General features: G+C 41.5%; 15 protein-coding genes, 2 long non-coding RNA genes and 2 other non-coding genes across 29 annotated transcripts; 7 read left to right on the plus strand and 12 right to left on the minus strand.

Moving 5' to 3' along the window:
* Nucleotides 1–26,985: 26,985 nt before the first annotated feature.
* eya4 (EYA transcriptional coactivator and phosphatase 4) lies at nt 26,986–43,445 on the plus strand. Of its 7 annotated transcripts, none has more exons than XM_076083976.1 (17): nt 26,986–27,107; nt 30,025–30,108; nt 30,688–30,765; nt 31,447–31,513; nt 31,656–31,798; nt 31,969–32,112; nt 32,363–32,445; nt 33,511–33,685; nt 34,775–34,911; nt 35,152–35,235; nt 37,915–38,004; nt 38,581–38,639; nt 39,165–39,325; nt 39,943–40,057; nt 40,273–40,394; nt 41,600–41,700; nt 43,116–43,445. In XM_076083976.1, the coding sequence occupies exons 1-17, from the start codon at nt 26,990–26,992 to the stop codon at nt 43,194–43,196; spliced, it is 1,842 nt and encodes a 613-aa protein (XP_075940091.1). In that variant the 5' UTR covers nt 26,986–26,989; the 3' UTR covers nt 43,197–43,445. The 7 variants fall into 7 exon arrangements, with proteins under 7 accessions (XP_075940091.1, XP_075940090.1, XP_075940092.1 ...); XM_076083975.1 differs by lacking the exon at nt 41,600–41,700 and adding an exon at nt 41,783–41,883; XM_076083972.1 differs by lacking the exon at nt 41,600–41,700 and adding an exon at nt 41,783–41,883 and having other exon boundaries at nt 26,990–27,107; nt 31,653–31,798.
* Nucleotides 43,446–44,396: 951 nt separating this feature from the next.
* rps12 (ribosomal protein S12) lies at nt 44,397–47,421 on the minus strand. Its single transcript, XM_076083980.1, has 6 exons — nt 47,347–47,421; nt 47,176–47,222; nt 46,347–46,463; nt 46,035–46,137; nt 45,636–45,737; nt 44,397–44,485 (listed from the first exon to the last, which is right to left on the minus strand). Exons 2-6 carry the CDS (start codon nt 47,187–47,189, stop codon nt 44,423–44,425), a joined length of 399 nt encoding a protein of 132 aa, XP_075940095.1. The 5' UTR covers nt 47,190–47,222; nt 47,347–47,421; the 3' UTR covers nt 44,397–44,422.
* Nucleotides 46,214–46,296, minus strand: LOC142942997 (small nucleolar RNA SNORD100). Its single transcript, XR_012952051.1, has one exon. It is a non-coding gene; the product is annotated as a small nucleolar RNA SNORD100 (small nucleolar RNA).
* LOC142942994 (small nucleolar RNA SNORD101) lies at nt 46,553–46,630 on the minus strand. The gene has a single exon (XR_012952048.1). It is a non-coding gene; the product is annotated as a small nucleolar RNA SNORD101 (small nucleolar RNA).
* A 1,648-nt stretch (nt 47,422–49,069) lies between the features above and the next one.
* Nucleotides 49,070–50,644, minus strand: LOC142941607 (SH3 domain-binding glutamic acid-rich-like protein 3). Its single transcript, XM_076083584.1, has 3 exons — nt 50,600–50,644; nt 50,237–50,404; nt 49,070–49,132 (listed from the first exon to the last, which is right to left on the minus strand). The coding sequence occupies exons 1-3, from the start codon at nt 50,642–50,644 to the stop codon at nt 49,070–49,072; spliced, it is 276 nt and encodes a 91-aa protein (XP_075939699.1).
* A 647-nt stretch (nt 50,645–51,291) lies between these two features.
* LOC142941597 (uncharacterized) lies at nt 51,292–52,414 on the minus strand. The gene is made up of 3 exons (XR_012951491.1): nt 52,312–52,414; nt 51,928–52,012; nt 51,292–51,825 (listed from the first exon to the last, which is right to left on the minus strand). It is a non-coding gene; the product is annotated as an uncharacterized LOC142941597 (long non-coding RNA).
* Nucleotides 52,415–68,464: 16,050 nt separating this feature from the next.
* On the minus strand, nt 68,465–79,465 carry LOC142941794 (scavenger receptor cysteine-rich type 1 protein M130-like). The gene is made up of 17 exons (XM_076083881.1): nt 79,335–79,465; nt 78,737–78,814; nt 78,296–78,322; nt 77,833–78,144; nt 76,187–76,480; nt 75,745–76,059; nt 74,881–75,168; nt 74,364–74,678; nt 73,907–74,206; nt 72,643–72,951; nt 71,946–72,260; nt 70,910–71,218; nt 70,502–70,795; nt 70,045–70,380; nt 69,844–69,951; nt 69,133–69,217; nt 68,465–69,003 (listed from the first exon to the last, which is right to left on the minus strand). The coding sequence occupies exons 2-17, from the start codon at nt 78,786–78,788 to the stop codon at nt 68,895–68,897; spliced, it is 3,768 nt and encodes a 1,255-aa protein (XP_075939996.1). The 5' UTR covers nt 78,789–78,814; nt 79,335–79,465; the 3' UTR covers nt 68,465–68,894.
* Nucleotides 79,466–81,112: 1,647 nt separating this feature from the next.
* LOC142941793 (scavenger receptor cysteine-rich type 1 protein M130-like) lies at nt 81,113–92,387 on the minus strand. The gene is made up of 17 exons (XM_076083880.1): nt 92,287–92,387; nt 91,733–91,810; nt 91,291–91,317; nt 90,828–91,139; nt 89,260–89,553; nt 88,819–89,133; nt 87,947–88,234; nt 87,380–87,694; nt 86,830–87,129; nt 85,291–85,599; nt 84,594–84,908; nt 83,560–83,868; nt 83,152–83,445; nt 82,695–83,030; nt 82,494–82,601; nt 81,781–81,865; nt 81,113–81,651 (listed from the first exon to the last, which is right to left on the minus strand). Exons 2-17 carry the CDS (start codon nt 91,782–91,784, stop codon nt 81,543–81,545), a joined length of 3,768 nt encoding a protein of 1,255 aa, XP_075939995.1. The 5' UTR covers nt 91,785–91,810; nt 92,287–92,387; the 3' UTR covers nt 81,113–81,542.
* Nucleotides 92,388–94,064: 1,677 nt separating this feature from the next.
* LOC142941895 (scavenger receptor cysteine-rich domain-containing protein DMBT1-like) lies at nt 94,065–103,795 on the minus strand. Its single transcript, XM_076084021.1, has 14 exons — nt 103,499–103,795; nt 101,871–102,164; nt 101,429–101,743; nt 100,566–100,853; nt 100,049–100,363; nt 99,499–99,798; nt 98,240–98,548; nt 97,543–97,857; nt 96,505–96,813; nt 96,097–96,390; nt 95,643–95,975; nt 95,442–95,549; nt 94,730–94,814; nt 94,065–94,603 (listed from the first exon to the last, which is right to left on the minus strand). The coding sequence occupies exons 1-14, from the start codon at nt 103,617–103,619 to the stop codon at nt 94,495–94,497; spliced, it is 3,495 nt and encodes a 1,164-aa protein (XP_075940136.1). The 5' UTR covers nt 103,620–103,795; the 3' UTR covers nt 94,065–94,494.
* Nucleotides 103,796–110,210: 6,415 nt separating this feature from the next.
* Nucleotides 110,211–116,621, minus strand: sh3bgrl2 (SH3 domain binding glutamate-rich protein like 2). The gene is made up of 4 exons (XM_076084101.1): nt 116,407–116,621; nt 112,270–112,455; nt 111,399–111,479; nt 110,211–111,029 (listed from the first exon to the last, which is right to left on the minus strand). Exons 1-4 carry the CDS (start codon nt 116,449–116,451, stop codon nt 111,015–111,017), a joined length of 327 nt encoding a protein of 108 aa, XP_075940216.1. The 5' UTR covers nt 116,452–116,621; the 3' UTR covers nt 110,211–111,014.
* Nucleotides 116,622–117,605: 984 nt separating this feature from the next.
* On the plus strand, nt 117,606–123,967 carry lca5 (lebercilin LCA5). The gene is made up of 10 exons (XM_076084078.1): nt 117,606–118,352; nt 118,448–118,527; nt 119,125–119,537; nt 119,756–119,997; nt 120,219–120,524; nt 120,701–120,838; nt 120,957–121,053; nt 121,163–121,299; nt 121,407–121,590; nt 121,669–123,967. The coding sequence occupies exons 2-10, from the start codon at nt 118,523–118,525 to the stop codon at nt 122,577–122,579; spliced, it is 2,433 nt and encodes an 810-aa protein (XP_075940193.1). The 5' UTR covers nt 117,606–118,352; nt 118,448–118,522; the 3' UTR covers nt 122,580–123,967.
* Nucleotides 123,968–124,239: 272 nt separating this feature from the next.
* Nucleotides 124,240–128,947, plus strand: fam167ab (family with sequence similarity 167 member Ab). Its single transcript, XM_076084022.1, has 3 exons — nt 124,240–124,290; nt 127,165–127,596; nt 128,684–128,947. Exons 1-3 carry the CDS (start codon nt 124,240–124,242, stop codon nt 128,945–128,947), a joined length of 747 nt encoding a protein of 248 aa, XP_075940137.1.
* A 4,121-nt stretch (nt 128,948–133,068) lies between these two features.
* Nucleotides 133,069–139,869, minus strand: ccm2 (CCM2 scaffold protein). 2 transcript variants are annotated; one of them, XM_076083847.1, is made up of 11 exons: nt 139,468–139,869; nt 137,068–137,528; nt 136,312–136,488; nt 136,140–136,223; nt 135,668–135,851; nt 135,447–135,583; nt 135,082–135,217; nt 134,869–134,926; nt 134,602–134,737; nt 134,372–134,510; nt 133,069–134,270 (listed from the first exon to the last, which is right to left on the minus strand). In XM_076083847.1, the coding sequence occupies exons 2-11, from the start codon at nt 137,161–137,163 to the stop codon at nt 133,975–133,977; spliced, it is 1,443 nt and encodes a 480-aa protein (XP_075939962.1). In that variant the 5' UTR covers nt 137,164–137,528; nt 139,468–139,869; the 3' UTR covers nt 133,069–133,974. The 2 variants fall into 2 exon arrangements, with proteins under 2 accessions (XP_075939962.1, XP_075939963.1); XM_076083848.1 differs by lacking the exon at nt 137,068–137,528 and having other exon boundaries at nt 139,468–139,868.
* A 7,185-nt stretch (nt 139,870–147,054) lies between these two features.
* Nucleotides 147,055–188,263, minus strand: xkr6b (XK, Kell blood group complex subunit-related family, member 6b). Its single transcript, XM_076084707.1, has 3 exons — nt 187,453–188,263; nt 148,769–148,965; nt 147,055–148,025 (listed from the first exon to the last, which is right to left on the minus strand). The coding sequence occupies exons 1-3, from the start codon at nt 188,010–188,012 to the stop codon at nt 147,055–147,057; spliced, it is 1,728 nt and encodes a 575-aa protein (XP_075940822.1). The 5' UTR covers nt 188,013–188,263.
* Nucleotides 188,264–194,049: 5,786 nt separating this feature from the next.
* mtmr9 (myotubularin related protein 9) lies at nt 194,050–202,953 on the plus strand. 3 transcript variants are annotated; one of them, XM_076083557.1, is made up of 11 exons: nt 194,050–194,119; nt 194,500–194,689; nt 195,456–195,564; nt 195,686–195,811; nt 195,905–196,078; nt 196,218–196,435; nt 196,551–196,712; nt 196,876–197,017; nt 197,194–197,414; nt 197,620–197,771; nt 200,692–202,953. In XM_076083557.1, exons 2-11 carry the CDS (start codon nt 194,508–194,510, stop codon nt 200,853–200,855), a joined length of 1,650 nt encoding a protein of 549 aa, XP_075939672.1. In that variant the 5' UTR covers nt 194,050–194,119; nt 194,500–194,507; the 3' UTR covers nt 200,856–202,953. The 3 variants fall into 3 exon arrangements, with proteins under 3 accessions (XP_075939672.1, XP_075939675.1, XP_075939674.1); XM_076083560.1 differs by lacking the exon at nt 194,050–194,119 and adding an exon at nt 194,182–194,205; XM_076083559.1 differs by lacking the exon at nt 194,050–194,119 and adding an exon at nt 194,293–194,397.
* On the minus strand, nt 202,566–205,866 carry LOC142941591 (uncharacterized). Its single transcript, XR_012951490.1, has 2 exons — nt 205,434–205,866; nt 202,566–204,903 (listed from the first exon to the last, which is right to left on the minus strand). It is a non-coding gene; the product is annotated as an uncharacterized LOC142941591 (long non-coding RNA).
* Nucleotides 205,608–213,918, plus strand: tdh (L-threonine dehydrogenase). The gene is made up of 9 exons (XM_076083561.1): nt 205,608–205,763; nt 207,469–207,663; nt 208,011–208,053; nt 208,202–208,272; nt 210,989–211,138; nt 211,260–211,432; nt 211,635–211,725; nt 212,035–212,304; nt 212,761–213,918. Exons 2-9 carry the CDS (start codon nt 207,477–207,479, stop codon nt 212,898–212,900), a joined length of 1,125 nt encoding a protein of 374 aa, XP_075939676.1. The 5' UTR covers nt 205,608–205,763; nt 207,469–207,476; the 3' UTR covers nt 212,901–213,918.
* Nucleotides 213,919–214,980: 1,062 nt separating this feature from the next.
* On the plus strand, nt 214,981–236,327 carry pinx1 (PIN2 (TERF1) interacting telomerase inhibitor 1). Of its 2 annotated transcripts, none has more exons than XM_076083562.1 (7): nt 214,981–214,998; nt 219,212–219,321; nt 219,429–219,521; nt 219,745–219,826; nt 220,198–220,299; nt 224,346–224,425; nt 235,076–236,327. In XM_076083562.1, the coding sequence occupies exons 2-7, from the start codon at nt 219,292–219,294 to the stop codon at nt 235,601–235,603; spliced, it is 915 nt and encodes a 304-aa protein (XP_075939677.1). In that variant the 5' UTR covers nt 214,981–214,998; nt 219,212–219,291; the 3' UTR covers nt 235,604–236,327. The 2 variants fall into 2 exon arrangements, with proteins under 2 accessions (XP_075939677.1, XP_075939678.1); XM_076083563.1 differs by lacking the exon at nt 214,981–214,998 and adding an exon at nt 218,421–218,475.
* A 2,627-nt stretch (nt 236,328–238,954) lies between these two features.
* Nucleotides 238,955–241,218, plus strand: sox7 (SRY-box transcription factor 7). The gene is made up of 2 exons (XM_076084413.1): nt 238,955–239,186; nt 240,251–241,218. The coding sequence occupies exons 1-2, from the start codon at nt 238,955–238,957 to the stop codon at nt 241,216–241,218; spliced, it is 1,200 nt and encodes a 399-aa protein (XP_075940528.1).
* Nucleotides 241,219–267,237: the final 26,019 nt, after the last annotated feature.

Here is a 267,237-nt window from a genome sequence, read left to right on the forward strand (position 1 = left end):
GCGCCCCTGAAATAAACCCCATGCACCATTCCATTTGGCAAACCAATTTGGGATGGAGGGTGGGGGCAGGAAAGGGAGAGGTATAGGTTAGCTGTAGTAATAATCGTAAATCACCTCTGAAATGCTGCCATGTCACATGCCAGACTGCGCCACTAATGACCAGGCCCATCTTTCACCGGGTATTTTTATCTGTGTGCCCTGACACTCGACTTCTGGAAGCGTCCTCTCGTTTTACGTCGTCAGCACCTCGGCCCGGCCTGAGCACAAGTTCTTAACATATCTATAAATACCAGCCAGCTAAATGGCATTTTCTCTCACCCACCCCCTGCTTGGCAAGAACCAGGAGCTCTGTGACTTGGCAAAGGGACCCGCAGTCCTACGCCACTAAACATCTTGGGGCTTAGCCCCCCACCCCAGAGTCACCCTCCAGAGAACAGCTGGCTGAAGAAATAGATCCATCTGCCACTGCCTTCAAATTCCAAAGTGGTTTCAGTTTAATCGAACTAGTTGAAAATGATTTCCGCAAGATTTAATAAAAAGCAGTGAAACTGCGGCAGATGGATTCAGTTTAAGACCACCTGTAGGATTAATTGCTGACACTGCAAGTGTAGGTAAAGCATCAACGTGGATTAGCGCTTGTTGACGTACAGTATTTACGCACCAGAAACGCACAAACACCTGCACATGCTTCCTTTGTGCAGAATGTTCTGCCAAGTTTTTTAAGCTTGCTGACATGTGGCACTAGAGACTTTAGGTCAGCGTCAGCTTCCTGCTATTTCGGGATCTGTCACAGCTTGAGGTTTTAATTTATTCTGCCAGAATGTGTCAATCACTGAGCAGCAAGGTTCAGGCCTGAGTCTGCTGCCGGAAGGAGAGGGGGTCGGCACAGCGGGTAGAAGTCAAACAGGACTAGAAACCAACTGATAGTGTGACGGAAAGTAAACTGTGCTGGAAATTCCCCAAACCTTCCCGTCATAACAATGCCCATTAAGTTTATTTGTCACATATTTTTGTTGCACAATCATTTTCAGATTATTTTCGGCATGTTACCGTCTGCACTGAACAGCAAGAAAACATTGCTTTCAATGGGGTGGGAAGCCAGTGAGGGATCATATCCTTTTAGGTGCACTGGTGACGCTTATTGGTTGGTTGGGGCATTTGCATGAAACGTTACCAGAGCAGCGGCTTCGGTCGTCTGTCCGTGCATGTGCAATGTTCGTGCAATGAGGCCCAATGAGTCGCGGAACTTGCAGACATCTGCAGCCCTACGAATAAACCAACTCCAAATATTCCTGGTGAAATAAAAGATACAAAAATACAAAAATAAGTTCATTTTAACATCATTTAACTTTATGGAACAATTCCAGACAAGCATCAAGGGCCGTTTTACCTGACTGGTTTGATGAAGACTGTCTCAGCGACAATGAATACAGTAATTGTTATTCTCTCTCTCTCTCTCTTAGAGTTGCCAGTTTGCCATGCCAGTGCCTGTCCACAGGCCATGCCAAAGGTTTGAATTTGACCCTCCCAATGAAGTGCCAAAACACACACACACACACGTCAGTCACCGTGTGATGTCATGCCCACATACGCATGGCATCATATCGTTGTTTGGGAGGAACCGATACCCTGTCTTTTGTCGCCTTCTATACCCAAAGACTACTTTTAATGTTTCATGAAAGCTGGTCTTGTTGTACTTGAACTGATTAAACATTCCCACGTTCTATTTAGGAACACAGAGCAGCAGTTGAAAGTGTCGTTTTAGTGGATAATTTTACTGCTTACGTAACACCCTGATTTTTATAAAATAATTTCATCATCTTTAAGTTGTACATCTTATACTGCTCGATTAACTTTTATTATCACACCCGAAAGCAAGAAAAACGTACTTCCAATGTGGTGGGAAGCCAGAGAGGGACGTGTCTTTATCGCTGCACGAACTCGTCCTCTTCCAGAGAAACTTTTACACCACTATTCATTCCCGTTTCCACCCAACAGTCAGTGTTGGTTTGTTTTTCCAAGCATGACCTCAATCGATCCCGAACCTTGACCATATGTTTATCATTGTAACCACGGCAACAAAGCTAACCTGAATGAAATAGTGAAGTCATTGTCATCCAAACCAAAAATTCTCTCAACCTTTACAAAGTACTCATTTCAACCCAAACCACAATGTCTCCCTTAACCAAGTGAGTTTTGTACCTTAACCAAACCTTAAACACAGTGCTGCCACATCATAAAACTCTTTTACTTTTTAACTTGTGTTGCTTTTGGAAGGCACAGACATGTGATGCTGTCCTAGAGGTGTCAGGTCAGAAAACTCTTCCATGTGTCCGTCTAGAGGGCAGGGATAAATTACTTATTTTGTTGTTTGATTCAGCTCCCTGAATCGTCTTGTTCCCAATAACTGATGAGATAGAGGCCGCTAATGCATGTATGACATCAATACTGCATCCATGTTTTCCTGCAGCTGGGATAATCTCCAGCTACCAATTAAACAGACAAATGGAGAGAGAAAGTAAGAAAATGTATATCACAGCCTCCTTTTTTCCTCTGATCCCTGGATTTTTCATTTTTGCTCTGCCAGTATGTCGGCAGCTTTCTCTTTCTGGGTCTGCCAGCCGATGTGTCAGCCAAGGCCACAAAGAGCAGAGCTCTTTTTTTGCAGTGATTGTGTGTTTGGTGCCAGGGAAACGTTGGCTCTTTTCATTCCACATAATATTACCAAGAAGCCATTTAAATCATATAAACAAATTGCATTTGTATGCATGTGACGGACACAACAGCAGGAGGAAGAGTCTAAGATGCATTTGCTTGCGTGTGTGTGTGTGTGTGTGTGTGTGTGTGTGTGTGTGTGTGTGTGTGTGTGTGTGTGTGTGCAAGATGTCGAAACCAACAATCAGGGATCTGTCAGAGACGCTGTTGACATCATCATCCCAAATATATGACAGCATGGCAAAAGAGCGCTGATCCGAGGCCAGCGGGATCCAACAGTCACAGAATCCATAAGCCATAACAAACATTTCATTTTTCAAAATAAACTACACTCTGTGGCCAAACCTGTCATCTTTCCGGGACCACTGTGGAACAGCGCTGTCTGACTTTACTCTCACACAATTTATTTGAGCCATGTTTGTTACTTTGTTTTGTTCACCCAGCATGTCTTCTGGCTCTTATTGGCACGGTTGTACTGCATTTTCTTTATTCTAATGTAAACAGATTGAACCAGCATCATGTTTTTCCTCTGCATGTCGGTTTGACTCTGTACTTTTGCTGTCATGTCTGCTCTGATATGTACATTTTCAAATGGCTCTCTTTCAGGGGCCTGTTTCAAGTCATGGTTTTAAATGAGAAGCTGCATATGTCTGCATCCTCCACAGTACAGTAGACATGTAAAGAGTGTCCGCTGTGTTGAAGGGTCAGTGCACCCAAATTACAAAGTCTTACTGATTCTTACATTTGACCAGACTTCATGTAAGTATCCTGTTGTTCATTAGGGAACTCGTCTTCTTTTGGTAGAGCTAAAAGAAAATACACAGCTAAGCACAAGCATCTTTAATTATATCTTCCAAAACTTAAACAAATTATTTGAAAGACGTTTTGCACAATGCATGGAGCCTTTTTTTTTTCAATTTACCAATACATTTCTAATCCAAAAATCTTCCAACTGCATGTGAAATGTATTTTAGTTCAACATATAACTTTGTTGTCTGTTGTTGGGGTGATGCACTAGTTCCGTCCCTCGGGGTCCAGTCTTGTCTTATACTGAACGTGTAATGAGTTCTTTAATTTTTGTTTTATCCTATATATATATAAACAGATAGTTAGATACAGTTAGATATAGATAGACAGACAGACAGACAGATAGATAGATAGATAGACAGATAGACAGATAGATAGATAGATAGATAGATAGATAGATAGATAGATAGATAGATAGATAGATAGATAGATAGATAGATAGATAGATAGATAGATAGATAGATAGATAGATAAGCTGGTCAGTGTGTGCATGTTGTTTTTGCTCTGATGGGATAAATAAAACTGCGAGCACGTCATTTGGGCCAAACTATTAATAAGAATGTAATTTTGGTATCCCCCCCCCCCCCCCCCCCCCCCCCCCCAGCCCTCCCCTCTGAACCCCATTAGTCCTTTGGATAGTTGCCCGACTGTGTCCGCATGGCAGCTGAGCGCATGCGCAGCGAGACGGTTTTCAAATAATGAAGTTGAGCCTAATGCTTCTGAACAGCCTGGTGCTCAAACTTGGACGCGGACTGAAAACAATGGTGTTTCCCGCAGAGGCGAGCGGTCCGGTCACCGAAACCGAGACCCGGGACTCCGGCTTAAGTTTGTAAATTAGTTTAATCGAGTCTGATTAACTCCTCGGGCTCGTTTTTTGGGGGACTCCTGCGGGTGATGGCCAGCAGTGGCTGAAGTGTTTTGATCCAGTCAGTGACAGCCTGCGAACAGCAGGGAGAGCTGTGCGGAGATCTCACTACATTTGATTATGAGCGTTTCCAAGAAGTGAAGGAAATCTGGGAGCTTCTTGCTGGGACGATAGCAATATTAACACAGGTATGCTGACTCTGTTTCTTTATTTACGGACAGTTACGGGTCTGTTGTTTTACTCTGACAGATATGAGGTCAGTGACAGTTCAGGTGGCTGCAGTCCGCGGACGATAACTCGATAACTGTCATAGTTATTGACATTGATTCAGGCTGATTAATTGCATGCAATCTTAGATAATAAACGAAGCATCAAGTCATGATTCTTATTCAAATTGTACTTTAGTTAAAAGTATTTGTCACTCAACAATGAATTTAATTCAATTAATTTTAATTCAATTGATAAGTATGACAATTTCATGAATGTATTTACGGCAATTACTCAGCTATTAATACGTCTGTGAATGATGACTATAATATTTCATTTGGTGTCCAATTTTCTTACGACTCAGTTCGTCAGTTGGCCTCGGGATCTCGGCACTTAAAACCACTTAAATGTTTTTTATTCATATTCATTTTCAGGTAAAGACTTTTTATAGATTGCCACAAACATAATTTAACAGTATTTAATTTGGGTTTAATTAATAATAATACCCCATACCCCTGTAAAACTGGTGATGAAACTTTTCTGATGTTTTAAATTATTTGTTAAAATAAAATGAGCTTTATTCTGGTGGTTATTTGCCATAATGATCTTGGACTGCAGGTCAATGTGGTTTCTACAGTTTTGAATCCAGATTCCATCACACATGGAAATATTTTGTTTCCCGTCAGTGGTCTGCCAGCATCCCTCTGTGTGTCCACGACTTTTCTCCCCATCTCTCCTCTCATCCCACGTGGAGTTTGTGTTTATATTTGATATGTAGGAAATGGGAATCTTATACCATGGCCGAGCTCTCAGGACTTGAATGGCCGCTGGCTATTGGCCTGCCCCTAACAACATAACAAGTTACGCGCCGACTCCAAATCGGATCTACAGCACCGTAATCCATACAGATTCAATTTCACATTAAGGACTCATATTTAACCAATGCGCATTAATGCGCAAGAGAGATGGATGGACTGGATTTGGTGTGTGGAGATTTGGTGACATGATAAAATTCTGTACACATAGAGGTTGAAATCAAAGTATTGCCTTTTTCATTTGAATTGAATAACAGTTTGAGAATTCAAAATAAGACGCTCTTAATTTGAAAAGGCCGGTTTTCCATTATGATGAGGAAAATATAACGTGCTGGGGATTGACGTTTTCTGCCCTATAAATTAAAAAAATTGTAAAGATTTCATTTTCAGTTTATGAGGGACTATTTTTTTGTATCCCTGTACATTTCTGCCCTTTTTTATTTCAAAATGTTTACGCGTTTCTTTTTGTCATTCTTTATCTGTATTTTACTCGGGCAGAATATTTATCTGAGACATTGAAAAGCGGTTTCGCAGGATTTAGTCCTGAAGCTTTGAGGGTTGCAAAACGTATTACATTTAATATTACATTTAATCAAAACCCTATTCATCATTTTGTGCCACTAATATGGAAAACACTCTTACAAGGTAATTTCCCAAAATTTCTATTCGATTTTTGTCCTGATTTTTTTTTTGGAATGTATACATGTGTGTGTGTGTCTGTTACTTATTAAAGAACTGGTGATGCAAATAGAGAGTATACAGAGAGAACAAGCGTGTCTGTATCTTTCGTCGGAAGAATACAAAACATTTCTTCAACGGCGTTTTTTAAAAGTGTCGCCAAAAAAAAAAAAATCGATCTGTGCGTAAAAACGATAGTTCAGTCAATCAAGCTGGAGTGGAAGTGAATATGTGACCTTTCACTGCAACCTCTCCAGCCAGCAGCAGTCTGCGGTTTGTTCTACATTCTCCTCTCTTCGGCTTTTATAGCGTGAAATTACCGCAGCGTGGCCGTGTAGTCCACTTTCTAATCCTCCGCCGTCCCATATGTGTTATGTCGCTGTCAATGGCCATAGTGAGAAATCTAATTCTCTCTTCTGGGCCGCTGAAGGAAATGGCAGGCATTATTGATTCCCAGTGCAGTGTCAGGTAACTACTGAGGCAGACACATGGCCTAAGAGGTGGGCAAACCAGTTGGTCACAAGACATTTAAGAATATTAAAAGCATCAATTCATACATATATATTTTTAAAATACTTATTTTACTCTACTCGACTTTGTGTGTGTTTACTGCCCACTGCATCCTCACTAAAGAAGAACATATTGTGAAGAGGAGAGTGAAAAGCAAACAGATAGAAGGCTGATTCTGCCCTCCACAAAGGTGAGAGGGGGAGAGAGAGGGAGAGAGAGGGAGAGGGGGGAGAGGGAGGGAGAGGGAGGGAGGGTGGCTTGGGCACAAATCAATTCACCTGAGAGACGCATTATTGTCTTCGGTTTCAGGCGAGGAGGAGCTGAACCCTATGAAAAATTAAAAGGATGCCAGTTAGTTTAAAGGAGTGAGCCAGAAAACTCCACAGTGCACACACATACACACACACACACACACGCACGCACGCACGCACGCACGCACGCACGCACACACACACACACACACACAAACACACACAGAACAAAGTGGGAAAAAAAGTTTAATGTTTAAATGTTCTTATTTGTTATTTTGAGACACATTTTAGATATAATTGACATTTCAACTACTGACCAGCCTTTGGAGAAGAGCACGCAGTCATATGTGTCCATGCATACTCACCGTGCACACATATACTCTGATAAATGCCCTACTTCACTTAGCTGAACACACTGTATGACACGATAACACTGTGCAGAAAAGGACATTTGCCACTTGCTCTTGACACATGGCTCAAAGTGCAGGTGTAGAAAAATATTCATTTAATTTGAAGTGAAATAGAGCAAATGCTTAAAAACTTTTTCATGGGGCAAATGGAATTGTTCTCCTTACCACACACTTGCTGGGAACAGCAGATCTAATGACGGGGAAGGACTTTTGTGTTTGTGTGTGAGTGCGTGTCCTCACCGCCTACTCTTTTTGTTCAACTGTCACATTTTTACACAATATTGCAGGGGAGCCATTTTGTGCCGTTCTTTTGGGAGGATGGCATTGTTTTCCATTCTTTCGGCCGACCTTTTGTTGCAGCGTCACCCTCTGCATGACAGTGGCAAAAAAAACAAGGACAGAATGTCTTCTTTTTTTTTCTCATCGCAACATCTAATCTCACTTAGGTTGTCGACAATCACCTCAGCCTCTGCGTCGCTCCGGACTCCTGCGCCAACCTGTCTCCTGTCTAGTATTAATAGGGTCACTCACTGTCTTCGCGTGCTCGCCAGCCACTGTGACTGTGGTCCAGAGCCAGCCAACCAGCCGTATCATTTACACTTCTCAATTTTCATTGTTGATATTTACTTCTGCAATTATCTCTCCACTTCACCCTCGGCTGAAGATGATATGCTGAAGTTACTGCTGCCGCTTCCCTCCTTTAGTCTCCTGTTGCTCACACATAAACACACTGACAGAGGGTCTAACCGACAGATGCACATAGATATAAAAAAAAGAAAGAAATTAATGCAGGATGGTGCGTGGTTTCATCCACAGTGTGAGTGTAAGTGATTCAATTTGGCAATCAAACCCTCCCGAGCAAATGTTCAAGCAACATCCCTGGAAAACAAAGTTAGTTCAGGTGATGCTTAAACCTGTGCAAAGGTAAATAGAAAAAAAGTGAGTTCTTTCATTTCATATCTATTGACTATTTTATTTTCTCATTTTTTGCCCCTTCAAGCGTGTGGCGGATCAAAACCCAAGAAACCCATGGAGGCCTCACAGGACCTCAACGAACAGATGGTGAGTTAAACGCTACTGTATGCATGTGTGAGTGTGTGTGTGCGTGTGTGGGTACCTTGTATAGGCCACACAAGTTTGAGGTATGGGTGCATTGGAGAGATGTGTGTGTGTGTGTGTGTGTGGTAACACACAGCAGATGTGGTTCAGTGAGTGTACAGTAACCATATGGCAGCAGTCAGCAGTGAATGAGACTTAGAAACAATGCTGGACGGAGACATCAATTTAGGAACTGTGTGTGTGTGTGTGTGTGTGTGTGTGTGAAACCACAGTCTGTTAAATGACTGGTTAACGTAATTGTAAAAGTAGGTATTTTTTTAATTTCAAGCATACAGTATCTTTTAAAAGCTCAATAACACACACACACACACACACACACACACACACACACACACACACACACACACACACACACGTACGCATACACACATCAAGCCCAAGGGTTTGTTGGAGTCTGAGCACAGCAGGCTGTCTCTGCGTCACGTCAGCGCAGCGTCCCAGTTCTGCTTGTTTAAAGATCAGGCCGTATTGTTGGGAAAATGATTTTGGCGGCGACGAGGTCCGCTCGCATTTCAAAGTCGTTAGTCAGCCACCAGAACAGGTGTAATTTCATCTCCTCCTCCTCCTCCTCCATCAAGCTTGGTTCTCGCTCCCTCACTCTCCCTCTGACCTGCCAGCCTCGACAGTAATAATAGCGCGAAGTGGGACAGAGCACAAGAAGTATGTTGTTTTTCCCTCACTTTTTGTGTTGCTCTGTCAGACTCGCCCTGGGTTAGATTACGGGCTGACCCCAGCGGAGTACTGTCACTCACACATACAGTACAGTACATGCAGACAACGAAAAGGCCCAGAAAAAGACAAAGGGGGAAAGAAAGAGGACGAGAGGAGCATCCATCTTGTCTTGCCGCCATCCAGATATGAAATATTGATGTCCATATTCCCCAATTACTTCACCTGCTTTAAATAGGGCACTGACATCATTTATAATGTGAATTTGAGCTGCGGCTCAAAGACATTGATTAATTGTTCAGGTTGGAAATGAGACCTCAGAGCAAGGACAGAGATTTTAATCTTACCGCACAGAGCTGTAGATTTACAGAGCTGAGATTTGTGACTTCTGGAAATGTTTGGTCTTTACCTTTTTTGCAAGAAATTATTCAAGTTACTTTATGAAGCTGAATCAAAATTGTGTTGTTGTTGTGAATGTATTTTTGAATCAGTATTTTAGTGCTTGATGCACATTCTGCTTACTAGGCACACCTAGATAAAATGACTGCAGCCTAAAACAAAAGCCCTGCAATGAGTCCTTTGTTCGGCTTGTATGTCTATTCATCCGTCGGTTTAATTGTTTGGCCCATAAAATGTTAGAAGAAAGTGAAAAATGCCTGTCACGCTTGCCCAAAGCTCAAGAAGACATATTCAAATGCATTGTTTGGTCCCATACAGTCCAAACCTAAATACATTTAGGTTAATATTATAGAAGAAGAAATAATAATCACGACTGAGAAGGTGAAATCAACAAACTATTACATCAATTGTTGGCAATTCATTTTCTGTGAGTTGACCGATCAATTCATAATTTCAACTCTACTGTTTTGAAGTCTGAATGATAACCAAATCCAATCCGATATTCGCATCATATAACGATATCAGTATTGCTCACAGTAGATATTTCTTCATGCTCTGTTTCGAAAGTTTAATTTCCCTCGCAGCTTTGTGTTTGTTGTCTCATTTTGATTAAAACTGAACCTAAATTAAGTACGAATGACATCTTTCACAAATTCAATTTTACTTGAGTTAAAAATAAAGGTTTTAATTTGTAAATGTGTTCTATGATTGTGATGAATTTCCTCTGAATGTTTTCCCTGCACTGCACCATTGAAATAGGCGTGTCTCGGGTGACTGAGAAAACAGCGCCGACCTCACACACAAAGTTTCGGGGAGTTGTCTTTTGAAAGCTGATACCCCCATACCTCCCCTCTACCCTTTTAAAGTCCCCCCCGTCCCTTACTTCCTCCACCCCGCCCTTTTCCCACCACATCCATCGCACGTCATCTGGGTTATGGTCAGGCGTCCTCTCTGGCCGCCTGCCTGCCGAGGGCCAGCCTGCCGTCTGGGGTCCTCGGGGAGTGCTGGAAGGAGCCTGAGGCAGGGCCAACAGTGGTTAGCCTCTTAATGCTACTTTTAGTTTGTTCAAGCGTCTCACTCCACCTGTTGTCACTCACTTGTTTAGCTTTGGAGAAAAGGTGATAACCGTTTATTTTTTCATTGTTGTGTTTGAGTGACGCTCTCTGAGCTGGTGATGAACAGGTGATACTGTTTGGATCAAACGTTTTATTAAGATTTCAGTTAAATGCAATTATGAATTCGTCTAAGCATTAAGCAGATATTTTGTGATGATAGACCAGCACGAGTCCTCGAGTATACACACACACAAACACACACACGCTCCACACGTAGTCCCTCAATGGCTCTTGATCCGACAGAGCCCTGATAGAAGTCTCCAGTCCGTTGGCTAGTGGAGGAAGCAGTGAGAGACGGGGGGGAGCGCCGCTGTTTGTTGACCCCGGGGAGCCTTGCAGGATTTAAATGTATGGCCACCAAAGGAAAAAAGTGAGAGAGATGAAGGAGGAGGAAAAAAGGATGAAAAAAGAGGGAAAAAGGGCTCTTTTAGCTGTAGCCTTTTCCTCTGGTGCACTGGGAGAGGCCCCGAGTATGGCAGCTGTCCCAGTCTGTGTATGTGTGTGTGTGTGTGTGGGGGGGGGGGGGGGGGGGGGGGGTTAGACAGAAAGACGGAGAGAGAGACCAAGTTAGAGGAGCAAAGGGGTCAGGTTGCACCCCTCTTTCACCCCTACAGCCCCATACAGACACATTCACACAAACTTACATGCAGCAGCAGTAGCTAAATGCGAGCACGGCCCAACCCTGATTGCCAAGAGTGCATTGGCGTCATAGACGGTCGTTTCAAAATCTGCCCGGCGACAAGGCATGTGGTCAGATCACAGGAGTGTGGAGTGTAAAAGCTACCCCCTGGCATCCCTCTAGTAGGCTGGCATCCTTGTTGTGGCACCGAGGTGCACTTCAATTTCAGCTGGGTGTACAGTGATTCTTGTAAGATTTATGTTTAGTTGACAGCTGCGTGTTGCTGTGAGAGGCTGCCGTTCAGTCTGAGCTGTAAGAGGGAAGAAATTATTTAAGGCAATATTTTATTGTGATAACAGCCATTATTCTTGATTTCATTAGGAGGTGAAGTAGCAGACAAATAAAGAAAAAAGCAAAATATGGCGCATGCAAAGAACGTTGTAACTCATCATCAGGAAGATGGTGATGTTTATATTTTAAACAAATAGTTTGACATTTTAGGAAATATTCGCTTTCTTGCCGAGAGTGATGGGCGGTCCACATACACAGAGAGGAGATACGCTTCCAATTTATGAAATGTGTCAATCCACACTGACTCCGAGACATACCTCGCATGAGATATTCATCACCCCAACGCCCCCATGTAGTTTAAATCACTCAAAGTTCAAGCTTTTCATACGTTCTGAACGATACCTGTTATGATTGACCAAGGCGCTATGAGCAACGCTGAGAGCCTGACTAAAATCAATGAATCATTAAAAAAAAAAAAAAGGCAGATTTCTTCACTTGGAACTGAGATGAAACTAATTTTGTTTCCTCAGCCAAGAAGTAGTCAGGCCTACAAAAGTTCAACTTGTTGTTTTTACACTTTGTTTTTGTACAGATTAAACAAACGAGATAAGCCATTTTAATAAGTGAGCTTTAGAGGTGTTGGTAGACAGATTTGTTGCCTAGACAGAGCTGCTTCCCAACCGCTGCCAGCGTTTATGCTAAGCTAAACAAACCAGTTGCTGGCTGTATTTAACAGACTGACATTAGAGTATTAATCTTCTCATCTAACTTTTGGTAAGAGAGCAAATGTATTTCCCAATATATTGAACAATTACTTCAATATTTTGAATATTTAACAGTCCTACAGTCCATATCCTACTTTCATGGGAAAAATGGAAAAATAACTCCCTTTCCCTTTGTTTTGACATGAGTTTTATTTGAGCTGAAACAACCAAAACATCTGTTTCTCACCGAAACCTATTCAGTTCTTTCGTTGGTTCAGATAATCTTTAACTCGTATATAAGAGAGTCGAGTGAGAGTCTGGCCGGCTAGGGAAAGCCAGCTAGGTGTGAGGTGAGCAGGTCACAGACAGCCTGCGAGCCAATCACAGCCTGACAGACTCAAACCCCCCCAAACAGACTGGAGAATCCATCTAGAAACCCGGAGCAACCGGCGTGGGCTTTCTAGAGGAACGCACCAGACAGGAAACCACATGATACGTGTGCTTTAGTGTCTGCTGCGTGTGTCTGTGTGAGAGCATGTGTGTGTAGGTGTCTCTGTTATACACATAAACTCGCTGTGGTGTGGGACGGCTGAGGTCATCTGAGTGGAGAGACGGCCTCATATTGTGGCCATGCTTGTTTAATGGAAGTCAATCAGGGCGCAATATTTCAAGCCAAGATTCCTCACTTTATTGATTACTCAAAGAGTCTTCAAGGAAAGTCACATTAATGCCAGATGTTACATTTCTCTCTACTGAACATTTTAGCGTGAGAAGTTGATTAATAAAGAAACTACCAATAATGACACTGAATTCAAACTCGTCCGAACTCTGAATCATTATATTAACAGAAGTCCTGAAGTCGTAAAACATATTTTTTTGTCGCATCAACTTTTATAAATAGACCTTTGATAGCACAGCCCACCTTTTGTTCGTACTGGTCTTCTGACTAAACGCTCATCTGCCATTGGTTAGAAATAAAGGTGCATATTTCCTCATTTTACTAGGAAGAAAATGAAATTGCAACAATTGTGCTTTGGTTTCGGAGGAACCTGCTTGCCTTGCCTGCTGGAGAACTTCCTCTGCTGCTCTGCTGGGAGATTGTATTTCTCTCTCAGCAGCGTAGAATCAAAGAGGTATCAGAGGGGTCGCCGAGGCCAAGTGGGTTGAGATCTGGGTCTCTGTGTTGTCTGTCCCAGACTAGGGCTGCAGCTAAAGATTATTTTCATTATCGATGAATCAATTCTTTCATTTTTTTTGATTACTCCTTTTGTTGAGCATTGCTGCCCATCATCTCCAGTGAGTTCTTGAAAACTTCGCTGAAACCTTTTTTTTTCTGAAGTTAAAGTTACGTTACGGAATTCAGAAGAGCCCAAGGTAATGTTTTGATTCACTAACCCTAACCCTACATTATGCCTAAATTAACATTCATAGACTTAGTGTGTGACAGTTCGCAGGTAAGAAACTAAAGACATGGAGTGTAATAGAACAAACAGCATGCTGTACGCATTTCAGTATTATTGAGATCCTTTCAAATTTCCTTTTTTATTTGCAATTTGCGTATTTAAGATTTAAAGAAGCCCATTTGTCCATCTGACCATGTTGGAAATGGATCCAGCGTTGATGCCCAGAGACACACGTTCTCCCTGTCCTTGATTCTTCCTGTCTCTCTGTCTGTCTGTCTGTCTCACCATCTCTTCCTCCGCCGGCCAGCCCGCCTCTTCGTCTCCCCCTGTGTCTCTCTGGCTAGAGTGATGATTCAGGGCCTATTGTGAAGTCAGCAATCCGATACAGAGCCAGCCCGAGAGCAGGGAGGGGGAGGTGGACAAAAGAGGGAGGAGGGAGGGATAGAGAGAGTAGAGGGGGGATGAGAAGCAGAAGGTATTATGGGTGTTCTCATAGCCAGGTCCATGCTGTCTGGAGCCCAGGGCGCTTTGGCACCCTTACCTGTCCTCTGCTTTACCTGTTGCTCTCATTTTCAGATTTGCCCTATGGTCTCCGTGTCTCTTTGTCTCCCCCCCCCCGAGCTCTCCTTTTTGGTCTCCCTGCCTGTCCCTCTTTTCTTTTTAACACTTACGTACATCCTTCTCTCCCTCAAGCTGCCTTCCTTCTCCACAGACATATGGTATTGCGAGTGATTTTATTAGGAAGATGATATGAAGTGTTTTCGAGGCCTGGTTTGATGGAACAGCTTTTGAGACACTCAACACCCGTTCGCTCTCCTCGGTGCGGAGGGCAGCAGCCACTTCTTATACTGTTGAATCTGAGAGCAGATGGCATGTGAGGGCATACCTTTCTGTCTTCTGAATGTCTCTCCGTTTGACTTTTTTTTTGAAGGATATCTACCTTATGGCATACCTCTCACATGCACACGCACACACTGTGATGTCATGAGCAGCATTATTTAACAGGCAGCTGGGAGGCCATTCATCATTTAATTAAAAGCGTCTGAAAGGGATCTGAGGCCTAATGAGATTAGCTTTAATTATTGATGCGGCTGCTGCTGCCACAGACACGCACTTACACACACAGGCTCACGCACACACACACACACACACACACACACACACTCCAGTTATGACCAACACGGACACTCAGACTCTCCTAGTTAAACTCTTTACACACAAACATGTTCACTCTTTTTGCTTTTGAATTCTTTGCCCACTTACCTGATCTTTTTCCCGACACACACACACACACCTCATTGATTTCGGTGGTATGAGGAGGTGCTCAGGGGGGTGGGTTGGTGGACTCGTGGAGGTGGGGGGGGGGGGGGGGGGGGGGGGGGGCTGCGGTATGGGGACCGAACGTGGGGTGCGGTAGCTGCGGTCGGGTTGAGGATGAGGAAGGGTGAGGAGGAGGGGGGTTGCAGGAGGATGGTGTTGAGTTTCTTCAGGTCTCACACAGCAGCAGAGAGGAGCTCAAACTCTTCTCGTCCACTCACTCTTTTCTCCGTTTCATCAAAGCTGAATCCTGCCAGACAACATTGAGTCCATATGAATACCAGTGGATGTCCTTTACCAGGCTTTTCTCCCCTTTTTATTCCCGGTGTCATATATAGTCTCGCTCTCGCCGCAGCTCTTTATTGTTTATGACAGCACCATTTCATCGTTTCATCAAATGGAAATATTGAAGATTTTATATTAAATCAGCGTAACATACTTGGTTGGTTTGCAAACCTCAGCTGCACAAGCGTTTGAAACAAAGTCCTGCGCGTTTGACCTACGTTCCGCTGCGCAGCATGAGTTTGTCATGTTTGTTGTACCTCGAAATGCTCCAAGCCAATTACAGATTTGTCCTAAATATCTCATATCTTATCTTATACTATTAACAAACTGTTTTAGTTTTAAGTTCTATATACTGTCACAACTTCTATCTTGGTGACTAATCTGTGCGATGACTTTTACACATCATGCAGCATGGAGGTGGAGAATCATGAATTATTTAGGGCTGCTGATTTTCTGTTAATTTATTAATCATTGTCTATAAAATGTTATAGATATATGTTATAGCAGTGCTAATAAGCATCAACTTATTGTTTCCGCACTAAACTACATCTTTCAGTTCACTCTGCAGTCATCTGTCCCAGTGTGTTACCACCATACCTTTAGACATTTCACATTGAGTTGTGTGTTCAGCGCCACTGATTAGAGTGATGTTCTGGAGTGCTTCTCTATGTGTGTGTGTGTGTGTGTGTGTGTGTGTGTGTGTGTGTGCCTGGTCAGCCATAGACTGGTTTAGGTTTCTCCCAGTTGTTTTTTTAATCACTCTCATCAGATTAGCTGAGCAGGGGCAGTCGAGGCCAAACGCTTCACAATTAACAGCGCAGAACCGGCCCCCGCACACACACACACACACACACACACACACACACACACACACACACACACACACACACACACACACACACATCCATCAGTGACTTTTCATTTGTCTCCATTGAGTAAAGCTGCATTAAATCATGTCTGTGATCCCCTCAATCTCTGAGACAATGAGGAGCCAATTTAAATGGCAGATATGGAGACCACCAGGACGGCGAGGAGGCCTTACTCACTGTTCTCCTCTACTGCTCTTCCTCCCCAAACATGCATATTCACTACAAGTTGATTAAATACAAAAAATAATCTTTGGGATTCTAAAATTTGAAAAGTGCACTGACCACTCTTTGGCCATAGTTATACAGCAACGAAAGCAATACATTATTTTTTAAAGATGACCAATTTAACCCAGTATTTAATTTGAATTCCTTGCATTGTAATCAGAATTTCTGCTATAGGTAACATTGTACCAAGCTAGCAAGGGATATGAGGGGTACAGCTGCCCACCATTGGCCCCATGTAGGCATGACTGGTCTGTTGTAGGCAAGAATGCAATCTCAAAATGAAGAATCTAACGATTATTTCGGAAGGTCAAATTGATTTCACAGAGCAGAGGCTTGAGGCTTTTATGTGCCTTTTTTTTCCATATCAGTTTGTTGTTGAAGCAGCTGATGTCATCACATTTATTTTTAATACAAGGGTTTACAAGTGAGCTGTGACCACAGTAATGGTGGCTTTTCTGTTTCTGCCTGCAACCCGGATTCGTATATCGCTGAATTTCCTAATCAAGTCTCAGAATCTGATGGGTCACAGAGAAGTGGGCAGCAGCCCTGGAGCCCAGACTCTTAGCCGCAGATTGTCTGCGGGGCAATTACTTTAACACAATTGATTGCATTGTTATTTTGGAAGTGATCCACTCAAGTACCAAATCTTGACTGAGCCGCTTTCTAGTCGAGGAGCCCTGCCTCAAAATCTGTTTTTAATTCGTTAAAGGTTTCTGTTGATCTAATATTTACATGTTGTATATTCTTAGCTTACATTTTTTTTCTTTCTTATCAGCAAATCCCATGAAAATAACCAAAAGCAACAATGAATTGGCGAAGACTGTGTTTCCTGTTTTAGCCAACGCCTGATGAATCTTACATTCCATTTACATGTGTATTGACCTTGGATGAACTGATTTGGACAATCATGGTCGGTAGAACCAGGCTAGTGGTTTCCTCCTGTTTCCAGTCTTTATGCTAAACTAAGCTAAGCGGATTCATCTTGATTTTTTTTTACGAGTATCAAATGTTAAAAAATAACTATCACGAAAAGTCTTGGTCGAGTGTTTAAAGCACATCATATATAACGTGTCACGTCTACGATGGTTCGATCAGTTTACGATCATTCCCTCACTAAAATATATTGTTGTGTATATTTCTTTTTCAAGCGAACTCACGCACCACATATACGCCTTATCAAATTCACTGTAACTTCTTTCTCTGTCCTGAGTGGCGTAACCGCTCTGTGCTTTAAAGCTTGGGGCGACCATGCTGCGTGTTGTTCTCTCGTTTCTCAGATTGTTCGTATTGTCTTGGGGGTTCAATGTAGAGGTCAGCGTCTAGTTTTAGCTCTATTTTCGTCTTGAAGACAAAGGTTCAAAGACATGTGATACTTTACTGTGTGTGAATGTACTTTCTTTTCTCAACCCTTCAAATTGTGAGTAGGCAGCTCTTGGCAAATTCATGTGAGGCAGGTAAAACCAGAGAGAGAGAGAGAGAGAGAGAGATGTTTTTGGAGAGTACCTTTTTGCCCAAACGCCTCCTCCTCCACCTTTTCCCTGCTCCACAGACTCAGCCTGTTCTTCCCTTTCACTCCCTTACAGCTTCCTACTACACCAGAAAAAGGGGCATTTTTGGACGCATAAAGAGAAGGATAGTTTTACACCTCCCCAGGCCGGGGGAACTGGGGGGTGTAGGAGGAGTGGTGGAGGGAGGCAGGGAGGGAGGGAGGGAGGAGGCTCGGCACAATGTATTTTACATGAAAGGAAGGGGATAGAATTACCACACCGATAACCACTCATACAAATGGGGAGAGCAGAGAGCTTTGAGCAGGGGACAGGTAAAACGTGTGAGACTCTGTGTGTGTGAGTGTGTGTGTGTGTGTGAGAGAGAGAGAGAGAGAGAGAGAGAGAGAGAGAGAGAGAATGTGGAGGATAAATAGAGATGGAGGTTGTGTTTGTGTGGTGAGTAACATCCTTCATGAATTTGTTTTGTGGTCGACACACACCAGCCGATCTCAGAGACAGGGATGGCTGGATGATCATGTTGCACAGGTGTGTGTGTGTGTGTGTGTGTGTGTGTGTGTGTGTATGTGTGTGCGTGTGCGTGCTTGTGTTTGTGCATGTGTGAAAGAATTATTTTCCTACTGATTACTCCCAATGAATCCTGTTATGTGTTATGAAGTCTATACACAACTATCGTCTTTGTCATCTGCCTGTTCCTAGCCACGCTAGCTGTCTCTCCCTGTTTCCAGTCTTTATGCTAAGCTAAGCTAGCCAATTTTAGCTCAGCCAAGCATTAGCTTCCTATATGTCACACAAACAAGAGAGTGGTATTGATCGTATCATCTAACTCTTGATAAGACAGCAAGTAAGCATACTTCACATAATATTGAACTATTCCATTAAACTCAGGTTTAATAAGGCTCATTCATCATTCAATACTTAATAGCTATGTTGTAGAATTAATTGTTTAAAAATACATTTAATAAATATATTGAATTAAGATAATTAAATGCATTCTTGTAGAGATAGAATAAAAAAAAAATGATTTGCACTTCGGAATAATGGAAAATAACAACAAGACAAATGAAATAAAGACAGCAGAGTCTGTCTCTGTCTGTCTTACTTTTTGCTGAGTGGAAGATAAACTGCTGTTGTTCCACTTGAAGAACAAAGTTGTTCTCGAGGGCCTCTTAAAAGGGAGCGAGGCACTCCAGTCAGACACTTTTTAAAACCCTCCTAAAGTCAACAAAAACCAAAGCCGAGTCCTGTCATTTATCTGTCTAATATACGACCTGCTTCTATCGCTCAGGTCACTGCTCTGATGTGCCCACGCAACGCTACTGTTTTGTTTTGTTTTTACTCTTTTTTTTTATGTGTGTTTTTTTGTATTTCATCAGACGTGTTTTGGGACGCCTCCCTTGCACCCTTCTCCACTTGCTGTGAAAATATTTCATCGGGGATGTTTTTGAACAACCCCCTCCTGATGGGCGTCCTGCCTGGCTAATAATAAAGTGCTTGAGTTGTCAAGCGCTTCGGCAACACCCTAATCTGTTCTGACAGCTAGTCCTCCACGTACGCTCTCAAGCGTCCCGCACACAAGCGTACGTCGGCATGCGCGTATAACACACTTTCAACAGACATTTGCACTGATGTATGCACATAGGTTCACAGACAGTCTATCAATCAGGCTGTTCATTGGTGACCGAGCTAAAGGTGGCTGGTGCACGGTTGGAGACAGTCACCCTGTTCCAAATTGGTCTCTAGGCCTGTGTACGTACGTACGTACTGCACCCTTCCTAGCTGTTTTCTTCTGCACCGTAGATGTACAGTAACATTGTAACTGGTCTGTGCTGTTAAAGGGTCGGTTTACCCAAATTAGAAAAAGATCTCACTTCATTATAGTGGAGTCTAGCCATGCATATTCTTGTTTTATTTGCCAGCTGAGTGTTTAGATCTTTGGCCGTAAAGTATATCCCATACCTCAATATTCATTGTATCAAAATCCATTACTACATTAGGATATTTAGTTGTTTTTTCTATGGTAACGTAAAAAAGGAAATACATAATGTTTAGGTCTATACTCTGCTATTTTCCCAATACAGAATTAACTGTTGGTCCGATTGCCACAATTGGATTACATTTAAATCAGTACAACTCAGTGCCACAGCCATTTAACAGCACAAAGAAGACCGAGATTAAAAGTGGTGCTTAAAAACAGTATGGTAAACCAGAATCGGCAGAATTTCCGACAAACTTCGTAAAATAACATAGATGCTTCCAATTGCAAATCCCGTCTGTACAAAATGCATTCTTTCAGGGTGCTGTTAGCCGGATAGCCCAACAAATCCTATTCTGATGTGCGTTTCAAATCAGAATGGGTGTGAGGTTGGACGTGAGTAAAACGATAAGTAGCCTAAGAAAAGAAAGATGTTACAATGCATGTCTGAATGATAACTTTAGGAGTTTCCGTAGGTAGAAAGTACTTCCACTGAAGTTTGAGGCAGAAACTTCAAAACCTGAACTTAATACCATGAGAGGTGAGAGAGAAATGATTATCCTTTTAAATTTGTATTAGTGTGGTAAAGTTAGCGACGGTATTTTGGACGAGAATGGTCAGACGTCGACGCTGGTTTAAGTGTGCGGTTTGGGCGTGGGCCTCCCCAGACAACACCTTGAAGACCAAAGCGAAAGAGTGCCATCTTCAGACCGAGGCAGCTAGGAATCCACCTAGTTGACACTACACCCTCACCCATCCCCTCCAGCTCAGCTACACTTCACATATAATGCACACATCCAGCCCCGTGTGGTTGCAACTAACTCGGACTGAATGTGTGTGTTCGTGTGTTCAGGTGTACATGTGAGTTTGTGTGTGGTGTGGTGTGGTGTGGGTGAGATGGGGGGGGGGGGGGGGGGGGATTGCATGGTGTGAAGTTTATGGCCTGGCCTGTACTTTCTACTGCACAGCAAGACATTGACATCACAGCCACACCACATCTCCATTTACCGCCTTAGCTTTGCGGACTTAATCACGCTAGAGCTACCGTCAGCAGGATTTGAGTCACACACACGGATGTTTCTAATTTTGGGGGCTCTGACTTTTTGAGTTATGTTATATTTTCAGACACGGGCTGCTTGCAATGTGGAATTCAGTTTATTTGTGTCTAAAAAGGCTACATCTGTTACATTTAAAAAGTTCTTTGGCTTTAAATGAAAGCTTGAGTGAGTCTGCAGTGAGTGACAGCAGAGAGAGAGAGAGAGAGAGAGAGAGAGAGAGAGAGAGAGAGAGATGATGATGAGGGGGAGGAGGAGGAGAGAAAAAGAGGGGGAGGAGGCAGAGGAGGAGAGAAACAGGACGAGTGAAATGTTCCCCATTACTGGAGTCGAGGAAGACAGGAGCTGTGCATGGATTGACCCGAGGAGACAAGCGTAGTTTCTTTTGCCCATTTGTGTCTTTTCTCCAGCAGCTGCATGTTTATTCGGAGAGAAAGAGAAAGAGAAGAAGACCGCAGTTCTACTAGAAAGTAAAAAGGAGAAAAACCTGACACCTGGAGTACAGAGTGAGAGGCAGGTAGATAGAGACGAGTTGAAGTTTGGAGGAGTGTGCGTGTGTTTCTGGTTGTGTGTGAGACCAGCACGCCAGTGGATCGTACAGCTCTGTAATGCTTTGTGGAAGTATAGGACTGCTACCTGACCTGATTACGCCCTGAGGTAAGAATGGATCGCTTTGTGAGTGTGTTTCATGCTCAAACTCCTGCTGTAATTTATTTAAATCAGTTGTAGTGTTTTCTGTAATGTGACGATATTTAATATTCTATTCCGCTAGTCACACTGGATGAATAAATGCTGCTGCATGTAAAGGAAAGATGAAAATTGCTATTCGACATTTAAAAAATATATATTTAATTTGTCTGAATGGATGCAATTTTCAGAGCATCTGAAAAAATAGGGTTAGTAGGTTATGATGAAAGTACTGTAATTGTTTCAGGGTATCATTCTGAGTTAAGTTAGTTTACTCTTTAAATATTTCAAAGCAATTTGTGAAAAATAAATTGAATTTAATAATTTCTTCTTCATGCTTTTACCTTTTGTAATTGGACAGTTTTTTAATTTTAGATAATTGTCATTATTCAATATTTTAGATATTCTTCTTACTTTTTTGTGCAACATTTTAGTTTTTATTTAGGAACACAGATCTGTTCTTGAATTTATCTAATACAAATCTCCCTCATAAAAAATGGTAATTTAATGAGCCGGGTAACAATAAAAAATCATGGCTTTGCAATTTTTTTCTTGATTATTAAAAATAATTTTCTTAACTTGATTATCTAAAAGCTCCTTTTACATGAGCGCAAAAATTGTAAAAGAGATTTTCTTAAAGCCCTCATATACCAATGTGTGTGTGTCTGTGTGTGTGTGTGTGTGTGTGTGTGTGTGTGTGTGTGTGTGCAACCCTATGCATGGTATCAAATGACCCATTGCAGATGGGTTGGGTTATTACCAGGAACACACAGAGCTATTCTTCATTCTCTCTCCGTCCCTACCTCTCTTCTCTTCCTGTGCAGTGTTTTTGCAGTTTGCCAGAAACAATACCACAAACCTTGTCGATGCACCTTTTATGACAGCAAAACGCATCTACGACCTGAACTAAGACTGCTTCTGCTTATTTCTGATTCACACCTACTGTTTTCTTAATACTGGGGTCAAATTAGGCTTCATGTTATCATTACAGCCATTAGATGATAAATATCATACGTTAGTAACAACACAAACATAGCAGTGTGTAATTCCCTTAAATAAATCATTGTTATTAGAGCTAATTACCTGGGGTACCTGTATTCATCCCTCAGGGATTCCCCGGGCCGGGCAGGTTGTGTTCCAGACCGGTCACCCGGCCAACCGGGTCAAAGGTCACCTATTTAAATGGCTCAGATGACACAAATGGGTCCTTCAGATATCGTGGTCATCTAAGAGTACGCTTAGAGGCCCTTCGTTTTGTTATTAGAGATGAAATTGGGCCTGTGTTATTGCTAGATACGGAAGAAGAGAGAATGACGCAGAATATCTGAATGCAGGAGTTAGTGAGCACGAAGAGTTTTGTATGAGAGGTTTTCATCAGCAGGGTAGTTTTTAGGGGTCTCAATTGGATCATAAATTTCCGTGTATTGGTCTTGATGACTCTCTATTGAGGACAGCTAAAACAAATAAAAAAAAGTTTTAGCACTGAGCAGAAAAAAAAGAAATGTTTCACATCATTTTTCAAAAGATGTGATAAAGAAACAAACTAAATCCATGCATGGAATTGTATTAAATATGGAGTGTTTTTCATGGACGCAGATAAAAGCAGTGAAACATTGAGAGATGTGAGAGACTCCGAGAGGCGGACACTGAGAGAAAGTGTGCAACGGATAAAGCACGATGATAAAAGCTTTTCAGGATCAAAGCCCTTGTGTGCTTGTGTTTTTACAGATCGTGTTGAGACAGAAACAGACAGACAGTTGTGTGTTTCTCTGTGTGTGTGTGTGTGTGTGTGTGTGTGTGTGCGGACGCACATGCGGGCCGTGTGCGCACCCTCGTTTGTATGTAGCCCTACGTGTGCGTTACATGTGGCTTGCAGTTTCTCACGGCCACGCTGGTGATGTCGTGACTGACAGCCTTGTTAAATTTCAGTAAAGCATGAAACGTGACATGAAAGTGGCTTGTGTGTGAGTGTGTGTGTGGGTGTGTGTGTGTGTGCGTGTGTAAAGTGATCCATACGAGGGCACCGGCTAACCTTTGAACCCTGTCTTAAACAGCTAAGTGCTGCTTCTTATTCGCTCTCAGCAGGATCCTCTAATCAGAACCATAACACCACATCGCACACTAACACACACATACACACACACACACACACACACACACAGATGTCCTAGTTTCAAAATACCTGGCGTTTGGTGTCTGCTTGGCCAAGCACTTTCTCTGTACACTTACCTGTGATTGCGATAATGTGCAAATGACTTGAATATATGCTGCATGGGTGAATTTGACCGTGTTTGTATGTGTATTTCCATGTGCCGGTGTGTGTGTATGTGTGTGTTTGGCACCTCGCGCGTGCCCTACACCTCGACAGTGTGTTGACACAGTAATTATAGGGCAGCTGGTACACATTGGCCCTCGCTCCGCCCTGCATTTACTGTTCTAATTAGTTCCTGTTCCAAATAAGAGAGAGGAATTTTAATAGAGAACCGCTGGTCGGCCGCCTAGCGCCGCATACCCACACACACAGCAACGCACATGAAGTCAGTCTGTGTGTGAGTGCGGTGAGTGTATGCTACGTTGGAAAGGCATTGAGGCTGAAGTGTGTTTTCTTAATTCTTCTTCTTTTCTTTTTTTTCTTCAATGATGAAGGAAAAGTTCCAGCACGCGGTGATTTGCCACGACCTCATGTCTCGGTTACCCTCCAAAGTCCAAGCTCAATTTAGTGTCTATGGTGACGCGTTTAAGGGTGAGGAGTGAGCCCTGTGACCTAACATGACCCCACCGTGACCCTCCAACTCTCTAAGGGTTGAGGAAGGGGCTTGAGCTCCGGATGGAGCAGGGTCACGGGTGAACAAGGGAAAGTTAATATCTGTCACTTAGATGCCAGTTAGCACTTCTGTCACGGTGGTGGCTACAACTACGGACACCGGGTTTTGATTTATCATGAATCCTGCATTGTGTGGTAACATTCAAAGGCTCGATGGCAGGAATTTATTTTGTTGTTATTCACAACAGTACATGATACTAATATAATTTCGTTGATTTATAAACGCTGGTTTATGAAGCTGGTTTATGCCCCATTAAACACTAATGTAATGTGTGTGTTTAGTTAACCTCTGCTCTGGTTTCTGTGCAGGTGAAGAAATCACACAGTGAATCTCATGTTCCAGACCCTTCGGACACCAGGTAAATAACATTACATTTTTCAGAAGTCTCTGTGTGTGTGTGTGTGTGTGTGTGTGTGTGTGTGTGTGTGTGTGTGTGTGTGTGTTTGTGTGTGTCCTAGCTCTCTGATCATGGTGCAGAGAGGTGAGGTTTCACTGCAGTTGCAAGCTGTGATGAGGTCATCAACACTTTCCCAAGAACTCAGTGTCTGACACATACACACACACACACACACACACACACACACACAGAGGAAAAGATGTACTGATCAAATCCAAGGACAAGCAAAGGCAGCATGCTGTACACACAGTCATTTATTTACAGCTATTAGTCGATTAATTGATTGAAAATAATCAGCAGCTATTTTGATAATTGATTAATCATTTCCGTCATTCAAATATTCTCCGGTTCTAGCTTCTCGAATGAGAATACATCATTGTTAACCAAATTTATTTTGGTTTTGGGCTTTTGGTCGCAGAAAACAAGACGTTTAAAGTCGTCACCTTGGGCTCTGGGAAGTTGCGATGGGTGTTTTTTCATTTATTTATTTACATTCAGTAAAAAACGAATGACGATAGCAGATGAATCAATAGTGAAAGTAATCGTTGGCCCTAAAACTATTTATTTAACACAATACAGCATACACTGTGTATTGCACTAAGCATATTTTTTCAATGACCAGACATAATGCGAAAACCAGAAAAGAGTTTATGAAACACCAACTCCTGCCATCGCCTCCCGAGAGGAGTGAAACAGAGAGGGAAGGGGAAAAAAGTACACGGAGGGGAGAGACAGAATCATTTCCTGCTGTTGAGAGACAAAATAAAAGGATGAATGAAGAGTGTTGAAGCAGGAGAGAGAGAGAGAGAGAGAGAGAGAGAGAGAGAGAGAGAGAGAGAGAGAGAGAGAGGGCACTGTAATCTGTGAAAGTTCTTAACTATTATTTCCATGTAAAGCCGATATATTTCTAGGCCCGTGTTTGAAATTACTGCTTGGCTCAATATCTCATCCACAATAATGCGGTGTTGGTGTTAAAACAGTTGCCAGTGTTCAAAATGTACAGGAGAGCAGAATGAATGTTTCGCTGTAAATAAGAAGAATGAAGAGTTGACGGAGAGAGTTGATTTAGCGCGTTTATCTTTCGTACGGTTTCTCTTTTGCGCCCTTTTAAGCGGTGTCTTTCTCGTCGACTCAAAGCTATATGTTCATACCTGTCAGTCTGACTGTGGGTTGCAGTCATGTGTGGCGATGCTATCTGCCCATAGCATTGCGATGGCCAGCTTCCAGACAATGACACAAATGTATTATACACACTCTCTTTTAGTACACACACATACACACACACACACACACACGCACATACACACAGATTGGCAGGACGGCAGCCCGCATTTGTTTAATTCTCCCTCCATCTCTGTCATTTCTCGCTTTGATGTCTCACACAAGAGCCCGCCTGTGACCAACCTGCGGGCGGCGTGAGTCAGGGTTCACACACACACACACACACACACACATGCACGGACACGTTTATATGAGGTACTGTCCACACACACTGAGTCAACATTAAACTATGTCTGCCACCAAAGGACATGTCAAAATGTGGGTTTGTGGCAACGGTGAGGAAGAGTCGAGAAAAAGTGTTTAATGTTGCTTTTCTTACAGTGTCCATTCATGAAAGTGTATTAAAACACTTACACCTCCTGGTAGGGGTTGTGAACCCCAGTGTGAGTGGTTGTTGTCCTGTTAACAGCTAATCCGGATCCAAATAAACAAATAAACACTGATGTATGAAAGACAGATTTCTACCATGAATGTGCATCTCCATTCTCTTCATGTCTTTATTTACTTCCTCTTACTCCACACACACTCTCACTTCACCATTACCACCTTGTATGCTGGTTCCAGTCATGCATGTGGAACACATTGTAAAACTAAAGCATGCTGGCAGGCTGTGGGTTTGTATTGGAGCCCAGAAGTGCACACACACACACACACTCACACACACTCCATAAAAGAGCCAGCAGGCCCGCAGACAATGTCTAGCGCCTCTGAACACATGCTCATGTAAGCTAACTGGTACGGAGAAGCATGGAGTTTATGACACGTGTGTGTGCGTGTGTGTGTGTGTGTGTGTGTGTGGTTCCTGTGTGGATATGCAGTATGTCATTGAATGTGTTCAGTGAGATCTCAACGTAATATATAGAGGTGGGAGATTCCCAGCTGTGAGAGCATATTGCTGTTGATCTGCTATTCATTCAAAAATCGCAGTTCATCTTTGTTCCTTTCGTCCCCCTCCTCCCCCTCCTCCCCCTCCCTCCCTCCCTGTAGGTCTATGGAAATGCAGGACCTAGCCAGTCCTCATAACCGTGTGGGAGGTGGAGATTCGACGGGCTCCAAGCTGGACAAGAACAACCTTGGCAGCCCCTCCATCACCACCAATGGAACAGGAGGTGAGAAGGCAGGATATGTTTGTTACTGCAGTAGTGAATGGGCAGTTGTTGGCAGTTGGGTCTGTCCAAAGGTCTTAATAACACTGTGTTTACACTTCTTTTGTACGGTTTAAACAAATCGATAACTTGTAAATTGGTGTGCAAAAGGTGCTGGTAGGAGAATTCTGTTACCATTGGACAGAGACTGGTGAGCTGTTTCCAGCTAAGCTAATCAGCTGCTGGCTGTAGCTTCATATTTACTCTACAAACATGAGAGTCATATTAATCTTCTTATTCAACTCTCAAAAGCGGATTTACTAAAATGGGGAATTATTTCATTAAGTGCTATGTAGACCGATCTATGTTTTCATTCAAAAAAAGACCAGTAAAAGAGCGAGTGATGTCTTTTAAGAAGAAAACCCGCTGTTTCAGTCTACACCTCGACATGTCATAATAGCAGTAATTGATGTCTCATTTCACAAACTAAATAAGAAAATACATGACGTCTAAGCACCTGTATTATACATGCTGTTCATTGTTTTTTCTGGGAGAGATGTAGACGTTTTGATGATATCGAGATTCAGCAGAGATTCATATTGTAAATCACGTTAAGCAAAGTAAACTGATGAGTGTAATACTGTAATGAAATACATTGCCAAATAATCATTTAGAAAGATTTTCAACATGAAGAGATAAGTACTTTGTTCAAGAATTTATAGAGACGGAAGGAGACGTGCACATGCAATCGCACACACACACACACACACACACACACACACACACACACACACCCCACGTTGGTTGGAGGACTTGAGTAAACCACTGGAGAATATGTGTAAACACACGGTGAAGCACTTCTGCTCTTCTTTGCTTTGCAAAGTGTGTGTAGCCTGTGGGTGTGTGTGTGTGTGTGTGTGTGTGTGTGTGTGTGTGTGTGTGTGTGTGTGTGTGTGTGTGTGTGTGTGTGTGTGTGTATAAGCTGAAAACCCCGCTGGAAACTCTACAAGAGCATTAAAGCGTCACAGCTCTCTGAGACGTCAACACCAGTAAACGCTCTCCTCTTTGTCTTTCCTTTTTTCTTCCTTTTCTTTTCCTCCGTCTGTCTGTGTTTCTCTCTTCTCATCTTTTTTTTTACTGTCACACTTGATCTCCTCATCGCTCTGTGCCTCTCTCTGCAATATTTTTTTGACAAGGCAGTTTGATGCACTGGGTGTAAGTGCTTTTGTTGAGGGCGATCCGCTGGGTGTAAGTGCTTTTGTTGAGGGCGATCCTTTGATCTATTGCTGATTTAACAGACAATGGAAACTAATGTAATGGAACAAGTGAGATACCACATTTTAGTCAACTTGATGTGTCAACACACATACACACACACAAACACACACACACACACACACACACAAACACACACACAGTCACATAAATAGCCGTGCTCAGAGCGGACTCAACAGTGCATTCAGACCATATTAGAGCAAGTTAAATCATTTATGATGAGCTCACAGTTAATGGTTAAAGCAGACAGAGCCGGGACTACACGCTCACAGCCAAAACAAACTACATACCCAACATTCCCCTCACCTGACATCAGGGCTCGGGCCCGCGGGCCATCTCCATGGCAACTCATTTGTCTTCATTAGGGCTCATGCAATGGGTTGTGTTGCTCCCCGAGGGGATTAATGAAGTTGAATTAAATGGAGTTCTCAGATGGTCACTGATGATGAGTTTAAATCATGTTCAGAGAGAAAGAAGAAGAGTAACCTAATAAAACAGCATAGAGGATGTTAAAGGTGGTTAACAGGTGTACTTCTCTTTGAAAAATAGTTTGGGAAATATGCTTTATTGCTGTGTCGAGAGTCTCTATCTCTGTTAAAGTGGCTATCATCAATATGTTTGTATTTAGGACGGATCACATGACTACTTGTATGTGAAAGGTAGGACTAACCCACAGATAATTAGCATCCCGCTTTGCAGTTCCCCCTCATCAATGCTGCATGTTTCAGCGTCTTTCAGGTCACAAATGTTTCGCTTCATCAGCGTAGTTTCCGGCCACAGCAGACAGCTGTTTTCCGTCTCATACTTCCAAAAACCCAGTGTACGCTATACCTGCTCAGGACCAAACGGCAGGCAGACAGAGTTAGCAACTAGCTTGTAAACATAGTGGAGCATTTAACATCTTACAAGCCGGATATTTTCTTCGGGAGTTGTCGGAGAACAGAAGTAAACGGTTTAAAGGAGAGCAAAATTGTATACTTTGTTAGGTGGCCAGAAACATTTCAACTCTATCAGGTAACAATATGTCAAAGTTGTGTTTACAGATTGTTCCTGCTGCCCCAAAGTGGTCAAAAATATCAGTTATTGCAGGTTTAAATGTGAAGCTAGAGCCAGGAGATGGTTGGCTTAGTTTAGCATAAAGACTCCAAACAGAGGGAAAGAACTAGCATCGCTCTGTCCGGAGGTAACAAAACCAGCCTGCCAGCCCCTCTAAGCTCACTAACATCTGTATCTAGATTGTTAAATCTGTACGAAAACCAAGAGTGTATAAACAAAAAGTTGTGGTATTATATTCCTTGGGCATGGCATAGTGACTCATTGTCGTCTCCGCTGGTTGCCTGATAGGCAGATGTTTTATGTTTGGGTCGAGCCAGACTGTTTCCCTCTGGATCCATTTTTTAATGCTAAGCTAAGCTAACAATTTCCTGGCTCCAGCGCCATATTTAGCGTACAGATATGAGAGTGGAATTGACGTTCTCGTGTAACTCTTGGCAAAGACAGCAAATTAGCATATTTCCCAAAATGTCAAACAATTTCAATACGTTTTAAATACCAATGTCTACTTTTTAAAATAATCAACACCATGTCCGATATACAGTACCTGAGACTGGCATCTGGTTCTCAGTGCGTCGTGTCCTCACCACCTTCCCACCTTGCACCCCTTTAGGTGAAAACATGACAGTTCTAAACACGGCTGATTGGCTGTTGGGCTGCAGCAGCCCGCCCCCCGCCCCGAGCTCCACGGACTATGGTACAGAGGTGCATGTGTGTGAATCCAAGGCCAGTGGTCGTACAGTATTACTTTAAATGCAAAAGGAATGGGTTTCTATAGTTAAGGCTGGTTTCGAGATCTGATGTTTCTTTTGTTCCAGAATTGCAGTGATTTTCTTTTGCTGTGCAGTGTTCCCTGCTCTTTGGATCCCATTGGATTTATCACAGTGTGTGTGGAGTTTTTACATAGTTGCAGGGTTCCCTCCAATTGTGACATTCATGAAAAGCTGGGGAATTTGATGAGTTTGACCGGGGAAGTAAGGCAATATCAGGGAACTTTGTTAAAGCAATTCGATCATTACCAAACATTTAAAATATCAAGGAGGAGTTAAACTTTTAGGTCATTGTGGTGTTTTGACTTGGTTAAAGTCATTTAAAAGCTGTGAAATCTTCTAATAATTATGGTGGGAACCCTGCAAACAACATTTTCTCCCATACTCAAACTGCATGGTAGTTTTCTTTGTATATGTGTGTGTGTGTTTGTGTGTGTGTGTGTGTGTGTGTGATAGTACTTGATTACTGGCCTCCCCTAACACCGATCTTCTCCGTCTTTCTCAAGTCAAAACAGAGCCTATGAACAACAGCGATACAGTCACTACGTCAGGCGACACAGCACTGGACACGTACGCAGGCTCAGGTAACACACACATCTGCCCAAGAGAAATGTACTCATGTACTATTTCCTCCTAAAGAGGAAAAAAACTAATTCACATGTCTGTACTCGCCAGCTCTATATCAGTCTTTTTTCCTCAGACGAACACACAAGCACCATCATCCATTTCGGCTCAGCGGTAGGCCTGCTGAAAGCTTTAATCCCATGAAGTATTGCCTGTCCTTGGATTGCGTCATCAAAGGCTGGCAGAGGGATGAGAGAGCGCGAGAGACATTTTTACACTTGTCCTTTTTTTTTTAGACTCACACACGACCTTGTGCTCCCTCGCGCTGCAAAACACATACGCACCGAGACACAAAACTATGAAGCAACACACAGCGAGGGTTCAGAAGCAGCGGGGGGGGGGGGGGGTTGGTCAGTATTGAGCTCTGACATCCCAATGACCACAAACAGACATTGTGTTTTACTAAGAGGCCCGCTGTAAGGGTTTCATGGACTACAGTGCTCTCTAAAAGGGAAGAACTTGGCTCCTCTCCATTGAAAATGCTTCAAATGATGTTTACTTGAACAGCGTTTCAACTCAAACAAGCCCGAGGCCTGAACCGTGCCGTTCAGGGGTGCTTTTGTTGAATGTGAAAGGAAACAGAAGATTTGAGTTGACACCATCCATAACCTTGTTGTTTTTGATCATTGTGCTGTTTTTAGTAATCACCAGCAGCGGTTACAGCCCTCGTTCAGCCCACCAGTATTCCCCTCCGCTCTACCCATCAAAGTAAGTCTGGCTTTGTACACAACAGAAGCTGCTTTCAAAGAATCCTTATCAGCATGCCGTCTCCTGTACTTTATCTTTACTGTCCTATTCTGCCGTCATCTGTCTTGCATCTACCTCACCTTTCATCCCTCTCCTCTCCCAGGCCCTATCCTCACATTCTCTCCACACCGGCCGCCCCACCCATGCCGACGTACGCCGGTCAACCCCAGTTCAGCAGCATGCAGCCGTCGACCGTCTACACTGCTTACGCCCAGACAGGACAGGCATACGGACTGTCCTCCTATGGTATCAATAAACACACATTTACAAAGACACACAGTGACACACAGTAGCTGCACTAACAAAACACATATAAGTTATATAATAAATGGAACTACGGGTCTAGCGTATAAAGAAAAACATATTTGTACTGTGAATACAAACACTGTGTAATATTCTTGTTGTTCTTGTCACAGACCTCGGTGTGATGCTGCCGGGCATTAAGACAGAGGGCGGCCTGGCCCAGAGTCAGTCTCCTCTGCAGACAGGCCTCAGCTACAGCCCCGGCTTCACCACACCTCAGCCCGGACAGACTGCATACTCACCCTATCAGATGCCAGGTCAGATGGAAACATGCACTATCAAACGCTTGAGTTTTTAATGCCTCTCTTGTTACTCCCACTTCAATTTGGATTATTTTCCTGTTGAAAAATGGAGGAAATATCGTCAGTATTTTTATATTCTTGCTGGAAATGATCTTACCTTTTTTAATGCTATGACTTTGCACACGGTTTAAGAGTGTTTTCTGATTCCTATTTTGCCTGTCTGCGTTCCCGCTGTCTAATGCCATCCTCTTCTTTGTGTTCCAAGGTTCCAGTTTCACCCCTTCCTCAGGCCTCTACGCCACCAACAACTCAGTGTCCAACCCCGCCAACTACACTGCCACACAGCAGGTACCTCAGAGTCTATATACTGTACGTGTGTCTGTGTGTGTGTGTGTGTGTGTGTGTCCTTCAGTTTAAACCTGCACTGCTGTTACCGTCCAGCTGAAAGTTAGCTCAAGTAACATTTTCCCAGGCCCAATAAGAAAGCCTTTTTCCCAAAGGGAGTTCTTTCCAGAGCAGACCAACCATGCTACATGTTTGCTCTGAGTTTCCTCATTATGCTGGCTCAAATTAAAGATGAGGATTTCGTATGGTGCAGTTGCGATAGTATTTGAGACCAGAAGTGGTTTCACAGTCATGCTCCCACACAATGCTTCCTCTTTCAAGAAATAAAATCTAATTACACTGTGAACTTGCAACAAACTTACGAGAGAAACAGACAATGAATCTTTGTGAAAGAGTGTTTTGTTCTGAATATTTCTCCATGTCCATGTGATGAATTGTATTGTGGTAGTAAAATGCTTAAAGGGGATTTTAATGTTCCACTATGATAGATGTGGCTGTTTAGGGGGAGAAAAGTCAAGGTTTGGCTTGTGTGGGTGGATTAAGGGGAATATAGTGTGTGTGCGTGTGTGTGTGTGTGTGTGTGTGTGTGTGTGTGTGAGAGAGAGAGACGGAAAGGGAGAGAGAGACTTATAGACAGCAAGTCTGTGTGTATACAGTATGTGATGTGTGATTGTGCATGCTTGCATACACACTTTGCTGACTACGCACAAACTGTGCATGTGTGTGTGTGTGTGTGTGTGTGCATTCATGTGGTGTGCTCCACTTAATAAAAAAAGGACTTGTGGAGATGGACGTAGTGACAGGTTTAGAGAGCTGACTCATAAAAGCGCCCATCTCCACTGGGACAGTAAAAAACAGCAACACAAGGGCTTTAGCTGCTTTGGACATATAAACTACAGAATCGAGGGAATAAAAGATTAGAGAAATGAGAAGGAACACTTGTAAAATCTCTCTTCAAGAGTCAGTTTGAACCTCTCCAGACAAGGGAAACATCTCAATTTTCCTATTCTTTTTTTTTTTTTTGTCTTTACACTCTTGTGTGCTCATAATTCATGTCATTCTCTGCAGGATTATCCCTCATATACGACGTTTGGCCAAAACCAGTATGCCCAGTATTATTCCGCCTCCACTTACGGGACTTATATGACCTCCAACAGCGTGGATGGCACAGGCTCCACGGCAGCCTACCAGCTGCAAGATCCCGCCCCTGCCATGACCGGACAGGCTGCTGAACTTCACCCAGGTTTCTATTTTAATGAAGAAGCAGATTCATGAATATGCAAACAAATGCAAGGTTCCTCACCGCTCAGTCATACTGGCTCCGTGATCTTGTAAACAGTAGAAAAATACCACAGTTTGGGTAACTTGAGTTCAAAACTCTCTTTCACCCATGATGAAGCACAGGAAGTAACTTCAGACTGCAGCCATAGTTATTTGGCATCGCACTCGCTAATTGGAGGGTCGGCGCATGTTTACATTAGCCTCAGAGGATTTGATTAGAGTGAATTTATGTTAAATATTGCACTTTTATAGACAGGTCAGAGAGAAGGAAAAGAAGACAAAATAAGAAGGAGTAAGTAAACCCATGTGTACAGAAATATGGCTTGGTATTCTTTTTTTCACAATTTCCCTTTGGTTTATCTTTGCTGTAATTCAGGAAGCCTAATTAAAGGATTTCTCTTTTTTTCTCTCCTCTTGGAGTTACAGTTGGTATCTGTTTTGTTTTTTTGTTGTTTTTTGTCGCTCACATAGTCTGTGTCTTTATCCCCCCCCCCCTTCTCTCTTGGTCCCCTCCCTCTCCCCCTGATTGAGACATAACAATATGAGAGCCGAAGCTTAGAGTCTGGTTCTGGTTACCACACAGCAGTGGGAGCATATGGCATTAGGAGGAATGTGTGTTGCTCACATGTATATGCTCTTGCAGAATTTTGTATCTTTGCAAAAAAGCATCATATTACCTTTTAATTTATTGCACAGCTCCATCTTCCCCCTCCTCTGTTAAATCTTTAACATTGCATGTTATCATGAATCAGTCAGAGTACCATTGGTACTTTTCTTTAGGTCCATTGGTAGTCTTGAAGTTGATCTGCTGTGCCAATTACCTTGAATTATTAAACCTGACTAGATGGCTTATTACCGTATACAGTCTGAGTTATCGCTTTTCCTGAAGTAGATACTCTAAAACACCTGTGGGATCAGCTCAAACCACATCATTACAGATGCTTTAATGCAGCGAAATACAGTTTGTGATTGCTTGTGCAGACATTTGATCGTTTGTAAATTCAAAATGTTTCAAATGTTTAGCCCTGCCTGTGTTTCCATACAGTCTCAGGGGACTTTGATACAGTGCAGAGCCCCTCCACGCCCATCAAAGAGCTGGATGACCGAGCCTGCCGGAGTGGGGGGTCCAAGTCCCGGGGCAGGGGCCGCAAGAACAACCCCTCCCCTCCCCCTGATAGTGACCTGGAGGTAAGGGGCCGAAAAACACCCACTGACTGAGCACTCACTGACTGAATATTCCATTTAAATCTCAATGGGTATGCGCTATCCCATTGATCGTCATCCTCTCTGTTCACTGAAGTCTCAAAACAACAGAGGAGAGGGCTGATAGAGACCAGGACCACCCATGTCCCTGTCCAATTAATGCACATATGGGCTAAACGGATGGACATAACCGTCTTTCATCGTCTCACTTGTTTTGCTCTCCAGAGGGTGTTTGTGTGGGATCTGGACGAGACAATAATCGTCTTCCACTCTCTGCTCACGGGCTCCTATGCACAGAAATACGGCAAGGTAAGATGCTGCCTTCACTGGCTGTCTGTTATTATTGTGTTTTAATCTCTATCGCCATCCTGCACCATGTCAATCTATCAACGCGGAATCAGCAATAAGCCTGAAGTATACCAGCAGTGAGTCAAAAAGGGTCTTTTTGTTGCCCTGGGCTTTGCCTCACAGGCCACATACAAGCTATGCCACGCCCTGTGATTGGTGGAGGTTGTTGCGGCCATAGACAGCATCCCAGAAAGGCCTGAAAAGAATTATCATTATTTTTTTTTTTAAATGTTTTTAGTATATATTGATTGAGTTAATTTTCTCCTAAACGTAAATAATTGCCCTAGAAAGATGAATATTGGTCAAAGATTAGTACAAGTAAATATGAAAATATAAGATACGCCCATGAACTTACATTCAAAAGGCCTCAGTTTAACTTTTATCCAGTTTTTTATTAAATGGAACTCACAATGACATTCCAATAAGCTTAATTTCCCTCAATATTTTATCTCAACATCACATCCACTACTTTAGGAATATTATAGTCAATTTGTGATTATGACCACATACATAAAAACTCTTTAAATGTACTATATATTATGTTATAGGAATACATTAAAAGTAATGTATAACTGCTATTGCTTACATTAGTTTAATCATAATTTAACATGCACATTTCTCACTTGGACAGACGTTTATTTCGATCTTCATTTTGAACTTATTTGGTGGTCTCGCCCTCTCATCTAGCAGCTACACTGTTTATAGTTTCCTTTCTTTTAATAGTTCTTGGCTCTGATCTGGGATCATCCTATGTGGCCAAGGCTACAGATTTTTTTTTATTGGGTGATGTCGTTTCCTGTGGGCACCTGCGTAGCCACCAGCCAGCCTGTACGGGCTTTGCTTCCTACTCTGCAGCCTGCAGAGTCCATTCTGATATTCTCGTTTGGTAGTCAAAGAAAAGCTGGCACAGCATATACACACACCATTTGGAGCCAGACTCACATAGAGCCATAGGTGGCCCGGCGTTTTACAGATAGGGGGCTGTAGGCATTGATGTAATTTTTATTGGCTGTGCAGTGGAGTTTGGCGATTGGTCATTAATGGGCATAACTTGGGTGCTTGTGCATCTGTCTTTGTTAGGAGTTTTAAAACCTTCAGAATGAGGCCGTTTTTGAATTTTAGGACACTGTCTGATCCTCACTTCCTCAAAAGCCTGTTTGAGGGTTCAGGTTTGGTTTTCAGGGTCAGGTTAGAATTAGGTTTAGGTTGGGCATTTAGTTGTGATGGTTAAGTTTAGGGTTAAGGGCTGAGGAACGCATTATGTCAATCAGTATTTGTTTTACTTCATTTGTGGGGCCCCGCCTTCCTTTCGGGGACAAAATGCATTTTCATTTTAGGGTGAAGACTTAATGTACCTTTTTAGGATTATAATATCACCAGTAGAAAAGTATTTCTCCTGACTTGCAAAGATATAATGAATGAAATGTTAAAGGCTCAAATAAGGTTTCATGTGACCTCTGATAACGTGCCATGTTTTGTATTAAAAATAATTTTAAGAGCATTTGTTCACCTCGTTTGCTGCTGCTCTCAAGAAATGTCGTGGCAGCTGTGTCTGTTCACACCTCGCCCAAAATAGTGTTTACACTGTTGACATAGCAACCACGAGACCTAAGCACCCTTCTCATACGGGCTGTGAGGGTCTATCTGCTCTAAACGATGCTTCACTTTTTAATAAATATACATACATACACACAGAGTTATTATAACGATCACGAGGTGTTGAGTTTCCGGCGCTCAAATGATAACAGCAGAGGTGGAGAGTGGAATTGTTTCAAGCTACTTTTGCCGGGACAAAGTAGTAATTATCTGTGGTTGATTGAACTTGTCTGGCAAACTATTTTTTTTTTTTTTTAAAAGGCCGCCTCAGCCTTTATGGAGCCCAAAGCAACAGCCCAATTCAACTGCTCAAAGGGAATAAACACATTTCCGCCGCGAGTGTTTCGACACCCACTGATGTCAGTAACTCTCTTTGGCTGGCAGCCAACATAATCATTACCTGAGAGGCATAAGTGCCTCTTGTCTCTGTGATTGACAGGGAAGCAGGAAAATAAATGCAGTCAGAATTGCTGCTTTCACTATTAGCAGCTCTCAAGTTCTGGAGAGCGCTATACACACTTTCTGTGCCCGTGTGCCTCGCTCACTTTCACTATCTTTCCTGTTAGTTTCTTTCTATTCTGGTCGTCTGACGGCGTCAGCGAATCGTGCGGCAAGCTGTCGTCCCTTGCTGACCTATCACAGATGATGGTTTTTGCAGCTGAGCCCCCGGCTCACACATACACGCACAAACCATTCACATACCACATACACTCTGTATCCCTTTGAGGGTGCCTACTCTCTGCAATACACACATGAAGACACACACTCCCCCCCCCCACAAACACCCCACCAGCACCAAGCATGAGGAATGTTGATGGGACAGAACAAGTGCAACCTGTCTGTCAGCATCTGCTGTGATGAGTGGAGCGTACCAACTCTAAAAGTGAGCGTGTGGGGGCCAGGGGTGTGAATTTGGGAAGAAGTAGGAGGCGTGTCAAAGCAGAAACCTTTTTTTGGGACAAGAGGAAGTGACGTCTCTCAAATAGTTTTTCATAATGGTCATGTCATGACGGTAATGATGATGTTATCTTCCTCTTCCATTAGGACCCTCCGATGGCGGTAACGCTGGGTCTGAGGATGGAAGAGATGATCTTCAACTTGGCGGACACACACTTATTCTTCAATGACCTGGAGGTGAGACACACGTCACACTGATACAAACAAAAACACACATTTAAAAAATGTAAAGGGCATGCTGAATAAGATTTTCTTGCGCAGTATTCACATTTTGCACAGGGCACAACATTAAGCGCTTAAATACTTCTACTAGTACTACTGTACTACCCTCTATTGGTGTAAAGTGGTGTAACATACCACTTATCGTCAGGGCTGCACCATGTTTATATTCTAATTTTAGTGCATGCTGTTTTGTTATAATTGTTTGTATGAAAAATGGATAAATACATTGAATAGCTGTAAACATATTTCTATACAGAGCTAATTTGTGACTTTATTTGTCTCAATACAGTTTACAGTTACTATATATGTTGGTATTTATATATTATCTATTTTTTCATGCTTCATTTCTATGTATTAAATGCTCACAATGTGTGCAGTAAAGTGAAGTTATCTACCCATACATCTGTTCTTGTACTTCTGCTGCTGTGACACTTGAATTTTCCCTGCATGGAATCAGCGGTCTTATTGTAACGTATTTGTGTTACTTGTGTCTGTGTGTGTGTGTGTGTGTGTGTGTGTGTGTGTGCACAGGAGTGTGATCAGGTACACATTGATGATGTGTCATCAGACGACAATGGCCAGGACTTAAGGTGAGGATATAACTATTCACATTGTTTAAGTAATACGTTTGATGTAAAAATTGTTGAAGTTATTGAAAAAGATAATCATTTCCAAATCACAGTATTTTTTTCTGTTGTTTGGCTGTTTTTATTGATAATATATCGATATGTAACTGTAAAATATTTTGTAAAGATATAACAAGTGAGCTTTCAAGTCACTTTGAAAGGTGTTTAGGTTTTATAACTTTGGATTGAGCACAGCTAGCTAGTTTCCCATTTCCAGTTTCAATGCTAAGCTAACGGCTGCTGGCCGTAGCCTTATTGGACTGCAGTTATTTAATGATTTAGTTCCTCTCATCTAAATTAACTCTCAGGACAAAAGCATAAAATATCTTTATTTCTTACTATATCTTTGCATTTTAAAGGTAGTAATGAATTGCATTCGTATAAATACACACTGCCAGTGTTTATAGTGCTGAATAATGAATAACCGTTTGATCTTTTTGTTCTACCAGAGGTGATTTTTCAAATAAAACATATCATTATTATTGACAGTACTTACAGTTTTGCAACTGATGGCTTCCATGCAGCTGCAACCAGCGCCAACCTGTGCCTGGCTACGGGTGTCCGCGGCGGGGTCGACTGGATGAGGAAACTGGCCTTCCGCTACCGACGAGTCAAAGAGATGTATAGCACGTACAAAAACAATGTGGGGGGTAAGCCAATCCGACAGGAGTTTGCTGGACACTGGGGATAGACCGGAGGGTGATAGAGAGAGGCAGGTTTTCTTTATTTGAACGTGTAAATTGTCTACCAGATTAAAGATCACGGATTAAAATTGTGTCTGAAAAGATTCATGGACAAAGGCTACAGTGAATAATAGGTTTAACAGCATAATAATGTTAAATGTATGATGCTTCAACTGAAAACTGAGTTTTAGGAAACCTTTTCTAACAGCATTAATGAAAAGATTATTTTAAAATAAAACTGGATTTGGAAGAATTAAATAAATACATATTAGTGGACGTAACATGCAGTATATGCATGCTGTCCATTTGTATTTGATATAGATAAAGAATTCAGTCAATCTTTATAAAAACAGCAAACTACTGTATATAGTGATTTATATCTTTTTCACCAATTAAGCTAAACCTTCATCATTATAGTTTGTAAAGCCATAATGTGATATATCATGAAAGGCCCACATAACGACCATATGGATCTAACCCTAGTGGACTCTACTCATTGTGTCTTTACCTTTTGCTGCTTTTAATTAACCTGTGTGTGTGTGTGTGATGCTTTGAGGGTTTAATAAAGTCATGCTGTGTTTTAGGTCTGCTGGGTCCTGCTAAAAGAGACGCCTGGCTGCAGCTTAGAGCAGAGGTGGAGGCTCTGACCGACTCCTGGGTCACCCACGCACTCAAGTCTCTGTCCATCATCAGCTCCAGGTGCTACTTCGTTATATGTGTGTTCTTTCTTTCACAGAGACTGATATCGCTCCCCTACTCCTCCCCTACACGTTAACTAATCAGATCAAGATTTAGAGCGTGGGAACTAAGTCACGGACATTAACTCGTGATCCATTAATCCCTCTATCGATCCGTTTCATCTGTCCTTTCACCCACTTTTACACAAGACGCTCTGCTCTCTGTCTGTCCCACAGGAGTAACTGTGTAAACGTAATGGTGACCACAACGCAGCTCATACCAGCGCTGGCTAAAGTTCTCTTATATAGTCTGGGATCTGCTTTCCCCGTCGAGAACATTTACAGTGCAACAAAAATAGGTAAGGCACACATGTTCCATAAACTCCAAACAACAATCTCATATTGATGGAAAGGATGAATGACCGTAATTTAACATCAACTGACTATATATTCGACTTGTGCTATTTTAACGGTGCAAATGTCACATGTGTTTTGTTGGTTGTTCATTATTTCTGATGTTTCTTCATCTCCTCCATATGTTACTGATATCCTGTTTCTTGTATTGATATTTAACTTCTTGCTTCAGTTGGGCTCAGGTTCACTGAACGGCTGGTTGGGAATGTTTGAGTTGTGTTTTATTTTACACCCTGTGTGTGTAACTGAACCCAGTCCACATTAAATCAATAGATCATGCTGGCTACACTTTTGCCAAACACACACACACACACACTCGACCTTGAGCAAGAGGCTATAGTAGTATACTATAGTAGCAGTAATTTTATATATGGAATTAATTAATAAAATGACTATGATAATAATACATTCTTATCTTAATCAGTGCTCCCTGTATATTAATACAATTACAGTAACTGTTAATGTGTCATGATTCAGGGTTATGTGATAATTCTCAGTGTCATTTTATACAACTTTACAGTAATTACATGAATGCACTGTGAAACAGAGACCTTGACTGGCATAACTTGTAACATTGGGGATATAATTAAGCCGCGTGAAATGAATTATTTTTGTATTTTTAAGGTCGAAACGCAGCATTAAATTGTGAATTTCAATCCCAAAGTGACATTGCGTATGTGATTAAAAGCACTAAATAACTTATTATAACTCTATTGAGTGCAAGCTTACATAATTAATTTATTCTAAATCAAGATGACCAGTATTTTTTCTTCTTAATTGCTTCATGACGTTTGGTGACCTCACGTGATTCCAGCATAGCTCCACCCACTTTTTTACCTGAGCAGCAGTCTAATCAGCCAGAATGATTGAAAGCACCTGCGTGGGTGTGAAGGGTCTTTATGTTTAATCACACGCGTATTATTCAGTTGGTTACACCAATGTACCGCAAACACTTAGGAAAGAAAGCCAAGTGCGTGTGTTGATGTTAGACCCAGTTTGTTCAGGTGTGTGTGCGCGTGTGTGTGTGTGTGTGTGACAGCCTCCTCTCCTTCACCTCACCCTTGATGCACACAGCTTTGCATTGTCATGTGTTTTATTTCCATCTAAACAATAAAGAAAAAACCTGTGAAAGCCATTTGTTTGTCTCTAGGCAAAGAGAGCTGTTTTGAGCGTATAGTCTCCCGCTTTGGCACTAACATTACATATGTTGTGATTGGCGATGGGAAGGATGAAGAGCATGCGGCCAGCCAGGTAAACAAACGACTTCTGAACTGTGACGCCTCTGACCTTGTGACCCTCCTTCCTCCCCCTTGTTTATTTGTTTTTTTTGCAGGAAAAGAGAGTTGCTTTGAGCGCATAATGCAAAGGTTTGGCAGGAAAGTAGTGTATGTTGTAATTGGGGACGGTGTGGAAGAGGAGCAGGCGGCCAAAAAGGTAATGGACACGCAACCTCACCGTGACCCCGCCTTCTCCACACAGTGTGAGCTCTGATTGGACGAAGCCTGCCTTTCTTTGCTGTAGAGGATTTGTGATGGTCGTTTACTTTTTTTCTGTTCTACTTGCTGTTTTTTATTTGTTTTTTTATGGAGTTACGGGAGACTTATGATTGCAACTGTCAGGGTGAAGATCTGAGATTGCAACCTTAGTCAAAGATACCAAATTTATGAGCCACCTGCAGCTAAATTGAATCATATACTTCCTGACTCAACTTGATTTGTGTCACAATTGACAAAAAGAATGACTGCTAAAAATGTACACAGAGATTAAGCTTTGAACAATCTCATTCATTTCAATGAATCAAGCAATAATGCTGGTTTTTATCCAGTGGTGTGTGGAGTCTTATTTTTCATTCATACTGCAATATATGTGAGAGAAAAGTAGTTATATCACAACAAAACCGAAGTACGTAGTGATATACTAGGACACATTTCCTCAAGTGTGAATATAAATCCCATCTCTTCTCCAGCTTTGGGTTTCATTCATTATGCTGGGTGCTGGGATTGTTAAAGGAACAGTCTGACATTATGGGAAACGTGCCTATTTGCTTTCTTACTGAGAAGATTTATACTGTCCGTTGAACATAATGCTGCAACCAGTTAGCCTAGCTAAGAATGACGTCTGAATAAAGGGGGAAACAAGTAGCCTATTCAAAGCTAACAATCAGGTTTCCTGGGTCTTTATAGCCCACTAATTAACAGATTATACATTGTTTAATTCAAACAATCAGCAGTGTGAAAACAACATTGACGTCCCTCATGAAACCAGTCATGTTTACACTTTTGTAAAGATATAACAAGTGAGCTTTCAAGTCACTTTGAAAGGTGTTTAGGTTTTATAACTTTGGATTGAGCACAGCTAGCTAGTTTCCCATTTCCAGTTTCAATGCTAAGCTAACGGCTGCTGGCCGTAGCCTTATTGGACTGCAGTTATTTAATGATTTAGTTCCTCTCATCTAAATTAACTCTCAGGACAAAAGCAGATGTCTATTTCCCAAAATGCTGAACTCTTCCTTTAGGCCTTGGGATTGCATGGGTTTTTGTTTGCAGTGCTTTTGCAAAGCAAGCAGCTACAAGCTACTGTAGTGTAGCTTGCATGACTTCAGGTGGCGGTGTGCAGCTATGAAAAACTACAGCTGTTGGTTCTAATGATTTATGTTCACTCCACAGCACAACATGCCTTTCTGGAGGATATCCAGTCACTCTGACCTGCTGGCACTACACCAAGCACTGGAGTTTGAGTACCTGTAACTCTAATAGCAATATGGACTCATGCAATGTTACCGCAGACATGGTCAGCCCCCTTCTTTTGTACAACTATTTAAGAACAAATACACTGCATCCGTTTTTGTGATTTTTTTTTTTTTTTTTTGTCTCTGACAAAACTCTGAACGGTCTTAAGAAGCAACGGTGGTAAAGAAAAGAACAGTTGAGAGATGACTCCAGTACCAAGCTCAGCCCCCCTCCCAGGTTGCAATGCTGGGAACAGACCGCTGTGAACCCCCCCCCTCTCCTCCCCAATATCTACCGTCCTTGCAGCTATAGCTGACTGAAAGCCTGTTCAGGCTTAAGACTTCCCTTGGCCTGGGAGAAGACATTTCCTGGGCACCTCCTTGATGTTTGGTTTGTTCTGGTGCACACAGACTAGTATCAGGCCTGTTGGTCACCTCGGACGAACTATCTTCAAATACGGGCTTTTCTGTACAGCCATTCTGTGTGCGGGAATAACAGCAGCTTTTTTTTGTAAGCGTTTTCTTCCTGGTGATATAATCACCACAACACAGTCTGCATCAGAAACTTGTGTAAATTATTTACAATAAACTTAAGGGACAGTGGTGTATGTTTTTTTTGTCAAGGAAAGGAAATTCAATGTTTGGGGTCTTTGTTTTTTCCTCTGAATTTTTGTAATTGTTTGGGCGGGGGGGGGGGGGGGGGGGGATTAAGGATGTGCGTCATGATGTGTTGTGCCTTAATGTGTTTGAATGTCTTTTCTTTATTCAGAAATGTCTGTATGTAGATATAAAGGAGAACTTATCCAAATGACCCATGCACCTTGTCTTCTCTAATCTTCAAACTGATCAAACTTCAGATTACAACCAAAAATAAATGAATGTAGTGCGGCACATTACTGAAAATGCCTCGTCTCCTGTAAAGCACACATTTTATAAATAGGAAATACCCACAGACTTTCATAATTGTGGTGTAAAAATCATAAACACCCCACAATTTGAGCTCAAATCATCTCAGTGGCACTCGTTCTTCCTGATGTTATCGTTTACCACCATGATGAACTGTGCAGTGTTTACATTTTTAGTTCAGCAAGCTGAAATAGTTACATATTTAAACAGACCATGATGTAGAGCCACTGCCAGTACGTTTGATTGTAGCTGACTTACTGGTGGTCAATTAAATATCCAAAGGGGGAAAAAAGAAAACACTTCAGACAACTGCTACCATTTTCACTTTTTATTGACATTTTATTTCTTGCCTTTGAAGTATTCCTCAATCACATCCTTTGCTTGAGACTCCTTGCCATAGTCCTGTAGACAGAAAAGATAGTTTGAGATGAGCAGGGTAGAGACTCTGCTAAGCATCAAATCACAGCCCTGGTGATTTTACTGGCCAGTTAAGCTAAGTCACATCTGTGTCAGTGTATGTCAACCAAAATATCAGCACAGACATGCCAAAGGTGTGTTTGAGATCATCTAAAATGTTAAAAAGGGGGCCATGTGTATTCTTATAAACTAAAGTGTTTACATTGTGAGGATCCTTGAGGTCTAAAGACGTAGTTCTAGTGCATTTACTTCCTCATAAAACATGTGCAAAGCCAACTCAAGCATTTCAAATACAGCATTATTTACATTGCGGTATAAGTTGGCACTTTTAACGCTACTATTCAGTGGCCATTGGGTGCACGAGACTGAAAACTGTGGAGCCATTCGCTACTAGAAGTAAAAACTTCAACAGGAAACTTTGATTTAGAAACTGCCTCCTCAAAAGTGTGTCCACCAAAGCGGAGTGACAGGTGTAATTTCAGATATATAATAGTTTATCCAATACATATGATACATGTTGGCAAACCAAATCTTACTTTCTTAAAGGTACATGCCATTATAAGTTTGTATTAACACTCAAATATCCGGCCTAAAAACATCTTTCAGGCTCTGCACTAAATGACACCAAGTGAGCAACACTTTTGACACAGTCTATGCATCTGCTTGTTCCCACATTTTGAAGCCATTATAAACATGTTACGTGGAAATACTCTAGTTGTCTTGTGCATCATCTTACACATTTCCCCAAAATACAGAACTAATAATATCTTTGGAAACTAGATATTAAAACAGAGGTATTTTGATTTGGACAAATACAGCTCCCACAGCTGAGTTTAAAAGAAGGATTACAGTGATGACCAGTCACTCGTGGTGCTCTGTCACATGTTCCTATTTGTAGCCATTCTTAGGGACCCCAGACATCACAGGTAGACGACGGGGCTCGTACCCTGGCAGTCATCTAGCCAAACGTTATCAACAACAGCTGCATGGCACGAGGCACAGCACCTGCACTTGACTGGCAGATCTCGTTGAGTCAATGCATATACTCAACAGCAATATGTAGGGAGTTACGTCAATTCCATTCGGTTTTTGGCTTGAAAGCAGGCCAAATATAAAGTCCCAGAGCATCATTTACCTTGACCACGACACAGCTGCAGCCCACAACCTTGCGGGGTTTGCCCTCACGGTCGATCTTGCACAGACCGACCCACTCGCCGAGCTTCTTGTTATCGTCCACCTGAATAGAAGCGAAGACAGCATTTTTAAACTTGTGTCACACCTGACTAATGTTCACTCAAGTGTAGGCACATTTGCTTTCACATAGTTTTTAAACAATACTTGTGCCACAATGTGCAAAATGTGGGTACTCTTGGCTTAATCTGACATAAATTGGGTAACCGTGGCATTCTTGACACATAATGCCAACTTCCAACTCAAATTTCAGTATCTGAAGTCTTGATTTATAACATTACTTCATGACCTCGTGCTTTTCATTTTAACATGTGAATTTGGTGTCGGGGAGTAAGCTCGGTACCTTTATCAGGTTGATCTGATGCTCAGCACAGAGGGCTTCCACCAGCTTCACATATGTGGGCTCATCGCAGTTGCCTGCAAGGGCGCAGAGATGGGCTTGACGCCTGCAAAAGAACACAAAATCATCAAATAATTGCAGTAGGGGCGTACACATCATTTGCGCATCTCAAAATCTGACCGCACATCTCAGACAAATTGGGTGACATTGGCAAGCTTCCACACTAGAGTTCAGTAGAGGGAGCCAAGATATCATCAGAGATACACCCACTGAGAACAAAACCAAATATTGATGACTTAAAATAATTAAACTTACTTGTCCAGGGCCTTGGCAGCCTCACGGATACCACGGGCGAGGCCATCGTGGATGAGTGCGGTCTTGAGCACTTCAGGGAGAGCAGTGTTGACATCCATCACACCTCCAGCTGCGACGCTATCAAAAACAGGTGGACAAGGGGGGAAAAAGTTGAAACTTCACCAATATGGACATGGCAAATTAGTGGATTCCAGCAGAGCTTCCCGGCATTGTCAGAGAGAGGATCTCACTCATTGATGAGTGAAGGGGTATCCGACAAAAGAAAGTTAAGTCATCATTCAAGCGCCAGAGCTCACCTAAAATCCAGGTTTATGCCTCAGTACAGATGGAATGCTTATTTTCATTTTATCTGGTTTCATTAAATATTGCATATGCCATTAAGTGCTTTGAGCTTTTTCAGCTACTTTTAAATTCAGATTACTGCTCATAGTGGGAATCCGTTTAGTACAATTCATGTAGCATCTTCACGTTGCTACAACCACTGACTTTTTGAGACATAGTGAAGTTACTTGACTTAGCAGAGCAAGCACATGAACGTTAAACCATCCATACACTGTATGCTTGACTGCTGTAACCTTAATAACATGACACGCGGAGCTATGAAGTAGCCCCTTTCTCCGTTATCATGCAACTGTGCGAAGCTAGTCGGTTAGCTTTAGCTTGTGCAAATCAACAGGCTACACCTAACAGTTATCACCGCCAGCACCAAGTGACGTTTCCCAAAATACTTTAAAAATACAGCATCACAGAAAGTCAGCGCCGTTTTGTTGGTTAGAAATCCCGCATTGTGGGCTAACGTTAGCAACAACATAAAAAGCTTCATGCTCACCCTTCCTCGGCCATTGTTGATTAATGATGGATGGTGTACTTAAAGTTCTGCAATAAAGAACGGAAATGAAAGGAGAGTTAGTATCCATCACAAACAGCTCACTGTGTTGAATTTATATATTGAGATGTTTGATTAATCTTCTAGATTGTGCCGGCAGTCGAAGAAACGTACCCTGTCCTCCTCACGGGTAGCGGTTAAAGAGGACGTCATATCCGTGCGACATTGCTTTAAGTTCACCAGGCCCCCGTCTGTGCAATGGCGTCCAATGTGCTGCCTGTTGTAGTTTCAATGCTCAGGTGAAAACAAATAGATAAAACATTAATAAATAACTAAATTAATGAATACATGGAAAGTATGCAGTATAAGATTAAAATAACTATAATTTGTAAAACAAAACTCAATATCATGTAATGTTTTTATTCTTGTTTTCTTTTACAACTGAAAAAAGTAAGATACTGTCCAATATTCCAGAGTCCCTGAAAGAGTTACTCGTATTAACTTTTCACTCCATTAATGTACATTTTAAGCTATTTTTTATTGCTTTATTTGATAAGGGACAGTGCACATTAATAAAAACATTGCTGTAAATGCGCCAGAGTTAGCCAAGAGGCTATTTTTCATCAGTAGTCCCAAGGCAGTTGTTACAAAGTAAACCTAAAAACAGAATATAAGATAACATTTACATGGTTATACAATATTGACCCTTTACAAAGCGTGCACAAACATTGAAAGAACTGAGAATATACTCTGCATACCGTTGAGTTTCGCATTTTGTTAGTTCACACATAAATTGTGGTTACTTCTGTCACTATTAGAGGTAACTATGGTTAGACCTGTAACCTTTAAGTGTGGTTGTATGTAATTTTGGTGACACTATGGTCTGCTGGGGCAGCAGCATCTCGACAGCCGACAGGAAGAGACTTAACAAACTTGTCAAGAAGGCCAGCAGTGTGCTGGGGTGTCCACTGGAAATGGTGGAAGTGGTGGAAGACAGGAGAATGATGGATAAGCTATCATCCCTGATGGACAACACCTCTCACCCCATGCGGGACGCCCTGGCAGCTCTGTGCAGCTCCTTAAGCCACCGGCTGATTCACCCCCGGTGTGTGAAGGAGAGGTACCGCAGGTCCTTCCTTCCTGCCGCTGTCAGGCTGCACAACCAGCTGTGCTCCCAGTAGACCACACAACACAACATCATGCAATAAAAAATATTCTGTCTGTATAATATTTTTAGTTATATTTGAGTTATTGTGGATTTTTTTACTTAATATTATTTACTGTTTATTACTTATTTACTTATTTATAATTGTTTTACTATGTCTCTTGTTTGCACTATATGCTGCTGTAATCCTGTAAATTCTACTAATAAAGGATTGTCTTATTTTATCTTATATGTTGCTGTGCTGATGCTCTGATCTGATTCGTTAATAAAAAACCCAGCTGAACTGAACACTTTGAATTGTTGAGGTCTTCTAAGGGAAAACCCCTTGCTGGCCACAACATTAATCCTTACCATTATGTGTACATTATTGTGTTTCCATAAAGCCAGATTATACAGTACTATCTCAGCTCATTTGAAAATCTGCAGATATACGTATACCACTTGTACTAGCCTTTTACAAAAACAAGACATGTCAATACTCATGTTAATGAGTGCAGCAGGCAGCGTTTTATTTAAGAATTTTCATTTTAAACGGCACAGATTTACAACTCAAAAGCCTTACCCTGAAAAGAAGGCAAGCCCTTCCACTTCACTGTAAAACAAATAAATTCCCTAAATTTGGGTATTATCCATCAAATATGAATGAGGCATCTATCATAATAAAACAAAAGGAAACAGAAATGTTTATTGAGTATATATTTATTGTTGTCTCATAGCAGGTCCCTATTCCTTTTAGATCTTGAGAAAACTCTCCACTGCTTCTTCCTCGATTGCATTTTCAAATGCTTTGTAGTCCTAAAAGAAAGAAAGAAAGAAAGGGTGTCGGGGGTCAGAGATTTGTGGGTGAGGGTGGATAGAGACAGAGAGATAGTAGTTATCATACACATTTTTCAAACTAATCTTAATATATGTATTAATCATCATATACTGTAGAGAGTGTGTGCCGTACATATTATATAATCCTCTAACTAAACGTAACTAAAAATGATCACGTTATAATCGTAACTATATAGTACTTTGTACCTCTTAAAGGCAGGGTTGGTAATCTTCTTTAAAAAAGTTTTTATGTTTTTGATGAAATTCTAATTACATCCAGACAGCAATCAATGAATCAAATGCTCTGAAAAAGAAAAGAAATCTGGTGTCTGTGGCTGTCGCAGGACTGTAATAAGCCTGCCTGCTTTCGCTTATTCTGCCCGAAAACATTTGCTTGTCACCGGAGTTTTTCACAAGCTGTGAGTACGAACAATAGCAATATTGTTTAGGTTCATTATGATCTGTTTACGTTCATAATGATTATGATCGGTGAATGGCTCTGAAAGAAGTCCTGAAGGGACGGGCTGCCAGTGTTGCCGACTTGGCAACCTTCTTACTATATTTAGCAACTTCTGGAGCTGGTGCTGCTAGCTGCTTTCATTGTAAAAGATTTGGCAACACTGGGCTGGGTTTTTCGGTTGGATGATTTTATTTAAATTTAGCATACTCTTGGTAAGATTACCAACCGTACCTTTTATTTTATTTTTGCAACCTGTAAGGATCAAAGTTGCACTCCCAAAGCCAGAGCAGCTTTTCTGTCACAACGAAAGCTGAATGATGAAATGACTCAGAACCCTCCAGGAGCAACCTGGAATGTGGGTGTGTGTCTTTAGGGAGTTATTATAGGGTGTGTGCCAACATACCTGTGTGTTAATAGCGTGCGTGTATGTGTACATAAACTACACTGTAAATATTTATGCAATTGCTGTGTCTACTCCCTAGACTACCAAAGTATTTTTTCCTCTTTCCAAATGCAGCAAGTGCGTAAATGATTAACATTTTATTAACATTCTATTACTTTTGAGAAAGTGTTTTTGTCAATATGCCGTATTATACATTTGCAGGTTATTGTGTGAGACTTACCCCACAGTAGTTATCTCCATTGAATATCTGAGGGGGTAGTGCAGTCTGGTCCCCTACCAACTTCCTCATTAAATCCTTGACTGTAGCATCCTGAGCAATGTCCACAGCTTCGTGCTTGATCTTCTTGCTGCTCAGGACGTTGAAGATTTGTTGCTGCCATTTCTTGATCTGGAAAGGACAGTCTTTCATCAGTTACATACACGGTCAACATTGAGCAGTTTGTCGACAGAAACAAACTTTACATGTGAAGTATGAAATACTGAATTCAACATGCCTTATGCCTTTTGTCAAATGTTACTAATAAGCCAATGTATTATAATAAAACAAGTAAAAGAATGAAGCAAGTAAGATTGCATACTGTACCTCTTTGGAACTGCTCACGCTGGTGTAATACACTATGATCGACATATCTGCTACTTTACCAAGAACAACAAAGAAAATGCAGGAAGACAGACTGTCCTGAATGCAGGTATGTGGAGCTGGTTTGATGCAACAGCAGACAAGGTGAGCAGGTTTGGACACGACTCACCTGCCTGCATGGACACACCCACTTGTGTGACATGCCATTTCAGTTGTAGAGCCTGGCTGTGCTAATTGTGAAGGTAAAAACACATGCCAGTGGTGGAAGTAACTAATTACATGTACTCAATTACTGTACATAAGCACATTTAGAGATACTTGTTGACTCAAGTATTTCCAGGTTGGGTTACTTCGTACTTCAACTCCACCACATTTCAGAGGTACCTTTTATACCACTACACAGGCCTTTTTCATGGAGGATATTTAGACAGGAAAAGCACAGATGTAAATGATCAAATTTATGATGGCTGAATTCAATTTTTGCTGCTTCGACATTGTGACTATTGTGTTAAGATAATTACTGATGATTGTGATGTAAAGGATTTACACAAGTTAGGAATTCCTTTCTGTATTTGATGGAATATATTGTATCTTGGCTGCTGTTTTGGTAAACATTAATCCTATTTGCTCCCTAATCTGCAGGGTGTAATCAATCCAAAACTCTGCCAAATGAAAATGTGCAAGTGTTGTAAGGAATACAAATGTATTGATCAGATCACATATAACAAATACAGACATTTTTCATGCAATACAAAGACATTGTAATCAGTATCTTCCCACAGTACAGTGGACCTTAGCTTTGTGATTGGCAGAATCTCGCAGAAAAACAAAAATCACTTCAGGAATAAGTATGAAAACAAGTGTTGCCCGTTTAAACAAGTGTCATGTATGTTATTCAAAATGACATTTTCAGTGGTCCCTTCTCTCTTTACTGCAGTGATGTAGAAGTGCACGTCAGGGTGTGTTGATGAACCGATCACTGTTTAGTGTGTTTCTGGTGCAACAGACTTTCAGCCAGGTGCTATGTTACTCTTTATATTTAGTGAAACTGCATGACATAGGTTATTGATTCCGCATTTGGTCATCACGAGAGAACGAGTGGTTCAAGCTCATAACACACTCTCCCAGCCAGGTCTTCAGGGACCCTCTCAACAGAGTCATCAACATCAGCTTTGTTGTCTTCAGGGCCACGACTGCGTGCATGCTCATTCACTTGGGTATTTTGGCCTCTGAGGGAGATAAGGAGGGTGACAATTGAAATCACAAGGATGTCTTTAAAGTTGCTTGATATAAAATAAAATGGTGCGTATCAGCTACGTTGTTTTTAGTACCTTCCATCAAGTGCTCCATTGCTCATGTCTTCGGTATCTGGCTTTATTGCTCCTCCAAACCTGTTACTAAACTGAACCATGGTACCTGAAAAGTAAAAAAAATAAAAAAAGTTTTGAGCTGAATTAAATACTGGAGAAATCCAGAGCAACTAGGTGTATGTCATCTTTAGACCTGCGTTATCAGATGCACAGTCGAGTGATAATCATCAGCTGGTTTGTCACTAAAGCTGCAACTTTCATATTATAATTTCATTGTTTTACATTGTTAATATCAATATATTACTTGGTGCAGCTTTAAACAATCTAGACGCATTATATAACAATTAGACAAAGGGGGCATTGGTGGCATTTTGTAATATTAAAGTGTGTATTGCTGCAACTTACCAGCACCCCACCTTCTCCTTCTCCAGACCAGGTAACCTATAACCAGCACAAGTAGCAGCACCACAAGCACACCCACAACCACTTCTAAGGCGACTGAGGAGGATGTTGCTGTAGGGGTTAAAAGATCAAGTAGAAGAGTTAGTGATGGGAAAACTAGCTATAATAGGGCGAATAAACTCTCATGGGCTCTTTGGATCTTACCGACTACAGTTACTTGGAGTGACTTGGAGGGAACAGAACAGAAGGACCTTGAGGAGATGTTAACACCGTAGACACAGTAATACTCTCCTTGACTTTTGTAATCTATCATTGGGAATTCAAAGTATGCCAAGTAGAAGATTGAGTGGCCAAATGCTGCTATCGCTTCAGTGGTGTTCATGTTAGACTCTGTCAGATAGAAGAAACCTCCAGGATATCTGGAATGAATAGAGCAAGTGACGAAGAAGCTGCTGCCTTGGGTGACGGATATTTTGTCAGGGCTGTAGATCACCATTGCATGAGGAGATGTCAGGGAGATGCTGGGCTTCTCCAATTTCACTGCAGAGTAGAAGACAGATTTTTACAAACTCATTTAGATCATAAAACATGTTTGCAATCATTGCAGTCAAACGTACGACAATCATGTTCAACTGGACAAAGAAAGCAGACAAGTATTGACCTGTGACAGAGAGATCTGCAGTATTTCCTTGAGGATAATAGATGACTTGATTGGGCAATTTCTTTTGATATTCACAGAAGTATGAGCCCGTTTTGCTGAAGTCCACTGTGGGGAAGGTAAAGGTTGCAGCTTCGTTCTCAGAGAATCTTTCCATTTTAAATGAGTCTTGGCTCCTTTTCAGGACAAATGTCCCACCCAAGTGTTCTGTTACTACAGTGCAGGTGATCTCAACTCTGTCACCCCAGTTTACCTCTGGAGCAGGACTCAAAGTGATTTGGGGCTTCTGTAGAGAACCTGTAACAGATAATAAGTTGCAGTTGGTCTTGTCATAACAGCCAACGCAACTTCATCTACCAGTTGAGAGGTAATGACTTCACTCACAGATAAAAAAATGAGCTAGGTCTCTTACCTAAACAGATAGCGCCAGCATCTTCACCATGCCCGCAGTTATTTTCTCCAAAACCGGGATGCCTACAATGTGTGAGAGCGGACTCTTCGCCTGTACAGTCCACATTATCCAGCCATATTGGACCAGTGCCTCGGCCAAAGTGGGCACTTACAGGAGCGGAAACTGCATGACCACAGCCAAGCTGTCTGCATACCACATCGGCATTGCCGATTTCCCATTCATCATCACACACAGTTCCCCACTGGCCTTTATAGAAGACCTCCACTCTACCGGAGCATTGACCTGAGCTGCCGACCAACCGAATCTGTGCTGCATATGATAAAAAGTGTAAAAGTGGAGTTGACTTGCATATTTGTGTGTTAATACACATTCATTCTAACACACAAAGTGAATGCAATGTATTTTGAAAGTACTGCTTGTCCCACCATCATATCAAAAGCTAATTTCGACAGCATAACAGGAAAAAAGGTTGACTTACAGAAACATAATGATGTGGAATATGACTTGGTGTAATATATGTCACCTTTGTCATGCAAATGAAACATTAAAGCAATAGTTTGACATTTTAGGATATATTGTAATTAGCTTTCGTGCTGAAGGTTAGTTACAATAAAATTAACTCGAGCCAGCAGCTGGTTAGCTTAGCTTAGCATCAAGACTGGAAACGGGGAACCAGCTAGCCATAATATCAGATTTATAATTCACAAAGGGTAGCTGTTTCACAATTTTCTTTCCATTGTCTTTATGTTAAGCTAAGCCAACCAGCTGCCGGCTCCAGCTACTTATTTACTTTGGAGAAGTGAGAGTTGTATCAATCGTCTCATCTAATTTTTGACACCAAAACAAATTAGTGTATTCCCTGAAATGTCAAACGTCTTTAAGGCATGATTGTAGGTACATATGATTATTTTCAACTCACACACTGTTTTTACTCTGTACGTGTAAAAAAAATACATTTGTGAAACAAACGCTGAATTGTTTATCTTATTTGTTTAACTGTGCGTGATCATCTTGAATAGATTATTTAAAAGTCTTTACCTGCACAGAGAGCGCCAGCATCGTGGTCGTGTCCACACCCGGCTCCTCTGAAACCTTTGAGTGAGCATTGCTGAAGAGATGTCACATTGTCAAAACATGAGTTGCTAGCCTCGACTACTGATCCAATGCCTTGGCCAAAATGGGCACTGCCGGGAGCATTCACTATATTTCCGCATTCCAGCTGGTCACACACCACCTGAGCTTTACTCGTGGTCCAGTCGGTGTCACACACCGTTTGCCACACTTCGCCATGACGAACCTCTACTCTGCCAGAGCACTCATCCTTACCATTGGCCAAGCGGACCTCCAGACTTCCTGTAAAGTCAAGTAAACTAAAATAATTATGCAGTATCAGACATTTAAAATGTATTTGAATGTAGTCAAAGAAATGGCGGATGAATAATATTAAAACAAGAACACTAATGATGTATACCTTTAACAACATGCATATTTAGGTGACATGAAAGCAACTAAACCGAAATTAACTAAACATACTCTCTAATCTGCAGAGGAAGAGCAGAAAATGTTGCCAAAACTGGACCATGTTCATTTAAACAAACAATGTGGGCGAGAGATTGAAAGCGGCAATACAGTATGTAGAAACAAGTTTTGCAAAACTAAGTGAAAAAAACATACTTAAAATAATACAAAGAAATAGGAGAGATACAATTTAACAACAATATGATTTTTCTTACCCGTGCAGATGACACCAGCAATTGAGGTGGTGTTGCAAGTTTTGTCTCTAAATGGGCTTTGTTGGCACTGACTCAGTGTTGACTCCATTCCATTGCATTCAATTTGATTGATCCAGGTGTGTCCTGTGCCATGGCCATACTCGGCAATGCTGGTGATCTTATGAGTCCTCTCGCAGCCCAGCTGTCTGCACACCACATTTGCGTCATTCACATCCCAGGATTCACCACACACGGTCCCCCACTGGCCTTTGTCGAAGAACTCCACTCTTCCAACACAACGATTGAGCCCATCGGACAACTTCACATTACCTTGAAATGACAGTTATATGAATGTTCAGTTCAAATTTGGTCTATGTTTCTATGTGTGTACTTTTTTGGTCATAGTTGAAATGACCTACAATACATTGTTAGTCGATGCTTCGTCCCATTTGTACTTTCAACACCTCTTGCGTGATTCTGTGACTATGTTAGTTACTCCATGTCATGTCACAAGGTAACCTATGGAGTAATGAGGTTGCTGGTTTTTTAACTACTGGACTCATTGCTTTGACCTTTGACAGTCTTGTCATTTGTCATATTGTCTTGACCTGTTGAAGTGAGGTAGTTTAGGCTAGCTAGCCCCCCCTCCTTTCAGAGCCTAGTGATAATCAGTGCATTAGAGAGCTAGGTTAACTAGCCTAACTCGCCAGCTTCAACTTTCCAAATGAAGTGCAAACTGAACAGGATGATGGGTCCTCCCAAATGATGAACAAGAGGGACAGATGTCTTTCAATATCGGCTTGTTGAAAAGGGAGGAAAAACAAGTCTTGTATGAACGTCCATAAGCTACATGGCAGGCATGATCCTGCACTCACATGGAATAAGGCAGACGGTAACGCTAGACATCATTGACATTCTAAGTTAAAATATTTTAACTTTTTGCCGTCCTCCGCAACAGAATTTACAAATGGATGATAAGTAGCTCGCTCACACAACACAGACGTTTTTTTAAGTTTGCAATATAAATATTAAAGGAAAGATATATTTTGCAGCTACAAGCATTACTTGAGTAATTACGTAAAATAATTCCATTCTTTGTAAAAACAAATTAACTGTCAATTGACTGTCAGTTTTGTCAGCATTAATTTTGTCAACAGGTTGGAGCCGAAATAGAGCGAGTGCAAGCAACATGTCCCTATGCGTGTCATGCGAGCGAGCATGAGATTGTTTCAGTTTTCCCCAATGAAGCAATAAAGATGTCCAAACCTAATCCGTACGACATTGCATTACAGTCAGTTAGCAGACACTTTTTTCCAAAGCGACTTACAATTCAGATTCTATCACATACACCGTAGGCACAGCTACGGGAGCAAAGTTGGGGTTAAATGTCTTGCTCAAGGACACATCGACATGCGACTAGCAGAGCCGGGTATCGAACCGCCGATCCTCTGATTGAAGGACAGCCCTGCTCTCCACGACGTGTTACTTATTTGAAAAAAGTCACACTAGCTCTCTTTTGGCAAAGTTTCACTTGCACTTGCTCCACCTCAAACCTGTTGTCAAAATCCATTCCGTCGGACTGGCCCACTTATTTGTGTTTCTTGTGCCATCCAGAAGGTGTTGTCTGTCTGCTGTCTGCCTGATTCCATGTGAATGCAGCATGACGCTTAATGTTAAATGCTGTTTCCACGCAAATGTCCAAAAAAGGTTTTGCCAAATCTTTTTGTTTTTAAATGCCGTATGATTGCAGTTTATATCTCCTTACACAATAAGTGAGGAGAATTTAAATTCAACTTCAAGCCTCACCTGAACATTTGACAGATGCCTCTTCAATGCGATCCTGGCTGGTCTTGATATATTCTCCCAGTGTGCACTGTGTGAGAGAGCTCTCTCTACCGCTACAACTGATCCTATACCATTTAAGTTGTCCGCCTTGGCCATATGATCCTGAGTACTTGACGGGATCTCCACAGTTCATCTCTCTGCACACCACTGCAGCTTCATTCATTCCCCAGTTAACATCAGTTGCTGATGACCATTGTCCACCATGGTAGAACTCCACCCTGCCAGAGCACTGGTCAGTCCCATTGATCAGTCTCATATGAGCTGGAACGCAAAGGGGATAGAATCAGCCACTAGTTGGTGTTTGGACACATTTGAAAACAATACCTGGGATTCAAATTGATATTCTGGTTGATATACTGTAGTATAAATAAATGTTATACAACAGTTTAATTCTTGACAATATTAAGCTAAATAGTCATTTGAGGCATTAGGGGAGACAGTTGTAAGTATAACACTGTGTGAAATAAAGTAAAAAACCTGCTAATAACAGAGTAATAACCAAGATGATACCTGAGCACACCACGCCAGCATCTTCACCATGGCCACAGTTATTTTCTCCAAGGGTGGGATGTCGACAGTGCAAAAGGGATGTCTCATTACCGAAGCAGCCTACATCATCCATCCAGATGTTCCCTTGGCCTTGACCAAAGAAGGCACTGCCTTTGGCTGTCTGAGCTGTTCCACAGTTCATGGCTCTGCACACCACCTGAGCATCTCTGATGTCCCACTCATCATCACACACTGTTCCCCACTGGCCATCATGCTGAATCTCCACTCTACCAGAGCATCGGTCAGTGCCATTGACAAGCCTTAGCTGTGGAACACCTGAGAACAACACCACTCATGTTACAGATACTCACGACGCCCCCAAATTTGGGGGCTCTCGGGCTCAGAACCCCTCAAACTCACATGCGGAAAATAGCATGATTGTTAGCCAGTAGTGTGGACACGGCCACTTCTTTTTTTCGATGAACCAGCAACGTCTGGACAACAACATCATATAAGTCACTTATTATAAACTCCAAAGACAACTATAGGCTACTCATATAAGCACAAGTATATCGTGGCATAAAAGCACCAAATCCGGGCCAGAAATCGGCGCTATGAGTACAGTAAATCAATGTTTGTACCCTCATGCTAACAGCTACCCAGTCATACAAAGCATGTAATAGCATTAGCACACGTGGCGGAACACGTAACTAACTTCTGTTTTACGATCCGTAGAAGCACTAAACCGTTGTGTGTGATCAAACGTACCTTCATGCTGAACTTCGCCGAAAAAAATCGTGGGTATGCGCCCAAGTTTTATCAAAATATGGATAATAACGTCGCGGAATTTCCGTTCCAAAGCTGTAGTCATTGCTGCCAACTGCATACTGTTGACTTCCGACTTGTTTCCAGAATAAGAGCGGTCAAGGGGGCTTGGGCGAGTGGTCAGACTGCCTGCGACCGGAAATTTCCGCCGGGGTACACGCGTCACTTCTGGCAACTTTATTGTATGAAATCTTTTGACGATCACCACCATACTTGGCACGAGTCTTCCTAAGCCTGTGACGCGTCTAAGGAGGGGTTGTTTTTGGAAATCGACCGAGGATAGGCTGAGATCCAGCCACACACACACACATGAAATGAGAAAATCCTACAGATGACAGCCAAAACTGGCTCTGATGATGTTATGAATATGAATATGATTCCTATTATCTGTATTTGGATGTATTGAATCATATGAGTGATAAAGAAAGTGAAATATATAGTTATATAGTGTATAAAAGTACAATGTAAGAGCTGCAACAGCTGGTTCGAAAATGATGGCCTCGCCTGACTAAAACCTCTTATTCTTAACTTTATTCCACTTTATTCCACTTTAACCTTTTTTTAATAACTACTGATCAGTTATGCTATGACTTGGGAAAGATTCAGGGAGCTAGCTGCATTATTTCAATAACCTTTTATCACTGAAAGTGCATTTTTCCCAGGCGAGGCTGAATATTTTCACTTTCAGCTGTGTTATGTCTTATTTTCTATATTAACCAGCAACATATTCACAATATGACCAATGTAAACTATGTCACAGGTGTTGTGATCTGATTATATCAACAAAAATTATTAAAATCGACCTTGTAGTTACAGAGCTATGGTCAGTTTTGTAGGGCTATGCTTTTTCGCTCAGAGACCTCAAAAACGGCTCCGAGAATAAGAGGTTAAATTCAAATTATGAAACATTAGGCTTTAACTGGACTTTCAAATGTACTCAGTTAAATAGTTTTATAGTTACTTATTGCCACCATCAGGTGACCACATGTCCTTTGCTATTCTAATTGAACGGTGCTTCAGCACAGTATATTGCTGTATTTTCTGTCTTACCTGCACATGAAAGAGAAGCACCTTCACATCTCCCTGTGTATTCTTGAAGTGCGCATTGGGAGATGGAGCTCACATTGCCAGAGCATCTACTTGTGTACCCTCTCAGTCCGCTGTCACCAAAATGGAAGATTTCTTGGGATGTTTTTGGTAATCCACAACTGAGCTCCTGACACACCACTGCAGCCTCTTCATTGCCCAAGTTGTTACACATTTTTCCCCATTGGCCGTCATGGAAGACCTCCACTCTGCCAGAGCAGCGGTCAGTCCCATTCAGCAGTCTGACTGATTCTGGAAAGAAGTATTGTATTTAAAATGTTAAAATGTAAAATATTAACATTTCATTAATGAAATACAATATGTTCACATGATAGGATTTGTGGTAAGGATAACAGACTAACTGCTTCTGAATCTGTGATATTGCACCAAAAACAACTATAAAAAGGAGGAACAGCAAAGGATGATTGCGACAGGCTGCGGGAGGATTTTGTAATTTAGTAGTTTTTTAGTAGAAATTTGAAAGTAATGTTTAAGAAAATTCCTCAATAAATATCAGCAGGGTGTTAACTGCCGATACAGCAGGTGCATATATAGCAGACATACATGCAAAATCCAATCAATATTTTCCATAAATATCTGTGCATGCATCACTATTGCACACAAATGCCCATTGTGATGTCCAAAGTAGATAAAACAAATGAGAAAGAAGCAGATAAAGCTTCTCAGAAATCTTCTTCTCTCTATCCGTCACTGCACAGGGTGGATCCTGATCTCGACTGATGCCCTCCCCCACCTCCACCATATGCGGCCCCACCCCCCGGTCCAGCAGCACAGCAAGGTTCGCCCACACCAAGACAGCCTGACTTCGACCCATCTTCAACCAGCACTCCTGCCAGCAACCTCACGAGCACCATCTCCTTCGTCGCCAACTTCATGCAGCAGGTCACACACGCCATGTCCCAACTAGGCAGCCCAGATAAGTCACATGGGTACCTGGGGACAACTGGAGGCGCAGTGAGAGGTTCCTACCACCACCCATATGACACCAGAAGTGGACGATTACCAAGAACAGACTACTACGCCAGACTCCATGTTGTCTTCAACGAGCACAGCGGCCTTCAGGAGCCTGCAAACAGAGGAGATGCAGCAGGCAACTGGAAGTGCCACCTCAAACAGTGCTTCCTGGGTGGACTGTTGCCACCCTTCTCTGCAGGAGTAAAATTAAGTTGTGTTGGTTATGAAGAAGCCCGCCTCACTGAAATCATCAGACATGTCAATCATGCTGAAAAACAAGACGCTGCTGACAAGAAGAAGAACAATGAGACCAAAGAAGAGCAGCTGCACATGGCTCAACTGGCCATGGTCCAGGCTGTCCAGAGCATGGCCATGGGCCAACCACAACAACAACAGAACCAAGGGGGGTTCAAGTTTCTTCAGACGTGGCAGAGGCAGAAGACAAGGAGGAAGAGGTCGTGGTTTCCAAGGACGACCTCCGCTGGAGAAAGACGAGCGCTACATCTGCCGCAAAAAATGACATTGGGCAGCCGACTGTCCACAAAGAGATGACAGCTGTCCCAGGGGCCACAGGGACGCTGGATGTCTGACTGAACCAAGATCAAGGGGGCATGCGGACAGAAAGGGAGACATCCTACTGCAGCACCAGAGAAGGGAAGTGAGCAACACACAGCATACACAACGAAGAACAGCTTGCTTTTACTAACCACACTAATCACACATATACACCCACACAATAGCAGTTACAGTTATTACAGAATGCCATACAGCACTTAGAGAAAATGACTGAACCTGTACTAGCTGTAGGGACTTAAAGATTTACTGTCCCTATTTGCTCATCATGATGACATGGCTCCACCCATTAGAACTAAGCATACATTTTTGTCCTCACAATGTTGTCCTGTAAATCTGCTAGGGAGAGATCTTATGTTGAGCCTAGGCATTAGCCAGATATCTGTACCAGATGGTCTTTAAGTTGTTAGCAATCCAACAAACAATGTGTCAATGATACAGTACAGTCCAACTACCCCTCTGAATTCCTCTCCCCGTTGCAACACACCTGATAAACATGGTCCATGATATTGTGTCTGCGCATGTAAACTTAATGTCTCCAGAATACTTACATTGCACCGCACATGTGTCCCATGGCCCTGACTCTGATTATGAAAACATGTTTTATCAGTGCCTGAATGATCCTCTCTAGTGATCTGCACTGTTTTTGGTCCCGAAAAAGAAGTGCTGTTTTTGGTGACATTGACCCCTACACAACAGCGTGTGTTCCTGGTTGACGATTCCTACCCACACATCTCCCTGTCCAGATCAGCAAAAGACCAGTGGAGAAACCTTGATCTCTTTGTGCAAAAAAAAATGTCCCTCCATCACTGATTGGCAGGCAACAGACTGTTCAACCCTGGTGTCTGGCCCTCTTCCCCATCACCTCTCAGCACAGGCAGCAGAGCTGGTTGCACTCACTGAGGCATGTAAATACGCCAGTGACATCTGGTAGCAGCTGCCTTACCCCCTTCTGCCTCCAAACCACTCCACTCCCTCCAACCAGGAGACTTCGTTGTGGTAAAGGACTTCAGGAGAAATCACTGGCAAGCTAAGCGTTGGTAAGGACTGTTCCATATTCTCCTCACCACCCACACGGCTGTAAAGATGGCAGAACGAGCGACCTGGATCCAAACAAGTCACTAAACTATTGCTACTCAGATTGCACCAACGACAGACTCAACCACCATTACAACATCCTTCCCTAATACCAACAACCTAGAGCGATGTTGGTCCAGATTGTGATCCCCATTTTGTTTGCATTTGGCATAAATCCTATGTGTCTGCACGTGTACCTTGCCAAATGGATACTAGTGTACTGTATATACTTATTATTGATCAATGATGTGATAAAAAGGGGGGATTGTGATGGCAAATTTCCACTATGACTTATCTATCTGTTTTGTATTGTCTGACCACTCAATGTTTTGGCCCTTTTTGTTTTAGTAAGGTTAATAAATCTCAGACATGGTTAGTGAGCGTCCTCTCAGGTTGAGTAATATTGTGTGTGTGTCTTAACCAGGGGCATGATGTTGTCATCTTAGATAAGGGGCTGAATGGGGATGCAATCAGTGGACCATTCAATGGTTAACCATTCAATGGTTGACCAATGAGTGGTCACTGTTGTCCAGATGTCCTAGTGATGAACTCCTCCTACCCCACCATTTGCTCAAGGCCTTTATAAGTCGTACACAACCAACACTCTGGGTTCTTCCTCCTTCGGACCGCATTGCATTCTGTGTGACGATTGAACCTTCTCTGCGCAGAGAATAAATACTTTAAAGATAAACTTCTTTTCTCAATGTTTCTAAATTTCAGTATCATAGGACTCACTCGGTACTATTAAATTGTTTTTTTCCAGCACACCATATGGGAATGTCTCTTGGATTTCCATTTCAGTATTCATTAGAGATCAAAAAAAGAAAAGAAAAGATAACTGTAATATTTCCAGTTCTTATTTTACGTCATGATTTTCCATGTTTCTTGTTATATTGCGCTGACATTGAAAATTGGGGTGCCGTCAGACTTTTCACCAACCGGATTTCAGTAGAATACTGTAATTGAAGTAACAGTATAGTATTTGTTACCTGAGCATACAACACTGGCATCTTCATTGTGGTCACAGTCATGTTCTCCAAAACCTCTGTGTGGGCAGTCGGCGAGGGACTTCTCATGACCAGTACACTCAAGATCGTCCAACCACACCTGACCGTGACCTCTGCCAAAGTGGGACTTGTACTTGACCGAGAGAGCACTCCCACAGTTCAACTCTCGACATGCAACAGTTGCTTCCTGCATCCCCCATCTGTCATCACAAATCGTTCCCCACTGTCCATCATTATAGATTTCCAGTCGGCCAGAGCACCGACCAGTCCCGTTCATCAGCCGAATTGGTTTACTGTCTGTCAGTTGGAAACAAAAAAAAAGTCAAGGGCATGTTTATTTAGAAGCCATCCAAAAGAGCAAATCTAACTACGTAAAGTTCTACACAAAATGACTGATGTCGTTTTAACAGATGGATGACTTACTTGAACAGACAACAATGGCATCAACACAGCTCTCCTTGCTTTCCTGAAGTGTGCACTGTGAGAGGGAGCTCTCATTTCCAAAACAGTTGGATTTGATGCTACCAAGTTCACGTGCCTCTCCAAAATATTGCACTTCAGCCTGAGTGACCGGAGTGCCACAGTTCATCTCTCGGCATACCACGTCAGTGTCTTCCTTGCTCCAGTCACTGCTGCACAGTCTTTTCCAGTTGCCATTGTTGTAGACTTCCACTCTGCCACTACACCGATTGCTTCCGTTGAGCACCCTCACATGTTCTGCAAGTGATGTAAATAGAAATTTAAATAAAATCGACAAATGTCCAATGTTTACAAAATCACACAAGCTCTACTAAAATTCACTATTAACATATACTCATATTTGTACAAAAAGAGTGTAAAAACTACCATTTACTGTTTTACAGGATGTTATCTGTTGTACTATTTCTTGGGACTGAGCATTTGCCAGGCAAAACCAGCAGTAAATTACTGCTCCCAAACTGATTATGAAGCCAGGAGTTTCTTTGATTAGCTTAGCTTAGCATAGCATAAAGACTGGAAAGCTATTCTAGATCTATCTGATGGTAACAAAAATCTTTGTGTTCTTGTCTGTTTAATCTGTACAAAAACAAGAGTGACAAAATCTCTCAATTAGAATAACGTTTGTGTTAAGCTCATTAAGGGCCTTTAAATCTTTGTGTTGTACAGTAGCATGCACTAAAATAAATATCACGCTTGACGGTTTTAATACAAAACTGTTGAATAGCACAAATTACTCTCCATATTGTTAAAACATGCAATGACTACCCCAGGTTCAGAATATTTTCAGAGGGACATCACCACTTTTACACAGTTCAGTTAACTTGACATGAGGAGTAGTTTATTAAGAGGAAGTGCATTATGGGCAATGTAGGATCCGGCATTTTTGGAGCTTGACTCATACCTGTGACTGAAAGTCAAGACATCCCCGCATTAGCAGCTTCGTTTTTGACCGCCATCTTTATTTTAGTGCAATACTAAATTTCAGGACCACGACTTTAAATATTTAAATTCTTTAAAATATCCCTCAACATTATCAGAGCAAAGCTAAGCACTCATGTTGCTTTGTTTGGTTTACCTCCCATCTCTACCTCCTGCCCTTTGCACTTTACATTTGCAGCAGCAGGTCATATGCTGACCTTGATGTGCTGCAACAACATTACCGCCACAGATAGCAATCATCTTAAAGTAAACAGCAAATTGTCAACTGACAATAAAGTCGTTAGGTCTTTAATGCAATAATATGATCAGTTGCTAAAATAAATGCTGCATTAGCTGTTTTTCTCAACAGCTTTTATTTCCCAATTCCAAGTGACAGTTCCTCATTTCTGGTGTTGTCTAAATTGAGGAAGGGCCTTGTAATGCAATGTTTTGTGATGCTTGATTAAATGAGCCAACTGTGACTTCAGGTAAATACTTAATTAATGTGTAAAGCCAAAATGTAACATTTTGGGAAATACACTTACTTACTCACTAACTCACTACTCACTAACCTACTTACTGGCGGAGTTAGATCAGAAGATTGATACCACTCATATTTACTTGATAAACATAAAGATACAGCCATATGCTCAGGCTTACCTGAACAGACAACCCCAGCATCTTCAGCGTGGCCGCAATTATTATCCCCAAATGGTCTGTGTGAGCACTTGAGGACAGAAGACTCGCTACCAGTACACTGCACATCATCCAACCAGATCTCGCCCTTTCCCTCTCCAAAAGAGGCGCCTCTTTTGGCCTCAAGAACTGTCCCACAGTTTAACTCTCGACAAACCACGTCAGCATTGGTAATGCTCCATTGATCATCACACACCGTTCCCCATTCGTCTCTGTTGTAGACCTCCAGTCTACCAGAGCAACGCGAAGGCCCGACCAGCTTTATTTTGTTACATTCTAGAAATGAAAAAAAGCACAGTAGCTGTAGGTTGTGTCATTATGAACTCAATAAGAAAAAGTCCCCTTTCATTAAATTGGAGTGTAGGAATCTAAAAATCTTATTCATGCTTGTGTTTTCAGGTATGAAACATAAATAGAACTTACTGACCTGTAAGCAGTGGTAGACCCAACAGACCTAAAGCAGAAAGGAAAATGCTCAGCCCAGAGATTTGTCATGAGTATTTAAAATAATATTCAGGACAGGCTCCTTTAAATGTACCATGAAGTTAGAAAAATACACACTTTATAATTGTCCAACATCAACTTTGTCAAATTGATCAAAGACAAAAAAACAAACAATTTAAATCATAAAATGATAATTTTCTACTATGAGACCTTCACTTCTGTTTAGTTTATATTTCTCGTGGTTTCGTGAGCATGCAACCAAATTGTTAACTGAACTCATGTGATTTGATTTAAGAAGTCAAGAAAAGAAAGTCAGAAGAAAGAAGTCAATTTTAAAAAACAGAAACTTACCTATTGATAAATAATAAACAAAATGTAGTTTTTTAGCAGTAATGAAGATCATATTGTGTCTTCAAAGTAGATCAAATGCTGTCGAGGTACAGAAAAAAAAGGTATTGTTAAAAAGCGTGTTTCTTCACTGTCTCATTTGTCTTCGGCAGAATAAGAGAAGCTATAGTTGATTTTTGGAAGTATTCCAGTTCTTTCCAAAATCTGCAAATGTGATTTAGTAGCCCTCTTACCTTTTAAATCCAACAAGTGTGGGCAGCTATTTAGACGACCTCACAATTCAAAATAAAAAGCTGATCATATCTGAAACATCTGATTAAAAACACCATGTACAGATCCAGTAATTGTTATGAATAAAAGGGGCTGCCTGGACTTGGACTGCCGACTGGAAGCATGTTGACATTTTGATCAATCATTAAAGAGAGGGGGTGACATTTGAGGAGGAGATATTGTTTTGTTTTACACAATATCTACATCACTATTTAAAAAAAATACATTATATTCAACAGGAAAATTCATGTAGTATAACGCTGGTAGGCAGTTGTGAATGATTGTAATGCTGATGTATATACGCAACAAATGATCAGCTGCAGAAAAATAAAAGTGAATCAAAAGGAGAGTTGTTTTGCACGAATAGCAAGAGGTGAACACTGACCCCCAATGCTATCCTGTCCCCTCCCACCTCTGGTTATCACTCACAGCAGTACTTTTATGTTGAATTTGTACAAAGCACAGCCATTTCCCCCATTTTTCAATTTCACTGAAGTACTACGAACTAGCCTAAATAAACAGGCGGCTTTCCAGCTCATTTTCTGCGTCTCCACAGCATCAAAGGCTCTTTAAGGAAGCCTCCACAGAACATGTGACTTGGCAGGAGTACATATGTCACTTAATAAAATATGTAAAATACAAATTACTCTATATTGTGAATGGTTCAAGATCTTATATTGTTGTAGGGACATTTTTCACCTTCCATTTGAAAATATGAATGAAAAATCCATTCCATCAGTTTCGTTATAAATACAAGCCGTTGCGTTGCAGTGAAATTCTTATTTCAATTGAAATCCTTTAATTCAATTATTATATATTATATTATATTCGATTTAATAATGCGTTTGCATACAACATCAAACAAAATTGAAATTTTTCATGTTTGAATTTGCTGTATATCATGCATCAAACCGTTACATGTTCAGTCCTGGTTAATATTTTGACATTATTTACTCATAATTTAATGCAATACATGGATTATGTTGCAAAACAATCCAGGTCTTTATTATCAATACATGCTCATAATGTATCCAAAACCTTTAAAAGCAAATATCATATTTTACAAATCATTTTCTGAACTTACAAAATGGTTTGATGTCGTTTTTCTGCTCATCTGAATAACAGAAAAATTATGATCGGAGCCAACATAACTTATTTCACTGAGTTTCGTTCTTTCACAAGCGCTCTGCGGGACAGAACCAGTTCTTGTCCCACATCTTATAGACAACATGACTCATTGGGAGTGGGAATGGTGAACACTTCCCCTTGTGAAATTCTGAGCCTCAGTCATTTTTGTATTTGTTCAGTTCCTGTTATAGACCTCAAAATACTGCAGTATTGTGTCTTCATTTTAAATGTATATCGTGGTCGAGAAACCAGAATATCACCGCTGCACCTTAGAAGCCACAATTTATGTTGCCAGAAGAACCCCAAACATTCTCAAAGTGCCCCAAAAGACAATCTGGAACAGCCAGACCCAAAATTAATAATATCAAGGAATGGGTTCATATTTCAGTAAAAATAAATGGCATACTTTCACCCATTAACTACTGCTGTTTTTTATTTTTAGCTAAGTAACATGTGTTATACTGTGTTTTTTATATTGGTGATGTGTACTGTACTATTTTGCGTATATTGTGTTATGTATATTAATTCTGCAACACAGTTTTTTTCTACTTTTAAGATGTCTTTTTAACATCTGGCGAGAGAGAGCAGCAACTTTTGGGCTAACTCTGGCTCATTTATATATATTTTTCTATTGATCAGTAAGCACTGTCTCTGTCAAACTAATACAATGTAATAAATTACATTCACAGCAAGTATAATACATCTATTGTTATCTGTTGGCCATGGTTATACCTATCTGTTTTGGTAATTTGTGTCAAAGACTTTAGAATAACAGACTCTAAAATAGTGACACAGTGACCTCCGTCTTCAATCAGAGTTCTCTAATGACAGAACTGATGATACTGAGGTTTGGACAGCAGGTTAAGCACATATTGATGTCTGGGTAAATCATTAGACACAAAGATTTGCATCATTCAGTGATGGGAAATTAACGTACAACTCATCCGGGGCAAGGGGCCAATGAAAACCTCACTGACAGGGCAGGGCGATCATGTCACAAGCAGGATGATCGTCCCACAAGTTCAAAGACAAGTTAATGAGGAACAGATCAAACGTGACTATTTTAATACGCAGGATTTACACAAGTTAGGAATTCCTTTCTGTATTTGATGGTGTATAGTGTATCTTGGATGCTGTTTTGATCAAGTTTAATGCTCCCTAATCTGCAGGGTGTAATCAATCCAAAACTCTGACAAATAAAAAGGTGCAAGTGTTGTAAGAAATACAAATGTATTGATCAGATCACATACAACAAATAAAGCAATTTTTCAAGGAATACAAAGACAATGTAATCAGTATCTTCCCACAGTACAGTGGACCTTAGCTTTGTGATTGGTAGAATCTTGCAGAAAAACAAAAATCACTTCAGGAATAAGTCTGAAAATAAGTGTTGCCCGTTTAAACAAGTGTCATGTATGTTATTCAAAATGACATCTTCAGTGGTCCCTTCTCTCTTTACTGCAGTGATGTAGAAGTGTAAGTCAGGGTGTGTTGATGAACCGATCACTGTTTGGTGTGGTTTCTGGTGCAACAGACTTAAAACTTTCAGCCACAGAATCATAAAACAGCCAGGTGCTATGCTACTCTTTACATTTAGTGAAACTGCATGACATAGGTTATTGATTCCTTGAGGCATTTGTTAATCACGAGAGAACGAGTGGTTCAAGCTCATAACACACTCTCCCAGTCAGGTCTTCAGGGACCCTCTCAACAGAGTCATCAACATCAGCTTTGAAGTCTTCTGGGCCGCGACTGTGTGCATAAGGAGGGAGATAAGGAGGGTGACGGATGCAATCACAAGCATGTCTTTAAAGTTGCTTGATATAAAATAAAAAGTGTATCTTAGTAAATAACATCAGCTACGTTTTTTTTTTTTATTACCTTCCATCAAATGCTCTATTGCTCCTGTCTTCCATATCTGGCATTATTGCTCCTCCAAACCTATTAATGAACTGAACCACGGTACCTGAAAAGCAAAAAAAAGCAAAAACATTTGAGTTGAATCAAATACTGGAGGAATCCAGAGCAACTAGGTCAATGTCATCTTTAGACCTGCATTATCAGATTTATTTTGGGCCACTTGGGGGCAGCACAGCAAGCTGTAAACATAACATTGACATATTAACCCCCTCCAGAGCGAGGAGCTACATCAGCATTAACTTTGTATTCAAGTATTCAGGTGCTAATATTAATCGTCTGCCAATTGGTGCTGGGCAGGTCATGTCATCATCTTTGTGAGTTACATAATATCTTTTTTTTCATTCTTGAACCTCTTGGGGGTCAGTGGAAACAAGATGTAAACCCAACACCGACGCATTATAACTGCAAGTCCCAGGCCATACAACCAAATCAATGTGCTGAAAGATGAAATATGCTCTGAGCTGGGGAGAACTGCACAGTCGAGCGATAATTATCAGTTGGTTTGTCACTACAAGCTGCAACTTTCATATTATAATTTCATTGTTTTACATTGTTAATATCAATATATTACTTGGTGCAGCTTTAAACAATCTAGACACATTATATAACAATTAGACAAAGGGGGCATTGGGGGCATTTTGTAATATGAAAGTGTGTATTGCTGCAACTTACCAGCACCCCACCTTCTCCTTCTCCAGACCAGGTAACCTATAACCAGCACAAGTAGCAGCACCACAAGCACACCCATAACCACTCCTAAGGTGACTGAGGATGATGTTGCTGTAGGGGTTAAAAGATCAAGTAGAAGAGTTAGTGATGGGAAAACTAGCTATAATAAGACAAATAAACTCTCATGGGCTCTTTGGATCTTACCGACTACAGTTACTTGGAGTGACTTGGAGGGAACAGAACAGAATGACCTTGAGGAGATGTTAACACCGTAGACACAGTAATACTCTCCTTGACTTTTGTAATCTATCATTGGGAATTCAAAGGATGCCAAGTAGAAGATTGAGTGGCCAAATGGTGCTATCGCTTTAGTGGTGTTAAAGTTAGACTCTATCAGATAGAAGAAACCTCCAGGATGTCTGGAATGAGTAGAGCAAGTGACGGAGAAGCTGCTGCCTTGGGTGACGGATATTTTGTCAGGGCTGTAGATCACCATTGCATGAGGAGATGTCAGGGAGATGCTGGGCTTCTCCAATTTCACTGCAGAGTAGAAGACAGATTTTTACAAACTCGTTTAGATCATAAAACATGTTTGCAATCATTGCAGTCAAACTTCCAACAATCATGTTCAACTGGACAAAGAAAGCAGACAATTATTGACCTGTGACAGAGAGATCTGCAGTATTTCCTTGAGGATAATAGATGAGTTGATTGGGCAATTTCTTTTGATATTCACAGAAGTATGAGCCCGTTTTGCTGAAGTCCACTGTGGGGAAGGTAAAGGTTGCAGCTTCGTTCTCAGAGTATCTTTCCATTTTAAATGAGTCTTGGCTCCTTTTCAGGACAAATTTCCCACCCAAGTGTTCTGTTACTAGAGTGCAGGTGATCTCAACTCTGTCACCCCAGTTTACCTCTGGAGCAGGACTCAAAGTGATTTGGGGCTTCTGTAGAGAACCTGTAACAGATAATAAGTTGCAGTTGGTCTTGTCATAACAGCCCACGCAGCTTCATCTACCAGTTGAGAGGTAATGACTTCACTCACAGATAAAAAATGAGCTAGGTCTCTTACCTGAACAGATAGCGCCAGCATCTTCACCATGCCCGCAGTTATGTTCTCCAAAACCGGGATGCCTACAATGTGTGAGAGCGGCCTCTTCGCCTGTACACATCACATCATCCAGCCATATTGGACCAGTGCCTTGGCCAAAGTGGGCACTTCCAGGAACCGAGACTGCATGACCACAGCCAAGCTGTCTGCATACCACATTGGCATTGCCCATTCCCCATCCATCATCACACACAGTTCCCCACTGGCCTTTATAGAAGACCTCCACTCTACCGGAGCATTGACCTAAGCTGCCGACCAACCGAATCTGTGCTGCATATGAAAAAAAGTGTAAAAGTGGAGTTGACTTGCATATTTGTGTGTTAATACACATTCATTCTAACACACAAAGTGAATGCAATGTATTTTGAAAGTACTGCTTGTCCCACCATCATATCAAAAGCTAATTTCGACAGCATAACAGGAAAAAAGGTTGACTTACAGAAACATAATGATGTGGAATATGACTTGGTGTAATATATGTCACCTTTGCTATGCAAATGAAACATTAAAGCAATAGTTTGACATTTTAGGATATATTGTAATTAGCTTTCGTACTGAAGGTTAGTTACAATAAATTTAACTAGCCAGCAGCTGGTTAGCTTAGCTTAGTATCAAGACTGGAAACGGGGAACCAGCTAGCCATAATATCAGATTTATAATTCACAAAGGGTAGCTGTTTCACAATTTTCTTTCCATTGTCTTTATGTTAAGCTAAGCCAACCAGCTGCCGGCTCCAGCTACTTATTTACTTTGGAGAAGTGAGAGTTGTATCAATCTTCTCATCTAATTTTTGACACCAAAGCAAATTAGTGTATTCCCTGAAATGTCAAACGTCTTTAAGGCATGATTGTAGGTACATATAATCATTTTCAACTCAAACACTGTTTTTACTCTGTACGTGTAAAAAAAATACATTTGTGAAACAAACGCTGATAATTTTATCTTATTTGTTTAACTGTGCGTGATCATCTTGAATAGATTATTTAAAAGTCTTTACCTGCACAGAGAGCGCCAGCATCGTGGTCGTGTCCACACCCGGCTCCTCTGAAACCTTTGAGTGAGCATTGCTGAAGAGATGTCGCATTGTCAAAACATGAATTGCTAGCCACGACTACTGATCCAATGCCTTGGCCAAAATGGGCACTGCCGGGAGCATTCACTACATTTCCGCATCCCAGCTGGTCACACACCACCTGAGCTTTACTCGTGGTCCAGTCGGTGTCACACACCGTTTGCCACACTTCGCCATGACGAACCTCCACTCTGCCAGAGCACTCATCCGTACCATTAGCCAAGCGAACATCCAAACTTCCTGTAAAGTCAAGTAAACTAAAATAATTATACAGTATCAGACATTTAAAATTAATTTGAATGTAGTCAAAGAAATGGCAGATGAATAATATTAAAACAAGAACACTAATGATGTATACCTTTAACAACATGGACATATTTAGGTGACATGAAAGCAACTAAACCGAAATAAACTAAACATACTCTCTAATCTGCAGAAGAAGAACAGAAGATGTTGCTTCATCTGGACCATGTTCATTTTTCCATCAAGCAATGTGGGCGAGAGATTGAAAGCGGCAATACAGTATGTAGAAACAAGTTTTGTGAAAAATTGAAAAACCATACATAAAATAATACAAAGAAATAGGAGAGATACAATTTAACAACAATATGTTTTTTCTTACCCGCGCAGACGACACCAGCAATTGAGGTGATGTTGCAAGTGTTGTTTCTAAATGGGCTTTGTTGGCACTGACTCAGTGTTGACTCCGGTCCATTGCATCCAATTTGATTGATCCAGGTGTGTCCTGTGCCATGGCCATACTCGGCAATGCTGGTGATCTCGTGAGTCTTCCCGCAGCCCAGCTGTCTGCACACCACATTTGCGTCATTCACATCCCAGGATTCACCACACACGGTCCCCCACTGGCCTTTGTCATAGAACTCCACTCTTCCAACACAACGATTGAGCCCATCGGACAACTTCACATTACCTTGAAATGACAGTTATATGAATGTTAAGTTCAAATTTGGTCTATGTTTCTATGTGTGTACTTTTTTGGTCATAATTGAAATGACCTACAATACATTGTTAGTCGATGCTTCGTCCCATTTGTAATTTCAGGACCTCTTTTATTATTCTGTGACTACGTTAGTTACTCCATGACATGTCACGAGGTAAGCTATGGAGTAATGAGGTTGCTGGTCGTTTAGCTACTGGACTCATTGCTTTGACTTTTGATAGTCTGGTCATTTGTCATATTGTCATATTGTCTTGACCTGTTGAAGTGAGGTAGTTTAGGCTAGCTATCCTCCCCTCCTGTCAGAGCCTAGTGATAATTAGTTTGTTAAACAAACGTTTTTTAAGTTTGCAATATATTGTTAAAAGAAAGCTGCCTTTTAAAGCTAAAAGAAATTACTTGAGTAATTTCATAAAATAATGAGATTCTTTGTAAAAGAGTGATATCGATTAACTGTCAGTTACTGTTCATTTTGTCAACAGTTTGGAGCCGAAATAGAGAGAGTGCAAGCAACACGTCCCTACGCGTGTCATGCGAGCGAGCATGAGATTGTTTGTTTTCCCAAATTAATCAATAAAGATGTCCAAACCTAATACGTGCGACGTGTCACATATTTGAAAAAACTATCTTTTGGCAAAGTTTCACTTGCACTTGCTCCACCTCAAACCTGTTGTCAAAATCCAATCCGTCGGACTGTTTATTTGTGTTTCTTGTGCCATCCAGAAGGTGTTGTCTGTCTGCTTTCTGCCTGATTCCATGTGAATGCAGCATGACACTTAATTTTAAATGCTGTTTCCACACATATGTCCAAAAAAAGGTTTCGCCAAATCTTTTTGTTTTTTGTTTTTAATTCTGTATGATTTCAGTTCATATCTCCTTAGACAATAAGTGAGGAGAATTCAAATCTAAATTTAAGTTCCAGCCTCACCTGAACATTTGACAGATGCCTCTTCAATGCGATCCTGGCTGGTCCTGATATGTTCTTCCAGTGTGCACTGTGTGAGAGAGCTCTCTCTACCGCTACAACTGATCCTATACCATTTAAGTTGTCCGCCTTGGCCATATGATCCTGAGTACTTGACGGGATCTCCACAGTTCATCTGTCTGCACACCACTGCAGCTTCATTCATTCCCCAGTTAACATCAGTTGGTGATGACCATTGTCCACCATGGTAGAACTCCACCCTGCCAGAGCACTGGTCAGTCCCATTGATCAGTCTAATGTGAGCTGGAACGCAAAGGGGATAGAATCAGCCACTAGTTGGTGTTTGGACACGTTTGAAAACAATACCTGGAATTCAAATTGATATTCTGGTTGATATACTGTAGTAGAAATAAATGGAATGAAGTTCATGCTAATAACAGAGTAATAACCAAGACAATACCTGTGCACACCACGCCAGCATCTTCACCATGGCTACAATCATTTTTTCCGAGGGTGCGATGTCGACAGTGCAAAAGGGACGTCTCATTACCGAAGCAGCCTACATCATCCATCCAGATGTTCCCTTGGCCTTGACCAAAGAAGGCACTGCCTTTGGCTGTCTGAGCTGTTCCACAGTCCATGGCTCTGCACACCACCTGGGCATCTCTGATGTCCCACTCATCGTCACACACTGTTCCCCACTGGCCATCATGCAGAAACTCCACTCTACCAGAGCATCGGTCAGTGCCATCGACAAGCCTTAGCAGTGGAATATCTGAGAACAACACCACTCATGTTACAGGTACTCACGAGTTAAAGTCAAATTATGAAACATTAGGCTTTAACTGGACTTTCAAATGTACTCAGTTAAGTAGTTTTTATAGTTACTTATTGCCACCATCAGGTGACCACATGTTCTTTGCTATTCTAATTGAACAGTGCTTCAGCACAGTATATTGCTGTATTTTGTGTCTTACCTGCACATGAAAGAGAAGCACCTTCACATCTCCCTGTGTATTCTTGAAGTGCGCATTGGGAGATGGAGCTCACATTGCCAGAGCATCTACTTGTGTACCCTCTCAGTCCGCTGTCACCAAAATGGAAGATTTCTTGGGATTGTTTTGGTAATCCACAACTGAGCTCCTGACACACCACTGCAGCCTCTACATTGCCCCAGTTGTTACACATTTTTCCCCATTGGCCGTCATGGAAGACCTGCACTCTGCCAGAGCAGCGGTCAGTCCCATTGATCAGTCTGACTGATTCTGGAAAGCAGTATTGTATTGAAAATGTTAAATGTAAACTATTAACATTTCATTAATGAAATACAATATGTTTGCATGATAGGATTTGTGGTACGGATAACAGACTGTAACTGCTTCTGAATCTCTGATTTTACACCAAAGAACAACTACAACTACAGCAAAGGATGATTGCGACAGGCTGCGGGAGGATTTTCTACTTTAGTAGTATTTTAGTCGAAATTTGAAAGTAATGTTGAAGAACATTCCACAGTAAATATCAGCAGGGGGTTAACTGCTGTTACAGCAGGTACATATATAGCAGACATGCATGCAAAAATCAATCAATATTTTCCATAAATAGCTGTGCATGCATCACCATTGCACACAAATTTCCATATGGGAATGTCTCTTGGATTTCAATTTTAAAAAAAGACTAGAAAAGATAACTGTAGTATTTCCAGCTCTTATTTTACGTCATGATTTTCCATGTTTCTTGTTTTATTGCTCTGACATTGAAAATTGGGGTGCCGTCAGAATTCCCACCAACCGGATTTCATTAGAATACTGTAGTTGAAGTAACAGTATAGTATTTGTTACCTGAGCATACAACACTGGCATCTTCATTGTGGCCACAATCATGTCTTCCAAAACCTCTGTGTGGGCAGTCGGAGATGGACTTCTCATGACCAGTACACTCAAGATCGTCCAACCACACCTGACGGTGACCTCTGTCGAAGTGGGACTTGTACTTGACCGAGAGAGCACTCCCACAGTTCAACTCTCGACATGCAACAGTTGCTTCTTCCATCCCCCATCTGTCATCACAAATCGTTCCCCACTGTCCATCATTATAGATTTCCAGTCGGCCAGAGCACCGACCAGTCCCGTTCATCAGCCGAATTGGTTTACTGTCTGTCAGTTGGAAACACAAAAAAAAGTCAAGGGCATGTTTCTTTAGAAGCCATCCAAAACAGCAACTCTAACTACGTAAAGTTCAACACAAAATGACTGATGTCGTTTTAACAGATGGATGACTTACTTGAACAGACAACAATGGCATCAACACAGCTGTCATTGCTTTCCTGAAGTGTGCACTGTGAGAGGGAGCTCTCATTTCCAAAACAGTTGGATTTAACGCTACCAAGTCCAAGTGCCTCTCCAAAATATTGTACTTCAGCCTGAGTGACCGGAGTGCCACAGTTCATCTCTCGGCATACCACGTCAGCGTCTTCCTTGCTCCAGTCACTGCTGCACAGTCTTTTCCAGTTGCCATTGTTGTAGACTTCCACTCTGCCACTACACCGATTGCTTCCGTTGAGCACCCTCACATGTTCTGCAAGTGATGTAAATAGAAATTTAAATAAAATCGACAAATGTCCAATGTTTACAAAATCACTCAAACTCTACTAAAATTCACTATTAACATATACTCATATTTGTACAAAAAGAGTGTAAAAACTACCATTTACTGTTTTACGGGATGTTATCTGTTGTACTATTTCTTGGGACTGAGCAGTTGCCAGGCAACCAGCAGTAAATGACTGCTCCCAAACTATTCTGCATGCTAATTAAGAAGCCAGGAGTCTCTTTGTTTAGCTTAGCTTAGCATAGCATAAAGACTGGAAAGCTATTCTAGATCTATCTGATGGTAACAAAAATCTTTGTGTTCTTGTCTGTTTAATCTGTAAAAAAACAAGAGCGACAAAATCTCTCAATTACAATAACGTTTGTGTTAAGCTCATTAAGGGCCTTTAAATCTTTGTGTTGTACAGTAGCATGCACTAAAATAAATATCACGCTTGCCGGTTTTTATACAAAACTGTTGAATAGCGCAAATGACTCCATATTGTTAAAACATGCAATGACTACCCTAATGACTACTATTTTGAAAGGAACATCAATTTTACACATAGAGTTCAGTTAACTTGACATGAGGAGTAGTTTATTAAGAGGAAGTGCATTATGGGCAATGTAGGATCCAGCATTTTTGGAGCTTGACTCATACCTGGGACTGAAAGTCAGGACATCCCCGCATTAGCAGCTTCGTTTTTGACCGCCCTCTTTATTTTAGTGCAATACTAAATTTCAGGACCACGACTTTAAATATTTCACATTCTTTAAAATATCCCTCAACATTATCAGAGCAAAGCTAAGCACTCATGTTGCTTTGTTTGGTTTACCTCCCATCTCTACCTCCTGCCCTTTGCACTTTACATTTGCAGCAGCAGGTCATGTGCTGACCTTGATGTGCTGCAACAACATTACCGCCACAGATAGCAATCATCTTAAAGTAAACCGCAAATTGTCAACTGACAATAAAGTCGTTAGGTCTTTAATGCAATAATATGATCAGTTGCTAAAATAAATGCTGCGTTAGCTGTTTTTCTCAACAGCTTGTATTTCCCAATTCCAAGTGACAGTTCCTCATTTCTGGTCTTGTCTAAATTGAGGAAGGGCCTTGTAATGCAATGTTTTGTGATGCTTGATTAAATGAGCTAACTGTGACTTCAGGTAAATACTTAATTAATGTTTAAAGCCAAAATGTAACATTTTGGGAAATACACTTACTTACTCACTAACTCACTACTCACTAACCTACTTACTGGCGGAGTTAGATCAGAAGATTGATACCACTCTCATATTTACTCGATAAACATAAAGATACAGCCATATGCTCAGTCTTACCTAAACAGACAACCCCAGCATCTTCAGCGTGGCCACAATTATTTTGCCCAAATGGTCTGTGTGGACAATTGAGGACAGAAGACTCGCTACCAGTACACTGCACATCATCCAACCAGATCTCGCCCTTTCCCTCTCCAAAAGAGGCGCCTTTTTTTGCCTCAAGAACTGTCCCACAGTTTAACTCTCGACAAACCACGTCAGCGTTGGTAATGCTCCACTCATCATCACACACCGTTCCCCATTCGTCTCTGTTGTAGACCTCCAGTCTACCAGAGCAACGCGAAGGCCCGACCAGCTTTATTTTGTTACATTCTAGAAATGAAAAAAAGCACAGTAGCTGTAGTTTGTGTCATTATGAACTCAATAAGGAAAAGTCCCCTTTCATTAAATTGGAGTGTAGAAATCTAAAATTCGAATTAATGCTTGTGTTTTCAGGTATGAAACATAAATAGAACTTACTGACCTGTAAGCAGTGGTAGACCCAACAGACCTAAAGCAGAAAGGAAAATGCTCAGCCCAGAGATTTGTCATGAATATTTAAAATAATATTGTCCAATAAATTCTGTAACGCTGTAATGTCAGCGTTGTGATTTATCAAATTTGTTACGTATCAAGACAGGCTCTTTGAAATGTACCATGAAGTTAGAAAAATACACACCTCATAATTGTCCAACATCAACTTTGTCAAATTTATCAAAGAAAGGACATTTGAAAAAATATAAAACTGTTTAAATCATAAAATGATAATTTTCTACTATGAGACCTTCACTTCTGTTTAGTACATATTTCTCGTGGTTTCGCGAGCATGCAAACAAACTGTTAACTGAACTCATGTGATTTGATTTAAGAAGTCAAGAAAAGAAATTCAAAAGGAAGAAGTCAATTAAAGAAAACAGAAACTTACCTATTGATAGATAATAAACTAAATGTAGTTTTTTAGCAGTAATGAAGATCATATTGTGTCTTCAAAGTAGATCAAAAGCTGTCGAGGTACAGAAGAAAAAGGTATTGTTAAAAAGGGCGTTTCTTCACTGGCTCATTTGTCTTCGGCAGAATAAGAGAAGCTATAGTTGATTTTTGGAAACATTCCAGTTCTTTCCAAAATCTGCAACGGTGATTCAGTAGCCCTCTTACCTTTTAAATCTAACAAGTGTGGGCAGCTGTTTAAATGAGCTCACAATTCAAAATAAAAAGCTGAACATATCTGAAACATCAGATCCTTGATTTAATTATTAATTTACATGCAACATAAAACAAAAATGACATTTTTCATGTTTGAATTTGCTGTATATCATGCGTCAAACCTTTAAATGTTCAGTCCTGGTTAATATTTTGGCATTAGTTACTCATAATATAATGCAATACATGGATTATGTTGCAAAACAATCCAGGTCTTTATTATCAATACATGCTCATTATGTATCCAAAACCTCTGTTAGGTTACATGCACCAAACTTTGAGATTTAAAAGGAAATATCATATTTCACAAAACATTTTCTTACCTTAAAAAATTGTTTGATGTCGTTTTTCTGCTCATCTGAAAAACAGAAAAATGATGGTCGGAGCCAACAAAACTTAATTCACTGAGGTTTGTTCCTTCACAAGCGCTCTGCGGGACAGAACCAGTACTTGTCCCACATCTTATAGACAACATGACTCATTGGGAGTGGGAATGGTGAACACTTCCCCTTGTGAAATTCTGAGCCTCAGTCATTTTTGTATTTGTTCATTTCCTGTTATAGACCTCAAAATACTGCAGTATTGTGTCTTCATTTTAAATGTATATCGTGTGGAGAAACCAGAATATCACCGCTGCACATTTGGAGCCACAATTTATGTTGCCAGAAGAACCCCAAACATTCTCAAAGTGCCCCAAAAGACAATCTGGAACAGCCAGACCCAAAATTAATAATATCAAGGAATGGGTTCATATTTCAGTATAAATAAATGGCATACTTTCACCCATTAACTACTGCTGTTTTTTATTTTTAGCTAAGTACCATGTGTTATACTGTGTTTTTTGTATTGGTGATGTGTACTGTAATATTTTACGTATATATATTATGTTATGTACATTAATTCTGCAACACATGTAGTTTTTTCTACTTTTAAGATATCTTTTTAACATTTGGCGAAAGAGAGCAGCAACCTTTGGGCTAACTCTGGCTCATTTACATATATTTTTCTATTGATCAGTAAGTATCGTCCCTGTCAGACTAATACAATGTAATAAATGACATTCACAGCAAGTATAATATAGCTATTGTTATCTGTTGGCCATGGTTATACCTATCTGTTTTTGTAATTTGTGTGAATGAATGTATTTTAAATTTAAAAAACAAATGTTTTTATGTGGTTTAAACTTCAGTTAGTTTTCCTGACATTTTGTTCTTACTGTACAATTTCATGAGGCTGTGCGTGATGTTGCATAACTGACTTGTCTATTCAGCATTTTGGTGTTTAGCCATCAGTTTGCACGCATAGTGAATTTGCATCCTGTCACCATTTCACAATATGACCTCAAACACCTGCTGTAGTTTTGTCACTTTAGTTCAAGTACATCCCGTACATGCTCATTCTTAACTAGTAAACAACTCCTTTGTTTTCCACATACTGTATGCACAATACACAATGAAGTATTTTTTATGTTTTAAAGGAGAAGAGAAAGGCTCTCATAGAAATGTGGAGGGATATTGAGCTGTTCGTTGACGAGAGTTTTGAGTTGTGTTATTTTAAGCCAAACAAGCATTTTTTACAACAACCCTTTGACTTGTCATAGTAAGAGAAGCCACAGGTTTTTACTAATGACAATAACGATGACTCCATTCTACTCAGGTGTCCCTGTTCATCTGTTCACTTATCTACTTGTCTCCTCAAGACTTTAGAATAAAAGACTCTAAAATAGTGACACAGTGACCTCCGTCTTCAATCAGGATTCTCTAATGACAGAACTGATGATACTGAGGTTTGGACAGCAGGTTAAGCACATGTTGATCTCTGATAGGAAATTACCGTACAACTCATCCGGGGCAAGGGGCCAATGGAAGACAGTGCGATAATGTCACAAGCAGGATGATCGTCCCACAAGTTCAAAGACAAGTTAATGAGGAACAGATCAAACGTGACTCTTTTAATGAGAAGGATTTGCACAAGTTAGGAATTCCTTTCTGTATTTGATGGTGTATAGTGTATCTTGGCTGCTGTTTTGATCAAGTTTAATGCTCCCTAATCTGCAGGGTGTAATCAATCCAAAACTCTGACAAATAAAAAGGTGCAAGTGTTGTAAGAAATACAAATGTATTGATCAGATCACATACAACAAATAAAGACATTTTTTCATGCAATACAAAGACAATGTAATCAGTATCTTCCCACAGTACAGTGGACCTTAGCTTTGTGATTGGTAGAATCTTGCAGAAAACAAAAATGACTTCAGGAATAAGTATAAAAATAAGTGTTGCCCGTTTCAACAAGTGTCATGTATGTTATTCAAAATGACATCTTCAGTGGTCCCTTCTCTCTTTACTGCAGTGATGTAGAAGTGTAAGTCAGGGTGTGTTGATGAACCGATCACTGTTTGGTGTGGTTTCTGGTGCAACAGACTTAAAACTTTCAGCCACAGAATCATAAAACAGCCAGGTGCTATGCTACTCTTTACATTTAGTGAAACTGCATGACATAGGTTATTGATTCCTTGAGGCATTTGGAAATCACAAGAGAACGAGTGGTTCAAGCTCATAACACACTCTCCCAGTCAGGTCTTCAGGGACCCTCTCAACAGAGTCATCAACATCAGCATTGAAGTCTTCTGGGCCGCGACTGTGTGCATAAGGAGGGAGATAAGGAGGGTGACGGATGCAATCACAAGCATGTCTTTAAAGTTGCTTGATATAAAATAAAAAGTGTATCTTAGTAAATAACATCAGCTACGTTTTTTTTTTTTATTACCTTCCATCAAATGCTCTATTGCTCCTGTCTTCCATATCTGGCATTATTGCTCCTCCAAACCTATTAATGAACTGAACCACGGTACCTGAAAAGCAAAAAAAAGCAAAAACATTTGAGTTGAATCAAATACTGGAGGAATGCAAAGCAACTAGGTCAATGTCATCTTTAGACCTGCATTATCAGATTTATTTTGGGCCACTTGGGGGCAGCACAGCAAGCTGTAAACATAACATTGACATATTAACCCCCTCCAGAGCGAGGAGCTACATCAGCATTAACTTTGTATTCAAGTATTCAGGTGCTAATATTAATCGTCTGCCAATTAGTGCTGGGCAGGTCATGTCATCATCTTTGTGGGTTAAATATTATCATTTTTTATTCATTCTTGAACCTCTTGGGGGTCAGTGGAAACAAGATGTAAACCCAACACCGACGCATTATAACTGCAAGTCCCAGGCCATACAGCCAAATCAATGTGCTGAAAGATGAAATAGGCTCTGAGCTGGGGAGAACTGCACAGTCGAGCGATAATTATCAGTTGGTTTGTCACTACAAGCTGCAACTTTCATATTATAATTTCATTGTTTTACATTGTTAATATCAATATATTACTTGGTGCAGCTTTAAACAATCTAGACGCATTATATAACAATAAGACAAAGGGGGCATTGGGGGCATTTTGTAATATGAAAGTGTGTATTGCTGCAACTTACCAGCACCCCACCTTCTCCTTCTCCAGACCAGGTAACCTATAACCAGCACAAGTAGCAGCACCACAAGCACACCCATAACCACTCCTAAGGCGACTGAGGATGATGTTGCTGTAGGGGTTAAAAGATCAAGTAGAAGAGTTAGTGATGGGAAAACTAGCTATAATAGGGTGAATAAACTCTCATGGGCTCTTTGGATCTTACCGACTACAGTTACTTGGAGTGACTTGGAGGGAACAGAACAGAAGGACCTTGAGGAGATGTTAACACCGTAGACACAGTAATACTCTCCTTGACTTTTGTAATCTATCATTGGGAATTCAAAGGATGCCAAGTAGAAGATTGAGTGGCCAAATGGTGTTATCGCTTTAGTGGTGTTAAAGTTAGACTCTATCAGATAGAAGAAACCTCCAGGATATCTGGAATGAGTAGAGCAAGTGACGGAGAAGCTGTTGCCTTGGGTGACGGATATTTTGTCAGGGCTGTAGATCACCATTGCATGAGGAGATGTCAGGGAGATGCTGGGCTTCTCCAATTTCACTGCAGAGTAGAAGACAGATTTTTACGAACTCGTTTAGATCATAAAACATGTTTGCAATCATTGCAGTCAAACTTCCAACAATCATGTTCAACTGGACAAAGAAAGCAGACAATTATTGACCTGTGACAGAGAGATCTGCAGTATTTCCTTGAGGATAATAGATGAGTTGATTGGGCAATTTCTTTTGATATTCACAGAAGTATGAGCCCGTTTTGCTGAAGTCCACTGTGGGGAAGGTAAAGGTTGCAGCTTCGTTCTCAGAGTATCTTTCCATTTTAAATGAGTCTTGGCTCCTTTTCAGGACAAATTTCCCACCCAAGTGTTCTGTTACTAGAGTGCAGGTGATCTCAACTCTGTCACCCCAGTTTACCTCTGGAGCAGGACTCAAAGTGATTTGGGGCTTCTGTAGAGAACCTGTAACAGATAATAAGTTGCAGTTGGTCTTGTCATAACAGCCCACGCAGCTTCATCTACCAGTTGAGAGGTAATGACTTCACTCACAGATAAAAAATGAGCTAGGTCTCTTACCTGAACAGATAGCGCCAGCATCTTCACCATGCCCGCAGTTATGTTCTCCAAAAACGGGATGCCTACAATGTGTGAGAGCGGCCTCTTCGCCTGTACACATCACATCATCCAGCCATATTGGACCAGTGCCTCGGCCAAAGTGGGCACTTCCAGGAACCGAGACTGCATGACCACAGCCAAGCTGTCTGCATACCACATTGGCATTGCCCATTTCCCATCCATCATCACACACAGTTCCCCACTGGCCTTTATAGAAGACCTCCACTCTACCGGAGCATTGACCTGAGCTGCCGACCAACCGAATCTGTGCTGCATATGAAAAAAAGTGTAAAAGTGGAGTTGACTTGCATATTTGTGTGTTAATACACATTCATTCTAACACACAAAGTGAATGCAATGTATTTTGAAAGTACCGCTTGTCCCACCATCATATCAAAAGCTAATTTCGACAGCATAACAGGAAAAAAGGTTGAGTTACAGAAACATAATGATGTGGAATATGACTTGGTGTAATATATGTCACCTTTGCTATGCAAATGAAACATTAAAGCAAGTTTGACATTTTAGGATATATTGTAATTAGCTTTCGTACTGAAGGTTAGTTACAATAAATTTAACTAGCCAGCAGCTGGTTAGCTTAGCTTAGTATCAAGACTGGAAACGGGGAACCAGCTAGCCATAATATCAGATTTATAATTCACAAAGGGTAGCTGTTTCACAATTTTCTTTCCAATGTCTTTATGTTAAGCTAAGCCAACCAGCTGCCGGCTCCAGCTACTTATTTACTTTGGAGAAGTGAGAGTTGTATCAATCTTCTCATCTAATTTTTGACACCAAAGCAAATTAGTGTATTCCCTGAAATGTCAAACGTCTTTAAGGCATGATTGTAGGTACATATAATCATTTTCAACTCACACACTGTTTTTACTCTGTACGTGTAAAAAAAATACATTTGTGAAACAAACGCTGATAATTTTATCTTATTTGTTTAACTGTGCGTGATCATTTTGAATAGATTATTTAAAAGTCTTTACCTGCACAGAGAGCGCCAGCATCGTGGTCGTGTCCACACCCGGCTCCTCTGAAACCTTTGAGTGAGCATTGCTGAAGAGATGTCGCATTGTCAAAACATGAATTGCTAGCCACGACTACTGATCCAATGCCTTGGCCAAAATGGGCACTGCCGGGAGCATTCACTATATTTCCGCATCCCAGCTGGTCACACACCACCTGAGCTTTACTCGTGGTCCAGTCGGTGTCACACACCGTTTGCCACACATCGCCATGACGAACCTCTACTCTGCCAGAGCACTCATCCGTACCATTAGCCAAGCGAACATCCAAACTTCCTGTAAAGTCAAGTAAACTAAAATAATTATACAGTATCAGACATTTAAAATTAATTTGAATGTAGTCAAAGAAATGGCAGATGAATAATATTAAAACAAGAACACTAGTGAAGTATACCTTTAACAACATGGACATATTTAGGTGACATGAAAGCAACTAAACCGAAATAAACTAAACATACTCTCTAATCTGCAGAAGAAGAACAGAAGATGTTGCTTCATCTGGACCATGTTCATTTTTCCATCAAGCAATGTGGGCGAGAGATTGAAAGCGGCAATACCGTATGTAGAAACAAGTTTTGTGAAAAATTGAAAAACCATACATAAAATAATACAAAGAAATAGGAGAGATACAATTTAACAACAATATGTTTTTTCTTACCCGTGCAGACGACACCAGCAATTGAGGTGGTGTTGCAAGTGTTGTTTCTAAATGGGCTTTGTTGGCACTGACTCAGTGTTGACTCCAGTCCATTGCATCCAATTTGATTGATCCAGGTGTGTCCTGTGCCATGGCCATACTCGGCAATGCTGGTGATCTCGTGAGTCTTCCCGCAGCCCAGCTGTCTGCACACCACATTTGCGTCATTCACATCCCAGGATTCACCACACACGGTCCCCCACTGGCCTTTGTCATAGAACTCCACTCTTCCAACACAACGATTGAGCCCATCGGACAACTTCACATTACCTTGAAATGACAGTTATATGAATGTTAAGTTCAAATTTGGTCTATGTTTCTATGTGTGTACTTTTTTGGTCATAATTGAAATGACCTACAATACATTGTTAGTCGATGCTTCGTCCCATTTGTAATTTCAGGACCTCTTTTATTATTCTGTGACTACGTTAGTTACTCCATGACATGTCACGAGGTAAGCTATGGCAACCCTGTCTCCTAAAAATTACGTTCCCCCAAAACTAAAATGCATTCTCAATTACGTTTGACTAAAAACGTATTTTCTCCCTGATTACGTTTGTGTTTGACTTATTACAAATACGTTTCTAATCAACATTTTAACACTTTAACCTTTTTTTCCCTCTCCACCACCGCCTCTCCTTCTCACTGTTACGCGGTCAGAATACTACCACAACAGGCCGCCTGTCTCCGGCAGAAACGCGCTCATCCAGGCCGAGCAACGAGGAACATTACGCGGCTACAATACCTCCACAAAGGCCCGCGTGTAAAATCCGGTAGTAACCGTGACTCTCTTAAGGGTTAGGTTTGGGTGGGGACGTGGCTTCCTAGTGGAAGTTATGGTTATGGTTAGGGTTAGGGTTAGGGCAGGGTTAGGGTTAGATGGATACAAATAAATAAAATATACCTCCATAACACCCCGCCACTCTCGGCTCATACCTCCCCAGCAATGAGGCACATCACCCGGCCACAATACCTCCAGAATGTCCCCCGGGTAAAATCCGGGACTTGGTTTTATGGTTCCGAGTGGCGGGCGCTCACCCATTGGCGCCGGACGCGAGGTCTCCAGCTGCCCCCGCCGTGAGGCACCCCATCGTCAGGTCCGTCAGCCCTCGGAACAGGCCGCGGGGCAACAACTTGTGGGTGGCGGGGGTAGAGGCGAGGCACATCACAGAAAAATAATAAAGACTAGAGTATGGCAAAGATATGTTGATGAGAAACGTATTTGTAATACGTCAAACACAAACGTAATCAGGGAGAAAATACGTTTATGGTCAAACGTAATTGAGAATGCATTTTAGTTTTGGGGGAAGGTAATTTTTAGGAGACAGGGCTGGCTATGGAGTAATGAGGTTGCTGGTCGTTTAGCTACTGGACTCATTGCTTTGACTTTTGATAGTCTGGTCATTTGTCATATTGTCATATTGTCTTGACCCGTTGAAGTGAGGTAGTTTAGGCTAGCTAGCCTCCCCTAATTTCAGCTCCTTTAAGTTCCAGCCTCACCTGAACATTTGACAGATGCCTCTTCAATGCGATCCTGGCTGGTCCTGATATGTTCTTCCAGTGTGCACTGTGTGAGAGAGCTCTCTCTACCGCTACAACTGATCCTATACCATTTAAGTTGTCCGCCTTGGCCATATAATCCTGAGTACTTGACGGGATCTCCACAGTTCATCTGTCTGCACACCACTGCAGCTTCATTCATTCCCCAGTTAACATCAGTTGCTGATGACCATTGTCCACCATGGTAGAACTCCACCCTGCCAGAGCACTGGTCAGTCCCATTGATCAGTCTAATGTGAGCTGGAACGCAAAGGGGATAGAATCAGCCACTAGTTGGTGTTTGGACACATTTGAAAACAATACCTGGGATTCAAATATATATTCTGGTTGATATACTGTAGTATAAATAAATGTTATACAACAGTTTAATTCTTGACAATATTAAGCTAAATAGTCATTTGAGGCATTAGGGGAGACAGTTGTAAGTATAACACTGTGTGACATAAAGTAAAAAAACCTGCCAATAACAGAGTAATAACCAAGATAATACCTGTGCACACCACGCCAGCATCTTCACCATGGCTACAGTCATTTGTTCCGAGGGTGCGATGTCGACAGTGCAAAAGGGACGTCTCATTACCGAAGCAGCCTACATCATCCAGCCAGGTGTTCCCTTGGCCTTGACCAAAGAAGGCACTGCCTTTGGCTGTCTGAGCTGTTCCACAGTCCATGGCTCTGCACACCACCTGAGCATCTCTGATGTCCCACTCATCATCACACACTGTTCCCCACTGGCCATCATGCAGAAACTCCACTCTACCAGAGCATCGGTCAGTGCCATTGACAAGCCTTAGCAGTGGAATATCTGAGAACAACACCACTCATGTTACAGGTACTCACGAGTTAAAGTCAAATTATGAAACATTAGGCTTTAACTGGACTTTCAAATGTACTCAGTTAAGTAGTTTTTATAGTTGCTTATTGCCACCATCAGGTCAAAATAATCACAAGTAAATAAGATTTAATACACCGATCTAATTTTGAATGACCACATCTTCTTTGCTATTCTAATTGAACAGTGCTTCAGCACAGTATATTGCTGTATTTTGTGTCTTACCTGCACATGAAAGAGAAGCACCTTCACATCTCCCTGTGTATTCTTGAAGTGTGCATTGGGAGATGGAGCTCACATTGCCAGAGCATCTACTTGTGTACCCTCTCAGTCCGCTGTCACCAAAATGGAAGATTTCTTGGGATTGTTTTGGTAATCCACAACTGAGCTCCTGACACACCACTGCAGCCTCTACATTGCCCCAGTTGTTACACATTTTCCCCCATTGGCCGTCATGGAAGACCTCCACTCTGCCAGAGCAGCGGTCAGTCCCATTGATCAGTCTGACTGATTCTGGAAAGCAATATCTTATTGAAAATGTTAAAATGTAAACTATTAACATTTCATTAATGAAATACAATATGTTTGCATGATAGGATTTGTGGTACGGATAACAGACTGTAACTGCTTCTGAATCTCTGATTTTACAACAAAGAACAATTACAAAAAAGAGGAACAGCAAAGGATGATTGCGACAGGCTGCGGGAGGATTTTCTACTTTAGTAGTATTCTAGTCGAAATTTGAAAGTAATGTTGAAGAAAATTCCACAGTAAATATCAGCAGGGGGTTAACTGCTGTTAGAGCAGGTACATATATAGCAGACATGCATGCAAAAATCAATCAATATTTTCCATAAATAGCTGTGCATGCATCACCATTGCACACAAATGCTCATATGGGAATGTCTCTTGGATTTCAATTGTAAAAAAAGACTAGAAAAGATAACTGTAGTATTTCCAGCTCTTATTTTACGTCATGATTTTCCATGTTTCTTGTTTTATTGCTCTGACATTGAAAATTGGGGTGCCGTCAGAATTCCCACCAACCGGATTTCATTAGAATACTGTAGTTGAAGTAACAGTATAGTATTTGTTACCTGAGCATACAACACTGGCATCTTCATTGTGGTCACAATCATGTCTTCCAAAACCTCTGTGTGGGCAGTCGGAGATGGACTTCTCATGACCAGTACACTCAAGATCGTCCAACCACACCTGACCGTGACCTCTGCCGAAATGGGACCTGTACTTGACCGAGAGAGCACTCCCACAGTTCAACTCTCGACATGCAACAGTTGCTTCCTCCATCCCCCATCTGTCATCACAAATCGTTCCCCACTGTCCATCATTATAGATTTCCAGTCGGCCAGAGCACCGACCAGTCCCGTTCATCAGCCGAATTGGTTTACTGTCTGTCAGTTGGAAACACAAAAAAAGCCAAGGTTATGTTTCTTTAGAAGCCATCCAAAAGAGCAACTCTAACTATGTAAAGTTCAACACAAAATGACTGATGTCGTTTTAACAGATGGATGACTTACTTGAACAGACAACAATGGCATCAACACAGCTCTCATTGCTTTCCTGAAGTGTGCACTGTGAGAGGGAGCTCTCATTTCCAAAACAGTTGGATTTAACGCTACCAAGTCCAAGTGCCTCTCCAAAATATTGTACTTCAGCCTGAGTGACCGGAGTGCCACAGTTCATCTCTCGGCATACCACGTCAGCGTCTTCCTTGCTCCAGTCACTGCTGCACAGTCTTTTCCAGTTGCCATTGTTGTAGACTTCCACTCTGCCACTACACCGATTGCTTCCTTTGAGCACCCTCACATGTTCTGCAAGTGATGTAAATAGAAATTTAAATAAAATCAACAAATGTCCAATGTTTACAAAATCACTCAAACTCTACTAAAATTCACTATAAACATATACTGATATGTGTACAAAAATAGTGTAAAAACTACCGTTCACTGTTTTGCGGGATGTTATCTGTTGTACTATTTCTTGGGTCTGAGCAGTTGCCAGGCAACCAGCAGCAAATGACTGCTCCCAAACTATTCTGCATGCTAATTAAGAAGCCAGGAGTCTCTTTGTTTAGCTTAGCATAGCATAAAGACTGAAAAGCTATTCTAGATCTATCTGATGGTAACAAAAATCTTTGAGTTCTTGTTTGTTTAATCTGTAAAAAAACAAGAGCGACAAAATCTCTCAATTAGAATAACGTTTGTGTTAAGCTCATTAAGGGCCTTTAAATCTTTGTGTTGTACAGTAGCATGCACTAAAATAAATATCACGCTTAGTGGTTTTTCAGGTTCAGAATATTTTAAAAGGAACATCTTCAATTTTACACATAGAGTTCAGTTAACTTGACATGAGGAGTAGTTTATTAAGAGGAAGTGCATTATGGGCAATGTAGGATCCAGCATTTTTGGAGCTTGACTCATACCTGGGACTGAAAGTCAAGACATCCCCGCATTAGCAGCTTCGTTTTTGAAGCTCTTTATTTTAGTGCAATACTAAATTTCAGGACCACGACTTTAAATATTTCAAATTCTTTAAAATATCCCTCAACATTATCAGAGCAAAGCTAAGCACTCATGTTGCTTTGTTTGGTTTACCTCCCATCTCTACCTCCTGCCCTTTGCACTTTACATTTGCAGCAGCAGGTCATGTGCTGACCTTGATGTGCTGCAACAACATTACCGCCACAGATAGCAATCATCTTAAAGTAAACCGCAAATTGTCAACTGACAATAAAGTCGTTAGGTCTTTGATGCAATAATATGATCAGTTGCTAAAATAAATGCTGCGTTAGCTGTTTTTCTCAACAGCTTTTATTTCCCAATTCCAAGTGACAGTTCCTCATTTCTGGTCTTGTCTAAATTGAGGAAGGGCCTTGTAATGCAATGTTTTGTGATGCTTGATTAAATGAGCTAACTGTGACTTCAGGTAAATACTTAATTAATAGTTAAAGTCAAAAATGTAACATTTTGGGAAATACACTTACTTACTCACTAACCTACTTCCTGGCGGAGTTAGATCAGAAGATTGATACCACTCTCATATTTACTCGATAAACATAAAGATGCAGCCATATGCTCAGTCTTACCTAAACAGACAACCCCAGCATCTTCAGCGTGGCCACAATTATTATCCCCAAATGGTCTGTGTGGGCAATTGAGGACAGAAGACTCGTTACCAGTACACTGCACATCATCCAACCAGATCTCGCCCTTTCCCTCTCCAAAAGAGGCGCCTTTTTTTGCCTCAAGAACTGTCCCACAGTTTAACTCTCGACAAACCACGTCAGCGTTGGTAATGCTCCATTGATCATCACACACCGTTCCCCATTGGTCTCTGTTGTAGACCTCCAGTCTACCAGAGCAACGCGAAGGCCCGACCAGCTTTATTTTGTTACATTCTAGAAATGAAAAAAAGCACAGTAGCTGTAGGTTGTGTCATTATGAACTCAATAAGGAAAAGTCCCCTTTCATTAAATTGGAGTGTAGAAATCTAAAAATCTAATTAATGCTTGTGTTTTCAGGTATGAAACATAAATAGAACTTACTGACCTGTAAGCAGTGGTAGACCCAAAAGACCTAAAGCAGAAAGGAAAATGCTCAGCCCAGAGATTTGTCATGAGTATTTAAAATAATATTGTCCAATAAATTCTGTAACGCTGTAATGTCAGCGTTGTGATTTATCAAATTCGTTACATATCCGGACAGGCTCCTTGAGATGTAACATGAAGTTAGAAAAATACACACCTCATAATTGTCCAACATCAACTTTGTCAAATTTATCAAAGAAAGGACATTTGAAAAATATAAAAACTGTTTAAATCATAAAATGATAATTTTCTACTGTGAGACCTTCACTTCTGTTTAGTTTATATTTCTCGTGGTTTCGTGAGCATGCAAACAAACTGTTAACTGAACTCATGTGATTTGATTTAAGAAGTCAAGAAAAGAAATTCAAAAGGAAGAAGTCAATTAAAAAAAACCGGAAACTTACCTATTGATAGATAATAAACTAAATGTAGTTTTTTAGCAGTAATGAAGATCATATTGTGTCTTCAAAGTAGATCAAAAGCTGTCGAGGTACAGAAGAAAAAGGTATTGTTAAAAAGGGCGTTTCTTCACTGGCTCATTTGTCTTCGGCAGAATAAAAGAAGCTATAGATGATTTTTGGAAGCATTCCAGTTCTTTCCAACAAGTGTGGGCAGCTGTTTAAATGAGCTCACAATTCAAAATAAAAAAGCTGATCATATCTGAAACATCAGATCCTTGATTTAATAATTAATTTGCATCCAACATAAAACAAAAATGGCATTTTTCATGTCTGAATTTGCTGTATATCATGCATCAAACCTTTAAATGTTCAGTCCTGGTTAATATTTAGGCATTAGTTACTCATAATATAATGCAATACATGGATTATGTTGCAAAACAATCCAGGTCATTATTATCAATACATGCTCATTATGCATCCAAAACCTCTGTTAGGTTACATGCACCAAACGTTGAGCTTTAAAAGGAAATATCATATTTCACAAATCATTTTCTTACCTTAAAAAATAGTTTGATGTCGTTTTTCTGCTCATCTGAAAAACAGAAAAATGATGGTCGGAGCCAACAAAACTTAATTCAATGAGGTTTGTTCCTTCACAAGCGCTCTGCGGGACAGAACCAGTACTTGTCCCACATCTTATAGACAACATGACTCATTGGGAGTGGGAATGGTGAACACTTCCCCTTGTGAAATTCTGAGCCTCAGTCATTTTTGTATTTGTTCATTTCCTGTTATAGACCTCAAAATACTGCAGTATTGTGTCTTCATTTTAAATGTATATCGTGTGGAGAAACCAGAATATCACCGCTGCACATTTGGAGCCACAATTTATGTTGCCAGAAGAACCCCAAACATTCTCAAAGTGCCCCAAAAGACAATCTGGAACAGCCAGACCCAAAATTAATAATATCAAGGAATGGGTTCATATTTCAGTATAAATAAATGGCATACTTTCACCCATTAACTACTGCTGTTTTTTATTTTTAGCTAAGTACCATGTGTTATACTGTGTGATTTTTTATTGGTGATGTGTACTGTAATATTTTGCATAAATTTATTGTGTTATGTACATTAATTCTGCAACACATGTAGTTTTTTCTACTTTTAAGATATCTTTTTAACATTTGGCGAAAGAGAGCAGCAACCTTTGGGCTAACTCTGGCTCATTTACATATATTTTTCTATTGATCAGTAAGTATCGTCCCTGTCAGACTAATACAATGTAATAAATGACATTCGCAGCAAGTATAATATAGCTATTGTTATCTATTGGCCATGGTTATACCTATCTGTTTTTGTAATTTGTGTGAATGAATGTATTTTAAATTTAAAAAACAAATGTTTTTATGTGGTTTAAACTTCAGTTAGTTTTCCTGACATTTTGTTCTTACTGTACAATTTCATGAGGCTGTGCGTGATGTTGCATAACTGACTTGTCTATTCAGCATTTTGGTGTTTAGCCATCAGTTTGCACGCATAGTGAATTTGCATCCTGTCACCATTTCACAATATGACCTCAAACACCTGCTGTAGTTTTGTCACTTTAGTTCAAGTACATCCCGTACATGCTCATTCTTAACTAGTAAACAACTCCTTTGTTTTCCACATACTGTATGCACAATGAAGTATTTTTTATGTTTTAAAGGAGAAGAGAAAGGCTCTCATAGAAATGTGGAGGGATATTGAGCTGTTCGTTGACGAGAGTTTTGAGTTGTGTTATTTTAAGCCAAACAAGCATTTTTTACAACAACCCTTTGACTTGTCATAGTAAGAGAAGCCACAGGTTTTTACTAATGACAATAACGATGACTCCATTCTACTCAGGTGTCCCTGTTCATCTGTTCACTTATCTACTTGTCTCCTCAAGACTTTAGAATAAAAGACTCTAAAATAGTGACACATTGACCTCCGTCTTCAATCAGGATTCTCTAATGACAGAACTGATGATACTGAGGTTTGGACAGCAGGTTAAGCACATGTTGATCTCTGATAGGAAATTACCGTACAACTCATCCGGGGCAAGGGGCCAATGAAAACCTCACTGACAGGGCGATCATGTCACAAGCAGGATGATCGTCCCAAGTTCAAAGACAAGTTAATGAGGAACAGATCAAACGTGACTCTTTTAATGAGCAGGATTTACACAAGTTAATAATTCCTTTCTGTATTTGATGGTGTATAGTGTATCTTGGCTGCTGTTTTGATCAAGTTTAATGCTCCCTAATCTGCAGGGTGTAATCAATCCAAAACTCTGACAAATAAAAAGGTGCAAGTGTTGTAAGAAATACAAATGTATTGATCAGATCACATACAACAAATAAAGACATTTTTTCATGCAATACAAAGACAATGTAATCAGTATCTTCCCACAGTACAGTGGACCTTAGCTTTGTGATTGGTAGAATCTTGCAGAAAACAAAAATCACTTCAGGAATAAGTATAAAAATAAGTGTTGCCCGTTTCAACAAGTGTCATGTATGTTATTCAAAATTACATCTTCAGTGGTCCCTTCTCTCTTTACTGCAGTGATGTAGAAGTGTAAGTCAGGGTGTGTTGATGAACCGATCACTGTTTGGTGTGGTTTCTGGTGCAACAGACTTAAAACTTTCAGCCACAGAATCATAAAACAGCCAGGTGCTATGTTACTCTTTAAATTTAGTGAAACTGCATGACATAGGTTATTGATTCCTTGAGGCATTTGGTAATCACGAGAGAACGAGTGGTTCAAGCTCATAACACACTCTCCCAGTCAGGTCTTCAGGGACCCTCTCAACAGAGTCATCAACATCAGCTTTGAAGTCTTCTGGGCCGCGACTGTGTGCATAAGGAGGGAGATAAGGAGGGTGACGGTTGCAATTACAAGGATGTCTTTAAAGTTGCTTGATATGAAATAAAAAGGTGCCTATCTTTGTAAATAACATCAGTTTTTATTTTTAGTACCTTCCATCAAGTGCTCCATTGCTCATGTCTTCGGTATCTGGCTTTATTGCTCCTCCAAACCTGTTATTAAACTGAACCACGGTACCTGAAAAGTAAAAAAAAAAAAAAGGTTTTGAGCTGAATTAATTACTGGAGGAATCCAGAGCAAGTAGGTGTATGTCATCTTTAGACCTGCATTATCAGATTCATATTGGGCCACTTGGGGGCAGCACAGCAAGCTGTAAACATAACATTGACATATTAACCCCCTCCAGAGCGAGGAGCTACATCAGCATTAACTTTGTATTCAAGTATTCAGGTGCTAATATTAATCGTCTGCCAATTGGTGCTGGGCAGGTCATGTCATCATCTTTGTGAGTTACATAATATATTTTTTTATTCATTCTTGAACCTCTTGGGGGTCAGTGGAAACAAGATGTAAACCCAACACCGACGCATTATAACTGCAAGTCCCAGGCCATACAACCAAATCAATGTGCTGAAAGATGAAATATGCTCTGAGCTGGGGAGAACTGCACAGTCGAGCGATAATTATCAGTTGGTTTGTCACTACAAGCTGCAACTTTCATATTATAATTTCAATGATTACATTGTTAAGATCAATATATTACTTGGTGCAGCTTTAAACAATCTAGACGCATTATATAACAATTAGACAAAGGGGGCATTGGGGGCATTTTGTAATATGAAAGTGTGTATTGCTGCAACTTACCAGCACCCCACCTTCTCCTTCTCCAGACCAGGTAACCTATAACCAGCACAAGTAGCAGCACCACAAGCACACCCACAACCACTCCTAAGGCGACTGAGGATGATGTTGCTGTAGGGGTTAAAAGATCAAGTAGAAGAGTTAGTGATGGGAAAACTTGCTATAATAGGGTGAATAAACTCTCATGGGCTCTTTGGATCTTACCGACTACAGTTACTTGGAGTGACTTGGAGGGAACAGAACAGAAGGACCTTGAGGAGATGTTAACACCGTAGACACAGTAATACTCTCCTTGGCTTTTGTAATCTATCATTGGGAATTCAAAGGATGCCAAGACGATTGAGTGGCCAAATGGTGCTATCGCTTTAGTGGTGTTAAAGTTAGACTCTGTCAGATAGAATAAACCTCCAGGATGTCTGGAATGAGTAGAGCAAGTGACGGAGAAGCTGCTGCCTTGGGTGACGGATATTTTGTCAGGGCTGTAGATCACCATTGCATGAGGAGATGTCAGGGAGATGCTGGGCTTCTCCAATTTCACTGCAGAGTAGAAGACAGATTTTTACAAACTCGTTTCGATCATAAAAAATCTTTGGAGTCATTGCAGTCAAACTTCCAACAATCATGTTCAACTGGACAAAGAAAGCAGACAAGTATTGACCTGTGACAGAGAGATCTGCAGTATTTCCTTGAGGATAATAGATGAGTTGATTGGGCAATTTCTTTTGATATTCACAGAAGTATGAGCCCGTTTTGCTGAAGTCCACTGTGGGGAAGGTAAAGGTTGCAGCTTCGTTCTCAGAGTATCTTTCCATTTTAAATGAGTCTTGGCTCCTTTTCAGGACAAATTTCCCACCCAAGTGTTCTGTTACTAGAGTGCAGGTGATCTCAACTCTGTCACCCCAGTTTACCTCTGGAGCAGGACTCAAAGTGATTTGGGGCTTCTGTAGAGAACCTGTAACAGATAATAAGTTGCAGTTGGTCTTGTCATAACAGCCCACGCAGCTTCATCTACCAGTTGAGAGGTAATGACTTCACTCACAGATAAAAAATGAGCTAGGTCTCTTACCTGAACAGACAGCGCCAGCATCTTCACCATGCCCGCAGTTATGTTCTCCAAAACCGGGATGCCTACAATGTGTGAGAACGGCCTCTTCGCCTGTACACATCACATCATCCAGCCATATTGGACCAGTGCCTTGGCCAAAGTGGGCACTTCCAGGAACCGAGACTGCATGACCACAGCCAAGCTGTCTGCATACCACATTGGCATTACCCATTTCCCATCCATCATGACACACAGTTCCCCACTGGCCTTTATAGAAGACCTCCACTCTACCGGAGCATTGACCTGAGCCGCCGACCAACCGAATCTGTGCTGCATATGAAAAAAAGTGTAAAAGTGGAGTTGACTTGCATATTTGTGTGTTAATACACATTCATTCTAACACACAAAGTGAATGCAATGTATTTTGAAAGTACTGCTTGTCCCACCATCATATCAAAAGCTAATTTCGACAGCATAACAGGAAAAAAGGTTGACTTACAGAAACATAATGATGTGGAATATGACTTGGTGTAATATATGTCACCTTTGCTATGCAAATGAAACATTAAAGCAATAGTTTGACATTTTAGGATATATTGTAATTAGCTTTCGTGCTGAAGGTTAGTTACAATAAATTTAACTCGAGCCAGCAGCTGGTTAGCTTAGCTTAGCATCAAGACTGGAAACGGGGAACCAGCTAGCCATAATATCAGATTTATAATTCACAAAGGGTAGCTGTTTCACAATTTTCTTTCCAATGTCTTTATGTTAAGCTAAGCCAACCAGCTGCCGGCTCCAGCCACTTATTTACTTTGGAGAAGTGAGAGTTGTATCAATCGTCTCATCTAATTTTTGACACCAAAGCAAATTAGTGTATTCCCTGAAATGTCAAATGTCTTTAAGGCATGATTGTAGGTACATATGATTATTTTCAACTCACACACTGTTTTTACTCTGTACGTGTAAAAAAAATACATTTGTGAAACAAACGCTGATAATTTTATCTTATTTGTTTAACTGTGCGTGATAATTTTGAATAGATTATTTAAAAGTCTTTACCTGCACAGAGAGCGCCAGCATCGTGGTCGTGTCCACACCCGGCTCCTCTGAAACCTTTGAGTGAGCATTGCTGAAGAGATGTCACATTGTCAAAACATGAGTTGCTAGCCTCGACTACTGATCCAATGCCTTGGCCAAAATGGGCACTGCCGGGAGCATTCACTATATTTCCGCATCCCAGCTGGTCACACACCACCTGAGCTTTACTCGTGATCCAGTCGGTGTCACACACCGTTTGCCACACGTCGCCATGACGAACCTCTACTCTGCCAGAGCACTCATCCGTACCATTGACCAAGCGGACCTCCAGACTTCCTGTAAAGTCAAGTAAACTAAAATAATTATACAGTATCAGACATTTAAAATTAATTTGAATGTAGTCAAAGAAATGGCAGACGAACAATATTAAAACAAGAACACTAATGATGTATACCTTTAACAACATGGACATATTTAGGTGACATGAAAGCAACTAAACCGAAATTAACTAAACATACTCTCTAATCTGCAGAGGAAGAGCAGAAAATGTTGCTTCATCTCGACCATGTTCATTTTTCCATCAAGCAATGTGGGCGAGAGATTGAAAGCGGCAATACAGTATGTAGAAACAAGTTTTGTGAAAAATTGAAAAACCATACATAAAATAATACAAAGAAATAGGAGAGATACAATTTAACAACAATATGATTTTTCTTACCCGTGCAGACGACACCAGCAATTGAGGTGGTGTTGCAAGTGTTGTTTCTAAATGGGCTTTGTTGGCACTGACTCAGTGTTGACTCCGGTCCATTGCATCCAATTTGATTGATCCAGGTGTGTCCTGTGCCATGGCCATACTCGGCAATGCTGGTGATCTCGTGAGTCTTCCCGCAGCCCAGCTGTCTGCACACCACATTTGCGTCATTCACATCCCAGGATTCACCACACACGGTCCCCCACTGGCCTTTGTCATAGAACTCCACTCTTCCAACACAACGATTGAGCCCATCGGACAACTTCACATTACCTTGAAATGACAGTTATATGAATGTTAAGTTCAAATTTGGTCTATGTTTCTATGTGTGTACTTTTTTGGTCATAATTGAAATGACCTACAATACATTGTTAGTCGATGCTTCGTCCCATTTGTAATTTCAGGACCTCTTTTATTATTCTGTGACTACATTAGTTACTCCATGACATGTCACGAGGTAAGCTATGGAGTAATGAGGTTGCTGGTCGTTTAGCTACTGGACTCATTGCTTTGACTTTTGATAGTCTGGTCATTTGTCATATTGTCATATTGTCTTGACCTGTTGAAGTGAGGTAGTTTAGGCTAGCTATCCTCCCCTCCTTTCAGAGCCTAGTGATAATTAGTTTGTTAAACAAACGTTTTTTAAGTTTGCAATATATTGTTAAAAGAAAGCTGCCTTTTAAAGCTAAAAGAAATTACTTGAGTAATTTCATAAAATAATGAGATTCTTTGTAAAAGAGTGATATCGATTAACTGTCAGTTAATGTTCATTTTGTCAACAGGTTGGAGCCGAAATAGAGAGAGTGCAAGCAACACGTCCCTATGTGTGTCATGCGAGCGAGCATGAGATTGTTTGTTTTCCCAAATGAATCAATAAAGATGTCCAAACCTAATACGTGCGGCGTGTCACATATTTGAAAAAACTATCTTTTGGCAAAGTTTCACTTGCACTTGCTCCACCTCAAACCTGTTGTCAAAATCCAATCCGTCGGACTGTTTATTTGTGTTTCTTGTGCCATCCAGAAGGTGTTGTCTGTCTGCTTTCTGCCTGATTCCATGTGAATGCAGCATGACACTTAATTTTAAATGCTGTTTCCACACATATGTCCAAAAAAGGTTTCGCCAAATCTTTTTTTTTTTTTTTATTCTGTATGATTTCAGTTTATATCTCCTTAGACAATAAGTGAGGAGAATTCAAATCTAAATTTAAGTTTCAGCCTCACCTGAACATTTGACAGATGCCTCTTCAATGCGATCCTGGCTGGTCCTGATATGTTCTTCCAGTGTGCACTGTGTGAGAGAGCTCTCTCTACCGCTACAACTGATCCTATACCATTTAAGTTGTCCGCCTTGGCCATATGATCCTGAGTACTTGACGGGATCTCCACAGTTCATCTGTCTGCACACCACTGCAGCTTCATTCATTCCCCAGTTAACATCAGTTGCTGATGACCATTGTACACCATGGTAGAACTCCACCCTGCCAGAGCACTGGTCAGTCCCATTGATCAGTCTAATGTGAGCTGGAACGCAAAGGGGATAGAATCAGCCACTAGTTGGTGTTTGGACACGTTTGAAAACAATACCTGGGATTCAAATTGATATTCTGGTTGATATACTGTAGTATAAATAAATGTTATACAACAGTTTAATTCTTGACAATATTAAGCTAAATAGTCATTTGAGGCATTAGGGGAGACAGTTGTAAGTATAACACTGTGTGACATAAAGTAAAAAAACCTGCCAATAACAGAGTAATAACCAAGATAATACCTGTGCACACCACGCCAGCATCTTCACCATGTCTACAGTCATTTGTTCCGAGGGTGGGATATTGACAGTGCCAAAGGGACGTCTCATTACCGAAGCAGCCTACATCATCCAGCAAGATGTTCCCTTGGCCTTGACCAAAGAAGGCATTGCCTTTGGCTGTCTGAGCTGTTCCACAGTTCATGGCTCTGCACACCACCTGGGCATCTCTGATGTCCCACTCATCATCACACACTGTTCCCCACTGGCCATCATGCTGAATCTCCACTCTACCAGAGCATCGGTCAGTGCCATCGACAAGCCTTAGCAGTGGACCACCTGAGAACAACACCACTCATGTTACAGGTACTCACAAGTTAAAGTCAAATTATGAAACATTAGGCTTTAACTGGACTTTCAAATGTACTCTGTTAAGTAGTTTTTATAGTTACTTATTGCCACCATCAGGTGACCACATCTTCTTTGCTATTCTAATTGAACAGTGCTTCAGCACAGTATATTGCTGTATTTTGTGTCTTACCTGCACATGAAAGAGAAGCACCTTCACATCTCCCTGTGTATTCTTGAAGTGCGCATTGGGAGATGGAGCTCACATTGCCAGAGCATCTACTTGTGTACCCTCTCAGTCCGCTGTCACCAAAATGGAAGATTTCTTGGGATTGTTTTGGTAATCCACAACTGAGCTCCTGACACAGCACTGCAGCCTCTACATTGCCCCAGTTGTTACACATTTTTCCCCATTGGTCGTCATGGAAGACCTCTACTCTGCCAGAGCAGCGGTCAGTCCCATTGATCAGTCTGACTGATTCTGGAAAGCAGTATTGTATTGAAAATGTTAAAATGTAAACTATTAACATGTCATTAATGAAATACAATATGTTTGCATGATAGGATTTGTGGTACGGATAACAGACTAACTGCTTCTGAATCTCTGATTTTACACCAAAGAACAACTACAACTACAGCAAAGGATGATTGCGACAGGCTGCGGGAGGATTTTCTACTTTAGTAGTATTCTAGTCGAAATTTGAAAGTAATGTTGAAGAAAATTCCACAGTAAATATCAGCAGGGGGTTAACTGCTGTTACAGCAGGTACATATATAGCAGACATGCATGCAAAAATCAATCAATATTTTCCATGAATAGCTGTGCATGCATCACCATTGCACACAAATTTCCATATGGGAATGTCTCTTGGATTTCAATTTAAAAAAAAGACTAGAAAAGATAACTGTAGTATTTCCAGCTCTTATTTTACGTCATGATTTTCCATGTTTCTTGTTATATTGCTCTGACATTGAAAATTGGGGTGCCGTCAGAATTCCCACCAACCGGATTTCATTAGAATACTGTAGTTGAAGTAACAGTATAGTATTTGTTACCTGAGCATACAACACTGGCATCTTCATTGTGGCCACAATCATGTCTTCCAAAACCTCTGTGTGGGCAGTCGGAGATGGACTTCTCATGACCAGTACACTCAAGATCGTCCAACCACACCTGACGGTGACCTCTGTCGAAGTGGGACTTGTACTTGACCGAGAGAGCACTCCCACAGTTCAACTCTCGACATGCAACAGTTGCTTCTTCCATCCCCCATCTGTCATCACAAATCGTTCCCCACTGTCCATCATTATAGATTTCCAGTCGGCCAGAGCACCGACCAGTCCCGTTCATCAGCCGAATTGGTTTACTGTCTGTCAGTTGGAAACACAAAAAAAAGTCAAGGTTATGTTTCTTTAGAAGCCATCCAAAACAGCAACTCTAACTATGTAAAGTTCAACACAAAATGACTGATGTCGTTTTAACAGATGGATGACTTACTTGAACAGACAACAATGGCATCAACACAGCTCTCATTGCTTTCCTGAAGTGTGCACTGTGAGAGGGAGCTCTCATTTCCAAAACAGTTGGATTTAACGCTACCAAGTCCAAGTGCCTCTCCAAAATATTGTACTTCAGCCTGAGTGACCGGAGTGCCACAGTTCATCTCTCGGCATACCACGTCAGCGTCTTCCTTGCTCCAGTCACTGCTGCACAGTCTTTTCCAGTTGCCATTGTTGTAGACTTCCACTCTGCCACTACACCGATTGCTTCCTTTGAGCACCCTCACATGTTCTGCAAGTGATGTAAATAGAAATTTAAATAAAATCAACAAATGTTCAATGTTTGCAAAATCACACAAACTCTACTAAAGTTCACTATTAACATATACTCATATTTGTACAAAAAGAGTGTAAAAACTACCATTGACTGTTTTACGGGATGTTATCTGTTGTACTATTTCTTGGGACTGAGCAGTTGCCAGGCAACCAGCAGTAAATGACTGCTCCCAAACTATTCTGCATGCTAATTAAGGAGCCAGGAGTCTCTTTGTTTAGCTTAGCATAGCATAAAGACTGGAAAGCTATTCTAGATCTATCTGATGGTAACAAAAATCTTTGTGTTCTTGTCTGTTTAATCTGTACAAAAACAAGAGCGACAAAATCTCTCAATTAGAATAATGTTTGTGTTAAGCTCATTAAGGGCCTTTAAATCTTTGTGTTGTACAGTAGCATGCACTAAAATAAATATCACGCTTAGTGGTTTTTATACAAAACTGTTGAATAGCGCAAATTACTCCATATTGTTAAAACATGCAATGACTACCCCAGGTTCAGAATATTTTAAAAGGAACATCTTCAATTTTACACATAGAGTTCAGTTAACTTGACATGAGGAGTAGTTTATTAAGAGGAAGTGCATTATGGGCAATGTAGGATCCAGCATTTTTGGAGCTTGACTCATACCTGGGAATGAAAGTCAGGACATCCCCGCATTAGCAGCTTCGTTTTTGACCGCCCTCTTTATTTTAGTGCAATACTAAATTTCAGGACCACAACTTTAAATATTTCACATTCTTTAAAATATCCCTCAACATTATCAGAGCAAAGCTAAGCACTCATGTTGCTTTGTTTGGTTTACCTCCCATCTCTACCTCCTGCCCTTTGCACTTTACATTTGCAGCAGCAGGTCATGTGCTGACCTTGATGTGCTGCAACAACATTACCGCCACAGATAGCAATCATCTTAAAGTAAACCGCAAATTGTCAACTGACAATAAAGTCATTAGGTCTTTGATGCAATAATATGATCAGTTGTTAAAATAAATGCTGCGTTAGCTGTTTTTCTCAACAGCTTTTATTTCCCAATTCCAAGTGACAGTTCCTCATTTCTGGTCTTGTCTAAATTGAGGAAGGGCCTTGTAATGCAATGTTTTGTGATGCTTGATTAAATGAGCTAACTGTGACTTCAGGTAAATACTTAATTAATGTTTAAAGCCAAAATGTAACATTTTGGGAAATACACTTACTTACTCACTAACCTACTTACTGGCGGAGTTAGATCAGAAGATTGATACCACTCATATTTACTTGATAAACATAAAGATACAGCCATATGCTCAGTCTTACCTAAACAGACAACCCCAGCATCTTCAGCGTGGCGACAATTATTTTGCCCAAATGGTCTGTGTGGGCACTTGAGGACAGAAGACTCGTTACCAGTACACTGCACATCATCCAACCAGATCATGCCCTTTCCCTCTCCAAAAGAGGCGCCTTTTTTTGCCTCAAGAACTGTCCCACAGTTTAACTCTCGACAAACCACGTCAGCGTTGGTAATGCTCCACTCATCATCACACACCGTTCCCCATTGGTCTCTGTTGTAGACCTCCAGTCTACCAGAGCAACGCGAAGGCCCGACCAGCTTTATTTTGTTACATTCTAGAAATGAAAAAAAGCACAGTAGCTGTAGTTTGTGTCATTATGAACTCAATAAGGAAAAGTCCCCTTTCATTAAATTGGAGTGTAGAAATCTAAAAATCTAATTAATGCTTGTGTTTTCAGGTATGAAACATAAATAGAACTTACTGACCTGTAAGCAGTGGTAGACCCAACAGACCTAAAGCAGAAAGGAAAATGCTCAGCCCAGAGATTTGTCATGAGTATTTAAAATAATATTGTCCAATAAATTCTGTAACGCTGTAATGTCAGCGTTGTGATTTATCAAATTTGTTACGTATCAAGACAGGCTCTTTGAAATGTACCATGAAGTTAGAAAAATACACACCTCATAATTGTCCAACATCAACTTTGTCAAATTTATTAAAGAAAGGACATTTGAAAAAATAAAAAAACTGTTTAAATCATAAAATGATAATTTTCTACTATGAGACCTTCACTTCTGTTTAGTGCATATTTCTCGTGGTTTCGCGAGCATGCAAACAAACTGTTAACTGAACTCATGTGATTTGATTCAAGAAGTCAAGAAAAGAAATTCAAAAGGAAGAAGTCAATAAAAAAAAAAAAGAAACTTACCTATTGATAGATAATAAACTAAATGTAGTTTTTTAGCAGTAATGAAGATCATATTGTGTCTTCAAAGTAGATCAAAAGCTGTCGAGGTACAGTAGAAAAAGGTATTGTTAAAAAGGGCGTTTCTTCACTGGCTCATTTGTCTTCGGCAGAATAAGAGAAGCTACAGTTGATTTTTGGAAACATTCCAGTTCTTTCCAAAATCTGCAACGGTGATTCAGTAGCCCTCTTACCTTTTAAATCCAACAAGTGTGGGCAGCTGTTTAAACGAGTTCACAATTCAAAATAAAAAAGCTGATCATATCTGAAACATCAGATCCTTGATTTAATAATTAATTTGCATGCAACATAAAACAAAAATGTAATTTTTCATGTTTGAATTTGCTGTATATCATGCGTCAAACCTTTAAATGTTCAGTCCTGGTTAATATTTTGGCATTATTTACTTATATAATGTAAAATATGGATTATGTTGCAAAACAATTCCAGGTCATTATTATCAATACATGCTCATTATGTATCCAAAACCTCTGTTAGGTTACATGCACCAAACGTTGAGCTTTAAAAGGAAATATCATATTTCACAAATTATTTTCTTACCTTAAAAAATAGTTTGATGTCGTTTTTCTGCTCATCTGAAAAACAGAAAAATAATGGTCGGAGCCAACAAAACTTAATTCACTGAGGTTTGTTCCTTCACAAGCGCTCTGCGGGACAGAACCAGTACTTGTCCCACATCTTATAGACAACATGACTCATTGGGAGTGGGAATGGTGAACACTTCCCCTTGTGAAATTCTGAGCCTCAGTCATTTTTGTATTTGTTCACTTCCTATAGATCTCAAAACACTGCATTGTGTCTTCATTTTAAATGTATATCGTGTGGAGAATATCACTACTGCACTTTTGGGGCCACAATTTATGTTGCCAGAAGAACCCAAACCATTCTCAAAGTGCCCCAAAAGTAAATCTGGAACAGCCAGACCCAAAATTAATAATATCAAGGAATGAGTTCATATTTCAGTATAAATAAATGGCATACTTTCACCCATTAACTACTGCTGTTTTGTTTATTTCTAGATAAGTACCATGTGTTATACTGTGTGTTTTTTATTGGTGATGTGTACTGTACTATTTTGCATATATTTATTATGTTATGTACATTAATTCTGCAACACATGTAGTTTTTTCTACTTTTAAGATATCTTTTTTACATCTAGCGAAAGAGAGCAGCAACTTTTGGGCTAACTCTGGCTCATTTACATATATTTTTCTATTGATCAGTAAGCACTGTCCCTGTCAGACTAATACAATGTAATAAATGACATTCACAGCAAGTAGAATACATCTATTGTTATCTGTTGGCCATGGTTATACCTATCTGTTTTGATCATTTGTGTCAATGAATGTATTTTCAATGTTATTATAAGATAATAATAATAATAAGATTGACTATATTGTCCTGAAGGAAATTTGTCTTGGAAACATACATACAGTGTACAGTGTCTGCTGTTAAAAAAACAATACAAATAACATATTGCATAACATACACAGACTGTCGCCAGTCCACATACCCGCACACAGTATCTACAGTACTTGCAAAAGTCTGCCACCAGCCAACAAACACATTTCACACTGCCCATTGTACAACGCACCAGTAGTGTATAGTTAAGATATTAAAAATAAATAAAAATCGGTATTATAGGGGTTAAGCTCTGGCTAGCTTGCCATTTAGGGCTTTGATGGACAGGGGGACAAAGGAGTTCTTAAAGCGGTTGAGCCTGCACTGGGGGACTCTGAAGCGTCTGCCTGAGGGAAGAAGCTGGTATTCAGGGTGGAGGATATGAGTGTAGTCTGAAATAATCTTCTGGGCCTGTCTGATGATAGTTTCATCAAAGACGGCCTGGAGTGTGGGATGCTGTCTGACTCCCATGATTTTCATGGCCCTTTGTGTTAGCCGGGTGATCTGGGCTTTCAGCTGCACACTGAGGTTGCCAAACCAGGCCGAGATGCCAAACCGCAGGACGCTCTCAACTATGGAGTGGTAGAAGAGGAGCAAGACTTTCTGGTTGACACCAAAGACCCTCAGCCTACGGAGGAAGTGTAGCCGCTGTTGGACCCTAGTACAGACATTTTCTACCTGAACACTCCATGTCAGTTTATTGTCAATGTGTATGCCCAGGTATCTGTAGTCAACCTGTGCAATGTTCTGGTCATGAATAACCACTGGTGAGTGGTCTCCAATGTGTTTGGGGTCGAATACCATCTCCTCTGTTTTCCTGACATTGAGGATGAGGAAGTGTTTGTCGCACCACTGGACAAAGTTCTGAATCTCATGTCTGTACACAGCTGTATCCGATGTGTCAGACATGAGACCCAGGATGGCTGTATCATCAGAAAACTTGATCATGTAATTGTTAGCACTGCTGCATGTACATTCATTAGTGTACAGGGTGAACAGGACTGGTGAACTGACACACCCTTGGGGGGCGCCGGTGTTGATGGTCAAGGGTTCAGACAAGGTCCTGTTCACCCTGACCTGCTGGGTACGGTTGGTGAGGAATGAGTGGTACCACTTAATAGTGAAGGGGTTGACATTCATCAACTGCAGTGTATTCAGGAGAACCTGAGGCTGTAGGGTGTTAAAGGCTGAACTGAAATCTACAAACAACAGTCTAGCATAGGCCCTCGGATTCTCGAGGTGTTTAGTCACTAGATGCACTATACTGTTGGTTGCATCATCAGTGCCTCTGCTGTGTGTATGCAAACTGGTAGGGATCTAGCTGTGGGCCTACATCCAGCCGTAGTTTGCTCACCATGAGCTTCTCCATACACTTCATTACAACAGAGGTTAGAGCAATAGGTCTAAAATCATTATTCTCCTGTGGACAGGGTTTCTTAGGGACCGGTATGATGATTGCCTTTTTCCATTGTGTTGGTACAGTGTGAGAATCTAGGGACCTCTGGAAAATGGGGCACCAGGCAGGTGTCAATTCATCTGCACATGTTTTTAATAAGAAAGCAGAGATACCATCTGGACCTGTGGCCTTGTTGACATTGATTTGCTTTAGGACCTTGTTGACGGATTTATGGTCAATCTCTAGCCTGTCAACATCATCAATAGCAATACCATCAAGCACCATGTCACATTCAGCAGAGAAGTCATCATTGTCAAACCGCTTGTAAAAAACATTCAACATTATGTGGTTTAATCTTCAGTTAGTTTTCCTGACATTTTGTTCTTACGGTCCAATTTCATGAGGCTGTACGTGATGTTGCATAACTGACTTGTCTATTCAGCATTTTGGGTTGCTGTGTTTAGCCATCAGTTTGCACGCATAGTGAATTTGCATCCTGTCACCATTTCACAATATGAACTCAAGCACCCTCTTCATGCTGTAGTTTTGTCACTTTATTTCAAATACATCCCGTAGATGCTCAATCACATCTTAACTAGTAAACAACTCCTTTGTTTTCCACATACCGTATGCACAATACACAATGAAGTATTTTTTATCTTCTAAAGGAGAAGAGAAAGGCTCTCATAGAAATGTGGATGGATATTGAGCTGTTCGTTGATGAGCATTTTGAGTTGTGTGTCTGTAAGCTAAACGACATTTTTTACAACAACCCTTTGACTTGTCAAAGTAAGAGAAGCCACAGGTTTTTACTAACGACATTAACAATGACTCTGTTCTACTCAGGTGGCCCTGTTCATCTGTTCACTTACCTACTTGTCTCCTCAAGACTTTAGAATAAAAGACTCTAAAATAGTGACACATTGACCTCCGTCTTCAATCAGGATTCTCTAATGACAGAACTGATGATACTGAGGTTTGGACAGCAGGTTAAGCACATATTGATGTCTGGGTAAATCATTACAGACACAAAGATTTGCATCATTCTCTGATGGGAAATTACCGTACAACTCATCCGGGGAAAGGGGCCAATGAAAACCTGACTGGGCAGGGCGATCATGTCACAAGCAGGATGACCGTCCCACAAGTTCAAAGGCAAGTTAATGAGGAAATCTCAGTTCAATTTCTTTGGATTAAATTACAACAGCGCAAAGGAGAAACAGGTGAACTTTACAATTGCTACATTTATGTTTTTGGTATTCCGGCCTTGAAAAGCAAGACACTTTTTAGAAGTGGGTTAAAAAGCTTTAACGCAGTTGCTCTATTCAGAGAGATACAGGTGTTGAGTGTTTTTATTAGTTAGTCACTGTAAAGCCACGGTGGATTTGATATACTGGTGTAAGATTAGAGTTCAGTTTCTCAACCTCCTTCCTCATGAGCTATCCCCATTAGCTCGCCCCTGTATGTACAGTGACCTCCTCACACATATTCTCTGCTTGGTTGTCTTCTTGTGTTTCCACCTTCGCCTGTCTCTGGAGTCTTTCAGTCCACTTTCCTTATCCAGTCACAATCCCTGCACATAATCCAGTTTATTGTGACTCTGTATGTATGACACCAGATAAACAACTCAAATATGTGCTGACCACATTTTGCTTTCAGTTGCCAATATAGGATTTCTGCATCAGATAAAACAACTCCTCACCACCTCTACATGACATGACCATATGAAAAATACTGAGTTAAATTTACTTAGAAAATTGCATGTTTTTAAATGGCGTTGAGTATAACTCTTACAACCCTGTTGCAAACAGAAAAATGCTGCAATAAAGCACGACAGAGTCACGGAGGGAGGTGAAACATACCTTACATTACATTCAATACATTTAGTCGGTCCAAAAAATCGCAACAAAGTCACAACACATTATTTCACAACACGAGGACACAACTCAGCCAAATAGGAACGTCGTTTGTACATTGATGCCCCCTACATTATTTCAAATAAGTACAAATAACATCCTTTCACATGATGGCACAACATTTAGGGAAGAATGGCTAGTGCATCTGTTTGTGCGTGGCCTTCATGTGTAAACATAAAGGAATTAGTTAACCACCCACCCATGATAATTTAATAAGGACGAGAGACATGCTTAGTGTTGATGTTTGGGACGGAGAATACAGATTGGAGGACGTGTCGGCAGGTTGGCCATGATGTGTCAACCTATGTTCATTTCAGGAGGGCAGTGTGCTCACATTTCAGCATCTGTTTACTCAGCCACTAGGAAATATATACAGAGAAGGGGAGACAGCAGGGGAAGCCGAGTTGAGGTCCGTCTGTGCAGAGCTTTGTAACTTGATTATCTCTGAAAAATAAGCTATAATTTCTTATCTCCTGTACTCAGCCTGATAGGACTTTGGAGTAGTAATCTGGGAAGTGCATCCCTATGACTCATGTGACAGTGATTGTAACCATGCTTTGTCTACAGCGGCCTGGATTAGAGGATAAAGCTGGCACTGTTTTTCATGCCATCAACAAATCCCAAGAAAAGACCAAAACCAACAATTAATTGATCCAACTGTCATCTTCCTTCATTATTTGAAACCTGGGCACTGTCGTTTATTTTGAGTCAATCCCACAAACACCGTCCTGCTGCTGTAAATACTCATTAGAGCACCACATGTGTAATATTCCACAGCTTAAAATAGTCCCTACAAATGCACTATTTACTCCTGTTTGAGTAACATTTGCTAAAAACTACAGTGCCCTGCTGTTATAGGGAACTAATTGGCCTTTTAAGACATGAAACTATATCATTGAAACCTATTTAAAAAGACTTATGGGCTGAGTGCCACAGACAGGTTTATGGAAGTCAGAACGTAAGAGACTGACACATTGTTGGTTTGGATCTTTTTATTGGATTTCTAGACTATAAGATATAAAAACAAAACATATAATAAATGCCACCCAGTCCTTTAATCAAAGTAGTTTGGCAGTGGAATGATACAAGTATAAGGTTTCTTTTGATGACAGTGACTACATACTTAACACGAAGGCTGGCAATGATATTAGGTATCATGTCCATCCCTCATATGATTTAGGATTCTTAGCATTTGGTGTCATCTGCTTTGTGGTAAACATTGTCACTGTCACCTTTGGGAAAGCATCCTCACTCCCACACATGTACACACACACACACAGTTATTTCAGGTTGCTCTTACTTAACACAACCTTCATTAACAGCTATTGATTGAAACAGACACACACACACACTCATACACATACTAAGGCATATACACACACACAATAAAGGTTATAGGTGTGTATTCAGGAGACTTGTGTGCTAGTTCTTAGTTCTTTCCCCATTCACTGCATTGTACATTGACCTAAAGCAGCTGGTCTACCGATGCAAAAGCTGCTACATCTAATGTGCACAGAATTGATGCCACTGCCGGTGCTTGCTGTCACAGTGTATTAAACATGAAACGTAAACACAAATGCATCCATCATGAAGTCAATCCCCTTCTTCTGTGATTAAGTCTATCTGGAGAATCAGACACTTCTTGGAGACTAGAGTGATTGGAGTGATTAACGAGTCAGGAGAGGTCACACAGGTGGAAATCCGTGGGGTCTGATGTTTGGCAAGATGCTGGAGCAGGAGGAACACGTGAGAAGAGGTGATGCAACACAGGAAGCCATGCGGTTTTCATCTTCATATTTTAAGGTTCCCGGGACATCATGTACCAGCGGTTTGACCTCGGCTATGACTCAGAATCCTATTGGGGGAGAAGGGGAAGAGAGATTGAACAACTGTCATCTGCATTCATACATTCTGCACACATGCTATATAGCGAGACATTTCTGCTAGACATGTAACATGACCACACTGAATGTATCTGCAATATCCTGCAGGTTTACGCCAAATCAGATCTCTTTTAACTGACTTCTTTTTCCCATCAAAAAAAAAAGCTGATGTGCATGAAATGCTAATAAATTATAAATCAGACATTTCAGAGGCAGCTTGCAGAAACTACAGCTGCTGATCTAGCACTGTGGCGAGAACTGAGACCTGACAGCAAATCTTGTTGGCTGTATGATTTATCCCACAGAGGCAACGGTGTGTTTTAGTGCATAGCCTCCCTTACTTTCACCGAGGGTTGGGAACTGAGCCCAAGGAATGTGAACACAGTGTTGTCCTCCTTTGACTGGAAGAAGTCTTCATAGTCCTGAGGGGGAAGACAAAAACATGAGAATGTTACATAATCTCTGTTTGAAAGAAGGTTGTAAACATCCCTGCCAAATAGTAACTCCTCTTCTGCTTTTAATACGATTCAGTTGTCATGACATTGCAGAGTAACGTTGGATTACCTTGGCCAGTGAGAGTGACGGCAGGCCGATCAGATAATCTGCCCCACCCATGAAACTGGATTACGACAGGATTACAGAGTGGCGTGCACGATCAGTGGAGGACATAAACTGGCAAGCACTGACGGATCGAACTCATTCACCAGCATAGGTAGCTCAACTTTGTACCGATTTAGGCTGATGTGACCTGTTGTGCATAACCAGCTTGAGCATTAACAATCATTCAAATACATTCTAATCCTGTATTCCTGTGTTTTGTGTTCTGTAATCTTTTGTTATATGCTAAATATATGTCAAAACAATGTACACTTTTTTTGTATTTTTTGTTTCAAAATCTCTCTTTTTTTCTTCCTATAAAATGCAGCAATTTTTTGGATGACTTATTTGCACTAAGTGTCATAAATGTGTCCGATCAAATGTGATTTTGGCCGACTTAAAAGGTACCTTCTGTAGATTTTCACCACTAGTGTCCCTGTACCTCAATGTTTTGATAAGCGGATCCACAGACTGTATCTCACATTCCATCAGTATGTGCAGCATGCGAATCAGTGACATGTTCACATGTTAGGGCTAGATCGGATGTGCAAAATGACTGGAAGCCAGAATGCGTTCCAAATGGTAATTAAAATTAGAGACAAGCATCCATCGTACCCCACAGTAGCGATCCTCGTTGAATATCTGTGGAAGCAGTGGGTTGCCTTTCTCCGGCTGCTTGTCTCTGGGGATGTTTCGGTACATCCAGAGCCTCTGCTCCTCCAGCATGGTGATGTCTACTTCCTGGAAGCTGATCCGATTGGCCTCCAAGAAACCCACCACTGCCTGCTGGTGCTTTTTTACCTGGAACAGGTCGAAAATGGATAAAAGAAAGAAAGAGGGTGGAGTGAAGGACGGTTGGTTATGGAGAGGTGGTGAGGTGGTGACAAATGTACAACCACGTATGCATAATGTCATATTGCCATCATGTACATAAAGTACAGCTGGTCACTGTATGTGTATGGCCTTTCACTCTCTCTTTATATTGCTCTTGGCCAAGCAGTTGGGTGTTTAAAACACTAATTGACTAACGGTAGAATGACACCCATCAAACCAGGGAACACACACGTGGAGTGTACTGTATGTATTCACTGCGTAGCGACTCCTTTGGTAATAGGGACATTAAGAAGGATTATTGATTAGTGGATGAGACTATGTTTAAAGTCGGAGAGCTGACATAATTGTCCTATACAGCATCGTATGCTATGACCTGAGGGCACATCAAAACAGTACTAGATTTCAGAGAAATAAACATAATCATCTATTGATGAATACATCGTTTCTGCAGCTGTGTGTACTTTGTGTACTTCCCAGGCACACGACTAAGTGTTGACTAAAGAGGGAAGACCATGCAATGAACTTTTCCCATTTGTGTTCCATGGGACGGATACGACACAGATCCCTGTGGTATTATCCCTGTACGTGCTCTGGGACGTTCTGCAAGGGAATGAAAGCGCATGACATGCTGAGAGAAAAAAATGAAATACCAGGATAATTTTAGATGACAGAAAACTCCCACGGAATTGAAAGTCGTAAACACAGAGGCACAGTCCACATGTCTTGGAGTTATATGATGAGAATGATGATCGGGATTTGCTCAATTAGCTTAGAATTTGACCTAATTTCAACAGTATTTTGCCTTTTTTTTCAATTGATCTTTTTCATTCACATCTAGCTTGTGTTATTTCTAAATTCCAGCTATTCTATGTTTTTTTTAGAGCACAGAAATCATTCCACATTCACTGTAATCATCCCTTAATGTTTCCCACTTGTAACAACACCTACTTTGTTCATTCATTCTGTTTTGTCTACATTTTTATCATCTCATGCGGTCCACCGCTGTGATGCAAATTCAGCCAATACAGTATGTAAGCTCGAGCATACATTAACATGACAAAAGGGCTGATTATTCAAAACATTCTGGGGACGAGACAGTGTGGACAAATATAAACAAGGTCTTATATTTTGTGGCTAAATGATCATGTATTGTCGATACCCTGGAAACATGTTTCTAGGAATTCTGTCTGTGATGCATAAGATGAATTAGATAATGACTTAATGATATGTGCTTGTATGTGTGTGTGTACACGTCATGTCTGTCCAAACTGTTAGTGATGCTCAGGGCCACAATGGGGCTATTGTTTTACCTTAAAGACAGTAAGAGATTGTTCTGGACTGTCTGTTACAGACACAAACACCCAAACAAGATAATCTGTTGTGTCTTCTCTCTAATGGTGATTTCCTTTGTGTGGCCATAAAACAGGGTTATCTGGACTCTCGCAAGAGAGTAAATGAATTGGATGTTTACTGACTGTCTTTAAAGAGACAAATGTGTCTGTTTGCTCTGGTCAAAGGTCAAGACTCCATAGAGAATGACTGGTCTGCGTCTATGTGATGCAAAGTACAAATTATACGAGCTTCCCCTGAGCTGAAAAGCGGGCAGACTAAATAATGAAAGAGGTCCCCCCCCTGTGAGGGTGAGTGAGAGTGTGTGTCAGGGGATGGATGAGTTCAGATTTTGGTATGCCTGTAGGATTAGAGACAAATACACAAATTACACTCCTAAACAAACACTCGTATTACAGTCTACGAGTATGCATGCATTGTTTGAGAGCACCTTCTGAAATGTAGGGATTAACTGGAGGTCCAGACTAATCCATCAGTCACGGACAGAGAGGGACACGGGCAAAAGAGAGGATTTTGGATAGAAATAAATACATACGTTTCACCTACCCTGAGGAACAAAGAAAAACAAAAAGAATCTGAAAACAAAACATTACCACTAAAAACAATTTTCAACTTTGCACATTATTTGTCAAGAGGAGGGATTGCAATGCTTTCTAAGCAGATCATTTGGTCAGATAATGTGAGGACACATGGTAGTATTTGCAATTATTAAAAACTACATTCATGATAATTACTGGGGCATTAGGAATTAGAACAACAAAAAAATCTGATGAGACTGAACCTGGTACATGTTCACAGAGGAGGGGGGGGGGGTAACCTAATTTACACTTCATTCACTCTGTGGTGATGATCTCCGCCCCACTAATCTGCTGTTGCTAAACTGCGAAATGCTCATTTTATGTAGCGTTTTGATAATTACTCTTCCCTTGATTCTGCACACGTATTCCTGCTTGAGTCGCAAATGTTTTTCAGATTTCCATCTCCTGACTTCACTATCTTCACTGTCTCCCTGCATATCGAATCTCACACTACTATCTCTCTCTTTGTTTTTCAATCACACACACACACACACACACACACACACACACACATCCATTTCACTTGAAATCAGTCTCACCTTCTCTCTTAATTCAATGACTTGCAACTCAATTTAAAAGCATTCACAGTAAATGACATTCACATGAGCTCAACATTCACATAACTGAGCCAAATGGTCGACCTATTCTGGCGTGCATGACTGTTCTTCGTGTACGTGAGAGAGTCTGTGTGTTTTGAATGTACGTGTCATAGGGTTAAAAATAACTACGCTCTTACTAATTTCGCTGCCCTCTTCTAGAGATGGAGCACGGTAAAGTAAACATATTACTCATTTCCCCCATTACCTAGGACTTGAAGCATTCACAGTGTTGTTTGATGATTTTCTGCCGGTACTCAATATCAGCTGGGCCTTCTCAACGGCATGCGCCTGTTGTTTCCCAATAGACACTACAGCACTAGGGCTGGGACTAACGATTACTTCCATTATTGACTAATCTGTACAGTATTTAATTTTTTTGGATTAGCCCATTAATTGCCAAGTCTATTAGATGTTAGAAAAGAGCTGCAAAAAGCTATTTTTCATAGCTCAAAGTGAAACATTTAACTTTCTTGTCTGACTATCAGTCCAAAACCAAATCATATACAATGATTAAAAAATAAGCTCACATGCGAGAAGCTGGAATTATCTGTTGATCGACTACTCAAATGATCGTTTCCGGACTACACAATATCCACAGTAAATGGTCTTTTAATTAAGTATACTGTCATAAATCCGTCTAGTGTATTTCCAGTAAGCTCTTCTGCATATTACTGCTGCTCAGTTGCAGGAACCCCACCCTAGAATCACTCAGGAGGGGAACAAAGTGGAAAGTAAACATCTCACAACACAGATAAGAGTGGAGAACAAAAGGACAGGAGGTTTGTTCCAGAGGTGCATCTCCTGATGATGTCTTCAAAGTAAAATACCCATGTGATCATTATTGGTGGATCTCCTGTCACGCAACACAAATCTGCTGTAAATACTGTTGGTGAATCTAACAACATTACGAACAATAGACACATCTATCGTTTTATAGGTCATAGTTAATGTAGGTCAGGTTATTGTTTGCACACTAAACACGTACTTTGTTCTGGAGGGAGACGTTTTATAATATGTTGTTATATGTTGTCATTACGCTTCTATATGAAGGCCTAATACAGTGAAAAATATAAACTATTTGTTGAAAATGCATCTAACAAAAATGCAACAGGCTGAATTGACGTATGCATTTCCAAGAACACAAAATAAATCAACACTGGGAATTAAAAATGTGCGTCTTTGTTAGTGAACAATCTTTCTTCCTGTCTGAATGATGCTGATTACTCTCACTGATTGTGAACATATAAGTCACACACTCACAGTCGGCTATATTGTCAATATCTCCAACACTCTTGGGCGAGCAGAAATATTTCCACATGCCTTTTTAATACGCCTGCATACCTCATATACAACTGTCAACAGGCTTGAAAACACATTTGCAAAACACTCACCGCTCGCGAGCCGGTTGAGGAGGCGATGTAAACCTTGATGACCATTTTAATCCCAAATACTACGAGTCGACAAACAAACTAGTGGGTGGCAACAGGCAGTGATTATTGCCACACACAAAAGATGAAGTTCAACTACCGACTGTGTTTTAGAAGGGAGAAGACACGCGTCTCCAGTATTTAAACTGAGCCATGATAAATAACACAGCATGCGCGTCTGCAGGCTGAGGCGCTCAAGGACTCTCACTGCATAGATGCAACGCAGACATCACAGAAAACACTGGACTTCCGGTCATAGTCTTCAAAATAAAATAAAAACAGTTCCCGTAGACAAGAACAAAAGTGATTGTACACAATATTGCACAGCTCATCCATAATAATTTTATTAAATTTGTATAGTATGGACCAAATATGAGGTCTAAATGACATCATTCAAAGTCTGCATGTGCTTTTAAGTGAATAACCCAGATTTGTTTTCCCCTAAACAAGCACAATGCATTATTATTTTAAAAAATCACGTTTCTTTCAAAAGTAAAAAACATTTTTACTTCTGCTTGACTGTGGTTAAACCTGGCAACTTGACACCACCTTTTGTCACTTAGCAGCATATCAAATTTCATTCAAATTGGGTGAATTTAATAAGTATGTGCTCTGTCAGTTTGTGGTGTGGATCCAGATCAAGCTGCACTTGCCCTCTCATGTGCTTGTATCTTACAATACATATTGCAGCCAATAAAATAACTAACAGACTTTGTATATACACAGATAATTTGTTTTTAAAACACTGGCACAATATGCATCGCACAGCATGAAGACATTAACAGCAGCTGTGAATACAATTTTAGACTTTGGTGTCATAGTTAGGTTGCATATACGGCATGACATATATCTCAAACGCCAAGCAAATGCTGCTGAAGTGACAGACATTGTGTATGCACACATCCTAAAAACACAATTTAAATATGCATTGCACAACAAGAGTAAGAAACCATGTCCTATCAGTTGGCTAGATAACAGTGCTTTATGACACACGGACTAAGCACATAATATGCGTTGGTAGATATGTTATTCCAACGTTCTCCTTAATGAACACAATGCTAGAATAAACAGATAGCTATATTTATATCACAGCGTGCACCACAGCGCCACCCTGGTATTAAAGGGGTACTGCACCTGCACGGAGTGCTGTGGTTGCCATGGTACGGCGTCAGCGGTAGGACTGGAGCAAACCACCAGGCTTGTCGTGAACCACAAAATAATCGTATCTGAATGCTTCTGACAGTCAGGATTACTCCTTCTTCCTATTTTACTGTGACTAATAACAGGGCAGCGCATTTTTTTAAAGATAGTCATGGCTGTTTCCTAAAAGGCGAACGTCTATGCCTTCTTTTAGCTAACGGTATAGCTAAATTAGCTTAACTTCATGCTAGCGTTAGCGTGATAGCAGCTAACTAGTTGAGTCGTTATGTTGCTAACATTAGCCTATCGAGTTAATTGCGACATACTTTAAACGTAAACCAGAGAAAGGCAGGACGATTTAAAATGATAAACGCGCACAACGGACAGGTTGGTACCAGCAGACACAGAGCAGTAACATTAAAACACATTCCACCTGTTGAGGGAAGCTAGTTTGTTTTGTTTTGTTGCTATGCTAGCATAATAAGCTATCGTCAACAAGTCCGTCCACTTTAACTAACGCCAGTGCGCTGACATGCTGTTTGAAACCTCACCTACTCGTCTCTTTTATTCATGTCTATTTGATAATGTTGCATGTGAATATAAAGCCCACTGAGGTGTGTGGTTGGCCTCACATAACTTACTAGTTAGCCACATTGTAGCTTTTAAGTGGCAGGCAGTGTCACGACAATGCGACTGTCAACAGCAGACGGTCTACTTTAATCCAATCTGTCAAGGGTCACGGAGAGGGGGACGCTAGTAGTATCGCTATAGTAAGTATTTGAGAACACGCTTCTGATTGTATATTTGTTTCATTTGAGAGCTTGTGACTTGACTGCATACGTTTTCTCGTTTATTGCGTTATCAGGAGACAGTAAGACATACGATAAAGCAGAAGATGTGGACGATGGTGCCAACAGAGATGATGGGGATAATATAACCTATGTGGTGAGTGTAAAGATACTCTGATGTTTATACTACTGTACATCCAGGCGTATTCCAATAAAAATAAATACAAATACAGTTACTCACAAAATATTGTCAGAAGAATTCTACATTTGATACAGTATATGGCAAACTATACAAGAATACATAATATGTATACTGTATGTGTACAACCTGAATATAACATGCAACACTACTACATAATTAAAATATCAGGTGAGAACACCTGAACACTTTTTTTTCCCCTCTTCTTTTTCTGTGTTCTTTGACCAGGTGTGTGCGCATGCTTCTTATTGCACTCAGAAATAATACACTGTCTGTTTAATAAGTCACCAGGGCAGATGGGGGCAGGCTACTAATTGGTATGTAGCAGCACTGGTGTTGAGTAGTGATATCATACATCATTCAGCCTCATGGAAATTTCCACCTCATGTGTGTTGTCGCTTAGTGACCAAGACACACAGAACAGAAAACCTCAGAGAAACCAGTTGGCCCCGAGATTTTTCATCTGGTAGCACAATACAAATGTTGACATCAGGAGACTTTTACTGTAAGTTTGATACATTTCTTTCTGAATTTTTGTCTTCAAATTCAACACAGCATTTCTTCTCAAAGTGACATCATGGAATCTGAAAACGTAACTGATCCGTACGAAGACAACCGGGATGTTGATCAAAGTCGCCAGTCACTCCGGAGCACAAAGAAAGATTCCCGAGCATCGTCCTTCCAAAAGCACAAAAAGATCATCCGGGAGATCCGGAGTGACGGTGAAAAAGAAGTCTGTGTCGAGAGCAGATCGAAAACCAGAACCTGGCCTTCGGATCCAGATCGGGACCAGATATCAGATGGAGAGGGACGGAGAAGTACCGGGTCGTTTTACTCGGAGGACTATGAGAACGAGTCTCCTTCGGGCCGCTCGATCTCACCATACTCCCAGTCCCGGACTCCATCCCTTACCCCTCAAAGAGGGGTGCGGTCAAAGAGGATTTCCAACAGCCCATTCTACAAGACAGGTATATAAAGCAAGGACATTGTATTTACTGTCCAGGTGGTGGCAGTGTGAGGCAGACTTTTACACATGGTGGTTTTCTGCAGGACAATTTTTTACTTTAATTGTTCGTAATGAAGTTCCATAGCTCTTAACAACACACACATAGTTTGATACAGATTTTTGTCTTAAGCCTCTACCGTTTAATATGTTCTACATGTTGTGTGTTTCTCTACCGTGCAGGTGGCGTGGGGCGCCGGGGTGTGTCGCGCCCACAGCGTCCAGGTGGCCAGCCTCTGACCCAGCAGCATCGCAGGGGAGTGCGGTCACAAAGCAAGGAGTCTACGCCCCCGAAAGACCTGGACCTGGTGACCAAGAGGATGCTTTCAGCCCGCCTGCTAAAGATCAATGAATTGCGTAACTCCCTTGCTGAGCTGCAACAGCGCACCGAGGAGCTGCAGAAGGAAAATCGAGTTCTCAGACAGGTAGATCCACCCTTCTAGTTAAGTTTTGGTTGAGACGTAAGAAAGGTAGAAAATTCTAATTAAACATCAGATTTTAGTGGCCAATACTGATAGGAAGACATTAACACACATATTTGCAGAAAAACCAATCACATAATCTTTTACCGTAAAGTTCTTCACCATTATCTTGAACTCCTGTGGCATCCTAAAAAATGTAATATTGTCTCTTTTGCGTGCTGCAGCTTCAGGTGCGTCAAGAGAAAGCCCTGCAGCGCTACGACGACACAGAAAGCGAGATATCCCAGCTACTGTCGCGCCACACCAACGAGACCCAGGTGCTGCGCGAGCGGCTCCGGCGCGCTCAGGAGCGGGAGCGGGCTGCCGAGCGCCGGATGAAGGACAGCGAGGAGCAGCTGCAAAGGAGTCAGGCGACGATCACGCGGCTGAAGAAGCTGGTCGACCAGCGAGATCTAGGAGCTAGAGACGAGCTGAGCCGCAGGCTAGACGAAGAGAAGACACGGGCCCAAGAGGCAGAACACAAGATTAAGGTACATTTATTTATACTAAAGCTAGATAAACAATCACTTGCATCTATTAAATAAAACATAAATCATGTATGGCAAAATCTGTAACTTTTTGGATTTTTTTTATCTCAAGATCATTTAGTTCCTTTTTGTCACGCGGTAGCTGGAAAGTGTATTTGTTTACCTGTGTGTGTTTGAAGGAGCTGGAGCGTAGCATGGAGCTGAGCAACAGCAGTTACCAGAGGCAGCTGGCTGCAGAGAGGAAGAAGACGATCAGTGCCCAGGAGGAGATCAGGACTCTGCAGGAGGAGCTGGAACGACTGAACAATAAACTCAAGGTCCATGTATAACAAAAATATACCTCAGAATACCAGCTGAGACAAACTATCTTTATGATTGTGTATGAAAAGCAGCATTGTATGAAATGTTCACTTTGTTGTGTCCTTTTCTTATCAGGAGAAGGAGAGAGAACTAGATGCTAAGAACATTTATGCCAATCGCATGATGAAGCCTGCACTGAGAAAAGATGTCGACAGTGGCGCAAAGCGGAAAAGTAAGGCCTGACTGTCGGTTTATTGGGGGGGGAAAAATTGGGATAGCAAAAATTGTATCTAATATACAATCTGCTTTCCCCCCCCCCCCCCCCCCCCCCACACACATAGTCCCGAGCAGGAGCAGCACCAAGGCCGTTCACACCAAAGACAGAGCGTCTAGTCCTGATTTCCCTACACCTCCCCCCGCCATGACTGATGCCAATGAGTGCAGTGAACAGGCACCTGATGAATACATATCTCTCAAGGTAGAGTCACTCCACTTCACCCCAAACGTCCGCTCTTCTTCCCCTGTCGCTGTTATTTGTCCGTCATTCCCCTCTTATGTCTCTCCCTTATCAATTTACGTCCGCAGGAGTATGACAGAGGGGACAGATGGGCAGACACGGAAGACAGACATCAAAAGTTGGAAAAGCAGAAGAGGAGAGACGGAGAAAGAGAAGGGGACAAGCAGAAGGGGATGGTGAAGAAAGAGGAGAGGCGGCAACTCCACCAGGAGCTCAATGTGCTCGATGAGAAGGCAAAGACACCAGGAGATGGTAAGATCATTAAACAGTGTGTGTACAACAAGTACGAGAAAGCAGTAATGCACTAATGGATTTGTTTTATGTCCACAGGCGGGGAGAAAAAAAAAGAGCAAGACGACAGTAGGAGGACGACAGGAAGTTCCCTGTTGAACCAGGAGGAAGAGGACAACAGGAAGCGCGGCCATGTCCAGGAAGAGGTGGAGAGGTGGAACCAGGGACCTCTGGCCAATCAGCAAGCAGCAGAAGAAGCACGTCGCAAAAAAAAACAGCTGCTGGCTAAGATGCGTGAAATAGACCGCCAGGAACACGGAGGCCAGGACACCATGTTTGCTGAGTCTAGTCCTTCTGAGTTCAATAAGGCTCCCAGTAACCATTCTTCTCCTCGTCTTCCTGAGCAGAGGAACCACACCTCTTCCATTTTTAACCTCGCAGAATCAGAGGAGTCGGCCAGTTTGCGCGGTGAAGGCGGAAGGAGAAGATCAGGCACGCATGGTGGAGCTGCCACAACAGGGACGGGGAAGAGAGCGCCGCGGACACAAATCTCCGGGGACGACTTGGCATTCGGAAGCTACGCGCCTTCTTTCGGACATTCAGCCTCTCGCGGCTCCTCCGGCTTCCCCCCGCCTCCGCCCAAAGAGGACAGGGACTCTGCATTGGAGGCAATAGGTGTGTTTAGTCTCAGAGGGGTGGAGACAGAGACAGAGAAGGAGACGGAAAGAGGAGCGGGGAAGGAGAGGAAGTCCAGCCTCATGCAGCAGCTATTTGGTGCCCCGGCAACACCCGCGGGTGACAGTGGGAGCACCTCCAATCAAATGGAGGTGCTCAACAGTCCTCCGACTACCAACGGAGTGCGATCAAGACGGGAAAGACTGCTCAGCTTCAACTCGGGGTCTTCCACTCCCCCAGCATCCTCCCTCAACACCCTTCACGTCACAGAGAGCAGGCCTACAATTCGTGCCATCGCCTCATTCGATGATGACATAGAGGAACTTACTTTATGAAATAAAAGAGATTGAGTGATGAACAGGGTCAGTCAATTAAAGTCTGAACACCATTGATTTCCCAATACAAATGTCAACACTATCAACAGAACCAAGCAGAGAAGTAAATTAAGTTTCTAAAATACCGGATAAGTCATTTAACTCGCTTATAATGTTTCATGTAGAAAATGTAGATTTGAAGTGATCGTCAAGCATTCAGGTGTATACTTTGCTAATATAGGATTGTTGACCCTTTGTTCTATTTTAACGCTAGTTGCACTTGTACTTACTGTGGAGACGATGGCTTTTTCTGGTTTACAGCATACAGAATCCCTGCAGCTAGAATAATTGTTCTTTAAACAAACACAAACCAAAACACAGGCAGTAGAGTCACAATGACACAGACTTTGGCTGCAAATCACCTTTCGTTGCGTTTCACATGTTTGCGCTTTGCCATATTCTACTGTAATAGTTATGGGTTGCTGTTATTGTTTTTTGGTGTGGGATCCTACATTTCCCTGTGTATCTTTATTTGGACACATTTGATTGTGCAGTCATTTTTGAGTTATGTTAGAGTCCATGCCATAAGAGTTTACCAGTAAGCAATATGACAATCACGTTTAGACTGCCTCCTCGATGTCTGACTAACTATATGATATCATATGAAATGCTGTTTTTTACAATTCTACCAATTTTATATTAATACTGATGAACTCTCCCATTAAAAGGAAGATGTCATTGACCCCATAGAACATTTTTTATTTCCTATAATCAAATGATTGATAATTAATAGAAGCTCAATGACAGTTAGTGTAGTTGTGTCATATTGAATCAATCAATTCAATATTGTGTTTTAAGAGAGAAAACAAAAAGTTTCTATTTGATTTACTTGACTTGAAGATATTGTAAAACAGTAAATGTAGATATATTTCCAGTTGGGGGGCCCTTGTCCCCTGCCCTGATATTACTTATGTGATGGCAGCGCTATCGCTCCAGCAAGCAATCAGCACTAATACAAATCACCTGTTGCTGTAGTAGAAGCAACAAGCTATACTGATGTGGACAGAAGAAATGCTCTTTATTTATTTAAGTTCTTATAGACGTACATTACGACGTACAACTCTTAATTTGGCGCACACACTGCATTGGTATAAGCTGTAAAATTGATACTTAATAGAAAGGAATAATCTCACACATGTACATTTTGACACGTTTTTGAAGAGCTCTTTGTATTTATTCTGGCAAAATGTGTTTTAGTAAACTCACGTGTAACAGATGACGACTTTGATGTTAATCGGTCTGTATTTATGTATCGACTTTTTTCACATTTTGTACTAATTTCATTGTTACAAAAACTGTGTTTGTTGTCGTATTTCATTGAATTAAAAATAAATGAAAGTAAGAGTGAAGATGTTGTGCTGTCATCAGAACTGTGGCGCACTTGCGGAACAGAACGCAGAACGCAGAACACAGAAAAGAACACATTACAGTGTTAATGCGGCGGGAAGTCTGATAGGGATTCCTAGGACGTCTCCAAGACACCAGAACCCTCCCGCCCCTCCCTCCGGCAGCTCTGCTCAAAACAAGTGGACCGTGGAGCTGCTAGGGATGAGAGAGAGAGAGAGAGAGAGAGAGAGAGAGAGAGAGAGAGAGGAGAGGGGGCTCGAGATGGTCTGCGCTGATGTCGCTGCTTAAACTGCAAGTTGGACCGCAGCAGGAGGATTCTTACAAGGTAAACGAGCCACACGCAGTTAGAATTACCGTATTTTAAGAGGATGCCGGTGGTGTCTCACCCTGCAGCACGGTGTCAGAAAAGCAAAACGAGGTTAAAATGAGTGTCCACGTGAAAAACAATGCGAACGAGTAAATTACTTGGTATTATACTGTAGCCATAGCATTGTATAATTTGTTTACAGAAATGATGCAAGGCTATATATAATGAGGAAAACAATGACAAGTTGCTACATGTTGCCTTTTACTGAAAAAAAAAACCTGACTTGCATGAACAAAATGAGAATAATTAGTCAAGTTGACCACGACTTTATATTCCGACGTCACTCCTTGATGGGCTCGGGAAGGAATAAAATATTCAAGTTTATGTTAAAGTCGGGACTCTAGAGAAAGCAGATATATACTGTAGTCAATGTTGATGTTTTTTTGCCCATAACAATTTATTAAAGAGAAAAAAATGCCATTCCATAAAGCTATGCAGACATGCGAAGTTTCAGGTTGCATTATAGTAATAAGAGCTGTTTAACTTCAGGTTATTGTAATAATGGCAGAAGGAATCATGTGTGATGGTAACAAAGAAGACAGTATCCATAACTTTAAAAAAAAGTTTATTAATCTCTTATTTAAATTGACTTTGAGTCACCTGCTGTAATCCTGTTGATCCATATGGATAATGCTCACATTCTCATGTACTGTATACCAGCACAGATTGAAAGTTAACACCTTTATATGGAGATGCACACTAAAGCCTGATTAGTGACTCTGCCCTTTGTTAAGCAGACATGTGCCCGATGAGAGAGCCAGACTCCTGAAGTTCTTCAGCCTAAACCAGGTTTTGGCATCCCATAACAACACCACAAAATACATTTTTATTGGTGCGGTAACGCTGCAACTGCATGTTGCTGAGCCATCATATTCTGCCGCCTCAAAGCCAGAGGAATGTACGGGTAATGCTGGGTGGGTTGGTTGCCAGTTGAGTCATTTGGATAATGGCGATAAATGCTTTTTTCCACCAAGATTTGCCCTTGTTTGCAAGACTCCGTTTGATATTCAGGATGTATATTTTGGCTTCCTTAAGACAAATATCTTTCAGCTGGACTATTCAAAAGTGGCCGTGTTCCCCAAAAGTGCCTCTTAAATGATCGAGCAGCCAACAAGAGGCTGGTTTGGGCTTTTTGCTAAACCCTTTATGTCTTTATAATTGTGATCACAGCTCAATATATAAGCTAATATGCTTACACACACGTTTCCTCCCCCCTCTTTCTAAACCTCTTGGCTCTGCAGTTTCTTTTCACAATTTGAATCAATTCCTTACTGTACATACAGGGTCCTAACAAACTCCTAACAATGCACGTGGCATGGGTTTATTTTCCTCCTCTATTGGTCTGCTGTATACATTGTGGTCTCCAGAGACAGATTCCAGAATAAGGAGAAGATCCATTCCCGTGGCCTTCGTGCATTACAGCAGCTACTCTTCACAGTCAGAGGTCTATTTTACAAGCCTATCATTAGATACAAGGGCAATGACTTCACTGCTGGTCTGCTGTGCCCATTATGGAATAACTGAGCACTAACCACTTACTGAGTGCTTGGAGACTTTGTAGAAAGGAGGACACTGGGCAGAAAGTCTGCTTTTGCTGCCGCTGTTATGAGTGTGTGTTTGCTAAATCCTTTAAGAGGCCACATTTAAGATTTCCTTTGTGGCTTAATGTCCTGAGTTAGTCTTTCCTGTGGGCCTCCAGAATCACTCCAGGGTTTCTAAACTGGCCAGATAAAAAGATACTGAGATATTTGGATGCCATATTTTGAGGTGTAGCTAGATGTAATTGTGTGTGGATGTATAGCATGATAGAAATCCAGGTTCCTTTGAAAATATTATGTTATATATACATTTTTTGCGATGGTGGATGGCTTTTATGGATGGCGGGTCCACCACTTTGGTCCAGACTAAAATATGTTAACTATTGGATGGATATATCTAAATCATTTGAGATGAAAAGTGTGAAATTTAGATTTCTGGTTACGTATCTTGAAATAACAACTTTGGTTTATGGACAAATACCTGCAGAACTATTAATGTTTCCGCTAAATAGCAAATGTTAGCATGCTAACAAAATAAACTAAGATGGTGACCATGTTTAGCATTGTCATTGTTAGCATGTTGATGTTAGCATTCAGTCAAAAGCACATGCTGTGCCTAAATAAAGCCTTACTTTACAGCAACTGACCCTACCCGTGTCTCATGAAGAGTACTTAAATATGCCCACAATGTTCAGGATCTGTAGTTTTTTGAAACATGTATTTGTTGCATAGGTTTATAGCTGTCAATAGAAGGGTTGCTGGAAAAGAGCAAGACTGTCAGTCGTTGTGCCGTACTGCCAGTTGTCTGTCACAGGTTGTTTAAGGCAATAAAGCCCTGAGGATAGGAGGTGTTAAATGGCTGACTCATATCCAGTGCCTGTGTCGTTGCTAGGGAAACAATTTGTTCCTGTCAAACCAAAAACCCTGGATGTACGTTCCCGCAGTGTGCTGAGAATTATTTGATATGTTAGAAGCCAAAATGCTCGATCTTTTCAGAGGGTAAGAACGCTCATCAATCTGTCTGAGATATATAGTCTAGCCAGTCATATAACGGTGTCTGGCCACAGTTGTGGTGCAGTCTTGCATGTCAAATGTCACGTTAGTTTTGTCTTTCTGTCGGTTGGATGTGGTTAGTGGTGGAGTCAGCAAATGTTTCACAGCGTGCTTCTTCTCTCCTCTGCAGATCTAAAGATGCTCGGCCTTCAAAGCACCAAAGGAGAAACAGGGCACTTCTAAAGATTGACTTTCCTGACAGTAAAACCTACAACAATGGTCATTTGTCACAACGAAAGAGGCCACCAATGAAAAGCAGATATCGTTATCTATTTTTATTTTGACACAGCTTTTTTTATTTATCAGATTAGTGATGGCTACTCCCTCGGCTCCTCAGATTATTGTGGAGAAGAACACAGTCCCGGCGGGAGCAGAATGTGGGGGAGACGTGGATTTGCCTACAGACGACCATCTCATGAACTTGAAGGCGTTGACCGAGAAGCTAAGACTGGAAACCAGGAGGCCTTCCTACCTGGAGTGGAAAGCCCGCCTTGAGGCGGAAAGCTTCGGGGAATCAAGTAGTGTAAAATCCCCGATCCAAGTGGAGCCTGAGGGGAACGTAGTCAGCCCCGCAGAGACTGTCGTGAAGTCTGATGTGATTCAGTGCAAGTCAGGTGTTCTGAAAGGATTTGAGAACATTGATGAAGCTCTAAGTTGGCTGAGGAGAGAACTGGTGAGACATTACTCAAATTATTTGCACAAATATATCATCTTTCTTTGGATTATGGAGCAGTTTTCTATAAATTTGGCACCTCTAAAAAAAAAAAAAATGTAAAAATAACTTAATACTTGAGATTCAAATACACACTTTCATTCACATTTTTAATTTGAAGAGCGTTATAATTTTGAGAATAGAATAGAAATAACTTCCTGCTACTTAGCTAATTAGACTCCAGCAACGGGCACAATGTCCAATTAGTGGGCAGAAGAATCCCAGTCACATTAGTGAGTGAGATTGATTGGGGACACTCAGGCAATAGCATCTGACATTTGTTACTCACAGTTTCTGCAAGTGTTATCATTCTTACTCTGCACATTCACCCGCGGTTCATAGGCTTGGACCGAGCACGCGAAGAGGCACAGTCAGAGGCAGAATAATCCTACTCGCACAGTATGTGGCCACGAACGTTTTGCACAAAGACAGTGGACGAGAGAGAGAGAGAGAGAGACGATTATGATCTCTGCAGAGATGTTTGCACAAAGACAGGAGGACACGATGGCGATACAATTGAGAGAGCTTATGAAGAGAAACGTGTTTGTGGATGTCCCACTGTGAGCTTTCTTTTTAGATTTTGTTACACAATAAGGACCTGAATGCGTGGCCCTCCAGTGAATCTAGATCATGTGAACTACGTGTTCGTTGTTGTTGGAATCACACAATAGTTTTGGGAAGTACGCTTATTCACATTCTTGCCGAAGGTTAGATGAGAAGGTCAATCCCATTGTCATGTCTGTGCAGTCAATATTCACCTTCAGCCAGACAACGATTAGCTTAGCTTAGCATAAAGCCTGGAAGCAAGGGGTAACAGCTAGCCTGGCTCTGCCCGAAGGCTAATTACCACCCTCCTGTAAAGCCACACACCTCGTGTTTGGAGTTTTTCCACCAAGTTGTCAGATGTCTTAAATGTAATTTTTTGGTATTTTCACTGGACCAAAACATTATATTATAAACATAAAAATTCTAGTGGATTAAGTCATGAATTAATCAGCAATTAGTTTGAGCTGTTTTCTCTCTCTCTCTCTCTCTCTCTCTCCGTCAGACTGACATGCGCTTGCAGGACCAGCAGCTGGCGAAGCAGCTCATGCGGCTCCGCAACGACATCAACAAGCTGAAGATCGAGCAGACGTGCCACCTGCATCGCCGGATGCTCAACGACGCCACCTTTGGCCTCGAGGAGCGGGACGAGCTGTCCGACCTGCTGTGCGAATGCCCGGTCACGCCGGGCCTCGGCCTCTCGGCCCCGCTGAGACTCATCGGCGTCACCAAGATGAACATTAACTCCCGACGTTTCTCCCTCTGCTAGTGGCAGTTATGGCATTCAGGCAGAAAATCCCCCCCCCCCCAAAAAAACAACAACAACAGAGCAGCCTGTCTAATACTATCCTTGCTCCAGTGCAACATGGCAGTCCTGGCCATTTGTGAGATTGTGGTGAAATCCTCTTGACCACGATGTAGTGAGGATGAACTTAGATGTAACGTCTGTTTTTGCAGTCCCTATAATCAAAGAGAGAGATTTAGGTAATGTGTATTATTTAGAACGAGTGCAGTAGGTACATATACTGTGTGTTTTCCTCTAGACTATACATGGCTTTGGCAGCTATATACAGAAAACCACAGCAGATTTTAGACCTTTAGGCCATCATGACTTGAAACAGAATACTTGCTGTTTTTAAACTACAGTGAAGCATCTCAAGCTTATTCCTGTCCACTTTCTTTTAACCCTTATCAGTTATACTGTCACCAGTTACCCTATATAGTATATTTCCATATACTTTGGTTGTTTGCTGGGGCTTTCGAGGTTTCTGTGGTATTCTCTCTGTACGATGTTTTCAGTGTGGAAAGAATATTCTTCTTTCCACGTACTGCACCGTAATCTAAATGTGTTGTGCTTTTCAAAAGAAGCCTTAATGTTGATACAAATTGTACACTAAGTGCATATTTGTGTTAGCGAGTAGTATTGTTTTTTTTGTATGAAAATGAGTTATTCTTTGTAGCTATTGTCATAATGGACTAGTTGGTGACCTCACAATGGTTTCCAGTAATTTGCTGACGTCTGCTCCTTAAAAGTAAAAGATGTATTAGCTCTTGGCCGGAGCTCTGCCCTTTTGATGCCCTAATTGTTGAGTTCCAGCCAGGAAGTGGCTATTTGAGATGGCATTGTTTGTCTGAAAGTTTAGTTCATGGCTAAACATTAAATTACACAAGTATGTGGATCTTGTTATGATGAGATCTAACATTGGAGGCAACCTCTCATTTTCTTTGTGGGGGTCTGCAATTTGAAATGTGAGCATATGAAAGTTAAGTGACCTATAGTCCTAATGCACAGACCGTGCAACAAGAAACTGAGTTTCAGGGTTGTGGCCCAGATTTAATACAATCTGAACAAAACCACAGCTTTAAACTCACTGCCTCACCATCCAATTTGTTTTCCACAACAGTGGTACCGATAAAGTTGATTGCCTCTTATAACAACCACTGAAATTACAAGGTTAATACTGTGTCTACACAGCTCAGACTGCTTCAACATTTGTCTCAGCAGTGTCCCATGAACAGTGAGCCACAATGCCACCTGGCAAGAAAACAACTAGTATGTCAACATGATCTTGTGTTACTGAGCCCAAAATAGACTGGAACATACCGTAATGCTGGTTTGGTCAAATATAATACCTTAAATGGGCCATTGTTAGTGCTAGTATGATTACACAAATGTACTGGAAATAAATAAAAAATCAATTGAAGACGTATGCTTTACTTTTTCATTCTTTAATTGGCAGAACAAAAATCTCACCTATGTTTCCTTGTGGTAAGTCTTTCATTAGAACACTGTATTAAAGGGCTCACTGAGCCATGGGAGGAGCCAGCAGATGAGTCATGTGCAATTAAGAAGATGTGGATGTGATTACCCAACATGTCAAAATATTCCTATAAGCTTTGGAAAATGGAACAAATTGGGTATCGCGCACCATTTCCTCACGAGCCTCGCATTTTTCTCATTCTCATTCATTGTTCCTAATTCCTTTGTTCTGCAAATAGCCGTCATCTGTGCACGCTGCATTAGGCCTTGTGTAAACATTTGGGGATGACCGGGGCCCCCACAGGTTGGGGTGGGGGGGGGGGGGGGGGGGAGAAGACATGAGCATGGGGGTCATGTGTTTTTCGCATGTGACAGTCTGTGTAACCCTGCGTCTCTCTCCATCTGGAGGGCCTGAAGTGGAGATGTTCATGCATGAGCTCCAGCTCTATGTGGGCTTCACTGCTGAAAGCAAATGTACACTAAGTGCATTAAAATGAAAATAATGTGATAAACATTGTGCAACAATTTTTTTTAAATCCAAGAAAGTTTGTTCCAGAGTCCCTTGTGCTTGTTTAGATTCCAGTTCTGCATAACAGCTGTCCCTGGAGTCTGCCGTTTTCATAATTTCATGCCTAAACGATCTCATTTGCATGACAAAATGACTTGAAAAGGCGTACAAATCAGACGCCATCTCTGCTGCTGAAGCATGAATACCACACACTGTATCAGAGGCCGGCGTCCTGATGCAAAAGTTTGGTTTAGGATGATTTGGGCAAAAACAATGCATCTTAAAGAATGATGCAGTCTATTGCTACCTTTTGTCTGACAAGAGCCGTTTTTCTGATGTTCACAAGAATGTAGCAGTCATCCTGTTCCAGGAACGTAACAGATGCAACACCAGAGAGATTCGGTTCTCACCACGGACTGAGCTGCAGACACAGCCATGATTGACTGGCAGCAGCCTCACCAAGGTGAACCGCAGGGTGAGACATGGCGAGAATCCCAGACGGCGTCTTCACGCCGAGCCTTTGTGTAGGAGTGTCTCGGTGCGCTCCATTACAGAGAAGATTTGCTGTAAGGACGAGACATTTTGAGACCAGCACATGTGGAAATAAGAGCTGAATCAGACATTTTGCAGAGGCTTAAGTTTGACCACACAATTAAACCCCCGGAGTGTCGAGACACTGATTCCGACTGTGTCGGCTGTTGAAGAAAGATGTATAAAAGGTCAGGGGAACACGTGTCCTGGACACGTATTAAACATGTCCTTAAGCTGAAAATAGCAGGTAGACCACAGCTTTCCATGTTGGATATTAATTTGGGGGAAAGCTCCTTGCTCGCAGTTTCCTTTTCATTTTGGCTTAGGCTTCGTACTCTGTGTGAGATTTGGCTAGTGGGCCTTGAATGTGAATCAAGGGTTGCCTTTTTTGTATATATTTGAATCTATATATTTTTTGAATTAGTTTAAAATTGCATTAAATACTATTTTAACGGATATTTACAGTTGTTGACTTTGCGTGTCGATCATCATCTCAAACAACCATTTTCCCCACCCAGTGTAGTCAGACATCTACATGTTATGCTTATTCGTGGTAAACTGGAATATTAAAGTTGTCAGATATTCAAAATTTCTATCGTAACAGGTAGCATTACCCACAATGCATGCCTCTGTGTTTCTCAGGTGGCTTTCATGGCAATCATGATCTTCTCGATGAAACAAGTAAATGAACGCCTCTCTTCTTCATGACTCACGACCATGCAACGTGATGGGAGGCACTACAGGGGCTGAAGTCGTAAAGATAATTGGCGACGTCTTTATAAAGCAGCATGGGATCTTTTAATGCCTTAATCAGACCGACTGATCTATTTAATAATTACATGTTGCAATCGAGGCACCGAGAGGAGTCATCCTGCTCTAAAAACTGGATTAAGAGGAGAATTTACAGGAGGCCAATTAGGAGTTCACCAAGCGCTGTGAGAAAGCAGACACGGTCCAATTACAGCGAGACCATGTCAAAAATAATCATTTACTCTCCCTCTGCTCCACAACAATGACGCAACGCTGCCGTGAATCAACCACAAACAGTTCGCTTGTGTCACGAGAAAGAATGCGTCTTTTCTCGGTGAGATCATCGGCTTCGTGATGATCTCATCCTTCTGTTCGAGGCAGACGGTGTCTCAAGCCAAAGTGGCCATTTGAACCCCAGGTGTAGTGTTCCTGTCTGTGCTCCAGTCTCACAATAAACACGAGGCAACCTATTCCAGTCCTGTACTTTTAAAACTTCCTGAGGAAACTCCTAACGGTAGATCTGTGAAAGTCTGGAATGTGCTCAACTCAAAACTGTCCCGCCAATTTCTCGTCACTCAAGACTTACAAAACTAATCGCCAACTTTGAGGGGCAACATCTGGCATGATTGCTTTGATGTAACTCAGACTGACGTTCCACAGCAGCTTAAGTGCATCCAAGCAAATGATCAGCCAGAGAGGATAATAGCCAGATTAAACTTTCACCCCTTGTGAAGTGACAGTTTCGCTGTACGAAAGTCAAATGGGACGAGGAGGCCAGTCTCATTTAAAAACTGCTCATAACGCAGCAGACGGGTGTGAAGGATAACAATCAACAAAAAGGGATTGTAAAGTAGCCGTTATTTAATAACCATGATTTGCTCAACAACTGTAGTTACAGTTCATAATTACCAGTCTGTGTGTGACAGACAGTTGGCAGCAGTACTGCAGTGTAAAGGCACAATGACAGATACATGTAATGTCACAAGACAAGATGACCTGCATGAGAACAAAAATAGATGTACTTCAGCCTAAATGGCTTTGTCAAATACAGTCCCCATTCAGTCGCTTTAACCGAGTGAGAAGTTTTGTTTTTACAGCATTTCCTTGGTCAGTTTGAATAAGGCAAAAATATATATATATATATCAAAATGAGTAAACAAAGGATCGTGTAAAACAAAGTGGTACACAAATCTCATTGGAAAAACAAAATATAGCTAAATGTTACACTCTCAACAGAATGTGAAATAAATGAAAATAAGCAAAGTCCTCCTGGTGGATGAAGCCGAGTGACCTATAGTATAACGATAGCACAAACACGCACAGCCTCAGTCTGAACCTTCCAAAATGTGGACTCTGGTGGATCCTCCAGAGTCTCTGAAGGTATTCAAAACAGATATTCGCTACATTGCTGACAGCCGTGGCAGATACTGCCAATAAATGAGCAGAAAAATCAAAAACAAAAAAAAAGACAAAAGAAGCTGTGAATCCCTCCGAGTTGCAAAAATAGCCAACTGACTGCTTGTCACCTAACAGATCTGCATAAGTGCATTTGTTGACTTCATGTTTTTGTGGTAATAGGTTGAGGTTTTCCTTGAGTGCGTAGGGAAAAATGGAACGTCCTCTTGATAATTAGAGGAAAATACAATTAACCAAAATCTTAGGTCAGTGCTCAGGACCCCCTTCATCTGATCTGCTCAGCTCATGCCTACTGTTCATTAAGAGTCCTCCGCTCCCTTTATTCACCGCGTCAGGGCGTCGCTCCGTCCTGGTCCATACTGCAGCCGAGAGCTTCGATGTCATTGCTGATGTCGGTGATCATGCGGTCCCATTCGTCCCCCTCGGAGGCCTCCTGGCCCTCGTCCGAGGCGGCGCTTCCTCCCGCCGCTCCGTTGCCGTTGGTGGTGGAATCGGAGGCGGAGCTGGCGGTGCGCCGGTAACGGCCGAAGCTGTCCGTGATGATGCCGCGGCCGTCCTTCACGCCGATGGTCTCGAGGAAGTTCTCAAAGTGCTGGCTGTCCTTCTCTGGTATGAAGGGACGCAGGCCTGCGGGGGGGGGGCACATTGTAACGCATACGGTCATGGCATCAAGCCCATATTTACACGTAGGAGACAAGACCATCGTTTCTTAAACACAGTGGGCGTACCAAGTAGAAGGAACTTCCTGCTGTCCCCGTAGAGTTGTCGCAGGTTAATGCAGAACTCGTGAATGGAGGCCCCGTTGCGGTATTCGTGAAGCAAGGTGGCGAACTGCTGGATCTCCTGCGATGATAGTTTTGTCCGCAGCTAGAAAGGGGGAAGAAAAAGGTAGTGAAAGTCAAAACGAGAATGAATACAGCTTGAAAAGAAAATACTCAAAGTGACGAAGAAATCATACTGTGGTCATGTAGTCCTGCAGCAGCTCGGCAGCCGTGGTGCTGAGCTCTCCTTCGCTCGCGGTCTTGGTCTGAGGGGACGCTGGGGTCGATGCTGACGGAGAGTTCCCTTCTGCCTCCATAGAGGCCTGAAACGGACTGAGAGAAGAACGCATCCTTCGTAAGTGACGAGCAGAAGTAAAACACTTTCAGAAGTGTGTCAAAATCTTTCTGGATCACTGTGCCCGATATAGAATCATCGAGGTACGGCTCTTCAGCTGCGGACTTACAATGTGCCGGCTTCTTCTTCAAAGGCCTCCTTAACATCCACTTTGCTTGAAGAATCATCTGAAGAAAAAAATAAACAAAAAAAGTACTATTAAGGGTTCATATCTGACCTAAGTTGTGAGAATTCAGTAGCTTGAGAAGAGGGTAAAACTCCACAGAGTAAAGAATACACAAATTTGTTTTCCCTCTAGAGAGCCAGTCTGTATTTGCTTTACCACTGTAAAGAGAGAGGTGTCTGGTAGGTGTAGTTGCTCCATCAAAAATGGCTCTGTCCAAGAAGTCGATGGTTGATTCTGTGTAAACGATCTGAAAGACCTGGCTGAGCAGAAGACACAGCTCCTCCGCTGCTGCCTAAGAGACAACAAATAAGAGTTTACAGTCAGTGTTACGAGCTGGCAGTCGTCTTCTTCCCCGAAAGAAACGCTCCAGAGGGAACCTTTGAGAAACAGCACAGCAGGTGGCTAGGAGACAACATCTCAACTCATTAAGGATATCTCAGTAAGATCATTTGGTGTGCACCTTGGATCAAAAGGTTTTGTTCCACCTGTGAAACCGAACTTAAGAAAGAAACTCTTGTTACCTTGTTATCCACGGCCAGCACAAGCAAACAGCAGACTTCCACGAGCACAGCTCCGCTCTCCGATAAGGAGCTCAGGGTCTGAGACTTGTTGAGGTCAGGACACGAGCTGGGACAAGGAGAACCTCCCGACTCCTGGGCTGAAAAATGGCACACAGTCAAATTGAATTACTCAAATTGTAGCCAAATCAACACATTTTCACACTTTAAATGTTTTTTTTTACCTGTTTTGATGACCACAAGGTGCAGAGAGTCGTCCCTTATGTAGGAGACGGCAGCGACATCGTGGATGGGCACTCTCAGGATGATGTCTTCTCCATCGCGCCACACGAGCTTTATGTTGTACGCCGACAAGCTCACCACTGCATCCTGCTCTGACGTCAGCTGGCCTGCCAACTGATGGGACTTCTGAGAAACAGAGGCATGCATTGTGGGTAATGCTACCTGTTATGATAGAAACTTCAATATCTGACAACTTTATTACTTCAGTTCACCACGAATAAGCAGAAGCGTTAAAGCTTTTATCAACTGTAGTCCCTCTTTGCATGAAAGAGAACTTATGTGTGTGTGTGTGTATATATATATATATATATATATATAAGGAATTTAATTGAATATAATGAATGATGTCAGTTATGTGAAAAACTAAGAAAAAGAGAGCGCAACCTACTGATGGACCATGTTAAAGAAACTTACCCGTGCATTGTCAATGAGCTGCAACACTTCAGTGCGACTTGATGGGTTCAAGTATCCTGGAATGGATGTCAGCTGTCCCAAGTACTGGACAACACAGAACACAATGTTTTACTTTAGAGTTGTTTTATGCATGGGTAGGGACTTTGTGTAGCTCTCTGCCAGTCACACTCACTTTGACTTCCTTCTCAATATAGTCGTTAAGCAGGATGTCAGGGTCAATGCGGTGGTCGGGCTGAGAGAGTGAGAAGGTGTGGAGTGCCCTGCGCTCGGTGGCCTTCTCCTGGGCCTTCTTGTCTCTCCCCTTCTCTCCTTTCAGGAAGACTCGCTTGAACGGAGACACGATACCAGGCTGGAGAATAAAGACAAAGACAGCGGAGTTGAGAGACATCACAAATTTGTGCGTATATAACATTTCAAACACTCTAAATTAGAAACCTTTGGCGTTATCCGTTTCTATGCAATAGCATATTACACATATTTACAGGAGTACTCATATCCATTGAAAACATATGATGTAGTTGCACTCGTACTTGTAATTTCTGCTGACCCTGCAGGAGTAAGACACAGCAGATGTACAGCCCTCCGTGTCACCCAATATGTGTTGCTCAAATGTCAACAATAGCATGTGCACATCGAGACAGCATTTTGCAACACTGGATGGGACTTGCAGTGGAAGTCAAGTGTACAACATGACGTATAATCACATCGTAACATTCGAATCAAGAGAGAAAAAGCTTTTCTTAAAAATGTCCCCGAATACACATTATAACCTCATCAAATATATAATACTTTACCGCTTGTATCAACTGGTAAAATGTCAACACTAGCTCAGTTAAGTGTGCTTAACTAACGCCTTGATCGACTGTGTCCACGGCTTCATGTTTCTAGCTCAAAGCCTTTTCTTTTTTTTTCTTTTTTTAAAGCCTACCTCGTTCTCCATGAACCCTCTCGCTAGAGTCGCCGCCTGCGTGGCCACTGATGCTGCTACGCTCCGGCTAGTCACCTGTTCAGTGTTCACACACATACAGTGGCAGCTGCCCACTTGTGACAGACACACAAACGCAGTGAGGGGTGTGACTCCCCTCACAGAGGAAGGGAAGTTTCCAACAGGAAAGGGACTCGCCACAACTTCCTGTGATGAGACGCGCGCGTTCGTGCTTGCTTGCTTGCTTGCTTTGACATATTGAAACCGCTTACAAAAACAGTGACATCTCGTGTCGTTTTCAAAACTGCTCCACAGCTGTTGACGACATGCAAAGAGGGGGTGTGGCGAGCGATGAATCACTTCTGCTCCAGATCTTCACATCGTATTGTGATGGGACGATTGCTGCCTTGCGTCAATCGACCAGGACTCGGCTCTGCAGCTGAAGGTCCACATACACATCGCCGCTAAACCACAGACACAGGAAGGTGTGTTTGACTCCTTCACTGTAACCATATTTTGGTTCCTGACATTTGATCACAGACTTCAGACTCCATAGAACAGCACGACCTACGACCAGTGCATTATTTAACAGTGCATAGCTCGTGAAGACAAGTGCATTAACATTTTATGGCGTATCCTTGTGAAATGTGAGACCAGAGCAAATTCCCTCGAGAGGAACAAGTGCCTTTTTTGGTGAAAGTCTGTTTACAAAGATACATAAGTGAGGATGATGTGCGTCTTCTTTGTGCAGTGATGGACATGCTGACAACAAGGGAAGGTGGACTTTCAGACTTTCTTACACTTCAGAACAACGCAGGAAACCTTGGAGTTTGAATATAACAGATTCCTTAAGTTCTCCAGATACCTTTGACAGCTTACAGACTTTACAGAAGTTCATACAAAATCAGTTAGCACAGTGAAAGTAACAATATCATATTATATGACGAGGCCTGAGCTTTCACTTGAACCTGTGTAATAATAGAATAGATTATCAAAAACACATCAAATGCTGCTCATTATCACCACCAAGTGGCACATACCAGAACATTATGCATTGTTGACACCGATGCCTGAAAGTAAAGATGAACAGTAGGTGCTGAACCTATAGCCGGTTTCATAAAGCTGAAAACATGAATTACTGACGTTAAAAAGGCTAAAAATAAGTTTTTTTCCACTATTTTAAAAAGCTACAACGCTGCTAGGCAAGTGATTAAATGTATTTTCTTCCATTTTGTGACCCCAAGCAGACCACTGATCATTAGTAATAAAGTATTACGGAATGGAAGTTTTAAGTGTTTGCCTGATCAAACTATGAGCAGAGATTGGGTGAGTTAACATAGCTGACAAAAACATTTCCTTGCCACAACAAACCCTCTTCACACTAGGATATCACTTCATTTCCGTCCAGATTTCCCTTCACATCGAAGAGGAGGTGGAATTAGATGGGAAGTTAACATTAGTGCCTTTTGTCGTGAAAAGAAACAAACGATGGAATGGAGCGGCACAATGACGATTGTTGACCTAAAGACACTTCACTGCTCAGGTTGTGAGAGCTTGTCGGTGTCACGTCCTGCCCTTCAGCTTCCTCCTGTGCTGACCAGAAGAACAGAATGAAAATGTCCCTTGTGTCCGTTCCAAGACACATACGATTAAAGGAATGTCAGCTGTGTGTCTGAACGTACAGATCTGTCTTGTTATCAAACGGGATCATTAGGCAGTGTGTGTGTGTGGGTGTGTGTGTGTGTGTGTGTGTGTGTGTGTGTGAGAGAGAGAGCAGGACGGTTGGTACAACCAAGGAGTGCTGATTCCCTTCAGCATGACTGACACTGATAACCACTGCCTTTGACAGTTGATGTTGAACACAGATCCCTCATGACCCAAAACATTGTTTAAAATCCTACCACAGATAAACCATGAAGACAAACTAATACAACGATGGCTGACGCTTTCCTTGAAAGTACTTTACGTCTAACACACCACAACTGAACACACCGGTACTACAAAACGAACAAGGCGTTGAAGTTGACATTAAGCTAACTTTGAACCATAAATCATCCTGAAGCTCATGGTAATCCTGAGCCGAGACAGTAACGTAACGTTGTATCGTAACGTGTTTCTCGATCTTTTGGGTTCAATCTGTTGCGCCTTACTTAGCGTTACCTTTCTTTAGTATCTATATGTAAATTACACGTTTCTCCCGGTTCAATGAAAACTCGTTAAATCTGTCAGTGTGTTAACGTGACTGCTGAGCCCCCCTAGTCGTTGATATTTACTTGATATTTGTCTTAACTTAGCCAGCTAACCGCTAAGCTAACCGGGGTCTGACTTGCTGGAAAGTTAGCCTGCTAGCTTGTCAACCTGCAGTGGAAAGTAACGTTAGCTTGTGTCAATTGCTCGACTTACCTTTTTCACTTTTTTCACATCATCCTCCATTTCTATGGCAATACCCTCTTCCTCATATCCAGCGTGGAGATCCAGGTGAGACAAGACATAACTAACGCGAGCTGCCGAAGCTTTTTACCACCACTCATCTGAAAGTAGTTAGCTTGTTAGCCTAGAGTAGCTTAGCCTAGCATTAGTAAAGTGATGCCGGAATTTGAGCGGATAGCAAAACGCCATCCTAATTTTTTCCCTTATTGGACAATCACTAGATCAAATCCCTGCGTGCCACCACTGTGAAAACGTTATGCTTCAGTGCCGCTAACACAACTAAACAAATACTCTGTAAAGAAGACAAACTCGGATAAAACAGGCAAAACTTTTCAATCGTGCCGCCATTTTGGGCGTTAAACTGTGGTCCAGCATGCTTTGCACAAACCAAAACAGCTGCCACTGTTTATACAGTGATAACGCCCCAGAGGCTGTTTGACGAAGCGGTTAAGGCCTAGTTTAGTGTCACTTTATGGGCACTTTATGTTGAATGACAGAGGCTTACTTCTGAACAAATAAGTTTAGCTATAAATGCATAAGAGACTAACTTTTATTAAATGCTTTTATCTATTTGTTTTGAAGTTGAAACCAGCTTTATGGCAACTTATAATTTTTAGAAGAGTTTGAAATGTTGCCTCAGTTCTCGTCAGGAAAACCCCAAATCTCATTTTTTGTTTATCACTTAATAACTTTATAAACAATTGGCCTGATGTCGTTTTTTTTTTTATTTTTTACAGCTGACATTTTACTTAAAACATCAGAAAAAGCATAGGTGATTATTTTCTGAGTAAATGTCCCAGTGAGCCATATCTACCTCTTGAGCTATCGCTAAATTAAATGCAGCTGTTATTAAATGTGCTTTCCTGCGAAGATAAGTCAAAATGTGTTTGTTGCCCTGACAAGAGACTTTTAAATTATGCATCTGTCTCTATTTAAGCAGGTGAAGGGTATAGCGCCAGTCTATTTTTATTAAGTATTCAGGGTCTTCATTAGAGGACTTCTTAATTTTATCGATAAACTACATGTATTGAATCAGGATTTCTTATTCAGTAACCTTGTCTTTTAGTTTGTGGGGCATCATTTGTTTTTCTGTACAATATAAAGGTGTTTGTAACCCCTCTATCTACTGTATATTTTAAAGTGAGACATATTGCAAAATATGCCCATCAAAGGATGACCCCACACTCATCCTCATCATCTGCTGACCCTAGAACAGCCCTGTAAGTTAAATATAAGTAATACCCAAATGATTTGATCTAGTGCAGCCCTGTTAAAAGTCCCTACACAGCCTTAGTCAAACCACACAAGTGTTTTCACTTATGTGCCTGATTAGCCTTTTCTCACGTTGATTTGTCACGTGTCTCAGTTTCTTCACTCTCCTTTATCATTTGTATTAGTGCATCAGCTTTGTGTCATCACATACAGTAATCCCCAGCATAACTCAACATCAATCGGCAGAAGTACAATCAAAGTAAATGAAAACACCTGTGTGAGTGTGCAGGCCTTTGATTAGCTAAATGAACTCGTCACAAGCTAACATTATTACTGTAAAAGCATTATATTAGAACATATTCTCTATAGGCTCGCATCATACACCTTTGCAGGCCATACACTGCAACTGCGTGCCTTTCATTTGTTGAAATGTGAAACGTGCATGAGAATACATAGCACTGATATATATATTGCACTTTCAAATACTATATTTATTTTTCTCTTCTGGGATGAACAGTCTGATATATGAATCTACAGTAAGGCTTAACATTACATTTTCAGCATAATATTTCTCTTTTCATCTAAAAACAAAAACATACAAAAAGAACCGTAGCACCATATGTTATTAGTAATACTCATATTGTTCCCAAAAATAGGACATCAGTTTTGCTTTTTTTAAAGAACGGGGATTCCATGAAACAATTTACTTACATTGTATATTTAACGACAAAGAAATCATTCCTTATATGTTCTCAGTCACAACATAGGTTGTACGAGTACAATTTCATATAGATGCTACAGATTGTAGCCAATTTGCCTACTGACATTGTGCCAACTTTTGGAATACCCCGGATAAATCATATAGTCTAGGGATCATCCTGATAGATTTGTGAAATACACCAACAAGCTAACACAATCTAGAAATTGTTTGAATATAAACAAAGCAATATTTCCCAACACCTTTGATAACAATTTCAGAAATCAGCAGCAATTAATATGACAACCATAGTCGTTTCACTGGAATATTAAATCCACTTTTAAACAAAATATTACAGCCAATTCTACAATAACAACAAAAATAGATACACACAGATTAAGGACATATAGATGACAGGAATTTACAACACAGCAATCACGTTTTATATATATATATATATATATATATATCTTTTTTTTTTTTTTTACCCAAATTCCAGTAGCAGAAGTACATTTGTGCTCCTCTGCATTTGCCAAAAAGATGCATTTTATCATCGGCTAATTTAATTCTCTCAGACAAAAGAAAGAAAGAAATTCTAGTGCAGACTGAATCATAGTAAAACAAAAACATACTGTACGCTGAAACCAGTATATTAAACATAATATGAACAGAGAATCTCTGTTGTTGTTTTTTTTGTGCAGGTTGGAAAATCAAAATGGCACCATTGAGAGTTGAGTTCTGCTGTAAACTGTGTGGATTTGAGGTGCTAGCTCTTAAACATTTTGAGACTGCAAGTTTTTGGGGCGCAGGTCCTCTCAGTCACCCGGAAGGCTATATGCTATCAGAAAGCTAAAAAGTGGACCACAGTCCACAGTGGTAGCACCTTTTAAAATGTATTTATTCAGCACCAGGTCAGCAACAGAAATGAAAGAAGTAAATGCACCGTTTTACCATCTGAACTTACTGCTCCAGCGGTCAAACAGATGGCCATGACACAAAGGTACAGACTCAGACAAAGTCAAACACTACAATGACCTGCTGCTACACATTAATGCAGAAATCAGAGGGTTTGTTGTGCAGTCGAGAGCACTTACATGCTTAAATGTTGAGGGTCACCTCACAATGACTTCTAAAGGCATGCTGGGAGGTGGTGGGAAAACCAGGAAATGAGGTTATTCATAAGAGAATCGGTGACCGGGCCTGTTTCATCACTCCATTGCAAGAAAATGCAACATAAATGATTTCTTCTTTTTTTGTTGTTGCGCATTTTGTCATCATTCACTTCTTCCGTGTTTTGCTCCAACTGCAGGCTTTATTGTTTTGGCGAGAGGATGTATTTGTTTCACACAGGACAAACGACACAAAAAAGTTTACGTCTTGGCACTACAAATCATTCATCATTGCAAGACAGAAGAAGATGTAAAGGCATAGACAAAAGTACAAAACAATCATTGACCAAATCGCTCGGTATCGTGGCTGGCATCTGTTAAGACTATCCATCAAACAGTTCAATACTAACGCTTTTGAGCTCAGTCCGAACTGCGAATTGTAACTTGCTGAATCACCTGGGGGCTGTTGTGGTTCAGCGTGCTGAAACGTAATAAAGATGAGGAATCCTACGTTCAAGTACAGGAAGATGTTCAGTATTGCCTTACTTTTTCTCCTCTATCTTTGACAGAACCAATAACTGGGTTTCACCCCATACCCACCACTTGGTTCTGTCACACCGTGAAGTTTAGTCTTAACACTGTAACTATAGGAAACAGTGGAGTCCTGTGGATGACAACTTGGATGAAATGGCGAGACTAAATGGCGTCGTCGACTGAGGCGTGTGCTGACAGAATCGAGAACTTGGCTTGATCAGGACACGAGAGGGAAGAGAATATTGTTTTGGTGTTGTCATCGTCTCGGTGAGTGTGCTGGCACATAAAACAAGTAAAGAAAGACATTGGCATTGTTGTTTGTGAACCTGGCTGCCATGGCTGGATTGTAGCACCCAAAGTAACAAGGCACAACAAGGACTGAGAAGAACAAGCTTGCTGTTCAAATGCTCTTGCTGTGTGTGGAGTTGGGCAAGTAACCTACTTCTCTGTGACCGTGTTTATGGTCGCCTTAATGCTGCCCTGTATTGTAACGGCTTCCACTTCCACTTGTGTGTAGGTTAGCTCTTGAAACCCGTGTGTAATTTAAAGAAAACAAGAAAAATACTAAAACCCACTTATTAACCATTAATATAGCAAATCTTTTTTACTCGATACAGAAACTATGATTGTTCTTCAGAAATTCGGAAAATATACTGTGTTTCATAAAAATGACCTGTGCATATAGACTCTTTGCAGACTTAATTAAAATAAATGAGTTAACCGTCATTACTAATATTCTGACACAGCTAAGCAAGCATAAATACTCTGCGTTTTTACGACATTAAGCACCACTATGAAATGCAGCCCAGTTGTACGTAATCTTGTTCATGATACTATATTTTTACAGTCGTTCCACACACACACACACACACACACACACACCCACACACACACATGCACGCAAATTAATGAGTCACAGTGTATTTGCACCTGATTTGGACATGTGTCCACTTCTGGAAAAGGTCAGCAGAGTTTAGAAAGGATGCACCATTTGCCAGGCAGCCAACTACCACAAAAAACGCCCCCCCCCCCCCCCCCCCCCCCCAATAATAAGAATGAGCAATCATTGATCAATCATTCTAAGAAAACAAAAAAATGTGCAAACCATAATTTTGTGGTACAATCCCAGCCGAAGAGTGGTCCAGGATACAATATGTTAAGGAAAAAATGGAGACCCTTGAGGACATGCCTGCGGATGAGAACTGCATTGAGACACCCCTGAGTCAGTTGGTTCAGTGGTCTTGTTTGTTGGTCCTGAGGAACCCTTGTATTGGCTGTTTTGCTTAGTTTTCTTTTTTTTAGTTTAACAATACTTACTATTCATTAATTGACTAACTACTAACATGGCTGTTCATTCACTACAACAGAGAGGTACTACTCTGGCTACTATGGTAAACAATGAACAAGTTGGTTGTTTGCATACTCATGTATATCTATACATATGGTGTGTTGGATGTTTGCTCCACTTCAGCTGACCAAACAGTTACTCAATTACTCAGGGCTGAACATCACTTTTAAGCTGAAGGGTGGCAGACCCTGGATGTTGAAGCTCTCGGTTATGGCAGTGTACCTCATTGCATGTTCTCATGTCAGGATCTCCAGTTGTTCACCCTCAACCCCCGTTGTTCAGTTACCAGAGAGTGTGAGAGTGTTTCACAGGAGTGCGCCAAGGCCCAGCACCGAAGAGATGGGGAAGAGGGCGGAGCAGCAACCAGGGATGGAGCCGAACAATCGGCGAGAGAACAGAACTGTGGTAAAGGGCTGAGGAGACACACAAGACAAGCATGCGTACACCATGCAGGCACACTCAGATCCCCTAATACATACCGTAGTTATCACAGCACGTGCTAGAGAGAGAGGTAAACACCGATCTTTTTCACACAAGCATACAAGGAATCATACACAAGTCAGGCCCTTTATCACGATCTGCCCTGATGTTCTTTTCCAACCCTGGCAAAAAACCCCTCTCACCTTTGACCTGGACTTACATGGCATCCGCTTCTTACAGTACGATGTTAGCAGGCACATGTGGCCACAGCTAAGCAGACAGCCAGTGAGCCAGGAGAAAGGAATCTCTGTTTCATGTAGGGCTCTTGGGCATCCCTTGTTGGGTGCATTTTTTTTTGACTAATGCCTTATACCAAAGTCATGCCCAAGTGTGTGTTAAAAAAAAACACACGTTATATATACGGATGGATCATTGAGTAAATAGATACAATTTGAGTATGAAATGCATTCATTATTTTCTTCTCATGACTTGTTCAGTAGCCCTCTGGTAATTATCGTCAAGTTCCTTTGACTTACTAGGCGTGTTTTCTTTAGATTTTATTTCATTTTTGTCTTGAATACAACGGTCGTCCCGTGGGTATCTGTAGCGGAGAGCTCACGCAGGTTCAGTATGAGAGATGTATATCAGTGTATAACTGCCGCACGGCAGGCCGATGGATGGCACACGTTTTGCAGGGACTCATTCTACTGGTTCAAGGGGGGCAGATAGATTGGAAAGACAGTACTGTAAGATGCGATTTGGCTTTTGTTTGAACTGCGCTAGCAGGTGCCAGAACAGTTGCTCTGTGAGGAGTATACCTTTTAACACTGCACAACATTTTTTTTTGTTATGTAAAAAAAGTGTGTGTTCTGGCAAAATATAGTTATGTCAATGACTATAAATGTGGACACAAATACGTACTGAAGTATAATAGCATAGAAATATCTTCTCAGACTTGTCATATTTTTTTTTTCAAGAACTTATTACACGCCTTTGCACCCAATAAGGATATATTGATCAACCTAAAACATTTGTTGATAACAAATCAAAATAGGGAGGTTGTATAAGGGATTACTTTCTAGGATTCAGAAGGGAATGGTGGAGGATTCCTTGAAGGCTGTCTTTGCACTTCAAACCAAAATGTGTGTTAAAACACATTTGTACCCTTCTACTCCTTACTAGACTTACAATCTTTCAAAAAAAAAAAAAAAAGGTCTTTGGAATGTTTTTTATTATTATTTTCTACCCACCAATTTAGAAAATGTTGTGCTCATTTCAACTACATTCTACATTCCTTTCATTGTGTTTTTTTTTTTTCTCATCTCAGGTGGTAAATCTTAAAACTTTGTGCTGTTCGGGCAAAGATGACTAAGTAAGGCTGTTACAGCTTGCCTCCACCGGAGGGCAGTCTGAACTGTAAAAATTGAATGTGTGGGTGGAACTGATTGAAGGTCAATGTCCTTCTTTTTTCCTCCATACATGATGCGATTACGATGTAGAATTTTGAACAAAAATAGAACAGCCAGGATACACTTGAGCCACATAAGCTCACAGAGGGGAAAATCCATTTTGAAGTGCTTCTCTTTGAAACATCTTTGATTGTGTCCCTTCTGTAATTTACAGGGTCATGATACGAATTGTCAGTGCTTGCAGGCTAAGGACTTGGTAAACATTATCATACATTTCAATAATTAACATTAATAATGGCAGTAAATGTTGGGATGTGCAAAGACCTGTCCCCTCTGAGACTCTCCTCCATCATTCCCATCAGGCTTTGCGCCAGTCCCATGTCACAGGGACATACAATATGCCCTTCACAAGTATTCACAGATTGAATCACCAATACAGTATAATGCATTAAACACATTTCATAATGGAACATTCATATGTTATCTACACACTCATACAGAACCCTCCTCTATCAATGTAGAGGGATTCATATGATACTTCTGTTTATATCGCATGAGATACCGTAGGTTCATTATTTTCTCTCTGTACGGGATGTATTTTCCAAAAATAAATCATGACTGTGTGTTTAGACTGTCTTGACAGATTTTCGGGTTGACAAACACACATCTCCTGCAGGAAAATTGAATGATTAGAAGGGGGAGAAGGAGAGAGCCGAGTGTCAAATGGAAAGAGATAATATCTGGAGAGGAGGAAGAGCAGAGTGAAAGAAAGGAACGCATGTGCATCGTACTGTGTAAGAGGAGGCGACAGAGCTGTGGGAGAAGAAGCCTTCAGAGGGAGGATTCATACTGCAGGAGTTCATAAAGAAGCGGACCGTCCCTATACCTGATGCCCACCGCATTAGGGCTAATGTACTGCAGCACATTTATGGTCCTGCGCAGGCGCCGATCCACAAAGTGTGCATCCCAGGCTGGGTAGCGTTTTCTGGGCATGTCTATCTTGATGAGCGGACCCTCAGGCTGGATGGGCCTGCCAGCTGCATCCACGGGCTCTGTGGACCTCACCTGGAAAACCGGAAGGCAGGTGTCCGTGGGTGTTTCGTCTGAATCCTCGTGTTCCCCTGCCATACCCCGTGTGGGGGTGGCCTGAGAGCCACGGTGCCCCGGTGTGGGAGCCATGGGCTCGGCTTCGGGGGGTAATGGAAGGCCCCACAGAAGCTCAGCACAGCAGGAGCTGGCCAGCACCCTCAACCGGGGTCCCATAGGGTGAAGAACCCCGTAATAGAGAACCATACAGGCCACACCTGAAGCAAAGCACAGGAAGACACCACAGAGGGCAAAAGAGGCATAGGCGTCAGTGGTGACTGGGTCACGGTACGCATACCAAAGGAGACTAAGGATGGCATTCTCTAACAGTACTAGTGTGTAATAGGCCACCATTCTGTACCGTGTCCGGCCCGCACGTACATTGAACCAACAGAAGACATAGACCACGCCCACCACCATGTTGAACAGTACCTCCTCCCACTTGGACATGCAGAAGTCTGTGCCGCCATGGATGACCCAGAAAGCCATGGCACACCAATGGAGCACCACAAAAATGCCAAAGTAGATGTGGAAAACCGAGGCAAATAGAGCGAGGGAGAGCACCCGTGAGGAGATGGTAAAGAGGCGCCAGAACAGATGCACCAGGGCGCCTCTGTAACTCATGCTCTTCTTGTCGTCACGTGAATCACGCAGGAGTTTGTGGTAAGAGGCTAGCACCCAGGCCAGGGACAGAAGGGAGGAAATGGCAGAAACACCTGGGAATACAGACAGAGAGAGAAAGAGTAAGAATGGCAAGACTGATACTGACAAAAGCTGTGAGATGGTTCTAAAAACATCAGAAATTGCAAGAAAAATCCAGCTTCCTTTTAAAGCATCGCCCAAATACTTATAGTTTTATCTTGACTTGGCTGCCATTCAACTTACTGTATACAGTATATTTTATTTCAGCCGCAGCAATCCATCACATTTTAGAATGCCACATTATTACCAAGATCATCATAGGTCATTCAGTCAACATGCTCTCCATTTAGAGCACCAATATCAGTTTCCTTAAGAAGAATAATAATAGTAGAGACAGCAGATATGTCAGAGCAGTAACCTGCTGCATGAAAAATGATAGAGGATTATCTGCAGAACAGCAGCATGTGGCTTCTTAGCAAATGTATTGATGCCATTGCTTTAGACACACAGACAGGGAAGGTATCACTTGTTATGATTGAACTGCCTTCCTTGGGGAGCTTGCATGAGGAAACTAGAATTGTAAAAGAGGTTTCGATAACAAGAGAGTGATGAATGTTGGAGACTGGATACAAAGGTACACTGTAAATAACGTGATATGGGAACTTCACGGAAAATGGATTGTCAGGTGTAAAATGCGGAAGATTCTTGGCTTCATGCGGCAATCACTGTATGACATAATGCAAAAAATAAAAAATAAAGGATATGAGAGACTACACTGAAACAGAATTAGACTCCAGAGCCTTAGGGAAGCCCTTACACTGCAGCCACTCAGCCTTGTTGCTCTGGATCATGATGCAGAGCTGCAGCACCAGCTGAGGGGCACTTTCTAAGAAGGTCTCTAGAAGTCGCAGCATGTTGACATCGGCATACTCGTACATCATAGCCCAGTAAAAACGCCGCTGGTTCTCCTTCTGCCGGTGACTTTGTATACCGAGGTACATGGTGCGGATGTACCTACAGAGGGAGGAAGGACAAACCGTTAGACAATGCAATAACGAATATTTCACCGTGTTGATACAAAGGTACAAGGACACTCACGTTAAAATAAGTATTACGTCTCTGCTACCAAAAGAAATCCATAATACACAGTTCAGAACACTTGCACACGGTTGAGTTTGGACAAGACTAGAGGGCATACTCTACATACATACTCTAGCTACACTTACTTAATGCACATTCAAATATAGCAATCTGCATTCATGAGGAGTCTAGATTGTTACTGGTGCAGCAATGACAAAATGTAAAACATTTTACAAGCATCTCTTTGGCTTCTGAAGGTGGTTATTGAACCTGTTATAGGGTGCATATACAAGCATGGCAATGATCATTAACTTAAGTTCACCACATGACTCATATTGTCAGCTGGACCTGCTTTTTCCATGACCTATGGGGTTTCATAACGATGAAGTGACTGTGGTGATGCCGGGGAGACGGTAGGTACAGTAATGCAGCTGAGGAGTGGCAGCTAATTGAATCAAGCTCCCCGTTGCCATGAAAGCTGTACCACTGCTTTCATGGCATTGTGTACTGCTGGGGAAAAAATGTAATATGCCCGAAGGCTGTGATATAGCTCATTAAGATCGTAATCTTCTTTGAGTATGGATTTTGAATGTAACAACCGCCAATCAACGTGCGTGGAAGAAGACAATGAGGAAAACATTGAGCGGACTGAAGCTTTGAACAGGAATATCACACTGCAAGCTTTATAATGCACGGTAATAAAAAGAAGGAAAACTGCAGTCTGGCAGGGTTTTATCCTCTCCAATCTGTAAACAACTACGGCCCTTCAAACATGTTAACCCAGAGAGCACATCTCCTAAACAAGTATGACAATTATAGTGGTTTATAGTTATCTTAACAGTGGATTCAGCCGTTGCGTATTGGGTGGTATAGCTGCGGGGCCTATCTGCCTGAGCTGGCAGAGTGGCCAAATAAATCCAGCACTTGATGTGAAGGCAGTCAACCGAGGACAATAGTGTAGCAAGGACAGAAATAGACTAGACAGAAACACTCCCCGAAACAAATTGAGAGGCCATGGATCTAAATACAGTTCCTAAAAGTGAGACACAAATGCACTGCAGCATCGCAAACAATGACAGAAAATGCTAGTGAGTGGTTTTCAACATAATTAGCTTCTACATTAGCTATTGGAGAAGAGATTACTGTTTAATTTGAAATGAGGTTGAGAGCAGTGCTCTGTAAAGAATGCATCGTCTAGTAGGGTCTGATTGCTTTTGGTTATTGTTTTGGCAAGATTGAACCACTTCCTATTCTCCCTACATCCAATGCACCACTCACTAGACCTTTAGTGAAATGTGATAATGGCAATATGAAATACATCTGGTTTTATATTTCATGGCCAAGAAAAGCAGCATGTTTTGGTTAGAGATCACACAAAAAAGATGAATGCAACATTTAACGGTAAATAAGACGAGTCTGAGCACACACACGAGGAAACTAAATTGGATCTGTCTTTTTCTTTCCGGCCCACAACAAAGCTCCCTCTGCGTCCCTTTTCTTTTTCTGACAAAGTTGGCAAACCTCTACGTGGTCCACTCAGCCAGCCAGTCAGTCAGTCAGTCGGTCAAGCAACTAACCTGAAAAGACCCTCGAGGTGGGAAGGAAACTGGAGAAATTAACAAAAACGTCCACACACAGCAACTGTAGCCACAACATTAGTGTGGAGACTTGAAAGGTCTGGGTGACGGAGTTTAGGAGCACAGGGATGGTGGTTTTTCTCGGGATAGTGGGCAGGGGGAACAAGAGAGGGGGCAAAATAGACAGAAGGTTTTTTTTGGGATCAATAGCTCTGGGCTGTATAAGAGGCACCATTATATCCAGATGTAAAGGCTGGCATTCCGTGACATTTTCAGTTGGACTGGTAAATGTCAGATGGAGCAAGTCAACCCCTCTCCCTCACTAATGACATGCCACAGAGACCTATACACAGGCCCTTTGTCTCCATATCCCAATTTCCATTAGTCTGTGTGTTCCACCGATACGTCTCACTGGTCTGTAGTGCCTCCGTCAGAAACAGCAATATTCTCGGTCCCCGTAGCTGTCTCGCTTTGAAAAAACAAGACTCTACAGCCATGTTAGCATCTCTGTGAGGCAGCAGTGCTTTGAGCTAAAGGCTAATGACAGCATGCTAACATGCTTATGTTTAGCAGGTGTAAAGACATTATTATACAAATGCAAATTGTGACATGTATAGCTTAAACTAGCTTAAAATGCATCCTGTATTTATCCTGTACTTTATTGCCAGTTAGCTCAAAACCACCGATGTGAACGTCATAGTGGCACTAAAGTAAAATTCCAGAATTTTGCACCAATCCATCCAAAAGATGTTGAGATATTTCACAGGATAAGTGAAAAGTTCGACCGAAATGTGGCGCGAAATGAAAAGTCAGGGAATCACTATAGTCAATCCTCTTCGCGACATGGGTGTCTGTACCAAATTTCATAGCAATGCATCAATAGTTTCTTAAATATTTCACGAACAAACTGACAATGCCATTCCTAGAGTTTCCGACTGAATCGCCTTGATCGATATATAACAAGCTGTGGATATCTGGTCTGGTATTCAGTAGTGGTGCTCACTTGGATTTTGTTTAACACTATGGCCTATCGTTCATTTCCAACTGACATATTGCCATATGTGTAATAATTCACACTTCAGCTGTGACATTCAACCACAAAAAAGTAACCGGGTTCTGACTGTTACACATTCACCCCTTTACTCTCTGATAGTACACTTTATTAGTTCAGCTTCCCTTGGTTTCAGCAAAAAAACAAAACAAAACTTCTTGTACAGTTGAACATTTTGGGTGTCAGAAAAATCTGAACTCACTCCATCACGTCTCCAACACACACACACACACACACACACACACACACACACACACACACACACATAGCGCATGCCTTCGCAACAATCTCACACACATCCCGCTATTGTGATGCACACTGTTAACACTCCCACTGTGCCTTTTTTCAGTTGTAGTAACACAAATGGCTGTCTAAAAATAAGCACACACAAACACACAAACACACACACACACACACACACACACACACACACACACACACACACACACACACACACTAGCAAGCATACTTGTCAGTGTGATAGGTAATGGGGGATTTCCTTTCTATTGCAGACACATTTCTCAGATGGATCCCTCTCTGCCTTCCTCCTCTTGCCTCCCACCCTGGCATCACTTAGCCCCCCCCCCCCCCCCCCCCCCCCCCCCCCCTTTCAGCTCCATAGCTCCTCTACAGGGCTCCTCATGAATTATTTGTGGCGAGATCATGGCAATTGCTCATGGCTCGTTAAGCAGCGTGCGCATGGCCTAACAGCTCGACGCTGTGCCGGGGTCGTGTTCCAAGATCAGCCGTCTGCCACTACTGTCGAGACACAGGCAGCCATTAACACCCCCCCCCCCTTCCCCCAGATTTGGCTACATTTGAAATTGACTTTATCAAAGTTGCTGTAAGATATGAAACTGCAGATGTGAATGACATTTCGAGATCCAAGGTGGAGCCACAGTGAGGGACAGGTGGAAACAAACACACAGCATGTGGGTGACGACTTGGCATGTCGTCCCTCCCTCTCCTCCAAAGTCATTGACCGATGAGTCATCCAACCACCATTACACTAATCCCTTGAGTGGGTGGTTAGAAGGATCACACACACACACACACACACACACACACACAGACCTAGCCAAGTTTAACAGCATCTGTCTTCTAAGTCATGCTCGTAGGAAGGCTCAGCAGCTCAGACTGCATTCATATCTTGGCATAAGCTGATTCATAAGGAGATCACAAGTAACATTATACAACAGCATGAAGCAGAGCTTGCGCATCGTCTGTTAACAGGTGGAACCCGGCAGAACGCTAAGCACGGGGGACACACAACATACGCAAGGCCTGAGGGTTATGAAAAGTGTGTATGTGTGTGTGATTAAGGTGGAGGCAACGCCAGCTGCAATGAGTCCCACCCTGAGTCCCACCGAGGGGCCGCACATCGACTCTCAATGAGATTTAAATACCTCTCCCTCTCTTGGCTTCTCTGTGTCTCTCCCTCTTTTTCATGACTCGAACACCACGCCTCGCTTCCAAGACAGAATTCAATTTCTGTGTGCTGAATTTTTTTTTTCTTCTTCTTCGATACTGTTTTTTTTTTTTATGAGGAAAGCGGTGGAGGGTGTGTGTGTGTGTGTGTGTGTGTGTGTGTGTGGCTGTGTGTGAGATGCTGCCTGTACATGACCATTCTGTTTCCTCGCTACCGTCTGGCTCTGTCTCCACCCTTTCGGTGCTTTTTCCTCTTATTGCCTACATCGGCAATCCCATCATGAATGCAACCTTTTTTTTACGTTGTGTAGGGAAAATTGTTTCAATAATCAACCCCTACTGCATATTCATCTGGAAGCTGAGGTCAGATTTCTCAAGCCTTTTGGTCCTACCTGAGTTACCTTTATCATTTCTAATCTAGTGGATGCACATTGCTTTTAAAGTCTGCCCGTATAACCTTATAGGATTCTAGCGTGTCTCTGGCTGATGATGATAACGATCAATTTATTTCTCAATTATTCTCTCTCTGCACAGCCCTCTGCCTGCCTGAAGGAGTCAGCATGCTTCAGAGAAAGCAGGCTGCCAGGTGTTTAGAGGTGAAAAGCTGCTCTAAGTTTAACTTCCCATTCTTTTAGTGGAAATTACTCGAATTATGAATTAGCAATCATACTCACACACACAGCATTGCCCTCTTATATGCTCCTATGCAGCCTATAGACACGGCATGTATGTGAAGCAAACATTGTTGTGGCTTGCTATGAAAGTATGTAAGGGACAGAGGGCTGTCTATATAGTAGTAATATTTCTAGTGATTTTTGAAGGAGAAAAGTCATCTTTTCACTCAAGCCGTTGTCAGGTCAGCAGTTCACCTACAGCAGTGGTTCCCAAAGTGGGGGTCGCGACCCCTAGGGGGGGCGCGGTGGTACTACAGGGGGGTCGCGGCTTCATCACCAACCCACACACACAGACGCACACATACACCGGTAAAACAATATAAAATAACCGACGTGACATGCACTGTGTTCCAACCACGCCACCAGAGCGGCTCATGTCACAGACCGACTGTGGCAAAACCAGCGAGAGCGAGAGCGAGCGCGCGCCCGAGCGAGAGAGCGCGAACGAGCGAGGGAGAGAGAGAGTGAGGGAGCGCGAACGAGAGAGAGACACACAGCGACACAGAGCGAGAAAGATACGGAGCGACAGAGAAAGATAAAGATAAGAGAAGGAAGTATGTACAAAGATGGACAGATTTGTGACTGGTCTAAAGCGCAAAAATATTTTATACAGTTCATGCATTATAATGCAATTCATTAAAAACCAAGACAAATTTGGGGTCGGGTTGCGGGGGGGGGGGGGGTCGTCCAATGTTCCTATATCATCAAAGGGGGTCTTGACAGAAAAAGTTTGGGAACCACTGACCTACAGAAACACTTATAGGGATTCTTGCTCAAGGATAGTTCAGCAGGTTGTCTCACATTTACAGTGAATGAAAAGTAGTTGCACTGAAAGAAAGACAGGGATGTCACTGTTGTGATTTCATCATTCGCAAATGTAAGAAAATACAAAATATAACAAAAGTGCTTTCAAAAAATGCGTTTCTGTACGTCAAGACGAGGGATTTCTGCACCTTCCAGAAACACTTTGTGGCTCGTTTGTGCTTCCCCTTTAACCGTGTACCACTGATCCTGCATCAGATATGTCTCTCTCCTCCTTATGGCGGTGAAGAGCCCTGGATGAAAGGCTGACTGAGTTGAGATCTGAGTCCCACAGGCGAGTCAGATACACTCACATACAAACACACAGCGATCTGTGACCAGTGCCTTTGGGCGATCGCTACACCGAGAGCTGCTGGAATGTTGAATGGAGATCACGCTGACATGATGCAAGCTGAAAGCGATGGGAAGCGGCAAGCCGAGATGAGAGATGCTGTGTCAAGTCTGCTCCACCCTGTCAGTTCTCGGAGTGTGTACTGGTTAACCACCTCTGACGTCTTGACTAAATATTATTACTGTAATTATAACACATCAAACATATACATCATTCCATGTGATCTGTTAGAAGGACGGATTTATTCATTAATTTACTGTCATGATTTACCTTTTTCATGATACTTTATTGAGTTGTATAAGAAATGACATGCATAGTAAAAAACATGACAAGAACAGTGCCCACAAAACACAGAGTACTACAATTTTATCACGTGCCAAAGGTGTGCGTCTCTTTTGTCTGATGCCCAGTGTTCCTAATCTTTTCAGGTCAATAACACCGCATCACTAGAGATGGTGAAGTTAAAAGTTAGATAGACAACACATTGTTGATTTACAGACTATTGTGTGACTTCCTGGAGTTTCCACTACCTGGAAACTTATCTGTGACAACAATACTCCAGGCTTGCTGTGCTCTTAATGCTAAGCTAAGCTAACGGTCTACTGGCTGTAGATGTTTTGATCTTTTTCTCTGTGTCAAAAAGCTTTCTCTATCTGTGCACAGAGCACACTGACCCTATAGTCGCTCTCCTCTCATCTGCTATTCTCTTTTCCTCTCTGCACACCAGTCATTTGTCACCATTAGCTACAGTCCTCAGGTACCCCCCAACTCATTGCACTGTGATCACGTGACACCACTAAGACGAGTAGAAAGCAGAGAGTAAAAGAATAAACAGGAGGAAAGGATATAAAAGATGAAAGTGGATGAAGGAGGAGGAGAAGAAACGGGAGCAAGAGGGGAAGAAGTATACTCAAGGCACATGATCAAGGCCGCTCCTCCTTTAGATGGACGACAGACAGAGATTCAGGCTGATCAAAGATAAGTTGGGGGTCACTCTCCGATAATGGACTCAAGCCTGATGCGGATAAGGAGGTGCAGATCCTGTATCAGTGCTAAAGAGAAGGGATGTCGTCTTGCCTTTCAGATACAGAATGCTATTGATCACTTCAGCTGGGCATTGCCAGCTATCAACAGCGATGGGGCTGCACTTTATCCAGCTGGTAATCAAATGAAGGGCAAGCTGAATTAAATGATTGATTTGATTCAAAAGTTAGAATTAAAATGACATAATGTGCCTCTGACTAACAGATTACACAGAGATTTAACATTGTATTCATTGAAAAAAGGTGGCGGAAGCTGAAAGCTTCAGATATAAGAACTGTGAACACAATATAATAGGCTTGAATCTATTTTCATTGACAGAACAAAAAGTCTAGCACTGCACATTTTTCAAAACCGCAGATTTACTGTTTCCTAAAGCCCTGGGTGATGTCTTCACATGTCTTGTTTTGTCTGACAATCAGTCCAAAATCTAAATATATTCAGTTTAATATCAGTAAAGTAAAGCGGCAAATCATTACAATTGAGAAGCTGGAATTCTGGACTGTCCAGCATATTGCTTGAAAAATGAATTGATGAATTGATTCTCAAAACAACTAATAGTTTCAGCGCTAAAACACGTAGAGAAAATGAAATGTTTGATGTGAAATTAACAATTTCAGCTGCTTCTCACCCGCTGCATGCATGGGATATGCACTCTCATATTCATTTCTTTTTTATTTGAATTTTTCCAGGACATGGCAGGCAAAAGCATCTTGATTTGTTGTTTGTGTTTGAAAGGTTAGCTTGTCAGCTGCAGTGATATTTCTGAATTACCTTCTCAAACACACAGCACGTTACAGCTGATTTCACAGCTCCTCATAACAAATGCACTGTGGAGTTTTTACCTGAGGCGCACACACACACACATACACACAAAAAAAACATTCTGCTCTGACTTCCCCTGCCACTCCAACAAATTGACAGAATGATCTTAAATATTGGGCTAAATGGTTATTACAGCAGAGCAATTTGTTACTCTGTGGCCTTCTGCTTCCTTAAATTGCTTTCTTTGGAGAGAGAAAACCCCCGACAGCCTGAAGTGAAATCCCTCTTTCTTCCTTCCCGTTCCTTGCTGTCTGTCTATCACCCTCCCTCGCCCCACCCCTCCTGTACTGTTTTTGTGGCACGCTCTTCAACTAGAGGAAGGGCCAGATTATGTACGGATTATGAAGAAAAGGCTTGACCCACTTGCTTTTCAAAGAGCAGCAAACCAAAAAGAGCCGTGTGCAGGCTGGCTTGCATTCAATGTCAGCACTTCTGTTGTACTGTGCGAGAGACTTGAAGCTGATGTTTATTGCTCTTAGGACAATAATTAGCAGGGCTGGTTTATGGTGTTAAAATGCATCCCTGTCTTACATACTGATTGAAAGCTCTCAGTGTGAATCTACTTTGTGCCTGTCAGTTCTTACCGTCACTATCACATAACCAAAAATACATAATATGAATGTATGTGTGTGGGTTTTTTCAAGGTTGGATGGGCTTGCTGGCAGGTTAGGTGGCAATATGCATTTTTCAAGCCCCGCAGACAACACAAGAATGGAAGGCGAGAGCCAAGTCAGCACACAAGGAGGAAGAGAGGGTGGTGGTGGTGTGGAGAGGGGGGGGGGACAGAGATAGAGAGGAGAGGCAGTGGAGATAACCGCCAAGAAAGTGAAGGAGAGTAGGCGAGAGAAGGAGAGAATAGAGAGAAGTGACAGTGTGATCTAGTGACAGAGGAAGTGGAGAGACGCGAAAGGCAGAGAAAGTGGCAAGACAAAGACACAAGGAAACGCTACTAGAGGTATAAAGGAACCTGGGGAGTGAGAGGAGAGTGAGAGGAGGGGAGTGAGAGAGAATGAGACCCAGGAGGTAAACTAATCACCGAGCACGCAATGCAATTTTCTGGCTCTGTGCCTCCACTCCACCACACTCCTCCCTCCTTCACTCCCGCTCCCTTCCCCCCACCATGCCCCCCCCCCCCCCCCCCCCCCATCGTCTCGGGGGCTCTTTTTACTATTCCGCTCACACACTGTCTCTCGCTCCTCTATCTATCAGGCCGTACCATTTCAGCGCTCCCCTCTCATCTCTAATACAGCAATCCCCTCTGGCTCCAAAAAAATGGATTGAGCCACTCTGGCCATCAGCATTAAAATAAATAAATAAATAAAAATGCTGTCGATGAAGGAAAATAACCTTTTAATGAGGAGGATTCTGTGTCTGTAGAATTATTATTTTTACTTAGCGCTTGATGTTTCCTCAGGTGTTCTCATATTAAGTCTTTACGATGGGGTCTCTGTGTGACAAGGTGAATGATGGGAAAGCACAGTCAAAAATGACATGAAACAGAATCTGTCTGTTTGCATCTGTGCATGCGTGTGCGTTTCCCCCGAGGTGAAGGCATTTAGGAAACGTTTGATAACGCTGCAGTAAAGGTTTGAAAGTGTGTTCAGTCTCTCTCCCGAGAGCGTCGGCGGCGCCTGTCTGCCTCACTGTTTTGCAGCGCCTTGATGATGATGATAGATGTTCGCTCCAGACATGCAAATAAAGGAGGCGGCTCCCTAGTACTGCGCACAAACACATGCACACACACACACACACACACACACACACACCAGCACATTCTTATGTTTGACTATGATCAAGTCATCCATTGATATATTAATCTTCCTCTTTAGGGAATATACCCTCGGGAAAATGCGGAAAGCTCCCACACGCAGCAGCCTCAAAACTGCCCTATTTTCACACTGCGTACCGACTGGAGAGGAAGATTTGTCACATATTGTGCTAATTTGAAAGATAGGAGTGCTTCTCCTCTAAGAAGAAGGTGTGAATGTATGAGAGGAAAGCGAGCTAGCTCATTATTGACATGTAGTATATGTCCCCCCCATCCATCATAAGTGATAGTGCTGTGACTATTGAGGCTTTTAGGGACACACGCGCACACACACACACACACACACACACACACACACACACACACACACACACACACACACACACACACACACACACTTAGTAAAACACACAGGGACAGACTACCCCTAACCATAACCGCTACCAGCCTAATCCTAACCTTTACCCTAACTTTAATCCAAGTATTCTCCCTAAAATGTAATGATTTATAATATGGGGATGTGCATTATGTCCCCAAAAGGAAGGAGAGTCCCCACAATGCGACTGTGTAATCAGCTTGATGTCCCCACAAGACAGGTAAAACACGCACTCTCACAGACACACACACGACTGATGCATTACACATAAAACACAAATACCAAAAAACACTTGCAAAACATATGCACACAAAAAAATGACATGGACACATGCGTACAAAGACATTCACACTTTCAAATAGTCATCACATCATCAGACGGTGTTACTATGGGAAAGCCCCGAATCCCATGCTAACCTCAGGGGATCCAATGACAGAAGGCATATGTGTGAGCCCCCAACTGCTAGTCACTGACAGGCCCGCTGAGCAAAACCTGCTGTGACATATCAAAATGTTAGGCTGGCAGGAGCAGGAGAGGGGAGATAGAGACAGACAGAGAGGGAGAAAGCACATTAAGTGGCCACCATAACAACTAATCCAGAGATACTTTAGCTATGCGGGGTACTTTAAGGTCACATACACGCACTGGTGCAGCAGGGCTGCAGAGCAGACTGAGAGAGATACAGTTACTGACAATGAGGAAAAAAATTAAGAGTCATCATAGTTTCCTAGAGGAACACACACACACACAAAGCTGTGGTGGAGGAAAATCTCTCCATGCCCTTTCCAGCATTTCAGCCCCATAAACAGCTTCCTCTCATCACCCAAACACTGGCTAACACAATATGATATAAATCCTCTGAGACAGCAGCCTGGATTCATGGTGTCAGCCTTTCCAGCTCTTTAAAACACACACACACACACACACACACAAACATACAAGCACAAGCCGAATAACAAGACACAACACACACGTACACGCTCAGCAAGGATGAGAACTCCTGGGTCTGCTCTACCTGTCTTGGCTGGGGGCTGGTTAGATGGAGGATAGAAGGGGGAAAAAAGAGATGTGGGGGGATGGGGCCAGATCGATAGAGGTATCCTGGGAATCCTTCCTTTCTTCCATGAATCTATGCAGGAAAGATCGGATGCTGACAGGGCTAAGCCCCCCTCCGGACACCCGATCTAGGCCTCTGCCCCCTCTTAGGGAACTTTATCAGTGCGAGGGGTAAATGATTGGCTGTTTGAGCAGACGCAAACATCCCTCATGCAGTAATACTTGTCGTATCGATAAAAGAACGGTATATGATAGCAGCTATATCTCCTTGTCTCTGCCTTAGGGTAGAAAGGATCGGGCTGTGATGTGTAATATGTATGATGTATTGACAGCATGACAAGAGGGCTGGTAGTGTTTTTATAGAATGGTTTAAAGATTGTGGTGTATGTAAAAAAAATACGCTGTCTGACAGGTACAAATGTTGTACTTTTGTATTATAAAACATGTTGGACTGTGACCTATGGCTGAATTGGCCACAAATCAAGATTCAACTGTCAAAACATCAATATATATATATATATATATATATATATATGAGTATGAGTCTTTATGCTAAGCTAAGCTAACTGCCTCCTTACTGTAGCTTCATCACTTCCAATAAATTCTTAGGTTAGGGTCAATTTAAAGATGGGTGCCGTGACTATCTTTGTTAGTTTTAACAGGTGCTTCATACTTTCTCGTCGTGAGATGAACATCCTAAAAATGGCTATGAGCCAATCATTACTAACGATTTCAGGGTGGCACCTAATCACTTTTGCAGGATGACAAAGACCACCCTTTGCCGCCTCTACACACACCATTGCATGCAAGCTGTTCTCATCCAGTGTTGTAGCCTAATTCGTAAATATCCCACAAAATCAATTTCTTATGTAGTCCACGTAATTGAAGTATAAAGATCGCAAAAACCTACAACTTGGTGGAGGGGTCAAACAAAAGACTTTCCCTAAAATGAACTAAGTAGTTTTGTTGCCTAAACCTAACTAAGTTACTTCCTGTGAAGACGGAAAATTTGTAACTTTTTCGTAAGATACACGAGCCGTTGATGAGGATATACGTTGCTGCATGAGTCACCTTGTTTTCTGACTGCAGTCAAGTTCAGTGGAAAGCTTTAAACACTCATATCATGCAAACCTTCCTACCTGAAAGAATAAGGGCACTTGTAAACCTGATTGGAGCCATGTTTCGCTAGGTAGTTTGATAGGAAGGAAGAAGAGACGATCTGTGGTTGTTTGGATGAGAGTCTAAAGGATGAGAGTGTGTGTGTGTGTGTGTGTGTGTGTGTGAGAGAGAGAGAGAGAGAGAGAGAGAGAGAGAGAGAGATTTTGCCTGTAAATGTGGGCTGAGTAATTGACTGAGAAGTAGCAGTAAGTAATGGTCAGAGTGGAAAAGATAGTTTTCTTTTTTAAATTTCTATAGACACAAATACAATTCATGAAAACATTACTTGAAAAGTTAACACTTTACTTAACTTTACTTAATCTTGTCTTTGCTATTAAACTTTAGTTTCAAAATGTACAAACACATGACTAAACAAAACATACAGATGCTGCTTCAACAACACTATCTTACCATTAATTTAAAGCTTATTTGAATTTAATTGAGAGAGAGAGAGAGAGAGAGAGAGAGAGAGAGAGAGAGAGAGAGAGAGCTGGGGACTCCTGGGAGTTGCTAAGTGATGGTAACTGGACTCCAACATGTTGCAGTCTGGGAAGTCTCCTGATGAATAGAGGGGAGAGAGGGCAGCGGAGAAGGGATGGGAAGGAAGACAGGAGAAAATCTAGCTGCGTAATGTATGGGCAGAGTGCCAAGGCGTCCATTTCATTCACAAAACCCCTGAGCATGTCCAACCTCAGGCTGAACAATCTGCTCGTACTCAGCCCAGGGGAGAGGGACAGGAAGCTACTCTCACTCCTCCCTCTCCTTGCTTTCTTTCGTCCTCTTCCGTTTCTCCTTTGCTTGTTGCTATTTTTGTTTTCTTCATCGGGCTTTCCCTGCCTTTTATTTTCTGCTAAAATTATACGTTTTATTCATGTACAATCCATCACTGTGGATGTGCCAATACCACCCTGCCAACCCATTGTTGTCTTGGGACTCCCACACTGTGTTTATTAAAATCTTTCCCAAGTGTGAAATGAGTCATGGAACATAGTGCAGTTTTATCTTAAATTTTTTAATGAAAGAAAAATATAAATTGTACCTAAAGACTGACCATTGGCTGTCTGGGCTGTGTAACTGCTGCAGTTAACTGAACCAAATTACATCAGCACTTTTGTTTTGTCGTTTTGCCAAAAAAAAAAAAGAAGAAAACAGCACACACAGATATATGTGCCTGTATCTTTTATCTGCAACTATAACGTGCATCACTTTGGTTGAGATGTGGGAGACCTTTAATTCATAAACACACCCCACATGCAGAGAAAATGTACAGCTTGCAACTGCCCCAGTGACATGTGGAAGGTCATACAATCGCAGCACATCTGAGCAAACTCTTCCAAATTGGTCTTTTCCTTTGCGGGAGCCACAACCTGGTGATACAAAAAAAAAAAGCAAACCCTAAAAAGTACAACACTCAGCTGAGCTTTATTGGTTGTTTATTGCAGGATAGGGATCCTCCAACTCGGACATACCTCGCCAGGGTTCCAGCATTTGCTATGACTCATAGCTGCTGTGCCTGTCTATGGGTGTGTAGGTGTTTCGGAAAACAAATCTAGACAAATTTCTTTCCTAAGATGAACCTTACGTGGGCCTGTGCACATGTGGATGTATATGTATGTGTGGATTTTTTTTTTTAGATGAAAATAATGCAGCTCTTCCCGTAGGATAAGTTATGTGTGGGTGGACAACCAACAGGGGTTTTGATAAAAGACGCAAGGATCCACAATTGGAAAAAAATATCATATGCAGTGTGATTTTGTGATTCTTAAGCAGCAGCTTGGAGCATGACTTTTGGAGCAGGTGGGGAGCTATAGTGAGGAAGAGAGAGGAAGATCAGGAGGAGGAGGAGGAGCGCAAGAGAAACTAGGACAGAGATGTGTGGGCCTGGCTCTGGAAGGACGGTGGCTCTAATCAGGACTGAGCAGCTGCTATTACTCCAGCGCTCTCTCAGGGAAGGGAGGCAAAACCCTACTCGTGCTCTAACATCAAGGAGGGAAATCTAAATCACATAATGCTCCTGTTGGAAGCAATGTCATGCTTATAGCAAGACACAGTGAGAGCCGTAAATTATTAGGTAGAATTGATCTGCGGATGAAAAGGATCACGGTGGAATTGATAAGAAACTTCATTTATTTGAACGCTGTATTTTCCCTGTGGTGCAAGGATTAACTGGTTCTACCCTGCAGTACAGTAAGAACAACGCTGTCTTATAGATAGATCTTTTTGACTGGGACATGCAGCTTTAGCCTCAATTTTAGAGCAATATCTTGTATGCAGTCTTCAATTGCATATTCAACACGTTTTATACAGGGTTATCATTTTACAATTAGTTAGTTATAAAGATTAAAAAGTCAGCCAGTGACAGTGTTCAACTCATGGAGCTAATATTAGTTTAATTAGCTAGCTAGTTAGCACTGATAAAATGTGCTTACGTCAGTTATCGACTAGAAATAAGGTTCATGCTTTCGTCAAAAAAAAAAAAATTATAATTTCCAATGTTTCTACACATTGCCAGCAGTCAATCAGTAGTCATATAGACCTGGGACATGAATTAGATTTGCCTCAGTCGTTGATGTAAAGATGCAATACCTAAAAAGAAGTCATTGTGTCCCAACTATCATCAGAAACGTAGTTTTCATTCAAACCTTTTCACATCAGCCTCTATACAGCATACACATTGTTTTTCATGCAAGTCACCAAAGCCCCAATCCCTGTAGCAGAGCCTGTAGCAACAGCACCCGGAAACACCTCACGCTGAAATATTAAATAGCAAATGGGAAGCGACAGTCTCTCGAAAACTCAGCACTTTGTGGGGAAAAACAATCCGTCGATATCCGTGCCCTGGAAGCACATGAAACTTGAAATAGACAGACAGACAGTTACAGAGATGGAGGAACAGAAAGCGATAGAGGACACACTGACGTCTTTGTCTCCCGATCTGTGGGCTTAGGCGCCCGTCTCTGACGAGGGAATGTCAATCTATATCTAAAGTGGACAGCTCAACAGAAAGAGCTACAGTGTGTCGGCACCTCTGTTCGACCAAGGAGGCCGTGCAGGGTGACAATCCTACAAAACTCCTCTCTCCTTGCCCCTCTAGCTCACTGCGCTTAAAACATTTACAGTCAAAACTGGTTGAACATGAAGTTTTGAAGCCATTGCAATTTTTAGCATCACTGTATTAAAAGATTTCCTTCCTACCAAGAAGACGATACACTTTAAATCCACCAGAGACGGAGAGTAAATCAACATTCACACACTGTGTTGTTTGACATGCGTAAGTATGGTCTACATACAATTGGGTGTCATCATTTGCTATCGCAACGCAGCCATCTGTTACGTCCCAGACAACTGTTTGTATGTGTCAGGCGTTGAAAGAAGTATGCTCTAATTAATTCATGAGGATTTTGTTTTGCAAAAATGAAGCGATAAATAACTGATAACACATATCACAGATTCTGCATCCGAAAAGCCCGTTTTCAAAGTCAGTAGGCAATATGACCGATATCACAAGACTTCTACAGTTGCCTTGGGCCCATAAAGCATGATGGGTCGTGATTGATGCGGATGTCAATAGACATTACAAAGAATTTTGAAGCCGCAACATTTCAAATGTCTTTTACTCTGATGAGGCCAAAACTACCAATGCTGTCATTTTTTCTGGCGAGGACGGCATGGTCTCGGTCACACATGGACCAACGCATCAGCTGATTAATTTGTGTTTCACAACTACCGACTCATTCAGCTGCTTGGCTACCAGCTGACTACTAATGTCCAAACGGCCCATATGTGGTTGCTATCCCTAACCCTATGTTGCATATTCCTACATCTTGTTTAATCAAATTACCACACAGCAAACATGAGGCCAGCTAGTGTTCTAAACTGTTCACAATGCTCAGACATGAGAAGGAACAGGGGGGTTAAGAGGAGCCCAGTTAATAAATAAGTCAATTCTTGTAACCTTATTTCCTTGTTGGTGTCTCATTATATGGATTCCCACTGTGCCAGGGTTGCAACGCAGCCCAAAACTAAACATCTGGGGGTGGGTAATTAGCTAGTCTGTGTGTGTGTGTGCATGCTTATTTGTGTTTGCACCCAGGTCACCTCCCCAATTCACATCAGACCACATCAAACGGCTGCATCTCAAGTCTGTGACACACTTCCATCAAAGGCAGCACACAAGAGAGAGAGAAATGTCTTCAGAAAGGCTCAATATGTCACGGTCGGGTTGCATTCCTAAAGCAGGCTGGGATATAAGTAGCACTATAAAGCACACACACACACTCTCTCTCTCACACACACACACACACACACACACACACACAGTGCTCTAATGTAAATGGAACCAAGTCTGAAAGAAAAGACACACATTTTTCGGTAAACATACACAAAAACAGGACTGTGCACAGAGTAATGCGACACGTAAAATATATATGCATCCCAAAATATAGAGCTTTTTCAAAGGAGAATTCTCCTGTACATCAGCTATATGACAGAACATTCAGCTCGAAGATTTCTGTACAACCTCAAAGGCTTGTGTTTCCTTGGCTTTTCCTATTTTTACTGTATACTGCCTGTGCCTGAGTGCAAGACAAGGCAGAGTTGACTTCAAACAGTCTTGTCCCATCCAACAACACATCAGAGCCCTGCCAGCTCTACCTTTGAAGCACCCTGGATGGAGCATGCTCAGTGGCGCTCGGTCAATAAGTCATTAGTGGAGGCTTTAATGGCAGTTGTTCACCTTGTGAGGCTGTGCACTGACCCAGAGTCAGACCGTGGACCACCGGCATACCACCCTTTCAGATCCAATGTACGAACAAGAATGAGAAACGTCTTGGAGGATAAGTTGAAGATCTGGTTTCTATATTGTCTTCTAAGCAACATTATTGGTGGTATTGGAATCAAATTCAAGTCTGGGAGGTCTGGCACTTTCCCCCTTAGTAGGTCAAGTTATTCAAATCTTTGTAAAGATCAACTCATGAGAAAAGCATTGGCACATCCTTAAACCAGCCTGGCTATATTATCTAACCTTGCAATACGAGATTTGCCCCTATGAAGTCCTTGCTATCTAAGTGCAATTCCAGGCCAGAAATGGAGCAAATAAATGTCTCGTACTACAAACAAGACAGGAATAACTTTAACCGGGTCAAGTCAAGCTGTGTAGACATTGTAAAAAGATGTGATGGCAAGATTTAAAAGTAAAAACTCACAGCAAGATCAGTAGGCATTCATGAGATCAAAACCTCTATGCATAGTGCATCGGCAGAGACACTTCAGAAAGTGTCTTTCATGGCTCCTCTCGCTATGACCCACCCCGTCTGTGTTTTTACAGTTCATTTCTTTGCTTTCCACTCAGTTCTTTTCCCCAATTATGTCATGGCTTTTATTCTGAAAGACACTGAAAAAACCGTGCCAGTGCAATGACAAACTGCTTTGTGGCTCCTCTGTCCTTGATGTTTTCTGAATGTGTAGAAAGCGATGTAACAGCACGCTAATCTTTTTTTCTGTATAAAAGATCATTGCTGTTTCTAGAGTTAAAGTCTTTAACCATTACTCAAATATTTCATGGGCCTAAGAAATCGACAACATACGCATAAGCATACCTTTGTCTTGTATAGTATGTATTCTATTCATCTTGTGTAAAGATGTACACCTGTGTCCTGTGTTAAATCCATACACTACAATCATTGTGAGAATGGAGAAGAATATATAGCTTTCCTGCACTTTTCAGTTCATGCAGACAATAATTAGTGCTTCAAACATAACAAGGGTCTGGTAAAGGCACGTCCCGCCTTTTGTAAATTCATGTTAAATGGAGCAACGATGGCACACATCTGAGGCCTTTTTTTTTTTCCAATAATGTGATGCATTGGCAAATATCCCTCCTTACTTTGGCAGTCAGATGACATATTAGTGTGCTGAAAGCCAGTGTGTTTGTAGGTGCGCACCCAAGTGTAGTTTAGCCAAGAAGCTTCTGCTTTGATTTATGTTTGTTAGTCTTAATTTGTATCAATAACCTTTTTAGAGAAGTTAAACACTTCAAATTAACCCATTTATCAAAATATTCTAATGAGGAAGTGTAACATTGTAGTTACAGTGCACGTAACAGCAATGTGATGGAGATCTGAGGTCAGCAGCACAGCGCAGCCTCTTATAATTGTGAATAATAATACAGTCAGCATGCTAACATTTGCTAAATAGGCATATGAAATATCTCAACATCAATTGGATGGAAAGGACTCCATCGGTGTAATAATAAGCAATGCAATTTCACGATGATTTAGCTAAACTGGGCTCGCTGGATTTACTCTCAAATAAAACATGTAGTAGTACCAGAGCTGCAGTCTTAAGCCCACCATCATTCCTCTAACCCCAGATCCCTCTGTCTCTTGTCAATTTCCCCTGTCTCCACCAGGTTGCGTGTGAGTTAGTGACTGAGGGAGAATCAGTAATATCCGGGGAGAAGCGGAGAACAAGCTCAGTCGGAGAACGGCAGCGCCTCGGGCCTTACACACAGCTCCTTTCACAATCCTCAGAGGAGCTGCCTGTAACCAGAACCATACCTGACAGGCGAAAAGATAAAGGGAGGCCATGTAATGGTGGGTGGAGCCCCGGCACAAGATAAGCTTTTGTTGCAGTGCACTCCAGGAAATAAAACTAAAACAAGACTGAGCTGCTGGGATGTATTATATAGGTCATTAATACAGCTGGTCATCCTCTGTGCATTAATGAGAGTTAGTGGATTATTTTCCCTGAACTGACACCAAAACAAGATGTTAATCTTGTTATTCTTGCTAGTTTCAATTAAGGAGCATCAGTCCCTAAAATGTCTTCCTGTTCACCCCTTAAACTAGTGCTTCTCAAACTTTTTGGTTTCCCTTAGAACTACAGCAATGCCAATTCGTGACCCTTCGCCACAACTTGTGCGTGTTTATTAACTACCAGAGTGAATTTTCTGACATAGATTGATTCATTTGAATAATGTTAAGAAGCTTGAAGGGCTATGAAGAAGGAAAATGAAGGAGTTTTGACTTTACGAGTCCATAAAAACGACACATCGTTACTGTCCAGAGCAGCTATGCCCCCTCAAGGAGAGGACAGAGCAGCTCTCTGTGGGAGGCTCTTGCCTCTCATCACCCTGCAGAATAAGCAGGCTCAGGCAAAACATCTCGTGCAAGACAGTGACCCAAGAAGCCGCCCACCCAGACTCTCCAATAAGCTGAGTGGACCCCTGCTGGGTGGCCAGTTGGAATATCACCATCTGCTCGTAGCGCCCCCGCACTTGGTCCTCAGCAGGGGGGGGGGGGGGGGGTTGTACTCACAAGTGGATGCTATGGTAACTAGATGTGACTGTTTTTGAAAACCTTTCTGATACCCGCAGAAGAGATGAAAATGAAGTGGGATACTGTTTGTGAGAGATGCTGGTCTGCACACAGCAGAAATAGAAAACAAACACTGTATTACGGTTCAGATTCAGGGAATCCCTCGTCCTCCCGCCCCCTCCGCCTTTCTCACTCAGGATTCCATCCACAAACGTGAGAGCGACTGCTCGTATCGCTGTTTGCTCATCATAGTTGACACTGGTTCCACGCTTTATGCAAAGCTTTCAAGGAGACAAGAGAAAGAGAAATTGAGACACAGTGATAAGGGAGGTGGGTGGGGGGGGTGGGCAGAGAGGTTCAGGCAATGGGAGACGGTGGGATGAGTCAACACTGTACACAGTCAGATCACAACACCAGGACAAACACCATCTGGGCGACGGGGAGTGTCGCCGTCCTCGTGTTGTTCCTCTGAACCAGAGATCTACCACAGAACCTCGTAATCAACCCGATGCAGCTGGAAGCTGAGAGAGGAAAGAACAGCGATGGAGCTTAGCACCCAAAATGCTCGCGACAGCCCGGGTCATCTCACAGTTAATCATGACTCGCTGCTGCATTTGAATAGCGGGCAACATCTGGTCAGGGGGGGATCGCAGAGGAGGGGGGGGTGAACATCTGCATAAGGGTGGATTTAGAGTGTGTCAGGGGTTCAGTTTTGGTGCAGAGTAGACTCCAAAAGCAACAGTAGAGAAGCTCAGTTAGGAAGTCCTCAGTCTCCTTCTTTCTTGCAACCTGGCGACTAAAAGCTCTCCGGGGAGCAGTCACTCTCAGCCCACTCGTTGCCATGGAGATTAAATGTCAATCAAGAGATGGCTCTCTACATTACATTTTACACCCACATGCTCCGGCACTCAGTCTCACACTTCCCTTATTCAAGCTGAAAGGACTGCAGCAAATATACATAAACATATGTAGGTGGAGTTCACTGTTCGTGTCATGAAAACCATCTGAGCCTGATGTCTAAAGGATTTGATTATTTAATTTAATTTTACACATTTATATGTATTTATGTGTGCGTGTGTCTACTATCTATCCGTCTACTATCTCTGTTTTTCAATATTTTTCCATTTACTACCCCCTTATGTTCCTCTCTCTTTGTTTCTGTGGCTCAGACAGTGTTGTTGAGTCTCAGTGGGGCTGAGCGAAAGTGACCTCGCAATCGACTGTTAATACAACTGTCAGCGCCTGCTGCCCGCCAAGGCACAACGGGGTAGGTCTGGGGAAAGAAGCAGAGGAATGGTAGAGAGACGGAGAGAGAGAGAGAGAGAGAGAGAGAGAGAGAGAGAGAGAGAGATGACAGTATGAGAGGAAAAAAAAAGAATAGGGGCCCCGGAGGAGAAAAAGCGGTAAAAATGTGAAGCAAGCACAGTGAGACAAAACTTATGTCAGTGGGCGAGCGGGAGCAGAGTGGGTTGCAGAGGCAGACTGCTCAGACTACCGTGAGTCACCGAGGTCATCCTGTGACAAGGCTGCACACTGTAGCATCACGGTCAGCAGGTCAGACAGGTGGATGGCTCTGAGCAGACAATGTGTTCTACCTCACTGGACACAACAGGGTGCACATGGGTGCCCCTGCCACAGTGCATTGTAAAATAAGAGGTGCATATTCACCTAGATATGTGTGCTGCGTAATCTCGTCATAGTCTTCATCATCAACACATCACCTGCCAGTCATATTCTGATATCTTTGAATTTACTGTTGATCTATTGGCTATACTTTTTTTAATAAGGATACCCCTCATTGAGTCTAATTGTCAACTTCTAACCTCAGTAAATACTGTTCTGCGATTTCTTTCTATTGAAATATATTGAAAAACACGAGAGAGAGAAGGACACACAGGGAGGGGTTTTGCTTTATCTACGCATGGCTGGAGCTGAGCGTGTTTCAGATGAAAGCAGGAGCGCTGCCTTGGTCTCACTGGTCAATGCTGGCCTCCACTATAAATCTAGGTCACAGTTTGTAGCAGGACATTACCTCATTAACAGTTCTCGATACACACAGCTCTCTGACTACAGGCCACAGACAGCATGTGCAGCATGTATTCAAAGATTGGAGAGGAGAAAACTGTGACTAATTTGACTGGACATATAGCTGCAGATAAGTATTAAGACAGTTAACTCATCAATTGTGTGAGAATATGTGGGAACTGGAGGAAATGAAACTTTCCCGCTTCCAACTCAATCAGCTGACTGAGGGGATTTGCAATTTTCACCGAAAACCAATCAGATTTTGCCGAGAACTCTTCTGTCAGCTGTCATTTCAGTGACCGATTGATGCAATCCGCCTCCACCTCCAGTTTTCATCACAATCAGCGGGGGCAATGAGTGCTTCCAGCGAGCTCATCGGGAATCATATCCACTGTGGTTTTCAGCTATGGGCTTGTTGTTCACTCTGTCACCATCACCAGCTTCAATTCCTGTAAAACGATGAGGCTGCCAACAGATCCTCACATCATGTTTTATGTCTTAATGTGCACCCTTTCTCAAATAAATGTATGTCTTAATAATCCTTTAAAATCCCTTTTTTTTTAATTCAGAGGAGCCGTTTAACACTTTCGAGAAGACAGGGACAATTCACTCCAGCCTCAACCTGCTTGAGTCTGCAAGTACAAACTTCGAAGGCACTTTGGAGGATGCATTAACAACTGTAATGTTTAAGGTAATGCACAAACATGGATTTAGAGTCACAAAACACCATAGGCTGTAAAACATCCCAAAGTCTCCACAGTTTTCCCATAAATCCCCCAAAATGTCTAAAAATCCAGAGACTTTATGTGAACAGCTTTATTTACATACGCTCTCCAGCAACACCACTATGATACATTCGTTAACACTCGGAAATTGAAGGTGTCAGGTTTTTTTGTTATAATTCTGATTGGCAGATGCTTTGCAAAGAGCTAATTAAAACTGTACAGGGAGTTCAGCTCCGAATAATTAAATGCATTATTAGTGTAATGTCAGATCATCTATTTAATAACTCTCACTGTCGACCAAATGAATTCAGAGAGTCTCAAAAAGCCTTTTCACAACCTCATAATCAACTTCCACTGCAGCACTTTCCTATGATCTCTTCGTCCTTTTTTACGTCTTTGTCTTTCCCTCCTTCAATCACACACACACTCACACACACACACACACACACACACACACACACACACACACACACACACACACACACACACACACGTAACGCAGATATTTTTGTTCTGCTCTAGCATTTCCTCCCTATTGCACACTGATTTAGAAAAATAAAAGCCACAAGCTTTGATGTGAGGCATGTTGATGACTAACTTTGACAAACCTTAAACAAATGAATGTGTTAGCTCAATTAATTTCAGTGTCTCTGCCAACGACAGGTGTAAATGAAACCTGACACATCAAATCATTATCAACAGTCCAAATCCAGGAGGGGAATGCACACAGAGACACAAGCCTGCCTGGACACACACAGACACATACACAGTCAGCTGAAGTGTTGAAAAGATTTTACAGCATTTGGATTGTTTTTTAACAGTAATGTAACAGGTACTGTATGTGCAACTACGCAGATGGTGGGAGGATAATGGGCATAATTCATAAGCCTCACTATAATTCAGTGGGAGTATCATGTAATGATATACAATGTAATGTAGTAATGTATGTTTAATGATATAGTTGCAATGATTTAAATTACACTTTTAAAATGTGACAATAGCCTTACTAAATGCTGAAAATGCCCATTTGAGATGTTCAACCCAACCATTTATTTGATATGTGCTTTAATAAGTCATCCTGCAAATATACAAGAAACACAAGACCACAGACTAGTCTGTTCTCTATAAGCAGAAGAGCTTCTTCTTCTGCACAAATCAGAATTAATGATTGCTGTCCTCGCTCCAGATGACAGGAAAGACTCATTCAGTGTAGTTAAAAATGTACAAAGATTTATATTCTAAATGAAGCACAGCATAATAATATTAATGAATCATGATCATTAATGATTAACACAAAGATTTTTCTTCACAAGGAGGGTCTTCCAACTGTATGTCTTTGAATCAGATGCAAACTACAGCTAAATGGTTTGCTTTTGTTTGCACACGGGACGTAGCAGACGGCATGTCCTCTGTATTTGGGGGGATGTTGGAGTTAAAGTCATTTTTTTGTTGAAAATCAGGTGTGAAAATGTTATGATTGGCCCTCCTATGCTATCCATATAATTATGTAATATATTGGTTTAAAAAATAATTGTCATGTATTTAATAAACAAAGTCAAGTTAACATATGTCAAAACAATGTCACAACAAGGGACACAATTTGAATGATTTCTCATTCATGTTAAGTTGACATTGAAAGCCAACATCTCAGAAATATGAAATAATGAACATTTATGCTGTGACAGCTGGGCTCTATCTGCTGAGGAGGATGCTGGGGTGCGATTGAAAGGTCCAGAACAGCTGAGTGTACATCAACTGCTTTACCCAAGGTCAACAATGAACTTTCAATGGCAAAATCATTTGTCACATAATAAATGTCAACAAATATACGTCTGCTTTCCTGACATCTATGCTTTAATAAAAAAACTTTTACACGGAAAATACTACGATCACTTTTTAGAGCGTGTCTCGAAATGATCAAATAGTATAAACAGAGGGCTTTGGTTATTTTTCTAAAGAAACTAGACAAATATCCTCGACTGATATTCGATTTTTTTCAGGCTGATGTCAACATACTAAAGTTAAAAAAAAGTTTTTTACATAAACACGTAACAATACAATTATATATTTTTGACAAGAAAATCATTTGATAAAACTTGTGAAATGGGAAAAATAATGTATCTTTGTTGTGTTTGCTGATATACCTGCAGTAAGCTAATACTGGCCGAATACGGTCCGGACAATTTATTTGTTTAGCTCTAATTAAAACCAAGATTCAAGCCCTAAATGAAGACATTAGTCCTTAATGAAATTTCAGAAATATACTCTAGAAAATAAAGATTTTCACCTTCAGTAGCTATGCTGACAAATTAGATCAAATGTAGAGAGGTTATAGTAAGAGCGGCCTGTTAGGTTCCAGTAGGTGCAGTATGTGCCGTAGATGATCCTCTGAACTAAAGTCTTCATGAGAACCTGCCTTAAGGTCTCATTTGGGGTTTGAATACTCCAGGTGCACACTGAACATAGGAGTTTATCCCATTACTAAGCAGATTGTATGTCTGCTGTGAGCCTGTGGTGCATGACAGTGCTGCGTATTGCTCTCTGTTTTGTTACATTCACTTGTCTTCAAAGAGCAGAGATTTGTGCCCAGTGAGGAGATGAGCGAGAGGAGAGAGAGGCCATGCCAAAAAAAAGACAAAAACCAGTCTGGAATCTCTTGTGGCAGTGAGGGAAAAATGCCAGAGAGGACAAAAAATAAATAAACAACCTTCTCTCTGTTGGACATAAATGGTTTGGGATAAGCCTCAAAGTCCTGCACGGAAAACACAATATTAAAAAAAGTCCCAAAAAAATCAATAGACAGACACCGAAACATATGACAGTGCTGCTTGATTTTGTAATTCCCAAGGACTTCTCTCGTCAGTACAGAGGAAAAGAATCCCCGTACTGTTTTTTCTTCTTCTTTTTTTTCGCCTTACCCAAATGTTAAGCTTATATCAAAAAGGCTCCATATTAAACATCCCGCTAATCTTGGCACATTCTAACTCCACAGAGCGCAAATCCATTTATTGCAAAATGTGAGGGGAGGCAGCCATAGAAAGAGGGGCTGTCGTCAAATATTCAGGTCGAAAATGGCACCGTTATAAAGACGCTGTGTGAGGAGATGTGTTTCTCATTGAGGAGTGTAAATAGCTGAATAGATAATCAAAAGTGCTGCATTTGTGAGTGAGACAAAGAGACAGAGAGAGAGAAAAAAGACTCGTTTGTGAGGTCGTTTGGTTTGTGCGTCCTTGTCCAAGTATGAGCAGTCTGAGAAATAAATGCATCATAGCATACAGTCTTAATTAAAGTTTAGATTACAAACCTTCGGCTCTGTTTGTGTTCCTTCATTTATAACATCTGAACGTGTTAAGTAAAGAAAGTCAACAGCTCTAGCTCTGAAAGAGATGTTTATGGGCTGCGTTTTGTTGTTTCTTCCAAACCTGTAAACCATATGGTGGCAAGGGAGATGCAGTAGCAGTTTTTAAACTGTTATCTCCCTGAAAGGAATACTGGACTAATCCACTCAGACACGGTGGCTGAAAATATCTCACTGACTCCATTTCATTCTGAAACCACTGCAGATTAAGTATAAAGTAGAACAATGTGCGTCCACATCATATATATAAATGTGCATTCCACAAATCCATATGGTTGTTATATGTGTATATACAGTTTGTCATAGGATCACTGAGGAAATTGGTAAGTGGACATGTGTGTGTGTGTGTGTGTGTGTGTGTGTGTGTGTGTGTGTGTGTGTGTGTGCCTGTGTGTGTGTGTGTGTATAAGAAAACAGATTTTTTTTTTTTACCTGCTTTGCACAATGATTTAAATCTAATATACCCACATGCACAAAATGTCACAAAAGCCATTGAAATATCTGGTTCAGTCCTGAGCTTTTTTCCGACCACATAACATTGCAAAGTTTCAGATGCTTCATCCTAAAGATTTGGTAAAAAGTCATCCATGCTTTTATTACGGGACGCCTTGTATCACCTGCCTTCTCAGTAAATCCTCTCTATCTTGGCTCTGGCTGCTGCAGAACATTGCTCCCGTTTTGGCTTCTCTCCATTGGCTCCCTATCAGTTTTAGAGATGATTTTATAATTTCACTAATAGCAAACTCTTAGCATAACATGGTCAAGCTCCTCTATACTTACAGGAGTTGTTGTGCTCTTCTGTCAAGACTGAAAACTACAGGAGATTGTGATTTTGCTGTTGTTTGCTCCTCGGCTCTGGAACAACCTTTCACAAAAAGGTTGCAAAACTGATTGCTTTCATTTGGCTTTCTCTTTATTTTATACCTGTTATTTTGTGGGTAGTACTCTGTGTTGTCGTCCTTCTGTGAATCACTTCAGAATTTCTGCCTTGCAAAGTGCAATATGAATTACGTTTGCTTGCTTTATACGTTTTGTCTTTCAAAATAGCTTCCACTAATGAGGATCTGAATCTGTAATAATCTGATTAACAATGTTACACCATGACTCTCTGCAGAGCCCAGGCATCAGATGTTTTACACTATACCATACTAGATGAGTCAAGTGCTTCTCAACACTCATCGTAGCATACGGCACAAGAACATTCACACCTCCTATGCATGCGTTTGCACTCACACTCCCTCATTTGCATACACCCATGCCTACACACATTTGCTATAAAGAATGAGTGAGAGGCAGGTGGCTCTTGTTTGTGTGTATGTATATAAGGGTTAGTGACAGAAGAGCGGCATTAGTGAGCTCTTGTTGCTTTTGCCTGAGCACACAACCACACTGACCACAGTGTATTTAAATACCCTGCAGGGCCCAAAGCATACAGGCTGTTATGCATGTAATTCAGTCTGAAGCCAAACAGGGAGGGAGGGAGGATGCAGTGGAAACAAAACAAGAGACGAGAGAAGAAGAAGAGTGATGGAGGTAAAGAGGGAGGAGAATCAGGGGATAAAAAGTAGGGAGGGAAAGAGCAAAAACAAAAAGAAACGGAGACAGAGGGACACAAAGAGGTACAAGAGTCAGAAAAAAAAAACAGGAGGCAGAGAAAATAGGTCTGGGTTTCAACATCTGAAGCGCACTTGGTGTGGATCCATGGCCTGTCAGGCCTGAAGAGGTGGTGATATGTGACAACTGATCATTGTTGGACTCCTGAGCTGATGACCTCTCTACTGTGATGCTCTAAGGTCTCTTTTCAAGAACCCAATTTAGCTCTGAACCTGCACCTGATGAAAGAAGAAAGCCACTTAGCCACAATCATTAGGAAGACAGGAAGGACAGTGATGGACTGCTGAGCAGAAGGCCTGACTATGGGCTGTCCTAAATATTATGAGGCCCCTAACATTATGTGGGTCAGATCAGATTTCTCTGACACGAAATGAAACACGGGCAGAGCAACTTGAATTTAAAGCACTAGGATGCAAGCTGGTTTACACAAACTATAAAAACCTAAATGTTATCTTTTTTAACGAATAGTTACATTTGGGAAATAAGCTTCTTCACTTTGTTGCCCAGAGTAAGATAAGAAGATCAATCAATGAAGCTGGAGCCAGAAGGTGGTTAGCTTAGCTTAGCATAAAGCCTAACAATTAGGGGAAACAGCTAGCCTGATTATGTCCAAAGGTTAAAAAACTGCATATTAGAATCTTTTAAGTTCACAAATTAACATGCTATATAGACATATAAAGTGTTCTCAATCTCCTCATCAAACTCTCTGCAAGTAAGCCAATCGTATTTCCCAAAACATTAAACCATTCCTTTAGAAAATGACTTTCTGCATGTAAAATACATTTCTAAAACAAATATTTTCATATCAAATTATATTGCACACATCACATGGGATTTTTTTTAAAGAGTGAATACTCAATTTTCAGCCATATAGCAAATACATCATCGTTTCATTCAAACACTCACAAGTACAGAATGCATTGGACCGACTGACTGCCTTTGTCACCCACAAACCACCAAATAGAAAGATGGAAAATAATAAATCTAAAACATGATGGAAAATCCATCTCTCTGCTCCTAATATGACTCCTACCTCTCCAATCGAACTAATACTAATAACAAATACTCTCACTAATATGTGTTTTAGCTGATAATCTGTTCTGGTGCTCTTGTAATTTACTGTGTTTATGTTTGAAATGTATCAAATGTCTGAATAAAAGCCCCAGCAGTGTATATGACTCAGTTCTCTCACTGTCACAGTGTTTTGCATGGTTTTGCCATAATTTCTTCTCATTCTCATATTAGCACGGTGACACGCAGCTCAGTGAGCTGAGACAGCATGCACACTCTGCACAACAGCACTGATTTCTTTCAAAGGGGTGTGTGCTCTTTTTCGGCTTTGCGTGCAGCATATCTTCATATTTTCTCATTTCTCAGCGAGTCTAACAGCTCACTAAGCAGGGTATCACCATGCAAATACGAGACTGGGAAAGAGACAACTGTGAAACCCTGCAAGTGTGACACTGTGAGAGCGAGAGAACTAACGGGGGCTGTTCAATTATTTATAAGCAGAGATTGTCTGTTTATCAAACTGACGCCTGGAGCGTCGACCATGATTACACTCAAACAATGGTGGTCGTCTCTGAGCACTGCTGATGCAGCTTCTAAGACACAGACCAGATATGAATAAAACACTGACAACATTAAAAAAAAAAAGGGCTGGGAAGCGTCTCTTTGTGTGTAGATGCTCATCAGATCTGGATTTTGAGAAAAAAGTATATATGTTGGATATCTGCGGGTAAAATAAAATAGTATATATATATATACAACTTTTTTATGTTTTAAAGGCTGTCGGACTGAATGAGACAATACTTCTGTAACACTGTAACTGGACCCTGCTCAGCTCAAATTGACATATTGTATTACAGTGAGAACTTCTACTGTATAAGTTGTATATTGTTCTGATTGTTCATATATTGCTAAAACACGATTGATCTAACAAGTAACGGTCCCACATACTAACAAATTACAGACACAACACTGCCAAGACAATCCCTCACCGGCTTCCCACACGCAAACCTCAGACACAATTTGATGGATTGCATTCAAATTTGTGTTATTGGACACAAATGCCTTTACCTCATGCACCACTCCTTTTGTTCTTGGTGGTCCACACTGTAACGTACTAGTTTCCTTTAAAGCAGTAACAAAGTAACTTTTGTAAGACAAACTCACAGCAAAGAGCCGTACTTTATCAGGCCATGTTCTTACTGCTACCCGGTGGGCAAACAATTGTAAACTCCAGCAGTAACAGAGTAACATCAAGGGCATCCCATTGGAGTCCTTCTTCTGACTACCTACTCCTTGTGTGTTTGATAATCTCATTGTATGTTTAAGTGCATCTTAAATTGCATTTACGTTTGACTTTCATTTTATTGTTTCTTTGATTTATTTTCCTTGTATAGCGTGTTATAACTTCCCAAAAACCATGTTTAATAGTGTTATTCTTTAACGTAAGTCCAGTATTTTTTGGTTTGGTTTGAGCTCCAACTCCTGAGGAAATATATCTGGGTCTTTTTCACTTTCTAAATGTCTGACTTTTGCCACCTGCCACATGTTTTCTTCCACTTTATGCTGGTGCAGGTTATGTTCAACCAGCTTTTGTGATCTGCTGAGCTGAGTGCAGCTTCCCACAGTTGCATGTGAACCAACCTTGTTTTGACTTGAGCTGAAAAGTGGCCGACTGATTCTCCGGCTGATTCTCATTGGGCTCTGCAGCACTAGCAACCCTTTCATAATAAAGGGGTAATTTCATTCTGTGGTCATATCAAAATCGTATTTAATGTACCTTTAAAGACCCTTCAAACGTTGGATATAAGCTCTCCCTTTTTGCAGCATTTTTGTATTCATCCGTTCTATTGTGTGCAACGCTGAGAAAAGCTGCAAATCCAAATGAAGTGTAAGAGGTAAGAGCTATGAAACCACAGGTTGACTCGTGAACTGAGGTGTAACAGTTTCCCGCAGAAATTAGACGTTTTGTCAGAAAGGGGGAGCTAAAAAAAAGGACGATGGAATGTGGCTGATCTGAAAACGGGCTCTGTAGGGAGTAAAAGATGGGTGGTATGGCAGAAAAAGGAAGGGAAGGAGGAGGTGTTGAGTTGTGATGGGGCAGGAGCCAGATGCTCCAGTTTCCTGGACAGAAATGGAGGTCAAGTGCAGCTTTATGTGAAGGCAACACAGGGAGAGAGGCAAAGACATAAAGAGAAAGATGGAGGGGAGGGAGGCATGATGACTTAAACTAGTGGTAAGGGACACAGCATTTGAGCTTATGGTGCAGAAAGCCCGATCCCTCTAACTACAGCAAATAAGGAGAGGAAAAGACAGCACAGAGGAACACACAGTGTGGTGTCTTCTCCAGGATGGATGGAGGAGGATAAAAGGCTTTATGAGGAGCCTAAGAACATGCATTAATAGATGTAAGTGATAGGGAGGGATAAAAATAAAAACACATGTTAACTTCGCAGGGAGGACAGATGGTAATGTGGTGGTTCGAGCTTACGAAGAGCACTAATGGATAAAGAGAGTGTACAGGGAGAACACATGATGATCTCAAATGGTACATCTGGGAGTGTAGGCCTCACCTATTTCAGGGGAAAGGGAAAGATAAATATATATTAAGAACACGGCTATTAGGCTGGGGTTTCCAGTTGAAAAATAACCTTTGTGTGCGAGCATTTAAACTCGCACTGGATATCCTCTGAGCCCAGGTAAAGATTTTCTCTGAGCAGAATATGCAGTAGAGGAATGTGAAAACATAATATCACACAACATGCACAATGTGTTTGCTGCGAGTGTTTCTGTGCAAGCTCAAAGGAAAAGTTGCAACAGGGCAGATTTTGATTTTTGTTTCGTGGAGAATGGAAATAATAGACAGCTGTAGGGAGGATTGGGAATTGAACCGATGCAGCCGACATAATTGCCAAACAGAACGAGGCACAGTGAACAAACAAACATACTTCAAAGTCAATAAACCCTACATCACTGTGAGCCAAGTTCCATAAGCATGCAAGCTACACGACGAGTGTAAACATGTTAACATACACAGAAGCAAATTGAAATAAATACTCTGAATCTGGAACGTGTGAGACAGATTTAAAGGATTTAAATGAAAAGACTAAAACCAACCAAGTTATAATCTGTCTGTCAACACTTTCTCACTTCCCTACGAGGTGAACTCAGCCCCAAGCCTATTGGTTCCTACGGAAATCTTAAAAAAACACACATTTTTAAAGGATGTTAAGTCATTTCATAGGCACTGTAAGCAAGCATTACTCAAACAGGAGTAAAAAGTGTGATTTCTGAGGACAACTGTCAGCTGTGGATTAATACACAATCTCTGGCATCAAGATGGCGTTTTGTGTCAAAACAAAACGTGCAAACGTCAGTGCACATGTTGATCATAATGAGCAAACATGTCACTGGTGAGGCTCACTGATGACTTTTTAATAGTTTTAATGTGTGTGCTCTGAGGGAAAGTGTGCGGGGATGATTTTTCATCAAAGGAGGGAGCCAGGGCCGGGATGGGAGGAGTTCATTCATCCACAGGCTGCACCAGCTCTCTCTGATCTCAGTGCCTAAAGAAACAGGACAATGGAAATTTCTTATTCTGCCAAGGTGTGTGTGTTTGTCCGTGAGCAAGAGAGAGGTCGCGATGTTGGACTGCATATAAGGAGGTATATAAAAAAGAGCTACTCTCAACTCCCCTGAGGTGTCGTTTGTGTATGTGCGCGTACACATATCTTTGTGACCTGCATACAAATCTCTGTCTGGTAACCCATCTGCCCGTGTGCTTAATATGCCTTCATGAGTGCCAACCTGTCTCTGTCTGTTGACTAGTGTTCAGAGGCGGCAAGGATGTAACATTGAGGCCTTTAGGCTTCTACGACAGACTATTGCTTTGCTCAGGAGGCAGGCCTGAGGCGGTTGAATCAAGCATCATCACAGGCTCTTTATCCAAAATCATTCTCCCTGCACTGGACTTAAGAGCTCTCTGCAGTAACAGCCGGCATCATTGCTTGTGGAAATGGGATTTGCAATCAGCTAACATGTTAGCTACTCATACGTTTAGGGTTTCACCAATACGTAAGGTCACCAACAACATACAGTTATGATGTTCTGCCTGTTTATTGAGAGGGTGAGCATTTTTATTCAAACAAATACAGCATGCTGAATCAAACATTTTCCAGCAATACTCTCTAATTCAATAGCTCAGCTTGAACTCAAATCCTGATGACTGTACCAAAACAGCAATTGAGTCCCTTTTTCAGATCCCTGTCTCTTCCCCCCCCCGCTATTTGAAAAACGGAAGCACATATTTCTGTGTCATTTATGGCTTTCTGTGTCTTTACCCCCCAGCTGTGAAACGTTCCCAAGAAAGCCGGCTTCTCCTGCATTTTGATAGCCTCCTCCGTGACTTAATTGGGGGTTTTCTTGGAGCGCCGGCTTTAAAGGTTTGTCCCCTGTTATCAGTGCTAATGAGAAAATGAGTAGCATTTACCGCTGATATGTTCCAGAGCTGCAATGGAAGTTTAATGTGCTGTCTGTAAATAACACACAAAAGAGTCAGACGTGCAGCTTAATAAAGATAAGTGTTTTCTGTCTCTGCCTGTGTGCTCTCGTTATCTTTTTCTTCTCTGAAGAACGTAATGCATTCGAGGGACTAGTATTCCAAGTATTTTTTATGTGTTTCTCAAAAAAGAAGAAAGTGTGCAAACCAAGCCACTCACATTTCCTCAAATGCCTTTATAACAATGAGAACCAATTGGATTTTTTAAGGGAGATTCACAGACTTATTTACTCCGCCAGCAAATTGAATAAGCAGCCCAGTAAGACCGCGTCTATCGGTTATTTCATTCTCTCCAGAAATACTCCAATGTTTTGACTGTAGAAATAACTGGATGTTCTCATCTTTTGCCATTTTAAGCCCCGCAAAACGTAATTGTATGAATCGTCGCAATTGTATCCAAGCCTTTATCTTTTCCATCTTTCACCCTGTCAGCAGTTTTCTTTCCTTGACAGGGCAGCTGGTTGCATTGTATCATCTCAATGTCTTGCCTCACCGCGTGTACAAACCTTTTTGGCAACTACAAGCAGCCCAGCCAGCCAAGAGGGGCTTTTGTCTACTCCTTCCCAGCCTGTATTAATATTTACCAGGCTAGAAAACAGAGGCAGATGTCAACCATGAGGCAATTTCCTCGTGTCGCTCGGTGGTGAGCCCACTCTTGTTCTGGATAAAAGCGTTATCCAAGCATCATATTTGTGGTGTTAAAACAAACTGTACAATTGCACAGTGGGCGTGTGTGTGTGTGTGTGTGTGTGTGTGTGTGTGTGTGTGTGTGTGTGTGTGTGTGTGTGTGTGTGTGTTGGTGTCCCACTTAGTTGGCTGCTTCAGAACTGGGGATTTCCTACACATATGGAAGATTATAAATTTTATAGTCTAAAGTGCATTGCATTTTTGTAGTTATTATGGATTTCTACAGGTTCAAACAAACAATAAGACAACACAAATACTCTATCATGGACACAATGTAACATCGTGAAAAACAACAGGAATTAACATATATAATAACCCAACTACCTAGGCTATTCATTTAATGGACATTGTTATTCAAATGATACAAACTCAAACTAACAACGGTAACATTTCAGCGCTATTTTTTATCAGCTGACCGAGTACACTGTCAATAATTAAGTCTAGGTTTAATGTAAGTCTAAAGTCTGTTTCAAGCTTCACTTTACACAGCGAGAGTCAAAATGTGCACTGAATACGATATCAGGCTCAATATCTAATTTCTGAATATCAAAACATGACCCATATCTTCTAGATATATGTTCCTTGTTGTTAGGATGCTGTGCAACACAGTGCTGTTATTTTACTGGGGAACTGTATGAAACCCAATGAGACAATACAAATCAATACACACTCTCATGTACAAGCATCCTACAATACTCAGCGTCTTCAATTTGGTACAAAGCAGCGTAAAATTAAAGATGCATTAAAACCTATCCCTGTGAGTCTGAATATCAGCACTGGACAGCTCCCGATTCTTGCTCAGTGCATTGTATCTGTTGAGTGTCTAAACCTACTAGAACTAGGTAAACCAAGGTGACCACCTCACCCAGATCCCTGCAAATGTGGTTAATAATCCTCTCATCAAGAGATGCTTACTGACTCTCCAAGTTAAACTGCCAGCTAACTGAAAGATATCTAAATGGTTCTAGATGTTGAGGCTGAAATGAGGCGACAGGGTTTCAAATTTAAATAGACAAGGATGTCTATTTAGAGAAATTACAGGTGTGACAATGGGCACTCAAGTAATTTAAAGTTGGGAGACTCACAAATCAAATCAGCAGAGGCTGAGATTTCCTGACCTTTAGTTTCTAGTATTGGTCAAGATCCAAAACTGCTGGATCCAGCATTTCCCGTGATGCATTCCCACAGTACATTGCCATTAGTCTTCATTAGACCTCCCTGCCCCCAAAATGTCCACTTCATCCACACATAGTTTGAAATGCTCACTTTCTTTTCAAAATGTTCTCAAGCTAAAGACGATCAGGGTTATCTGTAACCATGTTAAAAAATGTTTTAACTGATTTACTTAGAGGTTGGTACATAGCCCTTTTCTATTCTGAGAAATATAATATCGTATAATGAGAAGCTACAGAGAATTCCCTATTATATAATATAGTCACCCCCAACTGTAATAAATTAAAAGGGAAGACAACAACCCGCAAAAAGTCTGCTGGGATTTCCCAACAACAAAGAGCTTTCGAAACTTTCCGCATGGATTTCCTTCAAAGATGGATGCAGTTCTTTTTCAGTCCGATGCTAATTTGGGTTTACACTGATTAAGCTGTCCATCGTACCACCAAGAGACCTCTGTGTATGTGTGATCCGCTGTGTGCCTGAGCACATGTGAGCGGAATCTCTAAAGCTTAGGGAGACACACCGTAAGCAGCGCCGCTGATTCACAGGGAGGACGACATGACAGAGCTGTGGAGAGCCCGTGACAGAGTGGGAGAGGGATCCTCCTCGTTCTGTCAGCAATTAGCAAGGCGATAACTTGCAAAACAAGCTCGGTGATTCTGTCATCGGCTCGGTCCTGCAGGTGCACGGAGGGAAGGCAGCAAATTGAATGCAGAAATGAAAACAGGATTGAGTAATGAGACATGATGAGGAAGAGTTTTTGACTCCTGTCAGCAGTTGCGTTCTTATGAAGGCAAAACATTTCACAAACTGATACTGTAGCATCCTGTTAAGACTGCTGAAGAATGGCAATTGCTTTGAAATCCTGTCATGGAAAAGGATACTTTATTGCCCACATGACGACAACATACTCAATGTGGCAAATTCAAGACAGTGAATTGCACCATGTGATGGCACTAAAACCTAAAATAAGCAAAGCACAGTGCTGTTAAATATATATTCACTCCCCATAATGCAATGTAGCTTGATAACATTATGCTACCTATTGGCAGTTTGGCCTCTCACAGTGGCTAATAATCTCCATATCAAGTGTTAGCCCTGCTGGTCTTAGGTTGTGAACTCTCAGTAAGCTGACAAGAGCAGCTTTTGACCCTCAACCCCGAACCAGCAACCAGGCGGATCAAGTCCGAAGGGAGACAGTGGCCTGACAATGATCCTTCGCCCCAGGCTTTGCGCTGTCACAACATACACACCAACACATTATGTTTACTTGAGTTCCTTATAAGCGAGTTTCAATGCACTAGTTTCTTTTCTTTTTTTTAAACAAAGGGGGAAACCGGTATCCTAGGTCTGTTCAAAGGCAGCAATCCATCTGCCAGCAACTCCAAAGCTCACTATTTAAGGTTTCAATGTTCATTTATTGTCATTTTGATGCTCTGAAGATGGGTACCAATGATGTTTTGGACAGTTTTAATAACCACCTGCAGAGCCTTTCCGTAATGTTTCCAGTCAGGATACTTTCTATTGCTCCTCTATAAAAGTTGACAAGAACCTGGCAGGGACACTTTGCTGTCTTATTTCCTGTTTTTTACATACATACGAAAACCGAAGTGTAAAAACGACAATTTACCATTGTTTGGTTGTGTGCCAACGGTTATGGCAGCAGTTGCAACCAAGGAGAACTCCAGGAAAGAAATAGTCACATGACCCCTAATTGAACCAAGAATTATTGTTGTGCTTCGGTTTTTGTATAGATTAATAAACAAACCAGATATAGTGTGTAAATTTGTGAAGATCAGAGGTGTTGCTGGACTTTGTTACTTTTGGATAGAGCCAGGCTGGCTTTTTTTCTGGTGTTTCCATGCAGTGTTGGTGCTAAGCTAAGCTAACCTGCTCCTGGCTGTAGCTTCATATTTACCGTACAGACATGAGAGTGTCAGTCTTCTCATGTAACTCTGTGCCAGAAAGCAAATTTGCGTATTTTCCAAAATGTAGACAGAATGTAGATATATTTTTATAGCCTACAATTTCAACTGCAAAATGGTGGCCATAAAGTACATTATGCATACAAGAAGGGTGTGAGACATGACCAAAAATCTAATGTGATGGTTAGATTATGTGACTGAAATGTAATCTTGTTTTCCCCCTGGACGTTGCTACATCCTGTCCAGTGACACCACAGAAAGATGTCTCCTATTTGTGAAACAGAGGTTAGACATCTTGAGATGCTCTCAATTTACATTCATATCAACCACTAGAACCACGAACACAACTAATGACTATGTGCAACAGTTCCCAGCACTCTCCATATCTTCTTCCCACTACAGATATGAGCAAAAATAATCAATTGCACCACAGTAGAGTAAATAAACTTGAGCCAATACGACTGCAGCTAATCAATAAGATAGCCTTCAGGTGCAGCTGAAAATTAGTCTGATGAGGAATGCAGTGTCATTCTGGGAAAACTCATCTTAACAGGGGATGCACAGGCATGCACTCAATTTAACTTGAACATAAGAGTGGAGTCAGATGCTCTTTCCAGCCACATGGAAAGGAAGTCAGTCTTATAATTAGACTAAATCATGAATGGGGATATGGTAAGACTGGATGAGAAATGTTTCCAATAACGAAATGGCATGTTTTCGCTAAAAAACAAAGGTCAGTGAGTTTCAGTTCAGATTTTACTCTTAGTCTACGCATGTGAGTAATTTAGCCTGTGGCACTTAATGTTCTCATGCGTTAGACTAAAACTGCAGTCATGGCATAGAAAATCTATTCGATCAGCTGTGAGACACAAATAACAGAATCAGTGGTCAGTCTCAGTGTGTGATGCAAAAAATAAACACAGCAAACGTCGACTGAAAATGATGTGACCCTTTCGTCTGAGTCTTACAGTGTGCTGTTTTACATATTTTTTTCAGCCGCTGGCAGTCCTCTCACAGCAGCCGTCATGCGTTACTTTTTTTCCCCCCATTAAATGCCAGCCACTGCGTCTGTCTGCACCAAAACAACTCGCTGCTCAGAAGCTCCGGCTGAACAGCCCAAATGGTGTAAATAAACTGGGCGCACCAGTGTCACATTTTACTACGCCTGTAGCTGCTACATGTCAGAGATTACGCGCAGACACGTACACCTTGAGTATCCCCGCGGTCCCCCAACGCATCAATTTGTATGGCCAAAAAGCGGATTTGGGGACCAACGATGTCGAGCGTCGCAGAGGAATCGATGACATCATGTCTGTGGGGGGAAGATGTAGTTTTGTGAGCCGTGAAAACAGATGCTCGTCTGGCCTCTATGCAGAGTTTGAGTATTTTATGCGGGGAGGGAGAGAGGGTGAATTGAGGCGACCGAGCCTGACACACACTCAGACGCGCGCGCACACACACACACACACACACGCGCACACGTACACATATAAGCTTTTGGCTACTACCTGTCCGTCTTTGAACAAATAGCCCTCTTCCCTCCCCACACAAGCGCAATGGCGCACTGTGATGAAATAATCACATTTTTCCGCAATTTCTGGGCAGCTGTAGCAGTTCGGTGTGGACACATTTGGCTAAGGGCATGGGAAGTGTTGCAAAAAAATCTTTGAATGTATTGAATGTATTGAAAATGCAGAGGCAGGCATGTGTGACACCACATAGCGGAGACTGTGAGGTGAGCGTAATGGCATCACCACGGTGCTGATTTTCACCCCAGTCATGTCCACAACAACGGGTTATACCAGGTGACAGTCAAGAGGAGGTTAGAAGACTGAGTGACTGGAGAAAGTGAGAGGAGCTGGAAACACCGTGCTTTTGAGCTTTCAACTGATTCTTTTAAAGGCAGAACTTGAAGTTTGTCTTACCTCCACACTTGTCCCAACTGAAAGATGTGTATGACGGTCTGCCAGACCCAGACAGAGAGGCGGCAGCACCTGTCTCTTTGCAGACTGGCTGTTCTACGACTACTCAGCCCCTCCACCGAGCCCAGTCCGCCCCCAGTGTAATCCTGCACAAACCACCTGAAGCTCAGGATCTGGACCAGAACCGAGGGCACCAGCACGAAGAACAGGGTCAGGCCTGACCACAGGAAGTCCTGCTTGTGATAATAGTCGACGGCCAGCCACAAGTCGGTCCCCACGTCCCAGAAAAAGACAAGCAGTGCCAGGATGATCCACAGGCAGTCCAGCCAGAGGCGCTCCTCCTGCGGTGGCCGCGCCGCATCTCTCCCTTTCCCCTTCCCCCGGAGGTAATGCAGGCAGGCACTCCGGCAGCCCCAGTAGCACGACGAGGTGTTGCAGCAGTGGCAGATGTGGAATGAGCTGCTGTTCTGATTGTCGTCCTCCCCCGTCCCCACCACCTCGTCCAGGTTGTGCAGCTGGGCGAAACCGGTGACGACCCCGCGACCATCGGATTTCGCTGCCATCTTTCCCTCTGATGTTCCCACCTCCTCCGGCTTCCGGGGTTCGTGACGACACTTCCCTGACACCTGTTTTGCACCCCAAATGTTGGAGCCATCTAAAAGCGGGGTGTCAGTGCGTCGCCATCGCTCACTCTGTCCTCGGATAGCGCACCAGTGGCGCCACGGACGCAGCGCATCTTGCCTTGCTTTCCCTCTACTGCAGATCTATGCCCTCCCGATAACAGTAATCTAATCTACAAGTTCAAACTATTTCATTTGGGACTCATGCATCCAACTCTAGTCGACCAATTTGTACCTGCGTTTCAATCTCTTTCCCTGCTGCGCAGTTGTTTCCCCTCTATGCAGCTCTCCTCCAGCTGCAAGCTGAGTGCCATGAGCAGACCGTCCCTCCACTGTCCCACCCCGACGTTATTCATCCCCCACCTCTCCCCTCCTCCCTTTTTTTCTCTCTCTCTCTCTCCTTCACTCTTTCTCTCTCTCTCTCTCCTTCACTCTCTCTCTCTCTCTCTCTCTCTCTCTCTCTCTCTCTCTCTCTCACACACACACACACACACAGACAGACACACACCCACACACACCGTCTCTCCCTCTCAGCGTGGTTGCCATCTAGTGTCTCGTTTGAAGCCCCCAAATATGCAGGAGAGGACTGCATGATGTAATGCAACATGCCTCATCACCATAGGAAGTCTTTAATGTCGTTTGAACATTTTAATCAGTCACAGGGACACTGTGTGGGGTCACTTTTTGTAGGACAATGGAGGAACAAGAACAAAAGCTCTCCTACTGACTAAAAGAAAAGCACCCCACAATGAGTTTATTGCTCTATGAAGAGTTTATAGTGACCATGTGCTTTTTATTATACCTCCAGATACTAAGATGTTTTCAGTATATTTGTGAAATCATATTATAGATGTATTTTCTAAAGTCAATAGACATTTCTAGCTGCATGAATGAACAATTGGAAGTTGACGTTGGACGTTATACTAAAAGAACACTAGTGCTATAGACAGCTTCCAGTGCTGAAGTAGTGCTGAGCCCTCCACCTCTCTCCCTCTCTCTCTCTCTCTGAGGACCCTCATTGACAAATGCATGCACTAAACTTAAAACCTATAGTTTATCTTTCTTTGTGGTCATTGTGAGTCTCTTCCTGGTTGGTTCGTTTCTCTTTGAGTGACATCTTGTAAGTGCAGGCCAGGGAGGGCCGTGACACTTTGGTCCCCTTGGCCTGTGCCGGTAAACCCGTTTAGTAATCCATCCAAATCATTCTCAGCTCACACAAAATCGCGAAAAATACAAAATAAGAGTGTAAAAGATCTCTCCATAAATAAGAAAATGTTTTCAATAAATTAAATGTTGTATAAATCTGGCTATGAATTATATATGAACAAACTCCTCTGTATAAACCTTCAGAATATGGACAGGAATGATACTGGAAAATTTGGTGTATGTATGTGCGACTGAAGTGGAGAGTATGAGAAAACCAAATAGACAAAGTAGTAAAATAAACACCTAAATGTGTTTTATGGATGCTTTCTTTCCATTAATCTGAAAGACGATATGTTATGGAAGCAAAATAGCCCACAATCTCAGAATTGACCGGTGCATAATAACTTTTTTGGTTGTCTCACTAATCCTCTCTAGACATGTTTTACGACTAATGAAAAGACTCTTGAAAACTGATTTTGTGCCTTAGATATTTTTTCCACCAAAAAAGTATAATTCGATGAATGTCAAAACAGCCTTCTGGTGTCAAACATTCATTCTTCACTGTGAAACTCAAACATCCAACAAACAAAACACATTTTTGAGCGGCGGGAGACCTTAATATTATCATCATGTTCACCTCTGCTGGTTTTGTGACTAATGACAAGTCACGTAGGAGCAAAATGTCAACACATTACAGAGAGGAGAAGCATGACTAGTTTCTCTCTCTCTCTCTGTACCGCCAGGACAAGAGATGCCATTGGACCAGTGAGATGGAGCCCGAAGCCACATTAACTCACATAATTATTTCTGATTGGGTTCATCGGACCAGGTCTTCTCTGGTTTCACACCAAAACACCCATATGTTTTCTCCCATTATGATATACCTTACAACGGCTATTCTCAACCACTGCCAAATAGTCAGTAAATGAACAAATATGTAGTTTTTGGTAATCTACAAAGCTAGTTGTTTTTGTATATGTGCTCAATTCACATTAATAAAAAACATAGCAATTCAAACAAAGCATAACTTCAATGAACAGTTATATTTTAACATCACCACACTAATCACGACACATTATCAGGTTATGTCATGATGTGTTTTTTTCTGAATTTATTTGGGAAGGTGGTCCTTGGAAGTTTATCAACAGGGGGCCTTAACTTACAAAATGTTGAGAACCCCTACCTTACACGACTACACCAAGAACACTCTTTGTGTCATTTAAATGCCAACAGTTACAATATTTGTTTTCTTTTGAGTTATTATTGAAGCAATCAAAGGAATTACCATAATCTGCAAAAATGTGTTTTGTCCCAGTATGTCCAAATACATAGTATAATATTAGCTACTTTTCAGTGTTGTCTTGGTGAATTGTTACCTTTTCAGGTGAGCAGTGGGAGAAGGAATTCCTTTTTGTTTTAGAAGTGCAAGAAAAGTGATGCAGTGATGCTGCATGAAAAGAATCAGGTAAAGCCGTTCCTCCAGGCCAGATTTAACTTGGAAGAAATTCTTTAATGTGAATACACCTGTGTGAATAAACACAAGAGAGTACGGTATCCCGTTTCATCTGAGTAGCCTTCATTTCCTCTTCTTCCTCAGGTCCTTCAGGCCTACACAATGCCTTTTGAGCAGCACACCAGATGCACGCTCAGCTTTAATATCCACAGGAGACGGCAAGAAGTTTAATGCAGCAAAATGTCTTGCAGCAATAATAAAAAATCCAAAAAAATCAAATCAAATAACATCAATTTAAACCATAATTCACATTAACCAATTTGTCACAAACCGCCTCACAGGGCAACAAACAGGCATTAGTCATTTTAAACAAAAACAAACCACAGGCCTAACATGAGTGTGTGTGTGTGAGGCAGATGGAGTGGGAGAATATAAAAGCAGACTTTAAAAGAATACAAGGCAGGAGTAGAAAGAAAAAACTCAGAGGCCTCTCGAGGAAGAGATGAATAAATCAGATAGCGTGTGTGTGTGTGTGTGTGTGCGTGTGTGTGTGTGTGTGTGTGTGTGTGTGTGTGTGTGTGTGTGTGTGTGTGATTTCCACACAGGGATCCTGCAGAGGGAATAGTAATACTTTCTACCCAGCTGTACTTCTAATGTAAGTCCTGCATCCCTGTGAGCGAAGTGCTCAGGTGGAGCAAATCAATGATGCATTGTGGGCAAGGCTATTTTATGTTTTGTACTTCAGATGTGTGACCGTGTAATCAATACAAGCAAAGAGAAGCTGATGACAAATCTTTGTGTGAGTGTTCCCGCTGCTGAGGCTTGCCAAAGTGTTTAGGTCACTTTGCTATATAGACTTCCCACAGCACAAAATAATGTAAAGTATAAAACAAGCAATGTTATTTAATTGTATAAGCTAAGTTACATGTTGGTGGATTTTACTGGAAGGCATGATGAGAAACCGACTTGAGATAACTTGAGGTTTGAAAAGAGATTCTGTGTTTGCTAATTGAAAACAAAGGAAAATTCCCACACATAAAATTCGTCTACAAAGCCTTTTCATTATTTTATCAAGACATTTTTCATGGTACACTCATACAGGGACACATACAGTATATGTATATGAGGTGATAAGAGATGAATTAAGAGGAATCTTCATTTGTTTCCCGTCTTTTTTTTAATTTTAATGGGAATGTGGGAACTCCCAGAGGCAATATGGCTATTGTTAGTGCTTTGAGTGAAGAAATAAACAAATTTCTCACACCGCTTACATAACTAATTTTGGTATTAGCACCAACGTTTAATTAAGTTATCATTCTCTGGCCCATGACAGACTGTGATTCACTTGACATACCCAAAATAACAACACATAGCAGAACAAACACCAAGCAAACTATTCAGAACAGAAGGTTGGATGAGACTTTAAATAGAAGAAAGTGAATGAAAAGCTTGGGTGAGTAATGGTGTAGGTGTGTGGGCACAGACTGTCAATCCTTCTCATTTTGTTCGAAAATGCTCAGAGCGCTTTAAGAAATGTCAAAATCTTATCCGTGTGACGTGAGTGAATATTCGCATTTGGAGACTCGGAGATAGCTACTTAATCACAGTTTGACAGCTACTGCTTGTAGTTACTCATCCAATGTACTTTTAATGGAACATGTAGTTTTGTGTTTGAGATGTTTATTAATATTTCTCCCTGACATCCTCAGAGGCACAGTGAGCAAAAAGCATTTTGTTTTAACTCTTTAAACATTTAGCTGCTGAGATAAAATGCGTTGTGCACCAACGCATTTGTCAAAGCATCCTGTTAAATAAAACAGAGGTTTCTTTTGTATCCTGCGTAGAGCTGTGAACTGAATATTTGCTTTGAAAGCTATTTTTTATCTTCTTTCAAAAAAAAAAAAAGCAACAGCAAAGCATCTTTTCCTCAGAGGAAGGGCAGTTATTTGGTTTGTAAAGCAACGCCGGGTTTCACATTCAATTAATCTCTGGCGTCTGTACACGCGTGATGATGGCTGGAAAGGCTCAGAGCAAACCATCTATTGTGAAGCCCAGACAGGCTGCAACTGAAGCAAATACTGTGCTGATTTACAATACATCACACACGCGCGCATAAACCCACACTGCCCTGACAAAGATGTGCATGAAACAAACAGGCCCATCTGCTCTTCTTCGTCCTCTTCTTCTCTCGCCAATAGTGTTCACCTCTTTAGGGAGTCTCGCATTGAAGGTTGGCGTGTGCTTTTGAGATCTCAGCAGGCAGGCCTCCTGGCTTTCCCAAAAACTAAAGATGAAAATCCTCAGGCAACAGCTTTTTCCTAAACTCCTAGCTGCTGTTAGCTAAGCCGGCTCCCTTGTGATCTTCAGATCTAGGCTCAAATTGTATTTAAATTCATTTATATCGTTTTTTATATGAGTGTGAAAAGCTTTCTATTTATCCACAATAATCCATACTTGAGTTTGATGCCAAAAAGTCCAGTTTACTAGCTTGGCAATAGAGGAGTCTAGTGGATGGAGCACATCGTCTAGCTGTTCGGATCCTTCATCATTCACTAGCCCCCTGATCTGTCTCCTGCTCCATTGAAAGAGTTCATATCACTGTGCTCAGATAACGGGAGGACCACCAGGACGACCAACAGAAGTGACTGTGTGATACAGCACAGATCTACTGAGTTTGGAAGATCAGCCTCCTCTATGAGAGCAACAAACTTTTGGAGCTCAGTACCAAGTTATATAAGAGAGAGCTGTAGCCTTATCAATTTTTAAATTCAAGATTAAATCATGGCTAAAATCAAGCAAATTATGCGAGAATAATCACACACACACACACACACACACACACACACACACACACACACACACACACACACACACACATACGTCTGAATGAGGCTCTAGTCTTACTGTGTCACACACACACACACACATACATCATAACATATAATCATAATTTATTTCTTGTGATCATGCAGAATGTACCTTTCAGGCATCTCAAATCAAGGTGTTATTGAATTATGGGGCAATGCAGATAAGTCAAAAATCCTTCAATGTCACCACCTAGTGTCCCTTTTTGATACTGTGAGGTGTTTCATTTAGCAGGGGAAGAATAGACGATATATGGATTAACCTTAAAAATAAATTCCATATACATTCTAAGGTAATTTCATTTTTGACTTGACATACTGGCTGGATGAATGAGACATTTTTACATACATTTATATTTCATCTCTTACTTATGTTGTGCCCATTGAGTCTCGAGTTGACGTTATTAACACACACTGTAACGATAATAATCTAAATCATTGGAAAAGTATTTTTTCTTAACAGAAGAATTTGGAAATGTGCAATGCAAATTATCCTGATGCAAATTTTCTCGGGTCAGTTGTTTCCAGTCGGCTTGTTTATGTGGACGTACCAGTCTCGCCCAACAATAAAAGGAAAAGATAATCAGGTAATGCTACGACAGCTCATTTTACCGTCAATAAAAAAACGTTAATTTTGCTCTGTACATTTACAGAATGATGTTTACATTTTGACGTAAGTATAAAAATTGACGGACAATTCATACGGTCTGTCACGGTTAGCTAGCTAGCCAACGTTAGCCACTTCATTTCCTGAATCAATGTAACTTTAGCTCAGGTTAGCTGACAGATTGCTGCAGCGTTTATTGGTTTATTGACATCGATTCGCTCGATATATTTCTTTAAAAGCAGCACAGCCGGACGTGAGGTATTATGTCTTAGCAGTAGTAACGTTAGCTCATCGGTAGCGTCGTCCATATGCTTAAATAAAATGTATTTCCCCTGTATGTCTTTGCTGTCATGTCTTCAGCTCAGGTCATGGAGTTTGCAGAGTTGATAAAGACCCCCAGGGTGGATGGGGTTGTCCTACATCGGCCTTTCATGCCCACTGTGGAGGGGACCCTGTGTTTGACTGGGCATCACCTGATTCTCTCCTCCAGACAGGACAACACTGAGGAACTGTGGCTGCTTCACTCAAACATTGACTCTATAGAGAAAAGGTGATGAGCTTCTCCTTCACTGATGTGAGGATTTTACACCTTTTCCCTTCATTGTTTTTCAGGGAACGTCACTCTCACAATTAGCTATGTAAGAAAGAGGTTAACGTCACATGAAAAGGGGATGTTGCACAATGTATTTACATCGTGTGACTTCTTTATTTTAAAAAAATGCATTGTGAAAACAGGCAGATCAGCAGGATGTGGATTTGGTGAAATATGTTTGAGTAACAAGGGAGGTAACACCCTGAGAGTTGTGTTTGACTGCGGTTACACCTACCTTCAATGCAACTCTGACTGCATGCACCAGATCTGAGCATTCCACTGCTCTATCTTTCTCAAGTGCGCTTTACTTTTACAGCGGAGAGAGGATCTGAAACTGGGACAGGAAGTCTGACTGTGGTCTGTCACTGCAGTGTTTTCTACATGTTATGTGGTTGAGAAGGCTGGGGGAGCTGTAAACGGCATTGAGGATTTAATGTTGGCTATAACAAATTACTAAAAAAACTAATGATTGCACTTGAATGCACAGTCCCAACTCTAGCTCTGAGGCTTGTGCCTTGGCCAAATTCAGGCAAGAGTATTCCTAATAGTTAACATCTATGTGTTTTAGTGTGGGGAAACTCAAAAAAGCCAGAAAGGAAAGCCAACATGAGAAAAACATGCAATTTCCACGCGGACAGGCAATCCCACAGTGTTTCACACAAGCGCATTCTGTAACTTTTCTGAGAATTTGTTTAAGCTTACCTTTCTTCTACTTCCCTTTCAGATTTGCGGGGTCTCTGGGAAGCATCATAGTCAAATGTAAAGACCTGAGGGTGATCCAGCTCGACATTCCTGGCATGGAGGAGTGTCTTAACATTGCCAGTTCTGTTGAGGTAAATCAAAACAAAAAAACTGCGCATAATGTTCACGTCTACTACCTGAAAGATTGTCCTATTTCAAATGTCAAATGAGAGTCTACTTGAACTAATACATCTTCTTTTTTCCCCTCTCTAGGCTCTGTCCACGCTTGACATACTCTCCCTGATGTACCCGTTCTTCTACCGGCCCATGTTTGAAGTCATAGAAGACGGCTGGAATTCATTTCTCCCAGAGGAGGCCTTTAAAGATTTGGAGTCCATGGTATGGACAGGATAAGTACTTAACTTTCTCTCAGCCCTCTGTTGCACATGTGTAACACCTTTCTTTTAACCCCTTCACCATCTCTTTTATCAGACAGATGAGTGGAGACTGAGTGAAGTCAACAAGGACTTCAGTGTCTGTTCCTCATACCCCCCTCTAGTGGCAGTGCCCAAAGGTGTTGACGACGACACACTGAGGAAAGTAGCTACCTTCCGTCACGGCGGCCGTTTTCCAGTACTTAGCTACTACCACAAGAAGAACGGCATGGTGAGTGCCCGGGAACCAGAGTTTAAATGATTCTGTCTTATTCTTTTTGGATATACTGTCTCTCTACAGGCATGGTTTAGTCGTATTTGTACGGAATGCTTAATTTCAGAAAATCACCTCAAATCACCTCCACTTTCAGGTGATGATGCGAGCAGGGCAGCCTCTGACGGGCACCAATGGGCGACGGTGTAAGGAAGACGAGAAGCTGATCAATGCCACGCTGCGACCGGGCAAACGTGGCTACGTCATCGACACGCGCACCATCAATGTTGCCCAGCAGGCCAAAGCTCGAGGTGGAGGGTTTGAGTCTGAGGCTAACTACCCCCAATGGAGGAGGATTCACAAGGCAATTGAAAGGTGAGCGAATCCATAAAGTAATAGTCTTTGAGTTCTACAAGGCTCTGATACTATGTGTTTTTCAGCATTCATATGACTGATATTTACACTCTCTATATATATGAATCATTTCCAGGTCCAACATCCTCCAGGAGAGCCTGATAAAGCTGGTAGAGGCGTGTAACGACCAGTCCCACAGCATGGACCGCTGGTTAAGCAAGCTGGAGGCTTCCAACTGGCAGACTCATGTCAAGGAGATCCTCACCACGGCCTGCCTGGCGGCCCAGTGTATCGACAGGTCAGGGAACGATTGATTTGCTTGTAATCCTAATCCTGGGCCAGTACGTTTATGTGCTCTAAACACACTGAAGTTTGGAAAACCCCAGTGTTGAGTATTTAATCTGTGCACAGCAGAGTAGCAGGTGGCGATGACAACGTGTAATCATGTGTGTTTGTCTCAGGGAGGGAGCGTCGGTCCTCGTTCACGGCACAGAGGGGACAGACTCCACCCTGCAGGTGACCTCCTTGGCTCAGATCATCCTTGATCCGGCCTGCAGGACCATCAGAGGCTTCCAGGGCCTGGTAGAGCGAGAGTGGCTTCAGGTAAAGTTATCCGACCTTTTTGATCATATTGCATATTTCCTTTTTAAAGCCTGGAAATGAAATGCACCTTTCCATGCAGTATAATCAGGTCCAATAAGCATCTTGATATCGAGATGGACATGGTCTTTGCATTCTTCTTCGTGCCCCCCGCTCACCTCTTTGACCATCTGTCTCAGGCGGGTCACCCGTTCCACCAGCGCTGCGCCATGTCGGCCTTCTCCAACAGCAAGCCTCGCCAAGAGGCTCCGGTCTTCCTCCTCTTCTTGGACTGTGTGTGGCAGATCCTTCGCCAGTTTCCATGTTCCTTTGAATTCAGCGAGAGCTTCCTGGTGCTGGTCTTTGAACACGCCTATGCGTCTCAGTTCGGCACCTTCCTGGGCAACAATACAGCTGAGAGGTGAGTCGGAAGTCTTTGTTCTACCAGCTTAACCATATATACAGTGTTTATGAAACTTTATACAGATTATAGGCCATTAGTGTGGTAATGATGTAAGGATACAAAAAAAATAATTTGTTCATCCAGGGGGTGTGTCATTGTTATATAGGCAACCACTGTTCCTATTGGTTAACCGTTGGTTAACACCCTCTCACCCTTTCCGTAGAACCAAACTGTCTCTGCCTGAGAAGACTGTGTCCCTTTGGTCGTGGGTGAACCGGCCCCAAGAACTGGAGCGTCTGACCAACCCGCTCTACGAGGCCAACAGTCTTGTGATCTGGCCCTCTGTGGCCCCTCAGAGTCTGCTGCTGTGGGAAGGTAAACACAAAACACATGCAGTGACTGAGATTATATATATATATATATATGATATACCTTTTCAGAGAGAAGGTAGTGTCCGTCCAATACATTAGTAATGCCCCGCAATAAACAAAACAGTGTTTGTCAACACTGAGTGTAGTTTCATAAAGCAACATTGGGTTTGTTGAAAAAATTTATCTTTTTTACTGACAATTTAGAATCCTCATCCCAATCATCCCATGATATCAGGTATGTGATAGATGAGCAGACCTAGAAGGGAAAACACCCACAAAGGTTAAGGGCTGAAACTAGTAGCTGTTTACACAGTTAAAGTTTTGTTGATGTAAATTTGAGTGTAGGCTACACCACTGACAGCAATGCTGACGTTGTTGTTTAAGCCCGTGAGACTGCATGCTGTGCACTCCCAGCGTGGCATGTTTTACCTTCCGTGACATTGTGCGTTTGACTCACGCGGTTTGTTTAAGCTCGGGCTAGGCCTGAACCCAAGTCTTAGTTAACAGTTAACCCTTCACTAACGCCTGAAACAATTGACCAATTTTGTGTTTTAGTCAATTATATAAACATCCTCTTATTTTTCAGAGAATGAACTACTGGGCTATTTATCAGCTCCCTGAAATACAACATTTCCATCTGAAAGGGCTAAGTTATGTTTATACGCTGCTCTCGGTTATGCTGTGAACACACCCAAATCACTCCACATGATGACGCATGCAGGGTGGATGACTTCACATCGGGTTACTTTCCTCCCAAGGGTTGAGCAATGTTAAATTGGAGCAATGGTTTCATACGTGTGTGGGCTTGTAGAGAGAGTTGAATAATAGTGAATGGGAGCTGTGGTTTTTTTTATGTTTGGTAGCATTGTCTCTCAAGTTAGGCTATAGACCGAAAGTGAATCAGTATTCCACAAAGAGGAACAATGGATGGAAAAACTGCTGTCATAGGAAATTGTTCATCTCATCCCTTATTACGTTTCTGCTCTGACAGACATTCTGTAATCCCACCAGGAGGGGGCGCCGTTGATTTCACCATTTGCACTGCTATTAAACTGAGTGACTCCTGTGAGTCACTATAAATACTGCAACATACACATTGCAGTATTTATGAACCATGTTACATGAAGAGGTCAGACTCTGCTCGTTTGTCTTAATATAGGTTGCACAGGCAGTGACATCCGAGCGCACGGTGACGGTTCACTACTCGTTAGCAGTCATGTGCTCAGTCCTGTGGCACACCTTTCTACTCGTCTGTAGCAATCTCATATAGTTCATTTATTCATTTAAGGCTTGTATTGCACCACAAAATACCAATTAGAATGACTTGATAACTTGATGTTCAGTTTGAAAGCATCAGATGGTGGTAAACAAAATGAACGAGCAGTGACACAGTGATGGTTACATGATGCTGAAGGAAGTCTGCGTGGGTGCAGTGACTGCGTGCCGCTCTTATCTCTCTCTGTGCCCTTGATGAAACTTAACTGCCACGTAACAAAGGGAGACCGAGGTTGTATCCGGCTTGCGTCTTTTCGACAATTTCAGATGGTTTTCTGGTGATTTATAGTCATCAGAAATCAAGTATCAAATGAAATTAATAAGATGCCACCCTAAGTATTAAAATACATTTTCCAACATTTCACAAAATGTATTCTTTACTTCTAAATTGTTTCAATGAGAAGGACTGAGTTGATTTCAATAATTGTGGGTCCAGTTTAAAAAAGGAAAAGAAAGGCGGAGCCTATGTGTGAAATTGCTGAGTCTCCAAACAGCCCAAAGCAAACGCCATTCACAAAGAAAAGTAGGGGGAGGGGGTCATTGGGTTCAGGCGGACCTGTTTGAGGGGCCCCCTTCCTGTCTAAAGCCTCAGAGCCACTCCCTCATTCTATATGAACTACTGAAGCACGTGAAATGCAACTGACATCCTGCTTATGCGACCCTTTCATAGAGAACGCTCCCCGGGCCAACTTAAAAGACCCCTGTAGCTCCTCGTGTTAACACCGACGGGGACTGGTGGTGTGCAGCACAGCTCTATAGAACAACAGTTACACTTTGCTGTGCTTCAAACGTAAAAATTGCTGCGCGGTTTGTTTGGATTTGGATTGACGTTTGAGTTTTTTTACTAAAAAATGCCGAGCAGTGCGTCCATGTTGAGCAGGGCTCCAATGCGCTTAGTCGCGGGAATCAGTCGTCTATTGTCTCGTAATTACCTCATAATCCAGAAACAAAAATGCTTAAATCCTGTCCGTATATCTGTTTCATGAACTCACACATTATCCCCTCGAATCAAAAACTAAACAACCACCGCAGTCCACCATTTCATATTATTTATTTATAGATTTATTAATTCCAACATTAATTTCAAATAACTTTCCTGCAAAAACAACGAATATCTTTCTAAATATGGATTCATAACATCATGACAAAATAATTGAGTCCCCACCAATGAGTGAGAGAAGTGACTAAATGGTTGCTTTACTGTATTGTCACATGGCTTAGATTTGAGAAAGCTCAGGTTGGTGACACACTCGCTCTCATTTTTACTCATTTCTCTTCCCCGCTGTGTTGAGCATTCCAGTAACAGAGCAGATCTGTGTCGTCATACTTGTGTTTCCAGAATATCACTACCACAGGTTCCTCTACCACATTACCCCACCTACCATAGAGACCAGTGAAGGAAAGGAAGGACTTGCACTCAGTTTATTTGTGTTTATCATTCTCAGTGCCAACATGCTGAGCTATGACGGTGAACCTGGTAGATGTTCTACCTGCAAAAATCCGCTTGTTAGCATTGTGATCACAGCAGGGTGGTCGTCTGTAGACTCGTATTTGTTAGAGCATGAAAGGAAAAAGATAAACCGCGTCCTTGTCGTAGGTTTTGTTCTTTCTATAGTACTCACAGTGCTCTACTCTCTCTTCTATTACAGGAGTGTTCCTCCGTTGGAACCGCTCCTCCAAGTGTTTGGACGAGGCCTACGAGGAAATGGTACATATAATTGAATACAACAAGGAGCTTCAAAACAAAGTGAACAGCCTGCGCAGGCAGCTGGCCCAGCTGGAAACTGAAGATCCTCTGCTGCAGACGCCATAGAGAGGGAGAGAGAGAGAGAGAGAGCGAGAGAGAGAGAGAGAGAGAGAGAGAGAGAGAGAGAGAGATTGAGAGCTGTGAAAGGAAGCCAGATGGATGAAAGAGGTAAACAATGTGAAAATATAACAAAGTACATTAACGGGATCAATGTCCCGGTTTTTTTGGCTTTGGTTATGTTCTTCTCAGATACGTGAGAATGTATAATTCAAACTGTTTTAATTTAGGTTGTTTTTGTATGTGATTGATGATGAAACATTTTGGTTTCCCTCACAGAAAAAAATAAAAAAAATGAAATGACAAGGCACTAAACCCATATTACCTTCAAAATCAACCGCTCGTTCATGCAGTTACCGTTGACACGGTTTATATGACTGAATGGGCTGACAGAGGGCCCTGATTCATAAAAACAAATGTAAACATCTTGTTTACCCCCCCCTTCCCCCCGCACGTCTCACACTCACTGACATTCAGGGACCTTCTCCGATTTCTCAATCCCTCTGCATTTTTTGGGCATTGATCCGATTCATCCTGCTGAATGTATAGGCCGCTGAAGAGTAACTATGGCAACATATATGGTGATATAAGGCAGCGTGTGAGATGATGTAATAAGCGTCGGTAGTGCTGTACGATGGGGGGGGGAGGGGAGGCTTTGTTTGAGAGGGATCTGAACACGATATCTCGTATGTTTATCTGATCATTACTTGACATTCCACGGCTGGAGGTACTCCACACACACACACTTGTAAAAATGTTAGCTCGCCTGCTTATGTTTTTCCAATCTTATTAAGCGTCATAAAAAAATGTCGTCACATATGTAACACTGGCCATGTTGGTCATATGATTGATGATCACGTGGAGGTTTGTCTGCTTATGAAGTAAAAACATTATATTTATGTGAGATATTGCTTTCAAGACCAATTTATATTTTGGTAATTAGAGTTATATAACAGTTGTGCTCAAGCACATTATTAAACGAAATGCATATCTGCTGTTTTCTAGTTTAAGATCCAGAACTGATGCACTTTGTGTGAAAGGCATATACAACATCAGAAAGTACGATTAGAATTCTTCAAGCATACGTTTTGTTGTCAGTATTTACCAGCTGTCGCCATATTAGACAATATGACTTAATATTAAAACGTTCAAACATGTCGACATATATCAACAAACTCAAGCTATTAGACTACAAATGACACGAACATTCACTTCGATGTCTTGCATCCGAAGTGATTCTTTTCTTCGTACTGTGTAGTCCATGACCAGGACAGTCACGTTAAAACACTGTCGTTTATTTGCACTCAGAAGCAGATCAACTTAAAGTCTGTGGGCATAGTGACGTGAAGGTCATCTTTCAATGCTGTCAATGGGCGAAGGTACCTCCCATTTGCATAATACTATTAAGAAAGCTGTATGCTGCACTTTAAATACAACATAAAAGGCAGTTTTGGGGGTTAAATTAAATCCACAGTGGTCATCCTTGGCCAGTTTAGTTTGTTTTGCCAGCAAGAAATTGCATTTTGTTTACTTGTGTCGAAGTCATCGTGATACATTTAATCTGTTTTTGCTTCAATAATGATTTGATGAACACTATACTGAACTGATTCCAGCCACTACATTAAAATGCTTTATAAAGGGAAAGTTGTTTATAGCTGCACTATATACATGTTTTCCTTTTGCCAAAAAAAAACTACTACACCGTACCTACCGTTGCTTTGTGTGTGTGTGTGTGTGTGTGTGTGTGTGTGTGTGTGTGTGTGTGTGTGTGTGTGTGTGTGTGTGTGTGTGTGTGTGTGTGTGTGTGTGTGTGTGTGTGTGTGTGTGTGTGTGTGTGTGTGTGTGTGTGCATGGAACAATGCATTGTATCAAGGTGACGGTTAGATTTACAATTGTGCAAATTAGCTGTGCTTGCATTATGCTTAATGTTATCCCTTATAAATGATTGTTGCTCTACGGTGTTTGTGCAATGCCTTACTGCAAAATCATAACGCAAAATGTACTTTTAATTACTTTTATCAATGTTTCTGTAAAATGATATTATTGTTCAAAAGATTAAATGGTTTTTTTTTAAGTTTCAAGCCATTAAAGACTACAGCACAAAAGATGTTTGATTTTGTAATTATTTAATGATTTTTCTGTTCTCACAGCCCTTACTATTTGTTTCAGTCTTACATTATTTGATTAACTTTGCTGATGTATTCGTTTTATAATACTCAAAATTACTTTGAATCAGTGTCATCGCTCTCAGCAACACATTTTGTCGTCACAACATGCAGCTGTTCTGGTGAAAGACCTCTAAAAACAGCAGTCAGTCAAAGCTAGCAACGAGCTGGTGAACGCAGTAGAGCGTTTAGCAGCTGATAAATCAGATATGCTCAAACATTCATCATAAGAAACTCTATAAGGTGATAATATGTCAATGTTCGTCTGCGCACAAGCTGCCAAAAAAAGAATTCCTGGAAGGGGAATTTACAGATATTCCAAAAAGTGAAATATTGATATCATGTTAGTACGACTGTTAATAATCCAGTGGTTCTTAAATCATTCCTGTTTATTTTCTTTCCCACTTTCACACTACTATTTTAAGCGTAGTTTGCGCACAAAAAATAGAGACATAACACTCACAGTTTTACATAAAATATTATCTACTAACGGGACAGGATTCAAATTTCCCATACCGTCCCGTTATGTCGAAGAATTAGTCAGCAGCGAGACACACACCTCGCTAAATCTGTTGCCAGCGCTGTGACGAAATGATCATCTGATAGGGTGACTGGGAGAATAAATAGCCAGGGATCAGGTGCTTCATGGAGGCATCGGATGGCAGCCGGTGTTTACTGTGCAGTGCACCATTTCTCTCCATTGTGGCCTTGGGTCAGTCACGACTCTGAATTCATGGCTGGAAGCCTTGACAGCCTCTTTGAACAATGGAGGACTGTGTCTGCCCTCCCTTTACAGGTCCAGTGGTAATAGTTGTTTGTCTTTTGCTGCCCAGATGTTCTCAACTGGGGTTAGACGCTCACAGTCATCAGGCATCAGTTTCCTCTCAGTTTTCATGGGAATGAAGAGCGGAGGACTTAATATGTCAAGATATGTCTGTGATTTTTAGATAACCTGTTTTTGTTTCTCGGCAAACGTATGTCAGTTTCCAGATTAACTTGTTTTCATCTGGGTGATGACAGGTGCGAGGGTGTGCACCACTTCCACCACTCACATGCCAGCGCAGATCTTAGGCCCACCCATTGCTCGCTCCAATCAGAGGCATCGTCAACCTCTTCAGCCCCCCTCTATCTACCGCAAACAACCCTCAAAGTCAAACGGACTGTGTGCACACGTCATACCTTTCCCTTGATACACGTAAATTAATTTAGTTTCATTCAAATCAAGGAAGCACTCCCTTTTTTCCCTGTAATGTTAAAAACCCTGCAGTGCAGCCACAATGATCTGGTGTGCTTTTACAATTTATATTTTTTATATCTGCAGGATAGACATGTCAGGTCATCCTTGTTTATCCTCGACTTTCAGTGGTGAAAGAAGTACTAGGATCCTTTACGTAAGTAAAAGTAGCAATTCCACACTGTCAAAATACTACAAGCATTCAGAATCTCATTCAGGTGAAAGTATGTAAGTATCATCAGCTAAATGTACTAAACGTGTCAAAAGTAAAAGTACTCAATGGTCCCTGACAGTGTTGTATTCTATTATATTTTATGTTTGGATTAATTTTACCGCTGCATTAATGTGTATGTTGCATTTAACTGCTGTAGTTGTTTAAAATTGTAACTCCTTTATATATTGTCGGTATAGTTTAATCTACAGCAGTGCATCATATTCTCTAACATCATATGTTAGTGTCGCTGTCCTGTGAGTACAAAAGCAGCCATGTTTTCAGGTTTGTGACGATGCATTTTACAGCTATCTCAAGAGAGTAATAATTAAGTAGGAGCATTTCAATAACCCATAAAGGAACATTTAACACTTCAGTTTATCAGAACGATTAAAAATCACCAAATTTGGAGATACTTTGTTCAGGAAGGGTGGAGAAATTCGTAATCTGAAAAGTAAACAAAGCTGTCAGACAAATGTAGTGAAGTAAAAAGTACAATATTTACCTTTGAGATTGGATAAGAAGAATAACATTGCATAAGATGGAAATAAAGTATCTGCACTTGAGTTAATGTACTCATTCCACCATAGTTGTAGTAGTCGTAGTAATAGCTGTAGCAGTGGTATATATTTGGGGTTAAGACTGTTTGTCTGACAAAGCAGGCTATTTAAATATTCAATAGAACAAGTAGCCCATTAGGCAGCTGAATCAGCATATTATATAATATAATACAATACAATACAATGTAAAATATGGCCTAAGGGTAATTATTTTATATCATCAAAGGCTCCATCACTGATTAATACCCAGTAGCCTATCAGAATCAGCTTTATTGGCCATGTACGCATACAAGGAATTTGACTCCGGTTTTTCGTTGCTCTGCACGTACATACACATAATTTACAAATAAACAGGAAAAAAAAAAAAAGTAGAACAGATGTAAGCATATCACATCACGCCTAAAAACGTAGCCTCACGTTTGAGCGGCAGTAGTGAACGGACGCAGGAATAGGACCGGCAGCCAGGCTGAGGACGTGCGCAGCGAGGCGCTGGGTGTCGGTGATTCAGTGGGCGTGGTCTGTGAGGGAGGACCGCACCTCCGACTCTCCACCAATCCGAAGAAAGCCGGCTTCCAGTGAAACCAGATGGCCGCTGATATATAGCCCGAATGCCAAACTGATGCAACACCAGCCGGAGAAAACGCAAGCGTCACTTGAGAGCGCTGTAGCCCAACGGAGGAAACTGCATCTAATTCTCAAAGCAAGTCAGACACGAGTTTTCTACTGTTTAGTCCCGAAGATTAACCGGTGAGTGAACTGCTCCGTTTCCTTTATTAGTCCGCTTAAGATATAGATACTTAAATGCCTATTAAATAATCTTAACCTGATTTATCAATATTCTATTTGTCTATACCGCGATCACGTGCTGCCTTTATTAATATGCTGTTGACAGATTGTAGTGTGTGTTTTGGCCAAAGCAAATATTCCTTTTTAATTATATAAGGTACCAGACTGCCGACGTATTGAGGCCGGGACATGTGCCGGGAGACAGCTTCACTCCGGCCCGCTGGCCTGGTTTCATTTGTCAGGATGTTCTGAATGCGTCTCACATGTCCCCATTTTAAAGATACGTTGTATCTCAAATAGTGGTCGCTCTCACTCATTTATATATATATATATATAAAAAAAAATGCGTCAAGTTCGTTAGGATGCTCGTCGCCACCATAGTCCACGTGGTAAAGGAGATCGGCAACCCTCTCTTAAGTGCATAGACGGGCCGCATCAGGTGCCAGAAGAGACCAGCTCTGAGCCCCCCCCTACACAACTGCTTACATGCACGTCTAGCCTTTTTGGCACACCAGTCAACTACACATGCTATTAGGAGGGTTGGGATCAGTGCCACATGCAAGGCGGAACAAGGGCGATTATGTTTTCGCGCAAAATAGTAACAATGAAACAATTAGTTTTACTGTTGATGCTTAATGTATGATCTCCCTTATAATAAGAATACGCTTGTACATGTTACATGATGTCATTTTACTCCAAATGAGAATTATTGTATGAGCTGTCCCAAGGCGCAAGATTCCTCAAGTTTCCTAAATCGTTCCAAAGAATATTTCCAAATCGTGGCAATGTTTTCCTTTGCTACTGTAGCCTACGCCCTCTCTCCCCGATTGGCTCTCGTTGAAGGCAGGGCCATATAAATACGCTCAAATTCATCTCTGTCTTTCTTTTTTGGGGAATCTCGCGTCGCTCTCGGTAAGTCCACTTCTGAAATGATGTGTTGTGCAAAAGTCGAGGCGGCTCAGTGATGAACAAATGAAGAAAAGGCTGCGTTTTGTTGGATTAAACCGCCTCCGCTGTTAACTTCTTTAAATGATAGACGGTGACACTTTTGGAAGCTGCTTTCAATGTGCTGACTCAGTTTTCCATCTTTTCTGAAAGTTGCCTGATACTCCAACAAGTTAAATGCATGATATTTCTAGAGTGATGCCCCATACATGTACACGGTCTGTGCACTCGATTAAAGTGTTTGGGGTTGATATGCGCTCGAGTGCTCCTTTGCGCGCCTTTGGAAACAATTGCATTCAACTACGTGTCTTCCCTGCTGGCATATTTTCTCGAGTCTCCGGTCGTTTTTCATCGTCTCTTTTCAATCCTTGCCGTTTTTGCCGCAGATGCATTTCAAAGAAAGATAATTAATTCACCTCCCTCAGTGCCAGTTTTTGTCCTCCAGTCCTCTTGCTGACTGTCTCTTGGCGCCTGAGGTCTGGAGAGTAGCCCAAATTTCTTCACACAGAACTTCATGCTTTGGCCAAAAAATGTACTTGAAGAGGCCACCAGATGATGGCAGTCAAACGTATACAAAAATATTAAAAAAATACAAAATATGTGGCTTTAATAGATTTTGTGGGAAAATAAAGAGAATTTTCCTGACACACCGATTTTCACTCATGCCTGTGGAATTTGACAGATTTCACCCTAAAGTGTGAACCCTTTTTTTCCACCACAGATACCAGCATGCCTGTCATCAGAACCCTCAGCAAGGTGGTCAAGCAGGCTCTGCTCAGCACCCCGGGCTGCGGTTGTCAGCCCCTAACAGTGGCTGTACGCAACATCAGCTTCTCCCCTCGGCAGGTGACTTCTGATGCCAGCTTCCACTCCGTGTCCTTCTCAGAAACAGACCACCCCAAGGTGCTGATTACAGGTAGGTTTTTTTTTTTTTGGTATTTTATGACCCCTGTTAAACATCGTAGAGCAAAGTCCTTTTAGACAAGAGGTCCAGTTGCAATTTTTTCTATCGTAGATGGTAGTTAAGATGAAGGCTCTGCAGAGATTGAAGAGCACCAGGATTTTTAACAAGTTTGGAAATGAACGTAGAAAAGGATGAAGATTAAAAGTGTGGGCGTGTAGTGCTCTGACCTTCTTTTTCGTATTGCCCACTCTCCTTCTTAGTTCCTTCAGTCTCCATGGAGACCCGCACTGATGAATATTAGCTGCTGGTGATTTGTGCGGTGTGATGACACCTAGTGTTTCTCTCTCCATGTTATGCAGGTGGCCTGGGACAGCTCGGAGTGGGGCTCGCCAAACTGTTGAGGTAAGATTTCGAATTAGTTTGTTTACCAAAAATCACACAACGCTGGCTGACAGCTGGCAAATGGCCAATTGCCAATGACATTGAATCAATGTGAGAACAATTTCTGATCTGTTTTCAAGTTGTGTAACAATGACTTCCTGCTTCACAGAAAGAGGTTTGGAAAGAACAACGTCATTCTGTCTGACATCAGGAAACCTCCCAGCAACGTTTTCCACAGCGGTGAGTCAACTCATATACTGTGCTGTATTAGAATCTGTAGTCTGAAATTAATCAGGTTCAGTAACGTTTTCATTTCAAGACAGGCCAGATGGCAGGAGGGTGTATCTGATTACGTCCATTCAAGTGCACTCACCCTCAAGAGACAAGACCTAGATGTCATAAACATGCAATTATATTTCTTTAGTGTCTAGAAAATCTTTCATCACATCAAAATCCACAAAGGTGTGTTCCTTTGTTGAGTGTAACTATGACTAATTCCGCAACCCTTTAAAAATTCAAGGGTTTGGAAATGAAGGTGGTTAATGTGTTACAAATGAGTCATAGCTTTATTGCCAAATAACAGAACAAACAAAGCCTGTCTAGTTCTTATTGATTTTCTTTCATTCATGCGTAAGAGGAAGTCACATTTTCTTGTTCTTATGTTGATAAATTCCTCTAAATCAATATGTGACGCATGGTGACTTTGTTCTGCTAATGTCCAGCAATGAGCTTTACGAAGAAGAAATGGGTTTAACAGCTTCGAGCTGTAAACAACATTGAACTGGAATACATGTAACAGGAAAGAAATATTCATCAACACCGTAAGAGCTGTTTGAGAAATATTTCCAAGAAAGGGGAAGGACACACTCTCAACAACTTTACCGTAAAATAACGGTAACTTACTGGCAGCAGGGACGCCAGTAATTTACAGTTTTTTTTACGGTGAACCAAACGTAATTTACTTTTACGGTATGTTACCGTATACTGGATTACGGTATGTGATAGTAGGATAACTGGGTTTTACGTGATTTTAAGGTATATGCCAGAATGTTACCGTTTATTTACAAAGGGTAATACAACCCAATACTTTTGCATTTAATTCCTAACAAATAAAATAATAACAAAAAACATTCAATACATAATTGTTGCAGTTTAATACATGTTCTCAAGACAAACAATAAAGATACATTTATATTACATCACAAAACTCACAATGTACTGCATGTTTAGAAGAAAACAAATAAAATCATAGTGGGTTGCCACTGTGGTTCAGTGCTACTGCTGAACAGCATACCACTCCAGGGATAGGTACCTACCGCTGAACAGCTTACCACTCCAGGGATAGGTACCTACCGCTGAACAGCATACCACTCTAGGGATCGGTACCTACCGCTGAACAGCATACCACTCTAGGGATCGGTACCTACCGCTGAACAGCATACCACTCTAGGGATCGGTACCTACCACAGTGGCATACCATCGGCCACTTTTCGATCTCGGTGTCATTCCCTCAGACACTGAATTAAAATAGCATTAAGAACAGTGTAATATAACTGCATCACAGTCTAGCTTGTTAACAAGTCTTATACACATTTATAGTTAAGTTGAACTGCATGAACTCACACATGAATGAAAACAATAAAGAGAGAGAACGCCTTAAAAGAGGACTTGACTGCAGCGTCTGGCTGGTATCTTCAATCTCTCACGAGTGACTGTAAAACAAACAAAATAAAAAAATTTGAAACACAATGTTCTGAACTTCTGGAAAGTTCTATGACATCCAGGATAACTACACTTAAAAGAAGCTTTGGGTGTGCAACTGTGGGTTCGCATGTGCCTCACACATATTAACATATCAGTGCAAGTCTTTGCAAAAAGCTAATACAAGAATACCATACAGTTTAAATGAACAGATGAGCTGATTACGTTAGGGGAAGAAATAAAGCTAAGACAATGGACCAGAATGGACTAATGTTCAACACTAAAATGAGTTTGATCTGGTTTAATGTTGCTCCTGGGATAACACACGCGTATTGTTACTGTTACTGGTCCCCTCTCCCTTTTGATAATCGTCCCGTTTGCGGTCCTACAGTCGGTTCTATAAGAGCACAAGTAAACACAAGTTAGGTTACTAATGTTACATCTTAACACTGTAATTGGTGATTAACTTTATTTATGTTAACTTAACTTGCTATGCTGTTAGCTAGCTAACCTTTCTAAGGCTAATTGAGCTTGAGCTAGCTAACGTTACAGAGCTAGCTCCACTAATATAAGCAACCTAATGTAATGAAACAGACCAAGTGAAACATTATCTGAGATGTTAACAGTTCAATAATCATGAAGACAAAACAATACTGGAGACTTCGAATTTCGGGTGATAAGCCTAAGTTACCTCGGTTGATCTCCACATGGCTCAGAAGGATGAACTGAAGCTGTTGTGTCCAAAGTCAAGTTCAGGAGCAGTCGGTCACGTCTTGTCACTCAAAAATGACTTGTAGGCAATGAGCAGTTTTGAATAATAAAAATATTCTATCGTCATTACAGACACATTAACCTACAATAGACAGTACGATGTAGATGGATTGTGATTCACTGAAGTTGTATAAAGAAGCGTATATCCACCTCTTCAAAAAGAAATACTGTATCATGCTGTTAAATTACGGTAGTCTGCTGTTATTGTTAATTGATGGCATTCACTGTTAATTTACATGCAAGGGATGAACATTTAACTGTATGTTACAGTTATTATGAAATACTGTAAGATACCATTGAAAATTTACAGTAATTCATTACAGTGCAGATCTATTACCAGCTGGCATTGGCCCTGAAACACAAGCAGCATATACAGTATATACTTTTGCTTAACAATGATACAATAACTTCTAAATAAATACTTTATACAATAAGAATTGAACCGCTGATTTATAAATACTTCAATCACATTTATCACCGTCAGGCCCCTTCATCTACTCGGACATCTTGGACTACAAGAACCTGCGGGAAATAGTGGTGAACAACCGCATCACTTGGCTGGTTCACTACAGCGCCCTCCTCAGTGCTGTTGGAGAGGCGAACGTAGCCCTGGCGCGCTCTGTAAACATCACCGGTAAGCGCTTGCTAATTTCATCTTATTGGGTCTAAAGGTCACAGTAATTGGAGTAAAAGATCGTTCCCTTACACGTAGGTGAAGTGTGACGTCCTAACCGGATGCTTCTTTGTGTGTTCAGGGCTTCACAACATCTTGGACATTGCAGCGGAGCACGGCTTGCGTCTGTTTGTCCCTAGCACCATCGGTGCCTTTGGTCCCACCTCTCCCCGCAACCCTACACCAGATCTCTGTGTGCAGAGACCTCGCACCATCTATGGTGTCTCCAAAGTTCACGCTGAGCTGATGGGAGAGGTTAGATCTCAGATTTCTTTCTTTCTTTTTGTCACAGACGCCACATAAACCATACACTCCTCTGGATATACTGGCATTATTCCTCTCTTCCCACATTTAAATTGTTGTTACATTTATTGTAGCATATTGGTACATGCTATGAGAACCCATTTCATATTTTCATTATGTTATCAAAAAGGGATTTCTCTCTTTTCCTTGCCAGTACTACCACCACCGTTACGGCCTGGACTTCCGCTGTCTCCGTTACCCAGGAATCATCTCTGCTGACTCCATGCCAGGGGGCGGCACAACAGGTGAGAGAGATGAGGTTGAGATAAGGTTTCAACTTTAATGTTGTCTATTCCTGTACCGCTCCCGTCATGTCACATGTTTATTATGTAACTGACTTATTCCAGAGAGTTGTTGAAGCTTGTATTTTTAGGGCACCAGGTTTATCTTCATATTTTCACTTGTCTGTACAGCTACCACAACCTTCACGCCTAAAATCTGTTTCATAAGCGTCGTTAAAGATTTGTTGACTGTTGCTCTTTTTCCTTTTGTTGCACTAAGGTTCAGCAGAATTTAAATAATCACAATGTTTTTTTATTTCTGTCTCTGATCAGACTATGCCGTCCAGATTTTCCACGATGCAATCAAGACTAGCAAGTTTGAGTGCAACTTGAAACACAGCACGCGGCTGCCCATGATGTACATTGACGACTGCTTGCGTGCCACGCTGGAGGTAATGGAGGCGCCGGCTGACACGCTGAGCATGAGGACCTACAACATCAACGCCATGAGCTTCACCCCCGAGGAACTGGCCCAGGAGCTCCAGAAGCAGATGCCCGAGCTGGAGATCACGTATGACGTTGACCACGTACGGCAGGCCATCGGTATGTCTCCTTTTGTTGCATACTGAAAGATGTGGCCACAAGTGCTAGATACAAGACAATTGATACGTTTTACCTTTATTTCTTGAGATTCTCTTGAGTCAACTGCTTTAAATATATCACCATTTCTTATCACTGACGTGCTGAAATGTAGAGTACGAAGTAAACAAACTGACCTCATTTACACAGCAGTATCTATTTAAAGTTAGCCAACATTAGCCACCATAAACTACTGGTCATACCAGACCAAGTAAAGCTGTAGCAGCAAAACCTCAGAGTGTATTTAGCTGAGTCACGGTGCGTTATATTTCTATTATATTGTGTTTCTTATTTCAAAAAGTTTAATAATCTGGCTTTAAGGTAAAGAGGCTGACTTTAATCAGAAACTGATGCAGGCTGTAAATCAAAACCAGCACGTTTTTTTTATTAAGTAAGTCTTTCTTATCTGTTTCTTTCCAGCTGACAGTTGGCCAATGAACTTCGACGATTGCAACGCACGGAAGGACTGGGGCTGGAAGCACGATTACGATCTGCCCGAGCTTGTCCAGACGATGCTTACCTTCTTTGGCGCAGAGTCGCGCATGGCTCGTGCTAACTGAGGGCTCACAATATCCGTCTGAGTATTCTTTGTACATAATGTAAAGACTCACCAAAGAGAATAGAGAAACTTGGCCTGTACATAGTCGTTCTCTCGCTTCTCTCTGTAAAATCAGAAGGGCTCTGCATGCCTGGCACAAGGCTACCGCGTCTTCACAATGTAAAGGTCAGTGCAGGCTAGACAATCGTCCCCGCTCCTGTCTTATCTACTCCTGCTGTGCTCTTTTTCCTTGTTCTTCTGCTTGGAGATTTGTGGCGAAGAGCAGTTTGTCAGTGGAAGTTTGCCGTCGGGGATAACAACGTGCCCTGTGACAACTTATTTGGAGGAAAAAGAAGATGACTTGCATGTTGATAAATTGCGCAAAAACTTATTCAACAAACTCAGAATTTTGCCTTGTGAATTTGTCAACGTTTCCACCAGTTTTTCTTTGCAAATCGATCAGGGTTTAGTTTTCGGCTAAATTTCAAAGTGTTGTCAAAATTCAGGTATTCTGGGCCTAAAGCTCCTGGGGCTAAAATCAAGTAAGTTTGTATTGAGAGGTGTACAAATACACAAGTTGTGTCCTTTGATGCACTTTAGACAGATTCATATCTTAAAGTTACACACAAGTGAATCAGTCCAATCACCTGCAGGGGGGGGGGGGGGGGGGGGGGGGGGGGATTTCTGATTAAGTGCATCTGTATTTCGAGCAGTGTGGAGCGAAAATTCTTAACAATTGTTCTTCTGTTTATTCCACGTACGATTATTTATTCTGTCTATTGGTGTTAAATGTGTGGGAGCTCCATCGAGTGAAAGCATTTCTTAACACTGTTTTGAAGTGTTCCTGTCCACTTTTTAACTTTGTTGGGTTATTTTGTCGGGAAATGTGACTCTATATGCAACATTTACGTTTGACCACATTTGGTCGTTTCTGTGTGTCAACATTTTGTTTGAGGAGTGCTGTAATTGGTTTCTATGTGAAATCTGACTGTTCTTTCAATCACACAACAAGCTTTGACAATAAAACCGTTTTCCACTCACCTCTACCTGTATCTGTCGTTGTTCTCTCCTTCACAACAAGTTCATCAAGACTGTCTTACATAAATTTGCCGCAGGCAACGTTGCCTCAGTTCCAGCCCGCTGGGTGGTGGAGAACATACCACGGTAAACATTTGAGTACAAAATGTCCTCGCCAAGAAAACTTCACTCCTGAGAAAACCGATCCGTCTGTCTTTACTATGAGAGTTTTAGATGTGTTACATTTTAAAAGAATGTATTACCTTTTGTTTTAAAGCGGTACATGGATGCTTTAAAACAAATTTGGTATTAAGTTATGCAAGCTGTGGAGCGTGAGATGGATCTGACTTACAGCACTTGCATCGGAGCATGAATTTAGTGATCTTGTTGGGAATTCTGTGGAGTAAAGCTTTATATGCAGGATCACTCTCAAAGGATTTTTTTTTAGATTCACCTCAAATTTGGCCTTTATTGATCTTTTGATCTATTTGTTGATTTATTGACTATTACAATAGTCTGCAAAGAAAAGGCGGATTGCATTTCCAGCATTTTTGAACAGGTTGAAACCAGTCTTGCCTGATTGCACACATGAGAAAAATATGCAGAGAGATGTTGCAGTGGACGGTGTGAAGGTTTGAGCTTTTGGCAAGTAAGACCTGTAATTATGATCTATAAATAACTTTCTTTTGGTCCAAACCAAAAGTGATTCAAAGCATCATAAGACGAAGAAGAATCCAAGAGTTGGAATGTGCATTCGTGTCAATTTGAGAAAACACATCCAGCAGTCAAGATAACGTTTTTACGCCAACCAACCAAAAAACCCCAGATGAGAAAAGTGTCCTCAGCACATCAATAAATGCAATAAACTGCAGCTGTATTTTCTTCACATGGCATGGGACCTTAAACTGTAACCCTGAGGACAGCAATGTCCTTCACTATACACTTGATAGCCTGTCTTCAATTTCTCTGTGTCAGTAATTGGAGCTGCTCCAGGTGATCTTGTTTGTTTTGCAGTTGTGCTGTGCAGGCAAAAGAGCTCAGAGGGAGACAGACTGCCTGAGTGCGATGAGAGATTTGAATTTCAAACTGAATTAAATGTTAAGGTAGGGTGCATTTTCTATTTGGTCTTAATCATGAACCACTCAATAAAACTGCAGGTGCACTCTCTGGTTTGGAATGAAAACTTACTATTTACTCATCACAAAGCTCACCAAACCTTCAGAAAGTGTATGCAGGCTTTATCACACATCCTTATAAGTAGGAATGATTTCACACTCACATTCAGCAGAAGTTCTGCAAATAATATTATCTTTGTTGTCCTAAGATTTTGCAGCTTGTGTAACGTGGGAAGATGTTAACACCTCATGGGAATGGACTCTAATCATTACTGGCATGCCTACAAAAATGTGTCAAAATAGCAGCATTTTTTTGTTTTTTTGTAGTTTTTTGTTTATCATAAAAGGGTTTCAGTTCACAAGACATAGAACAGGGAACCAAACTGTGCCTGTGATGATAATTTAGTCCTTTCAATTGTTAAAGTCCTTTTTTAAATAAGATATTTAAACGGGATTTGCAGTGGCTCCAATGTAGCCTACATCTCGAATAAAGTTTCCGCGCCGTAGGGAACAGAGTGTCTTAACACTGATAATTAGCTGCCAGTTTGAGATGGTCTTAACTGAGAAAGGCCTGAAGGGAATTATGCAGGACAGGAAAATCGACATACAGCTTATAGAATTCACAGCACATATGCAAACAAATGTAATGCATGGGCATGTTTTTCTGAAGGCAACACAAACCTGCATACAAATTTTGTTTTGCATGCCTGTGAATGTGACTGAACAATGTGCGCCTCGCAGACTACGCTTTCAATTGGAGGGGTTGTGGAAGAAGGTGTTTTGAAACACAAACAAAGAGGCTTGTGACGGGGGTCCTTTACTCCCTACTTCTTGTTCTCTCTCTAGTAATGGGAACCTTGTCTCTTATGTAAGGCAGTCTCCCTGGGTGTGCACACACGCTTGCAGGCCCGCCTTCCACCGGCCAATCAGGAGGCTTCCTCGAGCCCCCTGGGCCCCGGGTGTTTTGTTCGTCATCGTGTAATAAGATTCACACAGTGTGCAGCAGCTTACGTTGGACCCGGGCAGAAAGTGAAGGACGAGACATAAAGAAGGCCGGGGGAGGGAGCTGCTGGGCAGTGGGCCAGAAACGCCATAACACTCTGTGCCACAGCTGTTATTCTACATGGAGACCTGTTGCCATGGTAATAGAGCCCGAGACCTCACCACCGCCTTCCTCTTACCCTCAAGCCTCAAAGGGAATGTAAAGGCCTACTGTATATATCACTGCCTTACAGTTACAGGCTTTCAGTCAGCTGAGTCAAAACAGTCTTGTTGTGGCTTCTTGCGCTGTACATTTTGAATGACATTTTGGACCTGATCTGACTTAAACATTGGGAGTGCATATTGCATTTATGAAATAATTTGAAATCCGGACATAATGGCTGTAATATACAAAGAACTCTTTCAAGGTTAGCTGAAAAAAGAAGAAGAAAAAACAGGGAGTGGAAAGATCAGGTGATACTGATACACAGTATTATGATTCCTATTGTCAGCTTCTCTATAGCACACATTCAGGTTAACAATCTTTGCTGTCACTGATCCCTTTCAGGCTTCTGACACAGTTACACAACCTCGCCTTAATCCCATGCTTGACGTAACTTTAACTACAGATTCGGGGTCAGATTAGAGCTTCACACTACTCAGCCTTAACCATTACAGTCTCAAACTAATGTCCGACTCTGTAACAGCAGATGTGATGATCTTGTTCACTTTAACAGGTAAAGATGTGCAATTAGGACAAGATGCTGTGGCATATATGATTGTCATTATCTGACCTTATATTGTGCATGTGTTTGCTTTATGCTTTATGCAATAATGCAACAATAATTCATTTACGGAGTTTAGTTTCCAAGGAGATATATATTTAAGCTATGTTTGGAACCATTACATCTCAATTTAAAAACCAAAATAATTAGGATTAAGATCCAACATCTAAGCAAATAAACTCAAGAAAATGGATTAAATATATTAAATACATACTTTATTTATTGTTTTATTTTGAAATGTGTTGATTGGACTTAGATTTAGATTAAAGAAATAAAATGTAAAAGTGTATATGTCCAGTGAACATGCTTATTAAGTGTGGTGCAATATTATACAGTTTTGGCTGTAATGCAATGCCGCGATAAAAATAATCTCATCTCATAACATCTCATGCACCTCAGGAGAGGACATGTGTGTTACAGAGCTTGGTTTCTAATAAATCTGAACTAATAACACTGAGACACATTCATGTTTAGTTTTTGCACTTGTTTATTCTGATCCCAATGTTTCCCTGCAGGTATCATATCATTAATCACTTTTTAACGGAAATACATTCTTCACCTCACATGGGGAAAAAACGTTTCCATACATTTTTTAAACATTGGCTCCTTTCCAAGGCTCACCACTCCTGAAGGTAAACCAAGTCAGCCGTTTTCAAAACAAGCCTCCTGGAATTATATTTGCATAAATACGCCTTGTGTCCTTAGGCACACAGGAAATGTACTGGCAACACCATATCAAGACTGCAGTTGTTCCTTTTGATAAGGCTTAAAAATGTCCCTAGAAAGCTTGTATAACCCATAAGTAGCTCAAGGACACTTACTTTTACAGTATTCAATTGTAATCAGTTAATAAACTGAAGCTGCAAGCACTCCCGGCTCCATACTTTAACACCCAAACAGCAGCTGTAAATGAGATTGACACAACCACAGTAATTTCCTAGAAACTTGGGCTATACAAACTAAATAGAATTGAATGATCATTTGTTGTGATATTTCTGTCAGTAGGCCTACGAGAAGCAGCTCTATGCCCAAACACTTTTGAAATGTGATCTTGTACAGATGAGGCTGAGTGCATCACATGCATCGGTACAAACAGTATGACATTGTCTGCAAGAGCACATTAAGCAATGCTTGTTTGAGTTGGGCAAATCATAGTTTGTTTTGGGTGGAACTTGGGGACTAAATTATTGGGCTGATATCAGCTGATCATAAATATGCCTACTTATTGGAAGATATGAAGTCACGAAATATTAGTAGTTTGCATTTTTTGTTGTGGTAGGCCTATATGTTATATACACATACAATTGTTACAATAAAGGTGAATACGAACATTCTATTTTTCAATATGATAAACTGAATATTATATTATCGGGCTGTAGTTTGGGTTCATTGAACCTGAGTGACCCAGTACACGTAACATGTTTATATGCTGTGGGTTTGTGGCTGTGGCGCTCTCTGTTGGCGAAGATAACTACTTGCAGTAATGCTAAAATATTATATTATATATTGTTATAATAAACGACAAATTAATATGCTTTCATCCGTATGGAATACCACATACAATTAATATCTTATCGGGATATGTTTACGCAAACAACCAGCGAGGCCCTGCTCGTATTCCCTTCAGGCATTTTCTGGGAACCCTACGCGACTTACCGCTAGCTGTTTAAGGACCCCAAGATGTCTATGCTTGCTGAGCGTACGTGGATTTTTGTTAGACTTTTGACGGATATTTCCCCTTTTCTTTAAAAATAACAATATGTATTTTGTGTTTTGTGTTCGCTTAAAACCACTGCTACCCACAGTGGAGAGGCTTTGTTCTGAACGTTTTCTGTATTTCGTACTTGTCAAACTATTCGAGTAGCTAACATTAGCATTAGCATTACTACATCAGTCTGTGTAAACCGACACGTGTTTCTGCAGTAACTTGTCATTAGCTCAGTTTAGCTTAACTGTGTTGTCTTTAATGGCTTAATATTTGTATTAATCGGTGTGCTTTCTTTCTATTAAACGTGCTGTAAGCGATGGCAGGTTGTTCTCTCATAGCATGCTCTTTCGTTGGACTTGAGTCCAGCCTGGCTTCTTCCCTGACAGTTGTCAACCATTGTGTTAATAGTACATGCATATTACACCTCTATATGACGTATGCCTTAGTAAGATCAGACTACTAAAAGGATTTTAAATATGTGAGCTGTGTATTTAATATAAGGCACAGGGCAGTATCACAGCTGCACCGGGATAGGGCTACATCTGATGTATCTGTGTGTTAACAGAAACTGACTATACAGCGCGTTTAAACGCATTATTTGTCCTCTCTTGAATCTACACAGTAGTCAGCGGTGGTCAGCGTCTCCTTTGAATTGCTGGTGCTGCTCGTTCATGTAATGTTTTGTTGGATGGCTGTTATGTAATGATGCTGCTGCTCTCTTTTCCAGCCCGGAGGAAGCAGAAGTGGTCCGTGGACCCGAGGAACAGCGCCTGGAGTAAAGATGAATCCAAATTCGGCCAGAAGCTGATGGAGCGAATGGGCTGGTCCAAGGGCAAGGTGAAATGGATGTTTCTTGTTGGATCAACTGTGGTGATCTCTTAAGACATTTGACAATGAATGGATCAGTTGATGACACATGTTATGTCCTCTCTTTTCTCGTTAAGGGCCTGGGCCGAAGTGAGCAAGGCTCCACTGACCATATCAAAGTTAAAGTTAAAAACAACCACTATGGTCTTGGAACCGGTGCCAGCTCTGAGGTGAGCATATTTAACACTTTTAGACGCAATAATTAAATTAGATAATTGTGTTGCTCTGTTAGTTTTTCACCATTTTCATAAAGGGAGGATTCTGCAAACTGGCAACTGAGTGTGGAAGGTCCATATTTATATCTCTTAGGACTTTTGAAATTGTCTTAAAAGATGTAAGGATATGTTATTGTCAAGCCGAATTCTGTTGTGTTGAGATCTGTCATTTTCACAGGATAACTGGATCGCACACCAAGATGATTTCAACGAGCTTCTTGCTCAGCTGAACAACTGCCATGGACAAAACGGCAGCGCTGGTATGTACGAACGATACGATCGGCAGTGTTAATATGTGTCACTTATGACTCACACTAGTACTACATTATCTAGAGTTGACACATGATGTATATACATTCCTGCTGTGGCTCTGTTTCAAACTACATGACTACACCAAAGTGCAGCTATTTGAGTGTGTTCCATCTATTGGACAGTAGAGGGTGCTGCACTGCAACATTTAGGAGGGAAAACATTTCGATACCTGCTGTCATACAATGAACATCTTCATTATCACTGTTCTGGGAGACAAAGCACATTACTCTCTTATGAGAGAAGAGAATGCAATGATGCTGAATGCTCATCTTCAAATTGTAACTTCTGGTAACTATAGTATTCTTGTATTTTTTTTCAGTATCTAAAGAACCTCCACCACCAGAGGAACCCAAAGGCTTCAGCTTAGAAGAGAAGTCCAAGACCTCCAAAAAGAGGGTCCATTACATGAAGTTCACTAAAGGTGAGTTTATCTTTTGGCAGCAGACAGAGATCAGAGGGATACAAATAGACCAAGAGGATGCTGTTTCTTTTCTTATTCTCAACAGTCATTACCTTGATTATGTATCAGGAAACAAAGTCGGCCAAACTGGGTCAAGTGTTCATCACATAGTAAAAAAATCTGCCCTGAAAATGTGTTTGTTTTAGATAAAATAGTTTCAAGGCAACCGTCTACTGATTTCAGCTTGGCACCTTTTTTCTAAGCAGCTACTAAAGTGTGTGCCTCTCCTTTTTTTGTTTTCCACTTTCCATACAATCCACCCAGACGGACAGAAAGCCTCGTTAACCATTCGTTGAGCCGTGTGCACTTGGCTCAGAACACAGATGCTGATCAGAGCCCTGTCAGGCCGTGCTGGGTCACTTGGCCCGGTCAGTGCTAGGGGAGGTTATTAATAACTCTTCCTTCTACTTTCATTACTCCTTTACAACCCAGGAAGCCAAAATCTGCTGGTCAAGGCCAGTGCACTGATAGGCACGAGGAGGAATTTGGTGTTCGGGACCACTGGAGACTGAAATGAATAACCTCTAACTCATAGTTTACTGCTGAGCTGCTTCTGCTTAAGCATTGGGCATAGTTGAGTGATTACGGTATTCATTAGTAATGAGGTTTTGATGTTGAACTTGCAAACTTTGCAATACTAAGCTGATATTAATGTCGGTTATTTTTGTTGCAGTAATTCTACTAAGTCCTTTGGCAGAAAAGTAGTGCAAGCTCATCAAATATCAACATGTGTTAAAGTAATTACTCTACAATAGTTTTTGTTATTGGGTTCAGATGAACCTCATCGGGTCAGCATACATGGGAAAACAAAATCTCAACTTTTGCCTCACCTGGAAGAGCTTTTTATATTTTACGTCATTCAATAGCAACTTCCTGTTTCCTGTTTGGGGCATCTGGCATGTCCATTTACTGGCCCCCCCAAAAACAACACCTCCCAGAGGCCGCGTGACCCATTAGATGACCCGGCCAGATAACACGTGTCCTCCGTCTCTTCCCCAGACCCTCTCACCCTGTTTTTGTGATCTTAATTTGGCAGTGGCCAGAAAAAGACTTGGTCCCTGGTGGATTGGATCCACCATACGCACTTTAGACATGAAGCACCGATATTAATGGTATGATGATTTTCCTCCGGATGCTCTCTTTTCTGCCTTAACTCTTTATACATACAATAGTCATGCAACTCGTTGGTCATACCTTTATGACAACAACATTTTAACACTGTACTGTGAATCCCACCAAACTGAGCTTATTGAATTGCTACACCTCTATTTGGACCTCTGTATCCTTGCATCTATATTCACCTCCTGTCCACCACAAAACAGCCTCGATGACAAGCACCCATGAAAAGCACTGAAAAAACAAACCTTTTAACATTTTGAAAGCCACATTTGTCTGTTTATGACCGGACCATTTGAGTTGACGGTGAACTTGGGCCTCTTCTATCCTCTTTGCATTAGGATACACTCGTACACCCACCTGTCGTCAACTAATTAAGTCTGATCACACAGGTCCTTAGATTCTAATTTATTTATTTTACCACTAGCCGTTTATAGATGTGTGGGGGGGGGGGAGCAAAGAGCAGGTAGCACCTGACACTGCTAATGTTTGTTACATTGAAACATTTGAGATCCACTCTGTTTAGTATCTGTTTTTTCTCAGACTTTCAGGAAGCAGAACAGGAGGCAGTTCAGGGGAAATGCAGGTGGGAATGTTCTCACTGGAATCTAATCTTAGGCCGGTGTGTTGCTCTGTAGGCATTAGACACGTCGATGGTAACTTAACACCACTTCAACTTGTTTCTGCTCTCAAAGAGGCGGCAGCTGTTGTCATGCAACAGAAGGAACGCTGGCATTACTTGTTTGTCCATAAACGATTCATAACTTGATTGGGAACTTGAGAGTTGAGTTCCGCCTGCCTTCAGTGGTGACGGGCATAAAGTGTCACAACAGTCTGACTGTGAAACTGTCTTTCTTTATTTAAATGAGTGTCTTTACGTAGGAACTGTTGATGGTCCTCTCGCAGTTACAGTAGACTGCTACATGAAGTATTTTATTCATTGATTTTTATATTTCTTTCTATTCATCTGCTGTTATTATTGCCTTATTGTGTCTAACTTGTGCTCTGGATCATCATGGGAAACCAAAAAGTTACCTGGCAACATATAACCAGCCACGCCTGTTTGCATGGCTCCATGCCGGCTCCCCTCCCCGTGAAGCTGTTGCCAAGTGAAGGCTTGGTTATAGATTTAATGTTGCTAAGCTTGTTACGTGAGAAGTTGAAAAAGTCAAGCATGGAATCTACCATTTAAGAACCGGATATTATGTCCAGTCATAAAAACTATTAACATATAACGGGGTACTAAATTCCATGCATTGCTTCTTTAATACTAGTCTTATCTAGTCAGTTATTAGTTGATCGGTTCATTTTATTGTGAAGTCTGTAAAAACATTGATGGAAAGAATAAAGTTGTGGCTTCAGAAGCACCTTCCTAACATCTCCCTCTCCGTAGCAGCGCCGGCCTCCTCCTTACTCTCTCCTGCTTTTTTTTTTTTTATTGATATCCTGTTCAGGCTGGTTCCCTCACTGCCAGCGCTGACGATTGATGGCCTTTGTTTGCGGGGAAAGGCACCAAAATCTCCGCTGCTTAGGTCCGGGACCCGCAGCATAAACCAGTAACCCAGTTTTAATTGCTACCTCCATCTATCATCTGTCACGGCTAGCAAGGGGGGTTGATGCAGAATTTAACTACGGCTCTCCATCCGTTGGCTTTATCGCAGTCTTGGGGCTTTTTAACAAAACAAATGTTTGCGTTTCAGCCATTATGAGTCCGTAAACTAAAAGGTTTTTGAGGAAAGCACGACTACAGCATAACACCAAGCTGAGGAGCTGAGGGCCCTTTTTTTTGTATTTGTCAAATTTGTGTGTTTCTTTGTCGAGCCGCAGTGATCTGCTGGTCTGGTTTGGCTAGTTATCTGTACTGACGGTTGTTGCTGTTTCAACTGTAGCCTTGGAAACCAGCATGTATTCACAAACACTTTCCATTGCACGACAGCGGCACACATGCTTCATCCTGCGTCACAGCTTCCAGCCACCGTTTGAACGTTTCAGCTCCTTTTTGTCAGAACATTGTTATTTGCACTTTCACCTGAAAGCCTGAGCATTTTTGACGGGTACTTCCTCATCCAAACAGCAGAAAGGTCGGGCTGGGCATCATTTTACATTCGACCTGAGTTCACTAGATGACAAACACCACAGCCCCCCCCTATTTATTTTAGTTTTCAACATACTTTCTTGGTTTTACTTCTTAGACCTGCATGTGACTTTCAAAGCCAAGAGTAGGGGAGATAGAGGTTTAAAAGCAATAAATAACCAAATGTTATCAGGGCCCCACTGAAGGAAGAGGATGCAGCTGTACGAACAGGACCTGGGCTTGAGACAGGCGACTGTGTGCTCCAGGAGTCTTTGAGGCCTGGCTTGAAAATGGGAATCCGGAGGCGTGGCGTGGCAGACCTTGTCGTCGGTTTATTTTTCTTTGCTGTTTTATCCCTGGAGCAGAAGTAAACCACGCAAACCTCTCCTTTCTTTGCTCAAGATACCACCTCCCCCTACCGTCTGCCCCCAACACACAGACGCACACGCACACACACACACACACACACACACACACTCATTCTTTCATCTGCAACCATTACAGGTTGCCTAGGTAAACCCGTTGCCCTTTAGATCTCTTCATTTTGAATTTATTTATTTGTTTTTTGGGTGTGTGTGAGAAAATGTGATTGTTTAGGATCACCTTTTGGTGTATTTGCAAAAGTAGAAACCCACTAGTTTATGCCAGTAATATTTGTTTTGTTTTGTTTTGTGCATTGGCAGGTTCTGTGACTTTTTATCCTGTTGTTTGAACTAGTCTTTTTCTATATGCCTTAATAAGAGAGTCCAAAAACGGTTTCAAACATATTTTTAAGTTGCTCTATGATTCTGAAATGTTTTTTTTTTTTCCTATTTAGGTAAAGACCTGTCCTCCCGTAGTGAAACAGACCTTAACTGCATCTTTGGGAAGAGAGGAGGAAGACCTACCAATCAACAGGTAAAAGGCATCAACAGATGTTACATTATCCACAATTAGATAAAACATTTTCACTTTCCTTAAGGTTTAATTTGGGCAGTCATTTTCCTAATTTCCATCAAAAATGTCTTTTTTGTCATTGTTTTATTTTAATTAACGATAAACATATAAAAAAATAAATTCTAATTGGTTTCATTTCTGTAAATAAATCAACCTACAAAAAACACTTCAATCCAGCATGAAATACGCTCATGCAGAAACACAAAAGGAAGCAAACTATAAACATAAAACAATCAAGTGTAATGCATATGTACTCATGATATGAAAAAATATTATTTAAAAGTTTAAATATTTTTGGAACCGTATTTCCAATATGTCTTTCACAGTCAGTTTGTGATCAGTTTTGTTTGTGTAGTAATAATATCCAAAATAGAAAATATGATCATGACTAATGGCTGTAATATGACAATAATAAAGATAATTTTGTAAAGGGAGAGGCCTGTGGCCTTTCTCCACCCACTCAATGTCTGGTGTGAACTGGGGGAGGAGATAGCATACATCTAGCCAGGTAGCTCCAGTTTCTCTGCCTCTGTCTTGGTAATTAAGAGCGACCACTGGTGCTGATGCCTCAATCATCGCTGCAGTATCATGTGATCCATGTGCTTCTACAGGGCCCCGCTCCTGAACAGCCTGTGGCCCTAGATTAGCCATGTCACATCGTGCAGCTTTAACACCGCCAACAGGCCACTGATGGCGGCAAGAAAACCTAAATCCAGTTAAGGGATTTGCACTCTTACCCCCTACTCCTCTCTCTGCAATCCCTCTCTTCTCTACGTCTGTCTTGGAGCGCTCACATCAGGTAGCTCTAATGCCGGAGGGCATTATTAACGGCAAATCAAAAATTGGGTTGAGGTGTGTGGAAATCTGAAATGATGACGCTTGCAAAAAAAAAGTTCTCTTTTTGCTTTTGGCATTGGCGGTTGGTCACTTCAAACGTCACCGTGCCAGTTGGCGTTTTGCTGGCGCTCGAGCTTTTTGAAACGTAGCTTACAGGCTCAGACAGATGCAAGTTACATTTCATGCTCAGTAAGTTCCTTTGGCTTACTTGTGAAGAACAAAACCTCGCTCGTTATTGAATTAACGTGTGTTTAGTCTGTTCCATTTGTTATGGTCTTTATTTAGCTGCCTTGAAATAACAAACAGAGCTTGAGTTATTAGAAATTAAATATAAGTATCTGCTATTGGAACTTGTGTACTGAAGTATATATACTGACAAATAAGCACATAAGTATTAGCATAAAATCGCAATATAGTCCCACCAATAAGATGTGTAAATCCTTTTTCACATATTAGATGGTTTGAGTGCAAACAGATGGGACTTTTTTCTGACTTTGCATGAAAACGCACTGTGCCATTATTATTACAGAGACAAATACTTCTATGTATTTGTTATGATTTAATGAATCTTCATTTTATAAAGCTGGTATTTTTTTGTGTCACAAGTTCTGCTGACTCCGTACAGAGCCAGCAGGACAAAGACGAATGTAGCTTTTGTACGCAGAGACACAGAAAAGCCTCTCGCTGGCTTCCTCTGTTTATCTCAAGCAGTTGGCTTGAAGAAATTGGCATCTTAAAATCCATAAATTGCACGAGAAAAAACCTTTTCTATTCCCGCGCAGGTGGCGAGCCATAACATCACAATGGCTGCTGCTCCCTTTGCTGATTAACATTGGAAATGCGAGCAATATACACCACCATTTTCTCCCTAATCGTTTGGTTATGGGTTGTTATTTTTCAGCCAGGAGGGACACCATTGACCATATCGAAAACACTGAACACAATTACAATGGCATCCCATGAGGCCTTGTGTTGAAGCCCAGCAACGTCTGAGGTTGCTGGGAAGAGGTAAAGAGGCTGATGGACCAATCAAGCTGTAGACATTGTCCAGAATCTCCTGCGAGTGTCCGCGACACTGCCAGTGACCCTCAGTGCACCCTGATCTGTGCTTACAGCACCCACCGTTACCAGTACAGCACAAAGTACGCTCCACAGTATACACGCATGCGATAATCTCCATACCCTTAACAGTTGTATTCTTAAGTAGTGACTATATCAACGTTAAGGGCGCTGATTTAGTGGTGAAATGGATTGGCAGGGGTTCGCGCAAGTCGCATTATCGCATATCTGCATCCTGACAAGGTGAGGCCAGGAGACCCGACCAAATCTGGGTCGGCTTCTCCTTCCCGCTCATGAATCTCCCGGCTCCTCACCCACCACCCACGGCTGTCTCTCCAGCCTCCCTTCCACCAGTCCCACACTGCTGGAGTTTTCCTTCCTCCGCAGTGATGTGCTTCCTGCTTGCCTCTTATCGCTGCTCACAACGCTCCCTGAAATGCAGACAGACAGACGCGCACACATACTCTCGGCTGTCCCACATGCCTCTTGTTCATCAAAGGCCGGATTGGATGTGTTGAAAAGACCAAGTGAGCACATGGGACAGATTATTAACCCTCTTATATTAATTGGTCCGATACAGTCCGCCACTACGTTTCCTTCACTATTGTGTTTCACCTGAGCTACTGTCTTTTAAATATTGTTTTGGTGTAAACCTTCCGGCCTGACAGTAGAGCTGTATCTTAGGTTAGAATTACCTCCTTTTTTAATTTTGAAGATAACTTTCACATTTGTGACATTTCCCGCTTTAATGTATTTTATACAAGAGCTTTTTGATAATCTATAGATGCATGAGGAAAAAAATTAAGTTTAAGACATAACTATTGTAGCTGTGTGATAAGAAATGTACAACTCCTCAATAGGCTTTAAAAACATTTATTTAGAGAGGCGTAATAGCTGATCCAAGAATAATTGAAAATTCCTAAGCAAGCATGTTAATCAACTTTGAATAATACACTAATCAATGATAGCATTTGACAAAGCTGCAAGTATTAAAAGCATACTAAACATACTCCACTTTATTAGGTACACCTGTACAAGCTGATGCAATCCAATACAACTGTTCTGCCATAAATTCTACTTTTATGATGCTTATTCAGTATTTTTTTTATATAATACAGTCCGGTATAACACCACAACTAACTTAAAAAAAACATATAATTGAATATAGATATTACCGACAAATTGATTGTTGGCTACAAACCCTGATCTACAGGACAAATGGATGACCACCATTTCACCCACAACCTCATTCCACCATACGGTGCAGCCACTTGAAAATGTATGCTTTAAAACCATTATTTACACTCCCTAACCAGTGAGGGTTATCAGGCTGTGGTGGAGCACCTGTCCATCTACATGGCTCTCTGTTATCCATCACCCGTCCCACGCTTGCAAGCCCCCTCCATCTCCTGCCTCCTCCTGTGCCCCTCAACACAATTACTCACAGCATGACAAACGACAGGCCCTCTCTGCCGAGATATCAAAAAGCCCCGGCCACTTCTAAATGAAGGCACTTTGGCAGCCCTGTGCTCCCCGTGCTTATCGGCCGGCGTGCAGTGCCCCTGGCCGTCCTGCGTCCCCCCATCTCTTTCCTCCACCTTCTCCACCACCGTGCCCTCCTCAGGGGGTTTAGTTAGGGGAGCCACATGGAGGGCCAGCCCGGCTTGATTTATCTCCCTTGCCCCTCTGCCCGACCACTCAGGCAGGCCGAAAGAGCCGACGAGGCTCCAACGGGCCTCAGCTCGAAGCCCGGCATTAGCTGAAATAAACCATTCTGCCGCCCAGTGAAAAATGTCCTCTGATTGGCTAATTAATCAGTCAAAGGGGAGCGACGCGGCTTGTGACTTGAGGGACCCAAGCGGGCGACCGCAGAGGGCCTGCTGATAAATAGACTCCCCGCCGATTCATATATCAACAAAAGTTAGTCATTTTTTAAAGCCGCCAGCTCAGATGAAAGTGGAAACTAGCCATAGTTTTATTTCTCTACCTACATTTGCTTCTACGTTTCCTTTTCCTGGGGGGGGGGGGGGGGTGTTTTGAAAATGATAAAATTCCTTTTTATCATTTTTTTTTTTTTTTTTTTCTTACTTTTAAAAACAGGAAAAGTAAATGACTGTAAAAAGCCATGATGACATTTAAACTTTGTCATTGAAATAAATGTTAGAGAAAATTAAATTAGATCAGTATTTCAGGTTTTTCATTTAGTCTTCCAGATATTGATTTTGTGAGAAATCTTCAGCATAATTTATAATATTTTACTGTAGCTTAATGCAATCAGCTAAATTAAATTTTCAGTTTACGATTCATTCTTAATAAGTGCAGTAAAAAACAATTTATAAATTTCCGTAATTTTACGGTGATATAAACCGATCAGTTTGTTAGTTCTGTACTCCTTAATTAAAAATGTCAGGGAAGAAGAATGGTTGAGTATAATCTGGTACGAGGCATGTTTTGACGTCTGAACCCTCCAGTCAGACATTCGGTACGGCTCACCCTGCTCTTGGGTCAGCATGACCTTTGCGGCCTCTCCCACTCCCACTCATGTTCAGGCACAAAGGGCCGAGGATCAGGCCTCATCGGGTGGCACCTGTTGCACGTTTTTCCTGCCCACGCGTCGTCCGCATGAAGGATCACACGTCAGCAGGGGCCTCCCCCGATACCACCATCTTAAGGAATATGGGGCAGGGGCGGCGGCGCGGTTTGGGGGCTCGAGCGTTTGGCAGATGTGTCGGCAAGGAGCCAGAGAGCCGATGGGCGGAGTCGAGCACTGAAACTTTGCTGACAGCGCAGAGGCGAAATGTCTTCACTGAAAAAAAAATTGTCTTCAACTCGGGTTTCACAGGTTACTGCTTTGGCCTGTGAACGGCGAAGTGAGGTAGTGTTGTCAACATTATTAATAACTGGGCTGGTTGTGCCATTAACACATCTTTAGCTGCTATCATTTAAGACTAAGACATCAGCATTATTGCATCTTAACTGTATGCAAGTAAGCAGATTGACAAGTGTTTCTTCTATTTCTGTTATTTTAAATCTCTACGTTTGTACCAAGCTGTTATATTAACCTACATTCTTGGTCAACACTAACAGTATATTTTTGGTATACATTAACTGGGTTATTCTTTATTCACTTTATGCTTTATTTTACTTTATTTGCTGAGTTCAGCATTGAATAATCAACAGTATAAATAGAAATACGGCACCAAAGCAGAGATTTTGTTTTTGGCTCAATTGTCCATCAACCTCCATAATACATCTGTTGAAAGGGGTGTAAACGTGTGTTGTCGCGGTTTGAATGGGCCAGTGCACTCATGCGGGGTGAACGCTTTATTGTGAAACTGAAGAGCTCTAATTCATTCTCAGATAACATCTAATTGCTTGAAGTAAAAGCTTTCCCTTTCTTGAGTGTGTTTGTTGACGGGCCCTTTTGCTTCTACCGCCGAAAATATCAAGACCCGCCAAGCAACACCCCACCCCCCCCCCACCCCCCACCACCCCCCCCCCCCCCCACCCCCCACCACCCCCCCCCCCCCCCACCCCACCCCCTGCTGCAAATACACACATTTACCACCTACCTCCCTGGCAGTTCTATAGGACTGCTCCCTCCTGGCATGCCAGCTCGCTGACACTTACAGATTAGCGCAGGACAAAAAAGAAAAAGAGGGCGTCTGTCTCTTAGTTACGGGCCTAAGCTAGAATACATGGGGCCGGGGTAATTACCGCCTGGTGAAGCTAACCGCCCAAAGATTTCCAGCCCTCTCGGCTGTTTACAGCCGCCGACTACCATTTAATCACTGACTCTTTAATCTAATAAATCACAGCTGGGGGAAATGATCACTGTATCTTCCCTCTCTGGGGTTGGGGTGGGGGTTCCCGATGCACTCAAGGGCGGCATTGTCGGCAAGCGTTTGCAATGTTGAACAAGCACAGGGCAGTCATGCTGCATGCATAATGTTGTCTTCATTTGTTACTTATGATAAACGTTCTCGCACCGGGCACAAAGTGCAATTTTTCAAACCCCATTTTCTTTTTTTTTTGTGTGTGTTTTGTCTTAACTACACACAGAAAGTACAGCTTTGTGGAAGCTTCCACGTGTGGCGTTTAATGTACTTACTCTACATCGTTTTTAACTTTGTTACTTTGTGAGAATTGTATTTTCTTCAGAAAAGGAAGTAAAATATTCGGGTCACATTGGGGGCAGTGACATTATTTTTAAAAAAAGTATTGATGTCAACCGAAGGGTTCGCTTATTTTACCAGAGAATACGGCAGCCACCTGTTTTTCTGTCCGCCCACATCGGGCCCGTGAAGGATGGGCTGCTGAACTTGTGTGGTCATCAGGGAGAGACAGCTGGCTAATCAGGGCCTGATCCATAGACCTTGAGTATCGCCAAATTTATTATTGTGGCAGGACAATGAGGGCACACTCATGCAATTACAGTCCCAACCAATATTGGCTAGGAAATATTGGAGGAAAAAAAAAAAAACGGCAAGTAATGCAAACGGGCAGTTTTTAAGAAAATAAATCGGCGACTGCAGCTTTGTCAAATGCTAATTAAGATGTGAGCCAGAAGGTGACGTAATATCTTTTGTAAAGCTAATTAGTAAGACATTTATCTTCAAGTTTTTGTTAATACCTTTTAGTAAATCTAACACGAGTGAACTTCTCAACCTTTGCACCTTCTTCAGTTTTTACACTATTGCTATATTATTAATTGCTAAATTGGCAATGCCTGGAATTAGTGCTGCAACTGACCATTAAGTCAATCATGAGTTGGAAACCATCCTCTCGTAACAGATCCACACCAGCGCTCATCTATCTACAGATGAGGAAATAACTAAAGGGCAATATTTTCTAAATGTAGAGCCGTCAGCGTAGGGCTACCTTCATGTATTCTAGTACTTCATTGTGTCCTCTGAAGCTGAACAATGTAGCGGAAGGATTAATAGACCTTTACTCTGTATTAGCAAAGTTTTAAAGGCCTTGGAATTGGGATCAGGGGCTCAGAACATCCCTACAAGTATTGGTTCTGGAATTCTAGACATAAAATAGCTTTACTTGCTACATACATGTTTCAGATCTGGTGTAAAGTCAATTAAAGTTGTTTGCCGATCTCGTTAAGTCAAAAAAAGTTCCACATGCACTCTAGTGAACCTTTTTTTCTACCATCCCTCTGCTGGCTTGATTGACTCTCCTCCTGAATATGCTGGCCTCAGATTCTTGGTACCTTGGCACACGTCTTACCACTGGCACTCCATCGGCTACATTAGCAGGGACAGATAGAACTGGAGTGTCTTGAAGGAGGCGGCCTGGTGAATGTCTTCCCACCCTCTCCTTTTCTCTGGGACCCTCCACGGGCCCTCCCTGTGTTCCCTGCCCAGCCCCAGCCCCCGCCAGGGGAGAGAGTGGAGCAGGAAGGGCCCGATAGCCAGCCAGACCGCTCCTCTGCCGAAGGAGCCTTATCTCAGAACTGCACACAGTGCACTGAGCGCATCCTTTTCCTGGGGTTCTGGGTCCGGCAGGAGGAGGAGGAGGAGGAGGAGGAGTAGACACGACTGGATATAGGTGTGTTCTCCAACCCCGCTGTGTTATAGCCTGGGACTACCTTTTCAATCATTCTTCTCTAGTTCCAGCAATTCTGTAAACTCATAAATTATATATGCTTGTCTCCCTTCTTGAACAAATCCCATTGGAAATAAACTTTGCTCTTCAAAATGTGGTGTAGCATTGAAATAGTAAAACTTATGTTCAATTTAGTTTTTTCTTTTTAAGGACCGGCATTACAAGTAAACATGTAAACCACTATGGCGTTATTATCTTGTGGCATGAAACAGTTTGACTTATCCGCTATGCACTGTATATTTAGTTATATTCTGTTTTGCGTCAGTCCAATGAGTAAAAACAGTAACTGACAAACTGAACTGCAAACCTCTGCTGCAAATTGAACTGCATTAAGTTACCATTGACTAAAACTACATTCTGCATTTGTTTTATGCAGTAATCGACTGGCCATTAACAATTCAGGAAAGGAAATTAGTAAATAAATATTCCTTAATAAATACATTGAAAATACTGAACTGTATAGTACATCATTGTGTGTTTCACCATTTTTGTGTTTCGAATTTTTAGCCAAAATAATAATAATAATTTTTGTCTCATTACCGCCGTTCTCTGTGTGGCTGCCATTCAGGGTGCGCATGAGAGCGTGCTGCATGCGTGTTGTGCTTACTTCAGAGGCTCCACCGTAGCTTACTATCTCACTACTGTTGCAGCTGTTGAACGATAAATAGTTTTGAGCATCTCAACCCTCGCCAAACGAAACGATCAGTTTGATCTCATCGGTCTGATAACATTGATTTTATATAGTTATGGATTTTTTTATTTATTCATTCAAATTATATCCCGATTGTTAATAACACATTCGTAACAACACTTATTTTTCTTTACCCGGACTTTAAGGAATTTATGCGGCGCAAAGTGGTGATTCTGCTGTGCTTACATTTCGGTATTATATCATAAGTTCATAAAATGGCTTTTTGTGATTGCTCTATTTTGTGACTATTGTGTTGTACTGTTTTTGTTTTTATCACGGAGCTTTTATCAGGACATATTTATTCTGGTCTGAGGGTTTTGTCTCATGCCTGCTGTATAGTATCGTATGGCACTCACACAGAAATGGTGAATGACAACACAAATACCTGGAAATAGGGAAAGAAGATCTCAAACATTACTGCGGAGTTGTTTCTTAGTAACATGTTGCCCTCGGCACTCTCCAACAGAAATCTCCAGGGCTGCCAGTAGTGCTGACTGTACCTGGTTTATATCCCTGCTGTACGTATGTGTGTCCTGTCGGATCAGGGTCTAATGGAGATCCCCAGGCAGAGAGGACATAGGACCAAGTTCCTGCTCCTTGCCCTGATGAAGGCGCTTCTCTCAGTCACTCTCCCCCCTTTTTCTTCTTCCTCCCTCGCTCATTCACCCTCTCCCTCTCGAGAGTAATTTCACAGGCAGTTCTAAAGTGGCCCCCAGCCATCTTCCCTAATCCCAGTTACATGTTGTTTGGCGCTGTCAGCTCTAAGCCACATCTCGTCTCTCCCAAGCAGAGAGGATGCCATTGTGCAGTAACAGGGAGTATAGATTTTCTCTGGGAAGTTGGAAAGTTTTGTGTAATGGCACCCTCACCTGAAGGGCCTTACCCCCCCCCCTCCCCCCCCCCCCTCCCCCCCCCTTGTTAGAAGTTGGGGTTCTTTCTGGTCTAGGTCTGAGGTGGCAGAAAACTTTGAACACCTGCGTTGTCATTTAGCCTCAATCATACGTTCATGACTGTGAGGCCATTATATTGAGATGGAATACAGAATAACTCAAGAGATACTCAAGTATGTTATACTTTGTCACATCATGATGTTACATGCATCATTTATAGCCTTAAAAAAGTATTGAACGAGGGGTATATTTGCAGAGTAATCATTTCATACCATATTAATCATTATACTACGGAAAAAACACTGTTCTTTTCCCTTATGGAAGTATATTGACTAAGAAGAGCCTAGTACTGGGTTAAGACAAATAGCTTGTCTGGATTCACTGAAGTCCCGTAGTTTGGCTGTTTTGATAATCCTAAAAAACAAATATATTTCTAGTATACGAGGAAGCCCGGTGCATAAGTAGAAACGTCACTCCGCATTTCAGTTTATTTAGGTCCCACGAGACCTGTTGGTATTTACATCCATCATTGTTTTACCAGTCCATCGGTTAGCTTGTCCGTCTCGATCAGTGTCGAGGGTCAACGGCGTGTAATCTGATTGTGAAAGCTTAAAGGCCAAACCGCGAGGTGACTCGACATAAAAACGCTGTTTTCAATTCATCTCTCTAATCTGTAGGGTCTGAAAAAAAATGCCGTCCACTTCACAAACTCCGAGGCAATACACAGAGCGGCAGCATTGTTTAGTGCGACTCTCGGGAGGAGCTCCTGTATTCTTCTGGACGAATCATTATGCATTGAGTAGGCCATTAGGAAAATGAAGACAAATGGGTCGCAGGGGTGAAGTGACAAATTGTTCCTGCTGTAGAGTTCAAATCTAGACTGTGTTGTAGCTCTCGGATGAAAAGTGGTCCCTGTTTTAATAATGTAGCCTAAAGGCTGGACAGACGGGTCCGTGACCAGAGTGTAGACGGTTTAACCGAAACACTTCTTGCTCTTTCCTCCTTTTTAACAACTACTGTCAGAGTTTTTTGGCAAAGGGTTCAAATATTTCTAAACCATGTGAAATGATTTCCTTAAGTTGAATGCATTTTATTTGATGTTGAAGCAGTTCTGTAGTCTCACAATGCGAACAGAAAAAAAAAAACCCTCTTGTACACTGTCAATACTTCTGGTTTATTTTTTTAAAATAAGTATTGTTTTCAGTCAGAGAGAGATGGCTGTTAAGGACTCACAGCTGGATGTGTGAAGCTACATTGTGTTGTAAGAAGATGATGATGATGAATGTCACGTGTGACAATTAGGTCCAGTGATGCTTATTTTAAGATGATCCTTTAACACCTATTGTTACCTCAACATCCTATTTTTGGCTCTTTCACAAAAATCTGCCTGTTTAATCTATGCATGATGCCTGACGATCACTTAAGCTGCTTGGTCCACCAGTGTGTGTGTGGTGTAGATTCTCTAAATGTTGCATTAAATCCTAACTGTCTTTCTCGTGTGTGTTTTTGGTCTAGGAGAGCAACAGCAGTGATTCTCAGGGTGAGCCGGAGAAGACTTTTACTCCTGCTGCCGTTAAACTGGATACGGAGTCCATCACCAATACTGTGAAAAGTACTCTCAATATGCAGGAGTATTTTGCGCAGCGAATGGCTCAGTTGAAGAAGGATCGTGGACAGGGGCAGAGTACGGCACCCTCGATGGAGACCAACGAGACATCCGGTCCGCCTGATGAACCCAGTCCCGTCCTCAGCAACGACGGCTCGGAAGAGCCCAAAAAGAAAAAGAAGAAGAAGAAGAAGAGCAAAAAGTCAGCAGGTGACCTGGAAGTGGTAGAGGAGCACAGTACTGCCGCTCCTATCGTAATAGAGGACGATGATGACAAACAGCAGGAGTGCTCCGGTAAAAAGAAGAAGAAGAGGAAAGTGGTAGAAAGCGAAGGAGCTACAAATGAGAATAGTAGCTCCACCGCTGGTGTGGAGCAGAACTCTGAGGAGATGCCTCCTTCCAAGAAGAAGAATAAGAAGAATAAACATCAAGACTAGGATGGAATTGATAGAATAGCCTCCAATGCCACCAGTCCTTTAGGCTTCAGGGGGACTTGCTACTTGTCCTACAGATACAATCGTATGACCTATTGAAAGAACACTTGAAGCTGCCCAGTAAAACCACAAACGTGTACTGTTGTCCACTTGGATACACATTATTGTGTCAGATGGTAAAATGCCTAGACTTCCAGAAAAAGTGAAACATTTTGGGAAATAGACTTATTGACTTCCTTGTTACTTTTAGACGGAGCCAGGCCAGCGGTTTCCTCGTTCCCCGTCTTAATGCCGAGCTCAGCTATCCAGCTGGAGCTTCATATTTAACGGACAGACATGAGTTGCATTGATCTGCTCATTAAAATGTAGTGTCAAAAAACATCGTACGTCTTACCATCTCATATGCTATATCTCTATTTATTTAGCATTCACAGTCGATTTTATTTTCTTGCCAGCAATTAGTTTTCACCATCCAGTTCTTCAGACAATGAATATTATTCATTGAAAGTGACCGGAGACATTGTTTTGTCAATTTTGTAAAAAACGGAAGCCCACAGACATTAGCCCCTTGATGTGATATGAATTGATGCAATTTGGGGATGTTTTGCTAGAAATCTGGAAACTCTTTTTCTGACGCATTCATGAGCTGTAAGAAATCAGGCTTCACTTTGGAGCTTTAACCAGATCAAATCACTGTTTTTTAAAAATAAATCCAAATATCAATACATCTGTGTTTTGTTTTTTCCCCCTTCATAGGTGGAGTGAAATGTAGGTGAATGTATTAAGTAAACAGTGGTGAGGAGAAATGGTTTTACTTCCGTGGAGCAGTGTCTTGTATGAGCTGATCAGCTGTAAACAGTGATTTACATCTCCAAACAAAGATGGCTTTTCACCTTTTCCTCTTCCAAAATATGATTTATGAGCTTACGAAATATTTTCTTTGACTTGACAGATTAACTATGAACAGGCCAGTCTTGTTCAGCAATGAGTGGGTTGTATCAGGAGGAAGACGGAAACTAAGGCTGTCCAGTCTTGCGTGCAACAACATAGCATTCCTCGTTACTATTTCGGCTTTGTAAATTAAAAAAAATGTACATTTGACATTTGGCCATTTTGTCATCCTGTGATGTAAGAACAACCTGACTATCACTGAGCATCTCAGGTGTTCTTTTCCTCTGTGTCTTCATATGCTGTACTCATGACATTCAATTCATTACAAAACCTTATCAGTCACAGTATGAATATACTGCACATTTGTTCAACCAACATTTACTGACATATTTGCATATAATGATGCTCATTCTTATTTAGAAAATGACACTAAACGTATACATCGAATGTGTAAAAGCAGGATATATCTGACGCAGAGAAATACCTAATAAAAGTGACAAAGGTTTAGCCTTTTAACTGATTTGAACGTGTTCTTTCTTGAAGTACATTAACCATAGTGAACTTTCTATATAGAGCCCACATACATGGAGACAAACACCTTCCTCAAGTCTCCAGTAGCCACATGTCTTTTACACTGAAAGAGTGAACAGCAGCAGGCTGACCCAGCTTCCACCCACACAGCAGGTTAACACTGAGAGCCGTTAGTCATTTCAGAAACCCAGAATATGCAAATGTGATGTGAAACTTTGGTCCCTCCCATTGCCAGTCTGCTGTCTGTCTGTACTGTACATGCACTGGAGCTCACTCCCGTGTCCCCATCAGCTCACACACTTGTTGTGAAATGTCTTTTAGCAGTGTGCTGCTAAAAGACATTTCACGACAAGTGTGGCCCTCGTCAGACCGGCTCGGCCCTATATTTCACTGATGTGCCTGCTCTACGCACTATCTGTGGCTTCAGGTGCCGTATCCTGTTCCTGTGGGGGCTGTGTGTGTGTGTGTGTGTGTGTGTGTGAGATGGGGGGGCAAGTTTCACAAAAAACTAGAGCTGACACTTCAGTTTGATGATTGAGGAGGCATGACCAAACCAAAAAGATGTGTATTACAATTTAAGATGCGTGTTGCCTCTGGATTAAGTCTGGAGGAAGGAAGTTAGAGAAGAGTTAAAACCACAGTATCTGTCGGGTTACTCCCTCCCCCATAAATACTACGAACCAAGACACCATCTGACCTATGATCAACAGTAGCTGTGCTCAGGCAGTGTGTGTGTGTGTGTGAGAACTACTCCATGGCTGCAGCCCAAGAGTATCCTGTCAACAGGAACTCAAGGATTTGATATGCAACGCCTCTGGCCACAGAAGGAAACTGATTTGTTTGTGGTGTGTTCAGTGGTTTTATCTCTTTTGTCCCCCTCAGATGTGTTTAGAGGTTCCACGTGGATCTGCACCCGAACTGTTAAAAAAGGAGAGGACCTTTTCCTCCTCTGAGGGATGTTTAAACACAGGCTTCTGCATTTAGATGTTCAACAGGAATTACGTGGAAGAATATATTTAGAAAGCTGGAAAAAAAATGATGTTGAGGGCAGCTTATTATGAAAACACAAGAAACGTTTTTCTTTCATTTTTAAATGACGGACCATGAAGCTCTGGCCTGCTTAGAAGTTCAGTGGGAATCTAAAAACGCCACTTCAGCTCAGTTTAATGTGTGAGTGTAGGCCTACTGTCGAACAGGTTAGATACGTTTCACAGGTGTGAATTTCCTTGTTGAATGAGGGCGAAAAACGACCTGATGTTGCCAAATCCCTCTGTCATAACATTCGCATGAATTTACATGAAAAAAAAGAAATCGGGTTTATCTATAATGGCTGCGAATAAAATGACCGCCTTTGGTCCCATGTGAATTCATCCCATAATCATGACCTGCACAGTGACAGGTAACGAGTATTATGAGTTTAGTTTGTTCGTTATCTGTCAGTGGAAAGTGATGTTTTGTTGTGAGGCCAGTTTAAGTAGTCAGTGGTGTTGAAATGCTTCTCTCTCTCTCTCTCTCTCTCTCTCTCTCTCTCTCTCTCTCTCTCTCTCTCTCTCTCTCTCTCTCTCTCTCTCTCTCTCTCTCTTCACGGGGCTCAACTTGCAATCAAGGAGGAGCCGAGAGTCCTCCGGGCTTCTCCTGGAACCTGCTCCTCAAATATAAAGCGCGCTCCCCATCCACCAGGAGAGACTGAATCATAATTCACAAGGAGGAGACGCTGCTTGAGCATATCTGTGGTTTCGCCTAAAACTTTTACTGACATCTGACAGTAGCCTGTAGCTCTGGTGATCTAGTGAGCGTGAGAGACACTGCTGAATTAAAAAGAAAACAGTTCTAGTAGGTTTTTAGCTTTTTAATCAGCCGCCAGAGAAGTCAACTTGTCAGCGCGACAGAGTGAGAAGCGCGTCTTAAGTTTGGAGAGGAGAAAGCGCGCACATGGCAGCCCTCATCAGCGCGTACTCGTCGTGGCCAGAGTCCTTCGAGTGTCCTCCGGGAGACGGGGAAGTGCCCGACGGACACGGCCCGCACAGGACCCCCGTGGACAAGGCGCCGGAGCCGCGGATCAGACGTCCCATGAACGCGTTCATGGTGTGGGCCAAAGATGAGCGCAAACGGCTGGCGGTTCAAAATCCAGACCTGCACAATGCCGAGCTCAGCAAAATGTTGGGTGAGATGAAGTTATTTTAAGTAATATTGATTAAAGTGTTTTGTTGAGCTAGGAATTATTATTATTATTATTTTATTATTGTAAATAATATTACTGTTTTGTTTTTTTAAACATCCACACACTTATAATTCCCCCCAGGCCTCGGCTGTTTTACAAAAGTTTTAAAGTTGTTTCCAACACCAAAAAGATATGTAAATTAAATAAAAAAAACTATTCAAGGTGTTCAGGAAGAAAAGACATCAAATCGACGTGTTTAATCGCACTTGGTCATAATTTAGATCGAGTAAAATAATCACGTAACTTCTCAACTATTATAGTATGAAGCGCGCCGCCAAACCCCTCTGAATTCAAAAGGTAATGTCTCTGTAAAAACGGTTTAATTTGTTAGGACGATGGACATAAAAGGAATGAAATGTATGATTTTGCGTTGGATTTAGGCCACTTGGATTAGTGTTTAATGTTAAACTCAAAATCTGGCACTCTCGCACATCTGAAATCATCTTAAAGCCAATTCCAAAACAGCAACACATATAAAATATGCTCTCATTAATAAAGGTCAAATTGGCACTTATGGTTATGTTAAATAAGGCATTCTTAACTTGAAGCAAAGTCCGTTAAAACGATTAAGAACTTATAGGGAAGATGAATATTGAGGTTGTGTGAAAAGTTTTAATACAAATGTTATTTTGTTTTTTTCTAGAGAAAAAAATCACACACTTGAGAAATATATGATAATTATGAGCTCTTGTTTTACAGTAAGGGAATACTTATATAAATATTTGTGTGATGTCTGTTGTATAGTGCTATTTAAGCTTTGTTTTAATTGTGTTTTAATCCCACCATTATCACAGGGAATTTAGAATCCTATATCCGATAAAAGAGTTTAATCCTAAAATTTTAGGATGTTGTAGAAAATTGTTAGTGTGTGAGTGATTTTAATTTAGTGTTGGTATAAGAGACTTTAAATATGAAATAAAAAAAATGGTGCAAAAATAAATGGCGAGCTAATCTATTGAAACTTATTCAAGATTTGTAGTTACATTTGAACAAAATTATTCTTGCAGGCAAGTCATGGAAGGCCCTGACTCCCCCTGATAAGAGGCCCTATGTGGAGGAAGCGGAGAGGCTTCGGGTGCAGCACATGCAGGACTACCCCAACTATAAGTATCGGCCTCGCCGGAAGAAACAGCTGAAACGCATCTGCAAGCGAGTGGACCCTGGCTTCCTGCTGAGCGGGCTGGCCCCTGATCAGAACGTCCTGCCCGACCAGCGAGCCCTCTGTCGCCCCCTCGACAAAGACGAGGGCAGCCCTAATGGTATCAGGAGCGGGTTCTCCAGCCTCAGCCCTTCTCTGCCCAGCGTCAGAAGCTTCAGAGACCCAACCGGTTCAAACAGCAGCTTCGACACCTACCCCTACGGCCTACCCACTCCCCCTGAGATGTCCCCCTTAGATGCCATGGACCACGAGCATGTACCCCATTCTTATTATTCAACATCTGGTAACTCCTCCTGCTCTTCCTCCTGCCCAGATGAGCACCACCAGAATCAGACACACATGGGCAGCCCGCCTCCTTACCACACTGACTACGCTCAGACCCAAATCCATTGTGGGGGCACACACATAGGTCACATCTCTCACATGTCCCAAACTGGTGGCGGACTGATCCCTGGCCCTCCGATGTCTTACTACAGTACCTCATCTTTCTCCCACATTCACCACGGGCTCCACCAGGGCCACCTGGGTCAGCTGTCCCCCCCACCAGAGACACAGGGTCACCTGGAGACTCTAGACCAGCTGAGCCAGGCAGAGCTTCTGGGTGAGGTGGACCGCGATGAGTTTGACCAGTACCTGAACTCCACTGCGACCGGGTTTCACCCTGAGCAGGGCAGCAGCATGACTGTTACAGGACACATCCAGGTTGCGTCTGCGGCTACTGCCTCTGCATGTCCCAGCAGCACCACAGAAACCAGCCTCATTTCGGTGCTCGCGGACGCAACGGCGGCCTACTACAACAACTACGGCATCTCGTAAGCACCCATTATACTTGTTGCTGATCAGAGACACTACGGGGGGGGGGGGGGGGGGGGTAAATGGGTGAAGACATTGGGATGATGTTGCACCTGGGTGCCAGTAAGGGAAAAATGTCTGTGCTTTGATCTGTAAATTCAAATCTCATATTAGCATATATGAGCAAAATCATCCCACCGTGATTTGAACCTGAACTGACTACTGAGCAAAATGATTGTCTGGAGCCGAGGAAAGAACAAAGAGCAATTGGAGGAATATGAAGAAAGGGAGATGGACACCTCAGGGATGCAGACACAAAATACTATAGTATGCCACCTCCAGTTGTCATGACAGAAGAACAATCGTAAAGACATGTTGTCCACTTGTAAATGTCACCAGTTACTGTTGCCACTGCGGCATGTACAGATGCTCTTTAGAAGCTAATTTAAGTCCTTTGATGTTTCGCATAAATGCTAACTGTAATGCTATTATCAACGCTTTCCATTCGAATGTTTGTACTCTATGTTCTCTCTCTCTCTCATTTGTTTGGGAGTCTTACCTCAGTAGTTGTAGTTGAATGAGGTTTTAGTTGGATATTTCTTATACAATTTAACAAAACGGTGTATAATGAAGAAAAAAGGGGGTTTATACTTCTTCTCAAGTACTTAATAATATATAATCATAACCTCTACCATGAAAAATAATAATGGTAACTATAAATGTATGCTGATTTAAGTTTGTGAAAGACAATAATTTAAAAATAAAGTTACATTTTTATATAACGCAGTTGCTACTTTGATGATGTTCCCACAGAAAACATACCACAACACAATAAGTATGTAGTATGAAGTATTGGTAATAACTGATACACTTGAAAGGAATTATGCAATGGCAGATGAAACACATTTCCACTCATATATATATAACACTTAAGGAATACAATCAGATTCCTGAAATAAAGCAATAAAAGAAAGAAAAATAGTCATGCTATAGGTTTTTAAACACACACGAGGGGCACGTGATGTGTGCTATTTGTCCGTCTTTGAATTCCGTGTCACGCCACGTATTCTTCTATCTTGTGCTCTGTCTTGCTGTTGTACTGCAAGTGTCCCATTCTGACACCCACTCCCCCCCCTTTGCTTTTTCCACCCTCCATCACATCATCCTTCTCCATCCGTCTCCTCTCGCTTTCATTTCATCCCGCTACAGAGGATTAGTGTAAAACAGGCACAGCCGTCGCCACCCGCCTCCATCTCAACCGTCCTTTGTTTTCCTGGAGTCTTATTCTGGGCGCCATTCTTAGGCACTCCGGACCCCACTTCCACCCCCACCCCCTCACCCGTGTTCTATCTTGCTGATGCAGACCTTTCGTAATCTGTGCAGAATAAATAAAATAATAAATCCCAGGGCTTCGTCGACTGTTTTATACCCTCCTCATTTTTCTTTTTTTTTACCCCCCCCTCTCTTCTCCACTCCTCCCTACTCTCACCCTCTCTGTTCTCTTGAATTTTTCTTTTTCGATAAAAGGAATTCAGGGGGCTTTTGACAAATCCTGGAGTCTGGCTGGTCTTCCTGCATTTTTTTTGGGAATGGTTGAGTCGTGCTTCTTGTAAAGAGGATGTGGCGGAGGAGCGGTGTTTCCTGACTGATAAGGGAAAAGCCTCTCTCCGTCAGGATGTTTGGGCCTGGCTGGGCCCTGCATTAAAGAGCCAGAGAAAGGGAAGGGAACCCACTGTTCAGCAAGCGGGAGGAAACACTGCCGTGCTGATTAGCATCTTACTAACCCGTCTTTACTTACCCACCATTTTTCATGAGAGGCTTTGTCAACCTGGCATGTCGTACCGTGACCACAGACACACCACACGCATACATACAGCAATGAGCAGGTTTATTACGCTATAACCAGAAAACAACACATGATATCGGAACACTTAGCTACCTAAAATGACCTTTCTTCGGTCCCCTGTTCAACCATGAGCGTGTGCTTTTGACACACCTTGTGATTAAACTGACCAGAATGACAACATACATCAAACACCAGTGTTTGCATCTGGCTGATGTCGTTGTTCATTTCTTCGGGGTTAGATCATTACCCTTTGTTCCTCCAGGGGTTCAAAACTCTGAGGAGGGTCCATTTGAGTGCGACTTTATTTTGGACGTGGGAGCTGGACGGGTGGTGCCCCGGGCATACGGGGTGAGAAGTAGTCTTTGTCAGGGTCAGCTCACGGTGCTGCTGCAGACTCCCTTGGTAAAGACGCCCTACAATGTCTCAACAATCACATCCACCACCTCAGGGTAGGACACTAACAGGAACAAGGACAAAGACTCACGCGTCAACAAAGCATCATCACATTAGACTCAGACTTGTGCACACAGGAAGACAGAACTTGAGCATAAATTGCAGAATAAAGCTGTGTTTTTATCATAATATCATATTATTCCCCAACGCTTTGATATTTTAATAGTGTTTCACGTACAAATGACTCAGAAAAATGTTAGGGCCACAACAGAGCTTTAGGTAAAGAATAAAAATACAGCCCTGTTTTCATTTTGGTGAAAATGCATTATTCAGATAATCCAATGCTGTTCTTCTTAACAGTTTATTCAGTTTGTGGAGCAGGACAATTTTCTGAAACCATAAAGGAACACTGGAAATTTTCATAATATAAATATATATATATATATATAAATATATATATATATATATATACGTATGTGTGTGTAAATGGCCAGAGGCGCTCTCTGGGAGTTTTTACAGAGATGTGTGGATCCTGTGACTTTTATCTTTCGGAAAGTGAGGGCAAAACACTCAACTTATCATCCTCAATCCTTTTCTCCCTAGAAGTTGACTCATCGTCATCACAACCTTTCGTCGGAGGCTTCTGCTGAAAACCCGAGACAGCCATTGCTGCTGTTTTAGCTGCAATAAATCAACAAGAAAGGAAATAGAAAATGAAGTGTCAACAAACACTGGCATGACATTGTTGTGAACGGCATAAACTTTCCTCCTTATACATACAGGCACCTGCAGGAAGTATCTTTAAAGCCCCTTCTTCTGTGAGAAGGGAGCGCATGATCTATTTAATTTGACTAATTGAATCTTTCACACATTTTGCAGGATCACAAGATTTACAATATTTGCAAATATAAGAATATAGGCTGAACAAACAAAACGCCTCCTCTTGTTATTTCTCTCTGATTGCTGACTGGCTCAGTTCCAATCTCAGGTCAAGCCAGTGGAATGAGTCTGTCAGGTAGTCTGTTATGTTTCCTATTTCCTCCTCTGCCGTCATGTCACTTCCCTGGGCAAACAAACAACTCGGCGGTCTAACTCAACACCGACTGTCAAGGTAACAGCGTAAGGCTCTGTGTGTATGGATGGGGCGCAGAGCTTGCACAGCTGTGTAAAGTATTATCCATCTGCTGGGGCAGAGGGTGCGCGGTGATCACTTTAAATATCATGTCCTCCGGAGGCAAGGAGGAGGCTGACTGTCTGGTTGGTCCAGCATCTATTGTGTAGCCGGTGAGGGAGCGTCCAATCACGTCACATTTGGAGGTCGACCATATGTGACGGTAATTGGTGCATTAACTGTAGGTCAAGAGGGAATTTGGATTTGATTTGGACTACGTGACTAAGGTATATCAATGCTTGAGACTAAGATGCCCTTTAAACCTACTTACTATAGATACGATATATCAGCATGTGTTTGAGTTCTTGTATTGTCGCTGCATGACGACAGTTGGTTTACTCTAAAGTTATAAAACCTAATATATGCAATTGCACATATTGTAAGTATTTATTTGCAATTAGATGAAGCAACATTATCATTCCGAGTGGTGATTCTGGGGGGGGGGGGGGGGGGGGGGGGGATAATCATCTCTTTCCTGTTAAGCCTTGCAAATAGAAAACAACATTCCCATTACAACATCCTCATCACAGTAAATGCAGCGAACTTTACACCAAATTAAAATTTTCTGTGCGATGGATAAAGACACACTTACATCAGTAAACACTAAATGTTGTCGGAGTGCATTTCCAGTTGGAGTGTGTTTCAGCAGCATAATAACCTGTTTACAATTTGTACTTGGCCCTAAATCTGGAAGGAGGAGGAAAAAAAACACACACACACACACACACACACACACACACACACACACACACATACACACACACACACACACACACACACACACACACACACACACACACACATCTCACAGCAAGGGATTATGGGTGCAGCTATTCTTCATCTCATTGTGGCTCAACAACAGGCAGAGTGTGGGGTGGCAGGCAGGCGCGTACGTCGCCGGACGAAGAATGGACCAGACCCGTCGAGGGACAGGTGCCATGTGGCAGAGGATGTGCGGGGACACAGATGGGGACCCCTGGAAAACTTGGGGGACTGTACGAGCAGCCAAGGGCCTCCCACCCGTACCTGTGCTGTGAATGCTGCAGCCGAACGGGATCCGGCACCTGTTCTAAGCAGATACAGGCTACCAGCAAAAGCACAGAGGGAGGCCAGCACATGGCTGCCAACCCAGGGAAGGAGAAGGCTAGATTTCCATTTACCCATAAGCACGGACTGATTACCAAATCGGCACAGGCGGTAAAGCTTGAGCAGTACTGCAGAATGCACGGAAAAAAGGATTTAGAAATGTCCTCCAAAACTATATGCATTTCAGTAAACTCCCCACTTTAATAAGATATTTGTGTTTGTGTAAAATAACGTTTTACTCAAATTAGAAACAGCACTGGAAAGTCAAGGGATAAAAAAAACTTACAAGCACAGATGTATTATTTTTAAAAACAAGCGAAATTTCAGCTCACGTCCTATTTTTACCTCCTGGCACGCATTGCTCCCTCTTTCTCTCTTTAATATCATGGCTTGCACTGGTGTATGCTGCAGCGCTATCTGGCTTGTTTGTGACTGCCGCAGATTCTCCCAGGGGTGATGTAACTCTTCACCTCAATGTGGAGGAGTATGTTCCTATTGTGCTTCCTAATTGCAATGTGGTTGTTCCATTTAAGAGATAGAACATCCGTATCTGTTCTGCGTGTGTTCCCATATTGTGGAAATAACTGGAAGAGGCATTACCTATTTTTGATTGATTGTTTTGATTGACATAGTGTTTTTAATCTCTGACAACTTTGTTCACTCAAGACTGGGATGATGCAAGCAGTGAAATGTAAAGGATATGGCTAATTCCTGCAAAGTATAGGAAAGCTTAAAATTGTGCATCTTATGAGATGTTGCTGTTTTTGCTTTATACATTCACATTAAGTGCATTTGGACATTGCTCTTTAACAGGACAGGGGCTGCATGTCTTTGATCACAAGGGCTACATGTCTTAAGTAACTCTCCATCGTTTCTATTTTAGTGGGCCCACAAACTGCCTTCATAGCTCTGGATCCTGCACCAACAGAGTTTACTCTCAGCGTGCATCCTGAAAAGCAGACGCACTAATGAGTTAGATGAGTGATGTTATAAGTTCAGCGTTGTGAGAGAGCCCCTTTTAACAGCTACTGTGGAGGATAGACAAAGCAAACCAGGGTGACTGGTGACAGCTTGAGAGAGTGTGCTTAAATTATGAATATTGTAACACATATATCGTCCATAAAATCAAAATAGATAATACTTGAAACGTTTTTTGACAACAATGATGAATAACTTTATTATTCTAATATTATGTTAAATGTATGAATATTATTATAAAACGGGTAGCTCAAATTAAGCAATCTGATTGGCTCATAGCCATGATATAACACCAACATACCTATGACATCTGATACCTTTTTTTGCTATCAACTTTTGTCGTATTCTTTTTAACGAGGGTAATAAACAACAAGCACAAGCACAAGCAAGGCTGATGATGATTCGCCTTAATGCCAAGTATTTGGTGCCGAAATAGTCAAAAAATTAAACTGCAGTCATGAGGGATTGTTGATGCAAATTAAGAGAGGGGTTGAAAAAAGCCTTGAAAAGATCAAAGCCTCACTACTTTAATGCGGCCTCACTGATAACCTCACTACATAAAATTGTTAGCCCTAATTAATATCAATTAGTATTTATTGGCACAGAAAAAAAAGTGCTGTATACACAACGACATCCTGCCCACATCTCTGGAGTTATTAATGCTCCATCAGGGACATGAAAACTGTGTAAGTGTGATGTAAGATGACTGATCAGTGATGCAAGTTCCTACATAGGCTACAGGAACAACAAACCCCCTTATAGCATGCTTATTCAGAGATAAAGTGCGTCAGTCATGACACACAGCATTTCCGCTGCCTTGATGTGCGCTGTTTACAACCAGCATGTCTGGGTAAGAGCGCTCCTGTATGACCTTGGCAATGGGTCACCCTAGCATCATTTCCACGCTCACTCCCATTCCTCTGACCTTTACGTTGTGGGTTTAATATTCGGGATGTTGTTGATGTCTGAGCTCGGAGGAATCCCTTCCTGCTAGGTGCTCAGCCCTGTTCCCTTAAAGACTCAACATCAAAAATGAGATACGTGGAAATGACTCACACAGTTGTCCCCAGAGTTCAGACACTTTAACTAAAGTACCATGTTGACAGGTTCAAAACAGGATATGAGCTGGTTGGGTCTATGTTTATTACAGATGGCGGGCTACTTAAGAGCATTGATAGCTGAAATATCTGATAAGCAAATAAAGCATGCTACAGTCACGTATCCACAAGCCTGAACTCACAAACCAACTCAACTTACAGTGCTGTTCATTTTCCAACACAGAAGCTATCATATTACACAAGACTGAGTCAAACATATGAGCTCCACTAACTTCACGTGTAGGCTCCCTGGACTCTTCAAGTATACGTCTTAATTCCGAAAACAGAAGTACATGTGGGTACATTTTTCAAAAAAATCACAGCTCTTTTTAAGCACAATGTACTAACTGCAAGTTTTGACCTGTACTTTGATTAATTGTGCTTTCACAGCTCGCACTTTCACGAGGCAGTTTTCCCCTAGGTGTTTGGAACTAAGAATCTATAAAAACCCATTAATTACAATAGCCCATGACCTTATAGGCTAACTTATGCCATCTATAAACTGACCAATTTCTGCTTAGTAGTAGGATAATAATTCTAGAGGCAAGAGTGCCTCTCAGACATATAAATCAAACATTAGGACAAGATATGTAGGCTATAAGCTATTAAACTATCCTACATCCGCCATCAATTAAGCGAAAAATGTGTTTGAACCATAATTTATTGAGATTAAATGATTCTCTTAATTGTCTCCAGCAGTGCGTAATCATAACCAACACCAGATAGATAAAGAAAACTTAAGATAAGGGTAGAATGAGATCGATAGAAGTCTAAAATCACTAAACAAGATCTATTTATCTTGCTTTTGTCTGCAGAATATGTCCGGCAATGCTGTTTTTCAAGCAACATTTTGAATGACTCAATTACTTGTGTTGATTGGCTAACATTGGGGCGAGGGCAGGGTACACCCTGGACAAGTCGCCAGGGCACATAGAGACAGACAACCATTCACGCTCACATTCACATCTACGGGCTGAGAGTGAGCCGGAGAACACGGGGAGAACATGCAAACTTCACACAGAAGGGCCGCCCAACCCAGGACCGATCCTTTGAGAAAAAACAAATAATAATCGTTTTTGGTATAATGGTTTTGGGTAGATTGGTTTATATTGGTCTATAGACCCAACATGGTGGACCAATTTTCTTCAGAATTTAGCCAAACGGAATGGTTCTTTTAGAGTGTGACCAGCAGATTAACATCATGAAACATGCAAAGACACGAGAGAACGTTTATTCTCACCCTACTTAGTCATTTAAGTTCCCTCCAAAAAATCACTTCCTGAAAAATCACTTCTTTCTAACTAAAAGCATGAAAAATTATTTCAGGGTAGGCTAAATGATGAATATGGTAAAAACAAAAAAACACTAAAAACTGCTTCTTCCTAATATATAAATATAGTCAATATTGTCTATAAATTAATTATTACAGTATATTTTGAGTAGTTCATACTTTAATGGCTTTAAGTTCTTTTAGAAGTTGATTAATTTGCACTGCGGCTGTGTTAAAATTGAGCATATGTACCAAATAAAAGCTCAGTAAAGTATATAAAAGTATTTTAATGTGCAGTTTTCTGTTTATGTGATGAAGTAGAGCTTAAAGAAGGTCTATAATTTAAGCCATTTGTATTACACATTTTAAGGAAAATGCGAGAAAGTAATACATGGGGACAAAAAAATGTTGCACAACAACTTGACAACCTGGCCATGGGCTTGATAAAGAAACTGGAGGATTCTTCCGTTGAATTGATGTGGTTTTCTGCGAGTTAGCATCTAGTGGCCATGAGAGACGCTGCAGCCAACAGCCCTTCTGCACGAGCTCACCACTGAGCTGAGGTGGGTGCTGTGTTGCTGACTTTCTCCCGAGGCAGACATTTCCTGTCCCATATTTTATTCCAGAACTGTAGGTTTCCTATCATTGCACTGGAATCCCGGGATTTGAGACACATGCTGACATTAGATTTTAGCTTTCTTTAGCTACATCCATGCTAGTTTTTAAGCTAGTATATTTCACAACATCTTATATCATATTTATATATATGTATGATTGGTGTAACCGTTTTCGTCTTTTAAAACATTGTATTCGACATTGTCGTGTTTGAATTATATAACATGATATGGGCCGTTTCTGGCATCATCGTCAGGATGGCCGAGCGGTCTAAGGCGCTGCGTTCAGGTCGCAGTCTCCCCTGGAGGCGTGGGTTCGAATCCCACTTCTGACAGACTTTTTTTGTCTTTTTTCTAAAATAGGTTTACACACATTGATGGATATTCTTTTAATAGTACAGATAATTAAGGCAAGTGTTTGACCGGCTTATAGATTAATTAAGGAAGACATGGCAGTCGTGCACACACGGGTACACACACATATGGAGATGCACACACACTTTGACATTTAGCATTACAGGACACACTAACATATTGTTGCTTTTTGAGTGACGGTGGTGGTATTACACATATGGAGCATAAAGCAAAATTGTGAAAAACATGCAAATTTGCTTAGGGCTGCATATAATTTGATGTTTTTCTTTATCAATAAATCTGGCGATTATTTTCTATATTAATAGATAAATCGTTGGGTCTGTAACATGTTTCTCAAAGTCCAAGCTAATGTCTTTAGAAATCCATGTTTTGTAAGTCCAAAATCCAAAAGAAATTGAGTTAAATATGGTAAAACGGAGAAAAGCAGGAAATCTCCTTATTTGAGATACATATTTTTTTTGCCATTTTTGCATGAAACGTTTTCTTTAATAATTAATTAATTATGAAAATAGTTGGATAATGGATTACGTTGATTGACTAATCTTTTAGTCATCGTTGAAGCTCTAAATCTGTTACATCTGTTTGGCTAAACCCCAAATATACAGATGTGTGCAGTTTAGAAATAATAAAACAAAACAGCAAATGTATAAATAAAACCAGACACTTTAAGTATTTCCCAGGAGTTCTCTTTAAGTATAATAGGATTTGTCCAGAGCTTGGGCCTGCTGCAGCAGGATAGTGTAAATGCTTTGTTGTGTTTAAAAGTTGATCAAGGCTGCTGCTCTTGGTTATATTTACATTCCCAGCCTGTAATCCTCACTGTGACCTCACTGCAACCTTACTCTGTGACAGGTAGTAAAGGTTAAAGAGTAACAGGGGTAAAACCTGTCTGGGCACCATGAGACTGGCACAGCTTCTTAATTGCATATTCAAATTTAGACTGAGTAAATTAATTTGTTCCTATTTAATGTTTTTGTTTGTTTGAATGTATTCATCATGTCTTATTTAACATGCGGGGGCAGATGATCTATTCAGGGTGTAGCCAAACAACAGATTAATGGGCAGCTTTCATATTGGCAAGTGTGTTTTTTCTAAATAGTATTTTTAAATCACACTTAAGATAGGCACCTGCATTGAACATGGAAAAACACACAACATTTGGCATCAGATAAACAGACTTCTTCAAATCCTGGAACTGTATTATTAATATTTTATTATTATATTATTATCTTCTCTTTTTATGCTCTAACAATCAAAGTTACGAATATTTGTTTTTTTGTATTTTTCTTTGGCCAAAATTAATCAAATGACATAACAATGTCACTATTTGAGACCATCATGTACCTTTTAAGTGAGAGTATTAATATATTCAACCTTGAACTTGGGTTTAAGTCTTAGCCATTACGTGGGGCCATTCATCAAGGCTTCAACGTCCTGGGTGTGGAGCTTTAGTAGGTCTGTGACTAACATTGCAGGAGTACTGCTGCACAGCAGGTTGCACACTAATTAGCCCTGATATTTTAGCTGCAGCCAGGAGGGGGGGGTGCTAAGCCTGAGAATCAGTGCTCACGTGCGAGCTTGACGGATGATGAGCTTCAGGGCGCCCTGCTGTGACTGTGATCCAAACTGCATTGCCATGCTGGGGCTAGGCAGCTGACTGCAGACTGAAATGCTTGCTAATCATATTTAATTCAATCTGATGCAGACTACAGGTTCTGGGAAATTCTTACTTTGTGGCACTTTTTAGCTCTGACAGAGCTCTGGGGTGGAGCAGTTTGATTGATTGATCACAGAAGACTGAACACATTCAGAATTCAAACATTTGATGAAAAGATATATCTTCTCTCCATGATGACTTCATTCAGCTGACTCAAACTGATGCTGACCTCTTTCACTTGACTCGAAGGAGTGAGGGGCGGTGCCTTCTTTACACAGGAAAGCCCACAGAGAACAAAACCACGTTCTCGGCATTTACTTACATGACTCAGCAGAGGGGTCTTTCTGCTACTTTCTTCCCATGAGTCAGGACACAATTAATCTGCCTCGCTCGAGTCAACTCCACCCCACCATGACACATCAAGCTCCTTAAGACTGAAGACAGATGGCATGCCCCCACTGTGCGTGTGCTTGTGGAGGCTTTGTGGGAGTGGGTGCCCCTGTGATGAAGCACTTCTTGAAACTCCCGGCATTATAGGGAGGGATCAGCATGCCTTCTGTGAGCCTCTGATAAGGGTAACCCTTCATGTTTTCTGTGGCAGTTCCTTTGTCCTTGTAAAAAGCGAGCTGACCCCAAGTGATATTTAGATGAGGAAAGTACTGCCTCTAGAACAGCTTACAAATGCAGGTGAAACATGTATGATTACATGTTTTTGGCCTTGTGACTTTGAGCCTTGTGTGCATTTCACAACAAGGTGTATGATGAGACTTTGCCAAACAGACAGCTATGATGATGTTAGCCGGGGGCAGTCACCCTCTCATTAGTATCACAGTGCCATTGCGCACCCTGGCATGAGGGTCTTCTTTTATCTCAACGACATCATCATCATGGACAAGTCCAGATAATGGGTTATGTTCCACATGGTCCAATTGGTCTTGCACCTAACCGAGTTGGGGTTCACAATCAACTGGAAGAAGGTCCTCTAGCACACCACCAGGAGGAGTATCTAAGGGTTGTGCCCAACGCATGCAGGCTGAGGGCCACTCTGGAGAAACATAGACGGATGGCCCTCTAGCAGGCAGTTGGCAAACTCACGGCAGTCGGTAAATAAATTGCGCTTTCACAATACCAATGGTGCTAATTCAGAAAGAAAGTCTGTAGTTTTATAGAATAAACCGATATTTGACAGGGCCGTAAAGAGAAACAGACTATATGCTTCCGAAACAAACAAAACAACGTGCGCAGCTTAAAGTAATCGGAAGAAAATATAATGAAGTAGAGGCCCTAGAAATTGTTCATTGGGGTGGCAAGAAAGGGCCTCTGAAAATGTTGGGGTAGCACACAAAAACCAAAAAACATAACTGAATTTCCCGACTTTTATGCTGTTGTAGTTAATAGGCTAGTAACTATGTCAATATGATATTTAAGGAAGCTCATACTGATATACTTTGTTGTTTGACAGTTAAATTGATCTGATATTCATTGACGAATACTTGTACAGTTAACATTTTGTGGGTAGGTGAGGTTTTTTGTTGTCCTACGAAAAATAAGGAAGTTAAACAAAAAGTTGAAAAAAAGAAAAAATGGCAAAATGGCAAAGTTTTCAGTTATAACTTAAGTAAAGTCAGTTTAATTTCTATAGCCCACAGTCACTTCTCACTAATTTACAATCGGCAAGACAAAAAATGTCTAAAGATATTGACATACAAACATATTTCTAGTTGTTATAATAATAATAATTTCCTACTCTAACAAGGCCACTAGTATATAAAAATATATTTTTATATTTTGCACATGTTCTCTCTTACTCTGATATAAACATATTTATTCTAACCAATAGTGTTGGATATGAAACCCAGCAGGAACTGCAGCCATACCACGATGACTGAAGGAACTAAAGGTGGCAGATAAAAGAAGCAATGCCTAGTCATAGATTGTCACTGAGCCTTCAACTGCTTTCTAAAAGTGTGTTTAATTCCCTTTATGCAATGGTGAAGTCATGTGTCCAAAGCCTCAGCAGATTTCAGTCCAATCTCAGAGTGATTAGCAGGGCTTTTCATTCTATCCTTAGCTTCCCATGTAGGTGATTAGCAGGTAGGCCCGCTTCTGGACGGAGGCTTTTGAACTGGTTTCTCGCTTCTCTGCTTGCAATACCTCTGCTGTTTCTTTGGGAGTTAGCACCGTACATGCTGTGGCTTTGGGACTACTTATTTTCACTTTGGTTCTTTCATGTTTCTGGCTGATGTGAGTATACATACTTAGTCTATACTCTTGTACATTTTGGCTGGACTATATGATCTTGTGTACATTAAATGTTATTTGCATGGCAACAGAAATGTGCACTAATAACTAAAAGAACAACACTGGAAATGAAGTTCCGATAAGTTACGTTAAGTCATGTTGGGGAGAAGTTGTTTTGTGTGATTCGCACAAAGAAAGGATGCAATAATCCATGTTAAACTGGATGAACTCCTGTATGCAGGATGTGCCTTTTAATTTCCCTGTTTGAACTTTTTTAGTTGCCTCGGTTGGCAAACACGACACCTTAGGGATAAACAGCATTATTCTAGGGAACCAAGGCCACACATGTTTCCTGGTCATGGTGAATAAAAAAAAGAAAAGAAAAACACTTTTTGCATCTGTAATCCGCTGAGTAGCAGTTACTTTAATTAAAAAATAATTTTTGGCACGTTTTTTTAGTAACTACATTATGCAATCTGTAGTAGACAGTACTGCCTTACAGTAAGGTTAGTTATCTTTACATACAAGTGTAAAATGTCCCTGCACCTTTTCGATTATGATCACTAACCATCCTGTGGCACCTGTAATGTTGGTATCCTGCAAAAAGCATCTAAAAAGAATAATGTGTATTATTAGCCATGTGTTTTTGTAATTTGGCTTGTTACTGAGCTCATGAAACATATAATGGACAATGTCAGCATCTGGCTATGCAGGGCTTCTTTACTGTCTGACACAGATGATATGATTGATATTATAACTAGTTTGAAGAATGTATTCAAATATCAGAATTCAGTTAATTGAGGACAAAATAATCTGCTCTGGCTGACAGATGGTCTCAGATGCAATATCTGAGACCATCTGTCAGTATCCATTTATAGACATTTATAAATGGCTACAGTAGGTTCAACCTCAAGACTTAAAGACTGAGGTTGGCAACATGTATTTACAGCCATCAATTACTCTTCTATTCTCTGCCAAAAATGTTCAACCGGAGTAAACACTTGCTGCTTCACTTGTCCACACCATTGCTAATACAAAAAAACAAGGACAACAACAGCCAAACCTGTTCTTTATACGTGTCAGTCAAGCTTAGCCTATTTTATAGCCACAGCATTTGACTCATTTCTATGTGCATTTCATAGTGGGCTTGCGTGCCTTTCCATCAGGCAACAATGAATTATCTTTACCTCCTAGTATTGTCACAGTAAAAAATGCGTTGTGCTTAGTGCAGATATTGCTGCTTTTTATAGGTAATCCTTGTGTTATTGATTGCAGGAAAAGCTGGCTGAGGATGAATTTTCTTCAGCGACAGTGACAATCACCGAGGTAATGTCCACTTACACTGCTAGCAGGCACTTAAGCTTGATATTTAAAGTGACTTGGAGGATATATTTGTGGCTGCATGCTCATTATCCCTGTCTTCATTTACTCTTTGATCTTCTTAGCAGTCTGTACATACAGTATGTAACAACCCTGTCGTGTGTATCCCCATTTCAAATTTAGTAGTAAATGAAGTCTATAAAAGCATGTTAGTCTGTGACCTTATGCCAACAAAATAATTGTCCACAAGTTTATTGTCTAAAAATACTTTCTCAAGCATTAAATCAAGTTGCCTTTGACTTAGCACCTCTACAAGATAAACGTTGAATAATATTGTGCTGATTACACCTACAGCCTTAAAGGTGTCTGTAAGGATTACTTATGTCAGCCCTCAAACGCGCTTGGGTACTAATTTAGACTTAAGTACTGAGGAGCCTTACTGGGTTATCAGGAAAAGCTAACATGTGTGTGCAAGTTCACTGTCTGCACACAGGAGAAAGGGTCAAAGGATGTAGGAATTTTCCTTTTTCAGTCAGTTTTTTTTAACCTTTTTGTTTTAATTTGTCTTTCAGCCTGGGATGAGTGGGAGCCACACAGATGTGTGGTGCGACACCTTCCCCTGCGCAGGAGAAACATGACCACCCCCTGACAACCTGCCCTCTTCTTCTACTCACCTGAGGCACCACCCTTCAGCCAGAGCAGGGAGACTACCGACCAAAATGTCCTCCCACAAACGCAGCTTCCAGTGCTTCAATGCTATAGGTGGTGAAGGCTCACACAAGTCTTCTCTCCCCTTCAAGCATTGCACCAGCCGACTCCCCAGGATCCACCACCATGGCATGGTGGCCCACCACGAACCTCTTGAGGAATGCTGCTTTTGCTCTCATACCCAGGCCCAGGAGGCGATGCAAACTCAGGTCACACCTTTGTGTCACACTCATACCCCATGTCACCACCAGTATGTTCTCAGGGGACCGACCAGGCCTGAGGAGAACCCTGTGGCACATTCAGGCCACATCCTTCATCACAGGTACAATAAGACGGTGGTGTTGGTGAAGAACAGCGACCCCTCATCCAGGAAGACCATCGTCTTGCACCGCAGGAGTCTACGAAGTTTTGGGCTTTTCTTAGAGGAAGTTTCGGAGCTCATGCATTACCATATCAGGAAGCTGTGCACTCTGGAGGGCCGCAAGGTAAGGTCATCAATCCCTGGAAATAGAAGGTTATGAAAAGATATGTTTAGTTTGTAAGTTCTTTTTAACTTGAGATTCTCTCACATAACCTACAGAGTTTGGGAGTAGAGGGGTTGTATTAGATTTTATTTTATTATGTGATCAGGGAACTTACTTTTTCAAGAGGAAGTTTCTGTGTTTGACACTAAATGAATACTGTTCATTGTGTTTTACTGAATTGAAAAGGATGGCCGATTTAGAAATTAACCGTGAGTTGGGTTTGGCTCTAAAAAAGTACTCTCAGAAATATGTTCGTTTAAAGTACTGCTACACATTGCTGCTATTGATGCCTGTGATTGAAAATCAGAGTGAAAGAGAGGCCTCTAGTGACCGGACTGATTCCCTACTAAATCCCAGCTGAGAGCTTTGTAAACTATTACAAACACACATTTAAATTGTATGGCAACATTCAATAAAAAAACAACACATCACTTAACTGCATTTTAATATCCTGGGTGTTTGTTTTTACAATAAACACTCCACATCATATAAAAAGTATACATATTTAATTATTGGCTTTGTATTTTTTTTCAAACACTCTTCCTCTGGACACGATATCAGACTACTGCATCTTTTGCCATGGAAATAAATAATGACATTGGGTAGTTTAAAACTTTCAAAAACGTGCACCCTCTTTATTATATATTTATACTTACTATTCCATACTGTGCAAAATAATTTTTGACATAGGAAAGTTTACCTCGTGCCCTAAAATGTCACTGAATTGTATGGAAACATCCAACAATGGATGTTACCATCCAAATCCGCATGATATTCTGTTTTATTTGTATTTAACTGTTCAGTTTCTGGGACTGCAAGGTGATGTAGAGGCTAGCACCGTCGCCTCACAGCAGGAGGGACCTGGGTTTGATCCCTTCTGTGAGGAGTTTACATGTGCTCCCCGTTTTAGCGAGGGTTCCCTCCGGGTTCTCCGGCTTCCTCCCACAGTCCAAAGACAAGGCGACCTAAAGCAGCTTAGGTTAAGTGATGACTCTAAATTGCAGAATGTGAGATGTGAATGTGAATGGAATACTGCTGTAACTAGATAATGTGCAATTTGTTGACATTTACACAACAGATATACTACAATATCAGTTTGAGTTGCTTTGGATTTAGTAGTTTGTTATAATCTAAGTCTAGTGGGATAAATATTTTGAGTGTGTGCATGAGAGAATGAAACGAGGATATTCCCTCACACATACATTCATCAGATTGTGGGTATCTCTCCAAACCTCATTAATCTTGGTCACATCAGAGCTATTTTTGAGAGAGGGAGGAAAAACAGGTCAACGTTGAAACTCCACTCCCCTACTTTCAAACCAGAGGTGTCTCAGAAATGTGTCTTCCACAGTGGCAATTAATTATCTTCGCCTGGGCTTTGTGTGACCACGGATGAAGCCATTCATCTGCCTTCACCGATATTGGATTTGAAATTCGAAAATGCACTTTCATCAAAACTGACTGCTTACTAGCAAAATAAAATCAACAAAACTCTCAATATTATAGTCTGTGTTTCTCGAAATGACATAGCTGTCAGTAGTGAACAGAAGCCGTGGTATTTAAGTAACAAAAAACAAATAGGAATGCGGTATTTTATGCAATCTATTTGCTACTTCACCACATGATAAATACAAATATACAAAATAAATTATACTGATTTAACATAGTATTATATTTGTTTCCTTGTTATTTTAAGATGTAGAATACAATGAAGAAGTCGTGCCTTTTTAACCTCGGTGAAAGTACATTTTTTAAACAGACCAGTGTGGTTTGAAAGTGTTTCATTAGTAATTTGTGACTAACAATTAGCAAAAAAAGGTGTAATCCTATAAGGGACAATATCTGTTTATCAGTATGGAAACAAAATCCAGTAGCTACTTTTATTAGGCCTTTGCATGGAGATGCTCAGGAAAACAGGTCAGTACACACTCACCCCCTAGATTAGCATTCAGCCATTCAGGATAATCACCTGTGAGACAAGAGACTTATATTTAAATTCACCCCACTGTCATGATGAAGATGATTAGCATCCTTGTTGTCAGCCATCCACTTTTATCGATCACCTTGCAATACCAGCGGGCATAAAGAGAGACTTAGTGTTTCTGTTGCATTGTACATTTTAGGAGGAAGACGTCTCCTAAAGCAAAGTAAATCAAAGTAATGATGTTGCGTTCATAAATTGCAAAGCACAGACCCCTGTTCTGCTTGTCTATATCATTTTGTCTACTATTTTCTCACACCCAGCAAGCTTGAAATATACTGTTGAGCATTACGTGTGGCTCTTACAAATGACAACGGAAGCTCACCATTGCAATAATGCCCCGTCATTGTGACGTTTCCCTGAGATCATCCTGGATTAGCATATTTATCTTGTCTTTGACTCACAGCTTGACTCACAGCCTTCTCTGCAAGGATTCAGAGCACTCAGTTGCACAAAAAAGGGGAAATGCATACACCCAATTATAACACTATCATCATAACTTCTTAAATGTTTCCCTCTAGATATTTTTCTACTTGCTACAGTCCTATATTTTTAGTAAAAGAACAGGCATTCACTAAAAGCGTGACAAACTAACATCAGTCTAACACATTGACGTTTAAAACATGGTTACTGGACACAAGTATAAAACCCATACTCAATGTTATTTGAGTAATAGAAAAGTTAAAGGCAAAGTGGCCACAGAACCTTCAATTTTGGTCAAATAAGAGTTACATTAAAGGACAAGTTCTGGGGTTCAGTGGTAGACCATAGCACCAACACTGTAGTGTTCAAGCCCCAATATCACCACAGTCTCATAAATATGCACTCAGTTGCAAAATTACAAATGTCCACCCAATGGCATATGTTATATGATATAAGAAACACAAGGCAACCATAAGCTGGTGGTCCCTGTTAATGCAGGAGGCCTCTTTACAGGTACAATAGTAGGTGCTAAGGTTCTAAAACTCTGCACTAGATACGTCTCATTCTACTCTCTTAAGTGTTCTGCATTTAGTTTGCTGACAATGACCGGTAGCCAAAAGAAAAATAAACATTTATCTTTAGCCTGAAATCTACCTTGTGAATTTCCCCATCTACTTCAAATTATGGCTCGCCTACGGCATTTAATTCCAACTGTTTTAAATCAAAACATGCTTGTAATCTCTCTGTTTATCAGTATTTTTGCTATAAACTTCATTCGGTAAACAGGTTCACTCTCAACTCATACTTCCTGTTCTTCTGTTTCAGATTGACAATGTTCAGAGTCTTATGCAGTGCCCCAGTGTGCTTGTCTGCGTGGGACGTGAGCCTTCTCACCAGTCCATTGTGGAGAATTTTCACGAAACATCTGATGACAAACTTCCAAGTGTGAAGTCACGCTCCAGCGGCTGCAATGAAGAACATGGCGGTAGGAGAAATAGTTAATTGTCACAGATATCAGTTCTGAATTATGTTTTTAAAGGAATTACTAATTATGCTCTAAGCTGTGTTTCACTGGTGAAGTATCTGCAATACAGTACAATTGTTTTACACACATGAGCTATGTCATCTATTTGTTTTTGTGTTTTTTCTGTCTTGATTGTAAACCAAGGACTTCCAACTAAGAAAAGTGCCACCAATCAACAACCGGAAACTGACAGATCTACCACGCAGTCAGTGCCATCTGACAAGTCATTGCCAGATGGAACCGACTCTCCAGATAATGTGGAGTCCTGCCCGCATACTGGTGATGGAATGAGAGATGATGAGATAGAGAAACGGGTTCGTGTTAATAAAGATGGCAGTTTGTCCATGGAAATGAAAGTGCGCTTCCGGCTTCCAAATGACGAAACAATACATTGGTCGACAGAAGTAAGAAAGACATCAGGCGGGACCTGTGAGTTCCTGCAAAGACACAATAACCCCCGTTTTGCACAGGTCAGCTATTCAGAATCTGAAAACATCTCTGCTGGTGAGCAAGATGAGGCTTACATCACAAGGCGCTATCAAAGACACAGAGGAGAGGAGCCTCACTGTCCTCACTGCTGCAGTGACTGTCAGGATTACGACATCTGGAAACATGTCCCAGGGACACAAGGGGCAACTCGCTGCATTCAAACTTCCAGCTCAAGTGCATCCTCACGTACGATGGTCTCTAGAAAGACAGTGGTTGAAAGGCAAACTAGCGAAGAGCATATAGAACAAGTAGTGCAGAGAGAAACTTGTGTGGAGCAGACTGTTGAGGCAGCTGAAATTGTAGAGTACTGCACCATCAGGAGTGGTACTTGCTCCCCAAAGTGCACGGTGCAATCCTCCACACCGGACAATTGTGAGGTGTGTGTTAACAGTTCCCCAAATGATCAGGTCAATGTCAATACTGCTCAAATACCAGAGCAAAAAGAACAAACAGAATCTGCTTCTAGTGCTTCCTCTGAGCTTTTAACAGACAACGAGGAGGATTATGAGGAGGATATCCCACTGAGTGCTTCAAGAGCATCTTCCCAGACTAGTAAACCTGAAAGGGAAGAGACCACTGGAAGTGCAGTGTTAGATACAGCATCATCAATGCAACATCCATCCCCGAGCTCTACGGATAGAACATCCAATGCTTCAGGGCAATCAAGCAAATCACGAAAATCGACGAAATCCTACACTTGTAATTGCGGAGTGTCTAAAGATCTGGAAGATGACTCAAAACGACAAGTCAATGCCCAATCTGATGAGGAAGGTGGGATACAGAGAGATCAACCAAGTGCCATGTCTGTCAAATCAAAAACCTCTGGCAGATCAAATGAATCTGAACAAATACAGAATACGGAGTCTGAAGACTTAGAGGAGAAAAGATCTAAAAGTGCCATGTCAGTTCATTCAAATGCCTTTACAAAATGCGATGTTTTAGAAGTCACACCTGAAGAAATGCAAGCACACGATGACAAAGAAACCATGATGAAAGAAAGACCATTAAGCAGCATGTCTGGAAAATCCTCTAAAACTGAAAAATCAATGAAGTCAGAAGTGGCAGCTGAACAACATGAATCAGAGGCGGATGTTGATGAAGAACGAGCATTTAGTTCAATGTCATCAAAATCCAAAGCTTCTATTAAATCGAAAGGATCAAGAGTCTCTTCTCTTCTGGATGAAGAACAGGATGAGGAGGTAACTGAGCAAAGGACGTCAAAAAAGGCTAAAGCTAGTTTTGAGGAAGAGGAGGGAGCTGAAGAAGCTGGAGAAGATCAAGAGAGAGTGCCGAGTGTCATGTCAACCCAATCAAAAACATCTGAATCATCTGAAGTTCCTAATAAAGAAAGTGATGACAATCATGAAAATGGAAATGATGGACAGCTAACTGAAGATGATGAAGCTGAAGCGAGAGCATCCAGTGCTTTGTCAGAAAAATCAGTCAAGTCCAAATCATCTGCAATATCCAGTAAGTCAAAAGAATTTAAAGATAGCTCTGAGGAAAGCAACAATGATGAGGAAATTGCAGAAAGAGCACCGAGTGCAATGTCAGCCAAATCTGCAAAGTCAAATGCCTCAGCAGTATCTACAAAATCATATATGTCATCAAAATCAGCAAAATCAACACAGTCAAGTATTTCTGCCACATCTAATACGTCAGAAAGAGCTCCAAGCATTTTTTCAAGTACATCTGCTAAATCTGCACGGTCAAATTCTTCAGCAATGTCTAAAAAATCAAGAGGTTCTGCAGTTCCGTCTGAAAACTGTGGTGCTGCTCCAGAAGAAAGTGTTGTTGAAGAGGAGACTGAAGGGAGATCAGAGACCGCAATGTCAGTACAGTCAGTTGAGTCAAGCATTTCTGTGAGATCAAACAGGTCAAAATGTTCTGCCCGTTTTCCAACTGAAGAAAGCTCTGAGAGCCCTGATGAAGACAATGACAAAGAGCAAACTGAAGAAAGAGCAGCAAGCAGCACGTCAGTCAAATCAGTCCAGTCACACATTTCTGAAATATCTATAAAGTCTGCAAAGAGAGCATCAAGTGCTTTGTCAGCTAGATCAACAAAGTCACATGTTTCTACAAAATCTACAAAATCAAAAGCTTCTGAGGTTCAATCTGTCAAAACTGATGCCATTACTGATGAAGAAGATGATGAAGAGAGAGCACAGAGTGCCATGTCAACAAAAACTGCAAAGTCAACTATTTCTGCAATATCAACTGAGTCAAAAGAACTGGATGGTCCAGCTGAGGAAAATATATCTGATCATGAGGAACATGCAGAGAGAGCTCCAAGCCATATATCAGTCAGATCAGCGAAATCAGCAAAATCAAATGTTTCTACAACATCAAGAAGATCAAAAGTTTCTGAAGTTCCTTTGGAAAATGGTGTTAACAATCCTGAGGATACAGTCGTTGAAGGGGAGAGTGAAGGAAGAGCACTGAGCTCAATGTCAGCACAGTCTGTTCAATCAAGCATTTCTACAACATCAAACAGGTCAAAATGTTCTGCTCGTGTTCCAGCTGAAGAAAGCTCTGAAGAGCAAACTGAAGAAAGAGCAACAAGCAGCATGTCAGCCAAATCAGTCCAGTCACACGTTTCTGAAATATCTATAAAGTCTGCAAAGAGAGCACCAAGTGCTTTGTCCGCTAGATCAACAAAGTCCCATGTTTCTACAAAATCTACTAAATCAAAAGCTTCTGAGGTTCAGTCTGTCAGAACTGATGCCATTACTGATGATGAAGAAGATGATGAAGAGAGAGCACAGAGTGCCATGTCAACAAAAACTGCAAAGTCAACTATTTCTGCAATATCAACTGAGTCAAAAGAACTGGATGGTCCAGCTGAGGAAAATATATCTGATCATGAGGAACATGCAGAGAGAGCTCCAAGCCATATATCAGTCAGATCAGCGAAATCAGCAAAATCAAATGTTTCTACAACATCAAGAAGATCAAAAGTTTCTGAAGTTCCTTTGGAAAATGGGTTTGACAATCCTGAGGATAGAGTCGTTGAAGGGGAGAGTGAAGGAAGAGCACTGAGCTCAATGTCAGCACAGTCTGTTCAATCAAGCATTTCTACAAGATCAAACAGGTCAAAATGTTCTGCTCGTGTTCCAGCTGAAGAAAGCTCTGAAGAGCAAACTGAAGAAAGAGCAACAAGCAGCATGTCAGCCAAATCAGTCCAGTCACACATTTCTGAAATATCTATAAAGTCTGCAAAGAGAGCACCAAGTGCTTTGTCAGCTAGATCAACAAAGTCCCATGTTTCTACAAAATCTACAAAATCAAAAGCTTCTGAGGTTCAGTCTGTCAAAACTGATGCCATTACTGATGAAGAAGATGATGAAGAGAGAGCACAGAGTGCCATGTCAACAAAAACTGCAAAGTCAACTATTTCTGCAATATCAACTGAGTCAAAAGGACTGGATGGTCCAGCTGAGGAAAATATATCTGATCATGAGGAACATGCAGAGAGAGCTCCAAGCCATATATCAGTCAGATCAGCGAAATCAGCAAAATCAAATGTTTCTACAACATCAAGAAGATCAAAAGTTTCTGAAGTTCCTTTGGAAAATGGTGTTAACAATCCTGAGGATACAGTCGTTGAAGGGGAGAGTGAAGGAAGAGCACTGAGCTCAATGTCAGCACAGTCTGTTCAATCAAGCATTTCTACAACATCAAATAGGTCTAAATGTTCTGCTCGTGTTCCAGCTGAAGAAAGTTCTGAAGAGCAAACTGAAGAAAGAGCAACAAGCAGCATGTCAGCCAAATCAGTCCAGTCACACGTTTCTGAAATATCTATAAAGTCTGCAAAGAGAGCACCAAGTGCTTTGTCCGCTAGATCAACAAAGTCCCATGTTTCTACAAAATCAAAAGCTTCTGAGGTTCAGTCTGTCAAAACTGATGCCATTACTGATGAAGAAGATGATGAAGAGGAAGCTCAAGAGAGAGCACAGAGTGCCATGTCAACAAAAACTGCAAAGTCAACTATTTCTGCAGTATCAACTGAGTCAAAAGGACTGGATGGTCCAGCTGAGGAAAATATATCTGATCATGAGGAACATGTCGAGAGAGCTCCAAGCCATATATCAGTCAGATCAGCAAAGTCAGCAAAGTCAAATGTTTCAGCAGTATCTAAGAAATCAAGAGCTTCTGACATCCCTGCTGATGTGTCAGCTGAAGAAAGCTTTGCAAGCTCCTATGAAGAGAATGACAAAGAGCAAAATGAAGAAAGAGCAGCAAACTGCATTTCAGTCAGATCAGTTCAGTCTACTGTTTCTAAACGATCTATTAAGTCACATGCCTCTGCTGTTACTACTGATGATGTGGTCGAACACTTGAAAACTACAGAGAGAGCCCCTAGCGTCTTGTCAGCTAAATCAGCTAAATCACATGCCTCTGCAAAATCTACGAAATCCAATGCTTCTGAAGTTTGTTCTGTCAAAACTACTGGATTTTCTGATGAAGGGAATGGTGAAGAGGAAGCTCAAGAGAGAACGCAGAGTGCAATGTCAGCCAAGACCACACAGTCAACCATGTCTGTAAAATCAAGTAAGCCAAAAGTCTGTGAAGTTCCTTCAGAAGAAAACATGACAAATGATGAAGAAACTTTACAAAGACCACCAAGCACCCTGTCAGCTAAATCAGCCAGTTCTGCCAAATCAACAAGGACAAATATCTCTAGGAGGTCAACATCCTCAAATACTAAAGGGGAAGACAATCACGGGGAGACTATGGAGCGAGCACCGAGCAGTATCTCCATTAAATCAGCAAAATCAAGAAATTCAAATGCTTCAGCAGTATCAAAGAAATCAAAAGCTGCTGAAGATGGTGCTGACATTGCTGATGACAGCACTGAAGAAGATACTGAGGCGAGAGCAATGAGCTCAATGTCTGCCAAATCAGGGAAGACAAATGTAACATCAACATCTACAAAATCAAAAGCTTCTCACGGTCTTCAAAATGTAAACAGTGAAGACGAAGGTGTAAATGAAGCTGAAAAGAGAGCAGAAAGTCTCATGTCAAATAAATCCATTCCTTTAATGACCACTGAAATTTCAGCTGAAGAAAGTTTGGCTGATTGTGAGGAAACTGAAGAGAGAACTCCAAGTCCCATGTCAATTAAATCATCAAAGTCAGATCTGTCCCTGAGGTCTAGGAAATCAAACGTTTCGCAACAGACAGCTGAGACAAATGCTGAAGAGGTAGATGTTTCGTCAGTGAAGTCAAATGTTTCTACGAGAACCACAAAGTCCTACATATCTACAATCAGTCATAATGACATGACTGAAGGGACTGAAGTAAGACCACGCAGTAAAATGTCAAGTAAATCAGCAAAGTCCAAACAATCGAATAAACTGATAGCTTCTGAAGTTCCTACTATAGAGTGTTCGGATACTTCTCATGAAGGAAATGCTCAAGATAAATCTGAAAGAACTCCAAGTGCCATGTCAGCAAAGTCAAATACGTCAGTGAGATCAAGGAAATCAAAAGTATCTGATGTTCCTGCCGATGAAGAAAATCATGAAAAGGAAGAGAGAACACTTAGCCCTGTGTCTTCAAAATCCACTTATTCTGAAATGTTAGGCAGATCTAAAATCCCTGCTCTGACCATTGAGGAAAGTGAAGACAGAGCACCTACAGCCATGTCATCAAAGTCTAAGGTTTCAGCACGTTCAAATAAGTCAACGGTATCTGAGTTTCAAGAAAAGAAAAGTGAAAGGCGGCCAAAAAGTACTTTATCTGTCAAGTCAAATCACACTGTGAAATCTCGAAAATCCAAAGCAACTGATATTTTAACAGCTGAATGTGTGGAAAATAAGGAGGAGTCTGTTCATGTTCCTGCTAAGAAGAAGACCAGTGTTTCTCCAATAACTGCAGGGGAAGATGTGGGTCCTGAAGACAAGAGTAAGCCCCCATCTAGTTTGCATGAGGAAGAGAAACAAGATACAGTTGATAAAAGGAGATGTAACTCTAAGACAAGCAAGTCAAATCCTGATGACTTTGAGCTGGTCCCATCTAGCCTTCCAAATGCATCTCCTAGTGAGGTAGTGACTGATTGGCTGAATTCAATACCAGCAGACGGTGATTCGTATATGTATGAAATGGAGGAATTTCCTGAAAACTGTGATGGACAAAACAATGGCCACACAACAGAGGAAATTAACAGAATGGACGATAACGAAAACAATAACTCTGCAGCTGCGAATACAGAAGACACAAATGAAGGAGTTATGATGAACAGTGTCCCGAATGATGACAGCCAAACAATCCCAGAGGCACCAAATGCGAATAATATCTGTACTCAGAGAGATGATGCCTCAAAAATATTCAACGCCTCCGTACAGGTGATGAAAGTACTTTTAAATCCAAAGGTCGACAGATGTAACAGTTTGCCAGAAATTTCTCCTGTGTGTGGACGTAAACTAAGCACTTCAGCTAGAGGTCTTCTGGATTGCCTTGTGAAGTTGCAGTTAATAGACCATACGCCTGAAAATGCAAATGAAAAGAATGAACGATACCAAGAGCTAATGAAAATTCTTAAATCTCTTTGGCTTTGTGATACTCCAGAAAATGAACAGAAAATGTTAAAGAAGGATGATCACCATTCTGTGGACGATGAATTCAATCATAACTCATCTTCTGGTGTGGATGTCAACAGTGGCTCTACGGGCTCCGGGAACAGTAGTGACGGTGTGAATGTTAATGTGTCTCAACCACATACAAGAACAGATAAGATAGGGAAAGTACAAGAAGTCTGTGAAGATGAAGCAGAAGCAAAAGCTCAGTGGACACCTGAGCAAGATGTAGAAGGAATGCATGAGGGAAAACAAAAGGAAGATGATC

The sequence above is a fragment of the Anarhichas minor genome, unplaced genomic scaffold (assembly GCF_050575085.1).
Source record: "Anarhichas minor isolate MPS153535 unplaced genomic scaffold, ASM5057508v1 ptg000136l, whole genome shotgun sequence".
Taxonomy (NCBI): Eukaryota; Metazoa; Chordata; class Actinopteri; order Perciformes; family Anarhichadidae; genus Anarhichas; species Anarhichas minor.

Bases quoted from the DNA above. Each gene is read 5' to 3' on its own strand.
- eya4 (XM_076083972.1), top strand. From the start codon at position 26,990: ATGGAAATGCAGGACCTAGCCAGTCCTCATAACCGTGTGGGAGGTGGA. The intron at 31,514-31,652 runs GTAAGTCTGGCT...CCTCTCCTCTCC, and splicing joins CCTCCGCTCTACCCATCAAA to CAGGCCCTATCCTCACATTC. The intron at 40,058-40,272 runs GTGCTACTTCGT...TCTGTCCCACAG, and splicing joins CTGTCCATCATCAGCTCCAG to GAGTAACTGTGTAAACGTAA.
- rps12 (XM_076083980.1), bottom strand. The intron at 46,138-46,346 runs GTAAGTTTAATT...GTTCTTTTGCAG, and splicing joins GCTGCCAAGGCCCTGGACAA to GCGTCAAGCCCATCTCTGCG. The intron at 45,738-46,034 runs GTACCGAGCTTA...GCTTCTATTCAG, and splicing joins ATCAGATCAACCTGATAAAG to GTGGACGATAACAAGAAGCT.
- LOC142941607 (XM_076083584.1), bottom strand. From the start codon at position 50,644: ATGTCGATCATAGTGTATTACACCAGCGTGAGCAGTTCCAAAGAG. The intron at 50,405-50,599 runs GTACAGTATGCA...TGTCCTTTCCAG, and splicing joins GCGTGAGCAGTTCCAAAGAG to ATCAAGAAATGGCAGCAACA. The intron at 49,133-50,236 runs GTAAGTCTCACA...TCTTTCTTTTAG, and splicing joins ATGGAGATAACTACTGTGGG to GACTACAAAGCATTTGAAAA.
- LOC142941794 (XM_076083881.1), bottom strand. From the start codon at position 78,788: ATGATCTTCATTACTGCTAAAAAACTACATTTAGTTTATTATCTATCA. The intron at 71,219-71,945 runs GTAAAGACTTTT...TTTCATATGCAG, and splicing joins TGCTGGCGCTCTCTGTGCAG to CACAGATTCGGTTGGTCGGC. The intron at 70,381-70,501 runs GTCAATAATTGT...TCTACTCTGCAG, and splicing joins TGCAGATCTCTCTGTCACAG to TGAAATTGGAGAAGCCCAGC.
- LOC142941793 (XM_076083880.1), bottom strand. From the start codon at position 91,784: ATGATCTTCATTACTGCTAAAAAACTACATTTAGTTTATTATCTATCA. The intron at 87,695-87,946 runs GTAAGACACAAA...TGTTGTTCTCAG, and splicing joins TGCTTCTCTTTCATGTGCAG to ATATTCCACTGCTAAGGCTT. The intron at 81,866-82,493 runs GTAAGTTGCAGC...TTTGCTTTTCAG, and splicing joins AAGGAGAAGGTGGGGTGCTG to GTACCGTGGTTCAGTTCATT.
- LOC142941895 (XM_076084021.1), bottom strand. From the start codon at position 103,619: ATGATCTGGTTGGATGATGTGCAGTGTACTGGTAACGAGTCTTCTGTC. The intron at 98,549-99,498 runs GTGAGGCTGAAA...TGTCATTTCAAG, and splicing joins GGCATCTGTCAAATGTTCAG to GTAATGTGAAGTTGTCCGAT. The intron at 96,814-97,542 runs GTAAAGACTTTT...TTTCATATGCAG, and splicing joins TGCTGGCGCTCTCTGTGCAG to CACAGATTCGGTTGGTCGGC.
- sh3bgrl2 (XM_076084101.1), bottom strand. From the start codon at position 116,451: ATGGTCATCAAGGTTTACATCGCCTCCTCAACCGGCTCGCGAGCG. The intron at 112,456-116,406 runs GTGAGTGTTTTG...GACCTGTTCCAG, and splicing joins CCTCAACCGGCTCGCGAGCG to GTAAAAAAGCACCAGCAGGC. The intron at 111,480-112,269 runs GTACGATGGATG...CTTCCCCCTCAG, and splicing joins ACGAGGATCGCTACTGTGGG to GACTATGAAGACTTCTTCCA.
- lca5 (XM_076084078.1), top strand. The intron at 121,300-121,406 runs GTAGAGTCACTC...TTACGTCCGCAG, and splicing joins ATGAATACATATCTCTCAAG to GAGTATGACAGAGGGGACAG. The intron at 121,591-121,668 runs GTAAGATCATTA...TTATGTCCACAG, and splicing joins GGCAAAGACACCAGGAGATG to GCGGGGAGAAAAAAAAAGAG.
- fam167ab (XM_076084022.1), top strand. From the start codon at position 124,240: ATGTCGCTGCTTAAACTGCAAGTTGGACCGCAGCAGGAGGATTCTTAC. The intron at 124,291-127,164 runs GTAAACGAGCCA...ACAACGAAAGAG, and splicing joins AGCAGGAGGATTCTTACAAG to GCCACCAATGAAAAGCAGAT. The intron at 127,597-128,683 runs GTGAGACATTAC...TCTCTCCGTCAG, and splicing joins GTTGGCTGAGGAGAGAACTG to ACTGACATGCGCTTGCAGGA.
- ccm2 (XM_076083847.1), bottom strand. From the start codon at position 137,163: ATGTGTGTGAACACTGAACAGGTGACTAGCCGGAGCGTAGCAGCATCA. The intron at 136,489-137,067 runs GTAGGCTTTAAA...TTTATTCTCCAG, and splicing joins GAGGGTTCATGGAGAACGAG to CCTGGTATCGTGTCTCCGTT. The intron at 134,511-134,601 runs GTATGATTTCTT...CCCCCTTTCTAG, and splicing joins TGCAGGACTACATGACCACA to CTGCGGACAAAACTATCATC.
- xkr6b (XM_076084707.1), bottom strand. From the start codon at position 188,012: ATGGCAGCGAAATCCGATGGTCGCGGGGTCGTCACCGGTTTCGCCCAG. The intron at 148,966-187,452 runs GTAAGACAAACT...CTCCCTCTGTAG, and splicing joins CAGTTGGGACAAGTGTGGAG to GTACATCCGCACCATGTACC. The intron at 148,026-148,768 runs GTAAGGGCTTCC...CTGTATTCCCAG, and splicing joins CAAGGCTGAGTGGCTGCAGT to GTGTTTCTGCCATTTCCTCC.
- mtmr9 (XM_076083557.1), top strand. From the start codon at position 194,508: ATGGAGTTTGCAGAGTTGATAAAGACCCCCAGGGTGGATGGGGTTGTC. The intron at 197,018-197,193 runs GTAAAGTTATCC...CATCTGTCTCAG, and splicing joins TAGAGCGAGAGTGGCTTCAG to GCGGGTCACCCGTTCCACCA. The intron at 197,772-200,691 runs GTAAACACAAAA...CTTCTATTACAG, and splicing joins GAGTCTGCTGCTGTGGGAAG to GAGTGTTCCTCCGTTGGAAC.
- tdh (XM_076083561.1), top strand. From the start codon at position 207,477: ATGCCTGTCATCAGAACCCTCAGCAAGGTGGTCAAGCAGGCTCTGCTC. The intron at 207,664-208,010 runs GTAGGTTTTTTT...CATGTTATGCAG, and splicing joins CCCCAAGGTGCTGATTACAG to GTGGCCTGGGACAGCTCGGA. The intron at 208,054-208,201 runs GTAAGATTTCGA...CCTGCTTCACAG, and splicing joins GGGCTCGCCAAACTGTTGAG to AAAGAGGTTTGGAAAGAACA.
- pinx1 (XM_076083563.1), top strand. The intron at 219,322-219,428 runs GTGAAATGGATG...TTTCTCGTTAAG, and splicing joins TGGGCTGGTCCAAGGGCAAG to GGCCTGGGCCGAAGTGAGCA. The intron at 219,827-220,197 runs GTATGTACGAAC...ATTTTTTTTCAG, and splicing joins TGGACAAAACGGCAGCGCTG to TATCTAAAGAACCTCCACCA.
- sox7 (XM_076084413.1), top strand. From the start codon at position 238,955: ATGGCAGCCCTCATCAGCGCGTACTCGTCGTGGCCAGAGTCCTTCGAG. The intron at 239,187-240,250 runs GTGAGATGAAGT...TTATTCTTGCAG, and splicing joins CGAGCTCAGCAAAATGTTGG to GCAAGTCATGGAAGGCCCTG.